Source organism: Zonotrichia leucophrys, chromosome 1, assembly GCF_028769735.1.
Source record: "Zonotrichia leucophrys gambelii isolate GWCS_2022_RI chromosome 1, RI_Zleu_2.0, whole genome shotgun sequence".
NCBI lineage: Eukaryota > Metazoa > Chordata > Aves > Passeriformes > Passerellidae > Zonotrichia > Zonotrichia leucophrys.
The window spans coordinates 86,150,136-86,432,469 of record NC_088169.1 but is presented as its reverse complement, the minus strand read 5'-3'; the positions used below and the strand labels follow the sequence as shown (position 1 = coordinate 86,432,469).

At 46.4% G+C, this 282,334-nt stretch overlaps 15 protein-coding genes across 36 annotated transcripts in view; 5 read left to right on the top strand and 10 right to left on the bottom strand.

The window, feature by feature from the left end:
• RSF1 (remodeling and spacing factor 1) overlaps window positions 1-29,019 on the bottom strand; it is a 61,037-nt gene extending 32,018 nt beyond the window's left edge. The window contains exons 1-2 of the mRNA XM_064720351.1: window positions 28,760-29,019; window positions 3,344-3,435 (exon numbers count right to left, since the gene is read on the bottom strand). Coding sequence (XP_064576421.1) covers window positions 3,344-3,435; window positions 28,760-28,961 — 294 coding nt within the window. The 5' untranslated portion in view covers window positions 28,962-29,019. The remainder of the gene's footprint in view (window positions 1-3,343; window positions 3,436-28,759) is intronic.
• Window positions 29,020-29,225: 206 nt separating this feature from the next.
• AAMDC (adipogenesis associated Mth938 domain containing) lies at window positions 29,226-43,083 on the top strand. Of its 4 annotated transcripts, none has more exons than XR_010441258.1 (5): window positions 29,226-29,321; window positions 32,793-32,943; window positions 37,401-37,496; window positions 38,843-40,714; window positions 42,887-43,083. XR_010441258.1 is itself a non-coding variant. In XM_064720341.1 (5 exons), the coding sequence occupies exons 3-5, from the start codon at window positions 32,812-32,814 to the stop codon at window positions 38,981-38,983; spliced, it is 369 nt and encodes a 122-aa protein (XP_064576411.1). In that variant the 5' UTR covers window positions 29,304-29,321; window positions 30,731-30,787; window positions 32,793-32,811; the 3' UTR covers window positions 38,984-42,839. The 4 variants fall into 4 exon arrangements, 3 of the variants coding, with proteins under 3 accessions (XP_064576391.1, XP_064576411.1, XP_064576404.1); XM_064720341.1 differs by lacking the exon at window positions 42,887-43,083 and adding an exon at window positions 30,731-30,787 and having other exon boundaries at window positions 29,304-29,321; window positions 38,843-42,839; XM_064720334.1 differs by lacking the exons at window positions 29,226-29,321; window positions 42,887-43,083 and adding exons at window positions 30,004-30,054; window positions 30,731-30,787 and having other exon boundaries at window positions 38,843-42,839.
• A 2,596-nt stretch (window positions 43,084-45,679) lies between these two features.
• Window positions 45,680-77,892, bottom strand: INTS4 (integrator complex subunit 4). The gene is made up of 23 exons (XM_064720309.1): window positions 77,817-77,892; window positions 76,875-77,069; window positions 74,800-74,917; window positions 74,006-74,112; window positions 73,615-73,800; window positions 72,337-72,387; window positions 71,614-71,702; window positions 70,655-70,775; window positions 70,060-70,131; window positions 68,871-69,045; window positions 66,593-66,798; window positions 64,183-64,325; window positions 63,124-63,239; window positions 61,146-61,279; window positions 60,215-60,372; window positions 56,893-56,986; window positions 54,574-54,654; window positions 52,702-52,832; window positions 51,737-51,796; window positions 49,952-50,111; window positions 49,495-49,638; window positions 48,653-48,773; window positions 45,680-46,361 (listed from the first exon to the last, which is right to left on the bottom strand). The coding sequence occupies exons 1-23, from the start codon at window positions 77,868-77,870 to the stop codon at window positions 46,168-46,170; spliced, it is 2,910 nt and encodes a 969-aa protein (XP_064576379.1). The 5' UTR covers window positions 77,871-77,892; the 3' UTR covers window positions 45,680-46,167.
• Window positions 77,893-81,251: 3,359 nt separating this feature from the next.
• On the bottom strand, window positions 81,252-85,373 carry KCTD14 (potassium channel tetramerization domain containing 14). Its single transcript, XM_064702198.1, has 2 exons — window positions 85,248-85,373; window positions 81,252-81,923 (listed from the first exon to the last, which is right to left on the bottom strand). The coding sequence occupies exons 1-2, from the start codon at window positions 85,305-85,307 to the stop codon at window positions 81,252-81,254; spliced, it is 732 nt and encodes a 243-aa protein (XP_064558268.1). The 5' UTR covers window positions 85,308-85,373.
• Window positions 85,374-95,673: 10,300 nt separating this feature from the next.
• Window positions 95,674-96,813, bottom strand: LOC135442388 (thyroid hormone-inducible hepatic protein-like). 2 transcript variants are annotated; one of them, XM_064702165.1, is made up of 2 exons: window positions 96,344-96,813; window positions 95,674-96,058 (listed from the first exon to the last, which is right to left on the bottom strand). In XM_064702165.1, the coding sequence occupies exon 1, from the start codon at window positions 96,761-96,763 to the stop codon at window positions 96,362-96,364; it is 402 nt and encodes a 133-aa protein (XP_064558235.1). In that variant the 5' UTR covers window positions 96,764-96,813; the 3' UTR covers window positions 95,674-96,058; window positions 96,344-96,361. The 2 variants fall into 2 exon arrangements, with proteins under 2 accessions (XP_064558235.1, XP_064558244.1); XM_064702174.1 differs by having other exon boundaries at window positions 95,926-96,053; window positions 96,344-96,800.
• A 4,818-nt stretch (window positions 96,814-101,631) lies between these two features.
• Window positions 101,632-102,504, top strand: LOC135442379 (thyroid hormone-inducible hepatic protein-like). 2 transcript variants are annotated; one of them, XM_064702143.1, is made up of 2 exons: window positions 101,632-102,084; window positions 102,370-102,504. In XM_064702143.1, exon 1 carries the CDS (start codon window positions 101,665-101,667, stop codon window positions 102,064-102,066), a length of 402 nt encoding a protein of 133 aa, XP_064558213.1. In that variant the 5' UTR covers window positions 101,632-101,664; the 3' UTR covers window positions 102,067-102,084; window positions 102,370-102,504. The 2 variants fall into 2 exon arrangements, with proteins under 2 accessions (XP_064558213.1, XP_064558222.1); XM_064702152.1 differs by having other exon boundaries at window positions 102,375-102,497.
• Window positions 102,505-105,011: 2,507 nt separating this feature from the next.
• LOC135442373 (thyroid hormone-inducible hepatic protein-like) lies at window positions 105,012-105,879 on the bottom strand. Of its 2 annotated transcripts, none has more exons than XM_064702120.1 (2): window positions 105,423-105,879; window positions 105,012-105,137 (listed from the first exon to the last, which is right to left on the bottom strand). In XM_064702120.1, exon 1 carries the CDS (start codon window positions 105,840-105,842, stop codon window positions 105,441-105,443), a length of 402 nt encoding a protein of 133 aa, XP_064558190.1. In that variant the 5' UTR covers window positions 105,843-105,879; the 3' UTR covers window positions 105,012-105,137; window positions 105,423-105,440. The 2 variants fall into 2 exon arrangements, with proteins under 2 accessions (XP_064558190.1, XP_064558199.1); XM_064702129.1 differs by having other exon boundaries at window positions 105,054-105,132.
• Window positions 105,880-111,100: 5,221 nt separating this feature from the next.
• On the top strand, window positions 111,101-112,244 carry LOC135442363 (thyroid hormone-inducible hepatic protein-like). Of its 2 annotated transcripts, none has more exons than XM_064702099.1 (2): window positions 111,101-111,570; window positions 111,856-112,244. In XM_064702099.1, the coding sequence occupies exon 1, from the start codon at window positions 111,151-111,153 to the stop codon at window positions 111,550-111,552; it is 402 nt and encodes a 133-aa protein (XP_064558169.1). In that variant the 5' UTR covers window positions 111,101-111,150; the 3' UTR covers window positions 111,553-111,570; window positions 111,856-112,244. The 2 variants fall into 2 exon arrangements, with proteins under 2 accessions (XP_064558169.1, XP_064558177.1); XM_064702107.1 differs by having other exon boundaries at window positions 111,114-111,570; window positions 111,861-112,202.
• Window positions 112,245-114,238: 1,994 nt separating this feature from the next.
• LOC135442356 (thyroid hormone-inducible hepatic protein-like) lies at window positions 114,239-115,365 on the bottom strand. Of its 2 annotated transcripts, none has more exons than XM_064702075.1 (2): window positions 114,909-115,365; window positions 114,239-114,623 (listed from the first exon to the last, which is right to left on the bottom strand). In XM_064702075.1, the coding sequence occupies exon 1, from the start codon at window positions 115,318-115,320 to the stop codon at window positions 114,919-114,921; it is 402 nt and encodes a 133-aa protein (XP_064558145.1). In that variant the 5' UTR covers window positions 115,321-115,365; the 3' UTR covers window positions 114,239-114,623; window positions 114,909-114,918. The 2 variants fall into 2 exon arrangements, with proteins under 2 accessions (XP_064558145.1, XP_064558155.1); XM_064702085.1 differs by having other exon boundaries at window positions 114,239-114,618.
• A 5,505-nt stretch (window positions 115,366-120,870) lies between these two features.
• LOC135442344 (thyroid hormone-inducible hepatic protein-like) lies at window positions 120,871-122,004 on the top strand. Of its 2 annotated transcripts, none has more exons than XM_064702055.1 (2): window positions 120,871-121,332; window positions 121,618-122,004. In XM_064702055.1, the coding sequence occupies exon 1, from the start codon at window positions 120,921-120,923 to the stop codon at window positions 121,320-121,322; it is 402 nt and encodes a 133-aa protein (XP_064558125.1). In that variant the 5' UTR covers window positions 120,871-120,920; the 3' UTR covers window positions 121,323-121,332; window positions 121,618-122,004. The 2 variants fall into 2 exon arrangements, with proteins under 2 accessions (XP_064558125.1, XP_064558132.1); XM_064702062.1 differs by having other exon boundaries at window positions 120,876-121,332; window positions 121,623-121,962.
• A 2,977-nt stretch (window positions 122,005-124,981) lies between these two features.
• Window positions 124,982-127,249, bottom strand: NDUFC2 (NADH:ubiquinone oxidoreductase subunit C2). Its single transcript, XM_064702040.1, has 3 exons — window positions 127,031-127,249; window positions 125,995-126,141; window positions 124,982-125,166 (listed from the first exon to the last, which is right to left on the bottom strand). The coding sequence occupies exons 1-3, from the start codon at window positions 127,167-127,169 to the stop codon at window positions 125,117-125,119; spliced, it is 336 nt and encodes a 111-aa protein (XP_064558110.1). The 5' UTR covers window positions 127,170-127,249; the 3' UTR covers window positions 124,982-125,116.
• Window positions 127,250-129,471: 2,222 nt separating this feature from the next.
• ALG8 (ALG8 alpha-1,3-glucosyltransferase) lies at window positions 129,472-140,698 on the bottom strand. Of its 2 annotated transcripts, none has more exons than XM_064702021.1 (13): window positions 140,593-140,698; window positions 139,629-139,707; window positions 138,171-138,364; window positions 136,656-136,765; window positions 135,184-135,251; window positions 134,540-134,666; window positions 133,848-133,951; window positions 133,614-133,734; window positions 133,188-133,327; window positions 132,618-132,757; window positions 131,838-131,935; window positions 131,318-131,390; window positions 129,472-130,092 (listed from the first exon to the last, which is right to left on the bottom strand). In XM_064702021.1, exons 1-13 carry the CDS (start codon window positions 140,670-140,672, stop codon window positions 129,861-129,863), a joined length of 1,566 nt encoding a protein of 521 aa, XP_064558091.1. In that variant the 5' UTR covers window positions 140,673-140,698; the 3' UTR covers window positions 129,472-129,860. The 2 variants fall into 2 exon arrangements, with proteins under 2 accessions (XP_064558091.1, XP_064558099.1); XM_064702029.1 differs by having other exon boundaries at window positions 129,709-130,092; window positions 132,618-132,723; window positions 133,188-133,285; window positions 133,610-133,734.
• Window positions 140,699-141,851: 1,153 nt separating this feature from the next.
• KCTD21 (potassium channel tetramerization domain containing 21) lies at window positions 141,852-155,274 on the bottom strand. Of its 2 annotated transcripts, none has more exons than XM_064720293.1 (2): window positions 155,180-155,274; window positions 141,852-146,951 (listed from the first exon to the last, which is right to left on the bottom strand). In XM_064720293.1, the coding sequence occupies exon 2, from the start codon at window positions 146,919-146,921 to the stop codon at window positions 146,139-146,141; it is 783 nt and encodes a 260-aa protein (XP_064576363.1). In that variant the 5' UTR covers window positions 146,922-146,951; window positions 155,180-155,274; the 3' UTR covers window positions 141,852-146,138. The 2 variants fall into 2 exon arrangements, with proteins under 2 accessions (XP_064576363.1, XP_064576352.1); XM_064720282.1 differs by lacking the exon at window positions 155,180-155,274 and adding an exon at window positions 153,256-153,513.
• Window positions 153,787-181,555, top strand: USP35 (ubiquitin specific peptidase 35). Of its 4 annotated transcripts, none has more exons than XM_064720252.1 (11): window positions 153,787-153,802; window positions 164,573-165,269; window positions 166,428-166,563; window positions 170,322-170,451; window positions 171,867-171,968; window positions 173,828-173,986; window positions 174,732-174,925; window positions 175,045-175,138; window positions 176,711-176,817; window positions 177,595-178,810; window positions 179,981-181,555. In XM_064720252.1, exons 1-11 carry the CDS (start codon window positions 153,800-153,802, stop codon window positions 180,149-180,151), a joined length of 3,009 nt encoding a protein of 1,002 aa, XP_064576322.1. In that variant the 5' UTR covers window positions 153,787-153,799; the 3' UTR covers window positions 180,152-181,555. The 4 variants fall into 4 exon arrangements, with proteins under 4 accessions (XP_064576322.1, XP_064576332.1, XP_064576315.1 ...); XM_064720262.1 differs by lacking the exon at window positions 153,787-153,802 and adding an exon at window positions 155,257-155,389; XM_064720245.1 differs by lacking the exon at window positions 153,787-153,802 and adding an exon at window positions 155,594-155,613.
• A 1,720-nt stretch (window positions 181,556-183,275) lies between these two features.
• GAB2 (GRB2 associated binding protein 2) lies at window positions 183,276-276,695 on the bottom strand. Of its 8 annotated transcripts, none has more exons than XM_064720176.1 (10): window positions 276,416-276,695; window positions 223,765-224,065; window positions 200,487-200,727; window positions 197,239-197,837; window positions 196,101-196,195; window positions 195,095-195,377; window positions 194,008-194,098; window positions 192,593-192,695; window positions 191,619-191,744; window positions 183,276-190,023 (listed from the first exon to the last, which is right to left on the bottom strand). In XM_064720176.1, exons 1-10 carry the CDS (start codon window positions 276,485-276,487, stop codon window positions 189,880-189,882), a joined length of 2,055 nt encoding a protein of 684 aa, XP_064576246.1. In that variant the 5' UTR covers window positions 276,488-276,695; the 3' UTR covers window positions 183,276-189,879. The 8 variants fall into 8 exon arrangements, with proteins under 8 accessions (XP_064576246.1, XP_064576254.1, XP_064576263.1 ...); XM_064720184.1 differs by having other exon boundaries at window positions 195,095-195,374; XM_064720193.1 differs by having other exon boundaries at window positions 197,251-197,837.
• Between the last annotated feature and the right edge of the window lie 5,639 nt (window positions 276,696-282,334).

Here is a 282,334-nt window from a genome sequence, read left to right as displayed (position 1 = left end):
CCCAGTCAACAAATTATTATTAACATAAGATACAGTTACCAAGCTACTTAGAAACCTGCCAATCACATCTGAATGCAGCTTCTTCTGGAAACAGCAGTAAAAATAATCCTAAATTTCACCCACCTAAGGTACAGATTAACAGATTCATAATGTAAAACAAGCCACCTGGGCTCCAATCAAGCAAAGGGGCTGCTACCCCTCCCCTGTCCCCACAGCTACACTACCAACCCTCCACCACCCCAGCACGGACACCACTTCTCAGGTGGCACAAGGGTAAACTGCAGTTAGGTCAGCTCAGGCACACCATAAAGCATGACTTTAAGCTGGGACCTACAGAAAACAGTGAAGAACACTGGTCACAAGGGATCCTGCTGAAGAGCAGTTTTTCCTGCTCTAAGGTTAAAGAATATTGCACAGGGACTTCTCTGATGCCAAGCCAAAGGTCACAGCAGGAGACAATCGCTGCTCACTCACAAAATGAGGCTATCCTACTTTCTGTCTCCTTTTCAACCACGTAATACGAAGAACATTGGGAAACTCTCTATCAAAACCCTTGCTCAGGGCATATGCCAGTTGCTGCTCATTCCTTAGTCATTAAGTATGAGAGCAATAATGAGAAGCTTCATGTGCTACAAAGTGTGTGACTGTCAAAGCAAAAGCTTCAAGACATCAGAGCTGATGAAGCATCTGTTCAAACTGAAATGACTACATTTCAACAATTAAAAACCAGATAATTGTGCTTTCTCCTGACAAGCGCTGTCACAACCCTGAACTACACATCTCATTGATCTGAAATCTGCTGAAATCTTAGTCTCTGCCTTCCCAGAGAGGATGCTTCACACTGATCACAAAGCTGCTGCATGCAGAAACTCCTGGCTTCTGCATACTAAGAGTGATCAGCACCTTCCCAGCCTGCAAGAAATCTCTCTCGAATAATTCCAAAGCAGATATGATGGCATCCAACACTATTACCATGCCAAATGTTCACTTTAAACAAGGGAAGCAGGAATGTGAAAGAGGAGTCTTCTTGACAGAGGAGTCTCCTTGGGTGGGACTACAAACACCTGAATTCTAACAATCAGAAATGTGTTCAGAATGTGCTGATTTTATGTTGAAGGTTTCAGATGGAGCAATGCAGAGAAATCTTCTCTGTATAAAAATGTAAGTTATTTTTGACAATAGGTAAGTAAAATACTTAGTCAGAAGACAGTGCAATGTGACCTCACTTACATGCTTCTCAAAATCAGCTAAGCTGGACACTCCCTCTTGGTTGTTGGAATGCTTAGGACCAGGCATTTCTTTACCTCAGCCACACATGACATGACCACAAGACATCCCTTGTGCAGAGGACAAAAGTCAGACTCACAGACACCTACAGCCATTTTCTTCCATAAAAAACTAAAGCACATGCTGGTGGATCCAACTTGGGTGGTTCACCACCAGAAGAGGGAAAGGAAAGAACTCTCAACTACCATGATCACTTCCTATCCCAAAATATATCCCTCTATCAAAATACCAGCCACAGCTCAGAGACAGTTTTTATGATACTCTTTATATGCACAACAGTCAAGTGAGGCAAGTTTTACAAATAGTTGGCATATAAGCAAAATATAATAATACATACATGCATAAATATTAAGGGCATGTAAATCTGAATGCCCTCCACTAAAGTTTCTGCCTAAATAAGAACACCTATCAAGCCCTATTTTATCAAAGGAACACATCAGTAGTTTCTAACAAAAGAAAACCAGGTCAACTTTGCCTCTTAGAGTGTCATCAATAATATGTGGAACAATACTGCAGGCATCAAGGAAAAATGCTCTCAGTTGTTCCACACCTTTTCAGTTTTTCCTGGCTTTTGTGGCATTTCCCAATACTCTTCCTTGCTTTTCTAAATTAATCATACTCCTTTGAATTGGGGACAATATTAGCATACCTTTCTAATTAGTTATATTCAAATTCCTTTGTTCTTCAAGGTTCCTTTGAACCACTGGCCAGAATAAGCTTCAAGTTAGCTCTGGAGACTATTAAATGAAGTAAAATTTATTAACACTTACTTGGTCTTAACAGGGGTGTGAGGGAGGGTTTCCTTACTGCTTCCCTGAAGAAGAATTTCCAAACTGCTTTGAAGAAGATTTTCCAAACTACTCCCTCAAACTTGTTTTATCGCCCTGCTTTCTGCTTACCACTCAACTGGTAAGTGGCTCCAGTGGGGTACATAAGTTCATGAGCCCGACTTGGGTTTTCTCAGTTTGCTGCAATGGTTTTTGGATTTATTAAGGAATTTAACACAATTCAGTAACCACAGTAGTTGGTAATACACAAAGTACACACAAGTTACATAAATCACTACACTACTAATTTTAAAGATTACCATCAATGCTTTACAGTTGGTTAACAGGTCAGAATTAACAAAGGCCCTTCAGCACATTAATCCTCAAGACATTCCCAGCCCTAAAAACATCATCTTAAAGGGTACACAAACCTCAAGACAAATTCATATCTCTGTAGAGCTTACAGACAGCATTTAAGGGGGAAACCTGCAGCTGGATTTGCCATTAATTGTATGGTTGCTATTACCAAGATGCTGTATTTCTACGAAAGATGTGATCACGGCTGTACAGACAATAACAAGATTACAATTCTGTGGACTAAAAGACACATGGAACATATCCAGAGGGGAAATGGTAAACTATTAATTTTGACTATCCATCTATTCTTATTTTTTAAAGCAGTGTAAATTATTTAAACTGGAAACTATTTGTATGTAAAGTGTCAACAAAGACACAGCTGCAATTAAAATACCAAGACAGAATTATGCAAAACAATGGGATGGTCTATTTTTACTGATGCATAATTACATTTTCATCTTAGCTGTGCCATTCTGATCATGCAGATATAAATCACTGCAATACTTTCTTTTATTATTAACACATACTACAAGACCTCTGTATGGTTCCTGCATGAATTCAGCCAAATCACAGTAATTAAATCATATTCAGACAAGTGATATACAATGAAGTGCTACTGTATAAATCTCTGCTCAATTTAACCCATTTGCAGGCTACTAAATCTTCTTTATTTAGGGTCTTAATATTCAAGAAAGTATTTTCCTGCCAATTACGAGGGTGGGCACTCTTTTACATGCAGAAGATGGTGCCTATTTTCAGAGACCTCTTTCTCACAAGCCTAGGCAGAGTGCAAGTTAAGCTGGGATCTGATGGATGTGTGCGGATGCTGGCACAGCCCAAGGCTCCTGTAGCTCACACTAGGGCTTGCTCACACAACTGCTCATCACAACCATATTCCAGCACTGCAGAATAATACAACATGCACACTGTACCTTGATCAAGTATTTTTCCCATCTGTCTGCTGTGACAGACTTCCCAATCTTTCTCATCAATTTCAAGTGAAGCTCCACCAATTCTTTTGGGACTGTAGTATTGAGAGAGAGAAAAATAAAAGAAAAGTTGTTAAGTCTGGTGCAAATATTCTTCAATGCTAAACACTTCAATGATAACACTGAAACACTGTGACAAATTAAGACATTTTAATAAAACAGAAACTTCAAGCCTGCTGAAGAGCTGCCCTGCAGCTGAGAGATGGAAGAAGGTTAATTTAATCATGAGTCTTTTTGTTTGGATTTACATTTAGGATAATCATCACCCTTCAATTCAAGGATATAGAGCTCAGTGATAAACCTGTGGAAATTCTGGCAGTGTTAAAACCACAACTGTACAGGAACTACTCCAGTCAAACACCCACAAAAATAAGACTGCAAGCAGCATACCTGCAGCTGCCTTCAGAAGCCCCAAAGCCAGAAACCCCATGCACTATGCCTGGAATATCACTGGATCCAAATTATTTTTCACCAGGTGCATGGCATGGAAGAAATGTTCCTGAAACTCTACTCTCATAGATGCAGCTTTGCTATACACTTAACTTACTCTCTCTTGCACTGGAGGGACAGAGAGGTACCCCAGATATGGGGCTTGAGGGACGGTTGCCACAAATGTTGCTAAGTACAGCTGCACCAGTGCTGTCACAAAATCAAAGTTTTCCAAGCAAATTTATGTATCCCTTAGTGTACATGCCTCAGAAACAATTTCAACAGCTTGTCTCAGCTCACATCTGTGACTTATAAATCAGTTTGGCACCACCAAGTGGCAAATTTGCAGAACACTGATTTTATAAGTTAATGAGTTGCACAGCTTCTAAGAAATATGTAATTTATAATTATTAATTAAATTCTACATGTCCAGCGACATAGCTTTCTCATCTGTAATTTGCTGAGAAAAACTTCAAAAATTAACTTTTCAAGTATTTTTATTTCTCTACTCTTTGCATACAATTTTATGTTCTAAAAGCATTTTCAGTACTTCAAGCACACACATGTTGAAAGCTTTATACGCAGTATTTTTATTCTCATAATTTATGATTATGATTTTTCTGCTGGTCCAGTAGAATTATATTTGACACAGGATAAACAGCTGGGACATCAAATGTTTTAAAGTAGATACCACTGAGATGTTTGTTCTTTTACTCATTTATACATTACCTGTGCTAATCTTTTCAATATCTAACTTGAATTCACCCAACCTTTCTTTGTCTTTCAATCAAATGCCTTGACTTTCAGGTGAATGTACAGAGTTGCTAAAAAATCAGTTTGATGGAGATGCTTGTGTTGTTTCAGAAATAAAGGAATTTCATACACAAATTCCTTAAATAAATAAACATAAAACGTACCAGCCTGGTATCCTCAAAGAGAGTTCTTTTCAGTGTAGATAATTCATAAGCAACAAGTCCTGGCTTGTTCTTTTTCATTCCATTTGCATATAATATTTCCATTACATATTGAAGACACCTAGTACCTCTCCTTGCTTTTTCTCAAAACTGATGCTTTTCATGATTTTGAACTAACACCTATTTTAAAAGGAACAAAATCAAAAGTCTTAACCCCAATAAGTGCCAAGCAGCTGGCACTAACAAAATTAAGCACAGAGCACTTTATACACATTAACAATTCTATCTATTTTAAGGCATACAATTAAACCTCTGCTTGTGTTTGTGTGACATGGAACTGAGCCAGAGTATTCAAAATCTTGCTGAATCAAAGCTTTTGTTCAGCATTCTTTTTTGTTTGTTTTTAATCAGACCTTTTTATGGGTATGTACTGATAGGAATCCTAGTTTAAAGAAGCACAGGTGATTTGTTTCAAATAATCAAATTCCCAGTCACCACAAAAATCTCTGCTAGAGCTTTGGTGTGGAAAAAAAATGGAGAACATGAAAAATTTTTACAATTGGAGTAATATGCACGCTCTTGGATCAGCACTTCCTGTGAGTTGTGTTAGTATCTACAGAAATGTCACTTGTCTCACTTTCAGCATTTCAGCTTTTGTATTTCTAGGATCTTTGTGATGCATTGATGTGATGACTTTTACAAATTTCACTGAACACTTCATATCCATTCTCTTTACTACCCTTTCAAGATGCTTTTCATGTATCATGCAATATTACTGACTGGATTTCTAGGCTGGCTTTTTGCCTCTTCCCTTCTCTGAGAGGAATCCCACAGCACACGCCTGGTGCAATGAAGGAGGCAGGAGGTTTGGAGAAGAAAACTGATGTTTGCTAGTTTGCTCTCTAGGGAGTGTGTGAACTGCACATGCCCCAACAGCCACAGGAGCAGAAAACTACAGGACTGAGAAACAAACTGTATTGAATCCAAAGTAACTGCAAATGATACAGGATGTACACCTGACTTGTCCAAAAGCACCAGCTAAGGAGATGGCTTTAGAAGGCTAAAGAGTGGTGGCAAATCTCTCCCAAAGCACTTAGCTGACAGGGAGTAAAACTGCACTAGTAAACACAACTAAAACTTCAATCCTCTCAGAAATGCATTGAACCTGCATAACTGTAAATTAACTTACTTTTGTTCAGACTATAGAGAGAATTCCTGACAAGAGTTCATTGAATTGAGATGTCAGTAAGGATCATTTTTACAAAATTGTTCTATCCTATATGTAAGAGAAAGAACATAACACCAAAGAGAATGAGCATAATTATTTTGGGTTATGCTGCCGGCTGGTTTCAGCAAATAACAACAGTAGACTACTATCTCCTTTGCAAAATTTCATCTCCATTCATGTGGGACCTGCATCACTCATTTCAGGAACTTTGTGTAACAATATCCTGCATTTGTAAAAATTTCACATAAGGGAAGGAACAATACACAGCATCCTTCTTGTATAATTGCCATTGTGTGTGAGGTTCTGGTCAAAAAAGCATGATGGAACATATTAAAAAAACCCTCTAAACATGAATTAGATTCTCAAACTTTTATAAAACTTTGGTCTCTCTGGAACGTAATACAGGAGTTCTCTAAAACCTTCTCAGAATATGCTTAAGCAGTGGAGAAAACACCAAGAGACTGTGCATAGCAGTTCTTCTTTTACAAAAGTGCTGTACAAATATTTCAAAGAATTGACTATAATTAAAGCATGGTGCATTCTGCTAGATATTCAAAAATACATACTTTTCATAGGAAGAAGTCATAAGCCAGGAAGAATGAGTCACCTAAACCATTATAAAGCTTCTGGTGGAGTTCAGCCCATTTGTTAAACCCTACACTTCCCTGGAGGGGAGGCTGTCATCTGGGCCTCACACAAGTGTCCTTTGAACACTATTCTGTCTATTCCAGCATTTCAGGGAGCATCCTATACATCAGCCACATGTCTAATAAGTTCAGGAGCATCAGAATAATTTAAACGGAAGAGAAAACATACAAACATGTGAAAACCCCACCAGCTTGCTAGAAAAGCTCTAACTTTCAAATACCTAAAAGCTGTAACTTTCAAATACATCCACAGATTAAAGACAACTTCTCATGTAACCATAACCCCATTTCACCCCTACTTATTTTCCCTGCCAAAACAAAAAGACTTACAACTCACCTAAAAAACCCTGAAACAGCGGATAAAACTAGAAAATATGACCAAATCCTGAATCCAGAAGGAGGATGGGGGAATCTGTTATTTTGAAAAACCCTTGGTATAAAAGCAGATCTGGAGTGCTGGACACAGAGAGGAGGACTGGAACCATGATCTACACAGAGCACCTGGTACTGATGTGGCTTACAAAGCCTGTGCCTACTCGTCCTCCTTCTGGGACCCAGGAAGAGAACACTGAACTCTTAGTGCTAGGGGGACCTGGGGTGGAGGGAACAAGAAATAAAACTCTGGGATGCAAAGGCCACTGGCAGTTTTCATGCTTCACGAACACAAACAGGTCTTCCCAGTTACACCAGTAAACCATTTTCCATGCTAACTTGTTTTGGCAAGTGTAGGAAAAAAAATGACTCATAAGACATACACGGCAAATATTTCCATTAACCATACATGCTTTTTCATCCTTCTACCTTGACCAAAATTACCTCTGCACACTTTGACTGTGTTGTCAAATAACACCACACAGAGCCAGAGGACAGCTGAGATTGATGAGATCATTAATGATCTCCCACCTCCCTCCTGCTAAGGGAAGGCAGCTCTCAGCACCCTGCACACAGCTGATGTGGATTAGCCACTGGCACCCTGCACGGAGTTTAATGGCAAATAGGAGAGGTTTCCACCCTGCTCAAACCGCTCTGCAGTGAGTGCCTTGGGGAGCTGTCCTGGAGGAACAAAGGCAGGAGCATCTCCTCAGACATCAGTAAAGAGTCAGCATGTGGCCACCGTGGAACAGGCTGCACAGAGAAGCAGGGGATGCCCCAGCCCTGCAAGTGCTCAAGGCCAGGTTGGATGGGGCTTGCAGGAAGGTGTCCTGGCCCACAGCAGGGTGGTTGGAATGATCTCTAGGGTCCCTTCCAACCCAAACCATTCTATGATCATTTACCACTTACCACACTAACCATGCAGTTAATTCCCTTTACAGACAAATCCTTAGGCATAAATTTGCTTAAAACCAGTCAGCCACATCCCTTACGAAAGGCACAAGAGTCCCCAATAAGCATGTGACTACATTTCCAGCATCTTTAATATTCTCCTTAATTTCTGTGTAAAGTCTGAAGTCCCACGAGCAGTCTGAGACAGCAAACATCTTGTCTTCTCTTTAGTTGAAACTAATCTAGAAGTCCCTCATCTGTTTCATTAAACAACTAGCAAACACTGAGTCAAAGAAAGGGAACAACATCTCCCCTTTGGTTTATGATAACATAAATATTCTTAAGAACTATCTAACTTGTTTCTTAACTCAATATAAGGAAAATGTGAGACCTTTTTAGTTATTCACAGAAGTTTATAGATCAGAGAAAAATGGTAGGCTTGGTATGAACTTGGCATGTTAAATACATGGTTAGATAAAACTCCCTAGTTTGAACCTAGGCAAGAAAATTCAGTAAACCTCTGGTAAAAAACCTGTGGCACTAAAGGAGCCTCATCTTCACACAGCAAGTTTGGCATAAAAATAATAAATTGGAATCATGTGACCTCATGAGAAAAGAGCAGTTGTTCCTGTTTGAAAGGACAATCTAAATATCTTATTTTCTGAGTCATTTGATGAGTATTATCCTACCAAACTGTATGCCTACCAAAAAAAAACCAACAACAACAACAAAAAAAAAGGCGCACAGGAAAGGGGAAAAAACGAAACTGCTCTGCCTCCTGAGTGAATGAAAAGAGCAATTAAACATGCTGTAATTAAACCACAGATCAAAACAGAACGAACAAGTCACCAAGTAGCAGTTTTATATCCTGTTCCTAGAAAGACTGTTGGCAGGCATTACAAACAAACAAACCACGCTCACATTTAAATGACATTGTTATCCTAGGAAAGCACTTTGAAATCTGGATGCTCACCAGCTAGATCATTTTCACACAAATATCTGAGAACATTTATCTCTCTTGTCTCTACAAATACCTATTAGAAGATTCTCTTCTTACCTGGATTATTCAGAGCACGGGTCACTCTAACATTAGCCAGCAAAGGTAAAATTTTTATCCTGCTGGTAAACCTCCTCCCACACATCCCCATGCGAGGAACCCAGCTCACCACCTCTTTCACTGCCGCTTGCAAACATGGAAAGCGCTCTGAACTGGGACCAAAATGCCTTTTCTACCCCAGTTCTTTTAGTAAGTTGCATCACCAGCACAACAGACCTTGCTGGCAGAGCTGCATCCTGACCTCATTGTAGCAGTTCAACCCAGCACTGCCAAGTCCCAGCAGTAAACCATGTCCCCAGGTGCCTCATCAACACATCTTAAATATGTCCATGAATGGTGACTCCACCACTTCCATGGGCAGCCTCTTCCAGTGCTTGACAACCCTTTCCATGAAGAAATTTACTTAATATCCAAACTAAACCTTGTTAGCACAACTTGAGACCATTTATTCTTGCCCTATTCTTTGTTACTTGGGAGAAACAGACCAACCTCCAACTGGCTACCACCTCCTTTCAGGCGGTTGTGAAGTGATAAGGTCCCCCGAGCTTCTTTTTCTCCAGAATAAAAAATCCCAGTTCCCTCAGCTGCTCCTCACCACACTTGTGCTCCAGACCCCTCACCAGCTTTGTTGCCCTTTTCTGGACACACTCCAGCATCTCAACGTCTTTTTTGCACTGAGGGGCCCAAAACAGAACACAGAATTTGAGGTATGGCCTCAGCAGTGCCAAATACAGGGGGACAGTCATTGCCGGGGTCCCACTGGCCACACCACTGCTGACACAGGCCAGGGTGCCCCTGGCCTTCTTGGCCACCTGGGCACAGCTGGCTCATGTTCAGTGGCTGTCAACCAACACCACCAGGTCCTTTCCTGAGAAGCAGATTCCCAAACACTCTTTCCTAAACCCAAAGCACCACCTTGAGCACCCTCTCCTCCCATATCTTTTATTTTACAATCCTCCCCTGTCTGCAGTTCAATCTGATTATGCTTTGCTTTCTAATGCTCACACTCCATCAGTTACCTTCTCTCTGTATATGAAACTCAGATTTAAAAAAATCACTCTCATTGTCATCGACATAACTCCTGAAGCTGGAATTAAAGACCATATGAAAATAAACAAAATCGCTGGAGAGCTGTTCTTCAGCAGCCCTTTAGCAGACAAGATAACTTAATCTTTCACAGGCCTCCTATTTCATTCTCTGGCTATTAAGTGCCTGGGGATGTTGGGGACTTTTTAAACTAATATATTATAAGGAACAGCAGAAAGGTTAACAAAAGCAGCACTGATGTTAGAAAAAAGCATAAAACTTAGCAAGAAAAGCATGCTGTACCGTGCAATGAAAAACAATAGGAGGTAGAAGAAAAAAAGAAAATTACTTTGAAAACAATGCAGGAAAAAATAGCACAGAATCTATTTTAGAAACCAAAAATAGTCCAGGAAAGACAGCAAATGAAAGCCCAGTTCACTGACTCAAAAAATGTATTGAATAAAAAATGGGCTGTAGTCTACAAACTTAGGACATGTGAGGAGCAAGTAAGACAAATCAAGCTGTGGCAGCAATATGCAAACAAGCAGATTGCCTTTAAAAAGAGGTACTGAAAACATTTGAAACTGTCACTGGTAGCCATTGTTGGCAGCTAACTCACATGCAGTGACAACACCATACATTTCTACTGTCTAAATTCAAGTGCACTTGACTTGCTGATCCTTCATTTGGGCAGATCCAAACCGTGACGGAAACTGCTGGGACCACACCCCATAAAAGAAAAGACACCACAGCACAGGGATCTTCCATTCTGGCTTCATTGTAGCTGATACAAACAGGGAACTAAAATTACTACAGGATTCTCTTGCCTGCTGATGCATCTCAGTCTCCAGTACAACCAAGACTTCTAAACCGTGAACAGAAAATCCTCCTCATTTCCTTCCTTAGCCCTGAACTGTGCAATTACAATTCTCAGATAAAGTGTAGGTATGACAAAGGTAATTGTAAAGATTACACTTTAGTAGTAGACTCTAGTGTGCTTCATAGCTCCTCACTGCAAGTATGCATCTCCATGGCTTCTGGATATACTGGGGTAAATTCACTTCAGAGAAATTTCAGTAGTTTGGGTTATTTACCACTGGAAGAAGCGGCAGAGATGAGCCACACTGGGTGGCACCAACACGCCCAGTTCGGGCACTGGGAGCCAGCCTTTGGAGCAGGTTGCACTTGCTCCAAAGCAAAGAATACACTTGCCCATTCTACTTGTGCTAGGCACAAAGGTGTCCTACAGAAAGCCCAAGTGGAGTTAAGAGCCCTAACAAAAAGAACAAGCAGGTTGATCAGAGGGCTTGGCCCAACTCTGCCGTAAGAAATGCTAGAGAGGCACTTGTTACGAAGCACAACCCCTCGGGAATATCAGTAGCAAAGGAGGATTTACATCGCAATGTCAGTCTGGGCTGAGGCACTTGCTGGCCACTACAATTATGGAGGCTCACACTTGCAGAAAGGATGTAAGCAAAAGAAGTTGGGATGGTAATGTTCACCATGCTCACCTTTTGCTCTAACACGAAGAAGTTGCACAGCCATTGAAGTGGGAAAATTTAATTCAGTGTCTTCATGCACTCTCGGATCAAAATTACAACTCCCTCCCAGGAGGGTGGCCCAGACAGAATGCAAGCAACTAGAAAAGAAATGTTCTAACTAACTCCTGTGAAAAGGAGCCTGAATTTTCATTCCAATATTAAACTTCTGGAATTTTATAGATATTTTGCCTTTAAAAAACAGGAAAGGGCAGCAACATAGCAGTAGTATTCATCTAAGCACCTGGGCAGAAATCTACAAATGTAGATACTGACACCTGAGCTAATTCCATATAATCCATTTACAACCCACAGAGACTTTCAGGAAGAGTCAGCCCATCCTGAAGTAAAACATCTGAGCTCTGCTAAATACACTTGAAGAGATTAATTCTGTTATAGAATGTCTGGCAACTTTTCCCATTGAAAACCACCCCTGGCTGGGGAAGGTCTTAAAGATACAGGAGTGTTATCAGGTACTGGGGGTGGGTACACCTTGTTCTTAAACCCTTCCCTAAGCTCTCACGCTCCCCATTAAACAGAGAATTACCACTCAGATCTGACTCTAGCTCCAACACTTTATCCATGCAAAAACACTTCCAGCAGACAAAATCAAATGTCTAAGCATGGCAGCATTTAACTTCAGATGAAAGCTTATATCCTGCTATGTTAAACTAGAAGCATCTTCAGTGCAGTGAACTAAGTGAAGGGTTTAGTACACAAGAGCATAGAGTTGTATATATCAGTAGCTAAGAAGTTGTCAGCTTTATTTAGCTTTATTCATATAATGAACATAACAAGCTGCTTTTAACACTTTCTGTTTGAGGATAAGTTGAATAAAAGTCCTTTTTCACTCCACTATATGAAAAGTAGTAAATGCATTTTAATCCCTTACTTTGTTTTGTTACTAGAAACGTTCCTGTGCTGTCAATTTTGCCACATTTCTCAGGTACTGTCCAAGTGTGAATATTAACAGCATTAACAGAGGGAGGATGTTGACTATACCACAAAATCACTTTCTCCCACATCTCTCACTTGAATAAAATGGCAATATTAAAAAACTTAGGTTGAATAAAACCCACTTTTCTAAAGCAAGTTTCATTACCAAGGTTACAATTCCTCAATCTTCTCCTCAGATGAAAAAACCAACAAAAAAATCCCCAAAACTAAGCCCCACAACACCAAAGAATCCCAAATATTTATTCTCTTTCACGCATCATTTAAGATCTACTACAAAGACATTTCTGTCCTTTTTCAGATTTAATTTTAGAATAAGTAGTTTTTTTTCTCTAGTCACTGGTGATCCAACCTGTATTTCAAATAAAATTCATTTATACTCAGGGATTCACCATTTTATCTTTCAACAATTTTACTCAACCATAGCAACAGCTAAATATTTCTTTGTAGTTTCTCAGTAGCTGTCAAATATTGCAGACACGTTTTTTTTTTGAAAACCTAGTCTTAGAAACCATAATTTCTTTCATAATATACTTTCTTTACTGGACCCTAAAGAAGTACAAGAAACAAACTACAGTGCAAAGACACGCATTTTATGCTTTTCAAAACATCCGGCAGCGAGGAACTGGTGCAGAAACATTTGAGTACTATTCAGTAAGCATTTGGTATTTGACAGGCAGCAGCATTATGTGAGCATGAGGTTTTTTTAAGGATCAGGATAAGCAAACTTTGAAGGTGAAGCCAACTCAAGTCATTCTGCAATGCAGAACACGCTTCCCTGTCAGCTGGAAATAAGTAACTGCACGCCTGTTCTGCTCTAAGGTGATATCAGTTCATTAATCTAGCAGCAGTGCAAGTGAAATTTTAAAATAACTTATAAAAATATCAGATATCCAGAATGAGATGCACCATATCTCAGAGCCTTGGACAAAACAATCATAACAGAGGAACATCTCTAGCAGCTGACAAAGGTTTCTGTGAAAGGTAGCAGTCACCTGGCTGGATGAAAGTCATTCTACAGATTCTACAGAGTTCATGATCCCAAACAAAGAATTCTACAACTTTAACCCAATTAGCACAGAATATGAGGGTTCTTTATTTAATTTCAGAATCAGTAGCAACTTTTTGTCCATTATGTTTAATGAAAACCAGGAAGCATGTAAGAATAGAAATTTAAGAAGCAGAATTGTCCAAGACAGTTGTCTGACAAAGTGCTAGCAGTACATAAAGTAGTACACAGTGTGATTTTCACCAACTCCCTTAGGCCTAGATCTAACATGAAGACTACAAACCACTTATGTCCTCTGGAGAGTTGGTAACCAAATCATGCACAAAGTGAAGACTCACAGAAGCTTCATTCCTTGAAACGCCCAACTCTTAGGTATGAATTTCTATGAGCAAACTCATGTTTTGACCTGTCAGCACTATTAAAATATCTACCCCTGTTAGCATAATTCTTTTAATTGCAAGAAACAGTTGTAACTGCGGGGCTGTTGCAGCTTCCCAGAGGAGCCAAGCCTGTTCCCTTCAGGGCCGACACCATCTCCTGTCCAGGCAGCCTCAAAGCCTCAGACTCCTTTGCCAGACTGGCAGCTCTGGTGCCTCTGAGTAACTCGGGCTCAGCGGCCATCAGCCGCCTCTTACACAACTTTTAATCGGAGCTAGAAAGCAAGACAAGGGGAACAGCCTGAAGGGACACTGGATCTGTAGCTACCATTTCCATAATGCCTGCCATCACTCAGTCCTCATGTCTGAGGATACAAACCCTCCAACCTACACAACCACAGCTAGATGCTATCAGGATCTGGGAAGAACCGGGCTGCTTGGGCTGCAGAGAGATGCAAAGTGCCACAAAGTAACCCAAACACACAACAGTAGCTGAAAGCATAAAATTTCTGCCACCAAATCCTTCCCTTCCCATATAAGACAAAACAGACGGAAAGGAAGACAAACACACTGAACAGTAGGAACAGCTGAGCATGGCACTTGGAAAAGAAAATTATGAGCCATGGTGCACATCACTCCATGTGACAGTGACCATCCGCTGCTGTTTCAGAACGTGTGTAAAGAAAACCCACAGCATATGTAACAAAATTACCTGCCCCTAGGTTAGCTTTAAATCACCTTTTCATTGAGCCTGGCTTAACATAAAAGCAAGAAACTTACTGTTCTTAGTTTTATTATAAAATATTTTCACTACAACTCAACATTTACCAGTTTCTAAATATTTTGGGCCCTGGCCTCAATAATAATTTGCAGCAATCAGCTGCAATGACAGAACATGTGAAAGGCATCTAAATCTCAATTACTTTTGAGTTTCATTCAATGCACTGTTTTTCTAGTTTTACAATATAAAAGGAATGCAAAACTCTAGGAGCCTTGCTTTGAATACTTTTAAAAATGTCCTCTGATATCAATAGTCTAAGTTGCCATGCAGTCCTCCTTCCTCTGTGCTCCGTGTTATCTTTCAAGGTGGAGCTGCTGCCGCTGAGCACTAAAATCAAGATAGAGGCAAACAAGCAAACAAAACAAGAGGTAGATACATATACTCAAAATAATATATACCCCAAGTTTTAGTATGATCCTCTGCCCACTCCTCATGCTATCTGTTATTTTGTTTATTTTAAAACTCCATGACCATGTTAATAGGCATGCTTTCCTGAATTATCACAGTATTACCTAGAGTATTTTGTTGAGCTAACAGCTAATTTTAAATATTTTGGGATGTATTTGTCATAAACATTTTCCTTTATAATATATACTTACAACTCTCCTTCATTTGCAGTTTTGTTGCCCATTGGTAATACTATTTTATCAACAGCAGTGTTTCCCCTTAGGCTGAATTAGCCATCTTACACCTTGATATTTTTAAAAACAACTCCTGTCCTTCTGGTTTCTTGGCAAATGAGATTAATTGCCCACAATATTAAAAAAAATTAAAATAAATTAGGAATTCTACTTTATTTATACTACAGTATATAGTAGCATATACAGAGAGCAATAAAAAATAATCTATTTTTCTCACCAACTTCCTGTTATTTAATCAGTTTAGGGTTTCTGATGGTGCTTTCCCTCTGGACACTGACTCACATTCAGTGGTTGCCTTGGCTGGAGTGATGCACCCCCACATGTTCTGCCAGCCTCCTGCCAGGTAGGGTTGTCAGGGCTGGACAGAAAGCAAAGCCCCTCCACAGCAAGAACACACACCAGTGGTAACATCAGTTTGCATTAACATGCTGAGCTGTAGACTCCAAAGGCTAAAAACATTCTCCATGCCTCACCTGATTCCTCCTACCACAAAGAATAACGTCAAAGAAAGGGCTGGGCATGAGAGTTACTATGTGGGTCATGCCACATAAGGTTGCTCTGGAACGCCAAGTCAACCACCTTAATCAGTGACCTCTTTAAAAAGACTGCATCCATATCTAAGCATATGTCAAACAGGAGCCATCTATCTTTGCTTCAGAGACATTACCCATGCTTTCAAAAGAAAACAGCAGAATATTTCTCTCTGGAGAATTATTAGAACCATGAAATTACAATTTCATGAAGTTTATGAAAACTACATGTAACGGCTCCTTGCTTTTGATTTCCTAACTCTTTGCTGAAGCGTTTAAAACATGCTAGCCACTCTGGTTTCCATTTCTTTACTCAAAGACACACCTGTATTTTTTTTTAGCAGCTGTACCTTTTCAGAAAGCCAAGCTAATACCGAATCCAGGCAACTCAGCATGCTTCCACATTATGAACCGTGTTCTACATAATTTCCTAATATGTCAGTTTTACCATATTTCATCATTATTGCAAGAAAGGCAATAGAATCAAGATATCACAAATTAGTCTAATAATGACACCTTATGCAAAGAGGTTATTTAAGTTCTCAGTAACATACTGATTTTAATCATTGCAATGTGGCTGCTGATTTTAGCCATCCATGTCTCCTAGATTTTTCTTCTTTTTACATAAGACACTTTTCTGTCCACATGTTCTGCAAACTCCTCTTGGACTTTTTAACTTCCTTCTATCTACTGCTAGCTATGAATACGTTTTCCTGGACTTCAGCAAGGTTACATTTCCAGCTTTCAAACAATTTCTACTCAGCAGACAAACCAACCCTTAGCCCCAGGCTTATCCTCACCATCCCACTCCCATTTGTCCAACCTGCATTCAGAGACATTGACTAGCTTTGTGAACATGCTTGATCATCTAGGACATAGTGCTTTTATTCCTTGACTTATGACTACTCCTTCCGGTCTCCCTTTATTAAGGTCAGGTCTTCCAAAAGCTCCCTTGTTGCCATATCAATTTTTCTTACCTGCTGCCAAACTTTCTTAACCTTTATACAGAGTGTTAACATGTTATTAGGAGGTCAGCTAACACTGTCTGGTACAGAATTTGTATAAGCTTAAATATACACTTTAAGGGATGATTTTGCCACTTAATGGAACTGTCTTTTGTAAAGCAGGGCATTCACATGGCCACTTTATGGCAGCTTAAACTGGTTCCCTCTTAACTATCACCTCCAGGCAATACTGGGAGGGGGGTTAAGTGTTCCTTTTTGTTGTTGTTGCACCCATCACACACCTCTCCACCTTGCATGCTTTAAGGCAATATATTGTTGATAATTACAAGAACACCACACTGAAGGCTCTGGGATCAAACTAAAATTTCCACACTTTATCATTCACTAATTAATACAGCTTTTGTGAACCACTGCAGTTTGTTCTCAGGAGGAAACCTTTATAATCCTGGTAGCCATTAATACTAAAAGGCAATAAATGTGCCCTGGCACTGGTGCTCCTAGATAGCTGTAGATGAGCTGGAAAATAGCCAGGACAGTACCAGAGGGACACTGAGTAGACAAGGAAATGAGGGTTTACTTACATACAAACCTAAACAAGGAGTTTTATTCAGCATACTACTGGTTCAGGACCACTGTTAGGACAGAAAAATGGTATAACTATAGACAATCAAAAAACCAGGCAGAACTTCATGCTGATAAGCCCCATTTTCCTGGAAAAGAGGATTTTAGAGATCAAGGTAGGTAAGGTACTATTTGCTTCAAATATCTTGATATCAAATGTTATGAACAAAATTCTGCTAATTTTTTTGTGAGGAAAAGGTTACCACTGTTGCTGCTCGGGCGCTGCTTGTGTGTTATGGTAATTACGGGTCGTTGTCGTTAATAGTTGGTTTTGTATCAGTAAAAGCCCTGGCTGGGGCGAGTTAACGGCTCATCTCTGGGACAGTGAAGGGTGGGGACCTCCCAAACAGTGAGGAGAAGAGACTTAGGGGGGGTAGATATGCAAGATAACTCCGGGACCAGCATGCCATGAGAGGCTACTGCTTCTAGCTTGTTAAAAAAGACCCCCAAACAACGAGCCAACTAAGAGTTGAGAGATTGGAGTGATGTCTGGACGTGAGGAACGGAGTGCTGAGCCTGCAGAGATGCTGAACACCTTCGTAGTCCCTCTCACCCTGAGCACAGGAGTCGTCCCGAAACCGGGAGCGGACGGGGCGAAGCGGCGAAAACCAACATCCGAAGGGGTCACCACGCCCTAAAGGCTCCCACGAGGGCCGGACCCCCAGCTCTGCCCCTGGTGGATAAAGCTGCGCATATCCTCCTCCTCTCCTCCTCACCGTGGGAGACACGACGGGAAGCTGCAGCCCCGTTGAACTGCCCAGTCCTGAGGTGATCACTTTTAATAAAGGCATTAAAAGGAGAAAAAGTCTCCTGCCCTGTTTATTTCACAAATATCTCCATTCTTCACATATCAACCAAGCTTGTGAGTTCAAGGGTATAAGCCTCATTTTTCTCCAAAGTACTAAAAGACCTAAATGATCATAATGAAAAGAAACTGAATATTAAAACAGAGCTGCTGAAACACGTGAATCTTGAAAATTAGGCCTCCTCTCACTTAGGAAAATTGTTTTCCCCAGACCACTAGACATCAATATGGTCAGAATTGCTACAGTAGTTCTGAGAAATTCTCTGCTGCTTGAGCTTTAAGAGCTTTGTTTAGCTCTTGGGGAAGAGATGAGAGACTGGCAAATGCTAGAAGCTACTAAGAAATACATAATGCTAAAACGCTAAAATGTTAGTCGAGTTTTATAGATGAGTTGAAGCAAAGGAAAGTTCATTGATTTGGAGAAAAAATGGAAGAGGAGAAAGGGTAATGAGATAGTGTAGAAAGATCAGCTCAGTGTAATGAACTGCCACAGACCTCGCTATTCCACAACTGGAACACTATGCTCTTACTGCAAGGCTGGAGGATGTAAAAAAATATACACACCTTTTACAAGTTTTATTATTTCTCAATGGCTTTAACATTTTACTGAACTCAAGAAACATCAAAGACTGCTGCACTGCTGTGCCCCACCATCAGTGCTCAAGTAGGGAGTAATGAAGAGCCTGCAGCACACCGGGAGGGTGCTCCACAGCCGGCAGCCCCCACCGGCAGCCTGGCAGTTCCCCCACCGTGGGATGGGTCCCTGCAGTGCACACTGCATTCCCAGAGCACACTGCCTGCATCGGGAGATCCTCCTGGAATGCAAGTCAACTCTCTCACCACCCATGCTCCTGCTTTTCCTCCCAGAGGAGCACAACAGAGATTGTCCTGGGAGGATACCAGAGGACACTTGTTCCAACAATGGTAGATAACACAAAGTCCTGAATACTTCTCTCAACTCCCAGTTGTCATGAATGGGGAGGAACACAGCTGTACCAAGAAGCATTGTATGGCCCAGAGACAGAATTAGGTATTAAAATGGGTTCTCCCAAATAAGAACTGGCTTTGAGGCAGTAGTGAGCACACAGCCACAGCATTCTTCATTAGGTTTTCTATTCATCATCTTCCCATTATCTGTCCGTTCTTGACAGTTCAGTATCTCCTGTCCTCTGCTCCACCCCACACAAAGGAATTCTTCCTGTCATTGTGATCAGGAACAGTCAGCATAGACTCCTTAAATCATGCTTGACCAACCCAATTGGCTTCTACAATGAAACAACTAAGCGGATGGACAAGGGGAAAGGAGTGGATATTGTGAACCGTGACTTTAGCAAGGATTTTGACACTGTCTCTCACAACATTCTCATAGACAAATTCAGGAAGTGTGGACTGGATGACCAGAGAGCGGGGTGGAACAGCAGATCCCAAAGAGTCATCATCGGCAAGACAGGGTCTAGTTGGAGGCCTGTCACTAGCAGTGTCCCCCAAGGTTCTATACTGAGTCCAGTATTGTTTAACTCATCCATCAACGACTTGGATGAAGGGACAGATTACTCTGCAGCAAGTTCACACCAAGCTGAGAAGAGTGGCCAATACTGCAGAGGGCTGTGCAGCCCTTCAGAAGGGCCTTGGAGAAATGGGCAGAGAGGAACTTTTGAAATTAAGCAAGGGCAGGTGCAGGGTGCTGCACCTGGGAAAGAATAAACTCACAGAGCAGCCCAGGCTGGGGACTGACCTGCTGGAAAGCAGCTCTGCTCCTTCCAGAGAAGAACCCAGGGGTGCTGGTGGACAACAAGCTGTCCATGAGCCAGCAGTGCCCCTGCTGCTGAAAAGGCCAATGGTATCCTGGGATGCCTTAGGGAAAGCACGGCCAGCAGGGCGAGGGAGGTGATCCTGCCCCTCCCCTCAGCCCCGGTAAGGCCACGTCTGGGGTGCTGTGTCCAGTTCTGGGCTCCTCAGCACAAGAGAGATACGGAGCTCCTGCAGCAGGTACAGTGGAGGGCTATGAAAATTATTAAGGGACTGGAGCATCATTCTTAGGAGGAAAGGCTGAGGCCTGCTCAGCCTCAAGAAGAGAGGGCTGAGAGGGGATCTCATACATACATGTAAGTATCCAAAGGGAGGGTGCCAAGAAGACAGATCCAGGCTCTCCTCAGTGGCACCAAGCACTAGGACACAAGGCAATAGGCAGGAACAGATGCACAGGAAGTTTCACCTGATTATGAGAAAGAACTTCTTTACTGTATGGATGACCATGCACTAGAACAGGCTGCCCAGAGAGGTTGTAGAGTTTCCCTGCTGGAGTTATTCAAGAACTGTCTGGATGCAATCCTGTGCACTGTGCTTTAGGATGACCCTGACTGAGCACAGAAGTTGCACCCATTGTCTGATGACCCATTGTTTTCCCTTCCAATCTGACCTGTTCTGTGATTCTGTAATCTAAATGTCAGCTTTGGGATGAGCTCGGAAGTGTATGTACCAAGCAGTGGGCACTAATAATTGTACATGTCTATCAGCTAACTGTACTTACCCTACACAATACAGCTTGAAATATTCCCAATCAAGAGGAAAGAAGTTCACGGTAAGTGCTGAAAACTCAGGAAAACCCTGAGCTACAAAGATGGGTGGAGGGAGAATATTCTGAGAAACTATAGAGCTTCTGCAAACCTCTGAAGTTGGCCAAGACAAAGTGCTGATGGAATGCTGGCTAAAACGTAACTTCCACCTTACATGTGATAATGGGGTCACACACAACTCACCTTGATGTTTATGAAGCTTCCTTCACTAAACACCATCTCACCCCGGACACAATAATTTCCACCTATATTCCTGGGTCTTATACACTTGTCCTGAATAAGACTCTGACTTGGAAGTAATATCAGAAGCTTTTCCTCTAGTTCTGTACCATCCAAGCTGTGCTGGAATTCAATAAAGCCACCTACTGAAAGCATATCACTCTTCCTTGATGGAGACACGTGCTCCAACAGAATCTGCATAATCCCTAGGAAGGCTGAACTTTGAGGGGGCCTCAGATGCTCTGTAGCTCATCTATGCCTGAAGAGCAGTGTACCAAGTTCCTTTTTTCCATTCCATATGGCATTCTGCCATCTCTTTCAGATGAGCAGTGCTACTGGCAAGGACTGAACTGCTTCTCTCACCAGAAGTACAGTGCTCTCCTGGCTTCTACGCTGGATCATGAGATGTGGAGCCTACCAAAAACTGCATTAACAGCAGAAATATGAAAGCACACTGGGACGAGCCGACATGCCAGCTTAACATACATAAAGGTGTGAAATCTCCCCATGGAAAAACTAGCAAAATAGGAATAGTTATGAGATAATTATTTCCAAGATAAACTTCACTCCTTAAATGAATGATCAAAAAGCATGTGTAGATGTGGCACATTGACCTTAACATCAGATTAATCTACACTGACTGAAGCATAGCCCAGATGAGTTTATTCTGCATTAGAGACTTATTTGCCATGAAGTTGGTGCAAGAATGATGTGCTACTTACTTTCTCCAGATTTAACCCTCTTATGCTGTTTGAGGATATCATCTCCAAGCCACTGGAGTCTATCTTCAACAAATTATTTAATTTGGTGTCTAGAAACATGAGTGTAGAGCCTCCATCACAGTAAAAAATGAAACAAGCACAGAAGAGATATACCGAGTTCTGAAGTTCACTGGTTATGTTTTTATTCTCCAGTAGTTAGCTGCTAAGTTAAAAATGCAGCATTTTACTAACAGGTGGTGGATTAATGGCTTTGACATAAATGTTTTGGTTGAGTCCCTAGATTCAGCAGGAAGGCACTATTATATACCTACATTCCACAAACACAGTCAGGTCATCCCGCATAAAGGTGATAACTACTTGACTGATTCAGAACAGCAGTTAAAATTTCTTATTCACTGGGTGTGAAAAGACATGAACACTCAGGCCTGGAGAGCAGATGAAAAGCATTACCTCCTGATACAGTTTCAGGGCAGAAAGCTTCTAATATCAATATAGCCACACATCTGATATGCTAATGAGGAAGATGCAGCAATATATAAAGTGAGAATAAACTCCACCCACCCAGCACTACAGACACTACCAACATTTTATGTCAAAACTTGGCCATTTACATAAGAGGACATCAAATGAATTAATCCTTTACTGAAACCAGGTAATAAATCTTATGTACAATATCAATTATTAAATTTAAAGTGAAGCAATGTCTGACAGTACTTCCATATCACATTTATCACCTACTTTTAATACTAATCAATCTTCTGTGGATATTACGGGTTACTGCAACGTATCACAACTTTACCTAAGAGTCACATCAAACCCTGTAACATCTGATCAATAGTACACAAACACACTTGATTATCAAACTTAAATACAAGAAAAAAAAATCAATCACATTAACAGAACACCATTTCACTACCTGTATCACTGGGAACACAGCTCATCTTGAGCTTGAGAGTCTGTCAAGCTCCTTGTCGTTAGACAGAGCTGCCTTTGCTAGTTATATTAAACAGCTACAAAGTTTCAGGTATCTTTCTCCTATATATATAAATATTCAGCAGCAGTTTAAGTCAATGTTAATCGTTAACTTCTTCAGAGAATGGTTAAGAACCCTTAAGCTTAACACTGTATTGCTTTCCAGAAATACAGCAATGACAATAAAAAACCACAGACATAACCTACTGAAAACAAATGATTTCAATATCCAAATTAATTTGAAAAAATGTTTTAGATCTACAGAAGAATCAAGAAAAACACAGCACCTTATAAAAGAGAACTTGCTGATTTAGTCATAAGTTCTGATATCCCCAAAGACTTTTTTTTCAGGTCTATGATGTAGTAACAGGTACTGCTTATAAATGGTTTGCACAGATTTTCCATATGCGGCCTGCCCTTAACCTGAGCAGTCATTATAAAGACAGAAAAGGGGAGAAAATATCCAGAAAAATGAACCTCCCACCAGGCATTTGCACCTCACCACGTCTTTCTTTAAATCATTTACACCCCTGTCAACATGTGCAGAGTGGTTTTATTACAACACTCCAAACAAACATAATACATTCATGCTGTAATTAAGCAACAATCTTCCAGGCTAGGTCAGTCTGTCAGGGTGACTGCCAAGAGTCAAAGGTGATAAAAAAGTCTGAGCTGCAGTGAGAGTATGGAAGAGTGCTTCAGGCTGGAAATCCACATAAAACTCACTTGCTATTTTCAAGACCACCTTTAGTATGGTCTTTAGCAACAAGATTGTGATGCAGTTTTACTGGAAAGCACACACAAGGCATCTGTACTTGTGACCATTTCAATGAAGAACAAATCAAACACCACACAGCTAAGAAAAGCCTGCAAAAATCGATGAGCTAATGCAGCCTAGCGCACTTTGGAAGATGCCATTCACCTCCGGGAGAGGTTCTCCCATTCACTCACCAGGGAACCTGGCAAACCAGCCAGTGTTTTGCGTAGTCATGTGTAAAATTAGATTTCTGTTGTGCAAGGTAACATTCTACTAATATTTTCATTCACAAGAGACCAAGGTGCTTAATTAACATTTATACCAGTTCTCAAGCTATTTACAGACACAAAGGACATGGTGACTTGATAGCATGGTTCCTTAAACACAGCCCTAAATACAAATATAGGTTTTGCTCCCCTCTACCTCATTTTTTACTATTTAAATTTGCAATTTTTCTTCTACTGCAAGTAATAACATCTCAAAAAACCCCCAACAACAAAAAACAAGCCAGGGAAAAAAAAAACAACTTAACAAAAAAATCCCAAGCAAACAAAAAAGCCACTACAGCACGTGTTTGTAAGAACAAGGAGAACAAGTATTGCTTTCCTGTGATAATTTGTTCCAGTTTGCAGTTCTGCCTTTGGAAGCAAGCAGAGGCAAAGGAGATGCAGTACCACAGCATAATGCAGAATGATCTGTAGCATTACCTTAGTTTTGCATCTATAAGCAGAGCAATGCGGTTGTACTGACAGCTCTCAGCCACCAGAAGTTCCACCTAAAATCATATACTGGGTTCCTGTGGTGGACTTGCAGTTAATACTCTTCATAGTAGCTGGTATGGGGCTTTGTTTTGGATTTGTACCTCAAAATAGTGTTGATCATCCTAGAATGGTTTGGGTTGCAAGGGACCTTAAGGATCATCTGGTTCCAACCCCCTGCCATGGGCAGGGACACCTCCCACTAGACCAGCTTGCTCAGAGCCCCATCCAACCTGGCCTCGAACACTTCCAGGGAATGGAGCAGCCACAGCTTCTCTGGGCAACCTGTGCCTGTGAACACCAAGCTGCTTTTGTTATTGCTGAGCAGGGCTCACATGGAGCCAAAGCTTTTGCTGCTCCCCACAGACCCCAGCAGTGAGGGGGCTGGAGGTGTACAAGGAGCTGGCAAGGGAGACAGGCAGGACAGCTGACCCCAAATGACCCAAGGGATGTCCAGCCCATAGGATGCCATGATCAGCATGTAAAGTTGGGGCTAGAAGAAAGACTAGAACATTGGTAACCATGGCATTTGTCCCCCCAAGCCACCCTTACACGCGACGGAGCCCTGCTCTCCTGGAGCTGAGCACCTGCCTGCCCATGGCAAGTGGTGAACAAATTCCTCATTTTGCTTTCCTTAATAAACTGCCTCTCTCAGCCCACTGGTTGGGTCACTTTTATCCTCCCAATTCTCTCTCCCATCCCACCAGGGGACAGTGAGTGAGTGACCACACAGGGCTGAGCTTCCAACTGGGGTTAAATCACAGCAGTTGCTTTTTAATAAACCCTACAAAAAACAACTTACTTCTGCAGGCATAGCAACTAGCATATTCTGTGAGTTAACACTGTCACCATCTTGACAGACACTCAGCTTTACTTCTTCCTAAGACATTCAAGAGTGTCAAAACTGCAACCCTAGTCACAACATTGTACTTAAAGCAAGAATGAGCACTCATAAATGCAAGGTAATTATTCTTCATAAAATAAATTCTTCACCAGATAACTATAGTTCATATTACTTTTTTTGAATGGTTGCAACTTTTAAATGAGCCACCAGCCAGAAAAATCAAGCTGTTTTATCACAGAGCTTTTATGAGTAGCAGTCTGTTTCCAGATCTATCAGTTTATCCCACTATTCAATACTGGGGGATGAAATCAACACTATACATTCTTACTTTCCCAATCAGGCATGTTTTACATTACCCACTAAATCCCATCGATGTACAGTTGGTTAAAGCATCTAATGTGCTACCAATACAGGTTAATTTGATATCTCAATCAGTCAGACGATTATTGAAAACTATTCATACCTGAGCATTACTGTCCTTGCTATTTGCCTTGAAATTCTCAGTTAAGCAGAAGTAATACAGCAAAGTTCAAGCGCTGTCTATGTGATAACAAAAATCCAAAAAGCCTCTATGAAATAACTGATAGCTTCCTAGCTGTCAGCATCTGCTCAGCATCCCTTCCTGTAGGGAAAGGTTATACCTTGCTGCCTTAATAATGAGCAAGTACTTTGTTCTAATTGTTAACAGGAAAGAAAATATGACTGTTATACAACTGCTGAACAACATCCAAACTTAAGCGCCTTGTTCTCCTTGGGGATCCTAATATAAAGGAAGTAACTTCTGCTGGTATCTCCCAAGAGTAACTCTACAGACAAGACAATATAGGCCATGCTTAAAAAAAAAAAAAAACACAACCAAAAAACAACAAAAACAACCAAACAAAACCCCACATTTTTAAACTACTGAGCATCAAAACATTTTCAAAGATAATTAAGGAAACCCACAAACGACTGATTCCCTTACTTGATTGCAAAAGTAATATGAAGAGGAGTTACAAATAGGTTTCATGCCACAGTTGGGATTTAAAACTTGCTCCAGTTTCTATAAAATTCAGGAGAAAGAACCCAACACTTTGAGGTTCCATAGACATTTCTTTCAATTTTACTATGCCACTACAAATCCACTGTCAAGCAAAGCTGGTATCAAAAGTGAAACTAACTGTTCATTGCAAACTGAAATCAAAATCCTTTTGCATTCCAAGGAAAACTACATACAGTTGTAAATTACATATATTCAGCAATAAAAGAACCCCTTCAGTTTTCCATCAGTGTTTAGCAACTTTATGACTTGCATCCTTAAAAACACCACCTTGAGGGCTACCTGAAGCAAAAATCAGTAGAGAAACCTAGTCACTGCAGCTATTTTCCCAAAAATGTAAAACACACCAGCAATAATGTGAACCATAGCCCAAGACCACAGATCAAGTTCAACAAGTTGGTTTTACCAAAGGAAAAGATATCCAAGATACCCACCAACTATCAGACAAAACACCAAGAATTATCCAAGTTTGTTTTTCACATCTCCACTCTTTCTTTTATAGAGATGAGAATTATCTCTACAATTACATCAGCTACACCAGGCATAAGCAAAGAACGCCACTACTTCAGACATGACATTTTCAGAAGCTGCATCTGCTCCCATTTGGGGGGACTGCTCTAAAACAGGGAAAATAACCTGTCCCTTGCCAAACAGGAAGGGCGATACAAAGAAAAGTTTAAACATTTGACAAGTGTCAAATCAACCCATGAAGTAAACTCCATAACAGAAGTAATTTGAAATCTTTTTAGAAAAGAGTCATGCAGGAAACACCACCATGTTGACAACCCCCATCATGCAACTAAAAGTCATCAGAAATTATGGTGTTTGAGGGTTTTTTAATGCATATTATATATGCATAATAAGCATATTTTTAATAATATGCATATTTTTAAAACACAGGCCACTATCTCACCCTTTCAGTTTAATTTATTTTGCAGTTCACACAACTAAATTACTTTTACACATCCACTCCTTGCAACACAGTAAGAACATTAAGTTTTCTTTGCAAACACCACTTTAAAATTACTGTTTTCACTAAAAATTCAAACTTTTAAATGTGTTGGTGGTTTTTATTAATAAGCTTTGCAACAGTTTAACAAAACAACATTTTTTCTAAGCGGTTTCTCAAAAACGATACAGTCCTTTATATAAGGTAAGAGGTACAGGAGTGGTGGGGAATTGAATCAAAACCTAAGTTTTTCCACAAAGCTAACCCTGTTTTAAGAATTTTGTAGATTTCAGCTGTCTCTTTCATATTGACAGACAACACGAGGAGGAAACATATTAATTATACTTCACTCTGTTTCAACCGCGGCTGCTGTGAATTCAAAGGACACCTGCACTTAGCAAAATACAACTTCCTTTATCTGAGGAAAGGCCTACACGCCGATTTAATCACACAACCGCGGTTCCCCGCCGCAGGCAGGGTGGGCTCGGTGGGGAAGGAGGCGAGGGCGGGCGCGTTTTGGGGAGAGCAGGGGCTGCCGGAGCAGGAGCAGCCCCGAGCCGGGCTCCTCCAGCAGCAGGAAGTTTCCAAGGGGCCGCGCCGAGCATGCGCCGTGCGCCGCACGGGCTCCCTATGTGGCAAGAGTGCAGAGGCAACAACCAAACGAATAACAGAGACAAGAGATCAAGAGCAACAAGCTCCCTCCCCTCTGTATTCCTGCGGCCGCCTCCACACAGCCCTCCTTGCCCAGGCTGCTCTCTTGGCCCGGGCCCTCCCGCATCCATCGCGGGCAGCCGGGATTAGAGAGTCTGGCAGCCAAAGCTGCTCCTGGAGAGGGAGGAGAGGAGAGCGAGAGCAGCTCGGAAGCAAACAGCGGAGTGCATAACCTGTGCCTCCAGCTCGCACGTCTCAGGTGGCGGCGGGGGAGCGGCAGCGAGCACACAGCTTGTCCCCCCCGCAACTGGAAGAGGGGATGGGGGAGGAGGAGGGGAGAGAAGAGAGGGATGGAGGTGGCACACAATGGCTGGCTGTGTGTGTGGGGAGGAGACGGCCCACAACAGCAGCCGTGGGGGGGCTCAGGGCTTCTCCGTGACCCCCATTCCTCATCCCAGATACACCGAGGTGAAGGAGGGGGGGAGTCACTGGGGACCGGGACATTCCCATGTGTTTGTACATGTGTGTGCGTGCGTGCCCTTCTTGTTTCGGGGAAGAGGTAAAAAGGGGCAGAGATATTGGGGGGGGGCAGAGGCTGTGAAGCATCCCCCAAGCTGTGGGGAAGGGAGGAGGTGGAAGAGAGACCGGCTACCAGCGCCAAGCTGAACGAAAATAGTTATTTCGTCTTATGCCTGTTTTCTGCAAGGAGTCCCACCCGCACAGAGCTCGGGAACGAACCCAGGGAAACGGGGGGGGGAGGGAGGGACGGAGGGGGGTCACAGGCGGCACTGAGAGGGAGGAGAGGGGAAGGGGAAGTCCCCCACCTCTCTCCCGAGCCCGCCGCGGGGGCAGGCAGCTCTCCCCCAAATATACACACACAGATAGCTGCTCCCCCCAGAAAAAAACAGGGAGAGAGGGCTCCCCTCCCCCCGGGAATCCCAGGCCCCTCCTCTCCCTCGGCTCGCTCCACCCCCGGGGCCGGGAGGAGGCGGGGGGGGGACAGCCCCGGCCCCCCCTCCGCCCCCCGGGCCCCCCGCAGCCGGCCGCCCCGGAGCGGGCCGGCGGGAGATCTATGGGAGTCGCTTACCCTGGTCTCCGGGCTCCTGCGGCGGTTGCAGGACGCGCTCCAGCTCAGGGAAGGGCAGCTCGGGCAGGTCCAGCAGGGCCCCGTAGCGCTCAAGGAAGGAGCAGACAACGGCGAAGTTGGGCCAGGAGCCCGGGCAGCGCGGGCCCGCCGGGGCAGGGGGCGGCGGGGATGGGGCCGGAGGAGCCGCCGCCGCCGCCGCCATCTTGGACCTGGGGATGGAGAAGGAGCTGGGGAGGGGGAGGGAGGAGGGGGCGCTGCCGGGCCGGGCCGCCACTATCCCACAATGCACCGGGGGGACGATGAAGGCAGGGGAGGGCAGGGGGCGGCGGCCAGAGCGGCGCGAGCCGGCTCCCCTCCGCCGCGCGCGGCGAGGGGGAATGAAAACAAGGCGGGGCAGGGGCGGGGGTAGACCCATGGACCGGCCAATCGGAATGTTTGGAGGGCGGGGCCGGCAGGAAACCCTGTCCAATGAGAGCATGGCAGCCTGGAGGCCCCGCCCCCTCCCCGCGGGGCCGGGCGGAGGCGGAGCCTGGCGGGGCCGTGGGGTCGCGCGCGCGGGGCGGTGAGTGCGGGCGCGTGACGGAGCCTCCGTGAGGGGAGCGGGCGGGAGCGCGCGGCCGGCGCCGGGGCTGTCCCCGTCCTGTCCCGGTCGCTGTGCCCCTCACGCTAGGCCGTGCTTCGGGCTGTCCTGAACTGCGCCTTCCCGTCCCAACTCTCGCCCTCCACCCCTCCCGCGGTGCTTCTCAGTGGTCTCTGTCCTTGTCTCCTTGCTTCTCTCCGCTGTATTCACCAAGTGCTGTTCCCCCTCTTCTCTTACTACCAGCTCCCCGTGACCTCCCCGGTTAACTGCCGTCACAAGGCTCCCTAGCGAAAAGGAATTGCCGAATTCCCAAAGTGTGTTTTCCTCCTTCGTGAACTTGATACCTTCCCCCTCCCTACACAGTTGATCTAAACTTCTCCTGTCCTTTCTGTTTGCCTCCCTCCTGTCAGTTTTTAATCCTTACTTTTTTCTGGCTGCTGAATCCCCTGGGATGGGAAGCCGCCCTCCTCCTGACCCTGCTCCCAGGCAGCGCTGGAGAGCCACGTTGCCTTCTCACACCTTACAGGAATTTGTTCTGCCCAAAACTTCACGCACACCCATTTACTCTTCCCCTTGTGTTCTCTTCAGTCTCAGGTTGCCCACTGGATTTTACAAAACTTCCTTTCTTTCTGCAGCATCTTAAAATGTCCTCGGGTGCACTGCTCTCGTTCACGTCTTTGTTCCATTTGTTGCTGGTTACCTCCACAGAAGAAAGGTGCGCTGGCAATCTTAAAGTCCACCAGCTTGCCCAGCTGCACTTCTATTGCTCAGCTTGCTTCCGCTTCCTTCTCAGCTGCTTTTGTCTTCTGCCATCCTTATCCAGCGCTTCATTTCTCTCTTTCAGTATAGCCTCCTGGCATAAATGTGCATTTTGCCTCCTTTTAAGTTCTACTTCCTTTATTTCTGATGTTTTTAAACTCTCATGACTTTGCTTGTAGAGTGCTTAGCCATTTCTGCTCCTCATCTCTTTGTGTTTGGACTACTGCAGTTTGCAGAAATTGCAATTTTAGGTTGTATTTGCAAGTCAGTTAACTCAAGGTCTCTTGATCTTAAGTGTTAATGTATATTTTGATACTTTACATTTCTCACAGTGAATAATTCAAAAAATAATTTGTTTGAGAGCTATTTTCTTGCTTCACAGTGATTGGAGCATGCTCTACATCCAAGGATACCCAAAGTTTCTATCAATGAGTTAATTCTCACTCTAAGCTAGTCTTATTTATTCTAGTGGCCTGAGCTTACTCATAATCTCTGGCAGTATTATGGGAAATGGTTTTAGAGGATAAATTTTTATTTGTGCCTTGTAAGTTGTGTTGCTTCATTTCTGCTATTTACTTGTTTTTATGCTGTTTGGAAAAGATAGCATGGAATCCTTTCTCTCCCATTTGCAGTTTGTGCCTGTTTGATTGCACAGTTCCAGCCTTGTGATACTGTTTGGACTGGGGAAGGTAATACTCCTGATCATCTTGTTGTCCATTCACCTCTGTCTAACCTCCAGGTCTAATTCTACCATTTCATCTGAAAAGTAGCACAGGCAAAAATTATTTTTATTCTTCAGAGCCAGGTTCTGGCTGCTTTATACAGCCTTTACTCTTTCATTTCATTCTGTTGGGACTACTGCTGGTTATTTCTTCAGCTGGAATATCCCTTTGGAAAAATAATCTTACAAATCTTTGCTTGAATCCATTGCATCGTGGATGCGCGATGAGAGAATCTAGACTGAACTAATCCAAGCAAGTTCCAGTTCCCTGTAGGTGCTTGCCTTGCTTCCTGTTTGACAGGGCACATGTGCCACTAACTCCACACAGGAGTGAGAAGGAAAAGAATTGCCCCACCTCTGGCAGACCCAGTCCTGTGCTGAATCCAAAGTAATGCACTTTTTCCTTCATGCAGTGTTTCAAGTGGGATACTGAGAGTCTGGCAATCCAAGGAGAGCACGTCCTATCTGGCAGTGCTGCATCTTCTGTAGCAGGTGCAAGACAGGAAGGGAGGCTTCCGGGAGGACTGGAAGCGTGGCCATCCAAAGATTGATCTTTTGCAAGGGCGGTGCCTTTAATCTGTGCTGCCAGGGTTCATGTAATTAATTTAAACTGTTCAATTCCTGGTGAATGTAAACAATTAAACAATAAAGGGTGAGAATCTGTGTATCTGGAAGGATCTGTCACAGAGATGTTCTGGATTAGGCAGAGGTGGACCTCTCTTTACTGGAGAAACATCAAGTTTTCTTCAAAATGGGGATTTCAGACCATGTGAATTGGAAGGGCAGAAAGGTGACTGTGCCCTGGAGAGGTGTCAGTGGACTGCCATGCTAGTCCAAAGCATTTCCAGGGGATCATCACCCTGTGATTCCTCTCTTTGCATCCAGTGCCAGAATGACCACAGCAATCCGACTGCAGTACCTGAGGGACTCTGAGGAGGGGAAGGTTTCTGTGGGGAGCTGACAGGGAGTTTGTGAGGCAGGGTCCCTGCCCTGCTGGTGCCCAGCAGTGGCTGTGGAAGCAGATCCCAACGTCGCTGCAGGGCTCACCAAAAAGCAGCTGGGATACAGGGGCACTGATAAGGCTCTGGCAAGTTCCAGGCAACAGACATCAAAGGAAGATGTGTACCAGTGGTTGGCTGCTAAAGGAAAAAGGAAGAAAATCAGCAGAGACTTAGAAAACATGACTGAAGGGATGTTTATTTAATCTAAATGAAATAAAAGAAAAATACTGTGTGAAATCATCAAGAAAACAAACAAACAAACAAAAGAGGTGAAAAAGACAAAGATTAAGCTGTTCTACTTGTCCCCAATAGAAAGGATTAGAAATAATGGATTTAAGTTGAAACAATGAAGATGGAAGGCAAACAATTAGACAAGTTTTTATTTGGATGTATAATCCTGGGAGACTTGGTCCCTGTCAGCAGTGTCTGGGGAAAGGCTCGACCCCTTTACACCCCTGAAAGTCTTGTTTTCTGTAGCAGTGTGACAGTGACACTCTTTGGTTCAAGGCTTTACTGTTGGGTTTGGGTTGGTTTGGCATTTCCTTTTAACCTCATTTACCACTGTAATGGTAAAAGAAGAAAGTGGCCAATGAAATAGTGCAGATTTATGATATTTTAGGAAATTATTATCATCCTTATTGTTCATTTTGGGGAGAAGATTAAAACCCAGATGTGGGAGGATATTCTGGGACCTGATCCCTGTTGATAGTTTTAAAAGTCGAACATCCAATACTCAAAGAGATTTAGCACACAAAATGATTTGCCCAAAATGCTGCACAAAATCCCCAAGAGGACTGGTAATTCAACAGATCTGCTGATCCTCAGTTCAAGTCTGTTGTCACAAAACCACGTGGATAAAGTCTGTAACAGCATTTCCTTCCTCGCTCCTTGGGGCAAGGACAGAATTTTCCGTTTTTATTAACGTGCTGCATATGTTGGCCTGATGTTAAGTATTAAATATCCTTTTTCCAGACTTCAGTTCCACTTTGTGATGTCTTCCCCTGAAATTGCTTCCCTTTCGTGGGGTCAGATGAAGGTGAAGGGCTGCTCTACCACGTATAAGGACTGCAAAGTATGGCCGGGAGGAAGCCGGACATGGGATTGGCGAGAAACCGGGACTAATGTAAGTTTGCTGGTTAGTACCTTGCATTTAAAACAGGACTCTCAGAATGGTCCAGAGAACAGTGTTAAAGCTCCAGACAGAAATTCAGTGAGCTGCCTTTTTCTTTCATTAACCATTAGATTTTCCTGGTAAGAACTGAGTATATGTTTTGGATGTGACTTTGTGGAGGCGTCAGAGGGCTGCAGCCCCACTGTGTCCTACACACAACAGGATATAGCAATTGTTGCCCTAAGTTCTGACAGCCACCCTCACCAGGCAGCTCTCACACACCTTAGAGCTCTCAAACAATATTCCTCATCTGTTTAAGAGTGAAATTGTCATAAGATGCCAGTAACAACCTCTCTTCAGACTGTCTAAACAGAAGTTATCTTGAGTGAGATAAGAAAAGAAATTATGAAAAGTAAAAAAAAAAAATAGTAACTAACCTTGCGTGTTTGGAAGACAGCATTGCATGTGGTTTAGTTTTTATCCTTTTCCTTGGGGTCCCTTGTATATATTTGAGAGGAGAAATATGCAGATAGATTGTGTCATGCACTATTTTCTCTGTGAAAAGCTCATGGTCTGGCTAATCACACAGTGACTTCTCTTGGTAGCCATATGCTAAGTGCTTGCCCTTAAAGTTAATCTGTAAATGCAATCAGAATTGGAAGGAAGTACATGGAGCAGTATTGATGTTTCCGATTTAGAAGCAGTATAGCAAATATTGCAATAGAAACTTGATGTTGATAATTCTCCCCATATTAGGACTTGCACTGGGATAGATGGTTGGCTAGGAAAAATGAAGTTCCACACTTTCAAAGCAAAAGTTAAAGCACAAAACAACAGTGTAGTGACCAGGCCCAGCACCTGCAGCTGGGATGTATATCCGTGCAGAGGATGCAGCTCTCTTGGATTCATTTTGACACAACTGAAAAAGCATTTGGGTTTGCAACTTCATCTGTAATCTTTGGGAGAATAGAACTTTTTTAACCTGTCAGAGTTCAGTTTATGCAGAATATATAACACCAAGAGAAAGGTGCTGCTGTCTTGCAAAGATATCTGCACCTTGCAGTGAAAAAGGTAGCTGTGTATGTAACTTTTTAAAATGTATTTCATTTATGGCCTGGTTATTAAAAAATAAGTTTTCACTGGCTGTTCAAAGGGCTGGGTTTTGTGGGAGAGTTGCTGTCTGCTTGTTTGACAGTATCATTTTTCTGCTTTATATGCACATGGCTGGAGAAGCAGAACAGGTAACAACAGCCAAAAAGTTCCCAAACAGTTCTTATCCCAATCACATTTTTATATTTATTCCAATCACTGGAAAACTTTGGTTTCAAATTATAGGCACTTACTAACATTTAAAAGGCTGTGCTTTCTTTTGAAAGTTTCTAACAAGGAATATCTTCTTGTCACAAGTAAAACATTTAAATCCACAAGTTTTTAGAGGACTTGAAAATTTAACAATGTTAAATTAAAATTGGAGGAGAAAAAGAATAGTTGGGTTCTCTGGAGAAGTAGGTTTTCTGGCATCCTTTTTATTTAATCAGGAAGTAAAAAGTACATATCTAAAGTAAGATCTTATGTAAATCACTTGTAAAGCTCCTGCTTTAGGTCAGTTCTATCCTTGCAGCTGAGGAGTGAAGTGATTTTCTTTTAAAAGAAATAGCAAAAAACAAATATTAAGAATAGAACTAAGCTTTTTCTAGACTGCATCTCCAATGTTGAGAAGAACTGTCAAAAATTTAATTTTGTCAGCACTGGAAACTGTGAGATTCATCAGCTGCATTTTCTGCCCAGTTTTTTAAAGATGGAGTTGTTTGCCTACTTTCCTTAAGCATGTTTTTCCTGGAGGTAGCTGGAACTGAAGTGTGGAAAACAAGCAGTGCTGGTCATGTCCTGCACTCTAGTTGGAAATAAATTGCTTCCTTTCCTCCTCTGCTGTCACACTGCTGTCTAGTGAAGCATTTTTTCATCAGGAAAATTGTATGACTGGCCCTGCAAGGTTCTGTAACTGAGCACTCACAGTTATTGTGGCCTTAACCCTTGGGGATGAATGGCACCCTCTCTCCCTGGCTGGCTGCATTTCAGTGCCATCTGCCAATGGCAGGAGAAAAGACGTAGGTATTGCTGAAATGAAGGCCACAGAACAGAGCAGGCAAGAAAATCTGCTGTCAAATCAACAATGATACAGTTATTTCATCATGTTACATGTTTCCTGTAGCAACAGTAGTTTTTTACTAGCATCAAAGTGTCCTGTGTAACCAAAGAAAATCCTTTTGTTCCGTGGCTTTAATGTCTCAGGAGAGCTTCTCACGTGACAGCAAACCTTCTCCAGAATTCTAATTATTGTAATTGCAGTAAAACAAACCAATTCTTCTCGTTTAAGTTTTGAGTCTACTTAAAAAACCCCAAAGGAAAAGCATTGCCTGTTCTGTCATAAACAAGCACTTAGAGTGATGTGGTCTGAGAAGGCTCTGCCTGTGCAAGTGAGTTCTGCATTCCAGGTGTGGGTATGGAATGTAAATGGACTAAGGGGAACACAGCCCATGGTCCTGGTGGCCCAGAGGGCCAGACATGTCCTGGAGTGTGTCACACACAGCACAGCTGAGGGAGCTGCTTGTCCCACTCTGCTCTGCACTGGAGCAGCCCCACCTCGAGTTCTGTGTGCAGTTTTGGGCACCTCCTCAGCCCAAGGAGGACACCAGACTGTTAGACTGTGTTCCAAGGAGGGTGATGAAGGTGCTGAAAGGCCTTGAGGGCAAGGCTTATGAGGAGCAGCTGAGGGCATTTGGCTTGTTCATCTTGGAGAAGAGGAGGCTGAGGGGTGACCTCATCACACTGTACACTTTCCAGAGGCAGGGCAGTGCAGGCAAGGTGCTGATCTCTCTGGTGACCAGCAGTAGGAGCCATGGAAATGGAGTCAAGCTGAGGGGACGTTCAGATGGGGTGTCAGGAGAAAGCTTTCCACCCAGAGGATGCTTGGGCTCTGGAACAGGCTCTACAGGGACGTGGTTACAGAGCAAGCTTGTCAGAGTTCCAGAAGCATCTGGATGGTGCTCTTAAATCGTGGCTTAGCTTAAGATAGTCCTGTGAATGATTCTCATGGATCCCTTCCAACTTGAGGTGTTCTAGGATTCTGTGAACTTGGAGAACCATAAAGGTGAATCATCTCTGTTACTGAAATTTCAGACATCAGCCATGCTAAAGACTTTCCTGTGGAATAAGTTTATTTTATGCTTTGGAAGTGGCACTCTACAGTGCAAGGCTTTTTTCACCTGCAGCCTTAGGAGCTCATGTGATTGTTTCAGCTTGGAAAGTCTTACTTGCCCCATTCTCCATGAGTCCACCGTGGCATTACCTACTTCAAGTGAGAAACTCAGACCTCTCAAAAACTTCTGAACTTCAGAATTCTACTTAATATAAAAAGGGGGGTTATTATTTAAAACATAATTAATATTTTTAACATTTATAATAATATTATAATAAAATATTCTTGCATATTACTATATAAAATATTAATTATAACATTTTATATAGTTGTATGTAATTCTAGTAAAATAATATATGTTATTATATAAAATAATAAATAGTAATATTATTTCTTATAATAATATTTAAATATTTCTTTAAAACATAAATAATATTTATGTTTTAAAAATACACACCAAAGAGGGGCCAAATTATAGCCACAGGATGTCCAGTATCTTACTCTTGACCACATGGAGACAGATAGAAACTGAATCCAGGAGGAGAACTAGGGTAACATAATAATGTTTTATATTAACATTATAGGTGTGTTTATGCATTCATATGTTTAAAGCATAATAGCAGTAAGTGGGTGTACTTTCTAAAACATCTGTTAATGTGCTGTGTAAGTTCCTTTTTTCTCTGAGGCGTTTGGATTCAAATATTCTTTTCTCAAAATAAAGAATGTTGCAGAAATCCAAGCTGTTAACTGAAATTAAGTTACCCAGTAAATTTCAGTCCTCTTCAGTGAGATTTGTAAAGTAAACAAGAAAATTACTTAATAATTTTAATTATCTGAGGAGTTCTTTGTATTTAAAGTGAGGAAACTTTGGCGTGCAACCATCTTTCTTTCAAGTAGATTTTGTTATTTTGAAATCAAACAACAGTATTGTTGCAATTTATTGATTTCACCTTAACTGTTAATATTTATAAAATGCCAGAAGTTAAGACATAGAAGTTTAAGAAATTTGTAATGCATCTTTTTAATTTTAATTATTTAATAAGGAATTATAATCCTGCCATCAATCAAATAATTATCATCCTCCATCTGCATATTAAATACCTTTTTCAGTTCCTAATGTTATCTACTGTGTGTCTGTACAGGAGATGCTTGTGTTACATTCTGGTTCTGTTAATTTACCCTGCTGCTCTGTGCTCAGGACACACAGACACAGCTTTCCTGCCTGATGCTGTCAGTACACAGACTGTTATTTTCCTTCCCTGACACTTAGCATTCTCCAGGAGTGCAGCCAGCTGACCTTGAAGAAGTCGTCAAGAAGGGAGTTAAAACTGTGGTGATTGGTCGTGGCATGAGTGAGGCTTTGCAGGTAGGTTTTTGTGCTGTGACAAGCATAAAAAGAACTGTTTGTTTTCCCTCTCCCTCTGATTAGGAGGAAAAAAATTAAATCGATGATGCTTCACTGAGGGAAAAAGATTGAGGTTCAGTGTGAATGAGCTCCTGTGAGGGGTCCCTCAGGTCCTGAAAGAAACATCATTTGAGCTCCTCTGTATTAGTGTCCATGCCAAGCAGTAAACAGGTTTATGTTCTGCTACAGGAGCAAATGAAACAAGAAGAATTTTTCAGAATGTCATTAGTCCCCTCCTCTTGCAATAGGTTATAACTGGCTCTCTAGCCTGCTGTAAATACTTGGAATACTTGGAAATTAGGCATTCTTGTCACAATTGTTGGCAGGGTGTCATTTCAGCAGATAAACTAGCTACAGAAAGCTCAGATCAGAAGTGCTGAGCTTTACTTGGTGAGAAGCAAGTCTTTAGCTTTCTGGTGGGATGAATAACACCTTCTTTAGATTAAATTCCTTTAGCTCCAGTTCTATTTATTTTTGTAAGAGAGGACCACATTTTAAAGTGTGCTAAGGAGGTAGGGGAGCTATGTGTATAAAAGCAGCTTTATTGAAGAGAAAAAAAATTAAATCAATCTTAGACCTATCTGAGCATTGTCATTTTGGATACTGGCAGTGACTTAAGTCATGTTTAACAAATGGCATCATGTTGCAGTGTGCTTTAAACTTCCAGGTCACCTCCCAGGTGTGGCAATATCTCTCTTCCCCTTCCCCCCTCGCCCCCTTGCTGAGTGAGTCCTGTCAATCAGGCTTAACATTCCAGCAAGGCCATGTGGTTGGTGAAGTTCAAAGCATGCCCCTCAGGCCTGGGGGTCATTGGCCTGTCTAGGTGTCCCTCGTCCCTTGAGACCCCGCCCCCCTCACCTGGTTGGTGGCTCACCTGTCCCCTCCCCTCCCCTCCCCCTGAGCTTAAAAGGTGAGTCCGGCCATGCGGTCAGGTATTCTGTTGGAGCTCTTCCCAAGATTCAGACATCTGTAACCATGGAATAAACCACTGGATATTAAACCCTCCAGCAGAATCCCTCCTTTGTCCTCACCTTCGCCTGAAGCTTTCCTCCTGAGGTAAACGGAGTCCCTAACAAGCCTGGACTTGCTTAGGGCCCAGCTGCAACCACCAGCAAGCTAAAGGTGTCTCTAGGGTGATACACCACAGATGCCGCCTTCGGCCTAGCAGCGAGGGTCAGACTGGCCCAGGCACAATCTAACTGGTAATATTGGGATTCATATTCCAATAGTATCAGTGTCTGTTTTTTTTACAGTTTAAGGGGAAAATAATCTGATTCTTGCTTTTGTGATTTCTTTTCTCCTCCGAGGTTCCAGCATCCACTGTGGACTATCTGAAGAAGAACGGGATTGAGGTGCGGGTGCTGCAAACGGAGAAGGCAGTGGCGGAGTACAATGCCCTGGCAGCTCAGGGTGTCAGAGTGGGCGGGGTCTTCCATTCCACCTGCTGAAGCGCCGCCCATTCCGCCTGCCCGGCCCGCGGCCAAATCACGGACACGCCTCTGCTGGATCAAATTGCACTCAGCGGAGGGTGAACTTGCGTGCCAAGGCATTTGTGCGCTGACCATCGAAAATGCAAAGACAGTTTATTAGCTCAGGATTTAAACAAATCGAGGGCTCGCAAAAGGCGGGGCTGTTAATGTAATTAAATCGTTTAATTACAGAATAATTTCCATGTATTGTTGAGATTGACCTAATTTTCCTCTGAAGGCCATCCATAGTCTTGTTACTTAACATTTCACCTGTTCACTAAATCAGGAAATTATATTTTGAATACTTTTATTACATTACTGGCTACTGGAATGCAGCCATAAAATAGCTGATGAGCACAATCAAATGGTAGATGTGAAGTGGTGGTAAAGAAGCACTTTACCAGCACTGGATAAATAAGTTAAAAATAAAATAAATTAAAAAGCAAACCCATAACATAGAACTTTACCTCCTGCAGGTGACCTCAGTCAGGGTATTTGCCAATTTATGAACATCACATAATAGAGCACTTTTAAATTTTTCATTGAGCCTGAAAAAGGGGGAAAAATGTCAGCAGGGTATAAGCATAAAACCTGGGCCTTAAAGAATTTTCTTATTAACTGCCAGTTTTGAGGATTGAGCTGTCTAATACATATCTATTCAGAAGTTCTTACGCGCTTAAAATAATCAGAAACATGAGTTACAAAGCTAGAGTTTGCAGCATAAAACATTGATATGTAGGAAATCAGTCTGAATTGCTGCTAGCAAGGTACTGCTGGCAAGCTGGGGATGCATGTGAGACTTGTTACTGGTCATTATCTGATGATTTAAATGTTGTGCCAACAAGCATTATTACACTGAAGATTCAAACAGTTCTCTTGGTTGCTGTTCGTGGTGGGCTTCTATCAATAGATAGAAGTCACAAGTTCTACTTACTGTAGATTTTTTTCCCCACCAGGCTCACCATTTCTTGTTCTGTGCATATTAATTCTGTGTGTATTAATGAAAGTACCAAGACGAAGCTGTAAAAGCCCTGAGGCACTTGGAGCTACCCAAGCAGTAGTAGACAGGCTTAGATTGATAGGAGAGCACAATAACTTTCCCAAGGCACACAAAATACTTTGTTCTTTTTCTGCTATTTGCTCTAGTAATCATTTAGAACCTTTTATCTGATAAAATACAGAGTGATGTAAAAGCAAAGGGAAAGTGAAAGTTTTATCTTGCAGTCTCCTAATGACAGCAATGTTTTCTGTTAGTGTAGCTACATTTGAGGCAAAATCTTACATAACCCAGCAGGAACTGCCTTTCCAGCTGCATCTGTGTTGTCTGACACAGCAGCTGGTATAGTGCTCATTGTAGCTGCTGTGACATTTTTCTGCACAACTTGCCTGGTGTGAAGGAGGAGGTGAACTACTGACCCAGAAGACTGTGGTCACCCCGAGGGAATGCCAGCAGAATGAGGTCCTACCAGCCCACAGAGTGTGGAGACTTTTTGCACTAAATGTTATCTGATAGTGAAGGTGGTTTGACTTTCTTGATCATGGTCATGTATTTGTTTTATTTTAGGACCTTCTGGGCCTTAAGGCAGCCTCAAATGGGAAGAGGCTTGGTAATGCTTTGGCTGAGAAAACACTGCAGTACTTAAAAAAATGGAACCATGCGCATTACACCGTTAGGAGAAGTCGAGCAAACACCTTATCTTTCTCTTCCAGGTCTGTTTTTTACTTTTTTTTTTGTAACATATTTTCATGTTAATGTGGCACATTATTGGTGATACCACATTCACCAAAACTGCTTAGCTGAGGTCCTGCATTTGAGACAAATATTGTGGGCTCCTCACCCTGCTGCTGCCACACTATCTGTCCTCCCAAAAGGCACATAGGGAGCAGAGCTTGTTTTGCATTGCCAGCTGACTGAGGTGTACCCTACCCAGCTTTGTGCTGCAGCCTCTTAATTCTTCCCTTCATTTGGCAACTGGTAGGATGCAGAAGATTCCACTTCCAAAACAGGGAGCTGCAGTGTGCAGAGAAATGGATTTATTTTTTTAAAGGTAAACTGCTAAGTTTCCCCACCACCAGTACAAAATTTTGGTGTCAACAAGGAGATAATTTGCTGCAAGTTTTTCCATCCATGTCTTCTCTTGCTGCTCCCGTCACAGCTTCCTGAGTCAGCACTGTCAGTTCCCACAATAGCATCTGTTCCACTTGGGCTGCTCCAGTCACTGAAAGCCCGATTTCCTTCTTGGTGCCTGAAATTGCTTTGCTAGATGGTGGAAGCAGCTGGGATTGATTCATCAAAAAATTCCAGCAGAGCTCAAACTGGTATCTTTGTTAAATTGCTGCTTTCAGCAAGAGCCATAAATAATTTGTTAAAATTGCGGGCTCATAGCCCAAATCATGGGAATGCACTTTTGTAGGGCAGGATTTCTCACATCCACCACTGCTCTGCCTCCCACCAGGAAAACGATCTCCCAGTAGGCAGTGAACTCCCACCCTGCCGCTGAAATGAAAGCCGAGCTGCGGCTGGGCTGGGAGCCAGGAAGATTCCACCCCAGCTGCTCTGCCGCCGATCGGGTCAGTCCCAGCCTTTATCTTTGTGAAGCAGCATGTGTGAGCTGGCAGCCCGCAGGAACAGGCCTTAAAAGGCTCACAGACACCAAATGCAACACGAGCGGCATTTTTAAGGGACATTGGGCAGCATTAGTGCAAAGCCTGGCATCTGCAAGCCTTAAAACTTTATATTTTGAGGTCCCGCTGATGCTGCATTAGCAAACTGTAAAGTAAAAAGACAGCCTTTTCTGCATTCCCACTGCCTGATACTAAGAATAAAACGGAAGATGCCAGTGAAATAAGATTAAAAAAGTGATTCTAACTTAGACAAGGCAGGATTTCAGAGGAAATAATCTCTATGACCTTGATCCCAAGATGATGACCAGTACAGCATGGTGGAGAGTGCAAGCTCCTCATGGTGATGAGGAGCAGCCTGAGGGAGCTGGGGGTGTTCAGCCTGAAGAAAAGGATGCTCAGGAGGGACCTTATTGCTCTCTACAACTGCCTGAGAGGAGAGTGTTGTCAGTGGAGTGTCACTAAGAAGTGACAGGACAAGAAACAGCCTTAAGTTGCACCAGAGGAGATTTAAATTGGATATTAGGAAAAAATATCTTTCCCAAAAGCGTTGCCAGGCTTTGGAGCACACTACCCAGGCAAGTGGAAGTCATCATCCCTGGCAGTGTTCAAAAGGTGTGTGGATGTGGCACCTGGGGCCATGGCTTAGTGTGGGTGTGGTAGTGCTAGGTTTATGGTTGGACTCCATGGTCTTAGAGGTTTTTTCCAATCTACATGATTCAGTGATGTCATGCAGTCGTGATTTAGATGTTCATTCATCTTCCCAAGAACTTGCTTTGTACTTTTTGCAGTGAGTGTCCCTGCCCATTTACATTTCTTGGTCCTTTCTAAAATAAGATAGGTGAAAGCCACACCAGGTCTGAGTTAATATCTCATAAGCTTCAACTTTGCTCCCAATACACTTATGCATTGTTTTTTGAGCTCTTGACTCAGTAATTAAATTATTTACTTCCAAATTTGTGTCATGAATTTCACTGGACTTCAGCAATGTGGATATGAATCTCCCACTGAAAGCATTCAAAGCTGGGTTTCCCACGTACACAGATGCCTTATTTAAATTAAATCCAGAAAGTTAATGGTAAACAGGACAACACATTTTCAAACCACTAACTTACTTCTCTTTCATGTGAGGTCAGCATTCTCCTTGCTCTGCCAGATTCTTTTCCCTCTTGCTTCCATCTAACTAGCAGGTACAACGCAGAGGTGAGGGGTGTTTGAACATCGTTGTTTCTTAGCAAATTATTTGCCCTTCCTTTGTAGATTGCTTAATCTCCCTGTGGCTGCAGCTGTACTGGCACACTGTTCCTACACTTGGAATCACCTGAGAGAACAGAACTCCCCATACTTGGGTGACTGTCATCTGAAGCCCTGTTCCCCCTTCAACAGGGATGAAAGATGCAAATTATCTTTGTGCATGACTAGAGCCCTTTGTTTTTCTTTTCATTCTGAGATCAATCATCTTACAGGCTATTGCAGTGCAGAAGCCCAACAATTATCCAAAATTAAAGGACAATGGGTGAATGGCATGAGTGCCTCTGAGACAACACAGAGCATGAACTCTGGTATTTTTGAGAGCAGAAAAACCTTAATGTCTCAAACCTGGGGATGGGAACAAAAAGTCAACATCTGGATCTCAGCAACTACAATAACCCTTGCTTTTAATGCAGATTTCTTTTCCAATTCCCCATATGTTGGACCATGGTGCAAAATGGGCAGTCCCATACACATACACAGGCTGGGTGGAGAATGGATTGAGAGGTGTTGGTGGGTGAGCAGCTCAGCATGACTCAACAATGTGCCCTGGCAGCTCAAAGGACTCATCTGCCTTTCTGGGCTGCATGTGGGCAGCAGGCCAAGGGAGGGGATTCTCTCCCTCTGCTCCACCCTGGTGAGACCCCACCTGTAGTGCTGCATCCAGCTCTGGGGCCCCCAACACAAGGATATTGGCATGTGGAGTAAGTCCAGAGGAGACCATGAAAATGCTGAAAGGGCTGGAGCACCTCTGCTGTGGAAACAGGCTGAGAGACTTGGGGTTGTTCACCCTGGAGAAGAGACAGCTCTGGGGAAACCTGAAACTCCTTCCAGTACCTGAAGGGGCTACAAGAGTGCCAGAGAGGGACTTTTGACAAGGGCATGAAGCGACAGGACAAAGCAGGGGGGGCTTTAACCTTAAAGAGGGAAGGCTTAGACTGGATGTGAATTAGTCATCTGCTTGCACAGGTGAAACTGAAGGAGAAAAGGAAAAACTGTGATTTCTTCCATGATCCAAACCAAGAATTGGAGAAAAACCTACAGAAGAGAAGCCAACTGCAGAATGCTCTCATTAGCAGACTGGAAACGTTCATAGCAGCCTTACATTTTCAGCTTGTTTTAGGCATCTTGAAATTACAGATGGAAGAACTTTTCCACAGCCCTGCAGTATCTGATTCTCACAGCAATACAGAAGGCACTCACTCTTTGTCTGGTATGTTACATGGAAGGGGACCAAGGACATCATGAGGGGAACAAAATAGTAGAAATTTGATCCAGTACTTAGCAAAAGAGAGAAAGATGCCTAAATTTTGATATTGAAAATATCTGCTGTGCCTACCACAGCATCCATTGTGGTATGGAGCCTATGGACATCATCTAAATTAGAAACACTACTGAGATGACAAACTGCACAAAATACTGGTGAAGTGCAAAAATGAGGGGAAGAAAAAGGAAAAAGTCTGTAATGAGCTCACTCAACTTGTCAAATATCTGCCCAGACACAGCCTCCTAATGAGAGGTACATCAACCCTGTCTGCTGGGAACTGAACTGAGGATGCCAAAGACAAGTCAGACAATAACAACTCAGCTGTCAGATGGGCAGGCAATTTTCAAAGCAGTGCCCTAAAGGTGAAACACCAAAAACCAGTTTGTAAGAGCAGAAGCACTAAGAAAGTAAATTTAATTCAAGAATACCTAAAGCAGCAGCAAAGTTTTATGGTTATGAGCCTTTGGGCTACAACTCACCAGTGCTAAAAAATTTAAATCACAAAAAACATGCAGTGATCTTACTAGCCAAGAATCATGCAGGCATCCATGTTCACTCATATTATAAGGAAAGAAACAAAATAGCATGAGTTTTCCAATTTTATTGTAGGAAAGCATGTAAGGGGTAATTTACACTAAATACAAGTGGAAAGTATTTCTTCACTGTTTTGTTTACTTGCTAAAAATACAGCTCTTTTTAAAAAGAAAAAAACCCCAACTGATTCATGAACACAGGCAACATTTGGGCTGCTGCACTAGAATGCTTCACACATTAGGCCCTCCTAAAAAATCCTACCAAAGGATTGCTACAAATCATAGGAGGCTACTCAGTCCACTAAGCCTGGCACACAGAAGCAATGCACAGACACACTTCCTGACAGGAATGCCAGATGGATCATGTTTTAACTAAATTCTTGTCCCTCTGTACTCCCAGCTCACCTCCAGAGGGGAACACTGACAAGCTGCCCAGCTGCTGCTGAACAGAGGGTGTTTGGCTACTTCAACTGACAAGAAAGACTTTGAGTGCCAAAAGTGCTGCCAAATTGAAAATCATAGATTTTCACATCCCACTAAGACTGGTGCAGGCCAGGATCATCACACAGAAACAGATCCTGTAAAACTTAGTGGGTTGTGGTTAGGAATTTTCCAACTGGTAGTTAATCACATTGCTCCTCAAGCTGTACAAAGGTGCAACAGGAGACAAACTGCTGTGTTGCTGTAGGTCAGTTAAACTCCACGTCCTGCTGGCTGAATTTCTGCCACCTGCACAAAGAGCTTCCTCCTGCCCCTGCACCACGAACAACCTGTGCCCTCCCCAGAGCTGGACCAGCTTCAGTACAGCTGTAGAGGATGTTGAACAGCAATTGGCAATTTCCTTCCTAGGTGCTGTTCCCACACAAGAACAACAGTACTTTTTAGAATATTATTTTTTCTGTTAAGAAATTAGGTACCAAAGTACAAATGCAAGTTTTAGACGTTCAAAAAAACAAAAAAACCAAAAAAACCAACCAACCAAAAAAAAAAAAAAAAACCACACCAAAAAAAAACCACAAACCCAACCCAAAACACCAAAACCACCAAACCCAGAAAATCCAGGAAACAAACCAAAAACCCCACACAAAATGCTGAACTCCTCAGCTTCACTTCAGAGTACTGTAAAAATAACATTGATTTATGTGCCCAAGCATTTACATAGTAAACACAGCAGAAAACCTAGAGGCCTTGGAGAAAGACTTTTGATAGGTAAAAACTGAAGGTATAGCCCAGTGAAATTACTACTGGAATGCTGATTGTGAACTGTTCTGTTTCTGTGGAGTCAATATAGAAAAACCTGCATTTTCTTGAAACCACTCCTAACTAGCTGAGTAACTCCTGTATTTGCCTGCTGCCTAAGAGACCTGTTCCTCAGCAGCTTTATTTTGACTCCCTTTAGGCATGTAAAGGCTGTTTTGGCTTGGTTTGCTGTCTTGGACTCTGCATTTGGACACAGCAAAGCCCATAAATAGGTTTTTCAGCACCAGCTTTCACCGCCTGGCAGGTTTGGGCATTATATACACCTTGACAGGTTTGCTGAAGGGGATGGTCCCCTCTATGCCATTTTCAGGGGGTGGGAGAGCCTCCAAGCTCTCACTCCAGCTAGATTTAGGAGCTCTGGTAGATGCTTTGCTCCTGTTGGAGTTGTAAGCCAGCAGCAATCGCACTTCAATCTGACATGGCTCTGCAGAGAAAAAAATAGAACAATCCAAATGTGATTGCATTGCACAGTGAACAATCAACATCAAATGAATTTTAATTTCATGTATGGTGGGTATGTACAGAGTCTTAGTGGGAGTGACCAGAATCCAGTCTAGTGTGTGAAAACAAGCTTTTGGTGTTACATTCAGCACAGCAGAACTAAGGACTTTGTAGGTTTATCCCCCTCTCTGTCATCACTTAAATCTTACCACTAACTTGCAACTTTCTAAAATAACTGTTGGAAGGCAAGTCCAATGAAATAATAACAATCATTAAAACCCCCACAGAACTAGCAGGCTCTGCTCACTGTATTTATGTCAGGATCAGTCCAGATGACAACTGGCAACACTTGTGGCACAGGAGATTACTTGAAGATTCTCTTTTTTTGGAAGTTTTCGCATGCCAGACAGCCTCTTTCTCTCTTTCACCAACTATGGAGCTGGGCAGAGCAAGGTCCCTAATACTGTCCATAGGATAATTTCAATTTACTCTTCTCACAGTGGTCAGAACAGTACAGGGGTTTCAATATATACAGTATTACCCTGCACTTACTGCTGGACTTACATACACAATAAAGTTCTCCTTTCTAGACTGAAAACCAGATTTCTTTAGGTTTTCTGTATGGACTGTACTGGTTTGGGCTGGGATAAAGTTGATTTTCTTTCATAGTAGCTTGCATGATGCCTTGTTTGGGATTTGTGACCAAAATAGTGTCAATAACACAGGGATGTTGTAGCTATTGCTGCACAGTGTAATACCCATGAGTTTTCTCACATTGCCCTTCTGATCCTCTACCTGTCCCACTGGGGAGGGAGCACCAGGTGGTGTGCAGGACTTAACTGTATGCCAGGGATAACCCATAGCAGGACCACATTAATGAAACCTAAATGAAACCTGCTGAAACCCACAGGATTTTAAGATGCCACGTCTAGAAGTGCAGAACAGGGGATCTCCAGCTGAGACATCATCAGCACCACACTGAACGCAAGAAATAACTCTTTTTTACAGTTATTCCACACTTCTGCCAACAGCTCCCTGAGCTCACCTTTTTGTCAGCTCACCAACTCTTATTTGCAGCCTGCAGTCACCTCTTTCATTCTGCTCTACACCTGGCAGTTAATCAGTGCTTTGCACTTGGGCATTCTCCTTCCCAAGCACACTCTTTCTAATGCCCTTTAACAAGTTTTATTGTCTTGAATTTCATGGCAATTTCTCCACTTGAATTTTAAGGCAATTCTGACCCTGTTTCCTCCCAGCTCAGTGTCTTCCCCCTGTTTTATATGCCTAAGTGGCAATGTCAAAGGTAATTATTAAAATAATGCCTAGAGGAGACACCAGAACAGAATCCCTCAGGGCCATGCTTAAAATGCCCTTCCAGTGAACACTGAAGCAGCAGAAATAAGGACTTCAGCTCTCTCTGGTGAAGTAATAGGATCAACCCTTAAACCCAGATACTTCCAGTCCTAGAAACAGTACCATGTTTTCTTCTCCAAAACAAAACAAAGACAGCAGGATGAGTGACTACACCATGAGAGTACTATATTAAAAAAAAAAGGGTATGTGAAGGAACACAGCAATAAACCAAATTCTGTTGGTTTAAAAAAAAAGATCAACAGATCCAATGAAAAATTGCTTAGGAAAAAAACCTCTCAGAGGAAACCCCCACATCTGAATGAAGGAGAAGGGATTAAAAGAAAACAGGACAAAAGGAGCTGTGAATGAAATACAGGTTGCTTTTGTTGTTTGAAGTCCATAAGCCAATTACTGAAGTGCTTCCATGGGGAAGTGTGAACAGCAGCTGAGACTGAAGGCGAATGTTGGAGTCACATCATCTCAGAACTAAAGGGGGATTTTCAGGGCATTAAAAGAGTGAAAGTTGAACCAGCAATGAAATGGTACTGCTGTACTGTTCCCTGCCATGCTCAGATACCGGTGAGACCTGAAACAATGACTTACAAGGAGTCAGTTTACCGTGATCCTTTGCCTTCACCTGAGGATGCAGACCTGGCTCTGAAAGCTGACTTTGCTCTACACATGAGGGGTGACCTCACCTTGAACACAGCTCTCGTGTGAAGGCTCACAGGGCTCCCCAAAACAGCAGCCTCTCTATTTCCTTACAGAGCAGCAGTGCTGGTAAACAGGGAGCTGTAACTGCTCAAAGGCCTGATCAACCACAGCTCCAGGATCCTCAGAGCCCCTCAGACTATGGGATGTAACTTGTGTCAAATGGAAGTGCAGCCACACAGCCACCTTAACTTGTATCATTAACATTACCTGTCCAGGCTGTGTGAGAGAGGTAAACCTGAGTTATCAGCCTGTGCCTCCCAGGGCCGGGGTTTCGGAAGTCAGCTGGTTTAGGATGGATTAGCTGTGCTTGGCCGTCTGGATACAACACCTAGAGGGGAACAAGAAAAAGGAAAAATAAAAAAAAAACCCAAACCAACAAAGGAATGACAACTGCATGGGGGATCTGCACAGTGGAACAGTGCATTACTTGGCTGTTTACTGCCTGAGTTAGGAAGGCAAGACAAGAGGGCTTTAGCTTGGAGCCAGGAGTTCAGCTGCCCTGGATATAACAGCCACATGCTGCCTTTCAAACCCACAGCACAGGTGGAAAAAAGGCCATACTGACATCAGCTTCTTCCTCTGCATTGTAACTGAGGTTACTGTTCCTTTGTTAAGCAACGATGCTGCATATTTTATTTGGATCATACCACTCCTACCTTCTCAGCTGGAAAGAAAAGCTGGAAATACAGAGAGCCAAGAGCCTGTGTATTTTTGTGCCACTCAGAACAACTTCTTTTGCTGCTTCTCCTCCCACCAGACCAGCTGGAAGCTCACCAGCATTTATTGGTGTTCATATCCATAACATGCACAGTGCACAAGGAAGCACAGAATGACATCCAAGTGCTCAAAGCAAACTCTCAGAACTGCACCCAAGTCAACTCTCAGAGCACTCCAGACAAACCAGCTTCTGAATGACTGGTCAAAACACAGAAATCCAGCATTGTTACTAATAAAATGTATCATTATTTGCAATCTAGAAATATTGACATCCTTTAAGAAACTGCCCCAAGACATAATCTTGTTTGCATTTATGTCAAATGACTTCTTACCTGAACTTTAACAGTTCCTTGGGGATCCTGCACATGTTCCAGAGTTGCATCAACATCCAGTGCCACAACCAATCCTGATGTAAACCTCAGGGGATTATCAGATTCACCAGTAGGCTCAATGATATTTGCAGTGGCTCTATGGAGCTGTTAGGGACAAAGTGATTGGCAAAATTCAGAAGGTGGGAGAAAGAGGAAAGAAAAAAAATTATAATTACTACTGTTCTTAACAGAGACCTGCATAAACTCTGGAATTATTTTTTTATATATTACCAGGAATTACAAAGTTTTTAATGTTTTTAGCAGTAGTCCTGAGGATGTTAGATAAGAAGACAAGAAATAAATAAGATTTGTGTCTGACAAGACCCTGAATTCTAAAAGCTTCTTGGTATATTAGAAAGTAGTCAGATGCCAAGACAGTCCACAAGGACATTACTTTTTAATTTTATGTTAAACCAACCTGCTCTGGAAGAGGAAGGTGGAGGAAGGTACTTTGTCTCAGTGTTGTCTGAAGAATCTTGACCACTTCTGAAGGCTTGGATGTCACAAGTCTGGGCATTAAGTCCAGCAATTTATCTACAAAACTGCCTTGCATATGTGGGAGCTCAGAGATGAAACATCTGTGTCAATAATAGATTAAAAATCAAATATTTTTTCCAACTTTTCCCACAGTATTGTTATTTTTTGTCAAGCTACTTAATCCTTACATTTAGTTATAATGACAGAATTAGATACCTGCCTTCCCCTTCTGGTGTGTCTCATCCATAAGAGATGACTTTGGCTACTTGTGTTGGGACTGTGCCTTGTGCTCAAACTGACACCATCAAGGGCTCTGTGGTGTCTAAGGAGGGGATTCTCCCCCTCTTCTTTGCCCTCATGAGATCCCACCTGGAGTACTGTGCCCAGTTCTGGAGTTCACAGTGTAAGAAGAACAGAGGAGGCCATGAAAATGCTCAGAGGGCTGGAGCACCTCGGTTGTGAAGACAGGCTGAGAGCTGGGAGCGTTCAGCCTGGAGAAGGGAAGGTCCAGGGAGACCTCATCACAAATTTTCAGTACTTAGAGGGGGGCTTGTAAATAAGACTTTACCAGGCAGATCATGACAGGACAAATGAGAATTGTTTTAAACTACCAGAAGAAAGATTTAGATTCTATTTTAGAAGGAAATCCTTCACTGTGAGGGTGGTGAGGCACAGGCACAGGTTGCCCAGAGAAGCTGTGGAAGCCCAATCCCTGGGAGTGTTTAAGGCCAGGCTGGATAGAGTTCTGGTCTAGTGGAAGTTGTCTCTACCCATGGGAGGGGAGTTGGAACAAGATTGTCTTTAAGGTCCCTTCCTACCTAAACCATTCTATGACTCTGTGATTCCATGATTTTATGACTGAGCAGGGAATTGGATAGCTAGTCCAGAGATACACATATCCAGTTGGCTGAGCAGAATTTTATTTCTAGTTCTGGCTAAATTCACATTTATTATAAGCTTGGCAGCTGTGGCTGGTTAACTGATAAGAAAACAGAACCAAATCTGTCCTACCCTAATGCCCAGCTGGAGCTGGAAGATAAAACTCTTCATTTTGTGTGTATCTTTTCCTTGCACTGAGTCTCAGGATCAGCAGAATTCATCACTGTTTCACAGAATCATAGAATGCTTTGGGTTGGAAGGGACCTCAAAGATGACCTGGTTCCACACCCCTGCCATGGGCAGGGACACCTTTCACTAGAATCAATCTGATCATCAAACTGACAACATATCTATTCTCCCTGGAAGTAAAGGTGACTACTAAGAGGTGGCAAAAGCAGTAGACAGGGCCGGGAAAGATACTGCAGAGTTCTAGTCTGACTTTTTGCTACATGTTGAGTACTTCAAGAATAATCTGCCTTTTTATTAATCTTTGAAAGGTCAAAACACTCTCAGGACTCCAGGAGACAGAATAAAAAAAAAATTAAGTATTTATGAAAACAGCATCTACTCGAAGTAAATAAACCTTTATAAATACAAGAAAAAAAATCAGCTATTCTATAAAAAATTAATTCAGAGCACATGTTTCTGAAGTACCAGCATAATATCCTGATGTTAAGGACTTGAACTACAAAGGTTCTTCTTGCTTTATTATTATCCCATGACAGTTCCCAATGTAGGACAGCAGGGAAGGGAGATGTGAAGAGATGAAAAACAAAGTGAATATCCCCTGATGACAATGGTGGTGGGATTTTCTAATACAAAATGAAGAAGCAATAGAGTTTGTCACCTCTGGAAGGAATCCACTTCTTGGAGGAATTTTTCACACATGCCAAAAAGAGGTTCCACTCTGTAATGAAAATAATATTCCTTGGTTTACTTTTTAAAGAGAGAAAAATGGCTCTATGGCTATACACATTTAGGTGGTTTGGAAACCCATTAGACCTCCTAAAAATGGGAAGATCTTACAGTTTTTGAACCAAGAAAGTATTCCTCACTTATCTATACCCCCTGTCACATAAAACCCTGCATCTGCATAAGGTACTAATAAAGTTCCCAAAGCCACTGTTAGAAAATGTTCATTTTCCACCTATAAAACAAGTGGTTGAAAGGCAAATATATTCTGGACCTCCATGGTAACACAGTAAATTGATGGCAACAAACCTGAAACAGAAGTAAACTAGGACAGTAACTAATTTGCTCTAATTTCACCAGCTGGAGTTCTCATTCTACAACCATGTGTCACTTCTTTAACTTCAGCATCCAAAACAAACCACTCAGAGCCTCTCACGTACCTAAGCCTGCACAGGAGCAGTTTCTGTCTGAGTCACACACAGCAGTTGCAGATCAATCAGGAGGACAATATTTTTCTGATGCTAAAAATTCAGTAATGAATACTTAATGAAGCAAACATGTTTGGTCCATTCTTTTGATGCGTGACTTGTCCTCATTTAAACAGGTCCCAAATATCAACTCTTCAATGTTTTTAACCTATTTGTATGTTCATAAATGAGAGAACTCAACCCCCAACACCCATCTTCCCAATAGTTTTGTTATCTAATTCAGGATTGTGTCCTTATTCAGCTGTATCAAAGGCAAAAGAAAGTTTTTTGTTCTGAATTACTCTAGCAAATGGTTATTGGCACGCTGCCCTGTTATGTGTCTAATTTACCCTTGCTGTTTTTTTAAACAAAGCTTAGGGACAGCAATCTTGGAGCTAACCCTAAGAAGCTCCCTAGGCCAGGTCATGCTCACCCTCTGGTGGTGCGGGCAGTCACTATCAGCTGCAAGGCCTTGGCCTGCAGTCTCATGTGGTGAATGATGACCACTTGTCTGCTTTCCACTCCGCTGTACATGAACTCCATCTTGTAAGTTTCTTCCAGGATCTGCCAGACACCACGGGGATAAAACACCATCAGACAAGTCCTGGTACAACCATCATCACCAGATTCTGGTATTTTTATCTCATACCAAGAAGCATATGAAGCAAGAGGAAGTGCTCAAATTAATACAGCTGAGTTCAGTATGACTGTGCAGATGCCAAAGAACTTGCAAGTTATTTAACAGGGAACACTCATCTTGCATTGACAGCAAGTGACCTACATTCACCACCACAACAGAAAACACTTCCAGGAGGTTCACACACTACTCAAGAGGGCACCCAAGACAAACATTTCAATCAGAGAAGATTTCAAAAGCTGAATGGCTTGTGTTTCTACTCATCAACAGCAGAGAAGGCTTTGATGCACAGCAGTACCTGTCTATTACATCTTAATTATCTGAAGACTCAGTATCAGCAGGGTTTCCCAACAGATCCATGAACTTGCTTTGACCCTAGATTTGTTACCAGACTATTTGTTAGCAGACCTTGCTTGCTTCTTTACCTTTTCTCAGGGCTCAGCTTCAGTTTTTCGAGGATCTGATAATTTATACATCACAGAATCAGAATAACTCAGATTGGATGGGACCTCCAGAAACCACCTAGCCTGGTTCCCTGCCCAGAGCAGGTCTCATTAGATCCAATAACTCAGGGCCACATCAAATTGCAAACTTCCCACAACAGAGATTCTCCCCCACCTCTCTGGGCAACAGTCCTTAACCATCCTTACAGGAAATTTTCCCTTTATAGTTGATCAAAATTTCTCATCATTTGCCAACTGCCCCCTGTGCAGAGTAGTCTGGCTCTGTCTCCTTTATATCCTGTAATGATGCAGTGCTAGACAGAAGTAAATCCATCCTGAAGCCTGCTCTTTCCAGGCTGGACAATTCCAGCTCCCTCAGCCTTTCCTTGCAGGTAACGTGCTCCAATCCCTGATCACACTGGTGGCCCTCTGCTGAATTTGCCCCAGTTTGTCAGTCTCTTCCTTCCACTGGGGGACCAACACATGACACAGCTCTCCAGATGGCATTTCCCCAGAGCTGGATCATTTCCCAAACCAAGTTATCCCAGTTGCAGTTGGCCTCCTGCAATGTCTCATATTTAATGTACTGAACATGATGAGGTTCCTGTCATCCCAGTTCCCCAGTCTGTCCAGACCAGCAGCCATGCCCTCCAGCATATCAACTGGTTCCTCATTTTGCAGGACCCTTACCACCTATTTATTCACCTGCAAGTCTGGTGAAAAAGAAATTATGTGAAAAGAAATGATTTCTTTCAAAAGAAATGGAAAAGACTGTATCCAAGCTCTGCAACTTCATTTGTCCTCCCCTTGTTCATAGCACCAGTCCCCTCACCATAGAGAGCTGTGGTGGTGATCAGCCATAATTTATTCTTGAGAAATGCATTCTGGCTGTTCCAAGCTTTGTTGATCTTGTTTAGGAACAGCTTTTTAAAGTATTTGGTGCATAACCTTCCCCAGGAAAGAGGCAAGGACAAGCAGCCCACAGTTTTCTGGATCTTCTTTCTTACCCTTCTGGAAGATGAGTGTGATATTTGCCTTTTTACAGCAGTCATGAACTTCCCTCCCTCCCCACTCATCTTTTGAAGAGAAGAGAAATGATCCCAGTTTGGGGGACTAAGATTTACTTGGACAGACTATGGTAGTGGAAGGTCAGAAGTGTGCAATTGTTCCATGGCCAACCAAAGACTCCTCCCCAAGGAGGCTCCCTCAGCTGCTTGCACCTCACCTGTTTTGCTGCAGCAGATGCCAATGCATTCTGTTTCAGGTACAGGGGAGCTGCCACATTCCACAACTTCTCCTGCAAGGCCTACAAAAAAAAAACCATGAAATGATGATAAATATCCAATTCAGTCTAAACAGTTGGTTGAAAAAACATGCCAAAGCTTTCTTTTGTGTTTTTAAATATAACACAGAGAATGAAGGCCTCCAAAATATACATTGTTCTATAAAGAAATAGAGATACCTATACAACTAGAAAATATAAAGAAAGTTGAGAATAATATTAACAAAGCTGTGAATGAGAGATTCATCAAGCCAAACTCCTCATACTTCATAAAGAAAACCAAGAGGCCACTTGTTATCAACCCCTTGAGACCAAGATCAGGGCAATCTCAGAGAGAAGGCAAAAGTGGGAACAAAAACAAGTGTCCCCAGAAACACACTTACTTCCACAGCCACATTTCTGAACTTTCCTCTGCCCCACCAAAATCCTGGAGTTATTACAAATACTGTGTCTAATTCAGCTGCTGACATTGGTATTAAAAACAAAGCAAAACAAAAACCTAAAAAAACCACCCCCAAAACAAACAAACTAACCAGAAAAACTAGAACAAAACAAACAAAAACAAAATAAAAACAACAATAACAACAACAAAAAACCACCAAAAAACCCCAACTGTCTACCACACCCTATTTGCTTTTTGCTTTACATTAAAAAAATGTAGAAAGCTTGAGTGGATGATTTCTATCACTGCCTCCTTTTTGAAGTTGTCTGTCCTTAGACACAGCTGTACACAAGGCTGGCTGTAGCAAAGCCTCAAGAACATACAGACTGTGTCCTTCACCCAGGCTGGCCCACAAATCCCAGTTAGCTACCCCTAAAATCACAGGGTATGTGGAGCCTTTTAAGGTATGGAACCTTTTGAGCCTTGAGAGACTGGGAAATGAAGATACTTGTTTCCCCAGCAGCTTTTTTCCTGTTGGGAAAAGAAGCAACTGGAAAGAAATCTACTGAAAAGGGCTACTTGGACATTCAAGTTCTCAGAATTTCTAATTGTATTGTATGAGTGGAGGGTGTCCCTGACTGTAAGAAGTGGTCTGGAATTAGATGATTCTCAAAATCCCTTCCAACCCAAGATATTCTGTGATTCCTGATATAATCAGTTACTTTTCATTCTGTGCACATTAGTGACTCCTCTGCATCACTGATCTACTGACTGTTCTACAGCTCAAGCCAAGAATGGCTGATGCAGCTTTTACCCTTTCAAACAGAACACACCTCTGCCAGATGCAAAAACCATCTGGTTCATTCCAGTCAAACCCTGGAGAAGAGCAACAAAGCTATCTCCAAATGCTAGTCCTCTGCACAGCACATTTCACTTTGGATTTAGCTGGATTGTACTGAACTGTACCACTGCCCATCTGAAATACCTTTGGGTGATAAATATATTCCAAGGATTTGAGGCCTGCCATGAGATATGCCAACTGGCAACTATGCATTAGCAAAGCAACTGAAATCCACCCTTGGTTTTACATAACAAAGCTTTCACTGAGTCCCTGCTGGAAACCTGTTTGCTGCTTGCTTTAGTTCTTGCTTTATATGTGTGTAAACTACACTCAAACCCAAAGAATGCCACGAGACTAACTTAAATACTGCTGCCAGCTTACAGCCCTGAGTAATCTGGTCCAGGGGAATCCCTGACCACAGCAAGGATGCTGGAACTAGAGTGACCTTTCCAGCTCAAGATTTCTTATGAAGTAAAAAATTACCTCCTGTTTAGAGCAAGAAGCTGACTTTGAAAGGGACTTTTGCAAAGGGCTGCTGCAATGGTGTCTAAGCAGCCACATGACCTGCTAGTACTAAATAGATCATTTCAGCACTATAAGAGAAAGCATGACTGATATCAAGTCCTAAGAACTCCTCTGGCACTGGTGCCAATAAAGCTATCTCTGCAAATCACTGTCTATAAAAATGGCAGCAGTCTAACAAAAACCATTCCAGTAGCCACCAGCAGGGAAAAGTTACTCTCCTAACACAGTTGCCCTCAGTGTGATTTCTGTCAGAAAATAACCTCTGCACTGACAAAATGCTCACAAACCAACATAAGCCCTGGGTACAGCAGCAGAGGTCTGCATTGGCAAAGTTACTGCATAAATTATTTGCCACAGGAGGGAAGCAGGATTATCAGAAATCCACAGAACCTGCTCTTTCATCACACATCTCTTTTCAGCATGAGCATCAAAACGTGAAAGCATGCCACTGTGATGGACTGGGGGCATTTTTGAAGAACAGCTCAAAAAAAAAAAAACCCAGATGAAGTCAAACCTTGATGAGGAGCAGCTGACACTGAAGGTAAGTTGCAGTGAAATCTGCCATCCCTGCCAGTTCTGACTGCAGCTCTCCAAGCCTCTGAAGATCACTGAACCATGTGGAGGAAAAAAAAAAAAAGAGAAAATAATGTTGAGACAGAGAACAGTTTAATCCAAACACACTCAGAAGGCAGTGACAATAAAGGCAGCTATTCCTGCTGCCTGTTTTTATTAGAGCAAGCACCAGAAACAGCAGCAAAACACACTACAAAGCAGTTTGCACCTTGGGACTTGGCATGTCCCTTCTTCTGGGAAGCTGACACCAGCACAGCAGTGGAAGCATTAAGTCTGTCAACCCACATAACTCTGCAGCCCCATGGGAGCCACACAGAGTGGCAGCTCCAGATTTCACTTAAAACACTCCAGCCCTCTGCAGCAGCTAACAACCCATTTGTGTTACACTGCTGGGAAATCAAACTGCTCATGTTGGCTAAGAAAGCTTCTCTGGAACGTGTTAGGCTCATGCAACCAAGTGTATCTGAAATAGAGCTGCCCTTTTAAGCCAAGCTAGATTCTGATGTACTGATATTTGCCCAACTAGATGGTGTGTTACCATTACCAGGCATGCTAATTCTTGTAAATCATACAGCAATATAAGCAGCTTTTAATATGATAGAAAAAAATTGTCAGTTAATGGAACCCAAAAGGCTTTAGTTCTCTACTGCTAGCCAAGTTTTCATGAAGTGTGCATTAAAAAAACAAAATTAGGTTTTTTTACAGAACTGAAAATAGGTTGGATGATGTGACCTTTTCTTCTCTAAGCCTTGCCTTCATCCAAAGTCTATTAAAATTGTCACTTCCACATTTCCTACTTAATTTATCAATTTTATTTTTCAGCTGATCATTTTCTTTTGTTTATTTTAGATTTATCTTTGCATTTAGGATGCAATTCTGAATCTTTGAGTCTGCCAAACCAGAGAGTTGCTGAGCCCTGAGACATTAACAAAAACCCATGAGGTTATCTGTATAATATGCAGCAAAAGAAAATCTTTCCTAAGCAGACAATCATACAACCATTTATGTTGGAAAAGACCTCTAAGATCATCCAGTTCCATCATTAAGCTAGCACTGCCAGGTGCACCACACATCTACATGTCTTTCAAATCCCTCCTGGAATGGTGAATACACCACTGCCTTGGGCAGCCCTTTCCATGAAGACATTCTCCTACAATCCAATCTAAACCTCCCCTGGCACAACTTGAGGCTGCTCCCACTATCTTCTTGTCACTCAGGAGAAGAGACCAGTCCCCACGTGGCCACAGCCTCCTTTCAGTGGGTTGTAGAGAGTGTTAAGGTCCCTCTGAGCCTCCCTTTCTCCAGGATAAACACTCCCAGCCCTTCCCAGCTCCACTGCCCTTCCCTGGACACACTCCAGCCCCTCAATGTCTTTCATAGTGAGGGGTTGTGCTCTCCTTCAACAGCCAAGCCAGCCTCAGCCTTACACAGAGGTTCCATTTCATCTCTTCCCAGAGAGCAGAGTAAAGAGGAGGCTCCTGGGTGCTCAATTCCCATGTCACAACCCATCACAACACACTAATGGGGAACAGGATGTCATCTCTCAGCTAACAACTAGGCAGATATTCAATTTCCCAGTCTTATACAGTTCCCAATTCCACTAATTATATTTCCTTACAAATCTTAAACAGATTTCAACATCCCTGTAAGAAAAAAAAATATTCTTGTATAGATGGAGAAACTAAACCACAGATTTGCTAAACAGCCTGTCTTATATTTCTAACCACACTGCAGACTGATGCTCCCCCCCTCAGGCTCTGCAGCCAAAACTCTGAGTCCCAAGTAGACACACACTCCACAAGGTCTGTAATTTTTGTGGATGACAATGATAAAGGAGGAGAGAGTTATGTTCCATGACAAAATCCACTGCTGTGAGCTGCCTCTATCCTTCTGCTCTCAGCAACCAAATTGCTGGTGCAGGGATATCCTGCCCTCTGCAAAATAACCTTTAACACTTTTTTTGGCTTTCCCAAAATCCTCCCTTTGTCTTAAGGATGGAAAATAGCAGTTGGTTTAGTATGATTTCCTGGGGGGCAATCCCATCAGGAAAAAATCCAAGGCAATAATTTCCATCAACTCAAAACTGAAAACAGTCATGGCCTGGAAGGTTCCCAGACCCCCATGCCTGAGAGGTTCTGATGCTTGGCCTAGAGATTACCTATTTCAAGTGTTTAGTGCATTAAATGCTTTGAGACTTTATTTTAGGCTGGCACACAGCAGCTGCAAAACAGCTGAGGACAAACCTCACAGTTCCCACAGCTGGGTTTTCAGCGAGGAGCACACTGTTTACTCCCTGCTGCAGATGGGTGTGACAGTGATTCACAGCAACATACACACAACAGAAGGCAGCTATTTTGAAGGAATTCAAATAATTAAGCTTTTTAAAAAATCCATATTCCAAACAAAGCTTTTTGGATTGTTTTCCTAATTCCTAAAATAAGGCTCTTTTGCTCTTTCCAAGCAGAGGAATCACACTGAAAGGATCCTTTTCAAGTGTTTTGTTTGTGTCAATCAGTCTAGAGATGAAATGGAAGAAACAGCATAAAACCCACACTGAGAAGCAACACCACACACCCTTATCTATACAGCAGCAGACAGCAGCATGCAAGAATGTTTTCTATTCCTGGAAAAGCTCTCTGATTTGAAAACTGATGAGGAATGCCCAAGTCCTTTGTAAGTGGGACTGGCAATGAGAACCTAAAATTCCAGAAGCAGGTCCTTTCCTGCTGAATGAAAGTCCACAGGACCCAGAAAATGCAGGAGCAAATGGGACAATACCTTCCCCCACCCCCCAAAAAAACCAAAACCAAACAAACAAAAACAAACAAACAAACAAACAAACAAACAAAAAAAACCCCAAGAAAATCTTGTGCATGTACATTACAAATAATATGATCAAAATTACAAGGACAGAAAACTGAGAACAAGACACAAGGCTGTCACTCATAAACCATCAAAACTGAGAGTGTATTTTAGCATAAGTGAACAGTCCAAAAAGAACACCCTTATCTAACTGTTACCATGTGCTGAAAAGATGCTCCCTGCCCAAAATGCACACTGGTTATTCTGGGGGTCTGTGCCAGACCCGAGATTATCCATTTGATTTGAAAACAGGTCATGAACACTCTTTTGTCACAACAGTCTCTAAAGGAAGGCTCAAGTTAAGTGCTGGACAGCAAATTCCAACACTCATATTCAGAAGCAAAGCACCTGCACCGGAGTAACTGAGCACCCTAACACAAGAGGGCAGCCTGAGGCCTTACCGGATGGTAAATTCCAGCAGCTCCTGTATGCCCCGTGGGTCCAGGTGCTGAAAGTTGTAAACCCTCTCCAGGCTCTGATGCAGGAACTGCTGGGAAGGATCTTCATGTGGGGTAATACTGGGAGACACAGCAGAGGACACCAGCTTTCTACCCGGCAACTAAGTGAGAAGGAACACACACAAACAAAAAAAAATAAGAGGAAAGTCTAACACAAGGAACAACACTGCAAAATGCCAGCATCTATTTAACAAGAAACTGAGAGCTTCAATTAATTTCTCAAATATAAAATTTATACCAAGGCTCTCAAATCTGCATCTTTGTTAGTCAATTCTCCCCACTTTACAATCCACTTGCACTCCTCAGGTTAAACTTCAACTTCCCTTTGAGGGAAACATCTTCCTTATCTTACATTTGACACTTGGTGAAGCCAAAGGGAGTCAGACCACACAAATCACCACTCATTTTATGAGCTGGGATACAGCCAACTTCAACCCCACCCATACTTCCATGCAGGAAAAGCATGTTGCAAAGCAGAATGGAACACATTTCACCCATGAATAAACAGTTCAGGTAGGGCACAAGTGAAATGTTGGAAGATCTACAAAGGCCTTTCCCACACACACAGTCAGAGCTATAGAAAACTCCCAGGAATACTGCCCTCCCAGTATTCTTAGCTAACCAGCAAACCAGGTACTATTCTCATTTGAGAGCAATGATGTTACTATTGTCCCTAAAATATTACAAATTCCATATTGTAACAATTTAACATTTGTCTCTCCTGCCTTAACACACATTTCAATATTAATTCCTGTGGTGCACAGGAGAAAAACCTTTCAGAATCTAAGTGTTGCACACAGACAGACACGAAAGAGACTGGCAATATTTCTAACAGGTGTCAAAGTCCAAACCAAACTTACTTAGTTCAACTTACTCTTAGTGGAGGGACCAGGTGAGAGAGACTGTCCCGAAGATAGGCATAATGTCTGAACGTATGGTCAGAGAACAGGGCAGGCATTGTTGGGCAACTTTTAGCAGCATTAAAAATCAGAACCAGAACAGCAATGTCTATTGCAAATGGGTTGTTAAAGAAAAATGAAAAACAGCAAGAAGAGCTCCTTGGGGATGGGAAGTTAAAACAAGTCATCAACAACCCTTTCTTTGGCCAGGATTTGTCTAGGAAGTTCTTTGTAGTTGGAAAATACCGAGCAAAACCCAAAGAAACAGCTGTCTGAGCAGATTAAAATCAAGCACAAAGTGCAAACATTACAGGGTGAGCCATACTGGAAAAAGGATGTTACTGCCAACGTGGGATGGCTCAGAAGCAACACAAAGGAAAGGAGCCAGGGATCCCAAATACAGACCATGCGCATTAGGTGGAGTTTCACTCTTCCTCACAGCTTACACTGTGCTTACCAGTCTGCACCACAGAACCACAGACTGGTTTGGTTGGAAGGGATCTTAAAGACCACTAGTTCCAACCCCACCCTGCCATGGACAGGGACACCTCCCACTAGACCAGGTTGCTCAAGTTTTTTGGCGCCCTAGCAGTGTCCAAAATTATACATTTACTGTCAAATCTTTGAAACTTGATGCATTACCTAAGATGCCCTGAAAAATATCACTCTGCACAGGCTTTAAGCAACCCAAAGAATCAAACATGGAAAGATAATTCTGAACTAGAAAACACATTTTCACAGTCTGAGACCTGCAGAAATAGAGAGCAGCCAAAGGCTTTAGAAGTTAGCCCAAAGGCTGACACCTGCAACAGGGCTGATCCCAAGCATAAGCTCTGATTCAAATTTCCTAAGTGCTTTGAAGCAAACAAATCCACGGTTTAAATATCAGTTTACACTGGAAACATGCTATTCAGGTTTACTCCAGCTTCTGGCTCACATGCCTATCTTCACATAATATGCCTCTGCAAAATTTGGTGGCAAGATATCTCCAAAACACTCTCTAACATAATATTCTCTGGTTCCTGGCAGGACAATGCACTGAGTTAAAGAACAGCATTCTTCTCCCTGCAATGTTCCTTTAATTCTCAATTCACAGGACAACTTTACTCAAATTATTACTAAACCATGTAATTACAGATTCATTTCTCTCCACCTGATTCCAACTCATTTCAATTCTCACAAGGCATTCATTTAATCTGTATAGAATTTCTGGTCGATGGCCTGTGACTGGAGAGAAAAACAAGGAGAGGCTTCTAGAAGAAGGTTCCAGTCCAATGTGTCTCAGCATGCATCAGAAATAACATTATGTTCTGCCATCACACAGAAGGGAAGCAAGGGGAATAACAATGGAAAAATGCATTTCCAAGGCATCTCGTGTTGTTGAGGAGAATGGTGTATCAATAATTGTTTGTATTCTAAAGCACTGGAAGAGATAACAATAATATAAGGATTTCTGATATTGAATTGTTGCAGAAAGATGAAAAATTCAAAGCATTATGGGGATTCAGGCACTGCTGCACTTAGAGATGGTGCTGTTTTATAAACTGCACAGCAGTGAGCACAGAAAAACTTTTACGTAAAAAGAAAACAGATATGAAAAAACATTCTTCTTATTTAAAAGCTAAAGCATCCTCAAAACTAATGCAACTAGACAAATGTTTTCACATCAAAGGGCTCATCTGTAAAGCCTAAACCTTGACAAATTGCTTGATTATTCATCACAGCATAAAAAGAAGACCAATTATAGTCCACTGATATTTACGAAGATGGTTCCAGCTAAGAGTTTTTCCATCACTTGCTGAGTAACAAACTAAGTGCAAAGGGATTCAGAAACAGGCACAGGATTGTTTATCTGCTACAAGGAGAAATGGCTGAAAAAATGTGAGAGTCAGGAAATCATGAATAAAATCTACTGCAGTCAAAATGATCAACTGGCTTCATGAATAAAGATACAGGCTGGGTCATCCATGTCTGGCTCCGGAGTGTCGAAGAACGGATGTGTGCTCAGCAGCTCTGGGACTAATGGAAGCACCAAAGTGGGATGCCTGCTTCCCAGGAACTTCAAGCATCTGGAAATATACAGATTGAAATATATGTTAGCAAACAGGCACATTCAAAATGTAACATTCTAAAGCATTACCACTTTATATTGCAGCAACACTTTTAGACAGTCAGCAAGAAAATCCTGCTGTCCAAGCTCACTGTTTCTTTACAACTGACCATATGCGTTAATATTTTATAGGATCTGAGAAAACTGAAAGGACATGCAGTAATTTTTTTTTTTTAATTTGAAGTGTGTACAAAATAGTTAACATTTGGAGTTATACAATCCAGGAAGCTTTTATACTAAAGAATAATGAATGAGTGCATTTTTTTTTCCTTCAGAAATAGGGAAGATAGGAGGTAAAATCTCAAAACCCACAAACTCCAAAAACAATGTAAAAGTACACTGGAAGTCAAAGCAAGCTAAAACAAGTGTTTCTAGTAAAATCTAAGAATTTCATCTCAAACCTTGTGTGTGGAGCACCATTCCCTCTATTGCTTCCATTAAGCAATCAAAAAAATCTGCTGCAAAAGTTCCTTCTTTTTACTTAGACAGAAAAATTCCTCTGACAGCACAATGCCACATGGCCAATCCACTTATCACAACTGATACAGTCAACTGCTGGTAAATATTAGTATTTAACACAATGTCAAGTGAGCAAAAACACTTGCATAGAAGAGATGAGGTTTCAAACAGAATTAATCTTCCTGTGAATGCATTGAGTGCCTGGAATAGGGGCACATTTCCAGAAGTGGTCATCAGATCTGGATTCCTAGTGCAAGTATTGGCAAGCAAGAACAACACAGAGTTTCTACACCAGTCATGAATAAGTACATATTTACAGAGTAACAGGATTGTTCACCTGCAATACCTGTTACCTCCTTAGCAAGCTCGGTATTTCCTAGCACCTCACTTACTTAAAAGAAGAGGAAAGTAAGTAGACACAAAAGGACACTGAACACACTCACTTCCATATGGATTCTCTGTCTGTGGGATACTTGGTCAGGTTTTTCAGCAGCTCCACCAGTGCAAGATGGATGCCTTCTTTAGTTGAAACATTGGTGCAACACAACAGTTCATGAAGTGCTTCCCGAATGTCCCTTGAAGAATCCTAAAATAAAAACCCAGCCCAGACACTGCTGAGTGAAACATGCCAGCACACACATTTACTTTAAAGGTGGCAGCTTCTGTTCCTTGGCTGAGTTAGTAAAAGAGGTCTGTGAACAGCAGTGCCTGTTTCTAGTCACCAGAGCCAAGCACAGATGAAGTGACAGACCAGGCAAGTGCTGCAGGGACTCCAGGTCTCATCCTCCTATGTGCTTCTTTTACTGGAATGAATGGGAATTGCTTCACTGCTGACCCCTCAAGCAGAGCAAAAATCACTGCTTGGGTGGGTGATGCTGTATCTTTGCAGTTACAGAAAAGGAAGGTGTTGGGCAACACAGTAAAACAATCACCAAAGATTGTTTTACAATTGTTTTACATTTTCACAGCAGCCTTTTATCATTTTAACCCAGGAAGCTCAATTCCACAGGCTTTCAGCCCAGTCAGCAGCCTCCAGAGGGTCTGAGTAAGCACTGAGGACATGTCAATGGCTGGACAGACTAGAATATTCAGCTGAATTAATTACATACCTTCTGCCAAAAAACACCTTGACATTACATATCCATGCATCATCATGTTCCTTGCTATCAGCATTTGCCTGGTGCTACTGGACACATTGTGAAAATTTGATAGGATACAAAAACTGGATGCTTTTCAGCGGTGGATTTTCCCTTTTCTAAATTATAATTTGCTAAGTATCAACAGCGCATTCATCACTGTCTTACACAAAAGAAAAAAGAGCAATCCTCTTGTCAAGGCTTTTAAATGACAGCCAACACACTTGAATGACCAAAGGGCTTTTGTTGGTCAAAGACAGACTATGACCACAGAGAAGACAACTCTGAGGACTGGAATGACCACAGTCATAAACTACTCCAGACCACCCACCAGAAATGTGGTACAGAGACAAGCAAGGCAGGAGACCATGAAGGGACACAGATGAGCAACAGAAACTGAGATCAAGGACAACAGGGAAAGCAAATTCCAAAGTCTGGTCAGAAAGCAAGGAGTTACCTGGTACAATTATTCTGACAAAGTGAAAGCAGTGGGGTGAAAACAAAAGTTACCCTTAACACCCTGGTGTTCCATATTAATGGTATTTTTTCCATTTTCCAAAGTTAATGGTATTTTTTCACATCCTTTATTTTTGTACTAGAAGACGGATTTTAAAGAAAAGCACCAAGCATCTTTCAGAATCAGATAAATCCATTAAAATGTTAATAATTCTACACTAAAGCTATCCCAATGCCTGATGATAATTAGGATAATATAAACCACAAACCATGTATGATAAATCCTATGTGTAAAGTCACCACAGAAAAGCCCAGCCTAACCAGGACATTTTCATCCCTCTCAATGCACAGGTTCCCAGCTTAAACAAATGCAAATAATGACAAAAATGTGAGGCACCTAAAGCTCACTGCTGCATTTGCAAAGTCAGATCATACTCCAAAACATTTGTTAGAGACTGATAAAATAGGTTTAATTAGTTTGCTACTTCCTGAGGCACAATTGAAAACAGCAACTGCTGCCCTGGGTCAAGGAAATAAAAGATGAAGAGACTGAAGCAGTGGATTTGCAGGACCTTTCAAGGCACTTCCCAAAAGAAGCAGAACTTGCCTACCACAAGCAGTAGATTAAAAAAAATGCCCCAGGGGCTACAACTCAGCAAATAAATCAGGTCTGAGAGGACAGTTTGACACAGTACCATTCATACAGCCAAAATCTCTTCCTCAACCTCATCAACCAGGAAGAGCACCTGACTCATGCTATTCCCTGAATCCTGGCTGAACACTGACTGGGAGGATGCTGGTTAGGAAAACTCAAAATTATATGGCAGAGCACACTGACAAAAACTCTCAAGAGAAAAAAAATGTCAGGCCAGTTTTGCTTGGTGAGCAAAGATGTAGGTGGCCAGCTCTGCTTGGTGAGCAAAGGTGTAGCAAAAGCAGCTGAACCAAGGACACAGAAAGAAAATGAAGCTGCATGCAACATGAAGTGCATGGAGTGCTGGACCTCAACACAGGACAGAAGGAAACACATGGAGGCAACAGCACAGTGATCAAAGGAAGAGTTTTTATCTAAAATTTGTCTATTTCAGAAGTATTCTGCTGTCCTGGTGCTTACAAGCTACCAGATTCTAGGAACCTTTGGCAGAGTTCAAAGAGCCAAAAAGGGTGGGTTTGCTCTCAGAGGAAGGGACTGATTAGCAGTACATAATTAAGCACCCCAAAGCAAGCAGGAAAGCAATTCTTGCCCTCAGGAGTTTCTTACCTCCAAGACAGCCAACACAGTATCCAGCTGGTCTTCCCGCAGCGTGATGTTGTTGGAGATTTTTCTCATTGTGTGTATTGACTGCAATCTGACCTCCTCAATTTCATCATTAAACATGTCAACCAGAAAATCCAGGCATTTCTCAGCAAAAGAAGGCGAGGACTGAGCCAACATACACAGGGCTTCAACCGCAGCGATTCGAACCTCTGTTAAAAGAGGAGCAGGGAATCCACTGTAAATTAATTAAAACTGTCTGGTTTAAAAGGACACTGACCCAACAGTGAGGTCTTGTACTCTTCAAGGGCTGGGCTAAGGACAGGAGATGCTAAGGAAATGCTGAAGGCAACAGAGCCTCAGCAGGGACCCACTGGGGACCTTTTCACAGACAAATCTTCAAATCAAGTCTCACTTCTGACACAGCCCCTGCTGCTGCCATAAGCACCTGCAAAAGGGACCTGCAGGTGACAAACAGGTCTCTAGTCCATCAATAAATACTGCATATTTCATAGTGTGTTTTGCAAGCATAGCATTAACACTGGTAACTTAAGCAAACTAATTTAGTTAATTAAACTGTGGCTGTTTTATTCTTCCTGACATTTTAATTGCTTGGAGCCTTCACTGCACTTTTAACTTGCTATGCAGCACTTTATGAATTGCTGAAAAGCCCCAGAGAATCAACGTTTTGGCAGTTAACAGAATGAAAGTCTTCTGCTTTCTGACTTTATACTCCTCAAGACAAAGGAAAAAGGTGCCACCTAAATACTAAAATTATTTGAATAAAGTAAAAAAAAAAATCAGAAAGCATCCTGAGTCTACTTACACTGTAAAACTTTGCAGGAATTTGAAGAATACCCAAATATAACAAGGTTAGGCACAAATGAGATTCTCTTCCCTCTAATCATCCTCATTAGCTTCCCTAACATTTATGTGCTAGGATCAGAAAAATGGTAATTAATCTGATGTCTTGAAAACATTGTTGTTTTAAACATACTTCTAGCTTTCACTCAAATTAGGTCATCTTGAAAACATTTACTTGAACTTGTGTGGAGCTTTTAGGCCTATTGTTCTTAAAGAAGACATCTGACTCCTCAGAATTCTGATCAAGTACAAAAATGCACAGACAGCAACACCCCTGCTTGCTCAATAATGATGCTTTTGTCACAGCTCTGAGTCTCCATGGTCATTAAGACCCAGGTATTAAGAGAAGAGAAAGATTTTGCTGATATTGCTTTCATAAGCTGACCCACTAATTCAGATTTAAGCTACAACATGGAATTCAAGCAGCGTTACCAGTCAGGGGGAGCTCAGCAGTATTTAAAAATGCTGCAGTGGAGAGAGAGATCTGTGTACATTTCACATTCGTTCATTTCATCCACATTCCTCAACAGCAGCATGCTGACCTGTGGCACAAGAAACTGGAGAATGTTTCATTGGGCCACAGGGCTGAACCAGTGTAACATTTTTTATTGTTAATCAGGAAAAAAAGGAAGGTGCACTTTCAAGCTTATGGGAGAGTTTAGCTGCTGGGAAAACATGCATTTATTTGCAGGACTCATGGAGCAATAAACTCACTTGTACAACACAATCTACAATATTTTTGTCGTGGTGGTTTTGTATGTTTCATCTTAACCTCGTCCTTCCAATAACATTAAAAGCAAATTCAAAAATGACATTCAGAGCTTGGCATTTTCATAGCTTATGCAAATACCAGCCAAATATGCACTGTACCAGGAGAGGTTTAGATGGAAAACATTCGGGTTGTCAATCATTGGAACAGACTACACAGGGTAGTGGAGGAATTGTCATCCTTGGAAGTGTCAGGAAATCATCTGGATGTGGCACTTGGGGGCATGGTTTAGTAGTGGACTTGGTAGTGTTGGGTTAACATTTGGAGTAATTGGTCTTAGAGGTACCTTCCAACCTAAATGATTCTATCAATTTCCTTCCTGCTGACAAAACACCATTTTCAAACAGCAGTAACTAACTGCCAATTTCTGACCACATCCAACTGTTAAATTTAGGTCAACAACAACAAAAAAATAATCCCAGTGAGTTTTTGCACTCCAGAAGCAAGCCACTTATTACCATTTATGTTACTAAAACTTTACCATTTATAGGAAGCAATTTGCTTTTTCTACCCAACTGAACACTTCTATCCAAAATTCTGTGCAACACTACAGCACCTTTGAAACAACTGCCATATCAGAGACCACAATGATGCCCATCAGCCAACACAGATCTCCCCCCTTTAGCTATTCCATGCCCAGTTAACACTTACCATACATCTCATCTTCCAGGCCATGAACAAAAGCCCCACAAGCTCCTGATTCAATCAAGTTGACAGCACCAGTATCGATTTCCTCTTTGGGAGCATCATCTCCCCACTTTCTGCCACTTGAAAACTCCCCAGAGCTGTAGAGCTCTTTGGCTCGTTCATGTGCAGTGCGCTTCCTCTGTCCAAAAGACATTTCAGTTACAACCATGTCAGCTTCAAAAGATGACTCAACAAAATATCAAACTGGATCTGAAAACAGATATAGCTAGAGGCTTAGACACTGACACACATACAAGTGCTAAGAAAAGCAAACAGCACCTACTCTTCTGTGGCTATTTCTAACTACCACTAACTCTCTGTAGTTTTGATGTAGGGAAAAGCTAATAACAAACACATTTTAATTAACATAGTCTTTGACATTCATTGCAAAAACAGCCCAACCTGGTCAGAACAAAGGCCCATCTAGTTAAGAAGCCAGTAAGTGATCTGCAAAAATGCTATCACTTTGCAGTTCAACTTGTCAAACTGCAATTAAATACTTTAATGCCAGCAACCCTATCCAGAGTTCAGCAACGTGTAAAATGGGATATTCATTCAGTGTGCTTGCTAGTCTGCCTCCTTTTCCTACACACTCTAAATAAAGCTGCACAGCACTTTCTTTAACAGCCTTTACAAAGCAGCACACAAAAAACAGCAGCTCTTCATCATTCTTTTGTAGACAGAAAAAAATAAACATAACCTTGAGCATGTTGCTTAAGGAAGGAATGTTACTGAAAAATTTTGCTCACGGGGCTGAGTAGCCTTTAGCTACTCATGTTTCTTGAAATCTTGATGTTTTTTGATCAGATGTTTCAGGATGTTTCCAAGAGCTTGCTCCTAGAACTAGGATGCAACCTTCCATACACAATAACCAGAGCTTTTAGCCAAAAACTATCAGAACACTACAAACGTTTACCTCTCACTTGTTGCAAAATTTGAATAGCCTGGAGCTGTTTCTTACGTCCTTGGTGAATGAAATCTAAAACTAGCAATTGCTTCATTGACTGTAATCTAAAACAAAACCTGTCATCATCAAGTAACTCTCAGCAACCCTCAGGCAAGGACAAGATGAACGAGCACACTCAATATTAACACACCTCTTGTGTGATTTTAGCACCTATACACAGGAAAACAAACTCAAACACTTACATACCCTCAGATCTGACATGAGCTTCTTGTCAAGGGTCTGCTCCAAGAAATGAGAGCTAACTTGTTGCATAGAACCCTAAAGAGAAAAAAATTTCAAAAGGAAAAAACAGGATTATTCTAAACTGCACCATAAAATTTCCTGATTTATCCCAACATGGCATTCAATCTTATCCACTCATTTTAACAGCTTTATGCAATACCTGACACTATTGTATGTCAGAGTCTAAAAAAGTGAACTTAAGAATCAGAACATCTAATTTTCCCACTGAGGTTAATGTGGCTTTTCTTGAGTTCAATTGGTTCACATGTCCTGTGCTAGGGAAGTAGGGGCAGGAAATTATGACAAGGATTTGTTTTTTTTCTTTAATGTTCAACCATCTACTCTCAAGGGAAGAATCACTGCACAGTTGAGCTGAAAAACTGTTGAGTTTCCTCAACCTCCCTCATTTATTTCCCCTCAGAATTTTGGGAGAAATTTATCTATACAGTTTTAAACATCCTCTCGTTCTTTTTTTTTTTTTTTTTTTCAAATATATATGAAAAGTCAAGTAACTTAGGAGAAACTATTCTCTGCTAGAGAAGAAAATAATGCAACTTACCAATAACTTTGCAGCTTGTACTCTTACAACCCAGGAACCATCACTAACCATATGGCAAATTTTTCCAAAGGCATCGTCAACCAAGCGAATTTCTTCATTAGAAGAAGGAATCGGGACAATGCTGACATAGAGAAATCAGTTTGTTGATTGTATTCCATACTGGATGGCATCAATAACAAACAATTTCCTATTAATGTTTAACAGATACCAGGAACCAGAACTTCACTGCATCAGTGCATTCTCATCAGGCATCAGCCATTTGTACACATCAGTTTCCTAGCAGCTCCTCCTCAGACCTACCAGCACAAAACTCTCAGGATTAGGTGGTTACTTGGTGTCCTGGGGTGACGTTATGATGCTTGTATATCCCCATTCATTTGTTCTGTGCCTTTAAGACCGGCTCTGAAGAGTGGAAGTTTTGTTTGGGTTTCTCTTATCAGGGACACAGAGACGGGCAGTACATAGGGCTGTTTTTTCACTTCCAGCTTCAGCTTGCTGCTTTGGCTTGCTCTCTTTTTCTGCTCTTGCTTCTGTTCTGCTTTCACCTCTGCCTATTAGCTAGTTCTAGCTAAACAGTCCACATTCCTTCCTGGACTGTTTCTCCTCTCCTGTTTCTGTGACCATCTCGAACCTGCTCCAGACTGGGACCCGGGAACACCGAAGGTTTGGCTGCAGCAGCTGCCCCAGCGCTGGAGGGACTGAGAACAGAGCAACCACCCCCCCCGAAAGAGACTTTCTGATTTTGCCATCTTTCTCAGAGCGGTGTCATCGGGTATTGTTCATTCTGTGTGCTGGGGAGTGCTGGGCCAGTCAAATAAACAGGTTCTTTCCACCTCTCTCCAAGGAATTATTCCCGAACCAGTTGGGGGGAGGGGCCCTCCTTTGTAGATTCTTTAACAAATTAGCCCTAAACCAGGACACTTGGCCAGTAGTTTGAGGACAGTGCACACAGGACGTACCTTTCTGGGTAAAGCTGACTGAGGACCCAAATCAGCTGAACTGCAGCGCTGCGCACTTGCTCGTAATCATCTGCCAACAGCTTGCAGGCCTGAAAGAGCATTCATAGTCCAATATACCTGAAACATCTCCACCTGAGCTGCCATTCCCTTCCCACAATGTCAGCAGCATCCTCACCACAGTTAGGACAGATTAAAAATCAAAATGAATCTCGTCTTCCCTGCTACTCTCTAGTATTCCCAAGTTTGATCAGGCTGACTAGACCTAGTAAAGTCAACCAGGCACATGTTATAAACTCCAGAATTGCCTGTACTATGCAAGAAGGATGAAATGTGAGTCTGCAACAGAACTGACTTGATACAGGCTGCAGCTGCACAGCCTTACTGATATAGCCAATACAAGCTTCATGGGTACTCTCCAGTGAAAAGGGTTTAGGACTTTCAGACTACGACTGCCAGACGACAGGAATGCCTTCATCATGCCTTGACCTTCCCATGATCACCTCCCCAAACAATATACAACAAAGCACATGCTTTAGTGCATTTAAGCACAATGGATGCAAAATAACCTTTTATTTCCACTGTTACACAACAACAAGGAATATCTGCTACCTAAGTGTAAAATAATCCTCCTCTGCTCAGTGCCCTCCTCCTCATAAAACACACTGCCACAGAACTCAAAGAGAAAGATGTGCAGACAAGTACAAAACAAATACGAGGTTTTACCTGACTATAAATAGCTTGCTGTAACTTTAGTCCTCTTTCATGAAGCTGTAGCTACAGGGAAGAAAAACAAAACAATGTAAGAAAGTGTAAGTAGAGGTTTAAGGGACACAGACTAAGTTTTCACCACAGTTTTTCTGTTTGAGCTGCTATAATTAAAATACTGCATTACCTTGACCATAAGTATTTTAAATAATATTCTTGACTTCAGTATATTTTTTTAGCTTCATAATCATTCATACTTAGATTATGGAAAAACAATTTATGCAAATACACTGCCTGTTCATTCTCCCAACCTTCAAATAACTTTTTAGTGCTAGCCATATTCATTCACAATTAAAACAGATAATTAATTACTGTACTACCATTCCTGAAACATGGATCCAAAAGTAGCATTTACATGGCATGAAAACTCATTGGCAATCCTTCTGTTACTGAACCACAATGGCAGCAAAGTGTCCTACACTGTTTCTTTTTAGAAGGATGAGTAAGTACAACATCTAGGAGAGGGAGATTTCAGAGAGACCCAAGTGTAATCTGACCTCCTCAAATGCATCTTCCTTCTTTCTCTGGAGTTTGATAACATTAATTCAAAGATTCTCATTGACCATCACATTAGATGGAACATTATTATAAACTTCAGGAGTAATAGAAAAAACTTCTGTATCCCCATACACTCACAGGCAACTTGCATTAAGCAGTATTTTGAAAAGCATGGTCTTTGCTTGCATTTCTTCAAAACTAAAAGCTTCTGAAGGGTCCCCACACAAAAAACCCCAATATATAGTATATCTCATGAACAATTAGAGAATGCTAATGAATGCAACCATGAGGCAATACATAAATGTTTGCTTTAAAACAAACAAACTAAATTCTTTCTGGACTTATCACACAGGCCTCCTATCATAAACAGATACCTACTGCATTTTGGAGCACTAAAGGTTTCTTGAAGTTCTGGTAACCAATACTAAATCAAGAAATAAATTTGTCTCTAAAAAAAAGAGCCTACACACACTCAAAAGAATGAACAAGTTGAAAAAGCTTCTTCAGCTATACCTGAAACAGAAGTTATGAATCACTCAAATGTCCTTTAAGATCTCATGTTACTCTGATATTTCAAGACCTAGCTTATTTTTTCAGGTAATTTTGATACACTGAACAGGCTTTTACTAAGTTAATTAAAATAATCTCTAAAACAAACCTCTGTGTTAGTTTGCAGCCCTCTCTCAGCTCCCTGATACAACTCCAAACCATTTCTTCCACAGTACCAGCTACACTTACCATGGCTTTTATAGCTGCAGTCCTAACTCGAGGGTCCTGATCATTAAAATGATCTCCTATTATCTTCTGGACATCTCTGGCTGCCTGGCTTTCAGCCTCTTTTGCAACACCTTTTTCCACTGGGCCAAGACAGCCAATTAGCTGAAGACACTTATTCCTTACACCATGAGAAGAATCTGTCAGATGCTGTGGAAGAAGAGATGAGCAGATATAACTGGATTCTTATGGTTCTTTCAGCCCTTTGAAACATTGTGCTATGTTTCCTAGCAGTTATTAATGTTAGTATTGTAACAGTTTGTTGAGAAAAACAAAAATAATTTAAATACTGACTACCTTTCTTTTTTTCATGTGGCAGTGACAAAAGTTTCCTGGCCCAGGGAGGCCTCCTTACCTTGCAGGCTACCTCTACCAGCCTCATCCTGACAGATGGATTGTCTGGGAGTTTTGTGCCGATCACTAAGAGGGTGTCCAGCAGCTGAGCAAGGACTTGGTGAGACTCTGCAAGACAGAAGAGTGAAAGGCTATGCACTACTTTGCTGAACTCTTACCAGCTACAGGATCACAGAGTGATCCACATTGGAAGGCCATCCTGAAACCTTTCAAGGCCTGAACTAGCCCAGCTCCCTCAGCTATGCCTTGTACATCACATACTCCAGTCCTTTACCACCTCAGTGGTTCTGCTGAACTCACCCAACCTTACCAGCACCAGTCTGGCACTGGAGAACCCAAAACTGGATAAAGTATTTCAGATGTGGCCTAATCAGTGCTGAGTAAAAGGGTAGAATACCCTCCTCCCTTGACCTGCTGGCTACACTCCTCTTGATACAGCTTGATGAGCTGGCCTCCAGCATAATATAAAAAACTCCTCTTCAAACATATTTCAATTTTAAGCAAAACTGTCCTGTAGAACAGAGAAGCTCAGAAGCAACAGCTCTCAGATGGAGATGCAAAAGCAAATTTTGCACTCCTTTAGAACAAAGATTTAGAGCAGGCAGGTCAGAGGAACATTCCTCTCCTCCTCAGAACATGGTGTTATCTGTCATCCTTCACAAAACCAGAAAATAAATACTCAAAGCAGCAATTCCCAATCATACACTTGAGATGTAAGGCCTTGCCACTGTCCCAAATGCTCTGACAGCATGATTCCACCTTGACCTCAAGCATCACATCAAAAGGGAGACTTACTCTCATTCTGAAGGGTGTTGATGGCATCATCCATAATGCAGTCTGGGGAAAATCCTGCAGTCTTTGACAACAACCCCAGCAAGGATGCAATCTTCAGCCTTACAGAGGCATCATTCTCCTGGAAGGAAACAACACCCCAAAAAAACCCAATACAGCAAAGTTAAAGAAAAGCAAAGAGAACAGCATATATTACCTACATACATCTACTCATTTAAGAAACAGCAAATGCTGTCATGGGTGATAATTACATAAGGAAGCCTCATCAATTAATATTCCTTTAAAATTAATTTCAAAAGTTCAGGCATTTTAAAGATTTATTTTGAGGTTTCTACAGACTCATGCACACATGACTTCTGGTCATAACTGGATGGTCTCTCTTTCATTGTATGGCCAAGGATATCCAATGCAGAGTAGAAAGGCAGAAAGTCATCTGGATGTCATACATGGATCTTACCAAGCATTTGTGCAACACTGAACACAGAGTTGCAGCAAAATTACAGTGACAAATATCCCATCTTTCAACAAGAAATTTTACAGTTACAACTGTTATTTATATCTGTCAAGTGTTTAAGGGAGACTTCAGTGCCACACACAGCTTCCAAGTGACAAATGTGACACTCAAGGTGGCAGTCCCTTTCTCAACTGAACTGAGAAAAGTTTTTTATTTTAGGGTTGAAGTTATGTGTTTGAACAATGGACACTGTCATCAGGACAGCATGGGGACTGCCCTACCAAAATCTATAGGCATGAAGGAGCAGGAGGCTACAGGACCATCTTAAACAAAACAATGACACTGCAAACAAAGAAATCATCACAAAAATTCTACTGCAGTTACAGCTTTCAGGGTCAGGTTTCTGGATGATCAGGGAAGTGTAAGTGTTATGGAGTGCTAAGAAACAAGTTCTTTTGAAAATTCTGTCTGTAAGTAAAATAATGCCAGCTATGGTAGTTTTGAAAGCAATATTTTTAAAAGCTGGATTCTGTAACAGGCTGTGTTCTTGCCAGCGTGATCTCATCTGCAGGTTCTTGAATCTCTCTTCTAATACAGGCTATAAAAAAACTCCAAGCACAAAAAATCTGTGCAATTTGACCAGAAACTCTGCATTTCATAGAATCAGAGAATCATTTATGTTGGAAAAGACCTTTAAGACCATCAAGTCCAATCCCTAAACCAGCACTGACAAATCTACCTCTAAACTGTGTCCCCAAGTGCCACATCTACCCATCTTTGAAATACCTTCAGGGATGGTGACTCAACCACTGCCCTGGGCAGCCTGTTCCAGTGCTTGATAATCTTTTCAAAACTTTTTGGAAAGTTTTCCAAATATCCAATAAACCTCCTTGGAGCAGCTTGAGGCCATTTCCTTGTTCTACTGCTTGTTAATTGGAGAAGAGACTGATCTCTGACAGCTTTTTTCATAGATTTGAGATTAAGCAGAAATTCTTTACTGAGAGGGCAGTGAGGTACTGGCCCAGCAAAGGTTGTCCAGGGAAGCTGCCTCATGCCTGGAAGTGCTCAAGGCCAGGGTGGATGGAACCTTGGACAACCTGGTCTAACAGAAGGTGTCCCTGCCCTGGCAGAGGAGTCAGAAGTGGATGATCTTTAATGTCCCTTCCAACCCAAACCACTCCATGATTCTGGGATTTTAAAAGTGCTGGTTTTCACCACATAAGCAATAGCTAAAAGGTTTCTCCACTGCTAGAGAAAATGAAGAACAAGGTAAGGACACATCAGTCAGGAAAATGTCAGATAAAGCTGAAACAGCTCTAGATAGCTAGGCTCCCAGCTGGAAAAGTTCCAGTTCCCTGGAAAACTTGACAGGTCTTTTGTCCCTTGCCAAGTTAACTTCCACACAGGCCATGAGCAGGGATAACTTGTCACTGGCTGCTGAAACCATCAGCACAGGGACCAAGTAACACAATCAGAAATCACTTGGGTCAAGGGCTACAGCTGTTCACTCTCAGCCCAGGCTGAGTCAGCAACACAGGAGGAATCTGTGAGCCCCTCCTCAACATCCCACACCAAGCAAACAGGAGCAGAAGGCGCAAGCATGTTTGGCTCCCAGCTTCCCCACCTTGTAATAATGCTCCAGCAGGATCCTGACAACCCCTTCCACACTCTCCACTTCCACGGGCTTCCTGGCAAACTGGAGCAGGTACTGCAAGGCATCAGCAGGCGAGGTGGCTTTGCACAGGTCCACGTGCAGCGCTGCTGACTTGCTGGGCTTGGTCAGCCGCAGCTTCTTGGTGGACAGGTCCTCATGCTGCTGCTGTGGGCAGAGGGACAGGCTCACAAACAGCATATCCAGACCCACTCCTGCCCAGACTGAACATGGGGAAGCCTAAGGAAGCTCCCATGTCCCAGGGCAGTCACTAGCCCCTCCTTCATCTATCTGTCTCAGGGAGACACCCTTGCTCAGACCGCTGTGGCTGTTACTGTTCTGCCCAGGTAATCCTTCGCCCCATGAAACACGGCCTCTCCCCACCCTAGGCTGGGTGAAATCCAGCTGCTTCCAACACCAAACAACGAATCCAGGGCAAACACCGGCTTCTCCCACTCCCACCGGCCTGGAGCAGCCCAGAAAGCCGCTGTAGTTCCTTCCCCAGTCGCTGGCTGGGGGATGCTTCCTCTTCCCCGCAGCAGTGCCGGCCCTGCTCAGGTCAAAGAACCAACAAAACGGGTCTGGTTGGAAGGGATCACAGACGATCACCTCGTCCAACCCTCTCAAGCAGGGTCATTCCAGAGCACACTGCACAGGAGTGAGGGAGAACCTTTCCCCCTCTTCACCCTGAGGGGAACACTTTCCCTCAGACCTCTCCCCTCCAGCAGCTCCATCCTTCCTAAACTCGGGGGCCGACCCGTCCCGCTCCTCCCCAACCCCTCAGCGGGAGGCGCTCCCAGGCTCGGCGCCGGGCTGGGCCGGCGGCTTTCCCCACAGCTCCGCCTCACCCGCCGGCACCTCCCGCCACACGGCAGAGCTCGGAGCGTCCGTTCTGGCCCAGGGGGGACGTGTTACCTGGACCACCTTGGTGAACTCCTCGTACACCCGCTTCTTCAGGTGCGCCGCCATGACACCGCCGAGCAACCCGGAAGAGGAGCCATAGAGCTGCGGCGGGAGGGGCCCAGGCGCGGCCTCTCTTTCCGCCCGGAGGCCGCACTCGATGGTCCGGCGGCCTCCCGTTGCCATGGGGACGCGGGCCCAACATGGCGGCTGCGGCTGGGCCCGCCCCGCAGCCTGACCCACCCGCCCCAGGGCGGCTGTCCCGCGCTGTTTGCCCACACAGTACGCCCAGGTTTCACTAGCGAGAGGAATGGCGGATCTGTTTTTACGAACAAGCTGTGGGTCTGCTGGTAGATAAAACTAGCACTGGGAGATAAAAGAAACAATGGGAAAGATTCCACTAATTGATGAATGGGAAAAGATATTTGCTTTTACAAATAAACTTCAGGTGGCTGATGAATGAAATTAGACATTGAAAGATGAAAGAAACAATGGGGAAGAAAACCCCCTAAATTCCATAAGAATTAAAAATTAAAAGGGAGGGTTATACATTAGAGGGAATCTTTGGTATCAGGTGTATTGGGAAGTCTGTACCTCCAAAGTACCTCAGCCAACGGGGAAAGAGAGAAGGGAGAAGTGCCCAGGAAATTAGGATAAAAAGGAGGCTTCGTCCTCCAAAAATTTAAGAGATCCCAGGGGAAGGCCCCATGGCCTCTCCTTTATTCGAATAAAGTAAAAGGACTCTTCTGTCTCCTTTTTGGACATAAACCTCTGATGTTTGTGGATAAAATTTCCTAACACTAGTATTTGATTTTAAGCTGACTTTCACACCTTTTTCTACTTTTTTTAGCTAACAAAGAAATGAATGCTCATTCATTTGTTCTAAATGACATCATTATCTTCATTAATTAGTATTCTGTTCTCTACTGGTTATTTATTCTTGCTTCTCATGTTAACCAGTCCCCATTTCTCAGTATTTTCGCTATCTCTCTCCCAGGTAGGGAGTTTTGCAGCACATACTGAGGAGTTTCTGTTATCTTCTGGTTTCTGCAAAATGCCCTTGTAATCTACACATTCTGCATTTTTTGTGTCCATGTTCAGAAATACATCTCTCTCTCTCGCAGGTTTTGTTCACCAAAGCATATCAGGGCTAGTTTAGCAAAGATTAAAGTTTCAATGATTTTCCCAATCAAATTCTAACAATAACAGTTTGTGTAAAGAAACTTATCCACATGCTGGCTAAAAGTGACTTAGGACCAATACAATGCTAATAAATAATATACTGCTTATGATTAATTAAAACAATTAATTGAAAATAATTAGAAAAATTCTTTCCAGCAGAATTGTGGAATCACTAAAGTCAGAAAAAATGTCTAAGATCATCAAGTTCTGCCATTAATCCAGAACTGCCAAGCCCACCACTAAACTCTGTCCCTGAGTGCCACATCCACACATTTTTTCAGCACTTCCAGGGATGGTGACTTGACCAATTCCTTGGGCAGCCTGTTCCAATATCTGATGACCCTTTCAGTGAATAAATTTTTCCTGATGGTATTCCTGGCAGAACTTGAGGCCATTTTCCTTGACCTGTCTCTCACCTGGCTGCACCCTCCTCTCAGGAGTTGTAGAGAGCGATAAGGTCACCCTGAGCCTCCTTTTCTCCAGGCTGAACACCCCCAGCTCTGTCAGCTGCTCCTCATCAGAATTGTGCTCCAGATCTTTCCCCAGCTCCACTGCCCTTCTCCAGGACACTCCAGGGCCTCAATGTCCTTCTTGGAGTGAGGGGCCCCAAACTGAACACAGAATTTGAGTGTGTGCCAATTAAAGTTTCTCATGGCAGCAGTCCTGTAGAGGTTGATTGGTATGAGGCTTTAACTGTTCTATACTGAGATTTTTTTTTCTCCTAATATCTAATTTTCATCTCTGTTGTTGTGACTTAAGCCAGTTTCCCCACCCTTAGTATGGACAAAGTGTAACAGATCTCTTTAAAGTAGCCTTTTGTCTACTGGGACGCCTCCTCAATCTCTCTTCTTCCAGGTTGAGCACCACCAACCACTTGGTTAGGATCAAAAGAGCCCCTCTGAAACCTTTTTGTCCTCTCAGACACTGACTGTGTCCATTCTTACCAAGGCTGTGAATGTAAAAGGTCTCAGAGTCCCTTCACACCTAGAGCAGAACTGCCCTGCAGCCTGGAGTGACTCACGGCTGTCACTGGGGGGAGGTCCATGCTAGGATAAGCACATCTGAAACAGCTTAATTAGGAGTGGCTCAAATCTGTTATCCTAAAACAAAACTTCAGGTCTTTAGAATTCAGGGATCTTGAGGGGGAAATGTCAGTAAATAAAGCACTTCTGCATAATTCAAAAAAATTTTAAAATTTCTTTATTTGAAATCCCAGGGACCATTCTATGATTCTATGGTTATTGTCCTTGACTGGAAGAAATCCATCCTTCAAGAAGTAAAGGAAATATGGTCTTTATCAAATCAGCCATTATGATTCTCAGAGTGATTAAACCCAAGCCATTTCCAGTATAAAAATAAACTTTTACATTCTAAGATTTTTTTTTTAATGCCTTGTACAATGCAACTTGTGTTCAGTAAAAGAGAATTTGCAGGCTGTTGCTTCAGCACCACTTCCTTCCCACCAAATCATGGCAGGTTTTCCCAATTCTTCCAGGAGCTTATATAGTTAGAAATAGCATCATCATAATAATGAGTGTCATAAGAAAAAGGTTAAGATTGTGTGGTCTGAAAGAGGAGTGTGTGTCCTAAGATTATAAGCTCCTCATATCAGTGATGGTATTTTTGCCTTTTGTTTATCCGGGGCCGTAGCTGAGGTTCTCTGTCTTTCCTTCAGAACAAATAATAAATAATGGTAATAAATATATTGACTAGAGAGTAGCCTGTCTGCTGGAGAAAGAAGAAGTGATCATAGGACACTGAATCCTTCCTTTTAACCCAGATTCTAGTGTAGAAAGGCAGGAGAAGAATAGCTTTTGCCTTCCCATTTAGAAACCAAATTTAATTTGAGTATGTGGTAATATCATTGTTTCAGTCAGGATTTCCACATATGTGGCCTGTTCCCATTTGAGAGAGCAACTCTACATGTCCACCAGGCATATTTGGGATTATTCATTTCCCTTGGGTTGAGTGAGGTTGGTTCAATTCACAGATCCATCTCTTTGAACTGAATGAATAGTAAGCAACACTGAAGAGTAAAATTCCTCCTTTTTCTGGAGCCTTTTAAAACCTCTAAAAAGTTATCCCCTAAATCCCAAGTAAAGTGGCTCTTAAGTGTTCTTTGGTATGGAAAACAGCCAAAGGAGATCCTTTTGTTGGCCTGTGCATTTCTTCCTCTCCCTCTGATAGCTTGTGATTTATTCTCCACAGTCAGGGTTAATTTGTTCCAGTGATTGCTTTCTGATGTTCCCTATCAATGGTGGCACTTTGCTACCACCAGGTGAACAAGAACTTGTAGAAGAAGTCATGCGACTTGAAGCGAAAACCTTTTTCAGCAACATGGGGCTGAAAGGATATTTTGTACCCTTTGGCTTCAACGTCCATTTGAATGCAGTCCAGCAGATCAGAAATGCTGGGCACAGCCTTCCAGGGGCCAAACTTCACCACGGATTTTTTATCCATGTCCAAACTGTTCAAGGCATCCTGACACCTGGCTGCGTCCTCCTCGGTTCTGACCACGCATACGATGACGCTGGACTGTCGGGACGCAACCGCTTCCGCCCTCGCGATGCGGATCATCAGCTCGATGTTCTCGCTGTAGTTGGGCACGCGGGCCAGAAACTGCCTCCTCGCCACGAGCTCCCCAAAGATCTGCGGGGAGTCCTCAAGCTGCTTGATCAAAGGCTCTATGTCATAGAACAATGCCTCCTTGTAGACATCCTGGATGCACTGGGTGGGGACTTGGTTACTGCGCAGGTACTCCAAGATGTATTTGAAGTAGGTGCCTGGTCTGTCGATGAAGAACCTCCCTTCGGAGTCAGTCCTGAGTTTGGGCTGGCCGGTGAACATCTCTGCCAGCTTGGAGCCAGGGTGTTTTTTCAAGGTGCTCAGTGTTGTCGTGTACATCTCCCCGCCAACATTTAACTCCACAATTGGTGACAACTGAAAAAAAAAAAAGACAAAAAGCCATGTGCATTATCAGTCTGAGGTCATCAACATGGAAGTGTCAAGGAAAAGATAGATGATTTTATTGGGGACAGCCAAAGGCTATACAGAGACTCCATCATCAGAAGGCATGAGAAGACACTTTATTTTTAGAAATCTACAGTTCTGATAGAAACAGTGGTGGACCTAAAACCTGATTGGCCTTTAGGAATCTTCTCTCACACTATTGGTGAACTATGAATAGCACACTCTGGAGAATCATATCTATAAACAATGGTTACAGAAAGAGAGATAATAATTGTTTGAATTCTTTCCTCTAAGTTTCCCACAGCTTCTAAAATCCTGGGAGAACCATGTCTCTCTCTGTTCAGAGGATATGTAATTACTACAGCTGGAAGATGGAATGATGGTGTGAAGAGCAATATGAGCTCCCATTTTGTGGGTATCAGATGGGAACCTCCACCTGATTTATTGGAAAAAGCAGATGCAGGATGCTTATACAGCTCTCACCACCAGAGCAGCAAAGACTTGGACATTTCTAAATGGCTAAGTCCTCACCTCATCTTTGGGATGTAGGAAAATGTCATTTTTCTGGTGGGAAAGAGAGAAAAGGAGTACCCTGCCCAGGAAAGCTGGGAGTGACTACAGGATCCAACACTGATCTCCTAAGCAGCTCACAAGCATTGTCCCTGTGGGCCACCTACAGCAAGAATAGTACATGAGCTCTCACCCACCCCATGTGCAGAGGGACAAAGATAGAGCCCAAAGCTGTGCTGTTTCATTTTTATAAGCTGAACTGTTCCTTCCTCTTTAAAGGAGAAACTAAAGCCTTTAAAACTTTATAAATAGGTGGAATTGGCTTCCGCTCATCTAGGGGTTTAGCTGGAAACTCTGAAGTAAGACACAAAAATCCATCAGGTCAGAGGTGCAGGACAGAAGCTCTTTAGCAAAGCACCTAAAAATGTATGATGACTTTAGTTAGGAAGTAAAGGAAATATTTCATGCAACTGACATGGACTTAAAATGGAAAAATGTAAAGATTGTGTGTTTGTTCGCATTTTTTAACCCTCTGTATTAACACCATTGTGTGAATTGAAGGAGGCCTGAATGCCTGGAAAGCTGGACTTTTTAAATTGACCTTCTTGTATGTTCAGTATGAAAAATTTTACTAGCTTCCCTTTGCACTCAGTCATTTTATGTAGTACTCAGCAGATGAGAAGAAAAGGAGAGAAAGAGAGGGAAGGAAGGAAGGAAGGAAGGAAGGAAGGAAGGAAGGAAGGAAGGAAGGAAGGAAGGAAGGAAGGAAGGAAGGAAGGAAGGAAGGAAGGAAAGGAAGGAAGGAAGGAAGGAAGGAAGGAAGGAAGGAAGGAAGGAAGGAAGGAAGGAAGGAAGGAAGGAAAGGAAGAGAAGGAAGGAAGAAGGAGAGGAAGGAAGGAGAGGAAGGAAGGAAGGAAGGAGAGAGAGAAAGAGAGAAAGAGAGAAAGAGAGAAAGAGAGAAAGAGAGAAAGAAAGAAAGAAAGAAAGAAAGAAAGAAAGAAAGAAAGAAAGAAAGAAAGAAAGAAAGAAAGAAAGAAAGAAAGAAAGAAAGAAAGAAAGAAAGAAAGAAAGAAAATTCTTTTTCTCCTGCCAGCAGTACTGTAATGCAAGTCACAAGCCAGGCCGGGCCACACCTGCCATTGGGAAAGCGTCACTCAATAAACAACCCTATTTTTCAGCAGTTCACCTGCACTTTCTTGGATCTGATCACAAAAGGAACTGCCTCAGTGCTGCTGGTCACATGCCTCAGGTGAAGTGTGTACTTAAGTGCTTAGCTGGATCACATGGCTACAGACCCACGGGATGACGTGAGCTGATCTCACAGCACACACCAAGAGAAGGGGGGCCTCCTGTGCCCTCTCCCTGTCCTGTTCTTGTACCTCTCTGTGTACTCTCTTGCTCACCTCATGCCAGCTCTGCTTCTCTTTCATCTTACTGAGCTGGATTGGCTGATAGAGGATTTAACAAGCACAGAGCTGACAAAAGGATGGGACTAGGAACAGACAGCCTGGTGCAATGGAGACTTTTCCTTTAAACAGGAGCAAACTATCAGATTTAGCAGAAATTTTCTCACACCCTAAGCAAGCCAGGGAAGCAAGAGGAGATTCAGGTCAAAGACCCTGCTGGAATATTGCTTTGCACTAGTGTGGGCAGTTTAATTTCAAGAGCAATCATTTACACTTGGGTCAAGAAGACAAGTACTATTCTGTCTGAGACTATCTTGTGATTTCCACCTACTGAAAAACTCAGCCCAAAGCTGTTTCTGTAGTCAAGTCTCTCCCTAGGAGATTTGCTATTAGTCCAAAAGCTACCAACAGCACTCTCCACCAGGGACCATTTGACAGGAGACTCTCAGGCTTTTGAGCCTTTGCTCCTTTTTCAGATGGCAGGTCAGATGTTTCGTGCTGTTTGTCACTAATACAAATGGAAAACATTTATTCCTTTATACAGTAGGCCAACTTCATATTCTTGCATCTTGATTAATGGTTTTAGCCTGGCATCAAAGTGGTTCCCAGTGGACTGGAAGTACTGGCACCAGCTGATTCCCAGTTCTGTAATTAGCCAGCAAGATGACACTCAGGAGAGTCATTCCATCTATTTGTGCCCCAGTTTACTAATCTGTAAAACAGTTACTTCCATAGGGAAGCATTTTGCAACTTACATCTGAAAAGTGCAACATAGGAAGCTTGGGTTTTCTTAATACAGAGAGGTCTGGAGAAGAGATTGTTCAGCTTTAACCAAGAAGACAAACTGGTTAGCAATAGTCTGAAAGCAGAGAAGAGTAAAAAGAAATAATCTCATCACTGATTTCCACCTAGTAACACGCTGCTTGTCTGAGACTGCCAATAATTTCCCTTATAGCTAGAAAAACTACTGCTCCCACCTGATGAACCTGCATGTCAACAACACAGGGCAGCTTTGGCATCATTAGAGACTCATAAGACTTGTTGAAAACCCCAAAACCTACAACAGGCTTTTATTTAGGGAACTGACCAATTAAATGTTGTATTAATTGAATCCCATTTCTTGCCAAAGGAGAACCCCTCTGGTAATTTGCTGTTGTCAGATCTTGCATGCCTGTGAGAGACCTGGCCCTCCAGAAACACAACAGGTGCACACAGGCACAGCTTTTCAACTAGAATCTTCTTCTAAGGGATATATTTGCCTAGGCCTGGTGTCTTCAGATTAGCATATGGGGGAAAAAACCCCACTCGAATGTAGCCCAACAGGGGTGCTTTGATCCCGCATGAGGGAATTGTGCCCTTGAGGACATACCTTACTCACCGTATGCAGGCTGCCGGTGACCTGCTTCCCAAGGGGCTTGTGCTCCGATGAAATGCTCATCTTCCCCAGGAGCTGAGGGCTCAGCTGTTTAGGAAAACCTGCTGCTCAGTGCTGGTGTCCTACCCCACACGCAGGATGGCTCCCAACTGTGCTCCAATACTCTTTCCCTTGGTCTTTCTTCCTTGGGTCAGCTTTTCCCCGCTCCCAGCCCAGCTGCTGCCACGGAGGTTCCAGGTTGTCCCAGGCAGAGTGCTGCTTCTAGCAGCAGGTGTAGGGAGAGGGGAGGGGACAGCCTGAAAGCGGAAGTATTCGCTCATTAGTTTTCTGGCAACCAGCAAGGTGCAGGGTGGACTCAGGCTGGCTGCCAGCACACACCTCGTGCGCTGCTGTGTGAGTGTGACTGAGGGCTGAATAATCCCTTCCAAGGGAGGCACCTCCAGTGAGCCCTGTGAGGTGTGCCTGTGCCTTGACAACTGGTTGTATCAAAACCAGTAAACACTTTCACAGCTTTTTGGCCTCCATGCACTGCTGCTTCAAAGCACAGTTTATCCCAAGCAATTTTATCAATCCCATTTTTCACTCACACTGATGACAGATCTACAGGGTGTCTGCAATCTGTCCAAGGTGGTGGTATGTTCTTCCTCACCCATACAATCTCTGGGCACTGAGTAATTTGTGCAAAGTAAATAAAACCAAACATGAATCTCTGCTTGAACATAAACTCTTTAATTGACCATAAATATTTGATTATTATCTTTGCATGACATTGTTTTCCAATATCCTGTATCCACCAAATATAGAATGTGGGCTGCACCACAGATTTAGTGGTTGTAAGACTATCACAAAATCAAAACACTCACAAGAATGTAGTGAAGGTGAACTTGAAAGTACTTAAAGGGGGATTTATAAAAAAAGGAGAGTGAATTTTTGCCTGAGCACATCATGACAGGACAAGGGGGAGCATCTTGAAGATAAAAGAGGAGAGATTTAGATTAGGTATAAGGAAGACATCCTTTACTGCGAGAGTGATGAGATACTGACACAGGTTGAGAAAGCTGTGGATGCCCTACTCCTGGAAATGTTAAAGGCGTGGTTAAATGGGGCTTTGAGCAACCTGTTCTAGTGGAAGGTGTCCCCACTTATGACAGGGTCGGTGGTGGGGGGTGGGGATAGAACTAGATAGTCTTTGATGTTCCTTCCCAATCCAAACCCTCTGTGATTCTATGATGATTCTCTGTCTGTGTTAACTTATTAAACACAGAGTATTACATCAGAGCTAGCCTAAATAACCTCTCTAGAATCAGACCACAGCCCTTTAGGGTCTCCTTTATTTCATTCCAGGTCATTCTAAGTGCACTGTTGATTCCAAATTTGTCTTCAGGGCACTCATCACTTCTGCGTCTTCGTTTCATTCTGGTTGCAAAATTGCCATGGGCATGATTGTCCAGAGATGTAACATAAAGTTTGTAATGAGAGACATTATCTTTTATTAGATCAGCTGATACAGATGGATAAAACTATCCATGTTTTAGGGCACATGAGGCATTCCCATGTCTGTCAGATTCTGCTTCAGCTTGCATGGGGTTTTTTTTCCCTTTTTTTTTTTCCAGTTTCTGTTGGTCTAAATAAAAGGTGTTATCCCCTCTACCAACCTTGCCTCACTCTCTTTTGTTTCAAAATGCTTCCTTTTGCCAGCAACCAAAAGAAAAAGCTCAGACAAATACAACGCTTCCTAAAAATCTTCCTGGGGGAGATGTTAATTATGAAAATTGTCGGTATGGTATATAAGGAAATAATTTGCACAAAATCTGCATTGTGCTCATGGACACCAGCTTTCTTGCTTTGAATACTCCAGGAATTTTGCTGGATCTGTATCCTCTCAGAAGACAGCATTGATCTGAGCAGGAGCTTGAGGCACAGAGGGAAAACCAGTTAGAATTTAGACTGATTCACTTCCCTTGAAGCCTGTCCTCATGAAAGGCTCCATCAAGCTGGGCCCAGACTCTTGGATGCTTTGTGCATTTGGGTAAACCTATCACTGAACCCATCTTACATTTTGCTTTTGGTTCTCTTAAGCATCCTCAGGGATCCTCAATGATAACCTCTGTCTGAGTTATCTGTGCTGCTTTGAATAGAAATACTTGAATTTTCCCTTTATCAGACCAGCAGAGCTGGTAGTGCTGGATGCACCGGTGAGGTCTGCTTGGGACCCCAGGTTTTGAGACTTGCAATAAATTTTAAAAGATTAATGCTTACTGGAAAACAGGGAGACCTGGAAGATCTGCTTGTCCTGGACCTCTAAGGGCTGTAAATCTCATTCTTTGGACTGGCTTATGTAGGTGTTTCAGATCATATCCTGGATATAGCTGACAGAGTTCACATCCACCATGTCTTCAATGCTGGAGTGGTAACCTTTCCTTCTGCAGCTGCAGAGATGAAAAGATGGGTGGACCATCACCTCTCTGCTCACACAAGCTTTTCACTCAGGCACGGTGAAGGGCAGTAGATGAGTTTACCTTGCTCATCTGAGAGATTTCCCCAAATCAGAACCAAGGGTGGCTAATGACATTCAATTCCACAACAGAAATACTTACCACTTTAGCAAAAGGAATAGTTGCCAGCTCAGAGAGTCCACGATGCTCTTCTACTGCTACAACAACAATGGCTTGTCCTCAGTGTGATGAACATAATGGTCTGGTTCCTCTGCCCACAGTTTTTATTCTATGTAAAAGGGATATTTCCAAGCCTGTAAATTCTTTCAGGCAGGGACCATCCTTTCCCTGTTTTTTTTTTTTTATGAAAGAATTAGCCTGTGCCTGGAACTTGGATGAGCAACTGCAATATGAATCATAAAAATAATCATATTAGTGCTTAGAAATTTGGTTTTACCAAAGAAAAATAACTTGACAGTGACTTTGTGGGGAATAAATAGGTGCTTTTTGAAAATTGTATAAATATTTATATAACATGAGCTGGAACATCTCTGTGCTGATACATACATTTACTCAGAGAATGATGAGGCACTGGCACAGGTTGCCCAGAGAAGTATGGCTGCCCCACCCCTTGAAGTGTTCAAGGTTAGGTTGGATGGGGCCCTGATGAAATTGACCCAGTAGGTTACATCCCTGCCCATGGCAGGGGGTTTGGAACTGGGAGATCTTCAAGGTCCCTTCCAAACTAAACCACTCTGTGATTCTGTGACTGTGCATCAGTTTGGAAAATAGTACTTTCCATTAAAGTATTTATCAAGTTTTTATTCTTTAATATGTTGAATTGTCAGCCTCTGTTTAAGAGACTCAGCAATTCAAGAACCACTCCTAAATCAAACACCATGTGCTGTGCAAACACTGTCAGCATTCCTAACTGGTGCCTTCCAGCCATTTATCAGCTCCACCCACCTTCTCAGGATGCACGAAGGGTTGTATCTGAGATCTCAGCTGCCACAGTACATTCCACTGTTAAACAGCACAACAATTTTTCTCTTTGATTTTCTGTGTAATTAGAGATTCACTAAAATAAAAGCAAGGCAGGAAGGTCCTGCTCTTGTCTTCCTTTTAGAGTGCTGTGGATCTTCACTTGCTGCCGAGCTATCAGGACCCCGCTAAAGGGGTCAACATGAATACATAAGCAAGGCATGGAGCTGCCTGGAGGTGAGGGAGGAAACAGGCATGCCATCTGCAGAACATCTGCTCATTTTAGATGGAGGCTTTTGGAGTTGATGAGTCTCTGATTTCAGCCTGAAGGATGTCATTTCACTTCTGTGATACGGCAGATTCAGAGAGCACCTTTAGCAACATGAACAACACAACCAGAGCCTGCAACACAGGGGTTGGTGGCAATCCTCCTCTCACCACAGATGCTCAGAGATCTCAAGTTTTATAGTCAAAAGTGGAAAGTTGATGGAGAAGCACTGTTCAGCCAAAGGAGCACTATTTCAACAGCGGAGATTTTTTTTAAATGTCCTGAACAGGCAAGGGGGCACTTTCCTCTAGTGCCCAGCTCAGTAGGATTTCCTAAGAGCGGTGTGTCTGGGAGGAAATGAGTCCCTTGGAGGTGGGACTCAACCTGTCCTGAAGGGTCTTACCTGCCTGTGAAGAGCTTGTAGCTCCTGTCCACCCACTCAGTGAGGGCTTTGTCCTGGTTTTCCCAGAGTTCACAGGGATCTGAAGTGAGCAAGGTCCTGCCTTCCTACTCCAGCTGAGCATCCCCACCTCCTCCTCTGTGTCCAGCTCTGGAGTGTGTCATGACCAAGCAAGGAGGAGCAGAACTGCCTCGCCTGTTTTGCAGGAGCTTGTGAAGATTCCAACAGGTTGTTCACAGGAGAGGACACGGTGCTGGGAATCCAGGAGAGAAGGGGATGTTGTGGGAGGGAAGGAAGGATGCTGGGGAGCAGGTTGGGATTTAGCTCCAAGCACAGAATGATGGCAGGATTACTGAGGTTTTGCGAGGTGGGAGAGACAGAGAGATGGGGGAAGATTCATCTCAAAGCCTTGCCAAAGAAACCCAGCTCATCTCCCTGCACTGAAGCGTGGCCTTGGTGGCCAAGGTCCTTCACCCTCATGTGCTGGGGGATGGTAGTTTGACAGAAGTGACAGCTGGTAGGAAACACAGGACACATCTGCACAAGGCTTTGCATTTTATTTACATTTCCAAAGAGAATGATTTGGAGGGGTTTAGGCACACACAGAAAAAAGCATCCCTTCAAAGTTACAGATGCCTTCTACAAAGCAGCAACACAAACCACTCATTTCTGCCCCGCAGAAATCCCCCTAGGACAGGAGTGAAACGAAGCAGGAAGCTTGCCGGCAGGATCGGCCACGGGACAAGTCAGATGGTACAGACAGCACCCAGCAGGCAGACAGCCAAGCTCTGTGCTGCCCACAAAGGATGCTCCTCAGTGGCACTTGACTCACGAGAAGAAGTGCCACTGGACTTGGAGAACAGACCCTGTGGGGATAACACACATGGTCAGGATGTCCTCATTCTTGTCTGGCTGTCTTCCTAAATAAGGGTAAAGTCCTCTTAATGCCCTCTGTTGTTGTTACTATTTTTCTACACTCTCCATTTCACTACAATGACCTTGGCCATGAGCCCCCATCTTTAATGGATCACAGGGATGCCTCCCCAAGGGGCCTCAGGGGATCAAAGTCCCATGGAGCATGGAGAATGGTTTTGCATTTCAGGCTAGGGGAAGACTGAAGTGTCTGAGGTGGTGTGCCAGAGTTAGATATTTGGAAACCTGAAAGTGCCAAACTCCTCCCTAAAAATGACTGTTGCATTTTCCACCAGAGAAAAAAGATAAATAACAGGAGCACCAGTGTCTGGCAGCTCCTGGAATCCAGTCACAGTATTTCAACCACCCATCCCTTTTGTCCCTGGGATCATTAGCGTCTGGCCAGCAGCAGAAAGACATTGCATTGCTGCAAACTGGGGAGTCTTGGGGACAGCATGGAGCTCATGGAGTTGCCTTTGTTTGCTGATACAGCTTGCACCAATGGCAATTGAGAAAGACGAATCCAGGAGGATGTTTCCATTGAGCAATGAAGTGCAGACTCAGAACTCCTGGGATTTGGGGGTGTGATGCAAACATTATAACACCACACAGCTGATGGGGCATGAGGACAAAGTATTGTTACCCCTCAGCCAGCTCTTCCTTGGCACTGTGTGTCCCCAAGCTCTTACCTCAGAGACGGGAAGTGCAGGCTCAAGAGCTGGACTGATCTTCACTAAGGTTGATCTGCTCCAGGATCTGGCTGTACCTCCGGGTCAGGGCCTTGGTGTTTTTGGTGAGGTCTGTCAGAACTTGCTGCAAGCCATTGACATGATGGGACAGGCGTTCTTCCAGATTGCTGTCTGCACCCTCATCTAAGGCTGGGTCTGTGTCGGTGTCGGCACCGCTGGGGCTCTGGTCAGCCCCAGAGGCCAGGCCTTTCTCCACCATGGGCTTGATGGCCTTGAGGAGCTGGTAGCGCTCGTAGAGGTCCGTGCGGCTCTCGGCAGCCGGGGCTGCCCCCTCCTCCTGCGGGAAGACCCCTCGCAGCAGGCTGGGGAACATCACCTCCTGCTCCATCTTCTGCGTGGCTGAGAAGTACTGCTCCATGGCCCTTCTCCTACAGCTCTGGCACTGCTGCTCTGGGCTCTTCTCACAGGCTCACTGCTCCCTGGCCCTGCAGGGGCTTTTTATGCAGTGCTGGGGCACGGCCCTCCCCTGCTGTCCTCCCCTGGCAGCCCTGCTTGGGCTGGACAGCCACGGGGCTGCGCTTGGCTCCAGCCCAGCTGGGGCTCAGCTACACCATGTCCCTGGATCTGCGCAATCTCTTCTGAGCCTCCCTGTGGCCTTTGCCTGAGCTGGCCGGGGGTCCCACTGCATCCCTGTGCTCTGTGTGGTGGTGAGGAGGTGCCTGGGGTCTGCCAGGTACTTTCCAATCCTGCCCTGTCACCACTGTCCTTACCACTGCTGGAGGCCCAGGATGGTGAGTCCAGCCCCTTTCCCCAGGGCAGACAGGTTGCAGGCAGCGCCATGGGAAAGCTGCCTTGATCTGGGCAGTTTTGAGGAGTGGAGAAGGAGAACAAGAGATGGGTTTATCCAGAGAAGGTGAATTTCTTATGTGCTCTGCCTGAAAACTCACCTTCTTCTGTGCTGGTCTGGTGGGTCTCACCCAGCCCAACCGTGGCAGCTGGCCTAGAGAGCAATGCTGCTAAAAGAAGGTGATAATGAACAGGTGATGCTTTCTGAAGGTGCTTGCCCCAAACTACTCATAAAGGAGTAATATGGCCAGCAGTAGGATTTAAAAGTGACTAGGGAATTAGAAAAGGTACTTTTAAAATTCAGGAGTTGTCAGCTGAGGAGAAACATGAAAGTTCCAAGTCTGAAGGAGGGTCCTTGGAGGGGCAATGACAGGAGTCAGAGACTGTGGGGCCCACCCCAAAGGAACCCTGCTTTGGAGTGTTCCAACCTCCACCCAGGCCTGGCAGAGCATCCTCCTGGTCAGGTGCTGTGAGCAGCCTGCAGCCAGCTCCTGGACTGGCAGCAAAGGGGATAAGAGGCAGGGACAGAGACAGAGTCAGTGCTGGAGAGGTTGGAAGGCACCTCTGGAGCAATGTGCTTCAACAACTGCTCAAGCAAGGTCAACAATGGGACCATTGGATATCTCTGAGAATGAAGATTCCACCCCCTTTCTGGGTACCCTGTGTCAGTGTTTGAGCACCTTCAGTTTTAGGGAAAAAAAAGAAAGGTTTTCTCATGTTTAGATGAGATTTATTTTGTGTTTCAGTTTGTGCCTGCTACTCTTTTCCTGTCCTGTCACTGAAAACCAGTAGGAAGATTCTGGAGTAATCTCTTGACCGCCATCACATCTTTACAAACACTGATCACAACTTTCTTAGTCTTCTCTTTCATAATATGGACACCACCAGCTCTCTCAGCCTTTCCTCATATGGAAGATACTCCTTCTCTTCTGCCACCTTTGTGGCCCTTTACTGGAATCTCTCCAGTATGTCCATGTCTCTCTTATACCAGAAAGACCAGAACTGGACACAGCATTCCAGGTGAGGCCTCATCAGGGCTGAACAGATGGGAATGATGCCCTCCATCCACTGCCTCAGCCCTGAGCACACCTTGCTGGCTTACAACCACATTGCCTGACAACAGAGCCAGACCAGAGGTGAGCAGGTGTGAATTTGTGGGGCGCTTTCCCCCAGTATCTGCTGAGGAAAATGGTAGGCAGCAGCCAGGGGTACAGAAAAGGCCAGAGCACCACACAAATTGAAAGGCAAAGGTGTACAGACAGGGAACCTGCCCTGTGGGAAGGGAGGGGAACTGGCAGGCCCCCATTCTTAGGGCTGGGCAGGATTTTTGATTAGGATGTCTGGGACCGGTTAGAAAAGGGAATTTGGGGTTTTTTACTCATTCAATATTTTGGATCAAAACTGTGCTTTATCTCTTGTCTTACTCCCACTGAGCCCAGTGCCAGGTCACTGCTCTCTCATGGATATGATGTTCCTAAACAAATTTAAAATAAGAGCTACCACTCTGATTTGCTTGAACAATCTGGAAGAAGATCTTTCCCCGTGCTGGCCAGCAACAGTGTGGGTACAGAGCCAGCATCCCCTGCCACACCAGGATGCCTGATCTGCCCTGTCTGCCCACATCCCCCTGGGAGCAGGGCAAAAACCTCTCACCAGCTGTGGCCAGCAGCAGTGGCCAGCAGCAGGGCCCCGTCAGGCCTTGGCACATCCCTGGGGCAGCGTGGTGCAATGCCCTGCAATCAGAGCAGGCACAAGGTTCCTTTGGCACAGCGGGCTTGGAGCCAGCTGCAGGGACAGCGGCTCCCAGAGAGAGGCCCACAGGTCCTGGGGGATGCAGGAAGTCCACAAGACGTCAGCAAGCCCTTCCAGCTGCCCCAGGTCACCAGCCTTTGTGGACATCCTGCGTCACCCACTGGTCATGTTCAACAGCCGTGGTTGGACCTTCACCCCGTGTCCTGCTGTGACACTGCCCTGGGGCACCAGAGCCTCTCCAGCTGCTGAGCGCTGCCCAAGCCCAAAGCCATGGCTGCAGGGGACTGCAGGTGTCCCTCGCTGTGACACCAGCGGGCTTTGACCCCAGCCACCCACCAAGGCACATAGCCACTCACTCACTGCCCCACCAGCAGGATCAGAGAGACAGTCAAGGGCAAGAACGAGAAAAGATGTGGGCTGAAATAAAATCAATGTCATAGGGAAAGCAAAAGCCATGCATGCAAACAGAGCAAAGCAAGGAATACATTCACCACTGCCCATGGGCAGGGGGGTGTTCAGCAATCCCTGGGGCTGCAGGGTCCATCACAGGTAATGCTGACCTCAGAAGACAAAGGCCATCATTCCAAGTGTGGCTCACTTCTTCCCCACACTTTATATACTGATGTCTTATAGTCTGAAATGTCCCTTGGGTTGGTTGAGTTCAGTTATCTCAACAGTATCTCCTCCCATGTTTCCATGTGCTGCAGTCCCTACACAAGAGTGGCAGTACGGAAATGAGAAAAGACAATTAACTCCACAGCTGCCTAAACCAGCACAGCCAGCAGTGTTCTCCAGGGAACACAGATCCCACCCTTGAGCAACAGCCAGGTAAACCACCAGAGGGACATCACCCCCTCCGTGGTCCTCTCCTCAGCAGGAACCAGTCTCCATCCATTCCTTATGGTTCAACACCTGCCTCAGCAATCAGCATGGAGACCAGGGAACTCCAAAGGCAGAGCTCCATCATGTCCCAGCCAGAGGTGCCATTGCAGTGGGGATGGCCCAGATCTCTCCCAGTATGCCCCTCACGCTCCGTTTCCTCTGGATAAGACAGGGCGGCAATGTTGCCCAGACTGAGGAGAGACACAGAGAGCAGATCAGCTCTGAAATCCTCCCTCTGGCTGGAGGGAATTCTGTTGGCCCTCATTTGGGGAACTTGCTGACTGGCAGCTGCTTTCCTAGAAAAGCAGGACTCCTGGGTGCTGGTGCAGTGAGATCCTTGAGTCTCTGTGGCCACAGAGCTGGTGTTTGGGCAACCTGTCCTCAACTCACCGTCCTCCTGGGGAGCCCAACCAAGGCCATGGCTCAGGGGAGGGGAAATATCACCCTCATGTCCAAATGACTGTGTATCATCCCCAGTACCTACTGCTGAGACATCTCCCATGACTCTGGTTGCACCAAACACCTCAGATCTGTCCTTCTCCTCCCTTGATCCTGGCCAGGACCCTTTCAGAGAGGTCACTTCTGGGTCTGGCCTCAGCTGCCTCCTGCAGAGCCCCCAGTCCCCTCAGCAGTTCACACCCCTACAGCTGGCTGGAGACCCTGGCCCTGCTGCCCACGCTGGGGCAGGACAAGCCAAAGCCAGAGTGGTCTCAGCAGCTGAGAGAAATGGCGTGATTAGGAGAGAGAAGATGGGAATCTCCAGTGTATCCCAAGGCTGGGGTGTCTGGACATGGAGCTGGGATCTTGGGGAGGCTGCTGCCTAGAGGGGTTGAGACCTACAGCTCTGCTGGCACTCAATCGGGCATGACTGGCAAAGTGTTGGGCAGACCCACAATTTTGGGCACTGAAATCAGGCATCACTTTTTGTGGTGTTGCAGTCAACAAAAGGAAGAAACATTTCAGCCTGAGGCTGGTGACACAAAGGAACAGGTTGCCCAGTGAGTTTGCACAGGCCCTGAGGTTCAACACAGTTCTGAGCCACCTGGTCTAGTGCAAGGTGTCCAAGCACACATCAGGGCATTGAACTGGGTGGTCTCTGAAGATCCCTTCCAACCCAACCAATCCCACAACTCTGGGATTCTTTGTCCCATTCACATTCCCCAGCATGGCCCTGGAAATATCCCACCCTGCAGAGCCAGTGTCCACCCCTGCCATTGTCCCTGGGGCTTTCTGTGAGTGAAAGCAGCACACAGACAACACTGGCTTCCCAGGGATTCTTTTATTAGCAAAAACAGGGGGAAATGCCCTTGGAGTCCAGGTACCAGCTGGAAAAGGGCTTGGCAATCTCCAGGGACTGTTGGAGGTCGGGGCCACAGCACAACACTCCCAACTTGGTGCCACTCTTTGAAAATAAGGAGGAGGCCACGAGCCTGCAGCTCTTCCAATGGCCTGGCCAGCACAGCTGGATGCTTCTTCCTATGAGGATAAGGCACCGTCTGGTTCTGCAGTGCTCACAGCCATCTCCGGAGACGGTGCCAGGAGATCCCATCAGCTGCCACGGAGTGGGGAATGCCAGCGGGACTGGGGAGAGCCGGCAGTGGTCAGCCACGGGGACGTCTTGTGCTTCCTGACAACACCCAGCACCTGTCCTGCAACAGCAGTATTCTTTAACTCCAAGCATCATCCCAGGGGGACACAAGGACCATCAACCCTGAGTCCACAGACCCTGAAGCCCTGCAGTCTCTGCACAGAGCAATGGGCCAGGCTCCCTCCTCCAGCATGGAGAGGGATATCCACCCCCAGCTGAGGGGACAACCCCCATTCCCAGGCCATTCCCAGCACGTCCCCACCCCTGCACTGCTGGGCACCTCTCCCAACAGGGAAGCCACCCACTGTCTTGCTGCCCCTGGACTGTGCATGTCCCCAGGTCTTACCTGGTGGCCAGGACAGGGTCACCAGCTGGGCTGCCCCTCGCTGAGGTTGATCTGCTCCAGGATCTGGCTGTACCTGCGGGTCAGGGCGTTGGTGTCCCTGGTGAGGTGGGTGAGGACCTGCTGCAGGCCAGTCAGGTGCTGGGACAGGCGCTCCTCGAGCTGGGCATCCTCGGCCCCGTTGTTGTCCAAGGATGTGTCACCGTCGGTGTCGGCACCGCTGGGGCTCTGGTCAGCCCCAGAGGCCAGGCCTTTCTCCACCATGGGCTTGATGGCCTTGAGGAGCTGGTAGCGCTCGTAGAGGTCCGTGCGGCTCTCGGCAGCCGGGGCTGCCCCCTCCTCCTGCGGGAAGACCCCTCGCAGCAGGCTGGGGAACATCACCTCCTGCTCCATCTTCTGCGTGGCTGAGAAGTACTGCTCCATGGCCCTTCTCCTACAGCTCTGGCACTGCTGCTCTGGGCTCTTCTCACAGGCTCACTGCTCCCTGGCCCTGCAGGGGCTTTTTATGCAGTGCTGGGGCACGGCCCTCCCCTGCTGTCCTCCCCTGGCAGCCCTGCTTGGGCTGGATGCCCTTGGGGTCGGGCTTGGCTCCAGCCCAGCCGGGACTCGGCCCTGCTCTGTCCCTGGCTCTGTGCAATCTTTCCTGGCCCAGCCTCCCTGTGGCCTTCACCCGAGCTGGCCGGGGGTCCTGCTGCCTCCCCATGCCAGGAGCTACAGGGGGGCAGCAAGGAGGAGTGGTGCCCAGGGTCTCTCCCATCCTGTCCTGCATTATCTCAATGCCCCAACACGTTCAGTCCTGGGGCCCTCTGCCTGTGGCTCCAGCTCCTGTGCCCAGTTTGGGAAGGCTGCAGGGGACTGTCACCTCCCCTCGTTCCTGCTGCCATGCACTCCGGACGTGAACACTGCAGGGACATTGAGCAACCCCTTTAGCACACATAGGGAAATCTGGAACACACTGGAAATTCACTGGAACATTGTCCCACTTGGTGTCTGGGGACAATGGAGCCTGCTGCTGTCCAGAGATTTGGGTGCCCAGAAACATCCAAGCTCCCTCTGGGCTCAGCAGGGATGTGGACAGGGACAGGGACCTGATTCCATGATGTGTAACTCCTGTGGCAGCAGCCCAGTGCCATTGCTGCCCCCAGGGGATTGTGGACTTGGGTACCCTGCCATTGTTGCTATTCTGGGAGAGAAAAGCCACAGCCAGGGCACCAGCCAGCATTGCCTGTCCCTCCATAGCCCTGTGGTGCGTGTGGCAAACATGAAAAGTGGTTCTGTTTGTGGAAAGGCTGTGGGGTACCTGGTTCCTTTTGCAACCCTTGCTGCTGGCAGCTCTCCCTCTTTGCCCCTGTGTCCCAGCCCTGCCACACACCCTTTGCCCACCCTTTCCCCCCCTGTCCTGGCCACCCCTCTTGTCCCTTGCCTTGTGTCCTGGCATCTCTTTGTGTCCTGGCATCTCTTTGTGCCCTGCAATGGGGCCCATTGCTGCACCAAGGAGTGTGGGTGCTGCTGGCCCTATGCAGGTGCCAGACAGAGCCTTGCCCACATCAGGGCACCTGTGGAGCTTCCTGGAGGTGCAGGCACATCACAGGGCTCTGGGGACACAGGGACACAGGGGATGCTTTGCCCTTCTGCTCTCCCCGCCACCTCCCAACCTGCTCATAGTGAGCATGGCAGAATGTTTGGGCGTAACACGGGTTCAGCAGACCTTGATGGCTTCCCAACTCTTTATCCTTGGGTCATGGATAATTGCCAAATCCTCTCAGTGCCCCTGGAGACCATGTTAGCCCAACTTGTAACCTTATATCTCCCACATCCTAATGGGAGACACTGGGCACAGCTTGGGAGCTGCCACTCCCAGCAGGGATGGCAGGAGCAGGAGGACAAGGACTGCTGCTGTTGGAGCACAGTACAGCCACCATGGGGTTGCAGCATGGCTGGGTTTGGGCTGAGCTGAACTGGGGTGCCCAGCCCTGGTTTGGGGCCCTGGGAGGCTGCTCAGGACCAGCAGGGCCCCAAGGATCTGCACTGATATCCTCAGGTCTCTGCTGCCACAGACCCCCAGATTTGGGCAACCTTAGCCCTGATCTGCGGCCCTCCTGGCGGGTCCAGCCCCAGTCCCAGCCTCAGCTCAGAGTGCAGGTCCTGCCACCACCTGTGTCCCCAAGTGTCTCTGTACCATCCCAGGCACATCCCCCTGAGTTATTCTTCTGTGGCACCAAGGGAAGGGAGTGTGGCACCATGCGCAGCGTATGGAGCTGGGAGGAGAAGGAAGAGGGGCACAGTCAGAGTGACAGCAGTTGTCCTGACAGGTCACCATGACATGCAGTGGAGCGCTGTTGAGGGGGAGAGGCCAGGAGGCAGAATTGGCACCTGGCTGGGCTAGGAGGGGACAGCAGGAGGGGACAGTGGGAGACCTGCCAGCACTGAGTGTTGCAAAATTGGGGAAGGAGACCGTGGCCTTTCCCAAAATAGAACCAATTCCTCCAATTGCCACATACTGCAAGATAAGAAGGGACAGGAGTCCTGGCCATTGACCAGCCATCGACTGGGGTTGATGCACTGGGACCCCCAAGCCAGGTCAGGCACAGGAGAGGCCTCAGGGAGCCTGGGCCAGGAGCCAGGGCTGACAATGAGGAGGGGTGCCCGGGTTCTCTCCTGTCCTTTCCTATCCTATCTCAACTCCCCACCATGTTCAGTTCTGGGGTCCTGTGGGAGCGGGCCCACTTACTGAGCCCTGGTGTGTCCAGGCTGCAGGCAGTGGTGCTGCTGGGAATGTCACCTCCCCCACTCCTCCCTGCTGTGCACTCAGGATGTGAACACTCCAGGGACATTGAGCAGGCTCTGTCCATGACTGCCAGGCTGAACACGGCAGCAGACTCCAGTGTGGGACATCTCCCTGGGAGTGCTCTGCTGCATGGAATCCTGCCTGGGTGTCCTGGGTTGACTATATTATGCTTTTATCCCCAGTCGTCTTGTTCTGTTTATGCTGAATAATAAGTTCTGCAACTTTAGGACTTGTTGCAGAGAGTGAAGGGGGCAGAGAAGAAGCAGCAGTTTGTCCTCAGACTCTGCACTCACTCCTCCACATTCCTGCTCCTGGGCTGTGTTGTCTGCGGATGAGCAGACAGCAGGAGAGAGCTCTCCTTTGTTTTAGTTAGTTTAGCTAGCTGAGGCAAAGAAGTTCCCTGGACTGTAGGGGGTTTTTTTTCCCTTTCTCTGGAGCTGTTCAAAGCTGCTCTGGCCTGAACACCAGCAGGGCACCGGCAGCTCACACCTGGGGCCCACCGGGCCGGGCCTGGGCCGCGGCATTTCCAGTGCCTGAGGGGCTGATCAGAGACTGAGTGAGCTGAGCTGCAACCCTGGGAGGGGACTTTCTAAGTTTGTCATCTCCTTTGGAGCAGCAAGGGGTTTTATTGTTTAACATTGTTTAGTTTTTAATGTTCAATAAACAAGTTTTTTTCCACTTTTCTCCAAGGCTGTATTTCCTCCCAAACCAGTTGCGGGGAGGGACCAATGGAATCTGCTGTCCTAGAGGAGCCCCTTTGAGGGTTCTCTCCCATATTTGCCCTGAATCAGGACAATGGGTCATGAGGACATGCAATTGGGACAGAGATGGGACCAAATGACACGAGAGGATCTGCATCCCTAAGGGACTGAGTTTTCATAGCCCATAGTGGAGCAGAGATGGTGCCACCTTCACACCCATCACCCCATCCTGGAGTGGAGACCATGGCTGGTCAATGGCCAGGACTCCTGTCCCTTCTTATCTTGCAGTATGTGGCAATTGGAGGAATTGGTTCTATTTTAGGAAAGGCCACAGGCTCCTTCCCTAATTTTGCAACCCTCGGTGTTGGCAGCTCTCCCACTGTCCCCTCCTAGATCAGCCAGGTGCCCATTCTGCACCCTGGCTTCTCCCTCTCAGAGCTGTTCCCACTGCTTCATTTCTCCATTGCGGGGTCCCCAGAGGCACAGAGAGGATTTGGTAAATATTCCTATCCCAAGGAGAATGAGCTGGGGAGCCATCAGAGTCTACTGAACCCCTGTCACCACCAAACATTCTGCCAAGCTCCCTATGAGCAGCTTGGGAGGCAGTGGGGGGAGAAAGAGGGCAAAGCATCCCCTGTGTCCCTGTGTCCCCAGAGCCCTGTTGTTTGCCTGCACCTCCAGGAACCTCCACAGGTGCCCTGATGTGTCCAAGTCTCTCTCTGGCACCTTCATGGGGCCAGCAGCACCCACACTCCTTGGTACAGCAATGGGCCCCATGGCAAGGCACAAAGAGATGCCAGGACACAAAGAGATGCCAGGACACAAGGCAAGGGACAAGAGGGGTGGCCAGGACAGGTGGGGAAAGGGTGAGCAAAGGGTGCGTGGCAGGGCTGGGACACAGGGGCACAGAGGGAGAGCTACCGGCACCAAGGGTTGCAAAAGGAACCAGGCACCCCACAGCATTTCCACACACAGAACCACTGTCCCTGATTACCACAGATGCCACAGGGACATGGAGGGACAGGCAATGCTGGCTGGTGCCCTGGCGGTAGTTTTTGCTCTCCCAGAATAGCAACAATGGCAGGGAACCCAAGTCCACAATCCCCTGGGGGCAGCAATGGCACTGGGCTGCTGCCACAGGAGTTACACATCATGGAATCAGGTCCCTGTCCCTGTCCACATCCCTGCTGGATGCAGGGGAGCTTGGGGGCATTGGATGTTTCTGGGCACCCAAATCTCTGGACAGCAGCAGGCTCCATTGTCCCCAGACACCAAGTGGAACAATGTTCCAGTGAATTTCCAGTGTGTTCCAGATTTCCTTATGTGTGCTAAAGGGGTTGCTCAATGTCCCTGCAGTGTTCATGTCCGGAGTGCATGGCAGCAGGAACGAGGGGAGGTGACAGTCCCCTGCAGCCTTCCCAAACTGGGCACAGGAGCTGGAGCCACAGACAGAGGGCCCCAAGACTGAACGTGTTGGAGCATTGAGATAATACAGGACAGGATGGGAGACACCCTGGGCACCGCTCCTCCTTGCTGCCCCCCTGTAGCTCCTGGCATGGGGAGGCAGCAGGACCCCCGGCCAGCTCGGGTGAAGGCCACGGGGAGACTGGGCCAGGAAAGATTGCACAGAGCCAGGGACAGAGCAGGGCCGAGTCCCGGCTGGGCTGGAGCCAAGCCCGACCCCAAGGGCATCCAGCCCAAGCAGGGCTGCCAGGGGAGGACAGCAGGGGAGGGCCGTGCCCCAGCACTGCATAAAAAGCCCCTGCAGGGCCAGGGAGCAGTGAGCCTGTGAGAAGAGCCCAGAGCAGCAGTGCCAGAGCTGTAGGAGAAGGGCCATGGAGCAGTACTTCTCAGCCACGCAGAAGATGGAGCAGGAGGTGATGTTCCCCAGCCTGCTGCGAGGGGTCTTCCCGCAGGAGGAGGGGGCAGCCCCGGCTGCCGAGAGCCGCACGGACCTCTACGAGCGCTACCAGCTCCTCAAGGCCATCAAGCCCATGGTGGAGAAAGGCCTGGCCTCTGGGGCTGACCAGAGCCCCAGCGGTGCCGACACCGATGGTGACACATCCTTGGACAACAACGGGGCCGAGGATGCCCAGCTCGAGGAGCGCCTGTCCCAGCACCTGACTGGCCTGCAGCAGGTCCTCACCCACCTCACCAGGGACACCAATGCCCTGACCCGCAGGTACAGCCAGATCCTGGAGCAGATCAACCTCAGCGAGGGGCAGCCCAGCTGGTGACCCTGTCCTGGCCACCAGGTAAGACCTGGGGACATGCACAGTCCAGGGGCAGCAAGACAGTGGGTGGCTTCCCTGTTGGGAGAGGTGCCCAGCAGTGCAGGGGTGGGGACGTGCTGGGAATGGCCTGGGAATGGGGGTTGTCCCCTCAGCTGGGGGTGGATATCCCTCTCCATGCTGGAGGAGGGAGCCTGGCCCATTGCTCTGTGCAGAGACTGCAGGGCTTCAGGGTCTGTGGACTCAGGGTTGATGGTCCTTGTGTCCCCCTGGGATGATGCTTGGAGTTAAGGAATGCTGCTGTTGCAGGACAGGTGCTGGGTGTTGTCAGGAAGCACAAGACGTCCCCGTGGCTGACCACTGCCGGCTCTCCCCAGTCCCGCTGGCATTCCCCGCTCCGTGGCAGCTGATGGGATCTCCTGGCACCGTCTCCGGAGATGGCTGTGAGCACTGCAGAACCAGAGGGTGCCTTATCCTCATAGGAAGAAGCATCCAGCTGTGCTGGCCAGGCCATTGGAAGAGCTGCAGGCTCATGGCCTCCTCTTTATTTTCAAAGAGTGGCACCAAGTTGGGAGTGTTTGCTGTGGCCCCAAACTGCAACAGTCCCTGAAGATTGCCAAGCCCTTTTCCAGCTGGTACCTGGACTCCAAGGGCATTTCCCCCTGTTTTTGCTAATAAAAGAATCCCTGGGAAGCCAGTGTTGTCAGTGTGCTGCTTTCACTCACAGAATGCCCAAGGGACAATGGCAGGGGGGGACGCTGGCTCTTCAGGGTAGGATCTTTCCAGTACCATGCTGGAAAATATGAATGGGAGAAAGAGTCCCAGAGCTGTCAGATTGGTTGGATTGGAATGGATCTTCAGAGACCACCTAGTGCAATGCCCTGATATGTGCTTGGACACCTTGCACTAGACCAGGTGGCTCAGGACGGTGTTGAACCTCAGGGCCTGTGCAAACTCACTGGGCAACCTGTTCCTTTGTGTCACCAGCCTCAGGCTGAAATGTTTCTTCCTTTTGTTGACAGCAACACCACAAAAAGTGATGTCTGATTTCAGTGCCCAAAATTGTGGGTCTGCCCAACACTTTGCCAGTCATGCCCCATTGAGTGCCAGTAGAGCTGTAGGTCTCAACCCCTCTAGGCAGCAGCCTCCCCAAGATCCCAGCTCCATGTCCAGACACCCCAGCCTTGGGATACACTGGAGATTCCCATCTCCTCTCTCCTGATCACGCCATTTCTCTCAGCTGCTGAGACCACTCTGGCTTTGGCTTGTCCTGCCCCAGCATCGGCAGCAGGGCCAGGGTCTCCAGCCAGCTGTGGGGGGGTGAACTGCTGAGGGGACTGGGGGCTCTGCAGGAGGCAGCTGAGGCCAGACCCAGAAGTGCCCTCTCTGAAAGGGTCCTGGCCAGGATCAAGGGAGGACAAGGACGGTTCTGAGGTGTTTGGTGCAACAATTGTCATGGGAGATGTCTCAGCAGGAGGTACTGGGTATGGTATGGACTCATTTGGAGATACATGACGTGACATTTCCCCTCTCCTGAGCCATAGCCTGGTTTCCCAGTAGGACAGTGAGTTGAGGACTGGTTGCCCAAACACCAGCTCTGTGGCCGCTGGGACCCAAGGATCTCACTGCACCAGCACCCAGGAGTCCTGCTTTTCTAGGAAAGCAGCTGCCAGTCTCTAAGTAAATGAGACTCTCCATTGTATCCCAAAGCTGGGATGACTGGACATTGAGCTGGGGCCTTGAGGGAGGCTACTCTCCAGAGGTGCCAACACCTACAGCTCTGCTGTCCCTCCCTATCGCATGACTGCACAGAGTGTGGGAAAGATTCACAGTTGTTGTGAACAGAAATCAGGCATCAGCTTTTGTGGTGCTGTTAAAAATTAGAACACACTGCTGGCGCTAAAGTGATTTCAGGATTCATTACAGTTAGGCCTTAAGCTTAGGGAGCTCACTGGTCAAGCAGGAGCGTTCCAGTGGAGGACGCTGCATCACCAGTGCTGGATCTCCTTCTTTCATGGGCAGCAATGTTCCCAATGTTCCAGGTGGAGCGATATGGCTTCAATGCCTCGGATGACCCTTTTTATTTAATTGTTTTTAGTCTTTGGATGGGTTTCTGTTGAGATCCTTCATTTGCATGAAGGTTAAAGGCGCTTGATTGGCCCATTGCAGTTCTGTCCCGCCTGGCTTGTCTTACTTGGGTAGTGGTGCACGTGACTTAGGTGTAATATGGGACATTAAGGACCCTATGTCTTAGGACTCCCCTTTTATCCACTTTTAGAATATAATAACCAAACTTTTAAACACACCTGCTTAAGAATTATCAACTATTTTATAAAAGTTCTAACCTATTTTTGTCTGTGTTGCTGTCAACAAAAGGAAGAAACATTTCAGCCTGAGGCTGGTGACACAAAGGAACAGGTAGCCCAGTGAGTTTCCACACGCCCTGAGGTTCAACACAGTTCTGAGCCACCTGGTCTAGTGCAAGACGTCCCAACACACATCAGGGCATTGCACTAGGTGGTCTTTGAAAATCCCTTCCAACCCAACCAATCCCACAACTCTGGGATTCTTTGTCCCATTCACATTCCCCAGCATGGTCCTGGAAATATCCCACCCTGCAAAGCCAGTGTCCACCCCTGCCATTGTCCCTGGGGCTTTCTGTGAGTGAAAGCAGCACACTGACAATACTGGCTTCCCAGGGATTCTTTTATTAGCAAAAACAGGGGGAAATGCCCTTGGAGTCCAGGTACCAGCTGGAAAAGGGCTTGGCAATCTGCAGGGACTGTTGCAGGTCAGGGCCACAGCACAACACTCCCAACTTGGTGCCACTCTTTGAAAATAAAGAGGAGGCCATGAGCCTGCAGCTCTTCCAATGGCCTGGCCAGCACAGCTGGATGCTTCTTCCTATGAGGATAAGGCACCCTCTGGTTCTGCAGTGCTCACAGCCATCTCTGGAGATAGTGCCGGGAGAGCCCATCAGCTGCCACGGAGCGGGGAATGCCAGCGGGACTGGGGAGAGCCGGCAGTGGTCAGCCACGGGGACGTCTTGTGCTTCCTGACAACACCCAGCACCTGTCCTGCAACAGCAGCATTCCTTAACTCCAAGCAACATCCCAGGGGGACACAAGGACCATCAACCCTGAGTCCACAGACCCTGAAGCCCTGCAGTCTCTGCACAGAGCAATGGGCCAGGCTCCCTCCTCCAGCATGGAGAGGGATATCCACCCCCAGCTGAGGGGACAGCCCCCATTCCCAGGCCATTCCCAGCACGTCCCCACCCCTGCACTGCTGGGCACCTCTCCCAACAGGGAAGCCACCCACTGTCTTGCTGCCCCTGGACTGTGCATGTCCCCAGGTCTTACCTGGTGGCCAGGACAGGGTCACCAGCTGGGCTGCCCCTCGCTGAGGTTGATCTGCTCCAGGATCTGGCTGTACCTGCGGGTCAGGGCGTTGGTGTCCCTGGTGAGGTGGGTGAGGACCTGCTGCAGGCCAGTCAGGTGCTGGGACAGGCGCTCCTCGAGCTGGGCATCCTCGGCCCCGTTGCTGTCCAAGGATGTGTCACCGTCGGTGTCGGCACCGCTGGGGCTCTGGTCAGCCCCAGAGGCCAGGCCTTTCTCCACCATGGGCTTGATGGCCTTGAGGAGCTGGTAGCGCTCGTAGAGGTCCGTGCGGCTCTCGGCAGCCGGGGCTGCCCCCTCCTCCTGCGGGAAGACCCCTCGCAGCAGGCTGGGGAACATCACCTCCTGCTCCATCTTCTGCGTGGCTGAGAAGTACTGCTCCATGGCCCTTCTCCTACAGCTCTGGCACTGCTGCTCTGGGCTCTTCTCACAGGCTCACTGCTCCCTGGCCCTGCAGGGGCTTTTTATGCAGTGCTGGGGCACGGCCCTCCCCTGCTGTCCTCCCCTGGCAGCCCTGCTTGGGCTGGATGCCCTTGGGGTCGGGCTTGGCTCCAGCCCAGCCGGGACTCGGCCCTGCTCTGTCCCTGGCTCTGTGCAATCTTTCCTGGCCCAGCCTCCCCGTGGCCTTCACCCGAGCTGGCCGGGGGTCCTGCTGCCTCCCCATGCCAGGAGCTACAGGGGGGCAGCAAGGAGGAGTGGTGCCCAGGGTGTCTCCCATCCTGTCCTCTATTATCTCAATGCCCCAACACGTTCAGTCCTGGGGCCCTCTGCCTGTGGCTCCAGCTCCTGTGCCCTGTTTGGGAAGGCTGCAGGGGACTGTCACCTCCCCTCGTTCCTGCTGCCATGCGCTCCGGACATGAACACTGCAGGGACATTGAGCAACCCCTTTAGCACACATAGGGAAATCTGGAACACACTGGAAATTCACTGGAACATTGTCCCACTTGGTGTCTGGGGACAATGGAGCCTGCTGCTGTCCAGAGATTTGGGTGCCCAGAAACATCCAATGCCCCCAAGCTCCCCTGCATCCAGCAGGGATGTGGACAGGGACAGGGACCTGACTCCATGATGTGTAACTCCTGTGGCAGCAGCCCAGTGCCATTGCTGCCCCCAGGGGATTGTGAACATGGGTTTCCTGCCATTGTTGCTATTCTGGGAGAGAAAAGACACAGCCAGGGCACCAGCCCGCATTGCCTGTCCCTCCATGTCCCTGTGGCGTCTGTGGTAATCAGGGACAGTGATTCTGTGTGTGGAAATGCTGTGGGGTGCCTGGTTCCTTTTGCAATCCTTGCTGCTGGCAGCTCTCACTCTGTGCCCCTGTGTCCCAGCCCTGCCACGCACCCTTTGCTCACCCTTTCCCCACCTGTCCTGGCCACCCCTCTTGTCCCTTTCCTTGCGTGCTGGCATCTCTTTGTGTCCTGGCATCTCTTTGTGCCTTGCCTTGGTCCCATTGCTGCACCAAGGAGTGTGGGTGCTGCTGGCCCTATGCAGGTGCCAGACAGAGCCTTGGCCACATCAGGGCACCTGTGGAGCTTCCTGGAGGTGCAGGCACATCACAGGACTCTGGGAACGCAGGGACACAGGAGATGCTTTGTACTCCTGCTCCGCCACCACTTCCCAACCTGCTCCTAATAAGCATCGTAGAATGGGGGCTCAGCAGACTCTTATGGCTTCCCAGCATTTTGCCCTTGGAATATGAATATTTGCCAAAGCCTCTCTGTTCCTTTGTGGATCCCACTAGGGAGGGAGCAGCAGTGGGTTCTGGTCTGAGGGGGAGAGGCCAGGTGGCAGAATGGGCACCTGGCTGGGCTAGGAGGGGACAGTGGGAAAGCTGCCAACACTGAAAGTTGCACAAAGGAGGAAGTATCCTGTGGCCTTTCCTAAAATAGAACCAATTCCTCCAATTGCCACATACTGCAAGATAAGAAAGGACAGGAGTCCTGGCCATTGACCAGCCATGGCCTCTGCTCCAGGATGGGGTGATGGGTGTGAAGGTGGCAACATCTGGGCTCCATTGTGAGTCATTAAAGCTCAGTCCTATGGATGCAGCTCCCCCTGTGGCATTTGCTCCCATCTCTGTCCCCACTGCATGTCCTCATGACCTAGTTTCCTTGTTCAGGGCAAATATGGGAGAGAACCCTCAAAGGGGCTCCTCTAGGACAGCAGATTCAATTGGTTCCTCCCCGCAAGCAGTTTGGGAGGAAACTTGGCCTTGGAGAAAAGTGGAAAAAGCTGTTTATTAAACAATAAAACCTAAACAATGTTAAAGAGCAAAACCCCTTGCTGCACCGAAAGAGATAACAAACTGAGAAAGTCCCCTCCCCGGGGTTGCAGCTCAGCTCACTCAGTCTCTGATCAGCCCTTCAGGCGCTGGAAATGCCGCGGCCCAGGCCCGGCCCGGTGGGCCCAGGTGTGAGCTGCCGGTGCCCTGCTGGTGTTCACGCCAGAGCAGCTTTGAACAGCTCCAGAGAAAGGGAAAAAAACCCCACAGTCCAGGGAACTTCTTTGCCTCAGCTAGCTAAACTAACTAAAACAAAGGAGAGCTCTGTCCCGCTGTCTGTCCATCCGCAGACAACACAGCCCAGGAGCAGGAATGTGGAGGAGTGAGTGCAGAGTCTGAGGACAAACTGCTGCTTCTTCTCTGCCCCCTTCACTCTCTGCAACAAGTCCTAAAGTTGCAGAACTTATTATTCAGCATAAACAGAACAAGACGACTGGGGATAAAAGCATCATAGTCAACCCAGGACACCCATGCAGGATTCCATGCAGCAGAGCACTCCCAGGGAGATGTCCCACACTGGAGTCTGCTGCCGTGTTCAGCCTGGCAGTCATGGACAGAGCCTGCTCAATGTCCCTGGAGTGTTCACATCCTGAGTGCACAGCAGGGAGGAGTGGGGGAGGTGACATTCCCAGCAGCACCACTGCCTGCAGCCTGGACACACCAGGGCTCAGTAAGTGGGCCCGCTCCCACAGGACCCCAGAACTGAACATGGTGGGGAGTTGAGATAGGATAGGAAAGGACAGGAGAGAACCCGGGCACCCCTCCTCATTGTCAGCCCTGGCTCCTGGCCCAGGCTCCCTGAGGCCTCTCCTGTGCCTGACCTGGCTTGGGGGTCCCAGTGCATCAACCCCAGTCGATGGCTGGTCAATGGCCAGGACTCCTGTCCCTTCTTATCTTGCAGTATGTGGCAATTGGAGGAATTGGTTCTATTTTGGGAAAGGCCACGGTCTCCTTCCCCAGTTTTGCAACACTCAGTGTTGGCAGGTCTCCCACTGTCCCCTCCTGCTGTCCCCTCCTAGCCCAGCCAGGTGCCCATTCTGCCTCCTGGCCTCTCCACCTCAGATCTGAACCCACTGCTGCTCTTCTCCCTTTCTCAGTGCTCCTGGAGTCTGGCCTGCCCTGTGCTGCACTGAGGTTTGCACACACTGGCAGCCCCACGCTCCCAGGTCTTCTGGGCCACCATGGAGCATCCTGAAGGTTCAGAGACATCATAATGTCCCCCTAGAGTAGCCTCAGGGTAGGACACATCTGCCCCAGGGCTGGAGCTTCACTGTGGATATCAGGATTTGAGCCCTGCTGGCAGCTCAGCCGCACTCAGCTGCACTGTGACTCCCCCCAGGTGGGAAGGGGGAGAGTACTGGGGAGAGTAAAAGAAAAGTCATGGGTAGAAATGAAGACAGCTGCACAAGAAGAGTACAAGCTGCACAAGTAAGCAAAGCAAAAGAAGGAATTCATTGTTTCACCCCTTCCCATTGGCAATCAGGTGTTCGGTGTCCTGCAGGACAGCAGGGCTCCACTGCGTGTCATGGTGACCTGGCAAGACAACTGCTGTCACTCTGACCATGCCCCTCTTCCTTCTCCTCCCAGCTCCATATGCTCAGCATGGTGCCACACTCCCTTCCCTTGGTGCCACAGAGGGATAAGACAGGAGGATGTGCCCGGATGGTGCAGAGACATTGGGGACACATGCGATGGCAGGACCTGCACTCTGAGCTGAGGCTTGGACTGGGGCTGGACCCGCCAGGAGGGCCGCAGATCAGGGCTAAGGTTGCCCAAATCTGGGGGTTTGTGGCAGCAGAGACCTGAGGAAATCAGTGCAGATCCTGGGAGCCCTGCTGGTCCTGAGCAGCGCCCCAGGGCCCCAAACCAGGGCTGGGCACACGAGTTCAGCTCAGCCCAAACCCAGCCATGCTGCAACCCCATGGTGGCTGTACTGTGCTCCAACAGCAGCAGTCCTGGTCCTCCTGCTCCTGCCATCCCTGCTGGGAGTGGCAGCTCCCAAGCTGTACCCAGTGTCTCCCATTAGGATGTGGGAGATATAGGGTTACAAGTTGGGTTAAGAGGGCATCCAGAGGCACTGAGAGGATTTGGCAATTATTCATGACCCAAGGACAAAGAGTTGGGAAGGCATCAGAGTTTGCTGAGCCTGTGACATCCCCACACATTATGTCATGCTCACTATGAGCAGGTTGGGGAGAGGTGAGGAAAGCAACAGGGCAAAGCATGCCCTGTGTCCCTGTGTCCCCAGAGCCCTGTGATGTGCCTGCACCTCCAGGAAACTCTGCAGGTGCCCTGATGTGTCCAAGGCTCTGTCTGGCACCTGCATAGGGCCAGCAGCACCCACACTCCTTGGTGCAGCAATGGGCCCCATGGCAGGGCACAAAGAGATGCCAGGACACAAGGAAAGGGACAAGAGGTGTGGCCAGGATAGGTGGGGAAAGGGAGGGCAAAGGGTGCGTGGCAGGGCTGGGACACAGGGGCACAGAGGGAGAGCTGCCAGCAGCAAGGGTTGCAAAAGGAACCAGGTACCCCACAGCCTTTCCACAAACAGAACCACTTTTCATGTTTGCCACACGCACCACAGGGACATGGAGGGACAGTCAATGCTGGCTGGTGCCCTGGCTGTGGCTTTTCTCTCCCAGAATAGCAACAATGGCAGGGTACCCATGTCCACAATCCCCTGGGGGCAGCAATGGCACTGGGCTGCTGCCACAGGAGTTACACATCATGGAGTCAGGTCCCTGTCCCTGTCCACATCCCTGCTGGATGCAGGGAGAGCTTGGGGGCATTGGATGTTTCTGGGCACCCAAATCACTGGACAGCAGCAGGCTCCATTGTCCCCAGACACCAAGTGGGACAATGTTCCAGTGAATTTCCAGTGTGTTCCAGATTTCCCTATGTGTGCTAAAGGGGTTGCTCAATGTCCCTGCAGTGTTCACGTCCGGAGTGCATGGCAGCAGGAACGAGGGGAGGTGACAGTCCCCTGCAGCCTTCCCAAACTGGGCACAGGAGCTGGAGCCACAGACAGAGGGCCCCAGGACTGAACGTGTTGGGGCACTGAGATAATACAAGACAGGATGAGAGAGACTCTGGGCACCTCTCCTCCTTGCTGCCCCCCTGTAGCTCCTGGCATGGAGAGCCAGCAGGACCCCCGGCCAGCTCGGGTGAAGGCCACAGGGAGGCTGGGCCAGGAAAGATTGCACAGAGCCAGGGACAGAGCAGGGCCGAGTCCCGGCTGGGCTGGAGCCAAGCCCGACCCCAAGGGCATCCAGCCCAAGCAGGGCTGCCAGGGGAGGACAGCAGGGGAGGGCCGTGCCCCAGCACTGCATAAAAAGCCCCTGCAGGGCCAGGGAGCAGTGAGCCTGTGAGAAGAGCCCAGAGCAGCAGTGCCAGAGCTGTAGGAGAAGGGCCATGGAGCAGTACTTCTCAGCCACGCAGAAGATGGAGCAGGAGGTGATGTTCCCCAGCCTGCTGCGAGGGGTCTTCCCGCAGGAGGAGGGGGCAGCCCCGGCTGCCGAGAGCCGCACGGACCTCTACGAGCGCTACCAGCTCCTCAAGGCCATCAAGCCCATGGTGGAGAAAGGCCTGGCCTCTGGGGCTGACCAGAGCCCCAGCGGTGCCGACACCGACGGTGACACATCCTTGGACAGCAACGGGGCCGAGGATGCCCAGCTCGAGGAGCGCCTGTCCCAGCACCTGACTGGCCTGCAGCAGGTCCTCACCCACCTCACCAGGGACACCAACGCCCTGACCCGCAGGTACAGCCAGATCCTGGAGCAGATCAACCTCAGCGAGGGGCAGCCCAGCTGGTGACCCTGTCCTGGCCACCAGGTAAGACCTGGGGACATGCACAGTCCATGGGCAGCAAGACAGTGGGTGGCTTCCCTGTTGGGAGAGGTGCCCAGCTGTGCAGGGGTGGGGACGTGCTGGGAATGGCCTGGGAATGGGGGCTGTCCCCTCAGCTGGGGGTGGATATCCCTCTCCATGCTGGAGGAGGGAGCCTGGCCCATTGCTCTGTGCAGAGACTGCAGGGCTTCAGGGTCTGTGGACTCAGGGTTGATGGTCCTTGTGTCCCCCTGGGATGTTGCTTGGAGTTAAGGAATGCTGCTGTTGCAGGACAGGTGCTGGGTGTTGTCAGGAAGCACAAGACGTCCCCGTGGCTGACCACTGCCGGCTCTCCCCAGTCCCGCTGGCATTCCCCGCTCCGTGGCAGCTGATGGGATCTCCCGGCACCATCTCCGGAGATGGCTGTGAGCACTGCAGAACCAGATGGTGCCTTATCCTCATAGGAAGAAGCATCCGGCTGTGCTGGCCAGGCCATTGGAAGAGCTGCAGGCTCGTGGCCTCCTCTTTATTTTCAAAGAGTGGCACCAAGTTGGGAGTGTTGTGCTGTGGCCCTGACCTGCAACAGTCCCTGCAGATTGCCAAGCCCTTTTCCAGCTGGTACCTGGACTCCAAGGGCATTTCCCCCTGTTTTTGCTAATAAAAGAATCCCTGGGAAGCCAGTGTTGTCAGTGTGCTGCTTTCACTCACAGAAAGCCCCAGGGACAATGGCAGGGGTGGACACTGGCTTTGCAGGGTGGGATATTTCCAGGACCATGCTGGGGAATGTGAATGGGACAAAGAATCCCAGAGTTGTGGGATTGGTTGGGTTGGAAGGGATTTTCAAAGACCACCTAGTGCAATGCCCTGATGTGTGTTGGGACGTCTTGCACTAGACCAGGTGGCTCAGAACTGTGTTGAACCTCAGGGCGTGTGGAAACTCACTGGGCTACCTGTTCCTTTGTGTCACCAGCCTCAGGCTGAAATGTTTCTTCCTTTTGTTGACAGCAACACAGACAAAAATAGGTTAGAACTTTTATAAAATAGTTGATAATTCTTAAGCAGGTGTGTTTAAAAGTTTGGTTATTATATTCTAAAAGTGGATAAAAGGGGAGTCCTAAGACATAGGGTCCTTAATGTCCCATATTACACCTAAGTCACGTGCACCACTACCCAAGTAAGACAAGCCAGGCGGGACAGAACTGCAATGGGCCAATCAAGCGCCTTTAACCTTCATGCAAATGAAGGATCTCAACAGAAACCCATCCAAAGACTAAAAACAATTAAATAAAAAGGGTCATCCGAGGCATTGAAGCCATATCGCTCCACCTGGAACATTGGGAACATTGCTGCCCATGAAAGAAGGAGATCCAGCACTGGTGATGCAGCGTCCTCCACTGGAACGCTCCTGCTTGACCAGTGAGCTCCCTAAGCTTAAGGCCTAACTGTAATGAATCCTGAAATCACTTTAGCGCCAGCAGTGTGTTCTAATTTTTAACAGCACCACAAAAGCTGATGCCTGATTTCTGTTCACAACAACTGTGAATCTTTCCCACACTCTGTGCAGTCATGCGATAGGGAGGGACAGCAGAGCTGTAGGTGTTGGCACCTCTGGAGAGTAGCCTCCCTCAAGGCCCCAGCTCAATGTCCAGTCATCCCAGCTTTGGGATACAATGGAGAGTCTCATTTACTTAGAGACTGGCAGCTGCTTTCCTAGAAAAGCAGGACTCCTGGGTGCTGGTGCAGTGAGATCCTTAGGTCCCAGCGGCCACAGAGCTGGTGTTTGGGCAACCAGTCCTCAACTCACTGTCCTACTGGGAAACCAGGCTATGGCTCAGGAGAGGGGAAATGTCACGTCATGTATCTCCAAATGAGTCCATACCATACCCAGTACCTCCTGCTGAGACATCTCCCATGACAATTGTTGCACCAAACACCTCAGAACCGTCCTTGTCCTCCCTTGATCCTGGCCAGGACCCTTTCAGAGAGGGCACTTCTGGGTCTGGCCTCAGCTGCCTCCTGCAGAGCCCCCAGTCCCCTCAGCAGTTCACCCCCCCACAGCTGGCTGGAGACCCTGGCCCTGCTGCCGATGCTGGGGCAGGACAAGCCAAAGCCAGAGTGGTCTCAGCAGCTGAGAGAAATGGCGTGATCAGGAGAGAGGAGATGGGAATCTCCAGTGTATCCCAAGGCTGGGGTGTTTGGACATGGAGCTGGGTCCTTGGGGAGGCTGCTGCCTAGAGGGGTTGAGACCTACAGCTCTGCTGCCCCTCACTGGGGCATGACTGGCAAAGTGTTGGGCAGACCCACAATTTTGGGCACTGAAATCAGGCATCAGCTTTTTGTGGTGTTGGTCTCAACAAAAGGAAGAAACATTTCAGCCTGAGGCTGGTGACACAAAGGAACAGGTTGCCCAGTGAGTTTGCACAGGCCCTGAGGTTCAACACCGTCCTGAGCCACCTGGTCTAGTGCAAGCTGTCCCAGCACACAGCAGGGCATTGCACTACGTGGTCTCTGAAGATCCCTTCCAACCCAACCTATCCCACAACTTTGGGATTCTTTGTCCCATTCAAATTCCCCAGCATGGCCTTGGAAAGATCCCACCCTGCAGAGCCAGTGTCCCCCTGCCATTGTGCCTGGGGCATTCTGTGAGTGAAAGCAGCACACTGACAACACTGGCTTCCCAGGGATTCTTTTATTAGAAAAAACAGGGGGAAATGCCCTTGGAGTCCAGGTACCAGCTGGAAAAGGGCTTGGCAATCTCCAGGGACTGTTGGAGGTCGGGGCCACAGCACAACACTCCCAACTTGGTGCCACTCTTTGAAAATAAGGAGGAGGCCACGAGCCTGCAGCTCTTCCAATGGCCTGGCCAGCACAGCCGGATGCTTCTTCCTATGAGGATAAAGCGCCATCTGGTTCTGCAGTGCTCACAGCCATCTCCGGAGACGGTGCCGGGAGATCCCATCAGCTGCCACGGAGCGGGGAATGCCAGCGGGACTGGGGAGAGCCGGCAGTGGTCAGCCACGGGGACGTCTTGTGCTTCCTGACAACACCCAGCACCTGTCCTGCAACAGCAGCATTCCTTAACTCCAAGCATCATCCCAGGGGGACACAAGGACCATCAACCCTGAGTCCACAGACCCTGAAGCCCTGCAGTCTCTGCACAGAGCAATGGGCCAGGCTCCCTCCTCCAGCATGGAGAGGGATATCCACCCCCAGCTGAGGTGACAGCCCCCATTCCCAGGCCATTCCCAGCACGTCCCCACCCCTGCTCTGATGGGCACCTCTCCCAACAGGGAAGCCACCCACTGTCTTGCTGCCCCTGGACTGTGCATGTCCCCAGGTCTTACCAGGACAGGGTCACCAGCTGGGCTGCCCCTCGCTGAGGTTGATCTGCTCCAGGATCTGGCTGTACCTGCGGGTCAGGGCGTTGGTGTCCCTGGTGAGGTGGGTGAGGACCTGCTGCAGGCCAGTCAGGTGCTGGGACAGGCGCTCCTCGAGCTGGGCATCCTCGGCCCCGTTGCTGTCCAAGGATGTGTCACCGTCGGTGTCGGCACCGCTGGGGCTCTGGTCAGCCCCAGAGGCCAGGCCTTTCTCCACCATGGGCTTGATGGCCTTGAGGAGCTGGTAGCGCTCGTAGAGGTCCGTGCGGCTCTCGGCAGCCGGGGCTGCCCCCTCCTCCTGCGGGAAGACCCCTCGCAGCAGGCTGGGGAACATCACCTCCTGCTCCATCTTCTGCGTGGCTGAGAAGTACTGCTCCATGGCCCTTCTCCTACAGCTCTGGCACTGCTGCTCTGGGCTCTTCTCACAGGCTCACTGCTCCCTGGCCCTGCAGGGGCTTTTTATGCAGTGCTGGGGCACGGCCCTCCCCTGCTGTCCTCCCCTGGCAGCCCTGCTTGGGCTGGATGCCCTTGGGGTCGGGCTTGGCTCCAGCCCAGCCGGGACTCGGCCCTGCTCTGTCCCTGGCTCTGTGCAATCTTTCCTGGCCCAGCCTCCCTGTGGCCTTCACCCGAGCTGGCCGGGGGTCCTGCTGGCTCTCCATGCCAGGAGCTACAAGGGGGCAGCAAGGAGGAGTGGTGCCCAGGGTCTCTCCCATCCTGTCCCGTATTATCTCAGTGCCCCAACACATTCAGTCCTGGGGCCCTCTGCCTGTGGCTCCAGCTCCTGTGCCCTGTTTGGGAAGGCTGTGGGGGACTGTCACCTCCCCTCGTTCCTGCTGCCATGCACTCCGGACGTGAACACTGCAGGGACATTGAGCAACCCCTTTAGCACACATAGGGAAATCTGGAACACACTGGAAATTCACTGGAACATTGTCCCACTTGGTGTCTGGGGACAATGGAGCCTGCTGCTGTCCAGAGATTTGGGTGCCCAGAAACATCCAATGCCCTCAAGCTCCCCTGCATCCAGCAGGGATGTGGACAGGGACAGGGACCTGATTCCATGATGTGTAACTCCTGTGGCAGCAGCCCAGTGCCATTGCTGCCCCCAGGGGATTGTGGACATGGGTACCCTGCCATTGTTGCTATTCTGGGCACCAGCCAGCATTGCCTGTCCCTCCATGTCCCTGTGGCGCGTGTGGCAAACATGAAAAGTGGTTCTGTTTGTGGAAAGGCTGTGGGGTGCCTGGTTCCTTTTGCAATCCTTGGTGCTGGCAGCTCTCCCTCTGTGCCCCTGTGTCCCAGCCCTGCCACGCACCTTTTGCCCACCCTTTCCCCACCTGTCCTGGCCACCCCTCTTGTCCCTTGCCTTGTGTCCTGGCGTCTCTTTGTGCCCTGCAATGGGGCCCATTGCTGCACCAAGGAGGGTGGGTGCTGCTGGCCCCGCGCCGGTGCCAGAGAGAGCCTTGGCCACATCAGTGCACCTGGGCTCCTGTAGAGCTTCCTGTTCCCCCCACTGCCTCTCTAGCCGCTCACAGTGCGCTTGGTAGATTGTTTGGGAGTGATATAGGCTAGGCAGACTCCAATTTCCTCCCAGCCCATTATCCTTGGCACATGAATATTGCCAAATACTCTTGGTGCCTTTTGGGACCCCATTACCCAAACATGGGACTCCAAATCTCCCAGAGCTCACTGGGAGACATTGGCTACAGCTGTGGAGCTGCCACTGCCAGCAGGGATGTCAGGAGCAGGAGGACAAGGACTGCACCTGAAGCACAGCACAGCCACCACGGGGGTGCAGCATGGCAGGGTTTGGGCTGAGCTGAACTCGGGTACCCAGTCCTGGTTTGGGGCCCTGGAGAGGCTGCTTAGGATCTGAGCTCTGATATCCTCAGGTCTCTGCTGCCACAGACCCCCAGATTTGGGCAACCTTAGCCCTGATCTGCGGCCCTCCTGGCGGGTCCAGCCCCAGTCCAAGCCTCAGCTCAGAGTGCAGGTCCTGCCACCGCATGTGTCCCCAATGTCTCTGCACCATCCGGGCACATCCTCCTGTCTTATCCCTCTGTGGCACCAAGGGAAGGGAGTGTGGCACCATGCTGAGCATATGGAGCTGGGAGGAGAAGGAAGAGGGGCACAGTCAGAGTGACAGTAGTTGTCTTGCCAGGTCACCATGACATGCAGCGGAGCCCTGCTCCCCTGCAGTGGACAAAACACTTGAGTGCCAATGGGAAAGGGTGAACTAATGAATTCCTTCTTTTTCTTTGCTTACTTGTGCAGCTTTTGCTCTTCCTGTGCAGTGTGACAGTGGTCACAAGGGTTGCAGGTGAAGAGAGGACACGAGAATGTCGACCTCATGTTCAGAAGGCTTGATTTATTATTTTATGATATTTATACTACATTGTAATTATACTAAAAAGAAAGAGAAGGAAAGGTTCTCAGAAGGCTAGCTAAGCTAAGAATAGAAAAGAATGAATAACAATGGTCTGTGTCCCTGCAGGGAGCAAAAGCAGCTCTGTTGTGAGGGGTCAGTAAATCCAAACATCCACAAGAGACCAATCACGGATCCACCTGTTGCATTCCACAGCAGCAGATAACCATTGTTTACATTCTTTTTCCGGGGCCTCAGCTTCCCAGAAGGGAAAATCCTAAAGAAAGGATTTAAAGAAAAGATATCTGCAAGAGTGCAGCTGTCTTCATTTCTACCCATGACTTTTCTTTTACTCTCCCCAGTACTCTCCCCCTTCCCACCTGGGGGGAGTCACAGTGCAGCTGAGTGCGGCTGAGCTGCCAGCAGGGCTCAAATCCTGATATCCACAGTGAAGCTCCAGCCCTGGGGCAGATGTGTCCTACCCTGAGGCTACTCTAGGGGGACATTATGATGTCTCTGAACCTTCAGGATGCTCCATGGTGGCCCAGAAGACCTGGGAGCGTGGGGCTGCCAGTGTGTGCAAACCTCAGTGCAGCACAGGGCAGGCCAGACTCCAGGAGCACTGAGAAAGGGAGAAGAGCAGCAGTGGGTTCAGATCTGAGGTGGAGAGGCCAGGAGGCAGAATGGGCACCTGGCTGGGCTAGGAGGGGACAGCAGGAGGGGACAGTGGGAGACCTGCCAACACTGAGTGTTGCAAAACTGGGGAAGGAGACCGTGGCCTTTCCCAAAATAGAACCAATTCCTCCAATTGCCACATACTGCAAGATAAGAAGGGACAGGAGTCCTGGCCATTGACCAGCCATCGACTGGGGTTGATGCACTGGGACCCCCAAGCCAGGTCAGGCACAGGAGAGGCCTCAGGGAGCCTGGGCCAGGAGCCAGGGCTGACAATGAGGAGGGGTGCCCAGGTTCTCTCCTGTCCTTTCCTATCCTATCTCAACTCCCCACCATGTTCAGTTCTGGGGTCCTGTGGGAGCGGGCCCACTTACTGAGCCCTGGTGTGTCCAGGCTGCAGGCAGTGGTGCTGCTGGGAATGTCACCTCCCCCACTCCTCCCTGCTGTGCACTCAGGATGTGAACACTCCAGGGACATTGAGCAGGCTCTGTCCATGACTGCCAGGCTGAACACGGCAGCAGACTCCAGTGTGGGACATCTCCCTGGGAGTGCTCTGCTGCATGGAATCCTGCATGGGTGTCCTGGGTTGACTATGATGCTTTTATCCCCAGTCGTCTTGTTCTGTTTATGCTGAATAATAAGTTCTGCAACTTTAGGACTTGTTGCAGAGAGTGAAGGGGGCAGAGAAGAAGCAGCAGTTTGTCCTCAGACTCTGCACTCACTCCTCCACATTCCTGCTCCTGGGCTGTGTTGTCTGCGGATGGACAGACAGCGGGACAGAGCTCTCCTTTGTTTTAGTTAGTTTTAGCTAGCTGAGGCAAAGAAGTTCCCTTGACTGTGGGGGTTTCTTTCCTTTTCTCTGGAGCTGTTCAAAGCTGCTCTGGCGTGAACACCAGCAGGGCACCGGCAGCTCACACCTGGGCCCACCAGGCTGGGCCTGGGCCGCGGCATTTCCAGTGCCTGAGGGGCTGATCAGAGACTGAGTGAGCTGAGCTGCAACCCCGGGGAGGGGGCTTTCTAAGTTTGTCATCTCTTTTGGGGCAGCAAGTGGTTTTATTGTTTAACATTGGTTAGGTTTTATTGTTTAATGAACAGGTTTGTTTCCACTTTTTCCAAGGACATATTTCCTCAAGAACCGGTTGGGAGAGGGACCAATTGAATCTGCTGTCCTAGAGGAGCCCCTTTGGGGTTCTCTCCCATATTTGCTCTGAACCAGGACACTGAGTCATGAGGACATGCAGTGGGGACAGAGATGGGACCAAATGCCACAAGGAGAACTGCAACCATGGCACAGAGCTTTCATGGCCAATTGTGGAGCAGAGATAGTGCCACCTACACACCCATCACCCCATCCTGGAGCAGAGGCCATGGCTGGTCAATGGCCAGGACTCCTGTTCCTTCTTATCTTGCAGTATATTGGCAATTGGAGGAATTGGTTCTATTTTAGGAAAGGCCACAGGATACTTCTTCCTTTGTGCAACTTTCAGTGTTGGCAGCTCTCCCACTGTCCCTTCTTAGCCCAGCTAGGTGCCCATTCTGCCACCTGGCCTCTCCCCCTCAGACCTGAACCCACTGCTTTTCCTCTCCCTAGTGGGGTCCCCAAAAGAACAGAGAGCATTTGGCAAATATTCAAATCCCAAGAAGAATGAACTGGGGAGCAATCAGAGTCTGATGAGTGCCCATTCTGCCATGCTCACTATGAGCAGGTTGGGGAGCAGTGGGGGGACCAAGAGGGCAAAGCAGCTCCTGTGTCCCCAGAGTCCTGTGATGTGCCTGCACCTCCAGGAAGCTCCACAGGTGCCCTGATGTGTCCAAGGCTCTGTCTGGCACCTGCATGGGGCCAGCAGCACCCACCCTCCTTGGTGCAGCAATGGGCCCCATGGCAGGGCACAAAGAGATGCCAGGACACAAAGAGATGCCAGCACACAAGGCAAGGGACAAGAGGGGGGGGCAGGATAGGTGGGGAAAGGGTGGGCAAAGGGTGTGTGGCAGGGCTGGGACACAGGGGCACAGAGGGAGAGCTGCCAGCACCAAGGGTTGCAAAAGGAACCAGGCACCCCACAGCCTTTCCACAAACAGAACCACTTTTCATGTTTGCCACACGCGCCACAGGGACATGGAGGGACAGGCAATGCTGGCTGGTGCCCTGGCTGTGGCTTTTCTCTCCCAGAATAGCAACAATGGCAGGAAACCCATGTCCACAATCCCCTGGGGGCAGCAATGGCACTGGGCTGCTGCCACAGGAGTTACACATCATGGAGTCAGGTCCCTGTCCCTGTCCACATCCCTGCTGAATGCAGGGAGAGCTTGGGGGCATTGGATGTTTCTGGGCACCCAAATCTCTGGACAGCAGCAGGCTCCATTGTCCCCAGACATCCAGTGGGACAATGTTCCAATGAATTTCCAGTGTGTTCCAGATTTCCCTATGTGTGCTAAAGGGGTTGCTCAATGTCCCTGCAGTGTTCACATCCTGAATGCATGGCAGCAGGAACGAGGGGAGGTGACAGTCCCCTGCAGCCTTCCCAAACAGGGCACAGGAGCTGGAGCCACAGGCAGATGGCCCCAGGACTGAACGTGTTGGGGCATTGAGATAATAGAGGACAGGATGGGAGACACCCTGGGCACCGCTCCTCCTTGCTGCCCCCCTGTAGCTCCTGGCATGGAGAGCCAGCAGGACCCCCGGCCAGCTCGGGTGAAGGCCACAGGGAGGCTGGGCCAGGAAAGATTGCACAGAGCCAGGGACAGAGCAGGGCCGAGTCCCGGCTGGGCTGGAGCCAAGCCCGACCCCAAGGGCATCCAGCCCAAGCAGGGCTGCCAGGGGAGGACAGCAGGGGAGGGCCGTGCCCCAGCACTGCATAAAAAGCCCCTGCAGGGCCAGGGAGCAGTGAGCCTGTGAGAAGAGCCCAGAGCAGCAGTGCCAGAGCTGTAGGAGAAGGGCCATGGAGCAGTACTTCTCAGCCACGCAGAAGATGGAGCAGGAGGTGATGTTCCCCAGCCTGCTGCGAGGGGTCTTCCCGCAGGAGGAGGGGGCAGCCCCGGCTGCCGAGAGCCGCACGGACCTCTACGAGCGCTACCAGCTCCTCAAGGCCATCAAGCCCATGGTGGAGAAAGGCCTGGCCTCTGGGGCTGACCAGAGCCCCAGCGGTGCCGACACCGACGGTGACACATCCTTGGACAGCAACGGGGCCGAGGATGCCCAGCTCGAGGAGCGCCTGTCCCAGCACCTGACTGGCCTGCAGCAGGTCCTCACCCACCTCACCAGGGACACCAACGCCCTGACCCGCAGGTACAGCCAGATCCTGGAGCAGATCAACCTCAGCGAGGGGCAGCCCAGCTGGTGACCCTGTCCTGGTAAGACCTGGGGACATGCACAGTCCAGGGGCAGCAAGACAGTGGGTGGCTTCCCTGTTGGGAGAGGTGCCCATCAGAGCAGGGGTGGGGATGTGCTGGGAATGGCCTGGGAATGGGGGCTGTCCCCTCAGCTGGGGGTGGATATCCCTCTCCATGCTGGAGGAGGGAGCCTGGCCCATTGCTCTGTGCAGAGACTGCAGGGCTTCAGGGTCTGTGGACTCAGGGTTGATGGTCCTTGTGTCCCCCTGGGATGATGCTTGGAGTTAAAGAATACTGCTGTTGCAGGACAGGTGCTGGGTGTTGTCAGGAAGCACAAGACGTCCCCGTGGCTGACCACTGCCGGCTCTCCCCAGTCCCGCTGGCATTCCCCGCTCCGTGGCAGCTGATGGGATCTCCCAGCACCGTCTCCGGAGATGGCTGTGAGCACTGCAGAACCAGATGGCGCTTTATCCTCATAGGAAGAAGCATCCGGCTGTGCTGGCCAGGCCATTGGAAGAGCTGCAGGCTCGTGGCCTCCTCCTTATTTTCAAAGAGTGGCACCAAGTTGGGAGTGTTGTGCTGTGGCCCCGACCTCCAACAGTCCCTGGAGATTGCCAAGCCCTTTTCCAGCTGGTACCTGGACTCCAAGGGCATTCCCCGTATTTTTGCTAATAAAAGAATCCCTGGGAAGCCAGTGTTGTCTGTGTGCTGCTTTCACTCATGGAGTGCCCCAGGGACAATGGCAGGGGTGGACACTGGCTCTGCAGGGTGGGATATTTCCAGGGCCATGCTGGGGAATGTGAATGGGACAAAGAATCCCAGAGTTGTGGGCTTGGTTGGGTTGGAAGGGATTTTCAGAGACCACGTAGTGCAATGCCCTGCTGTGTGCTGGGACAGCTTGCACTAGACCAGGTGGCTCAGGACGGTGTTGAACCTCAGGGCCTGTGCAAACTCACTGGGCTACCTGTTCCTTTGTGTCACCAGCCTCAGGCTGAAATGTTTCTTCCTTTTGTTGAGACCAACACCACAAAAGCTGATGACTGATTTCAGTGCACAAAAATTGTGGGTCTGCCCAACACTTTGCCAGTCATGCCCCAGTGAGGGGCAGCAGAGCTGTAGGTCTCAGTCGCTCTAGACAGCAGCCTCCCTAGAATCCCAGCTCCATGTCCAGACACCCCAGCCTTGGGATACACTGGAGATTCCCATCTTCTCTCTCCTAATCACGCCATTTCTCTCAGCTGCTGAGACCACTCTGGCTTTGGCTTGTCCTGCCCCAGCGTGGGCAGCAGGGCCAGGGTCTCCAGCCAGCTGTAGGGGTGTGAACTGCTGAGGGGACTGGGGGCTCTGCAGGAGGCAGCTGAGGCCAGACCCAGAAGTGACCTCTCTGAAAGGGTCCTGGCCAGGATCAAGGGAGGAGAAGGACAGATCTGAGGTGTTTGGTGCATCCAGAGTCATGGGAGATGTCTCAGCAGGAGGGTACTGGGGATGATACACAGTCATTTGGACATGAGGGTGATATTTCCCCTCCCTTGAGCCATGGCCTTGGTTGGGCTCCCCAGGAGGACGGTGAGTTGAGGACAGGTTGCCCAAACACCAGCTCTGTGGCCACAGAGACTCAAGGATCTCACTGCACCAGCACCCAGGAGTCCTGCTTTTCTAGGAAAGCAGCTGCCAGTCAGCAAGTTCCCCAAATGAGGGCCAACAGAATTCCCTCCAGCCAGAGGGAGGATTTCAGAGCTGATCTGCTCTCTGTGTCTCTCCTCAGTCTGGGCAACATTGCCGCCCTGTCTTATCCAGAGGAAACGGAGCGTGAGGGGCATACTGGGAGAGATCTGGGCCATGCCCACTGCAATGGCACCTCTGGCTGGGACATGATGGAGCTCTGCCTTTGGAGTTCCCTGGTCTCCATGCTGATTGCTGAGGCAGGTGTTGAACCATAAGGAATGGATGGAGACTGGTTCCTGCTGAGGAGAGGACCACGGAGGGGGTGATGTCCCTCTGGTGGTTTACCTGGCTGTTGCTCAAGGGTGGGATCTGTGTTCCCTGGAGAACACTGCTGGCTGTGCTGGTTTAGGCAGCTGTGGAGTTAATTGTCTTTTCTCATTTCCGTACTGCCACTCTTGTGTAGGGACTGCAGCAGCACATGGAAGCACATGGGAGGAGATACTGTTGGGATAACTGAACTCAACCAACCCAAGGGACATTTCAGACTATAAGACATCAGTATATAAAGTGTGGGGAAGAAGTGAGCCACACTTGGAATGATGGCCTTTGTCTTCTGAGGTCAGCATTACCTGTGATGGACCCTGCAGCCCCAGGGATTGCTGAACACCCCCCTGCCCATGGGCAGTGGTGAATGTATTCCTTGCTTTGCTCTGTTTGCATGCATGGCTTTTGCTTTCCCTATGACATTGATTTTATTTCAGCCCACATCTTTTCTCGTTCTTGCCCTTGACTGTCTCTCTGATCCTGCTGGTGGGGCAGTGAGTGCCTTGGTGGGTGGCTGGGGTCAAAGCCCGCTGGTGTCACAGCGAGGGACACCTGCAGTCCCCTGCAGCCATGGCTTTGGGCTTGGGCAGCGCTCAGCAGCTGGAGAGGCTCTGGTGCCCCAGGGCAGTGTCACAGCAGGACACGGGGTGAAGGTCCAACCACGGCTGTTGAACATGACCAGTGGGTGACGCAGGATGTCCACAAAGGCTGGTGACCTGGGGCAGCTGGAAGGGCTTGCTGACGTCTTGTGGACTGCCTGCATCCCCCAGGACCTGTGGGCCTCTCTCTGGGAGCCGCTGTCCCTGCAGCTGGCTCCAAGCCCGCTGTGCCAAAGGAACCTTGTGCCTGCTCTGATTGCAGGGCATTGCACCACGCTGCCCCAGGGATGTGCCAAGGCCTGACGGGGCCCTGCTGGCCACTGCTGCTGGCCACAGCTGGTGAGAGGTTTCTGCCCTGCTCCCAGGTGGATGTGGGCAGACAGGGCAGATCAGGCATCCTGGTGTGGCAGGGGATGCTGGCTCTGTACCCACACTGTTGCTGGCCAGCACGGGGAAAGATCTTCCAGACTGTTGAACAAAATCAGAGTGGCAGCACTTCTTTTAAATCTGTTTAGGAACATCATATCCATCGTAGAGCAGTGTCCTGGCATTATGCTCAATGTGAGGAAGAAAACTAATAAAGCCTAGTTTTGAATCAAAATGCTAAATCAGTAAGAATCCCCCAAACCCAAATCAACACCTCCTCACCCCCCCAGAAACTGTCAGTGTTTGGATTCAGGAGCCAGTAACCAAGCGGGACAACAGAAAGGTTGGATCCTTATTATCAAGAAAGAAAAAGCAACATAATAATAAAAACCATAGAGATAGAATTACTTAAGGAGACCATGTATTTTTTTAGCTGTACAGAAAGACTTTCACAGCGAGACTTTGGGTACAGCATCTACAGGGGCTGGCCAAGAACATGTTCAAGGGTCAGGAGAAATGCCACTGAGAAATAAAACATATGAACTTACAGAACTGCTCTCTGGGATTTATACAATATATGTTGTGTGAACAACTTTCCATTCCTGCAATTAAAACAACTGAAAAAAACATCAATCAAAATTATTATTCAGTTACAAGTATCAGTCATCCATGTACTGACAAACCATAAAGGAACAGAAGAGCAAATAATTAAACAATAACTATTTAATCAAGCTTTTATTATATGAAAGTGAGTAAAGTTTCATCTTTTAAGCCATGGACGGTTCAAGAGTTGCAGCCACCTTGCTGAAGTTCTCAGGATGGCAGGAATTTATTCTGTGATGTGTCACCACTCAGCGAACTGGCTGGAAATCCTCCAAGAGCTGCCCTATTCTTTTCTTTCCTGCAAGAGGTGGGAAAATGTAATCAGCATTTGAGGTTGATTCAGAAGATGTTTTATATTACATCTTTGATGTTAACAAAGCCACCAAAAGTCTGATTTTTGCTACCCACAGCAAACTATTAGCTGCTCTTGTAACTAAATGCACAACTTTTTTTTTTCCCCCATACTGCTCTACAGGTCCCTGTGGAGGAATCTCAGTAGTTACAGCTTTTTATTTCTTCATCCTCCTTCCAACATGGCATGATGCAGACCACAATCCAACTGCCAGAGTCACCCAATTCTACTGTACTAGAAAATGGATAATTTTCACTCAAATCTGCCATTGCATCGTTGGACTCAGTGACAACATTTAATAAAAAAACCCCTGTTCTTCACCATTGCTCTAAGCCAACAACAATTCAGGTCTCCTGCCATTCCTATTTATTCTTTTTTCACTTGTTCTGCTTGTTTTCTGAATATTCATAATGAGATTTCTCAATCTACATGCAACAGGCATTTTACAGGAATAGACAGTAAAATTGTGAAGTTACAAGAATAAAACCTGTTATTTCTAATTTCCATTATTTCTTCTTCAGTGGTACAAGTGTGGTCTATCCTTTTTTTTTTTTTTGGCTTTGCTACTTTATACTAAAATGAGCTTTTAGGAGCAAGAGGGGGTCATCAATGCGTTTTTAACAGCTAAATAACAATATCTATTTTCACATTATAAAATCCTTTAGACTGCTGCAATTTAGATTGTGAAGGAGCAGGGAAGCCTTAGACCAGCAAAATCTTTGCACACAGGTTATGGCAGGCTGAGGTCTCTCCTAAAATACCAGCTGAGTGTACCTGTTGATCGCCGGAAGTCCTCTGGATGCTGCCTGATGTACTCGCACAGCTCCCTGTCCACCTTGGCATGCACGTACTCGGCGCGTTTCACCAGGTGGTAGCCCACAACGCAGCCCAGGGTAGCCAACAGGACCTGCCGGTGAATGCCTGCAGCAGCAGGAGAGAGGAACTGTCCCCAGCTCTCCCCCTTTCCCCAGGCCCCCAGGCACTCACTCCTCTCTCCCTGCTTTGCCCCTGCCAAGGTCCCTGCAGTATCCACAGCTCCCATGGCCCCTGCCAGGCCCCTCTTTCCTCAGGGCTCCCTCCCCTTCCCACCACCCCCAGGGAGTCACCTCAAATCACCTCCACCTCCAAGAGATGTCCCTTTCCCAGCCCCTTCCAGTTCCCCAAATCCCTCACCTCAGGGCTCCTAGCCCTGGACTCCCATCCCCACAATCACACGGAGAACTCCCTTCCCCTTCCACAGCCCCCCCGAACTCAGGGCTCCCCCTCTTGCCCTCCCCGCTTCATTTATCCCTCAGTGACCCCAAGTCCCCCACACCCCTTCCCCAGGCCCACATACTCCCTCTATCTCCCCATTCCCTCACCTCAGCGCTCCCTCCGCTTCCCCAGCCCCTACATCCCTCTCGGTCACCCCAAATCCCACATACCCGCTCCTGCAGCCCCCAAATCTCCTCTAGCCCCTCACTCCTGGCTGTTTCCCTTTCCCTCCCCTTTATTTATGCTTCAGAGTGACCCCAAATCCCACACCCCCCTTTCCCAGGCCCACATATTCCCTTTACCCACCCCTAGCCTTGGATCTCGGGGCTTCCTCCCCATCCCCAGCCCCTGTGACCCTCAAGGTCACCCCAAATCCGCCCGCCCGCCCCCATTTCCTCTGCAGTTCCTCATTCCTAGCTGTTTCCCCTTTCTCCCTTCATTTATCCCTCAGTGACCCCAAACCCCACACAGCCCCTTCCCCGGCTCCTCACCTCCTCCCTTCCCTCGCACCCCGCTCCGTTCCCCCTCCCCTCGGGCAGCCCCCGTCCCCCCGCACCGGCTCCGAAGATGGGGCGATGGTTGAAGGCGTTGTCCAACAGCGCCGTCATCCACCCCGCGAAGCCGAGCCAGACCGAGCCCTTGTTGAGCAGCGGCGGCGGCGGCAGCGACCGCGACTCGTCGGGCAGGAACACCATGGCTGCCGCCCGCCGAAGGTGACCGGGGGGAGCGGTGCGACGGCAGCGCCTTCCCCCGCCGGCCCGCGCCGTGCTCCGGGGTTCCGCTGCCTTCCCCGCTTATGGCTATTTTACCAAAAACCCACCCCAAAATCCAACTCCCCACCCCACAAACCCATCCCCGCCTCAAGCCCCGAGGCTGAGCGGCCTTAGCCGGCTCGGGGAGGGAGTTCCTGCAGCCCTAACCCCACTGGGTGAGCCGGCCCCGCTGCAGGGCCAGCGAGGCCGGCCGGGAAGTAAATTAGGGGGTTAATTAAGCATTAAAATCGAACGCAATTAATTTTCCGAGCTCAGATTAAAGTCTGATACCTAACCCATAGTTTTAGATTTTTGTTTTCAATTAATATGAAATCACATTAAATCATTGGTCCCTGTATCAGGATTGACGGAACCGTTAAAGAAACCTGCATTAACAAAACACATCACAGGTCCCAAAGGCTCCTCAAACTCTTTCCTAAAAATGCATATTTTAGCCTTTGTCCGTGAGAGGAAAGCTCATGTGTTTACAAAGAGTTTGATGGGTGGAAGTGTGGGTGTTAATGTCTCTACTGATCTAGGCCGCGGGTTTGTTGCAGAGCCCTGGCACCTCGGCCCTTGAAGCAGACAAGGGCTGCACAAGCCTGAACTTCTGAGCTTTGGGGTAACACAGCAGGTTCAAGGGGGCAATGTGTGGTAGGCGGTTCGGGAAGGCTGTACCTTCCCAATGCCTCAGCAATGGGGAAAGGAAGAGGGAAATGTGCAGCCTGGAGTTTAGGATCAAGGGAGGCTGCGCCCTCCGAAACCCTGAGAGAAAACCCTGCGGGTGCGCGCCCCAGCGGATTCCCCCCTGAATTCAAACAAAGCTGTCCCCTGTCTCCTTGTTGGACATAAACCTCTGGCACTTGTGGATTTTCCTGACATCTGCACAGGAGGAGGTTGGACATTGCTGCCCTGCAGTGGGAGATGCTTCAGTTGAACCTGGGATCATTGGGATTGTACAATGGTGATGCACAGCCACTTCCACAGTCATGCCCTGGTTCAACGTCACAGAACGGTTTGGGTTGGAAGGGACCTAAATGGTCATCTACTCCCAGCACTCTGCCATAGGCAGGGAGAACTTCCACTGGACCAGGTTGCTCTATCCAACCCAGCTTTGAACACTTTTAAGGGATGGCACGCCCACAGCTTTGCCTTGTGGCTTCTTTTTGGAGGATTTCAGGATATAAAAAGGCATGGCTGGGGAAGAGCCAAGAGGGGTGTTTGTAGGGTTTTTTTGCATATTAACATTTCCCTACACAGGACAGCACAGCAGACAGATAAACACAAGCATTGTGGATGCCTTACCCTCAGCAGAGCTTTGAGGCTGGAAGCTGACAGAAAATACAAGCATTGTGGCACCACTGGCAGCCACAGCAACATGGCAAAGCCAATGATAGTGTAAAAAAGCAGAAACTCTGAGAAAATATTTAAACTGGAGCGAGAATGTCTTGAATATGAACTCACTGGCAGTGAACACTTTAAATGTACAAAGTATTTGGTTACAGAAACAACCACAGTGATTAATGTACCTGTTGCCCTAACAAGAGCCACTCTATTTTAAATACCCTAAATATTCAAAGAACTCATAACTACCCCCTTGGCTGTCCTTGATGAAGGGGTCCCATACTTCAGCTAACATAGAAGAAAGTTCAAAAACTACTGTCAAAAATAGTCATAGCAGTAATAAAAAATCCACCCCTCTCTCCTCCCAGTTTTATGTCAGCATTGGAGTCCAAACCAGACCCCAACATCAGAGCAACATCTTCTAGGGATGGTTATGTAGGGTTTAAAAGGTATAATTATTTACTGCAGAAATAAATGCTATCCTATGGGGAACATGATTCCACAGAGGCAGAAAACAACCGACCTTTTCCTTAAGTCATTACAGGAACTGTGGACATTTGACCTTTTGTTGGAGTTGTAGAATTTTAAATTAACTACAAATACAGCTTATGCAGCCATATTACCTGGTACATTTAATAGTGTTAAAATACTTCATTTGAGTAGCATGCCTCAATTTGGTCATCTGGTCTACAGAAAAGAGCTACTAGAAGAATATGAAAACCTATTTGCAAAGTATCTATGAAACAAGGAGATGAACAGGACATGGACATATTACAAAATTTGATATTTGAGTGTGCAAAGCATCTCAGGACAAGTTTCCAGCTACATGCTACATCCTTGGTTGTGTGGGTGTCCCTCAAAAGCAGGGTTTAGACAGGAGCAAAAATAATGCAAGAAATGCTCAAACAAAAAATACCAAGTTTTTAATTTACAAATTCCATAGAACACAGTTACAATGCTCTCCCACACAACAATCATCCCTTGTAATTTGCCACAGCAACTTCTATTCAAATACAAATCATAATGGGAAAACCAGGCAGGTTTTCCTCAGGACAGAAGTCTGGGCCTTGTTAAGCTCCACAGTTTACCAGCAGCCCTGCCTGTCACTGTGACAGTGCTTCTGATCAGAGGTATCCTCGTTGGGCAGTACAGGAGTGTTGGAAGAAGAGCTCCCACGTGGTGATGGCACACGCACACTGTGTCTCGTCTTGGATGGCCTTGTGACAACCCCTCACCGTGCCAGGAATCCCCTCCAAGGGGTATCCTGGGACTGGTCCCAGCACTGTGGCTTTACTCAGCCTTTTGTCTGACAGGAGTTCTCTCAGTCAAGACAGAGATGTAGAGTTTCAGCCAAGAGTATGTGATTCCCAGAGCACAGTACACAGAGGTCAGCAACAGGGGGACAAAAGGGAAGTGCTGCTTCCAGGGGGTCAGGGGAAATATGATTTCACAGAAGATTTCCAAGGGCACTAGTTGAATGAGGTAGATTGTTTCAAGCCAGTTAAGTAGAGGTTTCTCTCTCCTGTCAGAGAAATTAAAAATGAGGTAGTGTTAAAATATATGTTAACTAAAAATAACTATTATGTTTTTCAGTTATCCCAATGCAAAGAGAATCTCCCATTAGATTGCAGTAATGGTTTCAATAACAAGTTAAAGAGTTTCAGTAGGAAAAAGCCAGTGTGATAACCAAGAGTACAGCTCAATATCATTATCAAGTTTCAGAATGCCTTGGAAGCCTAAGTAGAAATCTCATCAATTGCTCTGATCACCTCACTGTTTCAGTAAACAACTGAACAGCCCTTCATACAAAGACTTGTTTCACCAAAGTTGTTCTACAACAGAAAACTGGAAATGTCAGGTTTTTTTAACCTCTTCCCCCAAGCTTTCTGTAGGATGGACTTTTCTGACACTGATGGCAGGATTTTACTGCAGGTAGTTTGAAGGGAATTTCATGTTTCAGCAAGTTAAAAACAAGAAACTTGCAAAGAGCTCCCTCTCTTAACAAAAACTATCTCCTATGGAGTTTTTTAGCTAGAGCTTCTGAGACAGAATGACTGAATTCTTAAATAAAGAAAATCACCTACAAAAGCAGGTGCCTGAGGTACTGAATAAATGTTTACAGTACTTCATTACAGCTTGGGTTTGCCCTGAAAAGTCTGGGAAAGAGGGAAGTGGGGACTGCAGGGATTAGAAGGATAAGCACCAATCTTTGGCCAAGTGGTATGAGCTCCATAGGCTGTGAACTACACAGGGTGACTTCGGCAGTTCCATGTTCTGCCAACCAAATACTTGCAGCTTTGTTAACAAATTACAGCTTGCAAATTAATGTCATTTACAACCTGTCCTTTCCACACATTAAAATACTAACCAATACTGCAAAAATCCACAGTACAATAGGATAAACAATCTGCAGACAAATCACTAGTAGGAAATGCTAGAATACTACATTAAACCCTCAGAGGTTACAGCAGCACAACTCCAGGCTTTAACAGAGCATGAGGCAGGTGGGGATCTACAGCCTCCTGGGACTAACTGGGCAGCTGTCACAATAACCAGCACATGCTGAATTAATCCTAATTTAAGCACTGCCTCCTGAGAACAGAGGCAGCAGCATCTTTTGACTAGGAACACCTTAATTTGACTCCTCAGCATCAGTTTTCTGTGCTGCTTGTCCCTTAGGACAATGGCTGTTCCCAACACCAGAAATGTTGTTGTTCCTGGCACTGAGATCAAATTTCTTTAATTACCTGAACAGAGATTTCAATGAAGAGAAGCTATAAACAGTAAACAACAGCATAAGCAGTATTTTAATTGGAAGTTCTGAAAAACAAAGAACATTACGTATTTTTAAAATTAATTATAAAAAACTTTTGCCATATAAATATTGTAGTATCTTTAAATCTTACTAGTCACATTTGCATTATCTGGTTTTATTTTCTGCAGACCTACATGTTTTACTGCTTAGCATACCTATAAATAAGCATAAACATTTACTAAAGCAAATGTCAAGCATTTGCAATACATGTACTTCAATTATCTAGAAATATACTGAACACATTATAATTACTATTATAATTAATCTAATGAATTACTATTATAATCACATTATAATTACTATCTGAGATAGCACTACAAATAAGATTTTCCTTTTCTAAAGAAAACACAAACAACTGGCAAGTGACTAAAGCAAAAATGACAACCAAATCAAGACTATTGAGCTCTATGTTGCAAATTGTACAAAAATTAACTAATAGAAGAACCTTTTACCTGGTGCTGTGAACAACAATGGAAAAAGTGAGAAATGCCCTGTTGTTGCCAGAATCAAGTAGATGCCAGCATCCTTGGCTCTCTGAATAGACAATAAGCTAAAAAGGCAATAATTTGTTATGCTTTTGTCTTTTAGCAAAGAAACCTAATTTCAGCAGAACACTATACAATTGACTGAAGGCTCAGAAACAAGTCAAACAGTTTCACAGTACCCCCATCCCTGCTAACACTGCACCTGTGATGAAGTCTCCTGCTTCCAAACCATGTGGCCTCAGAGATAAAAACACAGGAGCAAAATCAGCCAGGAAACCCTCCCCCAAAAAACCACACACCCACTGAACAAAACTATCAGCAAGGCCCAGCACAAAACAAGAGCTTAAACATCACCAAATCTCTGAGGAAGGAAAATACAGTTTGTAGCAATACTGGTCAGGCAGTTTATGAACTACAGCTTCAGTTCTACCCTAGGCAGGCATGAAGCCCTTTTGGTAGAAACTGTGTATTGTTCTGGTCGAGCACAGTGCAGAAGATCCCTTTCCTCAGCTGGCTCCTGAGCAATCTATCAAGCATTTTCCAATATGAACCACAGCACCCATCAAGGTTTGAACTGCGCCCAAAATTAATTTATTTTACGTGCACTACACTGTTACAGCTTAAGGCATTCTATGAAAGAGTTCCTCTTCTGAAATATACTGAGAACAAAGCGATTCCCTTTGAGGATTCCTCAACAAGTGGCTGCAGGTTCAGTTTGGCCAAGTGCTTTGTACCACATTTGCTTACCTTAAAGGCAGAATAGCAAGGAGTATTGCTTTCTCATGCACGTGCCAGCCAAACATGAAGGAGCTCAATGCACAAAGAACAAGGCACTGTAGAAAGCCTCGGGGCCCTTGAGGTTTAAACCAAAGACAGAAAACAGAGGGCTAGAAACAACAGGCAAAAACAGGACTTCAGTGAAAAGTCTGGCAATCCCGAAGACAAGCCATTGTCCAAAGAGATTTGTCAATGTTACTAAACACCACTGCACCCAGGTTGTGCTCGTGTGGCACAAATGTTATATTGCACTGGAGGAAATCAATCCATTTGGATGAATGAGAAAAGACTGAAGGATTTTTGTTGAAATATCACGAGGGAAAAGCAGACTGAAAGAGCACAGCCAACTCCCCACTATTTGTATTGCATGAAAAAAATGTCTGCCAATCTAAGCCACTAAACACATTTTATCAGTCACTACATACTAGTAACAATGTACCTGTTGCCCTAGAATTAAAATTCATATGAAGTGCATACTATTAATTAAAGCCTACTAGGGACAAAATAGAAAAAAATTCAAAAAATATTAGTTGTTCTTACCAATATAGCTATGAAAGTACAGATTAATGTTGCCAGTGGAGTCACTGAAGGGAGGACAGTGTGCTGAAACTCTTGAACCAGCCCTCCTGTCATGGAGGCTTTAGGGATTTTTGTACCATCAAGAAAATTGCACTTTAACCCTAAAAACAAAATACAAAAAAAAGCACAAACTGTTAAATGCTAATAAAGAAAATGAAGTAACTGAACTAAGTACATGGCCAAGATTTTTCTTTTTTCAAAGGATGGCAGAGGGAAGTGATTGATCTCTGACCTACTGCTGGTAACTTATGCACTGGATTATATGGACCATATGATGTATGGCAATCTGAAAACACAATTTACTGCCTACATCACAAATGGGGAAGATGAAAACAAAGCAAGCTCCATCTGCAAACAGGCATCAAAAAGCAAGATTAACATACTGACCAAGAATTGTCAGTGCTTTATCCATGGCATTATACAAAGCCCAGAAGTTGGGGGCCCAATAGGCATGGCAGAGACCTCGCTTGAAAGGGAAGAGCCGTGAAATGACTTGAGGCAGCTGACCCTACAGAAAACAAGACCAAAGAAATGGACACTTTAGATAAGACATGGTTTATATTTTTGTAACAAAATTTTCTAACTCTTCAGGGGAATAACATGTGAAAAAGAGGTTATTACCAATACTAGGAAGGGTCCCAGTGAAAGAGCAGAAACAAGACAGACAATCAGTGCCAGAAGAGTTACATGAAGAAAGCTGAAACTCCTCCACTTCAGGGATCCATCTACAAGAAAAAAAGATTAAAGAAACAGCTGCTGTGGGAAATGGAAAGGCAAACCAAGCATTCTTCACTAACAAGGAATTCCTAGCATCTATCTAAAAGGGGCACACAGCCTTTTATGTCAATATATTCAGTTTCTTCCTTTAACAGCAGGTATTTCTTTTGCTCACGTTGCAGCTCCTGTATTATACAAGCTTTCAGTATTTTTCGAGTTTACCTTCCCTGTTCATATGAGGAGTATCAGGCACGTTTCAGTGCTAAAAAGTGGGGAGAAACTCGAAGAAGGTCTTTGAAATAGTTTCTAACACTGTTGAATTGTTCCATATCCAGAATAATTCTTACGGCTTCCAAGTGCCACCTGCAGCTTGTTTGTGTTGATTTTTTCTTAACAAAGGACTCTTAAAGGAACAGGAATTTTACAAAACAAATCTATTTCAAAGATTCTGCAAGATCCTAACAATTCTGCTCTCAAGCAGAATTTCTGTTTGACCCATTTTGTTCCAATTCTATCTGCCATGTCTTGAAAGCTCCCTTAGTTCCAGTGATTAACACAACTCCCCCCAAAAGCCAATGAGGAAAGCCCCATCTTACCTGCATTATTTGCAGTAAAGCAGTAGGATCGTAACAAATAAATGCCATATGCTGGGGCCACATACACATAGATGTGCTTGAAATGCAGAAGAACAGCAAAAAGTAGAGCACCCTCCAAATACCTTTTCTGAAAGAAAACAAAACAAAACCTAAGCTTTTCTCTTTGTAGTCACTTTTAATGATCCTCTGTTGTAGTCCTAAGGTGATGAGACATTTATTCTAAGTATTAAAAAGGGTATTAACTTCAAATTACAAATTCAGTAGTGTTATGCATAATAGGTATGGACAAGGAACTATCCTGTCACACAATCACCTATTCACAGCTTCAGAAGTATGTTTTCTAAGGACCAGTGATTTGGAAAAAGATAAAATGCCACGAAATTATGCCACATTGCTCAGGGGTAACACTGAATATAGCCTTCTTATGGGGAAATATAGCTTTCTTATTGCAGTATCAGTAAGCAATTATGGTGAGTTTCAAGTCTTTCTCTCTGCCACAAGCTCAATAAACAATTAGACACCCAGCTTCACACAGCTCAACAAGAAGCCACTACCATTGCCCACAACATGAGCAGCCCTATGAATTGAATTAATGCACCCAAAACACACATGGCAAGAAATCAACAAGAGTCACTTGGGTTTACCTGACACAGCCGAGCAACAGAAAGAAGCATCAGCCCAAAGAGGAAGCCATTGTACTGGAAGTGAATATCTGGACTTGAGTCAAGGAATAAAGCAAGCTTTCTTTACTACTATGTGTTCTGGAGAAGACTCAAAGTTTTGAGGAATAAATTAAAATTAAAATAGAATTTAAATCAAGAAAGCAACCTTAAACTCACAGCACATAGACACATGTCATTATTTAACCTTACCTGTAAGTAGTGTCAGACACAATTTACACTAATGCTGGCATATCACCTTGATGAAATGAAACACAACAATCAACACATATATTGTGCAAATTTTGTAATATAAAGTAAAAAAGGCTAAATCTCCACTTTAATTTTAAAGTTATTAGTTTCTGCCACGCATTGGTTAATGCATAGTGACAACAGCCCTCATTTTTCTACCACTTCTAAGTGTATGTAACATACAAAAGAAATATAAATGTATATGCAATATACACAAGAACTATGACAGAGAAAATGAAGTCCTCCTTTAACTGCACACTGTGGCAAGACTGACTTGCAGGAACTGCAATTTCCAGAGTTATTTTTATACAGGATATGGACCTGTTGGGAGGCATTCAGAGAAATCCAGGAAGATGGTCAGAGGACTGAAGCACCTCTGCTATGGAGACAGGCTGAGATAGTTGGGGTTATTTCAGCATGAAAAAGGGAAGATGCTGGGCAGAACGTGTAGCTCCTTTAGAAGGTGCTCTAAGAGAGCTGGACAGGGACTTTTAACAAGGGCATGGAATGACAGGGCAAGGGGGGATGGTTTTAAACTAAAAGAAGAGAGATTTAGATTAGATATTAGGAAGAAATTCTTTATTGTGAGAGTGATGAGGAACTGGCACAGGTTGCCCAGAGAAGTGGATGCCCCATTCCTGGAAGTGTTCAAGGTCAGGCTGAATGAGGCTTTGAGCAACCTGGTCTAATGGAAGGTGTTCCTGCTAAGGCAAGGGGGTTGGAACTAAATGATCTTTAAGGTCTTGTCCAAACCAAACCACTCTACAGTTCCATGACTGTTCTTTAGAAAGTCTTCCTAATTCCCAAATAAAGTTAAACAAATTGAATACACTCGGAATCTTAAAACACTTTGAAGATTTTCCTTGCCACAGGACAAACTTGGAACCACACCCAGAACACAGAACCACTCTGCTAATACTCCTGTAGGTGTGCAGAGGAGGAATAGCCAGCAGAACAGGCACACTGCTGCCAGACTGGTTGGTCCTCCTCCACTTCTGGCAAATCAGACCAAGGACTGACTAACTTCCATTTTGCCAAATAGTAATTCTAATGAAAACAAAGTTATTTAACTAATCCCAGAAACAAACCCAGCTGTGTAACTTGCTATGACAGCAATAATAATACAGGATTATTATCACACACTGTAAAAGGTTGTTAAAAAACCAAACAAACCACAAACAACTCACAATGGTTGGAAAGGATACGATCCACAATTAACAACCCAAAATTCCACAAGAGCAGAACAGCAAGAATAAATGTTGGTTTCTCCAGAATATCCTTTGCAGCTCGTTTTCCATTTATACATCTGCAGCACCTAAACAAGAGCAGAAGAAACAGAAGCTTTAATTCAAACATATAAGCAAAAATATTGTTGGTTATGAGAGTTAAGAGCCGCACTTACTCTGAAGTTTGCCATTTTATTAGGATGCAAAGCAACAAAAAAAGTCTTGCTAAATTCATCAAAGGCAGACAGTATCATGAACAAAGTTTAGTACAAAAAGGATTTTTAATGTCAATAGCTGCGGTGTGTTCCACATGCGAAAGCTTATATTATGTAACAGCCTCAGGATCAAGTCTCCAATTCAGTAAGTGTAAAGCTGTCACAGCCTGCTTGCCAACATGAGCAGTGCATTGCTACTTTTGGAAACAACAGAGGGAGTTGTAGTTAAGGTCCTCAGCTGGACATAACCTCTCCCTGGCTACTGCTGCCCCCTGCTATATATGAGTTGTTTCTGTTGGTTAAAAACAACTTATTACTTCTCAGTGTGAAGCAATACGGTTCATATGACTTCTGAAAGCAGTCTTAAATCACATTAAAAAGTTACAGATCATCTGTGTTGAAATGCAACCTCCCTGCCATGAGCAGAACACCTTCCACTAGACTGGGTTGCTCAAACCCCCATCCAACCTGGCCTTGAATTTTTCCAGGCAGAGGGCATATACCACCTCTCTTGGCAAAATGACCCTGTGCAGACACCAGCCCTGAGCCTTCAGCCTTACATTCATACATCTGTGAGTCAAAACAATAAAAGGAAAAGAAATCATAATGCAAAGCTAGTTGGCATAAATAAAATAAATAAAGGAGTTTAGGCAAGGCTCTAATCAGAGAATTTCCTACCCAGGTTTTGAGCAGAAAGAATAAAATGATGGGAGACTCTCATAGCCAAATCATTAAACCAGACAGTGTATTTCTCAGAACACACTCCCACTCTACTCTTCAGGGATAAGGGAAGTAATTCTTCATAAAGTCAGGCCTCACTGAAAGCATCCAATCCTAATTCCATCAGACTTGGAATAATCAAAACACTAGAGAAACTTTGCATATTTGATGATACTGCCATTTTCTGACAGATTTCCTTTATGCTTCTAGAAGAGCAGAGTAATCAGAAAAGTAACAGGAAAAAACTTGTTCTGAGCACACCAGCTGTCCTGCAACTCCTACAAAAGGAGTTCAGTGACAGAAGCAAACCCAAGTACAACACATGAAACAGCAGCTGGTGTCCAAGTGCCTGCAAACCCATCACATGTAGTGCAACTGTATCTCCAAGAAGAACACATTATCTTGTGTTTAGCAGTGTATTCCAAGATTCTCCTTGAACAGGTTCAAGCAACTTCCTTTACAAGCTTATTTGTACAAATAGTTATTTGTTGTGGCTACAGAACAAGCCCACATATGAAGGCCTATCCACTGTCCTTAAAATCAGAAGATTAAGACTTACTCATGAACTGCATATATGAAGAGGGTATCTGTAAAGATGACAGAAAGCCTTTGGAAGAAGACAGTTGCACGACTGGTGTAATTCAAGTTTTCAACAACCAACATCTGGGGGTCAAAGTACTTGGCAATGTGAGAAAGTACATATTCGAACCAAGCAAAAAATGGTGGATAATCCAGGGTCCATTCCGAGGTCGCCTAAAGACAAAATAAGATGAAATAGTTGATAACAAACCAGGCTGTGTGCAGTCCTTCAGGTACAGCTCACTGCAGCAAGCCAGCCACTGCATTATCTCTCAGTACCCTCTGTAACTCAAACACTCCACAATCAGTAGCCACTCTGTGGTGCTGTAAGCTGTTCTCGTGCAGTACTGGTACAGATGTGACATTTCCTGATCAGCAGGAAAAGATTAAAGAGACTCTTGTGCACCTGCACCAGTATATAACTGTTTGTTATCTGTAAATCTATTTACAGTAATAGGGCCATTATTACAAAATCTCAGTAAAACAGCTCAGAGCCAGTATTTGTCTATTTGGAGTGATCGCCAACAAAACCAGTTTCAAAATTACTTTCACTCATCAGTTAAGAAGCCTTAACTCTCACACAACCATATCATGACCAAATGGCATTATGTGATCTCTTCCCATAAGGACAGCTGCCATGCCCTGACCAAGAATTAACTCCTTGGCTGTGGAAACAGGAGAGGAAGAGGCATGAACAGAGCAGGCTGGGATGGGGTAAATTTTTCAGTGAGCATGATCCCAAATGCTTATGCTGCATTGCTGAAAGGCATCCTATGTTCTGGCACAGGGTTAATGCTGGCATTATAAAAATTTGTTCGTAAAACAGTCCTTGGATCAGTCCTACAAAGTTCTAACCCGCACAAATCGTTACTTCTGGATGTTTATGTGGAGTACTAGACACTACAGCATCTATCTGTCCCTGTACTCCAGCAGATATCAGGGGACAAATTAAAACCCAACTAGGTAGGCTGAGTCTATGACAAACCTAAAGGTGTTTTGCCAAGATAAAAATCAATGCATGCTACTAGCACACCAGCAAAGCTCAAAACTTTAATACAGTGATTGATTTCATAATGGAAAGATGTATATACCCATTAGCATGACTCACTCTTTATTCTGGTAACTGTGTATCACCAATGAGAAGAGCACAGACACCGGCAATTTAAGAGTACAAAGCAACTTGCTCTGGGGCTACACAGCCTCTCCAATAAGTGCCTTAATTGCTTTTCCCATTTTGCCTTCATAAGTACTTGCAGCTTCCCCAGCTAACTTTCATGTTTTAGCTAAATGCTACACAAGGCCAGCAAATTGTAACTGGCATCTTTTTGTCCCACTATATGACAGTCACCTACCATCCCTTCCAGCATTCACAAGGTCTGTCATACCACTGTACTTGTAATTCATACACAGCTAAAACACACCCCAAACATGTCCTTACCTCATAGTACCACTGAGAGAGGGGCAAGTTGTGAGTGATGGCAAGCCAGTTCCTATGGACTTCGAAATCTGTGGAGTAACTACAGAAGGTCCATGTTAAGAGTCACATACGTGCATGCACAAAGGGAGAAATTTCAGAGCACATCACCACATGCAGACAAGAAGGAAGCCACTCTCTTCCTTCTTGTCTGCATGTGGTGACGTGCTCTGACGCTACTGTGATCAAGTAACAACGATGCTGCTTAAGAACTCTGTGCCAAAGACGTATCATAGAATGGTTTGGGTTGAGAGAGACCCTGAAGACCATCTTGCTCCAACCACCCTGCCATGGGCAGGAGCACCTTCCACCAGACCAGGTTTCTCAAAGCCCCACCCAGACTGGCCTAGAACGCTTCCAGGGATGGGGTATGCATGGATTCCCTGGGCAGCCTCTGCCAGTGTCTCACCAACCTCACAGTAAAGATTTTTCTCCTGACATCTGATCTAAATCTCCCATTTTATTTAGTTTAAAACCATTCCTCCTTGTCCTATGACTGGCCATGTAAAAAGTCACTAATACAGGTGCTTATAGGGCAAGAACTACTTAGAGCTTGGCTTTTTAGGATTACTAATGCGAAATTCCAGGCTCCAACTGAAAAGTTTGAGCAATTTGCTAGGAGTTTTTCTCAGTATAAAAACTTGAAAATACAAAGCATTAATGTTTCAGCACACTTTCAGCCTTCCCGAGCAGCAGCCAGCCGGAACGGGCCAGCAGGGCTTCCAAAGAGGAAAGGAAAGCTGTGCCACGCGGCGGAGGCGGCGCCGCCTCGCTTCCCTCACGAACCCAGGTGCCACATGGACCTTCAGGGCCTCCTCAGGACCGGGGCACCAGGCTGCCCGCGGCCGGCCGCACTCGGGGGTTCGCGGCAGTCCCGTCCCATGCCACCCGCCCCCGTCCCGCCCCGCCCCGTCGGGAAGCTCCTTACTAAGCGGGGATGAGGAGGCACTTGAGGAAAGACACGCCGAGCGCCAGCGCCCGGAACCAGCCGCGGCCGCCCGCCGCCATGGCGCGCGCCCCCTGCCCCGCGCATGCGCCGCGCCCGCCGCGCCGGTTTGAAGCGCGCGCGCCCGCCGCGCTCGCGGCGTCGGGAGCGGGGCTGCGGCTGCGCGTGCGCGGGGAGGGCGGGGCTCCGTGAGGCGCCGGAACGGGCGCGGGGGGGAAGGGAGGGAATTTAGGTTGGGTATCAGAAATTCTTTGCTGTGAAGGTGGTGAGGCACTGGCACAGGAAACGGTTAATGATTAGCCTGCACGAACACAGATAAAGAATGCAACAAGAGAACCCCTGAGACCAAAAATCAAGAGGCATTGTGAAGAATGAGTGCATGGACTGAGGGTACAAAAGCCCAGGGACCTCTGTTGAGCGTCCCTCTGTGCAGACGCCCAGCTTGAGCTGACCTGCTGCTGTACCAGGCTGTTACTATTTACTTTTAGAAATCCAGCACCTGAGACTGCTAGGGAAACTCGGGTTGAGCCCGAAGGAGGAGGAAGCATGCCTGGAGTGAGTGTGGGGGAGCGAGCAGCTGGTTGGTGCTCTGAGGCCACCCAGCCTCTCCTGGGCAGAAGCTGCTTTAAAGTACACCAGCTTAGCTCTGCTCCAGGGAGTGCCATCTCCAATCTGTGTGGCTGGTGTCCAAGTCAGCTTCCAGGTACAAAATGCTCTTTCAGAGGAACAGGCTCAATTTTTTAAAATACCTTCCTGCCAGCCTGGAGGGTGGATGCATACAAGGCTGATGCCTTTTTAGCTTCCTTACAGCAAACCTCCATCTATCCAAGAATAGTATCTTGTAGGAGCTGCATGGACTCATACAGTTAATATGGTCAATTTTTATTTTCCTGTAGAGCAGCAATGTATTATTTGCTCGAGCTCAGGAACTAGAGACAAGTCTAACAGCAGTAGTGCATCAGGGTTTAAGAAGGGTCCTCACTGGAAAGACAAATCATCTGTTTTTAAATGTTTGAAACGTAAATGAGTTAATGCATTTTAAATGGTTTTGATTATTTACAAAAGCTTGTTCATCCGAGTTTCGTACAATCGCACTAATTCCTGGGGACCTTCTTGCAATTCCTGCCACCGAGAGGTGGAGATAAGCATTACAAGGAGGCAGTGGTTAGAGAAAGAGAAAGCTACAAGCACAGCAAGCATCACTCATGCTTTTTTCTCAAGAAATATGTCAGGCAGAGCACTTCCTGCTTCATTCACATTTTATTTACTATACATTAATTTATCTAAAATACATAGTAGTAACAGTTCACAGAAGGAGTTACAAGCAAAGGAATGCAATCAGATTTTAAAATGTGATAGCCCTACAGGGTCACTGTGAAGGTGGTAAGCAATAAAGACCATCTTTTCACTCTTTTCAAACACTACTGATTCAAAAGCATGGCTTTTAGTGAGTTGGGGTCCAAATTCTGATCAGTGGGAAAATCCTGCAATTAGGAGTTGGAGCATGAAAATACTGAGGGGAATGCCCAGAGGATGAGGAGAAGAGAAATGATTAGATTCAGCCCTCCCCTATAGCTCTTTTTTTTTTTATGAATTCCCAGGGAAGACATTCCTTTTGTTATTCCCAGGTGAACCTATGAGCTTGATCTGGACATTCATATGCAATCAGCCCTTCTTGCACAGACTATCTGTGACTGCCTCTACTAATACTCAGTCTCTGCATATGAGACTGTTATTGGGAGGGCCCCATATTTGTACTTCTTGTACCCTGCATGTTTGTGTCCATCAGCATGTAGATGCAGAATGGAAGTTCAATGTTTCAAAATACATGGAAATTCTGAGCGGAGGCACCAAGTTCTACAGGATGGGGTGAAAATAAAGCTGCCCAGAGGAGTCTTCTTCATAACTTCTTCATTAATCTGTGAAGTATCAGAAGTTCCTAGGCTTATTTTCCACAGTCTATGGCTGAAGGTAGTATTTATCACTTCCACCAACCTTGTATACAGGCTCCACCAGCCTTTCCACCTCACTTTTTATTCCTGGGAATAAATCTGATTGATTGCAGATATTTGCTGCCTGTGAACTCAAGCAGCAATTTATACCCAACAACCCAGTTACAAAGTTCTAAGTACAGCAGTGCAAATGCTTGGTGATTTGAAGCACATGCAAATTGAAGCAAAGCTGACTGTTCCTGAGAAGCTACTAGCATAAGTCTTGGCATGATCCATATTTAAAGTGGATAATAGGAGATTAAAACTGGAAAGGACCAGTGAATCATTCCAATCACAGACTATGGCAGAATCAGGAGTTATGCACCAAGATAGAAGAAAACACACACAAAACTTTAAGGGAAGAAAATATCACTAGATCCTTTCCAGAAAAAAAAAAATGTTTGTTCTGAGAGTGAATATTCCACTCAGCAGTGAAATAATTTTTAGATGTAACTGCTAATAAATGCCAAGTGCTTTTCATGACTAGTGATGGGGTTGTGCTATACTTAGCATGGCTTTGTGCATGTTTGCTTCTCTTTAATTCAGGAAAACTCTTGAGAAGAATCATTATCAGTGCTGTTGACTGGCAAACAAAAGCAAGTTACACTTCCAGGGCTCAGAAAAAGAAGGTAAACAAAAAAACAGCTATTCAGATAAAATGCAAACAAATGCTCTGGAGAGAGAATGTTCCTATAAACAGTCATTATATCGTAACTCACAGACTGCAGAATTCGGGAGCAGCTATAAATTGAGCTTAGTGTGGAGTCTGAAATAGCAGCTGCATTTGTAGAACATATGTTTGACTGCAATCACAAGTGATTCACTTACCGCCCATTTCCAGTATAAATAGTACCTCATACTTAAGCATGTTTACTGTGCTTAGCAAGTCTGAGGTACCTCAGGTTCTTCTGTTCCTTCCAAAGCATGGCTTCACTCATGTCTTTGCAGTGGTTGGAAATTTTGCATCTATCTATCTATCTATCTATCTATCTATCTATCTATCTATCTATCTATCTATCTATCTATCATCTATCTGTCTAGAGATATTTTGCATCTCAGTATCTGTTAGTAAATGACAGAGATCTGGGGCCAGCTGTTGCCTTTTACTGACTTAGCTGCATGAACACAAATAAATGTGTATTCAATTTGTTCATCTTCTGCATAACAGACTGATGGGTTGAAGTACTCCAGGTGAAGATCTGAGTCCAGTTCTCTCCTTTTACAGACTCCTCTTACTTGCCTTTCACCAAGTAAAATGCAGTAATCATACAACTCTCCCATGGAATATTTTATTTTGCTGAAACAGAATGGAGCAGAACTGATCCCAAGCTCTAAAGGATGTAGGTCAGACCTCCCTCCCCTCCACCCTTCCAGATCTAAGCCCACTGCTCTTACCTTTGGATAAACTCAAGGTGACAGGAAACAAATTCCTACTGGTATTATTTTAGTCATGACATACAAGAGCTCTGGTTACAGATCATTTAAAATCTACTCTCAAGGGTGTGGATTAAAAAGAAATACCATCAACAGTCCCCAAAATCTCTGTTATCATAAATTCAGCAAGGGCATATCTGTTTCAAGTCACGGATTTGATGAAAGAGGATTCATTTTACAGATCATAATTGTATTACCAGCACAGATCATCCCTGTCAATGCCCAGCTGACCAGCCAGCTCATGCTTTGTAATTCAGGACTGGGATGGAAAAGAAAAAAAAAAGAGCTCTTCCTAATGCAACTAAATATAGAACAACATGGTGACTCAAACTGGCATTTGGTCACTACACAACATTTGTCATGTTTAGTAGTTCTGAGGGCTTCAAGCCCAATCAGTGCTTTCTGACAACATGGTCCCATGTATATCATGCTGGTTTAGCACCAGGTCAGACAAAGGGCAGTGGTTTGTAACAACTGCAGAATGTGCATTTTTCCCATGAGCATGCTGATTTGTTTTTTGCATGCAGTCACAGTTTGGGACAGTAGAAATATATTGATCACCCTGTTTTTTTACAAGAAAAAAAGCTTCTTTATGCTTGTTCACAGGTCAGCTTAATGTAACAGAGTAGTTACTCTGGGAAACAAGAACATGAGCATTACTGAGCTTTGCAGCCCTGTGCTAGAAACCTTTGGAAGCACTAAGCCTCTAAATGCAAAACTTAGTTATTGCATTTTCCCTTCTATCTAATTAAAGATACCTGAGAAGGTTCCAGAGGGCCTCTCATGCACTCACATCAATCTGATTTGGGAAATACAGTTAAGACACTTTTAAACATAATTAGCCAAGAAAGAACCATCTTGAATGTGGCACAAATGATGTATAGAGACAACATGCAGCTAGTGAGTTATCTTCATTACAGCACAGACCAGGTGTGTAGGGAAGAGTTCACCTCTGGTTTTCCACTGCTTTCCCTCTGGCAAGCTGACACTGAAGCCAAGCAAGTAGGTAAAATTCTTTTAGTGACCTAACTATTTCACAAAGATATTAGACAAAAAAAGGCTCAATGAACCAGGATAGGAAAAACGACCCTCTGTTTTTGCAATGAAAAATATTAGGTGTAACCTGGTGAGAATGTTATCTTTTCAAATGAAATCCATCCTACCCAGACAGCATCCCATGCATTCCAGGCACTGCTGAAGGGAGTTATGTCCAAAAGAGGCTCAAATGTTTAGAAGACATTTGGGGGCCTCTGCCCCAAAATCTGTCCTCCCATTAGAAAGTTTCAGCAGCATCCTCCAGACAAATATTACCATTGTAAGAGAAAGAAAAGGACTAGTTGTCTCGGATGCCTTTGGAATGTAAAAGTAAAGACTTCATCTTCTTGGTTTGTAATAACACCATTCTCTCTTCTATGGCTTCCTTGCCAGTCACATCATTCCAACACGGTTTCCCTAAAGCAAAATAAAGCAGGGGCTTCCACACAGGGTTGAGAAAAAACCCCAAGCCAGCTTCACAGAAATCCTTTGTTGAACCCAAAGAGATGGGATCCCTTGCTCATTTGCAACGTGTACCATCCTTTACAGCTGTCTTGAGTGCATGTGGGAAGGCTTCTCCTCCGCAGATCCAAAGCTTCTTGAATGCTCTGCACAGGTGGTACAGCAAGGCATGGCACATGTGCTCCTAGGGCTGTCTGCTGCACTGCAGCTCCATGGTATCTTTCACTGCATCCATTCTCCAGATACATTCCAAACCATGGGTACCGAACTCTCGCATCCCCTGGCAATGAGGGTTAAGGATCACCCATTTTCCAACTGGAAAACGTAGAGATGATAGAAGTTAAGTGATTTTCCCCACAATTGTACAGCAGGGCAGAGGCAGAGGCAGAGACAGAGCCAGTCCTTAATTCAGGCGCTAGACAATATTGCTTCTGTCTGGAATATGGACATATTCTGGAAGGTCGTATTGGTAAGTACATTAAAGGAAAATCATCTCCTTGTTAGTGACTCTTAATCCAGATAAGCATGATTCTGAATTAGGCTGTGTGTTTTAAAGGGAAACACTGAACCTGTGTTATCTCCATGCTAGCACCACAACAGCCATTCCTACTTGTACCGAATTAGGCGAATAATCTTATTATTCATGAAATCTGAAGTATGTGGATGAGCAGAATCTATGCAGAAACCATCACTCATGGCTATTTTCAGCACTTCTTCCACAAACACCTGGAAACTATTGATTTGCTTATTATCTGGCACCACCCAAAGTCTCTTCAAGTTCTGCTTGGTGTACTCCTCTTCGGGAAGGCCTTCCACACTTGCAACCCAATCTAAGGTCAGGTGGTTGGGGTCCTGCAGGTAACTGGATATTGAGGAAAGGTTTCCATTGAAACAGTAGTACAGCTTGGAACCAAGAAGCTTCAGGAACAGGCACGACGTGGAGAAGATATGAGCACTGAAGACTTCCATGTTGGAGGAAGACAGGCTGTAAATCTGGGGTGCTTCTCGGACAGTGAAGTGAACAGTCTGGGTCTTCTGATCAAGGGTGATGTTGAGCATGGCATTTTTCTCTGCTTTAGAAAGCTCTATCTCTTTCTCCTGCAAGGCCTCAATCAGGGGCTGAATTTGATAAAAATCTACTTCCCGTCGCAGTAAGCCCATTTCCTGAAAATCTTCGGGAAGATCCAAGTGAGAAGTTCGTAAAAAGTTCAGGATATAGCGGAAGATTTTGCCATCTCTGTCAATAAAGCAGTTGCCTTGGCTGTCCTTCTTGGTTGGGATCTTCCCACTAAACATGGCCCCCAGCATGGAGTCTGGAAAGCTAGTCAGAGTGGACAGAGAGGTGGTATAGAGTTTTCCTCCAACATTGAGCGTGACAGGTTCTGACATGATGGAAAAGTCACAGTGCTCGGACTAATTCTAAAAAAAAAAAATTAAAAAAAATCCAACACCACACATTTAGTCGCATTAATCTTTTTTAAAGGAATAAACAGTACTAAATATATAAGAGTAACCATGTGGCAAAAATTCACCATAGAAATTAGAAGTGAGGAATTATTTTTGGGGTTGTATATTGAGAACAAGCATAAGGATGTTTTTTCTCCTAACATATTTGAACTGGACATTGTTTAATTCAGTTTAGTGCCAGAAATCATGATTCTTTCAAACCTTTACAATTATGTTAAAAGTGAATCTCTCCCACTAATACCTACAATGAGGGCTGACTTCAAAGTAGCATTCTGGGTTTGTATGATAACATTTCCCTCACAGAGAACTGAGAGGGTGCAAAGAAGAAAAGGACAAGAACTTGACACAACCCAACATCTTCCATAGTGTTTGAGGCTACGATTACAGTAACAAAGCAGTTCAGCAGAATCCCCTGACATACGTCTGAGTGCAGTCAGCATAGCAGGGAGCCAGACAGCAGTTGCTGCCGTAAGCACCCGACAGTCTGTGGTTCCTTTCATTAAAAATAATCACCAGACTTTCTCCTTCCATTGTGCTTCACCGTACAAAACATTTTGTAATTATTTGGGGCCATATTCCAGTTGACATTGTTTTCATGCTGAGCCTCTGCCATCAGCTGACATGAACTAAGGATGTGATTTTAAGGTGCACTTAAGCCATAGGAAGAGGCATGCATGACCTCCCCTTGCCCTCCACCACACTATCGTCCTCCCTTACACCACCTCTGGCACTTATCTGATCCCATAGTGAGTCAGTTTAGGGAGAAAACACAACATTTTTATTCAGCATGCTTTGCTTTATGTTGGAACTGGACCAATGCCAGGGCTGGGGCAAGGGAAAAGAAAGGAGCTGTGCAGCTGTCTCCATTGCAGTTCAGCTCAGCTGTCTTGTGCAGGTGGCCCATTATTCCTGCTACCTGAGGACCTGCAAACCTGTTTATCCTTGTTTGCGGAATCTAAATTAATCAACAGTTCAGCAGGAAACCCACAGTGTTTGCTTACAGAGGCAGGAGGTAGCTCTTGCTGTAGTAACTAAGGCCATTCAACAGAAAGCTGCCAAACAACTCCCTTAAAATTGAACTTAAGTGCAGGCATTTTCCTAACTAGTAACGGAATAATCATAGACACTACCCACTATTATCAGCACTGGAGTCACAGCAAAATACAGATAGGAAGAAGATCATTTGTGCTGCAATAGCAATTCTTTCATGGCTGCTAAAACCCAGATAGTATTGCAAATGGCATTCTAAAAGAAATACATCTCTAGACAGCAGCACATTTTGCTGAGAAAAACTGGCCCAACCTAGGGCAGATAATTAACAGGTCAAAGTAGAGCCTGTCTTTAACTTGTTAAGACTATCATTCCACTTTGTTCTTTAGCTCTTGGCACACAGCCTATATCTCACTGGGCAGTAATAGATAGATGCAGATCTCTAAATCTAGAGTGCTTTCCCTGTGTATCCTTCAGTCCCATGCATCCAGCAAAACTGGCAAATAAAAATGCATGTGTAGGTCAACACAACAACACATGCATTGATGACCACAGACCATCCTTGTGACTAACCTCAGCCAAATATACTCCAGAAAAAAACTCTATCTGTTCCAGTGCTAAACTCCCCTTGGCACTGTAGTCTCAGCAGACTTCCCACTCTTGAAGACTTAAACCCAATTTAGTGTCAAGAGCTGTTTAAACCTGATCATGTGGAGACTTCACTGATCTAATTCTGTTGCACGAGTGGCTGCCATGGATTGTTCCCCGAAGGACTTGCAAAATGTCTGCAAAAGCATTGCTACAAGAATAATCAGGCATTCACAAGAGCAGCCTAAAATGGATTTTACTTTTTCTCATATTTCATCAAACAGAAGCTTCCCCATACCACCCTACAAATAACAGCCTGTAGAAGCAGGACTGATAGTGACTCTCAAAGCCATGTTCATTGCTTCCCACCTCTGCTGCCCTTCAAGCTGCTGTAGACTAAACAACCCGTTCTTCCTTCATAGGTGAAGCTTTCAGATTTTTAAGCCCATGCCTGCTTATTTACACCACAAGAGTTTTTCCTCAAGCTGTCTGCCAGACTTAGTCAAACACAGAGCAAGGTGTTTCCCTTGATGCGTCTGTGACAGATGGCAGAGCTCATGGTCAAGAGTCACAACACAAAGACTACCATGCAGCCCAAAGACAGATTTCATTTCAAGCTCATCATCCGTCCCAGGTGTACTCTGATCCAACACCTCACTGCTAGCCTGAATGAGAGGGGAACGACTCAGTCCAACCTGAACAGATAACATTTAAATCTCCTGTAACTGTTTTCTTATCAGCAGTCCAAAAGGGATGTTGCCAACAAAATATAGCAGTAACGTGGCAACAGCATCAGAAATCAAGCCAAACCTTAGCTCTGGAGCTGGAAGAGTAGCACAGAGATTGGGAGCCTCTCAGTGTGTGGGCCCTGCTCCTCTTCCACCTCTGGGCATTCTGCTTACGGCTATTCGGCATTCTAACGACCCATACAGACTGGATTTCCCTCTCCCAGGGCACCAGCCTGCTCTGATTTTGAACCTGCCCATGACCCCTGCACTAGATTAAATTTTAAACATTTAACAAGGCAAACATCTTGCCCATGGATAAGGCTGGAGGATAACTATTCCTCAGCTGTCATTCCCAATTGTCTTCTTTTAGCCTAATTCATCCCATTTCTTAGAGGTTTATATCCTCAGAGTGTGAAGATGAATCAGATAGTCTGGGAACCTCAGGAGAGCCCAAAACGTGAGCACAAATGAGCACGAATGTCTACTGGATTTATAATCAACCTGGACTTAGTGCATTGACCAACCAACATATTTGGGAGTAGCTGGGGAAAGTCAGTCTTTACTGCTTTTTTCCCTAAACACTTGTTTATGAAAAACTGTTTTTCATAAACCTGTAAAAGCTGAAATAAAATGGGTTGTAAGTTTTATCTCTTTAATCATTCAACCACCATTTGCAGCCCCCAGCATGGTTTTTCAAGTGCTGGGTGCTTTGCTAATACAATGTAACGGTTGTCCAAAAATGCAGCATGAAAATCACTTCTTCTTGGTGAGATTTCCACAAAGAGGAGGTACCAAGAGCAAGCATCTGATCTTGGACACGGGAGGCTACTGGTCTAGTGGAAGGTGTCCCTGACCACGGGCAGGTGGGTTGGAACTAAATGATCTTTTAAGGTCCCTTCCAACCCAAACCATTTTATGATTGTATGATTCTATAACCTGCTGTCACCAAGGAGAAGTACAAACTGAGTTACGGTTCTTGGAAGCAGAGAATTACAGTAAAGTATTTTGTGTAGCTCCTCCCCAAGCAGCATTTGAAATTCACTCAAATTAGGTCAGCTAGAGATCTAATTTGACAGCTGAAGATGCAAATTTGGCTGAAGAACACAAGATTTATTTTGTGCTTCTAAGAGCAACCTGCACTTAAATAACTCTTTTAATATCATGGAGGGGGGGAAAGTCTACATTTGATTCAAAGTCATGATCTTACTGCATGATGTAAATTGAGAGAAACCAGCAGCACATGGTCAGCTTTATGAAAAAGTCAAACTCCTGAACCGAAGCTGTCTCAGCATCTAAGCATTTCAATTGACCACAGCTTGTAAATTTCAAAAAACTTGGGTTTTACTCTCAGGAGCGTCCTCAACAGCTGCATAGAGAACATTTCTGCAACAACCCTCTACCCGTGAGCTTAGTTCTGCAAAGAACTGGGAGAATGATGGGGGTTGACACAGCAGGAAGGTATGCAAGTATGCAAAATGACAAAAGCGAACTGTTTTCACTGATCAATGCCCTCAAGTATGTAGAACCATTATCATCATACCACTTTGTTTCATAACCATTTTGAATGTAGAACAGCTTTGGATAAGCTTTTTTTTCCCGTCTCCTGTATTCATAACATTTAAAAGCACTTTAATTAGCTAATAAATAAAATTCTGTATACATAATTTAACTGAGTGCCCGTTTCACCCAATTTGGCAAAAACCCACAAGTGTACAGTAATCATCAAAACAAAAAGAACCCCATCAGCCATGATTTGCCAATGTAAGTAAAATGTAAACAAATGGCACAAATATTACTATGTTTTTAACCACTGAAAACTACATACAACTGTAACCTATCCTTTTTAGCAAAAAGAATGCAGTTTAATAGAAAATCTAAAGTTATAGATATGTTTATATGGTTGTCAAAAGATAGCCATAGCTCTCTCTATATATACACATACATACAGATATAGATATAGATATAGATATAGATAGATAATTTTAAACAGGATTTTAATTGGGAAAAGAAATTGATTGCCAACACACATTTCACTTTAAAAATGTCAGGGAAGGAAAATTAATCAATCCTTCTGGATTTCAGAGGCAATGCCCAAGATCTGGATAATCGGCTGATCCTAGTATCATTCAGGGGATTTAATTGATGAGATTAATTAAACACAGAACTGCAAAGCAAGAACAATCGGTAATTTGGTTGAAGAGGATCATGTTGAGTTGTTAAGGTTTTTAAAGTCCATCTTACAGGCTGCTTAGGGCCTCTGAAGCCCTTACATGTGGTATTAAAAGCATTAATTATTTTTTTTTAAAGCATTAAAATTGAGGCATCTCCTGAAACACAAGTTAACATATGCTGTTACAGAAATAGAGTTTTTGCTGCAAGATTACAAAGTCACTGTTTTTAATGGTTTTACTTTCATGGAATGACACAATTATAGAATGGCCTGTGTTGGAAGGGACCCTAAAGATCATCTCGTTCCAACCCACACCCCATGGGCAGGGACACCTTTCAGTAGATGTGGCTGCTCAAAGTCCTATCCAACCTGGCCTTGAGCACTTCCAGGGATGGGACAGCCACAGATTCTCTGTGTAGCCTGCACCAGTGCCTCCTAACCTTATGTCTAAAGTATTGCATGGCTGGTTAATTTTATCATGTAGCCTTCAATAGCTCACCTGTGAAATATCCCTCGACAATCAAAACTTGAAAAATCTGTATTTAAGACACTGAAATATGTGCAGCTGATGTAAGAAGTAGTTGAGGACTAACAATGAACCACAAAATACACACACAGGAAAAAGAAAGGAAAAATAAAAAAAAAAAAGAAATTAATTATTTAATCTGATGCAATGAATGATGCCTAAATGGCAACAGAATTAAAGCAAGCCAGGGACCATTTCTGCTAAGCATCAGGAAGAGCAGCCAGACTAAAAACCTCTCTGGCTTTTTGAGTATTGCCAAGAGAGCTGGTGAAAGCCACATCATGTAGACAAATGTTACAGGAGACAGATCAGGTAGTGCTTTATAGGAAGTAATTCTGTCTTAGGAGGGGGCAGGATTGATTTCACCTCAGAAAGAAGTATGAAAAAAGAAAGAGCTGAGCACCTGTTTGGCTGCTGGAGACTTTAAATGGGATTCAGAAAAAGATGGCTGTTGCTGGGGCTCCAGTCTGCTCCATTAGAGCTATTAACTGTGAGCACACAATCAGGGAAACATGCTCCTTCCTGTGTGAAGCTCCTTCTGCTTTGGGTTTTGCCCACACCTGGCATGTAGCACTTCGCTCCACTGTGTCTTACTGAAATTCACATTTTGGTTTGAGGCAAAAATTCCAGTTTCTACAAAACACCTGAGCCCTGAGAAAGCAAGCAAACAAACAAGCAAACATACAAACCCTCATAAAGTTGAGAACTCCAGACCTGGACACAGCCAAGCCCATGGCACCTGCTGCAACTCTACCTGCAGAACAGTTCTGTGCCTTGTCCCTTCTCAAGGGGACAACCTCGTGGAGGAAATCCAAACCCTACAAGCTCGTGCCTCTCTGTGTTATGGGGGCTGCAAACAAAACACTTTGAAGCCTAGAAGTCACCTCTTGAAAGACAAGATAAAAATAATAATAAACTAGCTAAAGGGGGAGGGCAGAAACAACCAAAAAACAGTATTTAAGGGTTAAAAAAATCCCCAACAAATCACACCTCAACTAACCACTTACCCAGCTTTCAGCAGACAGTAGACACCAATGAGAGTTGAGATTTAGGAAGAATTTTGGACAAAATCCTTTGCAAGGATAGACTCACCCCTCCCTTCATATATCCCTGATGCACATTTACTTAGCTCAGCTCATCCTTTACGATCGAAGGTTAAATATTTGCAATACAGTCTCTGCATCCTATATGCTTATTTATGACAACCTTAGAGAGGAAATCCCATGTTTTCCCATCGCTGCAGAACGGACCCACCTGATTTTGGACACTTAATATGAACCCCTCCAAGTGAGCAGCACGTAAGAGGCTTAAATTCAGTCCGTGAAGCAGAGCATGGCGTGTCTGCCAGCAGCAACAGATCCCGAATTGAAGCGCCTGCGGGGCGGCACAGCAGCTTTTTCTTTCGAGACTACTGTGGTGCCTCTGGAAATTTCCAGCAGGCGTCTGGGGAAAGGCCGCTCACCCCGAGGCTGGCACGGGGGACGTGGCGACAAGCGCTGGGAGGGGACTCAAATTCCCGGCAGGCGTGAGGCAGGAAGCGACGGCTCACCCTTCCTTTCTCTCCTTGCGACAGAACTGCTATCGATCTGCCGGCGGCGGCAGTGCTGGGAGACAGACATACTGACTACCCACCTTCGGAGCGCAGCTGCTTATCTGCCAGTTATTTATATTTAATTTATATTTCATTTTCTGGCCCTGCTTTGTTATGCACAGAAACGCCGTTCTGCCAGTGAGCCGCAGGAGGGATTGGGAAACGGGAACGGGAGTTTCGTAACAGCCCTGGTGTGCTGTGGGTACCATGGTGTGTGCTCATCCCTTTCCAAACCCGCACCTCCACGCCCTTGAGCATCTCCTGGGCTGCTTGCTCAGGGATGCAGCTGGATGCAGGAGACTTCGAGTAGGCTCTCTGCAGATGCTGAATTCACGCATGAAGAGAAGGGGTAGGGAGGCGGAGGTAGGGAAATAAAGCTGGTGCCCAGCTAGTAAAAACAAGGAGCGATATAAAGCAAAGGTCAGGTTCCTCCTGAGAGAAGAGGAACAAAAGCAGCAGCGCACAGCAGGGAGCAGGAGAGCGAAAAGAAGGTTAAGTGCTGCCGAAGGAGAACGGCAAGATGGAGGGGGAGAGGGAGTGCAGAGCCACAGGGATGCGGCTCCAGCCAGGTCTGGAGAATAAAAGCCCAAGTGCTGCAGTGCTCAGCTCTCTCCTGGTGACCTTCAACACTTCTAGGCTCAGGGGCTGCTGGGTGGGCAGTGCAGATGGCCGGGAGGGCACTGCCACCGCCTGCCAGACAGGAGCCTGCTTGGGGTCTCAGAGCAGTGGGAGCACCACTTTTCCCCCCAAGCTGATGGAACCCTTTGTGCATTCCCGTATAATTTATCAGTTCTGGCAGAGGTTTTCACTGATTTTCAATGTCCTCTCCCAGCACCCATTTAAGTATCACTTGGCATGCCTGGAATATCTTCCAGATACTCTTTATTTCCTTCATGGACCACTTTATTTTGTCCCTGAACAACTTCATGGCACACGTGGTAGCCACCACCTGCTCGATGGACACACGGAGTGGTTCAATACCCAGTTTCCACCTCATCTCCACTGACACCATTGTTTCCAGAACATCCCTGCAATTAGAGGGCGGCTAATTCCCAGAACGGATGCTGCCGCACCAGAGCAAAACCCACTCAGAAATCACGCTAACAAGGTAGGCTTCACCCAAAATTACACCCTCTGGAGGGCATATATCACGCCCAACACCCAGCTGGACCCAGCTGGCTGCATGTCCCGGGTGTGGGCATACAAGGCTTGGATTCGCTGTGAATACTTTAATTTCGGAGATGTTTCATTGAAAGGAGGCAGGGGAATGTGCAAAGTTTGCAGAGCGGCGCTGAACCCGACCCTGTTAGGGACAATTGGAGGTACGGCTCCTCCCTGCATAGCCAGGCGCCCACAATAATGAATTAGCTCAAAATGCTAAAAAGCCCCCAAATTCCCCTTCAGAAGGGGCTCGCCCGTCCTTCCCGCATCCCACAGCGGACCAGCCGCGCGGCTCCCGACCGCCGGTCCCCGCTTCCTCCCTGTGCCTCAGTTTCCTCCCTCTCGGGGAATTCCGCTGGGGGTGCCCCCGGCCCTCCCCAGGCCCCCCAGCCGGGCGGATCCCCCCCAGCCCCGCCGGGGACCGACCTGCGCCCCCTCCAGCCGCCGAGCTCCGCCGCTGGCCGGGCGGCGCAGGGAGGCGGAGGAAGCGGGGGGCGCGGCGCTCCCGCACGGCCCGGCACGGCTCGGCCCGGCCCGCTGGGAGATGTAGTTTCGCCGCCGCCCTCGGCCCTGCCCAGTGCTGACCCGGGACTGCGGCTCGCAGCCGGCCACGGCGCATCCCGGCCCCGGCCGGAGGTAACGCGGGGCGGGCGGAAGGGAAAGGGGTGCAGGAGCGGGGCGGTCGGAGGTTTTGTGATCGCAGGGAAGGGGGGGTCGAATGCTCGGGAAGTGGTGCAGTAGCGGAGGTCTGGGCTTGGGATGTAGGAGGGATGCTCAGGGGAAGGGATGCAGCGGGAGGAGTCGGGGAAAGAGGTGCGGGAGGGATGCTCGGCGTGAGAGATGCAGGAGGAACGCTCGGGGTGAGGGATGCAGGAAGGATACTCCGTTGAGAGGTAGGGGAGGTGTGCTTGGGGTGAGGAATAGTCAGGAGGGATACTCGGGGTGAAGGGTGTAGGAGGGGGGCTGAGGAGAAGGGATGCAGAAGGAGTAGTTGAGAAAAGGAGTCCTGGAGGGATACTCGGGATGAGGGATACAGAAGTGCTCAGGGTAAGAGGTACAGGAGGAGTGCTTGGGGTGATGAATGCTTGGGGTGAGGGATTCAGGAGGAATACTCAGTGAGAAGTGTATAGGAATGGTGCTCAGGGGAAGAGATGCAGGAAGGGTAGTCAGGGAAAGGGATGCTTGGGGCATTGGGATGCACGAAATGAGGGATGCTCTGGGTGAGGGATGAGGTGGGCTGCTCAAGGGAAGCAGTGCAGTCGGGGTACTGGTGGAAAGTGTTGCAGAAGGGATGCTCAAAGGCAAGAATGCTTGGCAGTCGGGATACAGAAGGTTTTTAGGGGTCAGGATGCAGGAAGGAGCTGGAAGTAAGGGCTGTTTGAGGGTTAGGATAGAGTAGGTGTTCTCAGGAACTGGGATGCTCCAAGGGAGGGATACTCAGGATAAAGGGTAGGGGTGCTTGGGAGGGATACTTAGAGGAATGCTTTGGGGTTGCAATGTAGCAGAGGGCTTGGAAGGAGGTTCAGGAGAGATGGTTGGGGTGAGAACTACTGAAAAGGCTGAGATGCAGGAAGGATGCTCAGGGGAGGGATCCTTGTAGGGAGGAGTTTGGGAGAAAGGGCTGGGTTTTGGGATTCCCAGACAGATACTTGGACAGAGGTATGCTCTGTGTTCAGGGTGCAGAAGGGAATGGTGGAGGAGGGGTGCTTGAGCATTTGGCTTTTTGGGAATCAGGCTATAGGTGAATGCTTGGAGGGAGAAATACAGGAGCAACATCGGAAAGTGGGGGTGTGTGCATTCCTCCACTCCCTGCAGGGCTTTGCAAACCTGTTTACAAGGCAGCATCTTGTTATAACAAACTGGCCAAGACAGATTCAGGTTTTCCCCAGGGAAGCTGACCTGGGGAAAGACGCCTTGGGATGTTCCCATGTGATAGGGAGCCAAAGACTCTAAAAGTGAGGGTCAAATTCAGATTAGCTGAGACCCAATCCAATTTCAGGTTAGATCTGCTCCAGTTGGACTTTGCAGGTGTTACTGAAGAATGAAAGCAGATGTTGGAATATTTGCACTGCTATGATGTTTTCATAGCACTTTGGGAGCTCAACTAGACCATGCTGCATCTGGTGGCAGGGAAATTTCAACAGCATGCCCTACCTAGACTGAAAGGATGCAACTGAGCTTTCACCTGAGAAGGGGTCTCAAAATGCTTTGGGCACCTTTGTGATGGAGTCCATAAAGTTTATCATGGTCTCACTGTGCATTCCTGCTTTCTGAATTGGCAGATGCAAAGCCAAATATATTTGGGGTTGGAGGGAAACTGAAGTCTCAAATGGGCATCATTGCCTATTTTTCCTTTCCTGAAGGCACCACCAAAAATTGGAGATCTCTGTCTCCAAGCAGTGAATCAGTCTCTGATGAATCCCAGGCAGCGTTGGCAGTATCCGCCCTCAGTCTGGTATGCTTTGGTGAACAGGACGTGGTTTTTCCTTGGGTTATATCCAGGGTTTTAATTTCTATACAGAGACAAAAGCAGACAGAAACCTGAAGAAAGAAGAGTGATTTTAATGCTATAAATACCTTCAGGAAAACAGCCAGCTTTCCGGAGTAGATGTATTTACCATCTCCAGGGACATTGATAAAGAGGACCTTGGCCTGAAGGTCAGTGCAGGATCTGGGCACTCCCACCCTACTTTTGGAAGTAGGGTGTCACAGCCCAGGCTAAGAGCTCTAGCTAAGCAGGAAAGCAGAAGTCGTTTGGGGAAAGAAAAGGAAGATACATTCAACTGGAGAATGTGAGGAGGAAAACTGGGAAAAACTTACCTATTGTAGGCAGAACAGAGCTTTTGGGCATCCAATGGCAAATAAATTCAGAGAGATCAAAAGCAGCTGTGGTGGGTTATTTTTGTGTGGAGTTGGTGCTGGGCTTACCCACAGAACCAGTGGTGTGTCACTGCTGGTCTGGTGGTTTGAGCAAGCCTTGTCTCATGACCCTTTCTCTCATGCTGGTTTTCAAGGGAGAGAGGAACTTAATTCCTTGTGTCTTGCTTCCTGTATCCGTACCAGGATGGTTGATAATAAGCTAGTGATGGTTCTGAGATGCTTTATTGGAAAAGGATACCAGTCGATACTAGAGATGTGTGTTTGTGGTTGTTGACTGAAGGGGAGGAATGGAGCTGGGAGGAGCAGTCTGCACAAAGAGAGGATGAAATGTTAGAGCCATAGGCTTTATTTGGTGGTGCACTGATTGCTTTGACATCCAGCCAAAGCCTTTTTTTAAATTTGGTGACTGAGTACCAAACAGCAAAAAAACAGAGCAAGAGAAGAAACTTGGGGATCTGTGTGCACCAAAGGGATCAAAGAAGGAGCACTGAAGAAATAAGAGAGCAGGGTAGGGTAGGTAAGACAGATGGGTTGAGATAGGGCAGCCTGCCCAGCACTGTTGTCAGTTGGAGAGGGCTGATAGAATTTTATAATGTGGTCAAACATATTTATGATGTTTTAGAGGAAAAAAAGAACCATGAAATACATGGTACTGTAGAAAAAAGGAAAAGGGTCTGCAGTGATCTGTGGGTCTAAAGTATCAACAATTTTTTTAAAAGGTAGGGACTACTATATGATAAATTTAGGCTGATTGCAAATAGGTATCTTCTGGTTGGTTATGTTTTTGAGACCTTTAAAAGAGCCTGGCCACAAGAGAGGAACTCATTGTTCCCAAGGTGGAGCAAAGCCATGCAAAATGCCAGCAGTCCAGTTGGGTGACAATGCCTGAAATAAACCTTCACTCTCTGGAGAAAGCTGAAAGCTATTGTCCTGCAGAGTGTGGGGACAGCCTCCTGCTCCGAATCTGCTACTGCCTGTGGTGCAGGGCAATGTCCTGTTCCAAATCTGCTGCCTGTGGTGAAGGACAATCTCCATCGGTGCTGTACTAAAGGGCAGTTCTGGTTCCGAGGATAAATAGCATGAAGAGTCTCGTCAGCCAAAAGTAATTTACTCTAGTGAGCAGGAGACGCACAACAGGAATGCAATCTGCCACTGGAAAACAGTCTGGGACAGGAAGCAAGGAATATGTGACCTCCTTGAAAAGCAAAGGTGAACTTAGAAAGGCAGATTATAATCATATGCAAAAAATTCAACCAGGCGTCTGTGCTGGCAATTTTTCCTTGTTATGACTGCAAATGGGTAGAGTCTCTTCTTTTTCTAAAGAGCTATTTAATGGGATTTTTCTGCAGTTATTAGCTCTGATTTTCTGCTTAGATCTCATAAAAATTACCCTGGTGCTGTGGTCTGCCATGCCACTTTATGGGGTTCAACTCAGCAGCTGAAAGCAAAGGACAGTGGAGCATCACCATTAATGTATTTGCAGGTCTGGAGAGGCTTGGCTGCTGGCTCTGTCACAGCCTATTCCATCTCCTTCTGCAAATGCTTTGGTCTAGATAGTTTTTAAGTCCCTTCCATCCATTCTATGATTCTATGGTCTAGATGTGCCTCAGTTTTCATATTGCTACAATGAGTATCTATTAGATGTGGTAATGATGTGCGGGCTGTGGTTTCCCCTTCTTAGCTGGATGAACAGAGATGTACTTTGAACAAAGAAAAAACCTCTTTGCCTATGAATTCATTGGTCATTTATTCCCTGAAAAAAAAAAAAACAAAACAAAAAAGCAAAAAAAAAGTTATTACTACACAATTACTTCGATATTTCTGGAAAACAGAGAGGTGGCAACAGGGCTGGTCCTTGTAGGAATGGCAAATTTTGTAGAAATTTTAGAGAACAGAGTATTTTTTGTGTCTATTTGATAGTGCCTATCAAGGCACTATGTGAGCTCACTTTTATCCTGCAGCAGCTCCGCATGCTGCAGGATTGAGCCCTAATTGCCTGGCTGCCTGGAGGAAGCAGCAGGAATAGCAGTAATGTCTTGGCTGATATAAAAGAAACCATTTTTGGCAGGAGTTAAGGACAATAAAAGGTGAGTCTCATTTCTGCACTTCCCGACCTCCAGGGGAGTAGATATTTTTCTTCTTTGTAAGTCAGACACAAACCACTTTATGTATCACCCTGCATTTAGATGGTGGGAATTATTTTTCCTTCTTTAGTGGTATTTATCAAAGTCTCTATGATGCCATTGTAGGAAATGTGCTGAATTTATTACTAAGGTTCCCTAAAGGTAAGGTACATTTTGCATCTATGTTTTCAGAGCTTTGTTAAGACCTGTGGGAATTGGTACCACATTCTGCAAAAAGTACTAAGGATACTTTACTGGAAATCTGCTGCTGGCAGGGATAAAGGAATGAATTGATTTAGAAGGAATTGGATAGATTTCAATTGAAATGAATCCTAATTAAAGAAAAAGAATGGGCAGAAGAGAACTCTAAGTACAGCTCGAAACAGTACAGAGTATGAAAACTAGACACAAGCAAAGCCAATGGTGATTTCATCCCGTGACTGGGTTTTGGGTTTTTTTCCAGTTTACTCAGTTTGAGAGTGACACTAAGCTGGCCAATGCTGCTCTTTGCTTAAGTTCCTTTTTGCTCTCTGGTTTCTAGAGTGTGTTTGAGTGTCTGTCCTTGCAGGGAGCCATCTTGTGTTCAGCAAGCATCTTTGATGTCAGTAAGGATTTTGAGATGATGCCCTGCACCATCCTTATATCACAGACAGATGTGTGGACAGCTAATTGGGTAGGAAGAAGGCTGGAACTATCCTAGGACCTTGCCTTTTACATATTTTAATGAATGATGTGGAAGAGGAGATGAAATTAATTTTATAAAATTTGTGAGTGAGGCCAGAGTTGAAGAGTAGTCAATACTCTTGGGGACGGGGCTGCCAAACAGGAGGGCCAGGACATGCTGTGGCTGATGGGAACCTCACGGAATTCAACAAGGACAAATGCAAAGTATTTTGGGGTGGATGCTGGGGATGGGCTCAGCTGGGATGGACTAACCCCTTGAACTGTTGAAGGCTGGGCACTGACAGATAGCAGCTCCTGGTGCCCACAAGGAGGTTATTGAGGAGATGAATCCAGGAGTACAAGGCAGATGGAATGAGAAAAAACAGACGTAAATTGAAACAAGAGCTTCCAACTGCAAATAGGGTAAACCTTCCCACTATGACCTAATTAGAGCAGGAGCAGGTTGCCCAGGGTTGTTGTATGATTTCCATCCTGGAATATTTTCTAGACCTTAATGGATAAAGCCCTGAGCAGCTGGGGCTGATTTCAGCTGGGCAGGGTTTGGTCTAGAGACCTCCTAAGGTTCTCCTCATTCTGTGATTTTGCATGTGTTATTCCTGCCAGTCATTCACTGGAGTAGCTGAACAGTTTTGCCATTTCCTGGGATGTTTTCTTTTCCCCTCCAAAGCTCATATTGTGTACTCTGTGTTTTATGAGAGCTACAAAACAGATGGGAATCTCAATGTGACTCTTCAGTTTAATAATTAACTCTTTGACCTTCTATTTCATCCTTGTATGTTCCAGGAACTCAGTTCTGTTCATAGGCAGGAATGAGCAGCCCTCCCAGCTCTTCAGTGTGTTGTTAATGCTGGTGAGGAAGAAGTGCAAAAGGTTGTTCTACTTCAGGAGCACTCATTATAGAAGCCTGATTGTCTGAATATTTAGTCTCTTTATTTCAGTATTGAACAGAGGAGAAGCAGGGACCAGATCTCCAAGGTAGCATTAGCTGCTCGACAGTGAACCGTCCTTCCCTCCCCTGCAGTTCCCTGGGTTATTTATGACACACTTCCAATTTCTACAACAAATGAGACAGTGATCTTACAGACAACACTCCAAAGCACTTTACTCCACTGCAAACCCTGACTCACTTTCCATAGAGGTCTTGGGGGGAAAAAAAGTTAATATTAGCTGCTTAAAATAATATTGCTCTGAAAGCATCTGTAACTGTGCTTGTCTTGAATTAGCTGTCTTGAATTAGCTATCTTAATTCCTAGCCTTTGACATGTGAATGATCTTTTAGTTTGAATGCCTTTTTAGTGTAGTTTTAAGACTATAATATTTATTACTGCATATTACAAAGCCACTTAAATGCTGCTTTTAATGTGGTTCTCAGATGATAATGTATGGCCTGGCTAGCATCCTCCATCCTGGCCTTGTCTGGCCCACACCCAGGGAGCAGTTTGGTCTGCCCTGATACACAGCAGAGCCATGGGCTTGTTTGTCCCCTCTCACTGACACAGGATGGTTGGAGAGGTGCAGGTGGGACTGTATTAGCTAAAGCCCAGCCTTGTCCTGCAAAGCCCTTCACTGGTGAGGAGAGCATGGACCCTTCACCACAAGGTCGACTCAGGTGATTCTCCCTGTGTGTCTTCAAGGTCCTTATGTCCATATAAGTCATTATGCTGTTTCCTGCTGAGGAAGAAGGTCCTTTGGGACTTGTTTGCCTATTGGGAGGGAGTTGGTTTCAGCCTTGTCCTACTACACAATGTCAGACGTGACCCTGTTGCACTCCAGGCAGCAGTATTGAAGAAGCCCATCCTCCTGTCCCTTTTTGTCATCAGCCTGAGGAAGAACCAAGTCCTTTTAGAAGATGCAAGTTTATCTCAAATTCAGACGAAATTAGACTCTTTGCATCAAAAATTTGGTGAGTTTGGCAATGCTAAAGTAGCTAAAAGCACAATCATAGTGGGGACAGTGGTGGGCAGCCATCACATCTGAGAGGGACAGCAAGAGCACCCAAAACCACATACACCAGGGGACTGTGGTGAGTTGTGGGGTTGGGTCTAAAAGAGCTGTAGCCATTGTTTGACCATCCTGCCTGTGTGATGTTTCCAAATCACTGTGCCTGGCTCAGCATGTATTGCTCCAGGGAAGTCATAGTGAGACATAACCAATGAGCACTGTAGATCCTCCTATCTCCTCCTGGTCCCTTATCTATGTGCCAGATGACTGGGGTGTCTGGGATCAATCTGGGAACCTGCAGAGAGGAGGTGAAAGGGCTACCAGCCTGACTACAGGTGTGTGCCAGTTTGTGTTTGGCCAAGGTGGCCCCTGAGCTACAGCAAGGACAAATGCTCCTCCTGATTTTGGACTGTCTGCAAACCCCATCTGCTCTCCAGGTTGACTTTTAGCCTTTGCTGACACTGTGGTACTTTCTGTTGAGGTGAAAAGACATTATCTGTGGGATTTTGTCTTCTCCTTTTATCTTGTCCTCGTTTCCCACTGGTTTAATGCAGACTGGTCCCTCAGGAGTCCTGCTTATATATTCTATCCTGGGGAAACAGTGTGATGGAGAGCACTAGCTCTGCCATGGCTTGTTGCAGGGAAGGCAGCAATAGTGCTTGATGGGAGAAAAATAAATCCAGCACATGAGCAGAGGAATGTATGAGTCAGCAGGCAGGGGCCAGAAAGGGCAAAGTGGTTCTTGGAGAGGAATTGCAATGTAGCCTGTGGTCATCGCTGGATTGGAGGTGGCTATATATATATATATGTATATATATTTATCAATAATGGTTTTTTGTCATCTTGGGAGATTGTGGGCAAGCAATGATGGGAAGGGGTGATATTTAGTGAAGTAGGAAGGCTTCCCAGCCAATTAGCTGTGAGTCAAAGCTTGATGTTTGTGTCTGGCACTGTTTTACTCCTCCACCCTCAAGCAGCTGTTTAGCAGGAGCTAAGATACTCTCTGGCTCAGATACAGGCTTTCTCCAGGGATGGCATGGTCCTTGGATGGCATCTGCTGAGGTCTCTTCTGGCTGTCATCTGTGAAAACCATACTTGGGGTACATGCCATCTGCATGTGTATTCTTTGTCACCCCGTCCACTTGAAAAACTTCAAATGCTTCCCAAGTGCTAATGAAGGATCTTTCCACCAGCCCCACCAGGAACTGGTGCATGTTGGTCTCATTTCACAGATTAGGGAGCTGAGGAACAGAAAGGTGGGAATTATTATTCTGGTCAGATGAGTGTGGCTCATTTTAGGCTATAGGCAGGAAGGGACCTTCTCCAAATGTGTATTTGTGCAGTGCATTGTGCTGGGGGGACCTGCTGTGGATGAGCCTTTTTAGTCCCTGTAATACATTATAAAATCCTGACTGTCTAATTTTATCACTCTATAATGGTTTGGTTTTTGTTGGTTTTTTTTGGTTTGTTTTTTTGTTTTTTTTTTTTGTTTCTTTTGTGCAGTAGTGCATCCAACAACTGGTTATAAATGTTATTCTGAGCTTTTCCTTGGGAATTCCTTGTTTTTTTTAAACTCTTCTCCAATGCTTTCTTGCTGGTGAATTCAGGCTGTGACAAATGGGAAACTTTGCCTGACTCTGCAGTTTCTCTCCCCGCTCGCTTTGGTCCCGCATACAAATGCGGCAGGTCCCTGGGGAGCAGCCAAGACTGCACCACTCAGATGGAGTGGCTGGCAGCACGGTGTAAATGTTAAACAAACACCCCTGCCATTGCACAGAGAGGCTGCAATCCCACCTCTGCTTCCCAGGGCTTTTCTCTCCTTCCCTGAATGTGAAGACAATCATTGGGACCACCTGAGCCAGCAGACACCACTGTAAGACCTTGGATCCCTTAATTCCCCACTTGTGTCTTCTGTGGGTGTGTACTTGGTTGTTTGCAAGACAAAAATCTGTGAGTAATCAGAAGAAGTTCTGTATCTTTGTGTATCCATTCCATTTGGGGTCTTTAATCTCAGTCAAACATCACCAGAGTGGAAACCTTTCTGAATGCTACATGAAAAAGCCACAAGAATTACCCTCTTCAGAGTGGCTCCAGATAGCTCTGTTTTTTTGGCCTCCCTTGCCCCAGCCTGGGCTTAAAAGCTCAGCAGACCCTCCTTGAACTAACCTGCTGCTCTATCCCTCTCTTTTAGGAGAAGGGAGCAGAGATGGATAAGATACTGGAAGCTGTAGTGATGTCCTCTTACCCCAACAACGTGAAGCAAGGGCTTGTGAGGCGCGTCATCGAGGCATCGAAGCAGCCCATGGACAGTGAGCAGTGTTGGTCCATGTTGGAGCTGTCGACCAAGCTTTATCTCACTGGGGACACCAAGTATAAAAGAGAGATTGGGAAAGAGGTTTTGGAGGTCTATGGCCACTATCACCCAGAGGAGTTTGAGGAGTTCTTCAACGTCCGCTTCCTGCTGAGTCTCCTCCAGGAAGGCTATGGACCTCTGGGGAAGAGAAGCCATTATGTCCTTGATTATATCCAGTTAGGACTGCAGTTTGTCCTGGAAAGCCCATCAGCAAACAGCATCTTTAGCTTATTGAGGATCGAGGTGCTCCGGAAAGTGTGCGAGAGGCCCAGCCCCAAGCAGTGTGCGAAGATCAGCAAACTCCTGACGCAGCATCCTCAGTGCATTCCCACGGGAAAGCACCAGCTCCTCTTCTGTCAGCAGCTGATCCGGTGCATCGGGCAGTTCCAGTGCGTCTCCGAGGGGGAAGAGGAGATCATGGAGTTTTTGGAGCAGGTGAACAAAGTGAGTGGTCTGCTGCAGAGGATCTGGAGGACTCAGACCTCAGCCATCCTGCCCTCTTTGAAAGAACTGTTCACTATCATTTCTTCAACAGGTAATTTTAAAATAATAATTAAAAAAAATGCTGGGAATGTAAATGTTGGCTCTGATGAAGTCAAACTCAACTAGTTTGACATCTTGCAGGGTTTTCATCCACTACAGAAATGCAGCTGCAGATGAAATATAACAGACAAGAATCTCTAAAAGTTAGCAGAGCTCTGAGCTGGGAAAACAAAATCACCCTGAAACCAGAGGGAGTCTGCAGATGGGAGCTGTTAACAGGATCGAAGCATTTGCAGCATAAGTTTGTGTTCAGCACTTTCCAACATCAGCTGGGCTTAAGGGAAAGCATCTTAACTGCAGCTTATTAGAGTGGAACTTGAGAGCTTTTAGAAATGCCACTCTCTTTTGGCTGACTTGGTGGTGCCCCACTGCCTGCTCCCTACCAGAGACTAGGGATAAAGCTAAGCAGTTTTTTCTCTGACCTAAAGGTATGAAGCCCTTCTGACTGTCTGAAGGGTGGTTGCATCTTAGGGTGAGGCAGGCAATATTTATTCAACTTCTGGGACTTTTAGTTTATTGTGGAGGGTTTCAGAAGGTTTTTGGGAGGTACCAATGCCATGAAAGGCTGGTGAGCTCCTGCTTTAGCTATTCCTAAGGCAACAGGAGATTGGTTTTCCAGTATGACAGCCTCATCCATTGGAAGGAGGCCCATTTCCACGCAGGCAAAATTGCAGTTGCATCCTTTTGCATTATTTGCAATATTGAGTAAAAAGAGAGTAAGCAGAGGAAATTTGGTACCTGAGTGGGGCCAAACACGTGCCTGTAATCTCTTGCTCCCTTGGGCCTACATATGGCTTCAGGGAACAGCCATATTCTAAGATCCAGCTTCATTATGTGCTGCACTGGGATCTGAGGAATTATCCTCCTAGCACAGCCAATGGTGGAGTCTACACTGCTCGTTGGCAGCAGCTCAGTATCTGCTCCATGATGTGTGGATGTGGCATATGGGGATGTGGTTTAGTGGTGGACTTGGCAGCGCTGGGTTGAGGGTTGGACTTGATCTTTGAAAGCTTTTCCAATCTAAACAATTCTATGATTCTATTTTTTGTGGGCAGAAATTACTTGGTTTTTAGGACAAGAAATGACCTGGTGTGCCTGTTTTTCCTATCAACTAACATCTTCATTGCTGGGGGTGATCCCTGTCTTGCAGAGGAACAGGAAGCGCCCTCCAATGCCTTGGCCAGCGTGGTTCAGTTTGTCCCTCTGGAGCTCATGGATGGCGTCATAAGAAACCTGACCAATGATGACAGCATCACTGATGTGCAAATGATGATGGCCATTGGCAGGTAGGAGAGGCTGTGGGAGTGAAAGCTTTAACTCAGTTTGGAGAAATGCTCTGTGTGGTTTTAGCCCAAACAGTTTGGCTGGTGCTGCCTGGTGAGGAGTGTGTAGGGGAAAGGAAAACTTCTGTATCATTTCTTCTAGCCCTGAGGTCCTAGAGAACTTGAATAAAGAGTGTTTTTTATTATGATTATGACTATTATTATATTTGTTTGGCTTTAGTTTATTTTCTTATAAATAATTGCATTATCGGATGTCCAATATAGGCTATGTTGAAGAGGTTTGTTTTTGTTTTTTTTCCTGAAGCTATTAAGGCCTTTTTCTTCCCCAAAATCTCATTTTCATTATTTCATTATGATCTCTGTCTCCCTTCAGAAGGATATCTTCTTAAGCCACCAGTCACAGCTAAAGACTTATGTGAGGGAAGGGATGCCCAGCTGTTTCCAGGTCCCACCTTGGCCTTTGTCAGGTGGGTGTGCTGCAGCTGGACACACAAAGTCAGTGGAGACCTAGTCAAAGCATGATGAAGAGTAGTGGGTGAAAGGCTACCTGACATGCCAGACCTGGTCTTTGCAGCACCCGTGCCCTCTTTGGCATCGCCAGGTTCTTCTTTGCACTCTTATGTCCAAGTCCTACAGTTCTTCTGTGCTCCAGTGCCTGGCTCTGCACTTACTTGGGTGTATCTTCAATGATCTTAAGGATATTTTCCAGCCTAAATTATTCCACGATTCTATCTTTAACCCATGCTTTCCTTTGAGGTCTGCATTTAAACAGAATATATTCAACAGCAGTGGGGTGTGCACTTAACACAAGGGAGCTGCTCTGACTTGATCTCACTGGAAGCATCTTTTTTCCTCTTCTTATTACAGGATTTGTGTGTCCTTCCCAATAAGGTTGCATGACAGAAACATATTATTCCTGATGGGAAGTTTATGTATGCAGAAAGGAGTTACTTCTCTTTGGCCTGCTAGAGAAGATCATGGTTTTCCCAGAGTCCAGAGCAACCCAAGACAAAATACTAGGTTATCAGTTCAGTTCGTAACCCTCTTCTCCATCTTTTGCTCCTTCTGGACACTTGAGGCTACAAGCTCCAGATGAATCTTCTTAGAGTGCCAGTGTCTAAATACAGAGATTGCCAAATCAACAGCATCATTCCTTAAAACAGACTTTGTCATGCAGAAGGAGGAGTAAATAATTAGTCAGAGCCCACAGAATGTAATTAACATCACTTAGGATAAATGTTGAAGTTTTGGCAGCATGTTTATGGCAGATGAGTGCCCCAAAACCAGCGTGACCCCAGGCTGTTTGGTAGGTGAGCTTCATGCCTAGAAAATCAAAGGAAAATGAACAAATTGAAGATCTTTTACCCTAGTATCCCTGACAACAGATTGCATGCAGAAGTGTTTTTTCTGAAGTTTGGGTTTGGGAGTAGCAGGGGAATAAACTGGACTTATGTAGAACTTCTGGTCAAGCCTGTAAAGAACAAGTAGTGGTGGAAAAAGCAAGGCTGTCACCTGCTGGCATAAGTGCACACCACAAGCTCTTTTACAGAATTTGTCTATTTTTAGATAAACTCTATTATTGTGCTTCTGTGATGTCAGAGGTACTCACAGATTTGGGTTTTATTTTTTATCCCCTGGGGATGTATCTGTTCCAAAGAGCCCAGGTCTGGATGCAGAAGGCATCTGCTGTCTCACAGCTATGCAGGCACTCACAACCTCTGGAGATCAGGGTCTAGGCTTTTAAAAAATTAGCATACCTAATCAATGACTCTTCTGTCAAATTAGGGTCATCACTACTAAAATATTTGTGGATCGTGCAATGTGAATTTAAAATGTAATTTCTTCCTACTGTAGCAACACAGGCAGCACTGTAACTTAGCTACCAGTGCTAGCAAAGTATAGCTTCAATCAAATAAGGTTATTTTAGGCCTATTTAAAGAAGATAGGGAGAAAAAAGACCTTTGAATCTCTGGATCCATCTCCCTGCTTTATAGCATTGACATTACAGACCCCTTTCATTAGTGTTCAACTCTGCACCTCAAAGCAGGACTGTGTTCCCACTGCTGTTCTTTCACAGCTCTTCCACCACTGGGTTGCTTTAGTGGGTCAAATCTCTCTTCTAACAGCCAGTCTGTGTGTATTTCTGGCCATCTTACAGTTCATTTGATCTTATGCCAACAGAAATAGCTGAAATATCTTTTGCCTCCCTGGTGTTTATTCCTTCAATATGTGCAGGAAGAGCAGTCCCTTCCCATCTCTGCTTTTTCTCATGGCTGTGCTAAACAAGCCAGGTTATTTTAAGCTTTTCTTGCAGGAATTGTTCTTCATTTTCCCTACCACCTGAACAGGTTTCTTCTACACAGTTCATTGGTCTTGGGCACAGATGGTGGTGTTTGTGCACCCTGTTCACCATGGCAGCCTGACCACAACCTGAAGTCATTGTTTTGCTATGGAGAACACCTTTCTTTCTGCACCACAGGTGGTGATGGTCCTTTCCATGGCTGCTGTTACACTGGGAGCATGTAGTCACCTGGCATCTGCCTGGTTGTCTTCAGGCAGATGAGTTGCTGTAGCCTCCATTTCTGGTGCCTTACATGCCTTCTGAATCAATACATTTCCTTCCAGTTCTACATTTCTAATCCTCAGGATCTTCCCTGTGACTCCTTGATCTTCCTCTTGTGTTGGTGATGCTTGACAGCTCTGCATCTTCACATACAGGGATTGCATGGCTTTCCTTGTTCTCCTCTGGTGCAAATGTCTGTGCAAGCTTCTCTGGCATTTACTTTATTATCCACCTTGGCTTGACTTTTATTGTTTTTCAACACCAACATATTCTGCTTTTGAAGGTTTTTTTACTGACTAGACTTTAATTTTTCCAGTTCACTGTAAACTTCATAATTCCTGCTCTTTGCCTTGTGGTGGTTAGTTATCTATCTTCCCTTCTTTTACTTTGCATAAGATACAGATTTATAAGTAAAAGGAACTGACTGGGTAAGGTAGCTGAACTGAGGTGTAGCCTGAAGGTTTGGGGTATCTTCAAATCAAAAGTACTGAAATGGCCAGCAAAGTTGGATACTTGGAGATCCCAAGTCTTACTTTCTTCCTGGTTGTTTAGCATTAAATTTTAATAGAAACAATGTGTAATCACTTAGGTTATTGTTTTACAAGAAACTTCTGTAAAGCACTTATTTCTTGCAGAAACTTGACAACTTGTTGGTTGAATGGCTAGAAAAGAAATTTTTTTGCCTGTGACATTCAGGAATAATTGGCTTCTATTAGAGTTTCCAGGTAGAGTTTTTTAAGTATGTTTTTGGAAATAAATGTTTCCCACACAGAGAACTAAAATATATGAATCTGAATGGTTTTTTCTTACCAGTAACAATGCAGAGATCAAATCAGTATCATTTGTTTTCTAATGGTGACAATGCAGAGACCTCAATCAAACCCTCACCTGAGTAGTATATAGAGCACTGCACCAGTTTTAAAAACTTGAATTTGACTAGACTGAAATTTTTGGAAAAAAATCCCCACTTTACTCAATGGACTTGGGCCTGATCCTCTGAAGAACCACAGTGTGATGGTGACATTGGGGTATTTCTTCTTCAGACTCTGTTGTGCTTTGAATAATGTGAAATGCCTTGTGCAGAGCCTGTCTCATCCCAGTGACTGGACACCAGTTTGGAGGAGGTTTGACCCAGAGTGGAGCTTGACTTTTACAGTATGTGCATTAAATTTATTTAAGAGTTTGTGTTTCATTTCAGGATGATTGACTGGGTGTCCTGGCCCCTGGGAAAGAACATAGACAAGTGGATCATTGCTCTGCTGAAGGGCTTGGCTGCAGTGAAAAAGTTCAGCATCTTGATTGAAGTCACTCTTTCGAAAATAGAAAAGGTCAGTTGGCTCTTTTAAATGTGAATGTGAACCATAGAAATACCATCTTGCACCTGAAATATCACCCTGCCTTTCAAATGAAAGGATGAGATGCAAAGAGAAAAAAGAGTTTGCTGTCCCAAGGGATACTGATTTTGCTGCTAGGAATGATGTTCTCCAGAAAAACCTGGGATTCTGCAGGTTGTGGTCTGCAGAGGTACTGATATCTTAAAGGTTATGAAATCAAGTAGCCAAGGATTTTCAAACCAGTCAAACACTCTACTTCCCAAACTATGAAGCTCTTGTAAGACTTGCTTTTGGGAATGTGACATGCTCTCCTTTGACCATGCCTGGGTCATTGCTGGCTGGCACAGGTAAAATACATATCAGTGAGTGTATTAATAGCCTACACAGTCACAGGTCAGTTCCAAAGCCTGTGCCCTGGCTTGGCTCTTTTATTAATGTAGATAAAGCCCCCACTGCCATTGCCATCATCTGTTTCAGCAGTGAGTACTTGCTCTCCCTGAAAATTGTGATCAAGCTGTCCCAAGGGATACTGGTCACTATTTCAGAACTTCTTCCATGCTGTGGTCCTACTCTTCCCTCCTTCATATAATGGGGATAACACCTGAGCCACCAGAAGAAGTCATCATAGAAGCTACTAAAACTATGTTCTTAGGCACATGGCTTAATGCTGGGCTTGGAAGTGCTGGGTGAACAGCTGGGCTCAATGATTTTAGAGATATTTTCTCCCCTAAATGATACTATCATTCTATAATTATCAGTATTGGAACATTATCAATAACTGCATTTGTCTTTGTGATCCCTCAAGTGCATTGAGCAGTGGGACAGTAGCCAAGCATCTCTGGCTTTTCTTTCTTTCCTTTCATTATCAATACATAGGAAAGGGATGCAGCCCATAAAATAACATGTGATTTTTGGAAACCCTTAGAAGTTATGATCTGACAACAGTAGAGGGTATAGAGGTATTTTTTTTAAAGTAGAACAAATATAATTATGTAGCCTTTGAAAAAGATACTTGTTTTTATCTCTTTGTCTGAAAAGTTAGTGATAAAGTTCCAAATATCTAAATAAATTAAGAGGCATGTTTTAGAAAATCTAGCATTCTGCTGTGCTTGCATAGTTTTTTCATGAGGAGATATGGAGATGCAGCACTGTCACAGAGGCATTACATAAGGCTGGAAGGGTGAGGATAACCCACACAGTGTTTTTAAGGGTGCCCTGAGCCAATGCTCAGGACAGGAGATGACTCTGGAGACCTAGTTACAGGCTGCTTGCTTCAACATGCAGCATGGAGTAGGAAGAGACCAGCAGCCATGGGAGATGCCCAGTGCCTCTGTTTCCTACTGTTCCTTTCTCCTGCTGGTTGCAGTGCCATCCTGCCTTCTCATTTGCTTTATTTTCTCCTCCACCAGGTCTTCTCCAAGCTGCTGTACCCCATTGTGAGGGAGGGGGCTTTGTCTGTCCTGCAGTACATGCTGCTGAGCTTCCAGCACTCCCACGAGGCATTTCACTTGGTAAGGCTGAGTCTGGCACTTGGCTGAGGCCATTGTCCTGAGTGTAACCCTGCTGAGTGTATCCTAGGGATAGGGGGGCACCTAAGGTGTGGCAGATGTTGCCACTCTGGCTTTGGAGTGCATTTGGTGGAGCCTTTGAATTGAGAACATCTCAGAGGGCCCTCACTGTGGAGGGCAGGGAATACATTATTAAACAGGCCTTGCTTGTCCTAAGTGGGTGCCTTCCTGTCTGTCGGACTCAGTGGGCCCCATCCCACGTGTGACCTTAAATTGTCACCAACACGTGGCACCCATTTCTTTAAGTGGTGCGTCATCTTTGAAAGGTTTGAACAGCATCCGTGCAGCAAGACCAGAAGACTGGATCAGAACACTTCACTACACAAATTCTCTGATAAAAGCAAAAACAACTTCTGGCAACATTTGAATATCCACTTTTCATTTCCACAGTGATATTTTATAGTTTGTTTTGCAGTTGGCACTAAGGCACAGATCTGCTTCCTGCTGGTGTTGCCTCTGGAATGCTGAATTTAAAAAACGAGGCTGAAGGCAAAAGCATGCTTGTAGTGATTGAACTGATAAAAGCAGTGATGGAAAAATTACTCCTATTAATGTTTGATTTTGTACTTGCTGGTTAAAGCCCTTATATTTGGCTTTTCACCTGAAGTTCACAGAACAAACAGATGAAGCTAGAAAAAAGCAAAGCTAGCCAACATTTTCAACTGATGCTTTCTCATTCCTCAGCTGGAGATACTTTGAAGGAACCTGAATTTCTTGAGAAACTCTTTGGTTTCTAAAAATAGAGCAATTCCAATTTGTTCTCTTCAGCTGGACATCAAGTTTTGAAACACTCCAAAAGCTGTGAGTTGCTCTTGGCTTGAAGTTTCCATCTGTAGCCCATAAGCATAAATTTCTTCTTTTATTTAAAAAACCCAAAACCCAACAGGGCCAAACCATGTCTTTTTGTGTTTGCCCTGACGCTTTGGAAGGGTTTTGAGAATTGTTCACATCACAACTTGGCAAAATTCTGATGTACAAAAAGGTGCTGCAATTGATCTTCTTCCCCAACAACCTTTTCTGTTGGAAGGGAAATAGTTAAAATCTCAACATTTTGAAGGGAAAGGAACAGAGGAGAAGAAGACCAAGTGAGGAAGAGATGATCTGGAAATGGCTGGACTGGGGTCCTGATACTTTTCTCCAGGATTACACTGGGCTAAAAATAACTTAAAATATAAATATGAAAGAGGTTGTGTAAGTGCCTGGGTCACTGTAGCACATCTGCAGGGTTGGAAATCGGTTGTTAATTCTGTGTGCAGCTGCAGGGTCAGCAGAGGGTGCCCGTGAGCAATGGATCATTTGCATTTGTATCTGCTTGTGCATTTGTACGTTTTTGAGATGAAAAATAAAGACTGTGCTGCTTATATGCCTGTTGCCACCTGTTCTACCATACCAATTCCAGTTCAGTGTATTCAGTATAAAATTAAAAGCACAGCAGACAACATTTCTTCTAGGCTAATCCCATCTACCTACCTTGCAGGTTTGAATCCCTGTATTTGGCAGTCAGCATATCCTTTCCACCGTGGATGTGGGATTTAGGGGAGATTAAAGAATGGCATTTGCAGCTCAGCAAAGCAGCAGCACAAACCTGCAGGTGTCATGCAACAGAAAACCCTCTAAGGTTGCCAAAATCAACAAGAGAGTTGCTGTTGGGTTTAAAGGGTAAAGGATGAAGTCTAGAGTGGCGCTGAAGTTAACTCCTGTTTACTGTCTTTTCTGCCTGCAGGTGAATTTCACTCCCCTAAAGGTATTAATGTTCTGTGAATAACGTGGAGTAATTTTTGTAGTGAATTTTTCTTTTCCAGCTACTCCCTCACATCCCCAGGCTGGTGGCCTCTTTGAAGAAGGAAGACTCCAATTCTGCAACCAGCTCCCTGGAGCAGCTGGCTGAGCTCATCCACTGCATGTTCTTCCGCTTCTCAGGATTCCCAGACCTCTATGAACCAGTCCTAGAAGCAGTTAAAGTGAGTCATACCCTTCTCAGTCATTTTACGGCTTTCCATATGAAATGGCATCTCTGCCAGTAGCTAGAGTAGAGGGACTGTCTCACTGGTAGGGATGTTCTGACCTCAACACCTCAGATGGTGGTAGAAGAGAGGGGATTAAAATTCGGAGTCTGAGCCCTGTGTAGGTAGGTTGAAGGAAGTTACTTCTCAAATGGTGGGCCTGCAGAAGTCCTGATGTTGCCTGTAGGTTTTAGCTATAACTTTGTTCTGAAATGCCTCTAAAGGACTAATACAAACAAGTAAACTGTTCTGTGCATGGAGGCAGGTTCATGTGAGGAGCAGGAAAATTAGTTGTGTGAATGCCTCTAGCAGAGGAGTTTTGCAGTTGCCCATTACTAATTCTTCATGGGAAGATGTCAGTCATGGGATCATAGAATACCCTGAGTTGGAAGGGACCCACGAGGATCATGGAGTTCAACTCCTGACCCTGCACAGGACAGGAATCACACCAGGTGCCTAGGAGCATTGTCCAAATGCTTCTTGGCTTGGTGCCATGACAACTTTCTTGGGAAACCTGTTCCAGTGTCCAGCCACCCTATGCTGAACACTTTTCCTAATATCCAACCTAAATCTCCCCTGACACAGCTTCGTGCTGTTTCCTTGTGCCCTGTCACTAGTACCAGAGAGAAGGGATTAGTACCTGCCCTCAGCTTCCCCTTGTGAGGACAGATGATGATTTGTAACACAGATCTCTCTTTCCAAGGCTCTCCCGATTCCAAATGAAGACCGGATTAAACACCTCTTGGGACAAAATGCTTGGACCTCCCAGAAGAATGAGCTGGCCTGCTTCTACCCACGCCTGGCATCTAAATCAGAGACGGGAAAGATTGGGTTAATTAACTTGGGAAACACTTGCTACATGAACAGCATCATACAGTCTCTTTTCATGGCTTCAGAGTGAGTTTTTCCTCCCTTGCTCCCGTTCAGGACTGCTCCAGGGGTTGCTTGTCACTCCAGCCTTGCATGTCCACACTGATTTTCCATCTCACAGATTGCATCTCTGCTTTTTTTCACAGCTTTCGGCATTCGGTGCTGAATTTAACTGAGGGCAACTCCCAGCCCCTGATGACAAAGCTCCAGTGGCTCTTTGCATTTTTGGAGCACAGTCAGGTAATTATTTCATGTTTTAGTTATTTGTTTGGACTGTCGGCTGCGGAAAGGCTCGTCTCCAAGTTGCTTCCTGCTGGCTCCAATGTGCTGATAAGGAGCTGTGGATCTTGGTGGGATTTTGTAATGGGACAAATTTTGTTTATATGAAGGAGGCTAATTTTGGGAGAGGTGGAGGGAAACTCCTATCACCCATGAAAGTGGGCTATGTTCACACCAGGCTGCCTGTCTTTAGTTTGTGGTCTTCTTGGGCTGGGCTGATGTCATAGCTAATGTTTTTGACAATGAAGTCCATTAGGTAATAGTTTACATCTGTGGTCAGCTGAGAAGCCTGTTGGTGTGAAGCAGAGGCTTTGTTTCTTGCTGTGCAGCAAGGGAGAAGACTGGAGCAGCTCCCTTGTCCCACTGCTGCCCAGCAAAGCACTAGCAATCAGAGGAAATTGCTTTAAAAGTGGTTTTTTTAAAAGGATAATTATAAAAATCCCCTTAGATTCCAGATTGTTGAATCCTCTGTATGTGAGGAAAGTAAAATAAAAATAACACCCTTAAGTAAATGTAAATATTCCCATTGCAAATGTGAAATTTAATGGAGTGACTCCTGGAGGTACAGCTAGGTCATATCTAATTCCTCTCTTGAAAATATATCTTTCTGTCCCTAGAAAGACAAGATTTTGGAAAGGCAGTGAATTTTCCCTTGCTAGGTAGCAAGTCATCCAGGCTTCTTCATTTCGCAAGCCTTGACTGGCAGAGCTGGCTGGTAGCATTGTGGTATTATGTCACAACAGATGACCTGAGGGGCAAATATAGATATCCTGTAAAATTTAATATTGAGTAATAGTAGAATCTAGCTTTTGATGGCAGGTTAGGGTGTCTGTGTTCTGTGATGAGCTAGTAGAGAAGCATGCGGTGTAGCTGATGGTTATAGTTTCTTGTTAATTTCCTTTTGGTTATTTTTATTCTTTGGGTTGTTCTTCAAGTTGCCTTTTTTCTAAAAATGGGTCTTTTCCCATATTAATTAAATATCTGCTTCCTAGTGACAGCAGTTACATTATCTGGTAACACAGATTACCTGCGTGCAGTGATCAGAATGTTGGGTGAAAGTTTAGTGTTTTTTTCGTTTTGGTTTGGTGTTGGTTTTTTTTGTTTTGTTTGGTTTTGGTTTTGGTTTTTGTTTGATTTTTTTTTTTATGAAAGGATTTCATGAGAGAGATCCTGATTAAATTAAATGGAGCAGCAAATTAAATTCAGGCTGAATTAAGTAGAATTATCTGGATCAGGTCAATAAACCATTTAAAAATTGAATGATAAACACATATCCATGTGTTTATTTTATAGAAGTATACATAGAATAATGTCTGAAATTCATCCTTACCATCCTGGCTTGCAGCAAACCAAGAAAGTCTTTCTGTGCACTGGGATTAGCCTTTGGAGGGGGGAAAAAGGGATCTTATCAGACACAGAACACTGTGCTCCCAGTGGACCAACCAAAAACCACTCCTCTCATCTCTCCATCCCCCTTTGGGAATTGAGGAAAAATCTATAGGATTAAATGCATTTCTTCTGTGTTGCTGCCAGCGACCTGCCATCTCCCCTGAGAGCTTCCTGTCTGCCTCCTGGCCGCCCTGGTTCACCCCTGGAGCTCAGCAGGACTGCTCAGAGTACCTCAAGTATTTGCTGGACCGGTACGTGATGAGCACCGTCCCCAAACCCCAGTGTAGTGTTTAATTGTTTAGTGCTAACCCACATGCAAACAGGGCTGGGACCCAGAGGAGCTGGGAGAGTGGAGGGTTGGGATAGTGAGATTGGTCTGAAATGAAATTCTGTTTCTAATGAAACCCTGTTTGGACAGTTTTAGGGGTTAGGTCAGAACTTAGTTCAACTTGAAAATTTCTGCCTTTGCTCTGAGGACGCAAGGAATTCATAGAATTACAGAGTCATTATGGTTGGAAAAGACTCCTATTATCATTGAGTCCAACCATTAAGAAGTCCACCGCTAAATCATGTCCCTAAATGCCACCTCTACACATTTTTAACACTTCTAGGAACAGTGATTTCACAACTTCCTTGGTCAGTCTGTTCCAATGTCTGACTGCCCTTCACCCTTTCAGTGAAGAGATTTTTCCTGATACCTAATCTAAAATTGTACCAACCTTAGAGATTCACCTGACAAGCCACTCAGCCTACTCTGTAAAATATTGATTCTTGCCTTTACCTAGAAATATCAAATCTCTGGTGTCCCAATGGTCCTTCTAGAAGTATGTGATCAGTGGCACATGAGGACTTCAGGTTCCCAAATCCTGTCAGACTCTTTCCCACCTTTTTCCCACAGCATCAGACCCCTGGGTATAGGCAGGTTAACTGGGATTAACTACTTGCAGTGAAGAACAGGAGCCCTACTTTAGAAACTGCCTCTTGGTGTTGTATTGATGCATAACACAGCCTTTTCTCCCCTGCCAAAGATTGCATGAAGAGGAAAAAACTGGAAAAAGGATCTACCAGAAACTCAAGGAATCCAGCTTGACGTCTCAGGCAGTGGAGCATCATTACTTAAACAAGACATTGATTGAGAAGATGTTTGGGGGTAAAATGATGACAAAGATCCGCTGCTTGAAGTGCCTGAATGTTTCCTCCCGAGAAGAAGTCTTCACAGACCTGTCCCTGGCTTTTCCTCCATCGGACAGGAATGTGCATGGGAGCACACATATTCTACCAGTGGAAGAAATTGGCCCACAGTTCATTGAGCCTCCAGAAAATGCAGGCCAGCTCATGGGCTCTCCCTGGATCCAGAGGAAGGCCCCCATGGCCAGTGACCATGCAGCCCCATCAGTGTCAGTGGAAACATTAGGTTCCCAGGAACAAGGAGAAGCAGCAAATCCCATGCGTGGCAATGGTGTTGGGGTGGATGCAGCCAAAGACCCTCTCTCAACTTTCAGAGAGCAGGCATGTGCTCCCAAGGACTCCAGATCTGTCCCAGATTTAATCAACTATTTTCTATCCCCAGAGAGACTGACAGCAGAGAATAAATACCACTGTGAGAAATGTGCATCCTTGCAGGATGCTGAAAAGGTGGCAGAGCTGACAGAGGGTCCGCACTACCTCATCCTCACACTGTTGCGGTTTTCCTTCGACCCACGGACTATGAAGAGAAAGAAGATCTTGGACAATGTCTCTATCCCTGTGGTGCTCAAGCTACCCATCCTTGTTGCTCCAGAGGAAACTGAGGAGGTTTGCCAGCACGGGAAGGATGGTGCTGTCCCAGGAAGTGGCTTCATGACTGTTGTGTATGACCTCTGCAGTGTGGTGGTGCATTCAGGCATCTCCTCCGAGAGTGGCCACTACTACTGCTACTCCAGGGAGTGCACTGACACCGTCCCCCACGGGCAGCCCCAGGATGGGGTGCCAAAACCAGCCTCTGACAAACAGCTGGACTTGGAAATCCAGTGGTACCTCTTCAATGACACCAGAGTTTCCTTCTCCTCCTTCGAATCGGTCAGCAACGTCACCTCGTTCTTCCCCAAGGACACTGCCTATGTCCTGTTCTACCGGCAGCGGCCGGAGCGGCAGAGCTGCCTGCTGCACGAGGCTCTGGCTGAGGCTAGCCGCCTGCATGGAGAACCATCCCTCCACAAGGACCTGATGGAAGCCATTTCCAAAGATAACATCCTCTTCTTGCAGGTAACTCCCGCTGCTGTGCACAGCAGCGTGTGGTCCTGCAGCTGTCCGGCTCATGTGCCACATTCCACAAATCCAGGCAGCAGTGGGATCCTGTCCTGTGGTTAAAATCCTGCAGATATCCACCCACTCCCTGAAGAGAAATCACTTTTAATTTTTAGCCCCCAGATACAAACAGGTTATACATTCCTGATGAAACTGGGCACTGCCATTGGTGCCAGACTTGTGGCTGTGCTTGGGGTTGATTTGCTATTGTCTGCTCCTGAAAGTTGAGCCCAAAATTTTCTTTGAAATGCCTGGGAAAGAGAGGATGATGGAATAGCTTGGATTGGAAGGGGCCTTTAAAGGCTATCTAGTCCACCTCCCCTGCAGGCTGAGCAGGGACATCTTCAACTCAGATGCTTAGAGCCCCCCCCCATGTGGGCTGATCTTGAATGTTCCCAGGGTGGAGCATCTCCTGCCTCTCTGGGAAATCTGTGCCAGTGCCTCACCACCTTCATTGTAAAATACTTGTTTCTTTCGTTCTACTCCTTCCTCTCCTTCCCACCTTCACTCACTGGTAACTAGCTGTTCCTTCCTACCACCTCTGACATTCACCTGAACCATTGCAAGCAAAGTCTTCTTTTTTTAACTTTTTCTCTTCTTATCATAGAATCATAGAATAGTTTGGGTTGGAAGGGACTTACAGACCATCCAGTTCTAACCCCTCTGCCACGGGCAAGGACCCTTTCTGCTAGACCTAGGTGCTCAAAGCCCCATCCAACCTGGCCTTGAACACTTCCAGGGATGGGACATCCACAGCTTGCCTGAGCAGATGGGTGAGCTGGGAATACAAAGTAGAACAGATTCCATTCAGCTGATGGAGCTCAATGCTTTCCAAACAACAGTGTCCCATATGACATGACCTGCATGTGGAGCGATTTGGGGGGTCCCTCCTCTCCCGCAGGTGATACAGGAGGGCTGGGTGTGATCACTGAAGAGCTGCAATGTTCTGCTGCATCCCTCCTGCTGAGCTCTAGAGCACATGGCCGTCACACCCCACTTTAATTTGAAGGGAGCTCCCAGGGGATACCTTACAGGCTCTCGGCTCCTCAGGGATGGTGGGAGCACCCCCCACTTGAGTCTTTTATCTGCTGATATCCTTGTGCTATTTTCCCCCCTTCCTTCTCCCAGGAGCAGGAAAAAGAAGCGAGGAACAGAGCCGCCTATATTTCTGCCTTGCCCAAGTCCCCGCTGTGGTGGAGAGACTTGGACAGGGACAAGGATGATGACAGCTCCTCAGGGGGCTGCAGCCCAGCAGCGGGCGGGGGCGGATCCGGCTCCTTCCACGGACTCGTCTTCTAGCCCACAGCTTGAGCCACATGGGCAGTGTCCATGGGGCCAGCCCAAAACCAGAAGCTCCTCTTCCTCACCCTGATAACAGTGAGCATCTCGGAGGAGGATTTGAGAAACATTTCAACGGAAGAGGTCTCAGGGGCTGATTTGGAGGCGCCTGGAGGGTCTCGCTGCTTCCTATGCACTTGGTCTTCATGCCTTAATGTACCTAAGCTAACGCAGAAATGAGCAGCTGACAACAGCTCGGAGAAGTGCCCTTTTGCTTCATCATAGCCATGTCTTGCCTGCTGTGAGCCATGCCACCAGCCTGGGGAGGTGACAGGGACAGGCGTGGGGAGGAAGACAGACCCAGCAGGGCCCCAAGGATGGAGATGTCCCATGCACACCCTGTCTGCAGCCCTTCCCATGGCACTGAGTTGGTTCTGGGGTGACCTCTGCTCAGTTGTTATATTTCTTTTTAATGTGGTTTGGGAACCCCCCATGAAAAACCCCGAAGGTAGAAAAAAGTCTGGAAAATGCCAAAATGTAGCAGTGCTGGTCTGTGAGGCGGTGAGCTTGTAAGACAATCAGTGTCAGGTCAACCAGAGGGAGTTTATGCTTTTTTATTGCTTTGTTTATTGCAAGACACCCAAAAGAGACTGAGGGGCACAAACCCCTCCAGCCAAGAGAGACTGACCTGATGCATTTGGGGTTTCTGGGCTTCAGTGAAGACCCATTGTGTTACTGATGACTTCTGGATGCTTTTAGTGTGCACGGCAGGCCAAGACACACAGCTGTTTTTCCAGATGTGTCCTTAGGACCCCATTAGTCTCTTTCTGCTCCTGTCATTTGATGGCTTTCTGGGATGGATCTGCCCTTTAAAATTTGGGTTTTCCCTTGGGATACCCTGAACTGAGCAGCAGATGACAGAGCCCCCCTAAACTCATGATCTATTTTTTTTTAAATGCTGATTTGCAAGGTGAGTAGCCCAACCAGATATGTTATAGCAATCCAATATCAGTATATACTGTGTAAACCAATGTATTATATAAATCAGTAATGGAACGGGGGCTGATTTTGATGGCAGATGGCCAGCTCAAGCCCCAGGCAGCACATCTGCAGGACCACAGCTCCTGCCCATGTCCCTCCCCAGCTGTTTTCTCCTGCCTGCTCCTCCCTCACACCTGTAGTAGAGATTTCTCTGGCTCAAGTGGCAGAGTCTTGTGCCTTAGGTCCTAAGTGCAAGGCCTAATCCTGACCATGGCATATTGGGGTAGGAGTATTGTGTTTTTGTGGAGGAAAAGGCAAAGCACAGACATTGCTATGGATAATGTGAGCAGAAAGTCTGCTAGAGAGGACACTTGGGGTCAAATATCTGGTGTAGACTATCATATTCTTTTATTGTCTTTCCTATATATAAATAAAGGAAATTAATTCAACATACAGACTTATTGTCTTGTTGCAGTATTGATTGATATGGGGCTGATGGGTCAAAAAAAGAGATGGGGAAGCTGAGGCATCCATCCTCAAGGAGAGGGGACAGTCCTGCAGTGTGGTGGCTTGGAAGAGGGGATCAGACAGAGGTGGAATGGGAACCTTAGTGTAGAGCTGTGTGCCCTCTAGAAGAACATCACAATACTAATAGTGGAGCCTTGTAGATGAGCAGTGGAGTGTGTTTGTTGTTTTTAAGTCAGGTGCTGAGAGGAAATAAATGAAGACCCAAAGCTGAAGTGTCACAGAATCTACAGTGTTTCCTGGTTTTATTACTAGTCTTCTATTTATTTCCTGTTCAAAGACGTTGCCAGAAGTTTTACTGTTGCTGTCATGCTAGCTCCTTTCTTTACTCTGGAATATCACCTGAAGACATTTTCTGTGCTGTTTGCCGGAAGGTGGTTTTGTAGGAGACTATCTTTAATTTGATGAGATCGTAATCTAAGTAATGAAGGCAGACAGTCAAACCAACATGGAAAATGTTGGAGAAGCTATATCATAGCTAAGCTCTTTCCTGAGCATGTCTTATTTTTTTCCCCAAGATTTTCTGGGATGAGCAGAGGCAAACAGCATGCAGTTCTCAGCATGGATGGCAGCCTGGAGAGTGACAGTGGTATAATGAAGTTGACCAGTTTAGCCCCTCTTGATTTCCTCTAATTATTAGCACTGGACTTCCCTTTTGGACTCAGCAAATACTCCTATGTCTGATGAAGATATTAAATAGTATCGGTTCCAGTACACACCTTTGAGGAACACTGCTCATTGCTGGTTTGAACACAGCCATTGACTGTAGCTCTTCCAATGTGGCCATCCAGCCAATTCCTTGTTCAACCAATGGTCCACTCATCCATCAGCTGAGAATGTTATAAGGGACCATGTTAAAGGCCTTACAGAAGTCTAGTATAGTACGAGTATGGTGCATTACTATCTGTGCTACACCAATTATAGTATGTGCTATATTGGTACTAGTGTTAGTAATGCCAGTCATGTTTGCATATGGCATATTGATAAATATCTGCTATGGTATATGAGATAGTCTGGCTTGTTTTGTCTGTCACAGGTGCCTCTGCTCAAGGAGAACCCACAGGGGAGTCCCCAGCTCTTGGTGCTGCAGATGTGAGATGATGCTACTCTTGTCTAAAAGAGCTGTTACAGGAGCTGTGCTTAGGGAGGTGTCTTTTCTCAGTTGTCTTTTTTTTTTTTTTTTTTTTTTAAGGGAAGTCTTAAAGGTAGAATTGAACTTTTAACTCTGGAGAAAAATATTTGTCCTTTTGCTGAGGTTCTCTGGGTTATTTGATGTCCTGAGCTGAGGCTCATAGGTGCTAAGCTGCTGATGGGTGAGGAAGGCAGCATTTGTCCTCACACTGCACACAGCAGAGCAGATATATGGTATGAAATTCAATTTAGCAGCTTAAAAACACATGGCTTGGGTTCTGGTATCAGGAAAAACCCTAGCTACATCCTAAAGGCCCTCCTTACTCATACAGGACACCTGAAGCTGTAGGAGACACTTGGCAACATGCTGAGAAGATGCTCTGAAAGCTTTAAAGGTGCTACATAATCAAACTTGATCTGCTTATTAGTTTCCCCCTTTTTCCCCTGCTCTGAATCCATACTGGGAATCACAAGGAAGAGATATCTTTTTATTATCATTCTTTTATTTTCCTGTTGCTTTTCTGTTTCATATACAGTACTTAAAAATGAGATCACCTTCACGTCAGGCATGTACCATGTTTATTAACAGCAAAAAAAGTATTATCTAGGCTTCACTCAAGACCGATTTACAGGATAAATAATTGCTTCAAATTACTTTAAAAAAAACCAACCAAACAACAACCCCCCAAAGAATAAATTAATAACTTAAGTGATTAGCTGTCCACAGTGATTTGAAAACTTAATAACCATTCAAACAGTGACACCACAAGAAGACACATACTGTACAGTTTGCCACAGATTACTCTTGTCCTTCCTTCTACAAATGGAAATCAAAAAATTAAAAATACTCCTCTTTAAGAACAGTCATAGGCTTTGAAACACACAAAACATCCCTGCGAATCGGCTGCTGATGCAACAGCTTCACAGCCAGGGCTCCAACCCCTCCTCGCAGCAGGTTAAGAAACAAATGGAGAAAACTACCCTAATCAGACTGGGTCTGTTCCCACACAATGATGCCCAAAGTTCCCACACAATGACGGCAAACTCACGTTGACTTTGCCAAGGGCTGGGATGAGTGGGATACAACTACTCTAAAGGTTTGGTCCTAACCCTACGGGATTCATCGACAGGCTCCCCGTGGAGCCCAGGGTCCTGCTCCCTTCCCCTCTCTGCAGCGTGGCTCAGCCACCACGTCCATACTGCTCTCAAAAACCCGTGGTATTTCCAGGGTAAATGTGGCAGCAGAACACTGAAAACTGTGCAAATGACATTTCCCCCACCCCCTCACTCAGAAGAAAATCCTGCCAAGTTTTTTTTCACCTTAGTAGTTAAGGATGAAGGGGTTTTTAATGAGTTTTGCAGGGCGGGATGTGTTGGTGTCGTGTATGATGCTGGGCATGACAATAGGTTAGCACCACCTGCTGCCAAGCCATTGCCTGCAGAATCAAAACAGCTCTTTGCATTATTAGATGTCAATTAATTACACCTCAATGACACATCTGTGAGGTGGGGAAATAAGTACTAAAAACCTTCATTTTACAAGCCGGAGAAAAAGCAGGATACAGAGTTCACATGAACCCTCTCATCCCACATGAGGATACAGTGTGGTGTCACCCAGAGAATGACAATAAAAATGATGGTTTCTTATCTCCTGGTCTGGGGGCAAACCTCTCCCATATGGTCAACCCACTGGCCCACAAATGAACCCATTATATGTTAGCAATGGGCTGCATCAAAAATTAAGAGCCTGTTGATTGGGAGCAATCCTGTTGAGAAGCTTTTTCAGCTAAAGAGATGGAGCCATGCGCCCCAGCTTCTGTTTCAGATATTACTGGCTGGTGTTAGAACTTGAACACCACGTGCCAGGACCAGCTGGCCGTGGGCTGGAAGGGGACAGCTGTATTGTGACACCTTGCTACATATCAGCTTTTCTCAAGAGAAGACACTAAACCAGCAACCTGATCAACAGTACAACACTAGGAGTCGTGAACAAGGAGATAAAATTGTGACTACAAGGATGAGACACCAAGGACAGGCTGATAGAGGGATGAACTGCTCCAGACCAAGGAGGAATCGTGAACAAAAAGTGCACATCTTGACCTGCAAGAGCCTCATCAACAGCTCCAAGATCATTATGTACATGTGGGAAGGCTGGGCAGAGAAGAGAGGCACTCACACTCATCAGAGGCCCTAAATTGGCTTATTGGCCCTTGTGATTTGATGCTGGACTGGTCCTTCTGATTTTTTTGATGGTTCTTTGACAGCCATGTGTGTTCTCTGGCTGGTGCCAAAGTTAGGCTTTGCTCTTCCCCCTTCCTGTAGAACTTGGGCTTCTTCATATCCACAGTTCTGCTGCAACCATCTCACCTAGACGGCATCCCTCCTATGGCACACGCACTGTGGGTGTCAGCTTTTACATGGAATGGAACTTTTACATCACCAGGTGGGAAAACAACAACACAATGCAAGCACAACTTGAGAAAACCACCCTTTTACTTGCCTCCTGGGCCAGAAAGTTCCGACAGCACCTGGGAACTATTTTAGCAACTTCCATAAGACCTGGACGTGGCTGTACCCCCATTTCCGGTGCGGAGGTGGCATGGGTTTGCTGAGAGGTCTGGACCTAGCCTGACAAATTTACAGGTTCAAGCTGTCTCACAGTTGCTAGAACTGCCTGTCCATGTCCTGGATGACTTGTTCTGGGCCAGTCAGCCCTTTCCCAGGTGCAAGGGATGGCCCAGTGTGGATTAGGTCTTCTCACTGGGGAGTATGGCCTTAGGGGTTGAGCTGTGTGCCTTGCCACTTGGCTTCATGGCCAGAGAAGCGGCCCTGTACCTGTTTTGGATGTTACAGGGCTCCAAGCAACCCCCTGGGCGCCCTCCCTCACATGGAGGAGTCTCCACTCAACCCGAGCAGCACAGGGTCTCAGTGTGGAAGAGATGCTTCAAGCAGGGTCAGCTATGGGGTTCACCTAGACTGATCCTGAAAAACTTCAGGGATGAAGATGGCACCTCCAGGGACAACCCTGTGAAACCATGGCACTGCTGCCCCAGGAACAGCTCATGGGACCCTCAGCAAGGTGTCTGTCAGGATGTCCTGGTCCCCACACATTTCTTGTAGGGTTTCTCCTGCCCAGCTCAGAGCTGGGTGAACAGCCCAAGCATTCCTGAATGCCAGAGCACAGGCATCACGTTGTCAGGCAGGATGACCCCTTGAGAGTGAAGTGCCCGAGAGTGGTGGAAGCTCCTGTCCCACCAGCTTCTACTGAGCATTCCACAACCCACAAATCTCTGCACATCTGACCCAAAAACACAGGCCAAAGGAGCACACGGTGAGGACCAAGACCCAAACCTTACTGGCAAACTCCTCTGCCTTCTCTCGTCCCAACCTCATGTTCTCTCATATCTCACCCTTGCCAGTGGCTGGTGGCCCAGAGTTCAAATCCATTCCAGTTAGCTCCTAGACAAGCCAAGCCTTTCCTATCTTTTGGTTCTGATTCTGCATTTGGCCCTCTTTGCCAGACTCTCAGCTTTGCCCTGGCACTCTCTGCGCTCACACATTATTCTCGTTCGCCAGCTTGAGACTAAGCCTAAGCCTGGCATCTATTTAGAGCTGGAAATGTATTTCCCACTGAACACTCAAATGCCAGTTCAGAGCAAATCAGCTCCAAGGCAGCTCACACATCTCACCAGGCAGAGGAATGATGAGCAGCATTTGCATACTCACAGCAAGGGATACACACTCTTGGAGACTTTTGCCTTTAAAACCACCTGCTTAGTCATTTTCAAGCTTGGGGAAAGCTTTGAGCCATGGACCCACTGCTTCATAAAACTAAATACTGAGGTCATGGTGCTTGTCCCACAGACAACCCTTCTCCATGAGCACACACACATGGCAAGCACTTTTCTAAATCAAACCACAGAGCTGTAGAGCAGGCTCTGACGTGAAGGCTCAAGCCAGTTTAATTTCAATTAAAATGAATAATTTGCAATGTTCTCAGTTTCCTTAAATACCTATTTCTAACAAAGGAGCCTGTCATACTTAAGAATCCAAGTATAAAGTGGATGTGATAAACTCAATGCCTTCAGGACAAAGTTCTTGGCAGTCTGTGTAATTAAAGCAGCTGCTTTTCAATATGGTTTAAGACTAAATACTGCACAAACATTAATCACCAGGGACTGCTGTAATCAGCTTGGCAATCGTTATGGGTGACTATTTCCACTGAAGCCATTGATTACTTAATGCTTTCAGGAGGGATTGATACAGTCGTGTCTATATGGCACAGAGTCTGTGGCCCTCCGCTTAGTTTGGTGGTGCTGTTTGCTTGGTGCTTTGCAGGGGGGAAAAGGTAGAGGAATGTATCTTTTTCAGTGAAAACACAGACTTCACTGCAAAGCAGAGAGGGGCCAGCAACCAGCAGTTGTTAAGTAGCTGCTTTTGGGCCATTTTGGTCCTTGGTCTGCCAAATGCAATGAACCAGTTACTAGGGATGCTCATGAGAGGAAATTATCAAAACACAGGGTCTGAGCCTGGGAAAAGAGCTATCCCATGCCAGTGGTGGCCCCATGAACAAAGACATTTGTGAAACATGGAGAAAAAGGTCTAGTTTCTCCAGTACCACAAAAGGCTTTTCCAGTCCTAATTAACCCCTTGGATTAAACGTGGGAGTGGGCACTGGATGCACCTAGTCCCAGTGCAGAAGCGCAGGGCACCCACTCAGCAACTCGCACTCAAACCCCATGTGTTCTCTCTCTCGCCACTAAAGCTAACAGCTTTGAAGAAGAAATGGGAAAAAATCAGCTTCCCAGAAGAGTGACATTCTTTTTGGTGGGGATGGGGAGCTCTCTCCCAGATGGGTGAATGCACACTTCAGTGGGCTCTGGATCAGACCCAATGTTTAGTCTCCCCTGAGATGCAGAGATGAAGGGGTCAATAGAAATATGAAGTACTGCATTCTAGTCTTCATTTTGTCAACTCACCAGGCAAGTGTGCAAGCCTCCAGCAGGAGGCAATGGCCCTTGCAGGGTGTAACACCCCCCCCGACCTTTAGAAAGCATCTGACTCTGCTAAATCTTCCCCTTTGGGGCTTTGAGGTTTTTTCACTTCTAGTAATTATAATTATTAACATAAACATTAGGGTGTTTGTTTCCTTGTTTCTATAAAAGTCCAACACTTCAATATCTCAACAGGGTTATCAGAGCTTTTCATTAGCATCCTTCCCTTTCATGAAGAAAACACAAAAAGGTGTTGAAAGTTCAAGACTTATTTTACCAGCACACAGCACACACAGCCCTTAAGGGACTGGAATCCTATCCCCATGTGGGTCACGTCTGGCCCTTTCCAAGCTCAGACCAAGATTAAGGAAATGTGTTAATGCTTAAGCATTAATAATCAATACAACTTGGTGGTGTTGGCGGAACATAGAGCCCACGGTGCTGGGAGGGGTTCAGCTCACAGAAAGAATAGCTCCAGCTCTTTAATAAATATTATTACCTAATCTTTCTGATGTCTCCTTCATTTGGCTCTTGGTTTGCGGTCAGCCTGTTTATTCGTGTCAGCGCTTGCTGTCTGGCAATCAGGCTGCTCCATGGCAATCTTTCGTCCTTCCTGTTTTCATGAGATCATGAATTATTATCTCTGCATTAAACTGTCTCGTCCTTCTCTTCTCTCTGTGCTCAGCAGCTGTCTGGGGAATGATCCCAAAGCCTGGATGTGTTAAGGATGCTGGCAAGGGACAACAGCAGACTCCCACCCATAATTAGAGCCTAGGGCCATTAATGTCAGCAAGCCCCAGTGTTGTGTTGAAGAAACATTGCTGAAGATGAGGGGAAAATAGTTCAGCCTTTTGCACCCTCCACAAACCAACCACAATGCTACGTTAAAGCTCCTACTGAAATGCCCTGCCCTGACCCTCCTGACCAACCTCTTCCCAAGCCTATGACCTCACCATCAACCAACATCTCAATTACCCTTCTTCTTTCTTCCAAGAAACATTCCACCGAACCTCCTCACCCAGGACCAATCTCTGCAGTACACCACTGGCCTTCTCCCAGTCCTCACAGCAGCCTCCCGCTCCCTTCTTGCCACTCATCCTTATTCCAGTCTACACACACAGGGTCTTCAGAGCCTCCCTGCCCCCTCAAACTCAACCACAGGGCTTCTCACAATGTCCATGATGTAGGACTCTCACTCTATGGGCTTCTTCTGGTGCCTCAAAAGGCAAACTGTGGTTTTTAGGGTCAGATTCACAGGAATTGGTATCTGATAGGCAGTGGGTCAGTGCTTAAATTCTACCTTGCAAAGCCAATCCCTCCAGCCCCTTCCAAAACCAATCTCTCCAGCCCGTTTACTCTGAGAGTTAATGGAGAATACAAACAGAAGAACCCAAACAAACTCATGAGAGCATATGCTGACATGTATGTGTGTGTATGATGGGGGAAGTCCTGGAGTCCTAAGTCAGCTCAATGGGATGGTGGGGATGGTGCGTCAAGCTCCTGAAGGTTAACAACCCCAACCAAAACCTTGGGGGCTGTCCAACCAAGAGCAGAACAGCCCTCAGAGGTTTTGAACATATTATTTACAAGAGACAGGACAACAAAAGTGATTTCAAAAGCAATGGTCCTTGCTCAGTTTCGGGACTGGGAGGAGGCAGAGAAGAGGACAACCATAAGGAGTGGAGAATCAGAGCTGGGCAATGATATCCTTTGGGAGATGCTGCAAACCTGCGTGGCATGGTTTAGGGTACGATATCGAAGAAGACGGGGAGAGATGATGCAGTGTTAGAACATACAAGGTGGCTTTAATAGCTGTAAGGAAAAGATGAGTAGGGTGAAACCTGGTATTGCTAAGTCAAAGTTCCTGGACAGTGCATCCAGCAGCTAAAGCACAAACCTAGCCACCAAACATAGTTGGTCTTTATCACTGGCAAACAGTATCCGCCAAGTCTTCCCCTGAAATTAAGTTTTGTTTTGTTTTAAGAGAAAAAAACAAACCAATGACACCCCCTCCCCTCCACAGAGAAGTCTTAGAAATCCAGCCCAAGTGGGTCTGGTACCCCAGCAGCTGGGGAAAACCAACAGGACATTTTCCTGTTTTGCTGCCTGCCGCGGGTACTACTGCTTCATGCTCTTGGCAGGCTCCGAGGACTGCCGCACATCAGTCCACTCCTGCATGGTGCTCTGCAGCGCCTGTGTCTTCTCCTTGTCCACCTGCACGTAATCAACCTTCTCATCTGAGGCGACTGACGATGTGGAGGGCTGTGGGGAGCAGAAACAGGGCACCGTCCGGTCACTCATCAGCTCCCTGCTCTTCCCTCTCACTCCTTCCTGCAGGTGCCACAAGCCCACCAGCACCATTCCTGCTTTCTTGAAGACTTCACAGCTCATCACCCTCCCTCGAACCTCCCAAAGACACATGGATGAAGGATTTCAACCTGCTCTGCCTCTTGCTGGCATGAGACTGCAGTGCAGTGAGAGGGTAGAAACAGCACATGGGTCTCTACCTTCTCACAAACTTTGGGACATGAATGTTTGGTTGTAATTGTGTTCTGTAACTGCTGACTTTTTGAGTTCAGTCTTGCATCTTGCTCATTTTCCTGTAAAGAACTCCAGAACTCTTAGAGATACACATAAAAATACCAGCTCTATACCTTTCAGCTGTGCTGACTCTACCCACCTATGGCACTAGCTCATTTTCATTCCCAAAACAATAGATATGTTTGCAGGGTCTCCCAAGAGATGTGTTGAGAACAAGGAGATACTTTTTAGCATAACTCCTGGAGTCCTGAAGCTTTTTCTGACTTTACAAGCATTTCACAGGACCTCCATCTGCTTGTAACTGGAGCCGGATCATGCTTTTCAGTGGTCTAAAATCACTTTTCCAGAATGGGATATAATTTAAATGGGTGATACTTGCAGAAATATTGCTGGGCAGAAATAAACCATCAAGGGACAATTGTCAAATAATAAAAGGATCTAACCAGTGGGATGCTTTGCCTGGGAAACAAGGTGGTGTTTGAGGAAGTGAGGCCAACTCACAAATGGTTGCCATGAATGTTTATACAACCCTAGTCCTTCACCTCTCAGGTGCAAAATCCAAGTCTGGTCTTGGAGGAGCTGTTGTTTTGAAGGAGGAAAAAACCAATTCTGATACTTCTTGGGATACCTCCTGACAGCTTTTCAATGTATAGTCTCCAGCTGAGTTTGTGGTCTCATCAGCATCCCTGAACCCTGCACATCCACGCTTCTGCTTTGCACTGCCAGCAAAGCTGCAGACATGCAAGAGAGACTGAGTTTGACCTAGAGCAAATATAGCAGTGGGTCACAGAATAGTTTGGGTTGGAAGGGACCTTAAAGATTATTTCATTTCAACCATGCCATGGGCAGAAACACCTTCCACTAGACCAGGTTGCTCTAAGACCCATCCAACCAGGCCTTGAAGACTTCCAGGGATGTGGCAACCAAAGCTTCTTCGGGCAGTCTGTTGAAGTGCCTCACTACACACACAGTACAGAATTTCTTTCTAATATCTAATCTAAACCTGCTCTCTGACAGCTGGAAACCATTACCCCTTTAGTGTCACTGTATATCCTTGTCAAAAGTCCCTCTCCACCTCTCTTGTAGCCCCTTTAGGCAATGGAAAATGGTTCAAGGTCTCCTTGGAGCCTTTTCTCCTCCAGGCTGAACAATCCCACCTGTCTCAGCCTGCCTCCATCGTAGAGGTGGTCCAGCTTTCTGAGCATCAGAGATTCCCGAGACCCCAGTCTGGGCTTTGTACCACGCTGTTGCCAATGTGCACAGAACCCCTTAAAAATGCATCACTTTTAATCAGAAGTTTATAAAATCCCCCATACCTTCCTGTGTGGCCCTGGTGAGCTTGGCTGGAAGTCCAGGGCCAGGTAATCCACACTCCCCGAACTCTTTTTAGGCGCTGGACTGTTGGTACCACTAGGAACAGGAGAAGCAGAAATGGGGTTTTGCTAATGCAGGAAAGAGACAGGAGAGATAATGAGGATTAAAGTGGGAAGGAAGAAAGAAAAAAGGAAATTAACACAAATCCAGAAATGAAACATGTTGGAGGCACCTTTAAAAGACCCTGGTTATTTGCTCACCTGCCTCTGGGACAAGGATATGCAAGAACTGCTGGGATACTATAAATGCTGTATATTGTGCTAACAAATATTTCAAACTCATGCTCTTGATTTCATGTATCAGAGCAGCTCTGCCTTTGTGCTGATTTTACTCACATGCCTGACAGCAGACGTGGGCTTTAGCATGTCCCTAGAACCACACCTCAGCAAGGCCAGGCCAGCTCTGGGATCTTTGCTAATCACAACCATGCTGCACAGAGCACAGATTTCCTCTATCCCATTAGTTACATAGCCTCAAAAATATGCTTCAAGTCAGTAGCTTCACCAAAACAGACAAAATCCCCTCCCTGTAAGCAGTGCCACTCCCTGCGTCTGCTCTGATAGCCCCTGCTCCCACAGAAACATGATGTCAGCAGCTATTAGGGGAAAAAAATTGAAAAAAGTCAACCTTAATTAGGAAAATACACCCTGACAGTCTGTATAAATTTTTAAATCCCTCTTAATTCCTGGCAAAGTGGGTGATACATGTTTCTGCTCTCATACACATTTAAAACTGCAATGAGACATGCTGTTTTCAGAAGGAAACACCCTGTTTTGTGCACTGAGGGATGCACATAAGGATGTACTCCACACTGTGCTATCTGAGCACTTCCCTGTCACGAGCTAGGAATGCATCTGCAGAGCTGGGGAGATTGAATGTCCTGCCAGAACCATCTATCTTAGCTGTGGGCCCTTACCATGGCCACGTAGTTCTCCTCGCTCTCTCCCGAGTCAGTGCTGGTGATGCTCTGGGAGGAGACAGGGCGACAGTACTGCAGAGAGCCGGCGTTGAAGGTCTGCCTGCAGGGACAGGGGGAAGGTGTTACTGAGGGCTGCGGGTCCTGCTTGTCCTTTGCCATGGAGGTGGGAGAGGGCAGCTCCTGATGCCTGCAACCATCACCGTGACCCAGCCTGGGCATGAGGAAGAGCTGGTGGCATTGAGGTTCTCCAGCCTGCCCCTTCCATCGGTTGGAAATCCTTGGGTTTGGTCTTCTCAATTTTTTCTTACTAGAATTTTTTAGTAACCCCTTGCTTTCTATGTACCTATAACTCTCCTGCTCTCATCTACACATATGAGATTCCACTAACTCCTTCATCTCTCAGGAAACATTTAATTGTGGAGGATGGAGGGGCAGCCTTGGTGAAGCCTCTCACCTCCAGCTCCACCACAACAACAGGATTTGTTAACCGTACAGGCCCTATCCAAATTTTTTGCAGGAAAACAAATCCTCTGAGGAATTGTCTTTCTTTCAATTGGCCAAATCTAATTATACTGAACAAAATAATGAAATCAGCTTCTGGCATTAAAGCACGTGTCTCAAAAAGCTATTTGTTGCCTTTCAGTAAAGCAGGGTCATATGATTAGCTGATAGGGGAAAAATCCATTAGCTTCTCCAGGGTCAGACCTCTTGTCAATCAAACCCTGCTTGCTGCTTCCCAGCGCAGTGATTTCAGCACACAGCGTTCATGCCCTGCAGTCAGTCTCCACACAATCCAATTTATTAGAGGAGTCATAGCAGCCAAGCTTTGCTTCTGCCTTTTACTGGTCAACATCAAACCGTGAATTAGTAGCAGAGCTGGAATTGTGCGAATCCTGTTATTTTTGGCTGGCAGACATAGCTCTGAAGTGCTTTGGTTTAATTTTGCAGACTTCCTTCAGGCTAAGCTTTGCTTTCAAGGCAATCAAAACACGGCTTGGTCAGACCCTGAGAGTCACCCTGTGCTTTTAGATGACAGTGGGGTTTGGGGGGGAATAGCTTGGATGTGAAATCATGCCCCCCACACAGCATGGCTGAGTTGGTCTGGCTCAGCTGAATCATGAATCGTGGCAGACCACAGGTCCCAGATCAGAGCCATGGCTCTCCAGCAGTTGTCAGATCCCAGAAACAGGAAATGTCTTCAAGGGATCTTAATTATCTTGTTAGCCACATGTTGGGCTTTCATGTGAAATCCCAACCTAAATGAATTTACCTTCCTGCCACCAGCTGTGATGTGGGGAATGTTTAATCCATGGCAGAGGTGACAGCATGGCTACCTGTGAATGTCAGTAAGAATGAGACCAGAGAGCTGCTGTTGGAGCAAAGCAAGAAATCATCCCCCAGCCATTACTCACGTTGGCCTGGACCAGGATTTTGTGACTGGCGATTTGAAGGGAAGCTCATCAATGACAGCGTTGTTCCTCAGGTCCAGCGGTGATGGCTTTGCTGGGTAGGGGAAAAGCCTTTATTCAGAGACAGCATGTTCCTACAATTCAGCATCCATGACTGGCATGAAAGTGCCCCCAACAGATGGTTGATTACTTCCCATTCTACTAATCAGCTCCTCAGCCCTCCCTGCTGATGACAAATACTCCAAACCAAAACCCCTGTGCTGATTTACGCCAGAACTGTGGGAAAACAGTGAATTTCTCCCCCTGCTTCACAGCCTCAAAGTGGATGGGTAGTCCCAAAAGGGGGATGTGCCTTCTAGGGAATAGAGATCTGCTAAAAATGCCCAAACTCCAAAACCACTCATTAAATATCTGTGGTAACTAATGCATTTTATGGGAACAAGACCAGGCTCTGCCAGGCCTGAACTACCTCTGTGTGGAGTGTTTTCCCATAGGGAATGGAAAAGGACATCTGAAGGGTAGCAGATGAAAGCCCTTCTCATCATGGATGGTTCAAAAGGTGGAAGAGTTCTATGCTCCAACCCCAGCCCTTGAATGGAGTGTCCATGAGGTTAGGTGTTGACACCCTAGAGATGGGAGCCCTCCTCCTCAGGATCTCCTTGGCCACCGGTCAGACAATGGATTAGGGAGAGATTTGTAGAATGTCGGCAGAGCCCTGAAGGAAGAACTGCCTGGAACCAGCCTGTAGGAAACTGTAGGAAAAACTTGTGTCATCTGAATACAACTTTGAGATTTTGGGGTGGAGCACAGGGAGGGGTGCAGGCCAAGGGGGTGAAATCCTGCTTGTGAAATGCATCTGTAAAGGCCTGGAAGGGTTTGAGATGGAGTGTTCAAGCACCATGAAAGCTACATTTGCCCTACAGAGCTTCTGAAAGAGGAAGGGGATGGGGGACAACTGAAGGTCTGACTGTGCTGGCAGTAGCAAAGCACACCTCATGTGGGACTGGACACAACTTCACAGATGTAGTCTAAAGTATTAAAAAAACAGAAGGATTCCTGGGAAGGTTTGTGCACAGCCAAAGGTTCTTACCTTTCCGGTCGGGTTTGAGGTTGCGGTTGACTGGCGGGGGCTGGATTTCACTCAGCCGCCGGTGGCACTGAGCCACGGCTCCTCCTTTATGCACGGGAAGGGTGGCCGAGGACAAGCCCACCAGGTCAAAGTGATGCGGCCCAGGGCTCATGGGGATGTAGAGACTTTGGGCATTGTCGTTGGCTTTCTCGGCGTGGATTAGGGGCGAGGAACCGGGGTTCATGGGGACGTAGTTGTCCTCGGAGTCGGTGCTGTGGGAGCGGGCCACCACTGCCTTGGCCTGCTGGGGGAGGATCAGGCACTGTGAGCATCAGGCACTGCTCAACCCCATCCACTACAAACCCTTCATTTCATCATAACCAAACAACATCTGAGGGGACACTCACTCTAAAATCTAAGGACAAAGGGAAGGAATGATCTGTCCCCTCCTTGGACATCAGTTTGCACTGAGAGGGTCTACCTCCTTTGTTTCCAAGACATTGCAACATCCTGAGTTTTCAGAAAGGTCTTTATCACCCAGAGCTGAGCACCTTCTCATGATCAGAGTGAGCTGGAGAAGCATGCTTAACCTGGAAAGTCTTTCTTCCCTAGACTGTGTCTGTGACTAAAACAGAATATGAAAGGCTGCTTTAATGTCATTTCCAGTTCAGGAAATCTTAGAAAGTGCACACAAAAGAGGCTGTTCTGGCTACATGTCAAAATTTAGCTCAGCGGCATCCCAAGCTTTCAGGAAGAAAGCAAACTCTTGGGTAGTTTTTTTTGGGCCAAAGCTGCAGGCAGATACACTGTGTGTAAGCAAAGCTCTGCACATCATGCTGGGTTAGATGGTTGCCACCCCATCTGCTCTCTGCAGGTCACCATGGTTTAAACAGAAACCATTAACAGACCCTTCTTGACATAGCTCTGCAGGACTGGCTGTGAGGGCCAGCTTGGAACCAACCTGTCTCTGAATCTGTAAGGTGCAAGTGGTGCCTGCAGTGTGGTGGCCACACCAAGGCCAACTCACCAGGTAGGAGTGGTATCCATCGTTCATGGACTCCACTGACTGCACAGCGCTGCCGCCCCCGTGCTGGGGGTACTCGTACGTCTCACAGGAAGAAGCTGCAACACAACCACAAATTCGTGTGTCCCACCACAGCTGATAACAAAAAGGGGTCATTGAAAACAAAATCCAGGCACTGGTAGGGCAGTATCTGTTCTTGTTGATTGAGATGCTGATGAGAAGATGTGGTCTTTAGCTTGCCACAGGCTCTCTGCCATGCTCCTTTCCAATTAGCATCTCTTTGATGCACCAGCACAACTGCACGTGCCATGCAGACCTAACCCTGTTCTGCTGAAGTGCTGCAAAATCCCAGGGGTAAAGGTGTCAGATAAGGCAGATCATGGTGACAAAACTGGGTTAAGGGGAAGCTCTGTTAGAGCTTGCTCAGTAAATGTAGAGGCTGGCAGCCTCCAGGAAGGGGAGGATGGGTGCTAAGCTCCTAGACCAGTCTGTTTACTGATGAGCATGAATCTGATCTCAGCCCAAGGGTGGGCATTTAGGTAGCAGGAGATGGAAGAAGCATTTCAGAGAGCTGTCTGTATAATTTACAGTGCATTTTCTCTCCAGGCACCTTTTCTAAGTTACTTCGCAACTATCTCATCCTAGGCACGAGGTTTGGAAAGGGCATGTACACCTACAGCACACCCATGGCCAATGGCAATTGTGGCTCTGCTGCACTTAGGGTTGCTGGATTTTGGAGACATGCAAAACCAAGGTTTTGCTCACCCACCTTTGTGAGCAAAACCAAGGCATACTTCCAAGCTGAAGTATGTTCTGATAAACCTGGATATAAGTTAAAGTAAAGGTAAGCTAAAAATTGCCGAAATCACAAAAATCTGGCAAAGGGCTGCATAAGCAAGCTCATTTGGGGTTTTGGTTTAAGGTACAACACAGCCAAGAGCCAGCTGAGCAGCTCTGGTGGGCAGAACTCTGTGTATGCCTCTCCATGCCTGCTGAATACAAAAACCAGGGCCAGATCCTGGCTGAGCAGAGTTTCTCTGTGTTCTGGTTGATGCCATGTGCACCCCAGCCCTACCACAACCCAGTGGGACTGATCCACCCAAGGCTGCTGAATAGCCCAAAGCCACCCCCAGGTCCCCACCTCCAAATTCACCTCGGTGCAGTCTGCTGTTCTCCACTGCTGGCAGCGTGTTTCTCCGGGGAATGGTGGCTGCCATGGGGGTGAGACCTAGATTTTCACCAGGCTGGGGCCGCTGGGGTGGACTGCCCCAGCGTGGCTCTGTCTGCCCAGGCTTCGGGGGCCGTGGGGGTGGCGCAGCGGGCGAGTCGCTGGCGGCCACAGCCAGAGCGTTGTGGTTCTTGTCCAGTGTAAATGTCCTGGGGATCTGGTAGATGGAGAGTGGGGTGGCAGGGATGTCATAGGAGTCCGTGGAGAGCTCCCCAAACTCCTTGCATAGGGTGTTGTTGGGAGTCTTGTAGGTGTAGACCTCCTCATTATCAGTTTCGGAGCTGGTGAGGCTCGACTTGGGGTGGGTGTAGGAGCCAAAGGAGCGCGGGAGGTCGTAGGCACTGTCCCTGAACTCCGAGTTGTGCCGGCTGGGTTTTGGCAGGCTGTAAAAGCCGTGGAGTTGCCCGCCAACGCCGTTCAAGCAGTGCCCGTTGCCCTGCGAGAGCTTCTGCACCGCCGAGTCGCTCCGCATGAAGAAGGCAGACCTGGTGGCTTGGGAGAAGCTGGCACTCCTGCAGAGGGAGAGAAGAAAGGGGCTGGAATGGGGGGAGAGCTGGTTCTGGGAGCACTGCTCCCTCTGTACATCACCTTACTGGCCTGCCCTGCCCAGCTCCAGAGCAATGAGAACACCTCAGACCCCTCCAAACACGCCCACAAGCCACTTGATCCTGAAACACCATCAAAATGACTCTGTCATAGGCGAGAGGTACATGCACTCAGCTCCATGACAGGGCTATAAGCAAGAACGAGCCTTTTGTCCAGACATAAATTGATCCAAAAGGGCAATTTTCACACCAGCTGACAACATCCCAGGGCACAGCTGCCAAGTGTCAATCTGCCTGCATTGCCATCATGCCTTGACTGCCCATCTGCAGTTCAGGAGGGAGATTTCATCTCACCTCTACCTTGCAAATGTGCAAAGGCCTGAAAAAATTCCTGATGGGGATTATTTCAAGGTCTCCAGCCATGTCATCATCCTGCCCTGTTGCAGGACAAGCACTGGGGAGGTAATAGAAGTCCCCGGCTGGGATCTGTGGTTTGCAGTCCTGATGTGCACAGGGGGAGGAATGAACCTCAAGGCTAATTTCAGATTTGTAAAAACCCTGGAGTTGTTCAGGGTCAGCAGGGCAGTGTGGTCACTAGATCCATGCCTTGGTAATGATTCCTCGATTGATGTGTGGTCATGCCTGGGGACTCATCAGAACAGGGGCCTAGCACAGAGATCTCAGGCTTCTAACAACTCCTGGTGAGCCACTGCTGCTCTGCTAATTCCCCTCAGGGTACTTCATCTCCTGTTTTATCCCTTCTTTATGCCTCACATGGGTCAAGCTTTTGGGGACCACACTCTCCCAGTCAGAAAGGGCTCAGCCAGCCCCATGTAAACATTCCCCCACATGAGAAAGTTCTGCCCTGTATCAATCACTGTGGTGAGAAAAAGTGAAATGGTTATGGAGAGTTTCCAGTTGTGGCAAATCACTGGGAAAGTGCCAGTCCTTTGGGAAAAGCTGGGAGATGCTGGTTTACACTGCTCTGGTGTGGTTGATGCTCTGCAGGGACAACAGGGACTCCGTTTCCTGGAGCCAGCACGAGATGGCGCTCAGAAATAGAGTTTATTTAGAGGAAAAAGCAAGTGATGCTCTGATAAGATAAATGAATCCCTGCCACCTTTGGACCTCAGCCCACCCAGAAGTGGTTTGGGTTCTGTCAGGGTATTTTTGGTCGACACTTGAAACATCTAATGGTTAATTATTCTGCATTGCCTGCCAATTAGCTACTATTACCCTCATTTTATGGATGAGTAAAGTAAGAGTTCCAGAGCAGAAAGGGGAGGGATTCCCAGCAGTCCTGCAGCCTGACTCCATGCACTGGGCATTGATCAGAGCATTATTTCTGGCCCAGTTGCAGAAGTTACCACTGGCCAGGTTTGTTTCTGCTCACCAAAGCATTGGTGCCTGCGCCCTTCTCCTCCAGGTCCCAGCCCCGTTCAGGTTCCCAGAGAGTGGCTTTTAGGCATCCTCACAGCTGGAGCGTGAGAGGACCATTTTTTTAAACCACTGTTCCATAAACTCTATCTGAAGTTAATTTTTCTGAGCCTTTTTCCGTTGTTGTTTTCTGAGTAGGGAAAGTCAGCTGCAGCAGGAAAGCCCAGTGGATGCAGCCCGAGCTCTGCACTCACTCACGCCAGCTGGGATCCGACTGTCTCTCCCTCCCTCCTTGCCTGCTCCTGCGAGCCAAAACTCTCCACGTCAAAAAAACTCCTCGCTATTTAAGGCAACCGGCTGGGTCTGGAGGCGGGGACTGTCGCTGGCTCAGGAATCCCACACTGTGCACCACGAGCTGCCACCAAAGCCAGCGAGCTCTGCAAGGGGTGAACGGCAGGGTGGTGCAAACCCTGCCCATCCCTTTGTTTGTCCTTTTTCTGGTTATTTCTGGAATTAGGGCCCTGCCTGCAGGATCACAAAGTGGTTAAGGCTGGAAGGGACCTGTAGAAATTATCTGGTCTAAACCCTTCCTCAAGGAGGGCTGTGGCAGGACTGTGCCAGACAGCTTCTGAATATCTTCAAGAATGGAGACTCCTAAACTTCTCTGGGCTACGTGTGCTAGTGTTCAGTCACACTCACAGTGAAAAAATGCTTCCTGATGTTCAGATGGGATCTCCTGTGTTTAAGTTTGTGCCCATGGCCTTGGGTCCCTGGCACTGGGCATCACTGACAAGAGCCTGGCTCCATCCCCTTTGCACCATCCCTACAGGGGAGATACCCCTGAGACTTCTCTTGTGCCAGCTGAAACAGTTCAGCTCTCTCAGCCTTTCCATTTAAGAAAGATGCTCCAGGCCCCTCAGCAATTTCATGCCCCTTTGAACTGGACCCAGTATTGACCCCAGGGTACTGCTAGGGACTGGCCTCCAACTAGACTTCATGCCACTGATCCCCACCCTCTGGGTCTGGCCTTTCAGCCAGCTTTTAACACCACCTGAAAAGCCAGGAAAGCTGGGAGTTTGTGAGGTCACCACTCTGACCTCCTCCCAACCATGATGAGATGAGACCATCATTCAGGACTTTCTCCAGATGGGTTTTGCAGACCTCCAAGGATGGAGGTGGGTAGAGCCCTTCACACCCAGCCCTCCCCTCAGCTGTCCCCGAGCAGGTGGGCCACAATACCTCGCATTTTCTGACTTTCTGCTCATGCACTGGTGCAGGAAAAGGTAGTCCTGGGGAGCACTGGCAGACAGGGTGCTTTGGAGGTGGCTGGCAGGCGAGTCGAAGGTGAACAGGGTGGGCTGGCTGGAGTGGGACGGCGCTGAGGACTTGCGCTCCCGCAGCAGGTGGTGGCTGGCGCCGCTGAGCTCGGCCGGGGAGGAGCGCGGGCCGTGGTTCATGGAGGCGATGCTCCTCAGGGTGTCTGTGCAGGGAGCAAGCACACCTGTGAGTGTCAGACACTGCTACCCCACATCCCGCCTTCCCAGGCTTTCCTTTCATAAATGCTCTGGCATTATGGAGGTCACTGTGGTTTGTTCACGGCTCCAAGGGATCCTCTCAGCTTCTCTACTCAGAGCACATGCAACTACAGGTACCATGTATGGAAATAAATATGTATTATATTTTATCACAAAGCACATTTCCTAATTTTATAATACTTTGTCACATGCTTAGTGGCTTGCTGGGATGTCTGCAGGATGTCAGCCTATTTCGTGGGGAGCTCAGTGGGTTGTTAAAACCTAATTTAAAAGAGAGGAGCTTTCATACCGCAGTGAGATGTGATTTAAGTCACCTCCATCCCTCTGTGTAAGGGCATCACTGCTATCCCTTTACACTTGGGTTAACTGAGGAATAGGGTGGGAATCTAGATGGACATAACGACAGCGAAGATGAAAAATATTCTCATGTTTCCAAATTCTGTATTGATTTTGTGAGCTCAAGAGAGTTGCTGCTGTTTTCTGTGAATTTAAAGGGATGCAGACCCAAGACATGACTCTTAGTGCCCACTCCCCCTGCTCAAGGAGAAACAGACTTTAAAATATTAAATCAATTTAAATGGAGAGTATCCCAGAGGTCAGGAATAATCACTCCAGCCCTCTCGTAAGTGTGCTTCATTAATTCAAACCACAGATGAATTTTTACAGCCAAGCTGTAAATCCCCATAAAATAAAAAAACCTACCAAACAAAGCCAAAACCAAAAAAGCCAAAACAAAACCAAAACACCCAGGAAACCCACAAGCTTCAGAATATTTTGGAAATGCTGATCCATCTCTGGTTGCAGAAGACCACAGACACAGAAGACCATCCATGCACTGCTGACTTGTGAAAACCACTCACTGTGGTTTGCAGAAGTCACACTTCATATAGTAAGTGTGATTTACATTTATTTGGTGCTGATACAAAACACAGAAAAAACCCAAACCCCAACAGAAAGGGGAAATCCACACATTTTCTAGCCACACCTAATTTGGGAATGGATCTCAGGTTTCCCTGACATGATGTTCACCAGCTCTTCAAATTTGACTTCAGGCACCCATGCTCCAACACAAGGATGAGTGACTTGTTATACATTACCAACCTCTTTTTTTCCATTCCTTCCCTCAAATTCCAGACCCTACCAGAAATTTTGCACCTGACTCCTTTATGCTACAGAGAAATGAGTTCTCTACAAAGTGGCTGTAGTGGCTCAGGCAAGGAGAAGCTCCACATAGGGTGATTTTTCACAACTTGTGAATCATGTCAAGATACAAAATCAATCTGTCTGCTGCTCATTCACAGCTGCTACATTTTTTTCCCTGGTGTTACTGCAAACTTCACCCAGTGCACAAAAAGTACATTAATAAAAGCCAAAGAGCCTGCCTTGACTGTGTTGTTTGGTTTGTGCTAAACACAGAAAGGATCGATATTTAACACTGACATTAATGGTGGGGGATGACAGCTTAAAACTCTGATTCTTGTCTTTTTTGCATGGGCATTAAAGATCCCCTGGGGCTCCTTCATGGGAGTAAATGGCCATCTCAGTGTCCCCGGACAAAACAGTGTCTTGACCCTCATTCTTATTAAATATTTATCCCACAGCAGTGCAGAATGATCCCCATTGGAAAAGGAGTCTTGAGAGCTATGAAAATTCCAAATTGAGTGCTTTGAGATCAACCAGGATGAGAGATCCCAAACCCACACTGCCATCAAAAACAGGGGTGCTGCACCCAAAGTGCCCCTCAGGAGCCCCATCTTGCCACCTCCTGAATCAGCACCAAAATTGCCCACGGCACTGTGCTTTGGCCAAGCCTCTTTGGGCATGGTGAGCATGACAGGTTGGTGTTGTGCTCCCATCCCAGCATGAAGGTCACCTCTGGGGACAACTGTGAACTGCACAGCGTTGGGGTCCCTCCAATAGCTCAGAGCTGTCCTCTCAGACTATCCCTGCAGGCTCTGCACTTGCCATTGCATCAAAATATCATGGCAAGGCAAAATACACGCAGGAGCTGGAAATAACACTGATTTATTTGTGCTAACACAGCCTGAGGGGAGAGATGGGGCAGCACAGAGGAGACAGTCCCCAGCAACACCCCAGGGCACAGCAACTTCCAATGGTAACACTTCAGGGAGCCCTGGCATTCTGCACTGCCAGGAGATCTTAATCTTTCCCCAAAAATCAGTCTAGTTTGGGGAAAGCGGAGAACACAGTGCAAAAGATGCACTCAGAAATTAGGATGAATTACTCCATGGTTACTCCAACCACGTAAATGAAAATGGGGGAGGAAGGGGGGCAGGAGGCAATGCCTGGTAAAAGCATGTCACTTCCCTGGGGAAAGCCGCTCTATTGGCATCCTCATCGATTTTCAAAATGAATTCCCAGCTTGCTTCCCACAGCGACCTGGCCACTGAGAGCATTACTGGGAGCCAATTCAGGACTCACGTACTCCATTAGGTCTGTGAGATGAACTCTGTAATAGTAGGTGAGAGATGGATTGCTTTGCAGGGCTGGGAGGGTATTGCAAGGGCTGGGAAGATAAATCCTGTTGAAGGAGACTGCCAAGATTGGTCTGGATTTTTTATGTTGTGGGGTTTTTTGGCACCAGAATAAAGGACAGCTCATGTGTCCAGGTCACACGCTGACAGAGGGTCCTGCTGGAGGGCAGGAAAGGGGGCAAGAAAGGAAATGATGGTAGAAAAATAGTATTTGAAGACTAGCACAGGCCAATGGAAAAATCAAGACACCACATCAAGTTAAACACAGGCAGATCCCCATGAGGGTAAGGCACAGAGGATGAATACGAGACAGAGATTCCAAAGCCACTTCAACTTGCCATGCTGCAGCACCCAGCTGCCAAGCAATGAGGACAAACACTCCTTTCCCACATCCCTGCAGCGCTCTTAGAGAATCCATGGGATCCCATCTGGATGCCTCCAGGCAGCAGTCCCACCCGCATCATGACCAAAGATACTCAACTCGAGCTCTCCACAAGCCAAAAAGAATGATGATTCTCAATCCCTCATGGCCATCCACCTTGGGGCCATGGATAAACCCAGGCCTCTCCATCATTTAACAGCGTAGACGTAACCCTCTAATCCTTTGGCTTGATGTTGGGATCTTGAGTTTATGCTGAGGGAATGTATCAAGTACAGCCAAGGAGGGATAAGATCCTGTGCAGTTCCTACTGCCTCTCCCAGGGGGGACAGAGTTAAAGTTATGTAGTGGGGCCATGTGGGAAGTGTCATCTTAACCCCATGTTTCCTGGCCAGTTCTCCTCTGAGTTTGGGGAATTGAACTCTCACGGTCTGGAAAAGGCAGTGTTGGACGCCCACAAGTTAAAATCCAATGTCAGCAGCATGATTTACACAAGTACATCTTGCTGGGCCCAGGCTGCAGCTGTTGCACTGGTCCCTGCAAGAAGCCAGCAGCTCTGTGGGGACAAACCAGCACAGCCCTGCAATTCCCCATGACGCCAGTGGCCTTTGGCTGAGGGCTTGGAACTCACTAGTTCAGGTTGAGATATATCTTTTTGTCCATGTGTTACAGCAAAGTGAGGAAAAAAACTTGGAAATCTGTCCTCAAAGTAAAAATCCACAACTGTGAGCACAGCCAGCAATGGGATGGACTAGGCTGGGAGCCAGGAATTTTTTATGAATGTTTTCAATCCCCCAAAGCGGTAATTCCCTCCTTGTTGACAGTTCTGAATTCCCTTGCTCAGAGCACTCAACTATTGCTATGTGCACATAGCTTCACACAGTGTTCCTGGGCTTATCTGAACAAAATAATAACTCAGCCTCCTTTGGAAACTGTTGCTCTCAATGTCCTTTTCCACCGGAGCCACAACGTCATCCTTCCCTGCCTGAAGGCAGAGGCTGGGGCTGCAGCTCCCTGTATCTTCACATGATGCTGTGGATAAATTCCTGTGCTCCTGTTGATTGCAGCAAAGGTGCCAGGCTTGTGTGGTATCCCTAAATGGCACAAAATTCCCATGATCCCCAACACCAAACTGGCAAGGACTGGTCCAAGTGCTCCACAGATAAGAGCTCCTCAGATCTGCTCTGGCCACCAAGTGCCTTGGACCACACTGCTGATTTTGTGCCAGTAAAAACTTGTGGCAAATGAGACTTTCTTTATCAAGGGAATAGTAGAAATCTATTACAAATAATCCCCGGGATGGCACAGAGCAGATAATGCTCATGCACCATCGTCTTCCTCACCCTCTGGAGCAGTTCCATCATTTATCAGCAAAAAGAGGGGGAACATCATGGGAATCACATGGGAATCTCCCCGCACTCTTACTTTTGTTGCCAGCTCTCTCCTCATGCACAAATACTGAGAAATAATTAAAACAAGACAAACAACCCTACCAAAACAAGCCATGCACATGCTTCTCCTGGCAGGAAGAGAACAAACAACATGTCCAGTGGATGAGTCAACACATCACAGCGCTGCCAAGAGGCCCTGGGATGCCATGAGGATGAGCATGGCACCCGAGGAAGGTTTATTTGCTGAGCTTTCCCTATTGCCTCCAAGCTGGATGGCATTTGGAAAAGCTGTTGTCAGTCTGAGCATGCACTGGCAGATCACTAAAGGTTTTCTCCAGCAGGTTGGTGGGACACAGCATCCGATCTGGATAATTTCCCCTCTCTTTCAAAATGGAGAGCTGTGTGCATGGACACAGGCACCCCGATTCTTTTCACTGCCCAAATTTTGGGTGCCAATTAGGGACAGTTGAGCTTCCTAAAAGTGAGGACAGAGCACAGCTTCATCCCTGACTGCAGAAGAGCTGAAAAGCAGAGAGACAACAGTGACATAGGGCTTTTGAGCTTTTCCTTTCCAGTCTCTGATGCTCATTTCCACTTGCTTTGGGAAACTGGTCAGGACAGAATGGCCAAGGGAAAGGAGGAGCATCACCCCTTTACAGACAAGGACCTGCTGCACAGAGGGCTGAGGGCATGGTTTCAGTTATACAATTTCACCCATCTAAATGATACTTAGCCTATGCTAGTTTCCTTAGGTTTTCTCTATAGAGAACAGTGAAATCTCCCAATTATTGAAGCATTTGACACAGGATAGGGAGAATTACCCAATAAAGAGTTATGGGAGAGATAGTGAGAAAAAGATGACAATAAATAAACTGCCTTTCTCTATTAGTATCAGTGCTGTGCTTGCATTTGTATGAAACAACTGAAAAATATTGGCAAAGTAAGAGAGCATTTGCTTCAGAGAAGCATGGGAAACAGGGGAAAATATCACAGTGCTGGAGAGTGAGAGCGAGAAGAGAGGGAAAGGAACCTGACCTCAAAGCATTACATAGCTCACTTATTTTAACAGTAATCAATTCTTTGAAGGACGAAGGGGCAGAAGGAGAGAGACTGAAACTGAAACAATGCAATGCTTCCCCCTGTAGAATACAGGTTTGCTTCTGCAAGATGAGGCTGTGCCCCAAATCCCATCCCTGCCCTGGGAAATACCTCCTGGTGACAGCAACTCATCTCTGTTTCATGTCAACATGTCCTGGACATAGCAGTTACCACCTGAAGAGCAAATCTGCCACTTGATGGTGGAGCGCAACACTCATGTCAATACTTGGAAGTCTAACATTTGGCCAGACTGGCACTCCTGGTGAGCACCTATTTAATTTTGTTATAAGGGCTTCAGTGCTTTGAGATAAAAGCAGATGAAGGTGGAGGCTCACAAACACGGTTTATGTGTGCCTTTGAGCATCCCACGTGGGACACCCTCATCTGAGAGTCCTGGAGTGGGACGGTGACCCACAGCTAGGGATGAAGGACAGTCCCAGGGTGGCAGCATGGGCTGGGCTGGGCCTTGTTTGCTGCATGGAACTCACCTCATCTTGCTCTGCTTCATGGATCATCGTTTCTGATATTACAAAACCAATCTGTTGAGGGGATGCCAAACCCATCTGATTAAATGGTACAAAGAAAAGGCTGGAACAGAGGAAAAGGGAAAAGATGATGTGGTGTAACTATAAAAAACACAAAGTGGTCTCAGGGTGGGCATTTTTGCCTTTGTCAGGGTAAGTATATAAGGTGGCAAAACCAAGGCAATGGGGATGTGTAGAATTAGCTGCTTTCTGTCTGTGGGTGGCACATGTGAATTCTGACAGATGCCAGGGACATCCTTAGCAAGTCTGTCTGGAGCTACAAGCAGCCTGTGGAGGCCAGTGCTGCAGGACAGGGTTGAAGCTGCTGAAAACAAAGAGGTATAGAAAGAGATGACACATTTGTATGAGAAAAGGGTTTTTCCCCCAGAGGCAGGCTCGTGATGGCCCAGGATCAAACCAGCTCTCTTACGGTGTGACATGAAGCTCTGGCATCCTGTTTGGGAGGATTGCACTGGATATTATTATTGGTTATTAAAACTGGTTATTACTATTTATGATGATGATGACTAATGAATTTGGCACCTCCTAACCCAGTTTTCCCTTGGAAATCACACTAGAGCAGTCTCACCCAAGCACTGCAGTCCAACACGTCATCAAAAAGTCCAGAAGCTGATGAACCACTGGCTTCCACTAGCCCAGGAAAAACTTACTTTTAGGTCCTGAACAAATTTTTCCTCGTCCTCCTATCATTCACTGCAAGCAGTATGTGGGAACCTCTCCTTGCCTGAGCAAACATGAGTGCATGCCTCACTTAGCAGGGATGGAGCAGAAAGAATGAATCCTGGTCTAATCCCTGACAGGGCTTCTTAACAGCCCGCTTTAAATTTTATAGCCCTTTTTATAGACAGTGGGAGTGGAGGTCTTTAATGTTCCAGCAGAGCAGAGAAAAACTTTCACTAGGAGAAAATGTGAACCCATTTTACTTATGCATGATTTAGGACCATTTCTATTCAAAGCAGAGCACAAGAGGCCCAAATATTTGCACTTTGTATTATAGAAGAACTGCCATTCCCAGCTCTTTACAGAAGTAATTTATTTCGATCTCACCTTACCTTGGGGGAAGAAACATTACAACTCCCAGTTTGTCAGGGAGTCAATAAAACAGCAACACTGTTATGGGTCTGCTCTACCATTGCTCAGCAAGGCAAGGCCTGGGGAAAAAAAAGAACACCCCAAATTTCACCTCTCAGAGTCCCCTTCTTCAAGGGTACATTTGCATTCATGCATACAACCTAACTGCAGGAGTTTGACTCTGTTTTTCTCTCCTCTATATAAGATTAATGTTATTTTTGCTCTGTGGTTGGTGTTTTAGCTGATGAGTTAAAAGGAAAGGGAGGTGGGAGCTGCAGTGCAGGGGTATGGGGTGAAGATGAGGACAGGTGGCTGCAGTAGAGCTCCACATTTCTCACACAGCTTCAGGTGAGCCCATCATGCCCAGCCCTGCAAAAATCCAGACAGGAGACAGTCATTAACCCTCATGGACACAACATTGTGTCCCTGAAGCAGCCACAAAGCAGCCCAGAAGTCAACGCAAGCAAGAATCGGTCCAGCTCCAGAAAACATGCTCGTTGGGGTGGAGAATGAAACTTGTTTGGTTTTTTCCCTTGCTGGAAGTAAGCTTTTTTTTTTTTTATCTCTGAAGCCTTTTCTCCCAAAACAAGCCTATCTGCAATGGATTTCCATGTAGTTTTTGTTTCTTCATTTGTTTTCTTATTCTTGTTTTTTTTTTTTATTTAGGGGCATGGGCATACCCTGCCCACATACTGGGATCATCTGAAGAAATCCCAAGCCATTCTTAAGATATTAGAGAGTAAAATGCAAGAAGCAAAAATCTGTATAAGCAATGGGAGGATTGCACCTTGCCCAGACACTCTCTTGATGTGTTCTGCAATACCAGCACTCCAGGAAAAATGCAGACAGCTCAAAAAGCCATCCTGGATTTTTCTGCCCATCATTAAAATCGCGAGTCCTGCCCATTAGACTGTCTATTAACAGTGCTCAGTGGAAGCAGAGAAAGAAAAGGTCCTTTCCAGCAAGCTATTCACATTGCCATGAGGTTAAAAATGCCTGTGACCCCCAAAGCTTTATGCATTCAGAAATCAGGAGTTCACATGCAGTAAAGATCTTCAGTACCAGTTAAAGCCCAGAGGTTTTTCTCTTCCCCTTCTTTTAAGATGCAATGATGGCAAAAGGACTTGGAATTTATTCCCTACACATCGCCATAATCAAATAATATGCTAATGCTATTAGCATGGGACCTTGCATGGCAAATGACTTAGACTCATATTCTCTTTCAAAATACTAGAGTTTCATTTAAATTGGTCTCCACAGCAACCAGAAATGAACTGGAATAATGTCGGATGGAAATTTTCATGTCTGAGCATGACGGACAAGGAATTTTGCATCAGGGATTGCGGGGAGAGCCATGAAAACAGCCTGATCCCACCAGGGTTGGTGGGCTTGTGCTGCTCAGTTCCTTCCCAAACAGTCAGGTGATGACAAATGCAAGGACAAAATTCACCTGCACGTCCAGGAGGACCTCAAAGCATCCTGATGGAAAAAAGATGAGAAGACATGATGTGGGCTCATGTAGAAGGAACCCCGAGAAGCTTTTCTTGGTCCTTCTCCCTGCGGATTCTTTCTGAGTGGCCTCAGGGCAGACAAGTGACAAGTGTTTTCATGGATCCTGAATCAGTTCTTGTCTGTTAAACTCAAACCTGGCTGTTTGTAACTGGTCTGAGAGAACCAAGCTTCTCATCACGGGCTGTCGCAGACATCTTTTATGAAAAATCCTTTCCTTAGAATTTTTCCTCCTGAGAAGCTGAGAGGCCTCAGGAACAAAATGTAAACAATGGTTATATGCTGCTGTGGAATGCAACAGGTGCATCTGTGATTGGTCTCATAGAGTTGTTTCTAGTTAATGGCCAATCACAGTCAGCTGGCTTGGACTTTCTGTCAGAGACAGAAGCTTTTGTTATCATTCTTTGCTATTCTATCCTTAGCCAGCCTTCTGATAAAACCTTTTCTTCTATTCTTTTATTATAATTTTAATGTAATATATATAATAAAATAATAAATCAAGCCTTCTGAAACATGGAGTCAGATCCTTGTCTCTTGCCCAATCTGAAAATCCCTGTGAACACCGTCACAACGGGCCACACTCCTGTTGTACAAGCACAGACCAGGAAGAAAGTGTTTGTTATTGGCTTCCCTCTGTTACAACAGGAAATGCTGCTGCTTCCTTTATCTCAGCTGCTCACAGTTTCTCCATGGTAAGCACTGTCTCCCATGAGGATCTAGGATGTAAAGGACTTGCAGCATCCTCTGACCTGTGCCCACCAGCTGATCACATGGTTCTGTTCCATTGAAAACACTACCCAAACCCATTTGAAAATGAGCTGAGCTTTGCAATGCCATGGCTGAAAGGCTGCTGGTTAGAAATTAGCTCTAATTTCCCAAGAAAGTGTTTTCCCAGATGCTGTACTCATCTTTCCTGCACTTGTTTCACTCTGTGGTAACCATTACATCAGCAGGCATGGTGTGATCCTCATCCTGGCTGGAGCTTCTAGACATTCCCCTAATCATAAAATGAGTATTAGCAACGTGTCCCACAAAAATGTCTTTGAAAGCCATGTCAGAAAGTGGGAAGCATCTCGCTTGAGAATGGCTGAGAGTTCAGGCAATTAAAAGAAAACAACTCTGACCAGTCTTTCGATTCTGCTTGTAATTATCTGGATTCTGGTGGGTGTTAAAACATCTGTACTGGTTTGGCAGGGACTGGGGAGCACAGCTTGTGCCAAAGGCAAGAACTGGCGTGGGTTGAAAGCAGTGCAATACTTTGGAGCGGTATTTGCACTCAGAAATGCAGGGCTGGCAGCTCCTCCCACAAGTGATTTTGTGTTAGGGTCAGTTCCAGTAGTGTCCCTGTCCCCACATTCCCCATCCACCATGGCTTGTGCTCCTGTGGGACCACCCCAATAAAGAGCTGAGGGCGGCAAAAGGAGATGCAGACTGGGCTGGAGTCCTCAATCCCACTGGGCTTAACATCCTGATAGACTTTGGTCACTATCAGTTCAATGCCATCTTAAGTTCTTGTTTTTCTTTTCCCTGTGGATGAGTGTTTTCAGCTGGACACCCTCCATCTCCCCGTCACATCTGGTCATGCACAAGCAAGTCTCTCCCCGCTGGATATTTCTGCACCGAGAAGCAGAGCAAACTCCCAGCATGGATGCTGCTGTTTGAACCCTGTGCACTAAAGCAGGGGCTGGTTTTGTGGGTATTTTTAACACACAGCAGCAGCAGAGCTGTGTTTAGTGGAGCAATGGAGCGTAATGTATAGCTTGGTCCTCCAGAGACTCAGGTAAGGCAGATTTATCACAATCTCCTTCACGGTTACAGTTTTAGATTTTGGCATTCATTGCCTGACGCAGGTACAAAATATCCACTGGCATCCAAAGACCAGAGCAAACCATCCCTGCTCTGATTCTTGTTCATGGGTTGGGAACTATCCCATGGCCTTACTCAGCATTTCCTCATCTCCTCTTCCTTGCTCAAACCAGCTCACAGTGTGGTAGACTCATTCTTAGAAGCCAGAAGCACCAGATGACATTACCCGCCCTGCAGCTCACCCATCCGTGCACCCACCACAGCTGGAAACAGCATCCAGAGCAAAATTCACATCTTCCTGCCCGGTGCCTTGCCCGGTGCTTCATGCTTGGCTTAGGGCCAGCTGAAAATCTTCAGACATCCTCCAGCTGGAAAATGCCATTTAATCAAAATAGGAGCTTGCCAAGGGATCATTTGAAGCCAGAAATTACAAGAAACCTTCAGAGAATAAAAGTGAATTTTAAGTAAAAGGGGAGAAGGTCAAGGTATTTCAATTCATTCTCATCAGAGCGGATCATTTTTGGGGGAAGATTGCCCCTCTTCAACTGAAAATCATCATGATGTGCTTTTTAGATGTGAAAGTGCAATCTTGTTTTTTCCTGAAATTCATTCAAATTCAGTGTGAAAAGGTGTGAATCAAAATTGACACCGAAAAAGTATGAAAATGAATACCAGAGGGAGTGAAAACGAAGATGCTGAATTTTCACTGCCTTTGAAAGGGAATTTGTTTTGGGCTTGTCACCTGCTTCACTTGTTGCAAGAACAGCATTTCCCCAGATTGCTCTGACTCTACACAGGCAACTTTGGAGCACTCCTTCTTCCTCACAGGAATGGGATTTATTTAATTTTTGATTTTAATTACTGATGTGACACATGTCTGAACTTAGTGTATTTGGGTGCTGAGATAGATCTGGGTGAGATCCATCTTCATTCTTCATCTACAGGATGAAAAGTGGAAGGGTGACAAATAGACAGTACATTAGACTCATTTTTCTCCAGAGATTCTGGGAAGAATAAGCCAAGATATAATGGCTTTTGGCTACAACCACGGGAATGCAGGGATTGGTGGGACCAGACTAGAAGCCAGCCTGCTGCAACCTCCCACCTCCAACTGCTCTGGAGACATCCGAGAACATCACAGGGACCACTCATGCAGCAATGCACCCACAGGGAAAACCCATCTGTGCATCACCTCATCACTCATAAACCTTATTAAAGCAAATATTTTAACTTATCTAATATGATGGAGGGCATTCCTGGAGTCATGGCAGTACTAATTCTTTGAGTCACTTTATCTGGAAAACAAACCACTGCATAACACTGCTCTATGAACACAGGGTTGGCCCTCCCTTCAGATGGGGCCACAAGACACCAGACCACTAGCATGTCTTCTCATCACTGAGATGAGAGTGGATCTTTTAGTACACAAAGCTCTGTTTGCCCAGGATTTGGACAGCATGGATTTATCTCCATAAAAATGTTACTGGAGGGCAGAGGACAGGGTGGTCCTTCCAACACTGTGCCAAAGAAACTCAAAGCATTTCTGAGCCTGTACTCTTGAGTTCTTCTTAGAGGTAGAAGAAACAGTGGAAGTGAGTTTCTGGAGCATAACAGAAAAAACAACAGGATCTCAGGTGCTCAGAAGGGGTTATGGTGATGCCAAAGAGGAGATCTAACAGTATTTATAAACTGTAATAAAGCTGTAAAAGCATGAATGAGCTTCAAATGAAAATCACAAATCCACCTCCTTTTCTTAGAATCACAGGGATGAGGAAAAGCCACAAGAGTCAATAAACTGGGATTGAGATACTTAAAAAAAAAAAGTAAAAAAATAAAAGTAAAGACTTAAGAGACATCATAGTGCTTTCTGGGGAAAAACAGTCTTCTGCTCTATGAGGAGTTTTATTCAAAGATGAAAGCAGCATTTTCATAGCATCATAGAATGCCTTGGATTGGAAGGGATCTTAAAGACCACATAATTCTAACTCCACACCATGGGCAGCGACACCTTCCACTAGACCAGGTTGCTCAGAGTCCCATCCAACCTGGCCTTAAACACTGTGGGCATCCACAGCTTCTCTGAGGAACCTGTGCCAGTGCTTTACCATCCTCAAGTAAAGAATTTCCTCATAACATGTAGCCTAACTCTCTCCCCTTTAAAACTGTTTCCCTTGTCCTACCCCTATCTGCCCATGTAAAAAGCCACTCTCCCTTTTTTTTTAATAAGCTCCCTTTTTGTTTTCAGCTGGAAGACCATGTGTTGACCAGGTTTTGACCCTAACGCTAATCATCAAAGCAACCATCAAGTAGCAGAAAGATTCATCACAGAATTTATGGATTTCAGACGGGTGTTTGAAAGACTTCATCATGACTCACTGGAGAGCAATATGAACCATCATGGCAAGCCAGCAAAAATAATTATCATCGTAAAGGCTTTCCATCAAGGTTCAGTCTGTGCAGAGCACACAGGGGCTTGAGGGGAGGGTTTACACACACAGCAATGTCAAACAAGGTGGTGCTTGGCAGGGCAGGTGGGCAGCCATGAGATGAAGGTGAGGATGGAGCCACAGGCAGCCCAACAGCCATTCACAACACTTTTACAGGTGATGAAGTATTTGCGAGTGCCCAGACACCTGCCCAGCACTTCAAAAAGAGGATTCATTGTCAGCTTTGGGGAAAAAAAAAAAAAAAGGCAGCAATTGCAATGAGTCACTCCACTCCAGCTTACTTCCAAAAGCAACAGCGCACAAGCACAGGGACAGTTTGGCAGTGGAATGATGGGAGGTAATCACACCAAAACTTGGCACAAGCAGCTGTGCTGGCCAGGATGGGATTAGGTCATGTGGAACTGAGAGAGCATATGATGAAATTTTTGAGGTGAAATGTTGTTTTCCATTTTAATAAACAGATATAGAGGGTGGCAATCAATCAAAGGTGCAAAGCAGTCACATTGCTCAGCACGTGACAATTAAGTATGAAAAGAAGCTACATGCCCAGTAAGTGTTTGATATGAGGTTTAGGTTGGATATTAGGAAAAGGTTTTTTACTCAGAGGGATGCAGGGGCAGCTACAGCAGGTCAGGACTGTGTTCAGACAGATTTTGAGTATCTCCAAGGATGAAGACTCAGGTTGGTGGGTTTGTTGGGGGGCTGGACTTCTTTCTTCACACAGCTTTAAGTACTTGCTTCATCCTCTGTGGCTTAAAGTGATTGTAAGCATGGAAAAATGGCAAAGAAGATCCTTGGATATCTTATGGAAACTGTAACTCCCTTCTGTGCCTGAATTCCACAGAGAAGCAGCTTACTGTGGGCAAGTGGGGAACAGAAGAGATACAGAATATCTAATTTTCCTGGACAGTCTCATTTTTAGGCACATTTTTCAGGAGCTGTGGCCAAGTGTCCTTTTAAAGACCATTCCCAGCTTGGAGGGAACAGACACCATTCCTGATGTGCCTCTGGCAGCAAATGGCTACAGTCAGGATAAAAGATGCACCAAACACATCTGTCCTGTGCCCTGGTGATGAATCCTTTCAAGCTGAGGCTGCCTGTCTGCTCAGTGCTTGTGCAGCACCTGGCACAGCAGAAGGCATGTTTCTTGGCCACATCTACTCTGTGATGGACCCTTAGAGATGCTCTCAGCCTTCCTGGAGGGAGCTGGGACATGGAAGAAGGGCATCCCTAGATCAGGTGTAAGCCCCACAGCCCAAAGTAATTGCCACTATTACAGCTCTGGTATTGTACCACAATAAGCAAATCAAAAGTATGTTTGAGGAGCAGGCAGTAATTGTAACTGAGGCATAGAAACTGTCTAGGGAAGAAATGCTATCTTTACAGATAAAATCAGTAATAAATGCTACTGCATTCATAAATAAGAATCAGTCTGGAAACAAACCCTGAGCGGTGTCATGGAAAGTTCACAGGAATCGACAGCTTCATGTCTCCTTCCTGCTCCATGTGCCTTCACTTGGAGGCTTTAAAGGCTTTAGAAAGCTTTCCCTTTGCCCAGGCTTGGTTTTAATTGGAAATACAAAGCAATACAGACCAGCAAACAAACAGGCAATGGGGTTTGGGAAATGAGAGTCTAAATCTGTCCTGGCTTTTATCAGGTTTTACAAAGCAGTGTGCAGGACATATAAAAATTGTGTTCCTCTCAAAGCTTTGGAGGGAACAATGAGATATGTATGGAGGGAAGAAACGGGGAAATACATTTACATAGGGGGAAAAAAGTGCCACATTATGAAAAACTGCCAGAAAATTATCCTTTGAAAAAGTGATTTTTTTTCCCCTTGTCCAGCCTGCTTGCACTTGCATTTTGGGGTTCTCTGTCCATTGCATTTGCCAGCCTGGTTCCTACATATTGGGCATCACCCGTGGATCTGTGTCCTGCCCTGATGCCTGAGAAACTCTGCAGACAGATTCATGGCAGCTCCATGAATCCCAAAGTGCATGACCGGGGCAGAGGGGCTACAACAGTCCCAAGACCCCTCTGGGAAATATAAATGCAGGCGAATGCGGCTGTGAGTTTCCTCTTAACTGGCTGACACCCAAAAATGCCTCTCTCCCTCCCTGTCTCCCTCAGTTCTGCTCAGACAGTGTCACTCCAAGTCCATCAGCTGTTTTTGTTTCCAAGGGCTCTGCATGGTTTTGTTTTTTGATGCACTGCTGATACCGTCTGCCGCGCTCATTTTTCCACGGTCAGTAAGTCACCCTAAAAATTCCTCTGTGCCCATTAAACTAACAGAGCTCATCTGACAGGGCTCATAGCCATATAAGCCAATTGCAAAACAAAGAATTATGTTAAATGGGTTTCTGATTCTGGGTGCCAGGCCACGAGACAGCCCTGCCCAGGGCTGAGATGTGAACTCAGCTTGTCAATCTCTGCTAGGAAACCTGTGCTGGAAAGGCTGGGCAATGCTTTTAGCGCTAAAAAAAAGCCTCAAACCTCTTGAACTTCACATTTCTTCCTTCTCTCCCACCAAAACCCCAGCCTCAGCTCAGCTAAACCAGTGGGACTTTGGCCAGGAATGGGCAGGATTTTCCCCAAAGGCCCCAATCCTCGAGCTCTGTGTTTATCTTCAGAAGAGGCCAGTTGGATACCCTTGAGCTGGGCGCCAGCTGGGAAACAGTCAAGAGGAGCTGGAGTATTTTGACTGTTGGTCCTTTTTGAAAGCTGAGCATAAATTTTTTTTTATTGCTGGTTGATGGTTTTATTATTTGCAGCAAGATAAGAGCATTTTTTGCCTATAAACCTTGTGCTCCCACAAACAGCTGCATCCTATGCCAGTTCCCATCAGTGCTGGGTATGGTCAAAGGAGGCTCAACAAATACTTATCTTCCAATGAACTCTCTGGGATGGCAGAGTTTTGGGTTTGCAAACACAAGGCTCCCATATCTTCTGGATTTTTTTCAGTTCTGCCTCTTCAAAATGTCCACAGTCACAATAAAAACACCTACAGAAGAAAATGCTAAACATTCCTAAATTTCCAAAACCCAAACCGTGAAGAAAGCCTTGGTCCGAGCATTGCAAATGTCAGAGATTTGATTACATCAGATGCCCTGAAGCCAGAGGCTTGGTTTTTTAATCAGGTAGATACCTTAAGACCCTTTCCCTTGCTAAAACCTTCTGCATCCTTGCCTCAGTCCTTTTCTTGGCACCTATGTGGGCAGGAAACTTTCTCTTGGTATCAAGGACAGTGATCACCCCAGCAGTGCAGTGCTGACTCTGGTCCTGCAGTGTTCCTGGGAAGGCAGCATGCTGAAGAGCAGAGTACAGGAAGAGGAATAAGGTATGGAAGAATAGCAGGGGTTGCTCGTTGTCTGGTGTAAATGAAATTATGAAAATGAAATCATTGACGATCCAGCTTGACAGCAAAGGCCTTGATAGCAATCCTGACACAGGCGGGATGAGTTTTAGTAGAAAGTGGACACCTGAGCTCATCAGTCCTACTTCCTTGGAGAAGCAAGGGAAAGAAATGACCACTTTCAGAGTGCAAATGATTAGACATATTTTAGACATATTTTTTCATTTTCTCCCAAGAAGTGGACAGACTACAGCCACCCAAAAAGTCTCACTCTTAGTGGCATCAGTTCCCTCTCCAAACTGCCAGGGGAATCACAGCAAGGACACCCTGACCAGCTGGTAGAGATCAGCAAGGATCTCCCTCTGTTTCTGTCCTCTAGGAAGCAAATTCCAGGTCATTATTGGCACTCTGCTCTTCAGCAGACTCATCAGTACCACAACTAGCTTATCTCCAGAGGGAAGGAGGTTAAAAAGGGGGAAAAAGACAGCAGGCAGTTAACTGCTCTCAAGCTGCTCCTTTGTGCCAATACCACTCCATCTCCGGTATTGTTTACACAGAAATAAAAGCTGAACAGTGTCAGATCTTAAAATAACTTGCTGTTTGTGGAGCAGGAAAACCAGGGTCAGGGAAGTTTGGAACAAATTTAAAGTGGCAGGAAGGCTAAGGAATGAACTGTGACTTGGCAAGAAGATGCTTGTATGCACCTGAAGTTTAACCATGAGCCTGGTGCAAAGTGAGTTTGGGCCACCAGGTCCCCTCCACCTATTCCAGCAAGGCTGGGTCAAACCTGGGGCTGAGATATGACATCTGCATTTGGCCTCCAGAGAAATTCTGCAGCCACAGCTGTTCCCCTTGTTAGGAACACTCAGAACATGGAAGAAAAGTATGAGGGAGGGTTTGATCTAAATGCTCTTGAGGTGTGCAACCAGTGGATCTAGATGTGACAGAGGTGTTTTAAAAGAAGGAACTCCTTGACACTGAGTGCTGAAAGTATTGATGGGAGCACTGAGGAAAAGGCTGCATCTGTAGGTAGGGTGGGACAGCAGGCCAGAGTACAGGGCTCAAGGCTGCACATTCCTGTCCCAACACAAGCTATCTCCAAATGGGGCAGGGGATATTAGGTCTTTGGGTAGGTGAACAAACATAGGAAGGTGAAATATCTGGAGAGAATCCAACCAGATATGCCCTGTCCATCCCATGGTCAAGCTCAACTCAAACATATTCTTGTTGTAATGTCTAAAGGGACAGACTGGCCTCCATGGGAGCTGACAGCCAAGTACAACTCATACCAGGGCTTAAAGGTGCAGTCAAGACTTATGGCATCAGAAGGTAAAATGTCAAGTGGTATAAGGGGGAATAAATTTAAACTGACAGGGGGCAGTTTAAATTATATATTAGGAAGAAATTCTTTCCTGTGAGGGAGGTGAGGCACTGGCACAGGTTGCACAGAGAAGCGGTGGCTGCCCCATCCCTGGAAGTGTTCCAGGCCAGGCTGGATGGGGCTTACAGCAAGCTGGTCTGGTGGAAGGTATTCCTGCCCATGGTGAGGGGTTGGAACTGGGTGATCTTTAAGGTCACCTCCAACCCAGAGCATTCTATAACTCTAGGAAGTCATGAGGGCACAAGGCTCCACAAGGGGCTGCCTGCTCCCTTGCCCTTAGGTGGCAGTGCTGCCTGCAGATCCCAAAACAACACACAGCAGGGCCTGGGTGCTGTCAGAGACACAAGGACACCCCCACACATCCCTCCTTGTGCCCATTTCTTATTCCACATTCCTCAGCCTCTGCACAGTCCCTGGCTGGGCTCTGGACTTGTAACTCCTCCATGGCACAAGCAGGGAAGGAAGGAGGCATGTGCTAGGCACTATAGCAAGGAAGAATCTGGTCTTGTGCATTTCCCCTCTGCTTTGGTTCTTCCTGGCCATGGGACAGGCAGTGGTGGCAGGAATGCAGGAACTGTCACCTTGCACGTGCTCCCTGGTGCCCTGCTCCTGCATGCAGGGATGGGGAACACTGCTGGCTTGGGAGGGGGGGGTGGCACACAATGTTCAAACATGGTTTTACTCTAGTCTTGCAGCCCACAGCCTCTTCACTGAGTTTTGGGCAGCTCCTGTCCTCCCAGCAAGTCTTCAGGGCTGTCTCTGTTGTTTTCTTTTCTGGTCCATCTTGAGCTCCCTTTGTTGGGCAAACACCCAGGCAAACCTGGCTGCAAGCAATCAGTGGGGCTGGAGGTATCACTGGCCTGTTTCTAGGACAAACATGCTTTTGGGAGAGAAGTGAGGAGCGTGCCAGAGCAGCCAGATGGGCTCACAACACAGACTTGCAGGCAGCAGGCTGGGGGCAACCAGCCTGTGGCCCATGTGGGACCCCCAGCCCAAGCAAGTCAAGTGAGAGCAATAAATTTGCTCTCATGGGCTGGAATGGGGCAACTGGTGCAGGGTCTGGGGCAGAACCAAGCCAAAGACACCCAGGCAGGTGGGGTGCAGATCTCACCAGTGTGAGCAGAAAGTGAGTGGTATCCAGAGGCTGATCCACTAAACTGCTAGAATGAGCATGTCTGAATTGAAGGAGGAAGGAGAGACGCATCTCCATTAAATTTTAATTCTCAGCCCTGACCTATGTTCATCGAGATATTGCTGGGATTGCTCCCTGTCATGATGTAAAATATCAACACCACGCCTTGGAGATGGAGTGGGGACTCAGCCAGAACCCAGAACTGCCCTGGAGCAAAGTAGAGAAATAAATAAAAGAAATTAAATCCCAGATGGACCAAAAAAAAAAAAAAAAAAAAAGAAGATAACATGCCTGGACTGGGTGGGAGAGGCTACTGCTGCCAGACACAACCCATCAGGGCAGGAGCCCAGTGCCATCCTATCCTTTTCCCACGCCTTCCTCACCCTCTCCAAGTGGAGGGAGCTTTCGGATCAAAACAAGGACATTTACTTACACACAAATATTCCCTTCTCTGGTTTCATGTCTGGGTTAAACCTCTAGCACAGGGGCAATAATGATGTGCATGAATAAGCTTTTAAACTCCCATCCATGTCTGGTCAGCGCCCACAAATCCAAGCCCCTGAAAGAGCCCCTTTTCCATGGAGAAGGTAGAACAGGAGCTCCAGGGTGCCACTGAGGGTGGCACAGTAAATTGACACAAAGTTAATAAAGTTATTGACTCCAAAATAACTAAACCTCGCACAGGGCCCCTGCAGGGACATGCTCACTGCAGGGGCACACACTGGTTCCTGAGAAATTAAACTACAGGCTGCTGTAGCTGCACCTCTGTCCTGCTGAGGATGGGACAAGGAGGGGTTTCGGCTGAAGCATCAGCTTCAGAAAGGGTTAATGGCACATGAGATATGTTTAGTGGGATTTGGTATTTTTTTAACTTCAACAAACAAAGCATATGAGAAAATCCAGTTCACAGCTGAGCCCTGGCTGCCTGCCCACTAGGGCAGGGAAAATGCTGATGGTTTGAAATACCCATGTGCTGGCCTTTCTCATGTAGCCTGTGGCCCAGGGTCCCTGGCTGGTCTCCCCCCACTGTACTTGGGACACTCAAGGTGGCAGCAGTGCAAACTGCAGTGTAAAGGCAGCACTGACACAGGAGCAAATCTACTTTCCTTGAGCATGGCTGGCTTCCTCAGACATGCAGAGGAGCCAGGATCCTGTGAGGCTCTCCTTGTTCAAAAATCATAATTAGCTCTCAAAGTAAATAGGTGTTAACAGAAACAAAGAGCTTTGCCACAGTCTGGGTAAACACTTCAGAATCAATTTAATTTCCCTTCTCCTGGCAGATGCAATCGTGCTGCTCTGCAATTATTTTAGGTCGGGCAGGGAACAAAGCCACCGGGGCAGCTTTGCTGAGCAGCTGCTCCTTGGGACAGCCGGCAGGACCCTCTGCTTCACTGACATCCAGGCCCCCGAGGCTGAAACGAGCTTCCTTCCGCTGAACCAGATGTATAATGCAGCTGGAGATCAGCAAACCAGCAGTGAGCCATAGCATGACATTAAACCACCCTAAAGTCCAGCCTCCTTAATCCTGAGAGTCCCCCTGTCTAGACAGAACATGAAGGACTAATGCGAAAACCAAGTGACAGAAAATTTACACTCTCCCATTGAGCTGCAAACGGAAAGAAGCATCAAAGGGTGTAAATCTGTTTGCCTTTTAATTGTTTTGCCTTTTGGGAGTGTGGGTAGCACCTAAGCATGGTCCCCCACTGGTGCAGAGGGTTTGCCTCACTGCAACTCCAGGTTGCCAATTTGCTTACTAAATCATGCTAGAAGGCTTTCTTACCCTGCCTTTTCCCTTCCATCATGGGGAGCTGGTGCAACAGGCTTTTACCCAAACTGCCCCAAAAGCTAATGTCCTCCACCATCACTAGCAAACTAGTGACTGGTGACTGGGGCTCAGCTGATGTGGGATGTCCCTTTGAGAAGGCAGTAACTCAGCATATGATGGCAACTGCAGTCAATGTGTTTGCTGGTGATGGAATGTTCTCCTAGCTGGGATGTGAGAACAGCCCAGCTGGGAACAGTCTGGCTGTGGGGCCAGACCCAGCAAGGCTTTTGGGACTGTGTAAAGCAGTCACACACCCAGAAACAAGTACAACAAGAAAAATGTGCACAGTGGCTTCCCTGGGAGCTCCTGATCTTGTTCCACCACACTGCCTCTCTGCTGGGAGAAGCAGATTTAGTTAATTAATTGCTACAATTAGCATGGCGCTATTCCTGCTCATGATGGTTACCTTTTCCTCCCCCTTTTTTGGTTCATCCAATTACCAACTCATTCATTCTCCAAGGCAGAGGCCACAACAAGGTACAGAGAAGCTTGAGGATGAAGGGAGGAAGGTCCAAGAAGAAAATGCCAAGTGTCCCAAGCTCTGTTTCCACCCAGGAACTGTCTTAATCTCACACAAACTCTTGCTCCTCTCTCATCCATCCACCCCTGACTTCAAGAAGGTGATGAGGAGGGAGCACAGCACAGCAGAATTACAAACATTGCTACGACTGTTTCATTATTCCCTCCAGCTGACACCCCACAAAGGATGCACCCCATGATGAGCTTATATACACCAAAATGGACAAGACTTCCGATACCCATCGTGCTCCAATGACCCCTCAACTTCTTCACCCAGCCTCAGGCCATGGACTCTTCAAATGAACATTACTCACTTTGGGAAATTGATAATTTATTTGCCATTACTAAGCAGGGATGGTGAAGGAAAGGTGAGCATGGGGTCACTGCTTCAGCAAGGACCGAAGTGAAGCGCCAGCCCTGAATAATTCATACTCCCTCTCTGCTGCAGCATCTGGACACATCTGCTGCATTCGCCATTGCAGGCTGTTTCTTGGCTTACTCAGAAAATCAAACTTTGGCAGCTGGGTACTGTTTCAAGTGGGTACTTTCCCTACAGCATTAACGAGCTGTGATTCTGTTACAAATAGGGATTTTTGTTCCTCTTTTGCTGATGTCACTCCATGATCCTGCAGGGAATAGTGCTTGGATCTCTGCAGCCTGATGATCCCTGTGTGCCCTTTGGGACAGATGTACTTGCAAGTGGGAGATTGTTTTTCCTTTTGCTGCCCAGATTTATATTTCACTGAAGTCCCGTATCGATCCTGCTGCTGCTGGGCTGAAAGCTCATTTTACTAAATGAGAAGAAAAACAGTTCCCCCAGCTGAACGTACGCAAAATGGAAAATCCTGCAATGAAACAGCTCTTAAAAAAGGGGCCTGAACAATTTTGCTGAACCTCGAGGGCCACACTGCTGACATTGGAACGGTATGTAATTTATTTAGCCTGACCTTTCCCTGAAAGACCCGGCTGGCGACGTTATCAAGGATCCTTTCTGCCACTTGTGCACCCATTGCCAAGGTGACATCCTGCCTCATGCGTCAGTCAGCGAAGATCGCATCCGCGCTGCTGCGGTGCTTTGTTTGCTGTCCTGCCTGACAAGCTCTTGGCAGGGTTTCAACTCCTGCGGATGGCAGCTGCTCCACGAGGGACCAAAACAGATTCAAGCTGGATGTTGTTATGGGGAGTTTCATGCAGACAGAGCACAGGCCTGCAGTCCCCTGGATGAGACTGGACCAAGGATGAGATGAAGCAATGGTACCCAGAGATGCTACCACACATAATGGGATGGGCAGGTGACTACAGAGCTGCACACCACGCTCACCTCCCCATTCCATATCACTCAGGTTTTATGTGTGCCTTCATGGTGCTGGGAAAGCAGAAATAGCTCACCAGTGCTTAATGCACAGGCTTGCCCAAGTGCAGTCGAGTTTGGATGGTGGAGCACAACTCAGACAACAGGTCCCCTCACTGCGCATAAACTACCTGGAGTTTTCCTTTCTCCTGCCCAGTGCTTTCCCTGAGGGTTCCAGTAAAGAGATGGGGATGCAGGTGCAGAGAGTATGTCTGTCCTCCACATGAGAGCCTGCCAGCAGGGAAAACTGCAGTGGAGAGGAAAATGGTTCCAGTAAAGCTTCTCCCCCTACTCCATCAAGAGATTGAAATGTCTGAACAAAGGGGATTTTCACTGCTGGTTCCCACCACTCTCAAGGGGATTTTGGTGATGGATAGCGACAAAGGCTGCAGCTAAAAAAGTCCTCAAACACCACTAGCTTCTTGTAAGAGACTGAAAGGTCTACAGTTACGGAGGGTAAAAATGACTGGCTCTCACAATAGCCAAGATAGCTCTTTAGATGTCAAAGGCAGGAAAGTCTCATGAAAGTTTCCCACACATCCTTTCATTTCCCACTTCAGCCCCCCCACCCTTGGCAGGCTGCACCCCCCTCCCAGAGGTCTGATCTGAAAAAGGCCTGGGGCCCATTGGGAGGACAGGAGAAAAGATGCTCTTAGCAATGGACCTGTCTCTCATGGTACCTGTGTTCTCCTCGGACTGGTTGAAGCCACAGATCTGGCAGATGCTGCGGACCCATTTGTTCATGTCGTCCTCGGTCTCAGCCACCAGGTAGAAGGTCCTGTCGCTCGTCTTGATGTCGAAGATGTAGCTGTCTTGCAGCTCCTTCTTGTTGAAGGTGAGGCCTGCGTCCACTTGCTCGCAGAAATTGAGGTTGATGACACGCAAAGGCTTCTTGGAGTGGTCATTTTTGTAGTACTCCAGGACATCGGGGTCGCCACTCATCCGACCGCTGCGCAGGACGAACCAGCGTTTCTTCCATGCCTGAAACCAAGACAACAACAAGCATGAACGCCACTGCTGCATCTGTGAGAGCAAAAATCCACTGCTAGGCACAGGGTGACACAGAGGGACACTACACTTCACCATGGGGTGCTCTGGGAAGCTGCTCAGGCATACCTGCAAGAGGGGCATAGACTCAGCTCAGCTCTTCAGTTCGATACTGAAATCCAGGAGAACTAAATACCAAAATGGCATCATAGCATAAGACGACACCAAAAGGTGCCAGTCTTGAGGCTCAGAGGAACCTTGCTCCTACCCTACAGCCCAGACATGCTTCCAGGACCCAAGTGCCCTTCTCTCCGTGATCTGTGCAGCGGCATTACTGGGTGTTGCCAAAATGCCTTTCAGCAGCTCAGAGGAACTGAGGCACTTCAGATGCAGCACTCTGGGTGTCCTAACCTTCAGAGAAATCCCTGGGAGCATCATAGGATGTGTCTGCAGATACTGACCATGCCAATCTCTGTTTAAATGCCAGAATAGAAAGACTAATAAAACCAAAGGACAACTGGTTTGTTTTTTTAAATATCACGAATAATGCCAGGGAGACCCATGGAGAATCCCAGCTTCATTTGTTTTTCAGCATCCTCTGCTCCCTGGCATGTAGGCAACTCCTTAGCAAAGGAAAAGGTTATCATTGATTCTTCCAAGCACTGCTGACAGCAGCTCCTGGCCAAACTACCTGCGGAATGGACTCAGGGGGTTGTGGAGCTTGAAGCAAACCAGCAAAACAAATGTCAGCCATCAGCCCTGGCCCTGAGAGCTGAGGCCCTGCTGCCCTCCCCACGCCAGACACATCTGGGAGCCCACAGGAGGGGGAATAGCCACAAGGATAATGTATTAAAGGCTAAAACTGAAATTACAGGGAAAATTGTGCAGGTGTAACCCCCCATCCCATGAGGTGAGCAGAGTGTTTCTTTGGGGTGTGCTCTGTGCGAGGATCATGGCACCTGTGGGAGGGATGAACGGGGTTGAGGGACCACCTCAAGCTGCCCCCCTTCGCAGAGCTACTCTCCCTTGCAGAGGCCTCAGCCCCCATGGCATAGGGAAGGGAAGGATTTCCTCTAAGCACAGTCCTTAAAACAGCTTGTTCAGGGTGTCTTGGAAGTCAGCAAAGGTTTAAGAGGAGCATGTGGATAAGCATGATGTGAATTGTGACCAGTGCTCCCGCATTACTGGACACAGACTTCAGTTTGATTATAAGAGGTCTAGTTATGAGGAAGCACACGATATTTCTAAGAAGGAAGAACAAACACCTACAGTAACCCAGGAGACGCACCGAGGCAAGCAGTGTGCTGGGTCCCTCATGATAATGCCCAGGTGCTGAGCACAAGCTTTACATATTGGTGATGGGCACGTGCTAGATCTCAGCCAGCCAACTGCACCAGGATCCCACAGTTTTGGAGAATTTCATCGCTGAAATAATGGTAAGAAGCTCCTGTGGTGTTTTCCCTGAACAGTCTGATTCAGACCATACTTCTCAAAAGCTTAAAAATAGCTTTTGTTGATGTCTTTGAGATTTGTAATCAAATTAGTTTTGCACTAATTCTCAAAACGGCTCCTGGTGCCAGGAAAGCAACTTCAGTGCAATCTTCCAAAGGCAGTGAAGCAGCAAATTGCTTAGCAAGAGGACGTGCAAGGCTAGCAGATTTTGGCTTAATCTCACCCACTTCTCATCAAAATGGCTGCTTTTGAGTGACAAAATAGATACAGTGGAGCTGTGTCCATCAGGGAGGGAAAAACCAATTTCATCAGGCAGCAGCAATAATTTACTAGCCCATCTCCTCAAAATGGATCACCCAAATCACTGGGAAACAAACCTATGAACATTTTTTTTCCTAGTTCTAGGTGGTAAATGCCCCATTAGCTTCTTCCTGTTAACACTGAGTCATTTCTTTGCAGCCACCTGGCAGGACTAAGGCATGGGCATCCATTAGTGAAGGGACTACAAGAAGATGGAGTTGTGCAACCACAGGAACCAGCACCTGAATGCAGACATCCAGCACCAGTTCTTGCTGCTTAGCTTGTTGCTTTCCAACCATCTAGAGTCCAGTCTTGCAGCCTCCCTTCATGGCTGAGATATTGCATTACAAAACCCACAAAGTGCAGAAACCAGACTTCAGAATTTAGAGTTTTCATGGAAAAAACAGGAGGGAATGCTGCAAGCAAGATGAATGATGCTACCACGACCCTTCTTTTTACCACCAGTGTGAGAACCACAACTCCTGCAGTTCTCTCTGGCCTGTCTGGTAGCAATGAAAAGTACCACACAGTCAGGATCTGGCAGAGAAAACAGTGTAACACTCACATCTGGTTGCTTTGTGTAAGTTTTAACATAGGCTGGCTGCGAAAGGATGGGTCTTACAGGCACAACATGTCCTGGAAAGCTTCAGGAGGTGGAGCACCATTGGAGAGTGTGAGCACTGGACAGGGCAGGAGTCCCACAAGCTTGGGAAGACCACCCTGTCCATCTCTGTGTGGTGCCCTCCTGATGACAAGAAGTCACTGGTGTTCCTGTAATACAGCTTCTGACCCAGCAAAAGAGCTCATGGCAGCAGCCTAAGGAATGTCTGTCCTGGACAGGTGGCTGCAGGCAGCACAGCTGGAGGCATCTCCCACCACACTTCCCTGCAGCAGCACCAGCGGTTCCTGCCTCCTAGGATCAGCTTCCAAGCCAGAGAAACAAGTATCGATTGCTAGAAGAGAGTGGAAGTAAACAATCAAGAAACAGACAGGAACCTCCTTATTTTTGTGGACATTTTCTCTGAATTTTTGAGTGCTGGGCTCAGCAAGTGTATTTTATTTCTTCTCTGTGGATTTGCTGTGCCTTTATTGGGACCAGGGCTCAGCTTGTTTTTGCCGGGCTGTGGCTGCTCTTGGGGCATCTCTGCTGGCACCAACGCAGCTTGCCTCAACATGTCACTATATGCAGCAAAGGACATGTAGTTTGCAGCATGTGGCTCATCCTCCTGGGACACCTATTTCCCCATTCAAAGCTACCAATACCATCCAAACCTTCTAAATTTCAGCTTCCCTAGGATATCACCTTCCTGCAAGAGAGTGATTTAAGGGTCTACTGACCAGCAGCTATGACAGTGGTAAGATGTATGGGATCCAAACGTGTGTGGCAATCTTATCTGATGCCAAACCAAGGGAGGATGCAACTCCATGTGAACCTACACACTCTTTCCATGACCACCTTCTCCCAGCATGAGGCTGAGATGGCACACAGGCATCTCATCCTCCACCTGAATTTTCCTCCTCTGCTTATTTCTACCTCATCACAGCTCTTCTGGAGTCCCTGTTGCCATCAGTCTGCTCCTGCCAAAACACTGTGCCTCCCTGACACGTGTTGTGAGCCAAGGGCTGTGTTTGTTTAACAGCTTTACAATGTTGAGAGGCCAACAGCTTAACAGCCATAAAACGCTGCTTTGCAGCACAAATTTCCAGCTGTGCTGTCCTTTGCCGGCATCAGGTTCCTTCACGGTTAAATTACGGCTGCCAAAGGCCCTTAATGTCACTGAGAAATATTTTGACACTTGGCAAGTACTTCTTTGTTAAGAAAAAGTGCCCACCATGCTCCTATTGCGATGTGAATCCTCCCTGGGCACTGAGAACCGTGGCTGCTGCTCAGATTTTTTCCACCTCACTTTAATTTTGCAGTGGCACAGTTAAAGTTCACAAAACGGAGCAATTCCAGCTGGATGCTACCTGGAGCTGGCTGTTTTATGGGGAGCTGGGTTGGCAGAGGTGAGGCAGCACTGCTGGGTTCACTGCCTGAGGGCACTTAGCAGGGATGTTCAGGCAGTGTTTGGGACCCTTCCTGTTCCATCTGCTGGGTGAGGAACCAGAAGAGCCAAACCAAACAAGGCGGCTGCTCTTCAGCAACTGAGATACCACCGCGGGTGGCAGGAGACACCATCCCAGTGCTCCAGGAGTGAGGTCCCTCATGTCCCCCGTGGCTGTCCTGATGGTGCAATGCAGTCACAGAGCTGGTGGCATCAGGGTAGAGAGCTCAGAGAATCTGGGGCCTCCAAGAGCCTAAAAATCCAAGTGTTTTGACTGACAGCCCAGAGATGGGATTTATTAACTATGGTTATAGTGAGGGACATTCAGACAGCATCTTCCTCTCTGCTCCCCTGTTCTCTGCAAAGTGAATACAGAGATCCAGCCCACAAGCTGCCTCTGAAAAAAAGGGGTGAGGAAAAAAATAATTTGAATATCAGTAAAGCCAGGTATCCATTCCAGGGGAACTTGCCAAGTGCTACAATTGTGAGAAGGAAGCAAATAGTGACAACATGGAGAGATGGCTCTTGGTGGGGCCTGTAGGAGTGGCCCATCCAGTATTATCTTAGCTTCGAAGTGAGGAGCTTGAAACAGTCAGAGACTGTTAGCTTTGGGTTGAAAAGGATGTTCTTTCAATTAGGATCAACTTCGAGCCACATCTCTCTAATCTGAAACACTATTATTTTTACTACCACACCCTTACAGCACATATAGGGAGAGGGAGAGGGAGAGGGAGAGGGAGAGGGAGAGGAGAGAAGGAACTACCTGTATATTTCTCAGGAAATCTCTCTGCCCTGTTCCTTCTCCCCCTGACAACAACTTCATGCCCACCAGCACTGCACACCAGCAGTGTGAAATAAACCTTCCAAAATCTGACCTGACACAAATCACAGCATGTAATCCAAGCTGGCAGGCAGGATGAGTGACCTAGCCATGACATCAGGCAAGCTTCTCACACCAAGATGAAGCTGGGGACTGTGTGATTCAAGTAGGAAACCCCACAGCAGGGCATGCAGGTGCTTGTGTCCCAGATTTGCCCAGAACCAGAGAGGCCCTGGGTGCAGGACAGCTCCTGTCATTGCCCTCTGTGGCCACCAGCTGCCAATGGAGGTGCCATCATATCTACAGAAAGCTAGAAGTCTGTCCCAGCCCCACAGTTTTCACTCTGCGGTGCAGATCAGTCTTGCACCCCATTGAGCACATTCTCCCTCTGGCTCCATTCACATCTGGTGTGGCAGAGAGGAGTTCACACTTCAGGAGCATGTGAGAAAAACCACAACACCTGGAAAGGTCTCACTGTTCTTCCCATCCACTGTGTCCCCTCCAGGCTGCCACCACTTTAGCCATCCTGGCAGGATCACCCCTGGGAAAGGGGAATGGAGATACCGGGGGTGTGCCGAGAGCATGTGTCTGGTGGCTTGGGTCCTTCAGTGGTGTGCTGGTTTTGCCATCTGAAAGAATTACAGCTGTTGGACTCTGTAACCCAGCACTGGGGAGATCCTGTGCTGCCCACCCCTCCCCACAGCCCTGCAGCAGGAACAGGTTCCCCTGTTGTGCCTGGTGCTACCAGCATCAGCCAGCGAAGCCCCATACAGGAGGATTGCAGAATAACCTACTGGTGACCTGTATAATAATGTTGTCTTCCTCTGTGTCCCTAGGGTCTTTTTATCTCGTCTGATGGACAGGAGGATGCTGGTTTTATTATTCATGCAAGAACACCTCTCCCCTCCTACTGTAAGTGTTAACTCAAAGGAAATGTGGCTTGGAAGTAGATTTGTAAGCAGCAAGAAAGCCCCCTCTGTCTATGCAGGTGATTATGCTCACTGATTGCCCTCACACAGCCCCAATTCCCAGGGCAAACAGAGCTCCCTGAGCCCCACTCCTGCCCTTCCAGATCCCTCGTGGTTCTCCTTGCCCACTGCCGGCTCACCCTTCCATGTGGTGCTGGGAACTGGCAGCTCCCAGCGCTGCCCTCGCATCCTGCAGAGGGAAGGAGGCTGTTCCCTGCTGATCCCGCTCCAGCCCGCCGAGCTCAGGGTGGGCTCATTACCAGCCCCGCTCCGGGAGCCGTGATTGGCAGCGCTAATAACACCTCGCTGCAGCTGCGAGAGCCTGCGGGGCACGGGAAACCTTGCTGGGGCACAAAGAGCCCCCTCCTTGCTCAGGAACAGAGGGAAGGAGATGCAAAAAAAAGAAAACCCCAACCCAGTGCATATCTCAGCCTGTCAAACTGACCTTCCCTCCCGGGATTTTTTTTTTTCCCACTCCTGGAGGTGTAATTAGGCTTCAGAGCACATGTGGAATCACTACATGTGACATCCACCCAAGGGCAGCAGAGCCAGCAGGAGATATCCTGCACCGAGCATCACTCACGGCTAGGTGAGAGAGGGGGTTTCAAGGAGGAGAGGCACAAACACAGCCTCTTTATTTGTAAGATCATTTAAAAAAACATAACCTTCATAAACAGCTCTTGCCATCAGAGATGTTTGCTACCAGGGAAGGAAGGGTGAGGGATGGCTTGGAGCTACAGGTACACTGGGGTGGGCTGGAGGATCTGCTCCCCACCTCTGCCTGCTGTGAATGGGACGAGCAACACAGCAGTGACACAATGTGGAAAACATTTCCTTTCATATTTATTTTAGGGGAGTTCTCTGGTTAGAAAGATTTCAGTAGCTTTGTGCTGCATGGTCAATCTTAGGAAAATAAAGCTTTCTCTCTGGGACGTGAGGGCACTGACAGCATTTCTGATGGGATGCTGGAGTGCCTGATTAAGGATGAGATGGAAAAACAAAACACCAAATAGTGAGGCTGCACTTACACCACCAGACAGGCTGTGACTGTCTGAGAATGTAGGGAAACCCTGGCAGGTCCAGGAGTCCTCCTGTCTGGAGGGTGTAGAAAGGACGGACCCAACTCTACTGGCATGGGGATAGCATGAGACGCGACGGAAAAGTCTCATTAGATGTAAGGAAAAGGCTTCACAATGAAGGGCAGAACAACAAAAAACCTAAATGGGGTGGGTGAGATCTTTGGAGATGATCTTTGGAGATGGCCAGAACCTACCTGGACAAGACCAGGAGTACCATGATATACCTCCAGACTGGGACCTAACTTTAAGCTAGACCTGCCTTGAGTGGGAGCTAGTTCAGAGACCTCCAAAGGTCTTTTCTGACCTCAGTTACCTCCAAATCTACTCTTCCATAATTAGGTCCACTCACAGTGAAGAGTGTCATATGGAGACCTGATGAGGCCACTCAGACTCTGAGTCCTGTTGTAGGACCAGTGTAGCCATCTATTCCACATCCACCCACAGCATTCAGCATGGGAATGGGCAGCACTGGCATTTTTCAACTCTCATTGACTAAAGCAATTAGTCCGCCTTTTCTGAATAATTCCTTCTGCTGAAAGCTGGACAGCAGTGACCTTACAAGTGTGAAGGTGCCAGGAAAGCAAGGGGTTCACAGGAAGAACCTGGAGCCCAGCTCTTGCCCTGGGGCTGGCTACAAATGGTCCATGTGCAGAGCCTCCATTGCATTCCTACTGCTGTGCATGGATTTTGTTATCTGGAATTATTTCCTGCTATTCAGCCCTGTTCTGTACTCCACTCTGTTATTCCTTGCTGGAATCTCTCTCACTGCCCTGCTGTGGCACATCCTTTGTGGGGCACAGGAGCAGCAGCCAGAGGAGGGTGCAGGCAGGTGAGTGGGTGTGGGATAGACAGAGCCAGTGGCTCCCTGGAGATCTATAGGACACCCAGGCTTGTACCTTGTGGCCTCTTGGAAGGCTGACAGGACATGGGGCTGCAACATCCAAACAGGATGTTCCAGCAGCCTGTGATGTGATATTTCACTTGCCATACACACTGTGATACTACAGCCATACATATTTCACATGATGCACATCAAGGCTGCTGCTCTCCAGGTCTGTTTGCAAAAGCCAGCTAACACCACTGGCTGCACTCAGCCCTGTGCTCAAGGGCCAACCAACCCACCAGAGCAAGTCAGCCTGTGCCATGTGAGCACACCAAGAGCAAGAGCAGAGTTTAGTTTGCTTTTTCAAGTTTGGGTTTCTGGAAGCAAAAGCAAAGAGATTTTTTTTCCCTCCTGAGACTCTGGTATCAGTCTCTGATAAGAGCCTTCCCAGCCATTACACAAGTAGGGCTGGACATGGGAACGCAGCATGAATAAATGACTTGGAGCAAAGCATTTTGATAACTGAGTTTTTCTAGCTTTCTGGCCGCTGCAAGAGCAAAATAAATTCCAGAGCATTGTCAGCAATTTCCATTCCCTCAGCCCTAGCTTTGGGCTACCTTGAATTCCTACCCTGATTGCCCAGGGAAGCTATGCATGCCCCATCCCTGGAAATGTTCCAGGTCAGGCTGGATGGGGCTTAGAGCAACCTGGTCTAGTGAAGGTCACCTGTGGCTGAGGGGTTGGAGCTAGATGTTCTTTAAGATCCCTTCTAACCCAAATCATCCTATGATTCTATGAACAGGGATCTGCTCCAAAAGCACCCATTCTGTGCTGGCAGGAGCCACAGTTCCTGCCCCAGGCTTCTTTGGCAAATGTACACCAGCCTCTGCCTATGAAAAGCTCATTGCACAGATGAGTCACCCCATGAGTGCCCAGTGACAGTCACTCCAGGACAGGGCACCATGAGACAAAACAGCACTGCACATGTCCCCTCTGCCTTCTCCTGGAGGTTGTGGCTGCTCTCCCACCCAGTGTCACCTCCTGCCAGCCCTCTGTGACACCCAGGAAGATGCTCAAGAGAGGACACAGTTTACTTTCACCAGGCTTGGCCTTGGCTGAGAGAAACTTTCCAGGCAGGGCATCGCATTTTGGGGCTTCTTTTGTTCCACACCCATGAGCGTCCCTGAGACCCAGAGGGAGACAGGGAAGGGGCTGCTATCTATTCCCTATCAGTGAACCCTTTTCAAGCTCTAAACACTGCTTGTGTTTCAAAGCAAGCCTGAATTAAAGCAGTGCTTTTGAACAGAGAAAAGAATCTGAAAAAGCCAATTTGAGATTCAGTTTTAATCAGCTGGAGATATACAGCCATGTCAGTTCTAGCAGTGAATCCTGTAATTAAAACTGCTCTGCCCTCAATCTCTCAGGTGAAGGCGGATGGAAATACAGACGGACTTAGAATTGGATATCAGGAATGAGAGGTGTGTCACGATGCTTTCCCCTTCCCTTGGCATGCCACTTCCTTTGCTTAAAGGGTGCAGAATAAGTGCCTTACAAGGTGATACTGAGACTGTTCTGAGCTTAACAGGCTCTCTGCACAGCAAAAACCGCCACCCAATTTGGTTTGATAGGATGAGCTGGAGCTATCATGGGGGTGAAGCTGATAGTAAAGTGTGAGGATGTTTTTCCTGTCATCTGTAGGAGTCTGGCTTGTAGCAGGATATTTGGGATAGGCTTGCCTTTCCAGGGATGATTTCTAATTTTAGAAAAGCTCTGAGGCTTGTTAATTTTCAGCCACTTTAATGAGCTGTCTCATCATCTGTAACTACTTCCAGCTCAGCTAACCTTTGCAACGGGAGAAATTAGCCTGATTTGGCTCATATTGAACTCACAGTCTGCCAGACAACCCTTTTCACCTCCTCATGGTAGCTGTCTGGGTGGCAGGGGCAACATCACAGCTGCTGGCACAAAGGGGGCAACAAGGAAGACCAAAGGGCTGTAATGGCTTCTCTGCAAGGAACTAGTGAGACAGGTCTGGAAAACTGTCAGCACAGGAGAGATGCTGAGGAAATCCCCAGTGGCAGGGAGAGGGTGATGGAGATGACCTACTCCCTCTCACCCAAGACAAGAATGACAGGATATCATAGGAAAGTAACAGAAGCCAGGTTTGGGGCACACAAAAGGAGACTTCCCTTTGGGCAGCACAGCAATGACCTTGCTGAAGGGTGCTCAGGAGGATTCAAGTTTAGCTGGCCCCAGCTGGAGACTGAACAAGGTCACAGAAACAAAATGCCCCCAAGGTCACCAAGTGCCACCATGTGTGATGATGGATGTCTGCAATGAAAACTGTTAACAACAGGGAAAATACTATGAGAAGGAAGAGGAGGAGGGAGTCTTGCCAGCCTAGATGCTGGCTCACTGACTACTGTGCAGCACTGAAAGGATTTGGGAGTGACCCTCTACGGATGTTCAAATGTGCCAGGCTTGGAAGGGGCAAAGGAGGCAACAGTGTTCACACCAACCCTCACGGCAGAGCTCAGCCTTTGTGGCTTCACATGGTGCCCTTGCTTTGCTCTGGGAAACGTGGGTGTTCCCACTTTGGCAAGACAGAGAGGCAGGAGGCTGTGAAGCCAAACACATTAAATGTGGGCAAAAATGAGAAATGGAGCCAAAAGCTGCTATGAGAAAGACAGCTCTGCAGAGATCAGCACCAGTGGCAGTCACCTATCAGCTGGATTCTCATGGTTTAGTTGATTTTAGGGCCTCAGGTTCATTTCTGCAGCTTGAAAGGGCACTCCAATGAGTGGATTCCCTGGTGCTTCATAACATTGTAAGCTCATGTGAATGCCTTTCCTTAGTTAAAGATGATTTCTCTCCTCTTACAGCTCACCCTTTTGGATGAAACTCATGGAGACTTAATTATCTCATCTTTCTGTCAAGCCCCTCTGAAACCTGCTGGGAGCTTCACTGGTTTCCAGGAGGCACTCACAGAAAGCACACACACACACACACACACACACACACATACAGACACTCCCCAAGGCTCTCCCTCACAGCCCTGCCCACTGCCCTGCTGACAGGCACCCTGCTCAGGCAGTCAGGGCAATGGGTTGGAGGGCAGTGGGGGATAATTCAGGGTACACATGGGGACAGCCCTAAATCTGCACCATGCAAGGGTCCAGATCTTACCTGTTGCACAGCTGGTTGAGAGTGGCCAGCTGAAATATGTAAATTGCGGGTTTCAAGCCTGCTACAGTGAGGTACATCTTTCCAGATGTGCCCAATAGCCAAAACATCTGTCAGTGACAACACTTGGTTGGGGTCTGTGTTGAGTCCTCACAACATTTCCAGTTCTACAACCCGGTGCCTACAAAAGGAAATGTTCTCCAAGTTCCCCTGTATGTGTGAGAAACACAGATTCAGGCAGTTCAAGACTCCTAAGGTCCCTTCCAACCTGAATTGTTTTGACTGTAAACTGATTTCTTTTATATCACAGGCTTTTAATTAAATGCACACTTATGCCCATATGGACCCCATTAACTGTTCATTTGTCCTCATGTTTAGCCACCACTTCCAGAAAGAAAACAACAAGCAGGGGGTTGCTTCCAATCTGTCACTTTGTGGGTTTGACATCTTGCAAGGGGCTCTCATTATGCCCTTTTCCACTAGACTGGAGCTCTCTTAGCATGTTCATAGAGAGAAAGTATCACAAACACCTGGCTATCCCAACCCCTCATCTCTTCCAGGAAACGAACCAGCCACCAGTCTATGAATTTCTGTGCTAAACACCATTTCTACAATACTGCCATGTTTCCTTTCCTCCTCTTCAGCATCAACATTAGCAGCCAGCTACTCCAACACATGTTGCTGTTGCTGCATGTAAGGAAAAATAAATGCACCTCCTACCCCTTCATTTAGACATCAAAGGTCACTGTTGCTGTTTCTGCCGCAGCCTCAACTCACATTTCGCAGTTTCTTTCTACCAAACCCAGAAAACCCTGCATTTGGTGATTCACTGCCCCTTTCTGTAGGAACAATCTTATTTCTTTCTCCTTTGATGTTCAATTTTGCACTGGGCTGTCCTCTAACATATTTTTTTCAAATGTGCTCTGCTTGCCAAGTGATCTAGACTGCCCTGTCTGATGAATTTGTCTTTAACATTTACCGTTTCATTACCCTTTGTGCCACTGGCAGCTTCTCCCCACAGGAGCCATTAGATCTGCTTCACTTAGGGAAATGCTAAGACTTTGAAAAACAGCACGAAGAAGAGCCCCATTTGTGGGTGACAGCTTCCTGGGATCTGCCAGGTTCTAACTCACTTGCCATGTGCTTGGGGCTGTATGGACTAAGCCCTCATTTCCTGACAGCTCGCCTGACACTGGCAGACCTGTGGGCTTCAGCACTTGGCCCAGGATTGATTCTGGGCATCAACCTATTTCTGCCTAGGGAGTCCCTTCTGAACATTTCTTTTGCCTCCTGGATTGGAAGTAACTCCCTCAGTCAGGATTAATCTCATCTGTTTCTCCCCATATCTGGAAAGCTGTTGTCTTCTTTTGCCATGCTTTGGTGGAAAAGTGAGAAGACCACTGCTTCCTGGACCTCCATGTGCTTTTCATACTGCTCTGCTCATCTTTTCCTCAAGCACCAGATTTTCAAACCTATCCATGGCCCTTCAGTGATGGGAACACTTACGAAAACCAAGGGAAGATGGCCATTGAGAGTTTTGGTTGCAGCAGAAGGCTTTAGCAGAGGCAGTCTCCAGAGAGCATCCACAAAGAATCTGGAAGAGAGCAGGAAAGCCCTTGGCTCCCTTTCAGGAGGAAAGACCTTCCCCAAAAGGCAGCAGCACCTCAAAGGCACACACAACCAAGGTTTAACGGGTGCTGCAAGAGCAGATGACTGGGCATTGGCAGAGTCTCTCACCTGATTAACCACGTGTCTGCCCCAGCCTTTGCCTTTTGCCAGCAAACAAAGCCCAGGGAAGATATTCCTGAGCTCATATACTCTATTTGGCTATGGGAACTCCAGTGCATAATAGGTCACTTGATAAACAGTAGCATGGTTCAGTCAACATGATGAGAAGATCAAATGGACGAGGAGTTGGCCCATTCAAAGACAACCTACTCCTAATGAACGGTCACATCACTATTGTCTTCTACAAATTAGAGCCTATAGATTGTATATTTGTATATTTATATTGTATATAAAGATTGCAATTGTATATTTGAGATGCTACAGGGTTTCTGGTTATTCCTATTTCCAGTCTGACCAACAGCACAGTTGAGAACATTAAATATTCTGACTCTGACCTGAAGAATGGCCACACATCTGGCTGGACAGGGCACAAAAATAACCTCGGATCATGGTGACATATTGCCTTATTTAATGACTTCTTTAAAATCAAGGCAGCCAAAGAGAAGTAAATCAGCTGAGGTGCTGAAAAACAGCCAAGGATCTACCAGGGTTCTGTGGATTAGCCTTTTCTCCTTAAATGTAAATGATTCCATTAAAAATGGCTGTAGCCAGACACAACTGAGGTTTCCCCTGACTGATCACACAACTCTCCTCATTTTGAAAACCCAGTTGGAAGCCCAGCTTGATGCCCGTGTGCCTCAGGCTTCAAAGGAGTGGACAGCAGGGTGGGTACTAATTCCACATTACCAGCACTCCATAGCAGTTCCTCCATCTGCCTGCTAATGTGTGCTCAAAAACCAATATAAACACTTGTATCAGTGCACTGAAACAGGGGTAGCTCTGTTTTGTCCCTCGGCACAGATATGGTCATTGGAGGAGGACGATGGCCACCACCTCTCCCTCCACTGGAATCCCAACGGCCACTGACCCAGCTGTTGACCCCATCAATAGCTGAAAAGCCTTTCCAAAAGCAGCAAACCTCTCTCCTTTCATGTATTATTAAAATTCTCACTGGTTAATTTATTAGGGTATTTGCACTGGGAAAAACGACCTCTTTGTTGACCCACTTAAACATGCTCCACTCCAACACAAAATGGTCAGAAGGGCGAAAGGGAGAGCTGGGGAAGTTGTGTGCAGACTGATGTCCTTTGTCTCAGTGAGACAGCTCCAGGATGGAAGTGCTGGGACTCCCTGGCACGAGAGCAAAGGGCTAGACACAAGCCTTCACAGACCAAACCACAAAGGAAACATTCAGCCTTTATGCCAAATGGACACAGCCAGAGAAACAAGACTTCCCGGTCCCGCTTCCTAGGCAGTGCTCATCCCTCCCTGAATCTATGGGTTCGGGAAAGAAACCTTGATTTCTCTCCATGTTGCCTCCTTCTAACAATCTAAATGGAAAACACAACAAAGGGGGGTGGACGAACCCATCCACACGTGGTGGGATTTGCTCATGAGACAACGAAGGTGCATCCTGGTCATCCTCTAGTCCAAGGGGTCCAGACCTACACCCAGACTCTCCTCTTACCTGATCCTGTGTTTCTCTAGCATGAGAATCACTAGATTTGCTCCACAGAAATCCCTGATTCAAAGTAACTCGTATGGGATGTGGAGGAGCAGGGCACTGCTGAGCAAAAGCCACACTGACAGCGCAAACACCACTCAGCACCAAAAGTAGCCCTGTGAAACGAGCAGGATTAGCTGTAATTAGGTCTTGTTTTTTCCATTAGTGTCATAAAGATAAAGCTGCTCTCCTCGAAGAAAGGCGGCCTGCAAAGTGCTCGGACTCCACAGGACTCTCAGGTTATTAGAGAGGACACAAAAGCTCCATTTGCTTTCATCACTGACAAAGCACCTGCAAAGTGCAGCGATGACAAAAAGACACCACAAGGTGCCTTCAAACCTGGAGGGATTGAGAGCTCCATCCTGTGCCCTTCTCATTGCCCTGACCATCACACCAGATTCCTGCTAGGGAGTATATTAAAGCTCAAATGCTTTTCTGTGGCTCATCTCATGTGATGCTCTTTATCTCAAGCAAAGCGACTGCCAAATAACTTTTACACTAAGAGAGGAAGCAAAGAAAGGTTCATGAGGACTCCTAAAAAGTATCTGAAATTTCATCCCTAAAGAAATTACTTGGAAGAAGGACCTTGGAGATAGACATGGAACACATTAACCCCTGCTTATTCTTACTTTCATAAAGCTTATAACATATCCTGGGTGTTAGATGAGCAGAAGTACACAGAATGGGAGTGCACAGAATAAATTACAGGAGAAGGCTGAACACAAGTTTGGGAGGTAGGAGTTTGCAAGATCCAATTCTGCAGTTGCCATTAATCTGTCAAAAACCCCTGGAGAAATGGGGTTTTACCCTGTTGGGCCACCTTTTTCCAAGCATCAAATAAAGACTCAGACACAGAAGGATGTTACAAAACAATGACTGAACTGGCATCTGCAAAAATACTTTGGGGGTGGAAAGTGCAGTTATATGATGGCTGAGGAGTAATTTTTCTCCCTGCACCAGTTCTGCAAACCAAGAGGTAGAAAACAGCATGTGGGAACCTGAACCTGCAGCAAAGAGGGGTGGAAAGAGCAGTAACTGATGAGTTTTATTGCAGGATGTGTTAATCATCTCTCTAGACGATGGACTGGATGGGGGTGGGAGGACTTGGCAGCTGGGATTTGAGATGTATTTGTAATGCTAACACACATCTGGGATCCATCCTGGAACAGGAACACCGTGTCTGGACCAGGCAGGCCAGAAGAAAATGTTCTTTGTGGCCAACCTTCATGAAGGACCTGACCTGCTGAGCCAAGTGTGGCCTTCAGAGGTGCCCCGCAAGCAATCTGGGGTCATGAAATACCACAGATACTTTCCAAAGGGAGCATGGAGTCTCTCTGAGTGATTTGCTCAGAAGCTGTAAGAACGGTCTTGCATGGACTGCCAGGGAAAAACAGGTCCAGTTCTCATTGTGAGCCTTTGTCCCCAAATTCTTTGGCAGAGCAGACTGAGCTTGCTGCTCTGGTGGCTCAAGTCCGTGCACAATGACATTGAAAGATGCTTTAACCTCTGTTTTAGGGTGCTCAATTCAAAGTTTTCTGCTTATCTGACACACGTGACGTGTCTACCCACCAGCACAATCCTCCATATTTCAGTGCAGTTATCTCTGGCTCACAGCAGTGAGCAGGGCACCAAGGTGTGGGCACGGGCATCCACGCATGCCAGGATCAGGGACTGCACCTACAGCTGATAAAACAGGCACCGTGTTCCTGCACAGGCCCCCATTTACAAACTCCTTTGGAAGCATTTCATCTTCAAAAAGCAACATTAATAAAATATGGCACTTCTCTGGCTGTGCTAGAGAATGCATGGAGTACCTGGGTTTTCTGCCCCAACCTGCATAGGCTGTTGGGTTTGGGAAAGAAAGATGGGGAGTCTACACCGCTACCTGATACCTCAGATTCCCTGGCTGGGTGTTTCCAAGGATATGTTTTTCCAAGGATATTCCCTGTGCTCTGCAAGAGTCTGAGGGAAGGCACTCCTTATTACATCACCTGCTGATGTGCAGGGGATCCCATGCTTTGCATTTGCTGTGATCTTCCTGGACACCCTGTGCATCCGTGCACTCCCAGTCCAGCTTGATGCTGCCCCACTAAGCTGCAGCAGCCCTGCTGCACATGGTTTGTGTTGGCTCTGTGGATGCCCTTTGTGAGCTCAAGTGGCTTCTGCAGCTGTGTAAACAGGAGTGAAGCCCATGATGGATCCCTGACCTATCTACACGTGGCCTCCTCACCCTCCCACCAGCAAGGATGAGCAATGAAGACCCTGCTGGGTTCTCCACCCTGAGAAAACACTGGAGAACAGCTGTCCTTCACAGCAAGGGTGGGCTCCACGTGTAGCCCAAGTACTCCTCATAGCCACTCTTAGCATCCCAGGATGCAGAAGAACGTCCAACATGAAGCCAAGGATGTCTCCTTGCTACAGACAGCAAAATCAAGTGAGAGATTATAACAGCAGGAGCATGGAAGAATGGAGACTTGGAAGATCTGCCAGCAAGACCATTTGATTATGTCTAGAGATAACATTTAACAGGGTTTTTTTTCTATGGGAGAAAGCAGCCTCCCCACACACAGGTGAGCTGAGAGAGAAACTCTGAAGATCTCCTTGATGCTGCAGGTCTTCAGAGGGGTTTGAGTCTGGCAAAGCTCAGTTTCAGATAACTTCACTAAGGAGAAGACAGGAGGGATGAGCCCAAGGAAGGACCATGAAGACAGGCACCCACTGGGCTCCACAAAGATTGGTCCTGTATTAGTAGTGAACAGGGTGGAGCTGGGTTAACAGCTGGCCTTGATTAGCTGGTCCCTGGGTTCAGCCAAGGGGCCTTGGGGCCACCTCCTGTCTGCACTCAGTCAAACAAGACCAGGAAGCACCTAGACCCTATGAAACCCAGCTCTCCTTCTGGCTTCACATACCACAGGCACCTGGGTTTCCTATCCATCACTTGGATTTCTTCTAGGATGGCACCTCCTGTATCACCATCAGGTTCAGGTGCCAGGATCCCAGGAAAGTATCAATACACTGCAGGAAATTCAGAGAAGAACAAAGCAAACTATTATCATGGAGTCAGAGAGACTGACTTTCTGAGCTCATGTGTTTAGCTTGGCTTAACGGCAGCTTAGCAGGGGCTTGGCAACTCAACTGTCTGCAAATATTTGAAGGGTGTAAACACCAAGGACAAGAGAGAAATCACTGAGGGAGTTTTACAGAGTAGGCTGAGCAGGAATGTAGGCACTCACTGAGCACCATTGCTAACTGGGGCTGGGGTCTCTCCACGTAAATTACTGAAGCTCCCAGACCTTACAGCTGCTCTCAGGTCTCGGTAGCACCTGTTGTGTCACGATGGGGCTCAGAGAAGCACAAACAGCCCTCATGTCAGGTTTTATACCTGAGGATGCCAACAAGGAGAAGGTTCTTGGATGCTGGTGCTCACCAAGGCAAGGGCACGTGGTATCTAACACCACACAGCCCTGCTCCTAGCAGGTCTTCAGGTTGTTCAATGAACACATTTCCCCACCTACACCCTGTTTTTCTCTTCTATCTCTAGCAGTTTCAAATCTAAAGCACAGGGATGAGGGCTGATTTTTAGCTGAAGTCTTAGGACAGACATGGCAAGAAATGTTTTGCTTATTCATAATAATTCTGCAAATTTTTTTTTTGTTTCATTGGACAAAAATATCCTTGAATTTCCCTTCCAAGCTCCTGAAACAAATAATTTTATAACTATATTTGGCATTTCATAACTATATTTGGATTTTTCCGTTTAAAGTCAAACTGACTTTCACACTGGAAGGGTTAAAGCAATCGCTCCAAATTAAAATATTTAATTTATAGTCAAAGGAAATACTTATTCATCTTTCAAGCTAACTTCTGTGGCCTCACAGAACTGCAAGAAAAAACCCCCAAAACAAGTCACCACATCTCATGTCTCATAAGGTGACTCCAAACTGTTTGGACACCCTGGAGTGACGTTGCTAAACCCCAGACGAGGATATATCCCAGTAGGCACAAAAAAATTGCTTACGGAAGGGAAGATTCAAATTTAGAGTGGCTGCCTATCTATAAATAGTCTGCAGAACTAAAATACATTCCAGTTCGGCTGGAAATGCCTTTTTGCCTCGTACTCATAAACACTCCTGCCTTTTATAGTTGAAGCAAATATTTGGTTTCTATAGTTATAACAGTGAGTACCCAGTGGTCTTTATTTTTAATCTTCACAGTGTTTGCCTGAAAAGCAGGGTAGTGGTTTGTGGGGACCCTGGAGGAGTCTGGACCACAGGTGCATCATTAAAAATAAACCTGTGAACAACACAAAAAGCCCTCCCCAAAGCACCCAAACGCAGAGAGGTTTGCTAGTAAACAGCATTTGGCTTTTAGATGCGGCTCTAAGTGCACCGAGAGTGAAAAAGGCCAAGGATCCGGTGATTGCTAATATAATAATGAGGCTCTGTCCTACTAATCTGATGTTCTCAAAGCACTTTGCAAGCATTAATCACGCTCCCAGCAGGGCACGGTGGGGATCATCACTGCGAGCACGTTACAGGCCCAGGGCGGATGGGGAGAGCCGTGCGCAGCCTGAGAGATCGCGGATGGCCAGGGAGGGGGCGGCCTGCAGCGCTTTATGGATATGTATATTCCAAAAGCCACGGCCACCTCCCTGAAACTTGCCTTCAAAGGGGCCTATTTATCTCTCTGACAGCAATACACACCAAAGCCCTGTTATTCAGCGCTTAATAAATCAAACACCCATCCACCAGCATTACTGATGGAAGGAAAAGGAAATTAAAGGTGACCTGCTTGGCTTGGAGATCACAGGATGCCTCCCCATCCACTTAGAATAATTTAAGGTGATTAAATCCTGCCTGTAACAACTAAACAGGTTTCACTTATTTTCATGTCCCGGCTCAGAAAGGATTTCAGGGTGGGATACTGGGCTTCCCAAGGGATGCCTGGAGATGATGGTGCAAACCCAATGCCTCCATCCCTCCAAGCAGCGAGCTTGCAAACCATATTTCTCCATGGGCAGTGCTTTTCCTGGAAAACACCTGAATTCAGCTTCTTTGCAAATCCACAGCTGTTTCACTTAACATTCCTGAATTTATTATCAGGCTGGACATGCCAAGAGGATGATGGGGCAGGAAGGGTGAAAGGTGAGTGAGCCCAGTCTCAGTTTTAGCAGGCTGGGCACCCACTGGCCAGCCAGAGACCTGTTTCCCCCACTCATGCTCAGCAATGAGGGCCATCTTCATGCCTCATCCTACTGTGTCTTCCATCAGGAGAAGAGACTCACACTTTCTGAGCTCTGCCTGGCACACTCCTGTGCCTGTTTCTGATGGGCTGATGGATGCCAATGTGCCAGACAGTTCTGTGAAGCTGCATCCACCTGAGACAATTCCCCATTTCAGCTCTTCTACACAGCTACAGAAAGACAAGGGAAAGCTGCATGGGAAAAAAAAAAGCATCTGGAATCACAAGGATTTACTAGGAGAAGGAAAATCTTTCAAACTGCACCAAAGGGGCAAGTTTCTGTATTACTCATTCATTCCTGACCTCTTGCTTTATTACGGAAAGAGAATGTTGAATTATCCCAGGCCACGGCTGTCCTCACAGTGCAGGATGTGAAGAATGGATAACAGTGGGATTTAACAGCCACTACAAGACCCAGCTTGTGGCAAGGGGCTAAAGAGAACTGAACACATCCACTCATGGTAGTCAAGGAGCCCCTACTTCCACCATTAAATTCATCAGGAACGAACATGGATGTTCCAGGTGAGATTAAAACCCCTTCCATGGCTTTTTCTTACTCACATAGTGCTCTGGGAAGAATTCAACCAGCATTTTTTACCTCAGCAGAGGGAGTTCAGACATCCCCATTATCCTGCATACTCCCAGACCTGGCTCTTAGCTCTTGCTTCAAGGCAGAGCTGCTGGAATAACCTCATTGCCCTGCTCATTGTGGGCAGGCTGCCTGCTGGCCACAGTGGGACATCTCCAAAGGAGCTATGACAGCAGTGCATGGACCTGTTGGATGCCTAGAGCCAGGCTTTCAACTCTCAGCAGTTCCTGCTGCCTTAATTTACCAAAATTAAGGTGCCACAGAGATGCTTTCCTAAAACAAAGAGGTTTCACCAGGGTGCTGTTGAGCACCTAGGACACTTGTGCTCCCAAGACTCTCTGCAGAGATGCCACCCCCTCCGTGATGGCACAGAGCTTTGAAACCCTCTGAACACTGTGATTTGCCTCAGGAGCCAATGAGGCTCCAACACGCTTGCTGCTTAGCACGCTGCTACCTGCAAACAGCACATCTTTGGCACCTCATCCCTCCCTCCTCTCCTCCACAGCATTAAAATGCCTCACGCTTGCTGTGTCACTGACTTCCAAGCCTGTGGCCACTCTGCAATATTGATATTCTTGTATTTACCATCAGCCATCTCAGAGCAGCCTGGAAAACACCTACAGTAAATTGCTTCCGTGGTTTAATGACCCCCTTGGATTCCCAATGCACTTCCAAGCAGCGCTGGGAAAGCCGAACATCACGGCATCAATCCAGCGCTGCTGTTTCAGAGCCAAACCCTGAGCCCCATCTCCGGCTGAGAAGAACCCAGCTTGCATCAGCTGTAAAACCTGATGTGTTTTGGGGTGCTGAGGGGGCATAAGAGGGCTTTGTGCTTGGCCCAGAGGCTACCAGTGGTTCCAGGAATCCATGTTCCTGGCATGGGAGACAATTCTTACATTACGGTGGAAGAGATTTTTGCCCTCTGTATGCTCACAGAAATGCAGAGTGATTCTAGGATGGTACACCAATTCCATTTGGGACTACAAAGCAAGACATATGGTCAGTGTTTGTGACATGCAACAAACCCCATTTCAAACCCATTTCTTGTGAAAATTGCCCTGTTCACCTCCTATAACCTCTCACAGCATCACCCTGATTGTACAAAGTGTATTTTCCCACTCCGCATCTCTCAGCACCCCTGTGTGCTCTCCAGGCAGGTTCCCACAGCAGCAGGGAAGCTCCTCCAGGGAGCCCTGGAGTTATTTGGGCAAGAAGGTCAAAATACCAATGATTGCAATCATCACTTCATCACGTGGCACCATGCAGAGCATCCAGGAACCATCCAAGGTTATACAAGAAGAGCACATAGGAACTGCATCCCAGGAAGATTTGTGTGTGTTTCCTATGCACAGCCTCATAGGATGAATAAAATGTTTGTGGCTTTGCTGATCAAGGCTGCGTGAAGAGCTTGCCTAGGATGCCACACATGAGCAAGAACTCATGGGCTTTTTTCAGAATAAGACTCTTCTGGGCTTAGCTCAAGTCAGGTCCAGCAACCACTCACTACGTGTCCCAGTCTCTCATATGTTCAAATGTTTTACACAATTTGAAGAAATTTAAGGAAATTTATTTTTTTTTTAATTTTTTTTTCCTTTTTCAAGCAAGGAATAATTTAACTAAAGAATTTTAAAGTGAAGCTAGGAGGATGTGACTGCTCTTGGAGAAATATGGATCCTGGGATGGGGGAAGGGAGGGGCAACAGGATAGCAATGCCCTAATGAAGGGGTTGAAACAACAGGAAGAAGACATAGGTTTTGTATGGAATATGGTGTGATTTTAACAGCCAAATCTGCTTCAGCCTGGCCCAAGCCATCACTGCAGCAGAAATACAGATTTAGGGCAGGATCCTCTTGTCAGACACTCAGGTGAACATACAGACAGCCTTCACTGGTTTTAAGCTCTCCTGGATTTACATCTCCGAGAGGCTGCAGGAACTACCACAGTCATGGAAAGCTGCAGCCCCCTGGCATTCCTCCAGGTGCCACAACTTCCCTGCAACTTGGCTCAGCTCTAAGTGCTGAATACAAGAAAACTGTGGCTTGACAGCAGCAATCTCTCATCTGCCAGCTGGGTAAATTCCCTTGGTTTTCCAGAGGAAGATCTGAAACCTGCTCAGATATGGGAGGTTTTGGCTTGGGGATGCTGAACACTTGGTGCTCAGTATGTCTCCCCAAGGACCACCTGGGATCTACTAGCCTGGGTCATGGCCAAAGGCCTCTTCTTTATCCCCAAAGTGCAGCTGGTATTGCATGTCCCAGGGAAAGGTGTAGAAATCCCATAAACCTTGAAATAGCTTGATTGTGGGAACAGCATCCCCCTAATCCAGGCAGCACAGGACACGTACAGCACACAGGGTTTAGCAGCCCCCTAACTGCAGCTGTGGCTGATGCGGAGAAACGGATCAGATAACAGTGCTCCCAAAGCTTTCTGTCCATTATTTTAGTGTCATTAAAAAGTGGGTAATCTCCTCCTCCATAAAAGCACTGGCTTCCTCTGGGAGCCTTCTGGCTGCTCTGTTGAGCCACAGCAATCCAAAGGCTGGCTCTGTAGAGAACTAGGAGAGGGCAACAAAAGTTGTCACAAAATGTGACATTTTGGAAACTCAGCCCGGGGTCTTCAGAGATGGGCCTGAGCTGCAGCAATGGAGCTGTGCCCCTAGAAAGCTGTGAGTCACATATTAAAATGTGGTGACCTCTTTGTTGCTGGCCCCATGCAATCCCAGCAGGAAGGACAAATAAATAATTTTCTTCTTCTCTTGTTTTTCTCCTTTGTTATGAGTATTTTAGAAACTTAATAGCAATTTTTTTACCATTACTACTATTTTTCTTTCCTTTGCAAGAAATGCCTACTGCAGCAGATGAAGCTGGGAATCATCCATAGCTCTTTGCCCACTGTTATTTTGCCTTTTGTGTTTCTTATTTGCCAGCTCTCTGAGGACATGAAGAGGCTGGTTCTAAGAAGAGCCCTTTTGGATGAGCACCAGGCATGGCAGGGAGAGACACGAAGAAAAGCTCAGTTCTTGGCTTCTGCACTCAGATCTCACCTTTGCTCCCCTTTCTATGGATGGACTGCAGCAGCAATAAGACAAGCAGGAATCCAGGTGCTGCCACATACTCCCACTTGCCCATGCCGGAGCATCAACACTGCCAAAATCCCAATTATGACACTCCTTCACCTGCTGGCTGCCTTGTCCCACAGCTAACCCAGCCTCACAGCACTGACGCCTGTGGAGTCACATTCTGCTCTCAGATACACAACACCCTCAGACTCTGTGAGACATCCCATCTCATCCTCTTTATTCCTCACCTCTTGCCAGGCAAGTGTGAGAGACCTGGGGTTTCCCCCAGCTCTTCCCTTTTGTCCCTTTTGCCAATGCCTCTTTCATCCATTCCCATTGCCTTCCATAGACCTCAGATATTTTTGGTACTGGGGAAAAGGAAGGAAAGGAAGAGCCAGCTCTGCTTTGTTTCAATCCATTGCCATTGAATGCAAAGGAGAGGGCTGCAGTGGATGTGAATCGACTTGATCCATCCTCCTATCAAACCCGAGGGTCCCTGTGGAGGAGCTGTCTAGTGAGGCCAGACAGCTCTTGTTATATTTAGGAAGAGCTTCCCCTCCTGTGTTGTCAATTTCATGCAGCAGGAAATCTTTTATTGGATGTTTTATTTTAAAAAAAGAGCACAAAACAACAAAAAAACACCTCATTTCCTGGAGTCTTCCTCTCTGCCTCACTTCTTTCTTTCCGTTTTCCCTGCTTATTAGTATTTGTTTCTAGGGCATGACACTCAGTAGCTTTCCCTCTACATCCAGCTCCAATCCTTGGATGCTAGCATGGACCTCCACTGCACTCAGAACTGCTGCATGGAAGGAATCAAATGCCCTGAGCTGCTTCTGGCGCCTGGAAAACTGCTCCAGGGAACATCCTCATCCAAGTCCTATTCCAAATGCCATTCAGCATGTGAAGCTATCCCACTGACTCTGGCCAGTGTTAGAACTGACCCTTGGGGCACAGCAGGAGCACGTGCAGGCTCCTCTTCCCCATCCATATGCTCCATCCGGAAACATCAATTCTCTTTCTATAGGAAGGCAGGTTATCCTGGGGCAGAGGAAATGTTTCCTCTTCCTGGCAGGATGTTTGCAGTGAGCCAGAGTGAGGTATGTATAGAAACCTCCTGATGCAGAGGTTTCAGTAAACACCTCCCAGCAAACAGGCTGGACCAGTGTTCTCTTGGAGCAGACGAGAGGCAGCCCAGAGGAAGACAAATATGAAAACTCCATCCTACCCTTGCCAAACCAGGCAGAATGTCCCCTACTAACCACAGCGATCAATATTAGGAGGGATCCCTATGGGGAGCTCTCCAAACATGGGATTCCCTGAATCCAGGGAGATGGTGCCCAGGTCTGGCCAGTAAGGAGTTTTTATGCTCCACTTCCACTGAATTTTCCTCTTGAGCAAGGAAAAGCAAAGCTTTAAAAAAAAAAAAAAATTTAAAAATTTTCTGACCCCAAAAAAGATTTATCCAGAATTTCCCACCTCAGTCTGTTAATACCGTTGAGATCTCAGCCCTTCATCTGGGTTGATGCATAATTCCTGATGCACAGCTCCTCAAGACAAGCCTCTCTTCCAGGCCCAGGTACCAAGCAAGGCTCCTAGCTTCAGGGTTCAAAGACAAAACTTTTAAGAAACTCAGCCCTTAAGAAAATGCAGAGATTTGGGAATTTCAACCCCAAACATTGCATGAGATCATTAGCTAAATCAGAGCTTCACCCTTTTGGTATTCAAATCACAGCCTCCAACACTGCTTGCGTGAAGAGATAAAGTGGTGGCTGAGCAATAAGCTCTTTTGGCTGCTGATAACCCCCCCCCCCCTTTAATTGCTTGATGTGATTGTAATTATTTAATTTGCTTCTATTTCCCTCTCATCATGAATCCAGTCCCTGTGAGATCCAGCATGGTGCAGCTCTGCCACACTTTCTCTCTTGTAATCTTTAGGGATGAACATCAGGGAGTCAGAAGGGTAAACACGAGCTGTCCATACACCTCAACAAGGTTTGATACCTAGTAAACTTAGGTGTTTTTAAAATTTTCTGCAACACAAAAAAAAAAAATCAATGGATTTGAAAAATGTCAGGGGTTTTTTGTGTGAGTGAACCATGCCTACATCTTGTTGCCCTACTGTGGGACATGCCTGAGTGGTGCACAGCTGGTTTTACCACTAATGACGGGTCAGTCCATCAAGGTTTATTTTGATTTTATGACCTTTACGAGACAGTCTTGTGTAGGAATGATTAAAATAGCAACCGTCTCCTGTTTGTGCTGCAGTGAAACCGTCTGACATCAACACAGACACACCACCAAGATGGAAAACATCACTCTTCCTAATTCATCACATAAACACTGGTGGCCTGAACTCATCAAGCCAAACAGGTGTTGGACTGACCCAGTGCTTCTGGATCCCTCACCAAGTCCTGCCCATTCATGCAGGAGACCCAGCAGCACATTTTCCCATAGGGATTTGCAGAGCAGGGCTGAGGAGGATGTCTGCAGTTGTGCCAGAAGCCTCACAGACATGATGTGCTTATTCTCTCTGTCTTTACTTTCTGCTGAACCTGTCCTCAGGGCTGATCCTTGTCATTGCCAGCAGGGAAACTCAGACCCACCAACATGAGCAAAGCCATTCCTCCTGCACAAATTTTGTACCAGACTCATACGAGCATGGAGCGCAGCACAAGGAAATAAAAGTGAATGGTTGGACTGTGGGATGGGATGGAAACTTGCTTTGCTAGCCAAAATTTCCAAAATCTTAATAATTATGATGATGATAACAAGAAGAATAACAGTAGTAATAAAATTTTCAGGCATGTGATATTCAGAAAGGACCAATCACCTCCCTGAGGAAAAGCAGGTACCTCCTTGCACCAACTTGAGACCTGCTACTCCTTCCAACCACTGGCAGCTGAAAGCTGCAGTTGCCCTACTGGCATTTCTGCTTTTCTTATTCTTTTTTTCTTTGAAACATTCACATGAATGAAGTTTTGTTTGTGGAAAAATTACATCATCTGGGCTGAAGGAGACTTCCTGCTTTTCTTCATCTTATTATCTCATGACTGCTGTCTCTTTGCAACATGCTCACTTCAGTATTTTGGGTTTTGCTGCATCAGTGAGATCAGTGGAGGGGAGCGGAGGCATGAGTCTGAGGGCATGAGAGCAATGCTGCCTTCTTGGCCAAATGTTTTTCCTCTCATTGCTTCCCCCCAGCCTACTGCTTTTGCCAAAACACACAAAATTAAGGGCAGAAGGTTGAAGAGGATATTTCAAAGACCTCAGCCCAGGCCCTACCCAAGAATATTTCCCAACATAAGAAGCCATCCCTTCAACTCTGAGAACAGGTCCTGAGAACATACAGAAAAATGTGAGAAATCCACAACATCTTAGCAAATTGAGCAACCCTGTTTCCAAAGGCTTGGGCTAAAATCCCAGATTTCAGGTCCTCCCAGCTTCACACACAATCGCTGGCTCCATCACGAAGACACGCAGGTACCTGGCTCTGAAGGCAGGCGAGCTGCAGAGCTAAAGGAGCTACAAAAGTAGTTGGGGACACATTTCAACCTCAGAAAGGCTTTGGGTGCTTACACAGTGCTAACGATAAGATAATTTAGAAATATTTCAACCTGACAACATAACGTATCAGCTCTGGCTGCAATTTAGTGTGTGTTATCAGGTTTTTCATTGCTTTTCCCTCGCTGTGATGGATTCCAAGTTTGCCGTTATTACAGCCATTACATCCTTGATTTTAATGGGGGGCGCTTGCAGCTGTCACAACGAGCTGAAAATATATTCTTTATGTCAGATAGCACAGGAGACACTTCCTCCTTGAGTCACTGACAGGTCGCCTCCCCAAACCAATTAGCTAATTGTCTCCTATCACTCCCCGAAGAGCAAGAGAAATGAGTGACTTGTGAATGAACTCTGCCAATAAAAAACACTTGTTCTCTCTCTCCCTCTCTAATTTAACATTTTTTTAAACCTTAATTTAATCTATCAGCCATTCCAACAAACAAGGCAGTGTGCCTGCCCATTTCTTGCATTCTGACTGTGCCAGACCATTTTATTTCTTATAAATAAAGGGGAATAAAAATTAATAGTGTTTCTGTCCTAGGCACGCCACTGCGGCAAAGTGGGTCACCCACAATCACTGGATCATGCTTGGGTCCTATTCCCTAATCTGCCATCACCTCTTTCTGGCTTGAACCTGATCCTCAAGAGCTGTCAAGGCTCCTGCATAGTGTAAGGGCACACTCCTGTCTTCTTCGGCTTCAATCAGCTGTGTTAGAAAGTGTTACTTTGCTTGGCAGAACTGCTCCTCAGGCGGAGCCCCCCTTGGCTCTTGGCTTCACCAGGGTACTGAGCTGTCGCTCCTACTTCTCTGAGCTCTGCAAAAGTGGTGCAAGTAGGGGAAAATAAAAAAAATATTGCTCCTCACTGAATATATCAACTGAGCTGCATGTTGTATTTCAGAGAGGACAGAGGGGAGCGGGGCTTTACGTGCAGCAGCATGGAGAGAGGAGACCCTTTCCCCTGGCACAGACAGGGATGTGAGTGGATCAGGAGAGACATGCTGGCGTCAGTACACCCATTACAGGGGCAGCCGTGGGGGCAAATCCTGAATGACAAACCCTGTGTGCTGCTGAGCTCCACAAAGAAGCCCTGTGCCTGACCAGCCAACACCTCCCCTGCTGCTAGATGTTATTACAGCATTTAATTTAATTACACTATCATGGCTGAAATGCTTCAAGAAAACTGAAATATCTGTTACAGATACCACTCAATCATATCTTGACCTTCTACAATCCCCTCCGACCCCATTTGATTCTGCAGAAAGACCCCTAAATCACCCTTGACCGTCTCCCCAGCCCTCTATGGGGAGATGACTGGTTCAGTCAGAGCAATGGGTGCTTCTTAATAATGCTTTCTTCCAAAGCATCTCCCCTAAGTCCTCATACACAAACTGGTGAAGTATGTGCTAGGTAACTCTGCAGAGAGGTGGGTCTCACTGGGGCAAGACAAATTTAAAACACAACAATTTAAACATAAGGATCATCTCTGTTTTTAACTGTGAGGATGGTCAAACACAGGCACAGGCTGCTCAAAAAGGCTGTGGAGATCCTAAGCCATCTATACTTGGTGACCCTGCTTTGGGAAAGGGGGTTAAATGAGGGCTCCAGAGGTCCCCTCCAGCCTCACTGATTCTGGGCTCAGTGAGGATGATTTCCTCTCTCTCATATCCCACATCTTCCTTCTGAGCTGCTTGTCCCTTCTGCGCAGCTGCTCAACACCCTCTCATATCCTCCCATCTGTGTCTCAAAGCTCAACATCCTCTCATCCTCCAACCCCCAGCTCAGCAGAGGAGCTGAGACCCTCAATGGGTCAGGTTTGGGAAGAATCAAATGAAAACAGCAGGTCAGGAGTCAGCATGTCCTTTGTGAAAGCCAGATATCCTGAAGGTACAAATGGAGCCTGATGCTTTGGTTCTGGCTTCTCCATAATAATAACCTGGGATAATCATGGTTTACCTGAAGCTTTGCCTTACAGGGATGTGAGAAGGATAAAAACAGTAAAGATCTTGATTTACTGAGGTAAATCAATGCTAAAGGAGGTGGCAGAAACATATCTCAGACAGACAGAGATGGTTAGGACAGGAATATGACCTGCTCATTCATTTTTCAAGCACTGCTGGACTTGAGATAAAACCTGTAGTCACCATAGCAGAAACACCCCATAGAATGACATTTTCTTTACTGGGTTTTTGAAGGAGTGGGAGGGACAATGAAATAAACTGACAGACAGCAAAATATCTTAAGGTCAGGAGGAAAATGAAAGCAGGAAAAAAACCCCAAAGAAAATCCAGTTCTCACAATCCTAGATACTGTCCTAACAGCTATAGATTTTAATCCTTGTTCAAGCTCACCCAGAAAGGCTGAACCTGACTTCCCACAGCATCCTGACCCCACTAGCAGTGCCCCAGCTAGCCAACACTCGGGGGATGCTCATTAATCCAGCATCTGGAGGGTTAAGCACATTAGAAGAACCTGCCTCAACACATCGCTATCCACAGTCTCTTTTTTCCTTCGGAAAATGCCAAGTCACTCTTTAGCAAGAGGCCAGGCGAGAGGTTGCTTAGGAACTAAATTACTTCTCATTCTTAGACAGTGATGCTAGCTGGCACCCAGGGTGTGTGGAGCGTTCAGAGAGGGGCCAGAGCGCTGAGAAAGCTGCAAGCAAAGGGCTGCAGGGTCATCCCAAGGACCAACCATCAGCAGCAATCACTTCTCCCTGCTCCTCCAGAAAAACACCCTGGGCTCTGGCAGGAAAACCTTGGGTTTGGTCCAAAATAGGAACCCTAAAAGGCAAGAGATGTCTAAATTAGAAAGGTTTTAACAATGTTATAAGAGGTGGTGCATGAGCTCATCTTCAGTGTCAGGGTTTCTGCTGGCACTTTGTCCAGTGGGAAGAAGCAGGGATGCTTCAGGAGGTGCAACCTTTCATCCAAGATTTCAAAAATGCTTTCAAGACCCAGATGACATGCAGCACACAAGGCTGTCAGCTGTGTCTCCCAGTCACTTACAAGAGCTGCCCTCTTTTAGGTAAAAAACACTGCTGAAGAAGATTTTCCCCTAGATGCTTTTAGGAGAAGTTAAAAACCTTGCAGAGAGCAGAATCATGCTGGAGGAAGCAGCCAATACCACATCTTCTCAAAGAGAAGTTGTATGGGAAGGCTGTCCCATCCTCATGCCATCTGCCTGGAGGAAGCTATTTCAAGGGAATCACAGGAAGAATGACTGCTGAGTCAACAGTTCGGACCCAATGAAGCAACAAAAACTGCAGGAAGAAGCCAAATAGTCAGATTTCCATTATGTGTGCTCTTGGGGAAAGGACTGGTTTGACTGAGCCATACAGAAAAACTCTTAAGTGGCAAGGTAGGGATATGAGAAGTCATGTCCCTCCCTCCTCATCTGCTGAGACAGTCCAGCAGCTTGTGTTGACAGCTCTATTCAAGATTTTACACCATTAGCACTTGACGTAAAACATGCCCAGCTTTCAGAATTTGTAAGATAGAAAATCCCAGCAGTTCTCTGGGATACACAGTCTCTGGATATGCAGGAAAGGAGGTCAGGCTGAGCCAATGGATGAGTAGGACCTCATTGGTAGGGAGCTGCCAGAGGTAAACTGTTGTTCCTGTAGGATTTTCTGGATGAGCATAACAGAGTTAGATGCCCATCTTCTGCTGCATTTCCCATCCATCCACAGACATACATTTGAAAAATCAGTCTAAAGCCATTGTACTACAAGATGACATCTTGCAGCCACTTGGATTGGACTGAGCCGTGTCCTGTTAGATCTTCGTGCTAATGTTCAAGTTAGTCCCTTTTACCCCAGATGGGCTTTGTACTCTAGGAGATGGAATCCCCTAACACCTAAACAAAAAAACCCCAAGAAGCAAGTCAGACATCTAATGATGCTTTCTGGGAAGATCCTTCACAGATGGTTCTTTTCAGCTCCATCAAAAATGATGGACCAGATGAACACAAAGAATCAGATAATCACACTACAAACCAAATAATTAGTTTTCAAAAGACTTGGCACCTTTGCACCTGTATCCCTGAACCCAGCAGACCAGCACAGATGTCTATCACCCAGAGGGGACAAATCTTCACTGCAGGAATCACACCAACATTCTACATGGATGCAGTCTGTCACAAGAAGGTCAGGGCACCCAACTAGATCTTTTCATAGGTCAGTTTCTGTACTATTTTATGGAATATCACGGCTGAGTTCAGGATCCAGCAGAGTTTGAGATTAAACACATGTCCTGCAAGCATCCCCTCCCACCCTGTAGAACACAGATGTGGGGAGAAGCACAGACTGAAGCAAAGTTATTCCCTAATGGACAAAATGCAGCTTACCAACCTGAATGACAAAGAGGTAAACTGCTCCTCTCCTCACTACTCCCACTGCCTCCTTCCTAAATTCCTGAGCCCCATGGATTCAAGTGAAACCCCAGATTCATGTGAGACTTTTTTAACCCCAGGGTAACCCAACCACCTCAGGTCAGTTCCCCAGAGGGAACAGGAAAAATTGCAAAGTTCCCAGGACACAATCAGCTGGAGTAGTTATAAACCAGCTCATGGGATGTTCTATTCTGGGCATGGCTCGTGCACATAGAGGCCCCAGCTCTCCTCTCCCACATGTGGGTATCACAGCAGTCTTGCGGACAGAGCTGCCCAGCCGGAGATGCGAGCTACACCTCTGTAGTGTGATCAAGTCGAGATGAGTCAGTTCACTATTAAATTCTCATTTAGTGTCTTTGTATCAGCTCCCAGCCAGAAAACAAAATAACTGTCTAGAGAAAGAGCCCAAGGAGAATTCAGCTGGCTACAGCAGGTGCTTGAAACTCAGTGCAATATGCCAGCTTGCAACCCTTGTCTCCATCTTTATCTAGGTCATGGATTTTTTTGGCCAAGACAGTACAGAGGTCAGGGACTAGCAGATGTTCTACATCACTACCTTCCAGAGCAGCACCCTCCAGCTCACTTCACTCAGGTCCACCACACCTTCTGGAGGCACAAGCAGGAACTCTCCAGCCTCCTGGGTGGTATTAGGGTTTAACTTCACAAGATGGTTTGATCAGTGAATGGTCTCCATGTTATAGTGAAAAAAATAAAGCCAGAAGGCAACCACCTTCCACTCTGCAAACCCTCTGCCCCACACCAGGGCACTCATAATACTCTGGTTTTCTCCAAAATTGCTAAATTCTGTGGTTCCCTCTTTTACCCTACAGTCCTTCCTGGCAGCTGTCTCAGCATGCTCAGGAGTTTCATCTAATATATTTTGACATCCCTCATCTTGCAGCCAGACAAGCTTCACAGCTCTTCCTTGAGAAGCACCATCCCAGGGTAGACAAATCCACATGCATTATTCCTTGTACACATCCCCATGGGGAGAGAGGTTTATTTCTCACCCTGCTGCCCCTGCACAAACATAAGAAAGGACTTAGCACAGATTTGACTTGGACTTCAGTACCTGCAACCAACTTCACCAAAATGTACTGTACCATTGTTTTCTCTTCAAGAACAATTCTGCCTATCTCACTTCACAAAGAAGGGTGGAAATCGTCAAGTCTGCCCAGACTTCCAAACTGTTCCCCAAACAGCTCCCTTCCCTTTTGCCTGCCAAAGGCAGCTCGCATCTGCAGAGCTGCATTCGCCGTGCCGACAGCCAGCATACCCACCCTGCTCCCCACAAAGGGCATGGGAAAAGGCAGCGGGGATGGCCGACAAAAATGCGCAGATGGGAACGTGGCAGGGGAAGGAGTGGGAGACTTTGACCTGCAATTTGTTTGCTCAGCATTTCATCTCTGGATGAAGCAATGTTTCGTTTGTGGAGGGTAGGAGAGAGGAGCCTGTGTGTGAGAATAAATTTGGGATAGGGGGAGGGCAACAGCTCTTTGCTCCCCAGTTTTAAAGCCCAGGAGCCAACTTTTCTTGTACCTTGTCCCTTTTTCCCCTTCAGTAACCAAGTCATGGGGCAAGAAAAGAGGACACAGTGTGCTACTGTAGCCCATTTCCTCATTCAGGGACTCTGGGGGAAGAGAAGATGGATGGTCAAGCTGGTGAAAACAGCTTGTAGTAGCTTAAGATAGGGGTTTTACATGAGGATTTAAAAGGCTCCCTAAGACTTTGCCAACTTTGCACTCATTCATCCAAAGTAGGATGACAACTTGCATCAGGCAGAAAAGATTTCCCTTCCTTGTATTTACTCAGCCCTGTGTCCATCTGAAAGGTATCACCCCCACTCTCCTCACATGATTCCCAAGCTCTCAGTTATATTTAAAAAAAAGAAAGGAAAAAAACCTTCCGAACCACCACTCAGCAAGCAACACACTACATGGACACATGTTTTTGTGCTCACTTGAGCTAAACCTCCTCCACAATTTTTCCTTTTGCCAAATGTTTCTGAGTGGGAGCGCTGGAAAAATAAACTCCCCTGGCGCGGTGGGACGCAGGCGGGTGGCCAGGCTGAGCTGAGCCCCGGGGGCTCACAGCCATGGGCAAAGCCCTGGGAGCCCCTTCCCAGTCCTCTCTGAGCACAGGCTGTCAGCCTGGAGACATGTACTGGGAACAAGTGCCTATTGTCCCCCATCAAGACTGAGAGGCAGCTCGGTGGGATAAAAATATAATCAAGTGGAATTTCAGCCTTCTTTTTTGTCCTCTTGGCTTTACTTTTACTCTCATGTCTGCATAAAGCCCCAGCACTGGTCCTTCTGCCTGCCTTGCTTTTAAACCTAGATAGGCAGCTTTGAAATGACACCTTGAGAAAATTATTATCATTATCATCTCCAGAACAGGTCTCTCCTATTATTACTACTATTTTTCCTTTCTTTGCCTTGCAGCACTCTTCCAGCCCACTGCAGGCTGGGGGTTTTGGATAGCATAATGGGGAGGGGTGCAAGATTGAAGGAGGTAGGCAAGTTGCCAGGTTTGCTGGAATAAAGACCTGGGTAGTACCTGGTTTCCAGGGCACAGCTGAAGTAGTTCAAAGCAAGCATGTGTCAATGATTGCAAGGTCCATACTGCCTCTCAGGAAGAAATCACGGGCAGCTCTGTTGGGGCATGCCTGCAGCTGATGCCCATCTGGTTTCTTTGGTGCCTCTGATTCCCCATGTGGGATAAATACACCAATTTCTCCAAGGCAACGGCTCCTGTGATCCTTGCATGACATTTGTTGCACATATGCCAACTAGTAATAATAAATATGCCAGCACTATTGCTGAAAGGATACACAGAGCAATAAAAAACAAACAACACTTAAGAAGGACAAGGAGAATAAAGGATGGCAAAAGAAAGCAGTAGCATGGAGTTAATGATCTGAGATCAAACTGGAGGAACTAACGGCCCTTTTCTCACAACCTAGTTAAAAGTATGAATATTGAAAACCTTCTTCATAATCCTCCAGCAGGGAAACACACAGCAAGTCTAACAAGTGAAGAAAAAATTAGCAGCCACTTCCCCTAGGAAAACGAGGACATTGGGGGAAGCTGGTTCGTAAATTGGCCACAAGGATAGAAAGCCCCTATTATTTCCAACATCCTGCTGCAGGATGAAAGAGGGTAGTGAGCAGACATGAAACCCCTGCATCCCTAGAGGCCAAATTCTACTCAGGCTCTGCAGCATCGGCCCCATCCTCTTTTCCCCACAGCTCCCTTCCCAAGTGCCTGGGAACAGCGATGGCCAAAGACTCTGCAACACATAAGCACCTAGGAGCCATTTCAAGCCAGATCAGGACCCCAAGCATCTACTGATTTTACTTCCAGGAGACAAGGCCTTCCCCACTGCTGAAAATAAACCCATAAAGGCTAATTCAGCATGCCACAACAAGTCAGATGAATCTATTCACGCAGACTGGTACTGCTTGGCGCTCCATCCTGTGCATCTCTCAGTCCTGAAGTTGGATGAGGCATGGCATGCAGTGGAGAACCAGCTGCCACGTGCAGATTGCCACCCTGATCTTGCCCCAAAGCATCTGCACTTTCAATCAGTCCTCCTTACAGCTGTTTCCTTTTATTTTCATGGTGTCTGTCATTAAACAAGCCTCATTAATGCAACAGGAAGATGAGGTTCACCTCAATTTTGTTTAACGCTGCGAACCAGCAAATCTTAGATTGCACGGGAGGAGGTGAGGTCTTTGGGAGCATCCTCGGGGCAATGCTGGCCAAAGCACGTCCCAAGGAATCCCTAGGAGCAGAAAGAGTCTCCAATTTAATTGGGGAAGATATTAAGAAGCTCTTTTAGCCTTAGAGCAAGCAATCAAGGCAAGGTGGGATGGGCTCTGAGCAACCTGGCGCAGTAGAAGGTGTCCCTGGCCACAGCAGGGAGCTTGAACTAGATGATGTTTAAGGTTCCTTCTGACCCAAACCATTCTGTGACTCTGTGATACCACAAAGTATTGGTCTCACATCAATATCCATCTGTTGATGATGCTCCAGCACTGGGGGTAAGTGTGGTGATTTCTACAGAGTGAAAAGACAGACAACGTGAAGGCTGGTCTCGGGGAAAGCTGATGCAGAAACCAGATTCACTGGACAGAAAAATGCCACTGCTGCTTGGCTGGAAGCAACCAGAGTTGTGGGGTCTCTGGAGGCATCTCTGCTTTCTTGGGAAGGCCATTGTTTAAAAAATTAAAAAGCAGGCACAGACTTGCTGAGCTCAGGCACAGACTTGCTGAGCTTTTTTAGATGGTCTTCACTATGCAAATACGACCTCCTGAACTTTTTTGGGTACCACTACATACATTATTTTTGTCTGCAAATCTTTATGGTTACAGACCCAAATTCTGATCGTTGTGGCAAAGAAGAAGATTTACCACAAAACTGCAACTTCAGCTTATGCCTGTAAAGGACTATAAGACCACCACGTTCACTTCTTCAAAGGATCATTCACAGGTAACAGCAATTAAAGATTTTTACCTGAAGCTCAGCTGAGGTGCAGGCTGAACTGACCTAAAAGAAATCAGCCTCATCTCTACTCCCAGCATGTTGCAATCATGCAACACTTGCTGGATTTACTCTCCTCAAAGTTGAGATTTGGTTCAGTTTAATAAATATAAGCTTGATGGAGATGCACGATCTGTCTTCCATATCCTTGTGATCCCCGGGCCAAGAAATGACTGGGAGTTACCTGCTCCTCATCATGCAGCTCCTGCAGAGTCCCTAAGAGCCCATGTCACCATAAACCCCATGAGCAGGAGAGTCCATGAGCCCCATCCATCCCATGGATGCTCACAAGACTCTCCTGCCCATTTAAAATATACTTTGTGCATTAAGACCCTCTACACAATACCACACAGACTGCAGCTTCTCACACCACCACATGCTTCACTGGCTGCTACAGAATTTGAATTTGCAAGTATTTGAAAACAGCAATTAAGCATGCCTGAAGTTTGGCAGGGGGTTTATGTCAGCCAGGAACTGAGAACTGGTCTCCAAAAGTTATCACTTGATTCTTCAAGAAGAATGAAGGAATTTATAGAGGACACATAGGTTATGGAGAGAAGATGGGCAGAGCTGGACCTCAATCCCAATATTGCCCTGGCACTGATACTCATCTGTTGATGACATTTGCCCAGCACTGGAGGAAAGTGTGGTGAATTTTATGCAAAATGGAAAGATGGAGCAACTTGAAGGCTGGTTGAGCCATTTTCAGCTTAGAAGCAAATTCACACTTGCATGCAACAGGCAATAAACTCAATCTGCTAAGAAAAGCAAAGACAGGCTGTGTAAACTGAAAATGCCATCAGCAAGCAAACGCTAGCCCTGAGATCCTTCTTGGTGGTCTAAAGTTTAAAAACAATGACTGAATTTTAAAACCTCATTTGCTTCAGTGCTCTAGGACCTGGCTTTTTACCATGAAATGGTAGAAAAGGACAGAAAAATATAAAAACATAATCAGCCTTCCTTTTTGTTTAATAACAGCCCCCAAACCACTCAATGAGATAACCGTCCTGATTTCAGAGAGGACGGGTGTGGGTGGCACCTCCCAGCACGGGAGGGGACGTTTGCATTGGCAGCCAAGGCAGAAAGCCTCCACACAACCTAGGGAAAAGGAAAAAAAATGAAAGAAAGAAATAAAGCAAAAAAACCCACCCAGCAAATAAACAAAAGCATTCCTAATAAACTGGAAATGTCATACTACATCAGGGATCACAAGATCGAGCCCAGAAAGGTCCAAGTGGCAAGAACACGCTGTTAAAAACAGATGGGAAAAACAAGACGGGAAAGGTTGAGACTGTGTTCCTAAACTTCTGTTCCCAACACAGCTTTTAGAGCTGGTGCTGTTGTGGCTGGAGAGAGAGCAGGGTGAATTACCAGCTGTCTGCATCATCCCAATAGTCCCTGTGGAAACCTTATAAACAGGAGGATGGGGGAAAGACTTTCACACTAAAATTCCTGTTCAACAACTTCGGAAATGTAGATTTTTCCAGCTTCCTAAGCACAGGCTCACCACATGTGGAGGCAGATTAATAATACTGCTTTTTAAAATTTTAGCCTTGGTTTTGTGGAGTCCTGCTTGGAATGGGATTTGCTCCTCACAGCATGGCTGTGTCCAGGCAGAGGTTGAGCTGGATTTCTGGATTCTCTGCAACACATGGGGATGGCCATGTCAGCCTTTCTGCGCTCATTCCTACTCATCTTAAGATGGACTTACAGAGGCAGCTCCACTCAGTGCCATAAAACCAGGTGCTCAGTGACCAAAATACAAGTCATGCGCTGGGAAAAGAGTGTTCCTGCTGACAACCCCCTAAAGGTTACACTTCACGTGAAAAGGAGAAAGGAAGACCAAATCAAATGGACAGAAGAGGGTACCAAGACACACAGCCTGCAGAGCGCTGTGCAGAGGAAACCTCTGTGCCTGCCACCCCTGTGCTGAGCCCATCGACCCAAAGGTGACGGGAGATGACGCTCCTGGTGACAAACTCCTAAGATACACCTGATGGTACCAGCTATTCCCTGAGATGTTCAGAGGCCTTTCAGTGCAACAAAATAACAGAAGTTTGTTGTTCTAGAGGACTTTTTTTACCTAACTCCTTCCCCCAGTCCTGAACACATGAAGACACAGCTGGAGCCAATACAGCTCTGCATGCACAGGGACCTGTTTGGGGTCCACGGTTTTCAGAGGCATTCAAGCCAAGGTCTGTTATTCTGAGAAAAAGGGTCTAGCCTGGAAGAACTCAAATACTTTTGAGCTCCAGCACCTGGAAGATCTCAAAAGTATTTGTAAATATTGGGGTTTGGCTCAAGTGCCTTTTTATGCAGGAAGAGCGTGGGGGAGAACACTTTTTGAATCACAAACCAAATGCTATTCTGAAATTTAACAAGTTCAACTGATTTCCTCTATTATTTTGCATTCCTTCATGCTTTAGGCTCCAGAAGGTGCCTAAATATCCCAGAGCATAGGCTGCCAGCACAGCTTTTCCTGCCCAGCAGGAAGTAGGAGATATCTTCAGGGAGAGCCTATTTTTGGAGAGCTATCCAATTCCAAACTAAGCCTTCAAACTTTTTGTTGTTATTATCTGGATCAAGACAGCAGAATGGGAGAGCTGAGGCATTCCCACAGCACACCACACTGCTCACACTCCTTGTTCTCAGCGGTGGAAGAGGGATTTTGTATGGATGCAGGACATGGCTGGAAGTCCAGGGCTAACATCCCACAGGATTTTACTGATATCCTGAGCTGATATGTGGGCTCCTGGACACCTGGATGCAGTTGTGTTTAAATTTCAAAAATCGGTTCTTAATTCTGAACAACTAATCCTGTGTGAAGCCAAGATGGATGGAGAAGACTATTTTGTCTTGTACCCAAAACACTCCAAGTGAAAAACATGTATATAACAAAGAATTGCATTACAATAGCTTTTCACATTACCAAACATGTCTGTAGAACCAGCAGCCAAGAGCAGGACACCCCAGAGCCCCCCTGCTGAACAACTAGATTATACTAAATTAATTGCAACATCCAGTGTTGGGGTTTTTTTTCCCTTTAACAACTCCTATTTTATACATTAAAAAACATTTAGTCGCCATCCCTCAGCTTATTCCTTAGGATTAATAAATCAAAACAGAAACACTGGGGAGTATGCAACAACAAAAAAAAAAAAAAATTCTAAAACCCCCTTGGCTGAATTTAATTTCTATTAGAATCCTCAGTCATGATGGAAATGTTTTTATAACCACAAACCTCCACTAAATTATCTTAACAGCCTCTAGCTGTTGTGCTGATGGCCGAAACAGCACAGTAAATGACTGTCTCACCGTACAAAATTATACACATCACTATTACACCATGTTTCAGCCCCAGCCTCTCAAAAGCAGAGCAGATTTATTCTTATTACCCAGCTGAGCTCACCCATGTGCCCTGCCACGTGTGTACTCCCAAAACAGAGTAAATCCTCCAATTTTGGCACAAACACCCTGCCCAGCACACAACAACCGCTCACCTTTTCCCCCTCCTTTCCCACGTCTGACTGACTTTCCGCTCATCAGGTTTTCCTGTCTGGCAGCTGGACTGAGTTTTTAAACAGGCTGAATTCACTCCCAACCTTATCCGATGAACTTCACGGCAAGGCACGTGCAAGTGAACTTGGCTCGGGAAACCTGGAATTTCTCAGCACGAGACTGCAGGGACTGATACAGCTTAGGGATGGGAAGACAAAGATGAGACTGAAGGATGCTGGTGTCTGGTTCCCAGCTCTGTGATAGACTCGTTGCACCCCTGAGATATTTCCTATTTATAAGGCAGGGTCAGTAAAGATCCAATATCCAGTAAGCAACCTGGGTGGAAAGGTTAGAATCTCACTGAGTGTCCAACCTCTTGTGCCAACTCTTTGCTCTGTTGGGATGTGCAAAGCTAAAACAATTTGTGTTTACAACCCATCTCAGTGTTACAATGCCAAGACCATGGAATATTCAGGGTAGGTGTATGAGTATTAGAGAGAGTTCAAAGTGTAAGGACCAAAGCTTGGGGGAAAGAAAATGAACCCAAGTCAGGCCTCACCACTGGGCTTTGGTCACAAAAAGGATAAAGGTGAGAAAACAGAAGAAGCAGATATGATAATATCCAGGAATATATACTGACCAGGAATGAATGTCTTAAGTTACAACTTGAAGAGCACCAGAGCCACATTTCTGATTGTGCTTTGGTGTCTTGTTTTCTATCAACCAGAATTCTTTGGGGTTTTGTTTGGTTTGGTTTGCGGTTTTTTTTTGTTTTAAATACATATAACAGGTCAAAAGTCTCCCATGCTCTGAAGGAAGGAAATCCAAGATTTTGACGAGGTCCTTTCACATTGACAAAGCAGAGTTGAACCATACCTAAAATACAGCTGACTCAGCAACAATGTGCACAGCAATGTGCACACACACATAAACCCCAAACATGTCATTCTGGCTTCTCACCTTCCTCCACAACCTGAGCTACAGTTGGTTAGTGGGAGGCTCCAGGTACAAAGAAATGCAAAGAACAGGCTTAAAAAGCTCTTCTTAATTTCAAATGCAAATCTTGAAGCTTGTCCTTCCCAAGTGGTATTCAACAGCTCAATTCTGTCTGAATTTCCAAGCGTGTCAGAGCAGCAGGTCCACACTTCACCCCACATGCCCTAATCACAACATTTAACAGCACTGAGTTGGTCATGGCAGACTCTCCCAAGAAGCAGGATGGACAGAGAAAAATCACCAACAGAACATTGTCCTGAAAAACCCTACTTAACCAAGTACTCATAAAAAAGCCTCATGAACAACCTCAACATTGCACAAGTCACGATTTGCTTTATGTCCCTTTTTCTGTCCCAGCCCAGAGCAATCCATGAGGCCCAAGACAAACTCATTGCCAACTCCAAGTGAAGATCTAACACATACTCCTGAGCACAGAGGAGTATTTTGTGAAGCACTGTCCATGACACCAACCTGTGACATGCTCTGCCTTCTGCTGCACGCGAGACACCTTCAGTATTAAAAAACCCCAGACAAATAAATCTTGCAGGCAACCTTTTTCTCCACATGACTCTGTGTCTTCAAATCTTGCTCCTCAACGCACCTCCCTGCGACAGCACGATACATCAGCCCATCTGCATGCCAGCTGGCTGTACTGATTTGATGCTTAAAAGAGTGTACTGATTGATTCCCAGTTGAAGCCTCAGCCAACATGTTTTGCAAGCGTTTGAGGCAACGGCCTGGTCCCTTCAGGCCCTCCCTCCCTTGGGTTGACTTTGGAGGGAGTGTGAGGCAGTGGCTGAAAATGGCTTTGGGAGCAACTCTTTGGCTATGGTGCTGGATCTAGCTAATCTTGGACCAATGCACTTCCCATTACAGGTGGAAACTCACTAAAAAGGAAGAGGAAAGAGCCCTATCTCTTGTAAAGATCCATCCTCAACTCTAACTGCTTTAAACCTCAAAATAACAATTTTGTTCCTTTCCAGTGTTTCCTTTGTGCTATTGAATTCTAAAATTGCAGATATTCACATTATTTATCTCATCTACTTTATAAGGTGCAAATTCTGAGTTGGTAGGAGGAGGCAACTTCTCCCCAATGGCACATCAACAGCAGAGGCAGAACTTGCTGAAGGATGAAGAAACAAAAAGATCTTATAAGCTTCAACATCTGTGACCTGCTCCCCTTCTGCATTTGATGCCAAGGGGTCAGACGCATCTGGTCACCTCTCCCAAGCACAAATCCCGCCTCTCCAAGAGTGGGTTCCAAGATGGGATGGAACCTCACTCTCTTTGGTGATGTGCAAAATGCTTTGGGCCACTTCCCGAAGAAGGATCCTGGGGTGCTCCCATCAGAATCCCACAAGCCAAGCTGAAATGCTGTCCCCCCTCTGCACAGACAGCAGCCCTGAGGACTTTTATCAGGGCACTTTCTTGTTCACTTTCCTTGGAAGGTGGCTGTCCTTTGCTGCTTTGGAGGCTGTTGTGTAAAGTTTTCCCAGGCTCCTAATCACTCTCATCACCCATCTCCAAAGACGCTGGTGTCAGGGGTCCACCCACACACACATTGCTGCAGGATAAAGTCCTGATTGCTGGCAGGAAAACTTCCTGCTCCCTGTCCTGCCTCACTGCATGCACACAGAGGGCTCAGAGAAGGACCTGAACAGATAAAACCTCAAATGCCAATTTTGAACCCTTGAGCCTACATCATTTCTCAGCATCTCCTTCTGGCCAGGACAGATAAAAGGAGCCCTGTCAGTCTGTACACCCCATACCTTCAGCATCTCTTCTTTTCTTTCCTTTCATTGATATTATTTATTTATTCCTCTCCCTCAAAGGCTTTAAGGAGCCGTGATCACAGAGTGCCCACTGTCTGCATGGCTGCCCCTATGGATAACATGAGGCCATGCTGGAGGTAGCAGCAGGGCTCAGCTGCCAGCTCTGCGCCCCTCTCTCCTGCCACCCTGGCCCTGTGCCCTGACCCCCGAAACAATGAGCTCCTCTGTTCCCCACAGCCCGCTGGAAACTCCAGCCTGACATTACGTGTGGTGGGCAGTGGGCGAGGCAGGCAGGGAAGGCGAGACGGGGCAGAACAGAGGCCTCAAGTCATCGATTCTTCCTGGGTCAAAGCAAACGAGGTTTTCTTGGGAGCTTCCTATCTGGAGGGAGCTATTTAGAAACAACACAGTGACCCAGAATCAAAGAAGCTGTGTGCAGTTGATGGCATGGAAGTAGAGTGGCTGATTTATGCTGTCAATCAAGAAGGGGCATTTACAGAGGGACATTTATGGAAGGGGCTTGGAGAAGAGAAGGCTCTGGGGAGACCTCTTTGTGGCCTTCTAGTACTTAAAGGGAGCTTATAAAAAAGAGGGAGTTGTTACACAGGCAGATAGTGATAGAAAAGGGGGTTGAGTTTTAAATCAAAAGAGAAGAAATTTATCTTAGACGTTAGGAAGAAATTCTTTCCTGTGAGGGTGGTGAGGCACTGGAACAGGTTGCTCAGGAAAGCTGTAGATGCTCCATCCCTGAAGTGTTCCAGGCCAGGCTGGATGAGGCTCTGAGCAACCTGGTCTAGTGGAAGCTGTCCCTGCCCATGGCAGGGGGTTGGAATTAGATGATCTTTAAGGTTGCCTCCAACCCAAACCACTGCAATTCTGTGATTCTATGGTTTGTTACGCTTGCCCCTTCCTGTGCTGGATTGCTCTCAAACAAAGAATCTGTGGGCAAGAAGTGTGAGAAGAAAGGAGATCTGGAATTGCTGATGTGGCTTCTATAGGAGTGGTAAGGGAGACTTTTAAATGGAGAGGCAACTACCGAAACCCCAAGTTGAATTGCACAGCCAACCTTCTCTTTTCCATGTCTTTTCCATGGGGCACAGTTTCAAGCCAAGAGCATCCAGAGAGCAGTAAAACCACATACTTCTCCCTACAAATAAACAAAAAAAGTGGCAAAAGATCCTTAAATAACAAAGTGGGTGAAGATCTGAAGAACAGATCGGTAGCAATGACTAATAACACCATTAAGCATTGTTACTGAAAGTATTATGAGATTAAACAAATGCAGACAAACAAAAGCACTGCCCAGTTCTACAGGAACACACGGTACCAAAGCTCCCATGTACGTGCAACACAGCTCTTCAAAGCTGGAAGTTTAAAAGACACCCCAGAGTCTCCAGTAGAGAGGAGAGAAATGAAGGCTTACTAGTCACTTTTGGAAACGAGACATAATCCCTGGTTGAAAGTGGATTTAGCAAGTCAACTTGCAACTTTTGGCAGCCACAAGAAAGTCCACTGGCTTGCTCTGAAGGTCAGTGAGGAACCAGAATGGGTGAGGCAGCAGCTGGGATCACCAGCAAAACTTAATCACTGAAAATCCATGAAATTCAGAAGACCGCAAATCTTTGACTCAAAATGTTATTTCCATCTTACCATATGGATGCGGGACCTGGAACTCCACCAAAGAAATGTCTAAATGCCTTCCAAAGCAAATGCCTTTGGAAAATACCAGGTTTAAATGGAATAAGATGCATAACAAGTACTGAAATGCTATTAGGACAGTATCTTCAATCCAGAAGACACGATGGAAATAGTTTGAATGTGTCCAAAAGGCAAGGGGAAGCAAAAGAAAGAATAAACAATAATTTTTAAAGAAACCAACCAGAAGATAGTTCAGTCAATAGATATTCATTTCTGTCAATAGATTATTATTTCTGTAATAGAGAGAACAAACATACAGCATTTAAAAACTCAGAGGCCATGTGGAGTCTGGAGTAGGCAGAGACAGAAAAGCTTTTGAAGCAACAGAAAAGAAGAAGCAATCTGAACACTTAATACAGAAAAGTCTAAGAGCTGCACTCAATTGGTCCTGCCTCAAAACCAGATTTAAACTATAAATAAAAATGTTCCATTTCTGACCCAAGAGAGAACTTTCTACCCTGAGCACGCATCATTTTGGGGCGAGAATATTCACATTTGGATGGAGAAGTTCATTTCTAGGCATTAGTGTAATGCAGACAACCAGGCTGATGCAAGATTTCCCAAATCAGAACCTTCTCCAGGAAAAGTGCACAGGAACTCAGCAAAAAAATAGGAACCAAATATGAAAACACAAATCCAGAGATGAAATCAGCTCCCCCCTTTCCCAGGTTGCTGGATTTAGTCCAGATTCAATGGAGAAACAGGCACTGCTGGCTATCTTACACAGCAAGAAACATATGCTTCCAGCACTCAGATTTTCCTCCTGTCCTTCAAAGGCACAGCTTGCAGGCTAAAGACAGCTAAGAACAATTTTTTTTTTACCAAAGCTGCTTTTAAAATATTTTTAAAGATTTTCTACTTAAACACAGCACGTATTTAAGTTGCTGTGTGACTAGATATGCCTGATGGCACATATACGATGGCACCGTGCAGGCTGGCACGCTGACCTTGAGGAAATCCTCTCTGAGCATCGCAAGGTCGTGGCAGGCGCGCCTTGGTGCAACTGTGGCAGCATGCAAATGGTCTGGATCTCTTCTTACAGTCTCAGGTCTGTTTTTTGTGAATCCACACGATGAATATTTGTTTTTTCCATCACTAATCACAAATAAGAAAGAAAAGTGATCATAGAATTACAGAAGATCCTGAGCTGAAAGGGGCCCACAGGCATCACTGAAGTCCAGTCCCTCGCCCTGCACAGGACACACCCTGTGCCCAAGAGCATTGTCCAAATGGTTCTTGAACTCTGCCAAGCTTGGTGCTGTGAGCACTTCCCTGGGGAGCCTGCTCCAGTGCCCAACCACCCTCTGGGTGAAGAACCCTTTCCTAATACCCAGCCTAAACTTTCCCTGACACAGCTTCATGCCGTTCACTCAGTCCTGTCACTGGTCACCACAGAGCAGAGATCAGTGTCTGCCCCTCAGCTTCCACAGCAGCTGCAGACCACAGTGAGGTCTCCCCTCCTCAGTCTCCTGTTCTCCAGGCTGAACAACCCAAATATCCTGAGCTGCTCCTCATAAGGCTTCCCCTTCAGAGTCTTCACATCCTGGTGCTTCTCCTCTGGGCACTCTCCAACGGCTTTGTATCTTTCATACACTGGCACCCAAAACTGCCCCCAGCCCTCGAGGTGAGGCTGCCCCAGTGCACAGCAGAGCAGGACAATGCCCTCCCTTGCTCAGAGTCGGCTGCCAGGGCACTGCTGGCTCACATTCAACTTGCTGTCCACCAGGACCCCCAGGTCCCTTTCCTGGCACCGCTCTCCAGAATCTCACTCCCCAGGCTGCCCATACACCCAGGGTTGCCCCACGACAGGTGCAGAATCTGGTACTTTCCCTTGTTGAACTTCATATGGTTGTGACTGCCCAGACCTCTAATCTGCCCAGATCTCTCTGTAGGGCCTCTCTGCCTTGGAGGGAGTCAACAGCTCCTCCCAACTTATTATCATCAACAAAGTTACTTAGTATCCCTTTGAGTCCTGCACCCAAGTAATTTTTTAAGATGTTGAAGAGCACTGGCCCTGAGACTGAGACCAGTAGAGGCCCACTAAAGATCAGTCACCAGCCATGATCTGCACTGGCTGCATCTGCAGAGCCTCCCACATTCAGTGCCAATTCGCTGAGGTTTAACCCATGATAACCACATGATAACCACAAAGCTGGTTTCACTTGGCAGCAAGGTGGAGAAGCTACACAGAACGGCAGCAAAATGTCCCTTAGCTCTACTGCTGCTCTCCAGGCACCCTGAAGTAAATAAAAAACTCTCTCTCATTTCCTCCACCTCCTGAGATACATTTTGTCACCACTGTAAGGTGCTGAAAGATCCACCTAAGCATTATGATAGGAAACTAAGAGTTTAAAGACTTGAAATGATTACTGAAAGGAAGGGCCATTTATATTAAAAGCAGTAATTTCCAAACCTTTTGGGTCAACTCATCTCAGAGAGACCCTTGATGACCTTGGCAGCCTCATCATCCAAATCCCTGAGAGATGTATAATGTACTTCTCTGGACTAGCTGCAATCCATTTCCACAGCTTCACACATCCTCAGCAGCTTGCGAGCAGCTCGGAAGCCCCTGGCTCAGGTAGAAACCATAAAGCCAAGGTGACTTTCCAGCTGTGAGAATGACCCTGAACACAAGTGCAGCCAAATCACTGACTTGCTCTGTGCCTTGGTTTCCCCATCAGACCAGACCTTTCCTGGCAGATGTGGTCTCCCTAAACACAGCACGTGGAGCCCCAGTCGCTTCAGCTGCTACTGAAATACAGATAAATAATTTTTGTTCTGCCTTTGAGTCACTAGTATAAATTATGAGCTTCGGTCTGGTAAACACTTTTGCATCATGTCTTCCATCTGATAGTTGCTAAAAGAAAAAGGGGAAAAAAATTGTTTCAGTGTCACTTCTGCTCTCTTTCAAAGAGAAACAAAGCTGTCTTCCTCGCACACTTTCCCTAAGTACTGTTTGTCTTTCTTAAGTTCAACCTGTGCTTTGCAACCATTAATCTTTTATATCCACCATGGACTGCCAAGACAATCAGCCAACACTGAAGTCATGACAGATAGCTAAGGATTCACTCAAGCTGTGTGAGCAAAGCCAAAGTAGCAGAAAAATACACCAGCTTCACCCTCCCACACAACAGACGGACTCCTTACCTCTGTGGGCATGTCCACCTCAATTGATGCAATGCCTCAGAACACACACAGGTTAGCCCTAGCCAAACCAGTTTGGGTTTCAGCAGCTGAAGAGCTGCCCCAACACGTGTGTTGGCAACAAACAAAACAAAGACTGTCCACCTTCACAGTGAGCTGGGCTACAACAGCTCTACTGCTTCTGAGATTCATGGCTCCATGTTGCACCTTACAGAGGTGTAAGAAATGTTGGGTTAGAGGCACCTCAGGAGGTTTCTAGTCCAGGCTTGCTGATTTGACATTTGAGGTGTCATTAGATCAGGTCATCTGGAATTTTCTCTAGCCTAGTCTCGAAAACCTCCAAAGACTGAGACCCTGCAACCTCTCTAGGAACCTGTTCCTTTGCACCATGACCCTCTTATTGGAGGGGCATTCCAAAGACCCAACCTGAGCCTTCAAATCTGGGTTGTGGTTGTTGCTCCTTATCTTGACACTTTCTACAATCAAGAGTTTGACTCCATTGTTCCCACAACCATCCCTCAAGTATCTGCCTCTTACTAGATCACAATTATCATCATGACAATACATCACCACCTGGCTGTTTCCAGAAAATGCTACAGTGGGCAAAGGAATGCAGCCCCACACTCAAAAAATTACCCCAAACGGAGGGGGTAGGACCTCTTCCCCTCTTGTAGGGAAGAGGTCGTGTGTTTTGACTCATCAGCAATGATGCAGCAGAGAAACGAGTTAGAGAGTGGGACCTTTGTGCAGCATTGCACAAGAGAGCTGGTGTAGCAGGAGTGCTGGCAGGCACTGCCTTTGCAAGCAAAATGCACCCCTGACCTGCAAAACCTTCTCTGGTGGAGCAAGTGTTCATCCCTCCTGTGAATCATTGGGCAGATTACAATAGCTAAAATATATGATGGTCTTTTGGGATCAAGCTGGGAGATTACATGGGAGGAGCAGGGCGCAGCAAGGCACTCTGACAGATGGAATAAGTGCAAACTCATGGAGTTTCAGTGCAATCAAAACTTTCTACAAAGAACTTGTCAGAGGACTTCCTTGAGTCCCATCAGGAGATCCAGGTGACATAATCAGTGCCCTTAAGCCTCTCAGCTACCCCTCCCTGCATCCAGGCTCAAAACCCATAAATTCACCCAAAGCAGCACTGGAAGGAACTTCTGGAGAATTTGTCAAATTTATTCCACTGCCTCTAAACAGATTCAGCTCTCTGAAGTGGAGTTTGGCCAACCTGCACTTCAGAACTGCCACGATGGAGACTCCAAGCCCATCCCAAACCATCTGTTCCACTGCTCCACTCCTCTGGCAATCAGAGGTTAGGAAGTTTTTCCTACACTTGTTTCCCTTGCTGCAGCTCAAGCTCAGCATTTCTTGGCCTCCAATCACCAGCCATGTAGAACAGTTCGCCCCCTTCCCCTTCACAGCCACCTCTGGCATACTCCAGGACTGTTATTTCTCCTCTCAGGCCTCTCATCCCCAAACAACCCCATTTCTTTCAGTCTTTCTGTTTTCTATATCTTTGCTCAATTTTTGGTGCTTTTCTCTGGCATGTCTGCAACTGTTTCCTATTTTTGTTAATGGGTAGAGCTCCCGAATGAGGCATGGCACAGCTGAGCATGGGAGTGACTGATTAAAACTCCTTAGAGAGAAGACAGAAAAAAGGAGATAATTTTGCACAATACCTATCTTTTGTTCTTTGCTGCAGAATAGAGAGATGTTCTTTCTTCTCCCTCCTATAAAATTTCATCCCAATCAGCACTGTGCCAAACTCCACCTGGCATCTCCACTACTTGACAGCCTATGACAACCCTGCAATAACGGTCCTACTTCAGTCCATATCCCACATTCTCATTTAAGGAAGACATCCTCACAATGCATTTTGAGGTGGGATATGAAGGATCTACTTCAGGAACCAAAATAAGCCCTTCATCAAAGAGTTGCCCCTAGGAACAGGGCTGCAATCAGTAAATCAGCCCTTTAACCTCTTCTCGCTTGTCCCATCAGAGAGGAGCAGCTCTTCCAATGACCTTGATTAAACTGCTTTTGCTTGATGTAAGAACGAAACTGATGCACAAGGACAAACCCAGATAAACCAGCTGGGAGAAAAAAAAACCGAAACCCACAGCACTAGAGGACTGTACAACCGGCACACGATGAGAAGCTTTTGTTTTAGTCAGAACTGCAGACATACATCTCAGCCAGACAGAAAATACTCTGACTTCATGGCACATAAATGAGCAGGCAGAGCACACTGATCTAACGATAGGGAGCTGAGCTGCTCTACGACAGCACTTGTTTTTCACAGTGCTTCCCTGCCAGACAGTCCAGCCCCGAGCCCATCGTGCCGGGCAGCGGACAGACACAAAACACTGCTCCAAACCCACGTCTCACACAGGAGACAACAGACAGGCACGTCCAGCAGGAGAGGACCAGGAGACAGTGAGTCAGTACAGGACCAGCACAACATGCCCTGGTCTCGGCTGGCTGGTCACACAACTAAAGCCCAGGGTTTTATTTAGGGACTATTTTTTTTTTTTTTTAATTTTTCACATGTGCTTTAAGGAGGAGCCAGAAGGAGAATTAAAAGACAGTTCTGTGCTTTGTGGCTGTGTACAAGGAGACCCTTTCATGCATGAAAGTCAGAGAGGCAAAAGGTAGGAACAGGATTTTTAATAGGGTCTGTAGCAACAGGACATGGGACAATGGTTTTAAACTGAAAGAGGGTAGATTCAGATCCAGATATGAGGAAGAAAATTTTTTTAAATGGGGTTGGTGAGCCGCTGGCACAGGTTGCCCAGAGAGGTGGTGGATGCTCCATCCCTGGAAATATACAAGGCCAGGCTGGACAGGGCTCTGAGGAACCTGGGGTCTAGATGAAGATGTCCCTGCTTATTGCCAGGGGATTGGGATAGATGAATTTAAACCTCTCTTCCAACCCAAACCATTCTATGAATGTACAAGAAGTGTTTGTCTGAAAAAAAGCAATTAAGCATGAGGATGAGGGAGTTTGATGTCCCAAGCAGAGCAGAGGTGAAAAGTGGTATTTTGGTACTTCAATTACTTTTGACCTTCAATTGTTTGCTTAGGTTTTATTATCAATATTACAGTAGCATTTACAGCCAAACTGCCCAGAGTCTACATGCACCCCTGTCTGCAGTTATGAGGCTGAAAAAAGGCACACTTTGTCTCAATCTTTAAGCAGTCATCATTTGATCATTTGAATGTCCCTCAACAGAAAAGAAACTCACAACACTAATATTTCCCAGAGCGTTGTACAAATAGGTCTCACAATCTCACATAAACACAATCCTCTGAAGTGAAACAGAGCAGGCACTGCTGTAAATGCAGATTAATGCCACACAGATCAGGTGTGGAGAAGAGTCCCCTTTCCCAACCACCCTGGGTGGAAGTCAGAGAGAAAATTCAGTATTTTCCTTTCTTGCCACAGATCTCCTTGAAAAATAAAAGCAAAACAAAACCAGGCTTATAAAAGCACAGCACTTCAAGGATAGCGTTAGCAACACACCCATGTGCAGACACATACATTTGAAATGCACTTGTCAAAGGAAAAATAAATCTATCCTCTCCCCTGTGTCAATACAGCCAGAGCAGGAACTTCAAACCCCATTAGCAGCATCCTGCAGCCTGAGATTTCTCCTCTGAGATCTCAAAGCAGAACATAAACTGAAGGCATAAGGAAAGTGGCAAAGCCAGCGATTCAGCACCTTCCCTTTGAGGCCATACAAAAGCTGGCATAAACCGTCTTTTGTGCACAAAAACCAAAGTCCAGCCATGTGGGTTTATTGTGGACAAAGGCAGGTTTTACAGGAGGAAAGCCATCACCCTTAGGCTCTGGACAAGCAAGCTGCTCTGAGCTACACTCGAGGAGAGCCTGACCCACACACCAACACCCTAAATGCACACCACAGCTACATAAACACAGTATCAATAATAATGCATGAAAAAGCAAAGGGACGAGGCACCACCAAGTGAGACACAGTCCAAGCTAAAGGCCAACACTTTCAAATCCAGCCACTGATGCAGGAAGCTGGTGCAACTGGTGTGACTGGAAGGGAAGTCCCACTGACCACAGCGCCGGGACCGCTTCAGCGCAGAGATCCCCTCGAGTGACATCTGCCAAGCATCGCTTCCTGCCCCGCCGAGGCTGCGTGGGATGGCTGGGCACATCTCAGCATGGCTGCATTTCCTCTTGGGGCAGTGAGGATGTTTTGAAAACATAGGTGGCTTGCAAAGCACTTTGGGATGTATGTGGATGAAAAGCACTCTTATGCACATCGATAATTAGCACTAACCGCTGGCGTGTCACACCCTCCATGTAGAGCATTTAGCAGATTTATTCAGCTCTTGCTGGAATGCCAGAGCACAGGCTGGATATTCAGACAGTGATGTGAGCGCCCTTTCATGGGGCAGATGCTGGGGAGCTAATGATGTTTGATGAGTTAAGGCCATTGGTGACTCAGGATCAGCAATTAGTTGATTTCTGCGGGAGGAAGGTGCTTTGCTCCATTAAGCTAAAAGCATCCTCCACAGTTCAGCATGCACAAAGTCATTCTGTCCACCTCCCACAAAGCCTACCTACGTTCATTAGGGGGTTGATACTTCCCACATAAACACTCAGGTTTACCTTACTGGATTCCCCAGCAGTTCCACCTCTCAGCCCTGTGCCAACCTGATATTCCCTGGAAGAGCATGAGGCACACAAGGAAAGAATTGTCAAGAGCAACTGGACACACAGTCTAATGCAAAGGGATGTGGTACCATTGATATCTATGGGGCTGAACCCATTTTGGCAAGGCTAATAACAGTCCATCACAAATCAGACACAACCCCAGTCCTGCTCGAGCCTGCAGTACGGGACTACAGACATCCATCTCCCTCTCAAGGGTAGACAGTGATGCTTCCATCAATCAATAACAGGCACTGGGGAGACACCAGCTGCACTTGTTCTGCCTGCCATTCCCCAAATGCACACAGGCAAAAGCAACAGGACCAAAGGTTGATCTGGCTGGTGTCCCCCGAGGAAGGGAGAGCATCCAGCTCCCTTCCCAGAGGCTGCATTCCAGTCATCTGAAGGCTGGCTGAGGCTGGTCACTGGTGTCAGGGAGTGGGACCCTGGACATCGTGGGGAGCAATGTGCCGAGTCATAGGACGGCAGTGGGATTCTGAGCGCTAATGCTCGTGGCACATGGCAGGAGCGTCAGGCGGAGGACGCAAAGAACAGTTATTTCTTTCAATGAGTGGGGAATGTGACAGAGCTGGCATTTGGACCCTCTTTTTACAACTTCTTTGAAGTGTTTGATCTCAGCCGCTAACGACACAAAGGCTATCGAAGCGCTACTGGTGCTATCTTCAAAGGGTTCGGACGTTCAATGATTAATAGGAACCCTGCACGGGATGGGGGAGAGCGACTATTATGGGAGTGTTGGGGGAGATCCAAGATGCGTTAGTACCTTTACTCTTTGGGACAAGGTACTCCCAGCCTCCCCTAAAACAGACGACTTCAAAGGCGGGGGTGTGACGGTCGCAGGTCCCGGGTGAGCGCGGCCACCGCGGGGCGCAGCCCGAGCGGCCCCAGCGCCGAGTGTCCACTCCGGCCGCGGCCGTCACCGCCCATCGCGCCGGCCCGGGGCAGGAGCAAGCCGGGGGCTCCGGGATGCTCCCACCCGCTTTCCCCGAGAGGCGGGGAGCCAGGAGCGCTCGTTCCCCGCCCGGGCAAGGGGCACCCCCGCCCAGCCGAGCCTCCGCGGCGCCGGGAGAGGCGGCGGCAGGTGCACCCGGGCTGGCGGCGGAGGAGCGGGGATGGAGGCGGGGGGATGGATCCCGGCTTTCCCGGGGCCGGGGTAAGGATGAGATGGGGTGGGCAGAGACTTACGTATCTCCGTAACTTCTTCTCCGGCGGCGACTTTCGGAGCCAGCCCGAGCACACCACCTCCCCGCCGCTCATCGCGGAGCCGGGCGCCGCCGGGCGCTGCCTCCCGGCGCTCAGCGCCGGCCGCGCCGGCCCATGGAGGGCGGGCGGGGGTGGCTGGCTGGGTGAGCGGACGGATGGATGGATGGGTGGATGGATGGGTGGAGGGAGGGAGGGAAAAAGGGAGGGAGAGATGGAAGGATGGATGGGGGGCGGCGAGCGCCTCCCCCCGCCGCCGCGGCCGCTCGGCTGCGAGCGGGGAAGCAGGAAACTGGCTCCTTCCCGGCTCACCACGCCTCCGCCCGCCCGGCGCCCCGCCAGCCCTGTTAAAGACACAAACCCCGCGGGGAGAGGGGCTGCCCGGCCCCACGCCGCCCCCGGGGGGCTGCCGCTCGTCCCGGCCCCCCTCACACTCATACAGTGCCTACAGAGAAACTTATAATGCTGCAGCAGGTGATCTCGAACAGCGCAACGTTTCCGTAATTAAAAAGTAGAGCTCCTCCCAGACCTCTCCCCCGTAAGGTTTCATTACCCCAGGACCCTTCCTCTCTCTTGGTGGAAAAGGTCCTTCGCACCTCGGAAAGGCGAGGCTGGCTTTAGCCTCTCTGTGCTCAGGGGCTTGTGCCTGAGATGAAGGTGCCATAGGAAAACAAAGAGGTTGAGCAAGAAAGAGCCAAACACCAGTGATGCCAAAAACCCTCCTGGAGAAAAAAAATAGCAATAAAAAACCACGAGGGGAATCAATAAAAGCTTCGTATTTTATTATTGATTTTTAAGTAATGGAGCAGTGGCCACTGAAAGGGGGTTTGACTGCCATTGGAGTCTCATGCAGACAAGCCAGGTTTTGTATTACAGTGTATTATACCCTGGCTGAGATTCACTATCAACTTTTAGATCTAGAAACACTGTACATTTCAAAGCCTGATCCTCTCCTCCCCTCCCCAGCTCAGGCAGTAATAAAACGTCTCTCTACAGCCCTTCGAGTTAGATTATGCTCTAACCTTGCTTTCACTGCACCCTTTAAAGCAAAACTTGGGCATGGCACCCATAAAAAACTGAGTCCTCTTAGCCCACGCTTATGTGGAAAATGCAACAATTTGCTAGGGATGAATTTCTAAGACCTGTCTCTATACAACAGCTCTGCCCCAAACCTGCTTGGGCACATTCAGTCATCCCTGCCTCAGCTTCCCTGCCTGTCCAACCTCTGTGGGCAGGGATGGTCCCTCCTTATGTGTTTGTGCTGTAGCTGGTGCAATAACAACTCCATGCTGGCTGGATGTGCTACTGTATGTCACACAACAACAACCTTTATATAACATTGCTCGAGCAGGGATCTTGCATCACTTCAGAGCAGTAATTGCAACTTGCAGTGCCTCTGGGAGGTAGGAGCAACACCTCTTGTCAAGATGGGGACAGCCCGGTTAAGCCATATGTTGTTTATCATCTTTGTGAATGCGTAACGTAGGGGAATAACCCCTTACAGAACAAGTCAGTCATTTGTTAGGAATGTATTTTCTCAACAGCTTTGTTTTTCTGCCAGTGAAATGCAAAGGCTAAATAGGAAGGTTTTTCTGCTTTCTCACTACCCAAAGGAAGGGCTTGATCCTATTCCAGTGCTGGGCAATCTCTGCAGAGAGAGGCTATGCTCAGATCAGCTTGCCCATCTCTGCCAGTGCAGTGTGTGTGATGGGGCTGAGAGCAGGGGAGGATGGAGAGACCAGTTCTGTGCTGGCCTCAGCCAGCACTGCCTTATTCAGTGCACTGGAGCCATATCAATTTACACTGCACGAGAGCCAGAGTCTCACCTGCAAACTCTCCTGGGTTAGAGGTGCTTTGTGCATTCATAGAGAAAACTGCCCTTGAGAGATCTTCCCAAAACACAGAAATTTCAGGGAGGCCAGTGAGATATTGGGTATTTAGAAAGACTCAGTTAAGAACAGATGATCATGATTAATATAAAGGTATCATGCAAAACTATCCCATGGTGTATGTTAATGATTCACAGGTTAGGAATCCACTCATACTGACACCAATGCAAAGTGGTATCAGTTTGAATACCAGTTGCAGAGAACCCGGTCTGCATTTTTATGTTAACATCTTCTACCACACAGAGTTGGAACACTTCATTTGGGTGATGGATGTTTAAAGAAATGCTCCATAATTATTATTGTGTGAACTGGAATGAATTATTCTACATGTTCTATGACAGCCCTTTGTCTATTGCCCTGCTCCCTCGCTGTACTATTCCTTCTCTCCACTCATCCCCTATTCTGGATCACATTTACTGACTTGGTTATATCACAAGATATATCCAAACAGCATTCAAAACATGAAGTACCCCTGTGAATTCTTTTTCCCATGCTTTTGGTGATACCTGACAGGTATCTCAGTTGGTTGGGACTTTTGGATGGGAAATGGGTTGCATTTTCTGTACATTTGAATATGCTGCTGTTCTCACATGTGACACAGAATCACAGAATCATTAAAGTTGGTAAATGCCTCCAAGATCATCGAGTCCAACTGTAATATAAGCTCTGTGCAGAAAAATGCTTCAGACAAAGATGCTGCACGTGAACGTGCCTCCCCAATTCCACTGTGGCTGTACCCAGAGTGGGAACAGTGAGTTAATTCCGGCATCAGGCTTCCAGATTACATATGATCCAATGCATGTAACATTACAACGCCTTATAATGCTGGCCCTCCTTAAAGCTTTTGGCCAGGAGGATACACAAATGCTACCCTCAGTGCCCCTGGGAGTTAAAGACCATGTCTGTCATGAGCAAAGCTTGATTTGGCAGCGCTCGCACGTTCGTAACAGTTTTTACCAACTTCAAGCTGTTCCTCCAACCGGCAGTGGAGAATGAACTCAGGCTGGCCCCAGCTGACTGCGTAAATCTCTGGAGTGTGAGCTAACAGCCAGCAGCCTTGGCGGAAAACTGTGTGAAAACCACATCCCTGTGTTGGAAAAACCTGACAAGGGAGTTATGCGAAGCCATTGAGAATCCATCTCTGCCAGCAGAAGCAACTGAAGGAGGAACAGCAGAATTAGCAGACATAGCAAGGGAGAAATTAAGAGATGCCATATAAGAAAAAATATTCCTTGAACAAGAGTAAAGCTGAGAGAAAAACATTTTTATAAGAAAAAGCCCTTGTACTGTACTTAGTGTGCTGGTGTGCACAACAAAGTGACACTTTCTTCTGCAGAAACCTCTGGGGTTTTTAATCGTAACCTTCAGTGTGGTTTCTTGTTCATGTCTGAAACCGAAAAATCAGAACTTCTAAGAAAGAAACCACAATGTCCACGGTGACTCCTTCCTGCTCCAAATTTATTCAAATGAGCTGTGCCATCTGCTGGCAGACGGGAAAGCTGCAAGCGGAGCAATTCTCCGCTCCCAGCCGCTGGTGCAAGCAGTCGGGATGGAGACACCGGGCATTTCCTGTGGCTTAGGGACCAGCTGGCTGAAACGCTTCGGGCTACCTACCCCAGCCAGGCACAAATCCCTTGGAAATGCCTATACGGCGGTTAATATAAACCGAAACAGACTGGGGGGGCGGGGAGGGGGAAGGAAAGGCTTGAGAAATGTGCTGTGCTGCTTGGTGCTCCTTGCCTGCTTTTAATTCTGAGCGAATGCTCAGTCTCCTGAGATGCAGCTCCACAACAATAAGACCTGACTTTATCTTCACGCAACAGTTCCTGCAGCAGAGCGGGTTGGGAGCAGCTTTTTGATTTAATGAAGAATTTTTCAAGGTTAAAAAAAAAAAAAAAATCACCTCTTTCAAGAACTCAAGTCTTTTCAAGCTTCCCACCCTCTGTAGAAGAGCACAGCAAGCCCCCCAGAATGACTGCAATTCAAGCCAAACCACAAGACAGTCCTTTCCTTCTTGTGACAGACAGCAGCTCCAGCAGCACTGGCTGCTTTCCATGAGCAGAGGGAATAGCAGCACAAGGTGCTTTGATCAGATAATGAGACAGTTTGAAGCATCTTCAGTAGTGTTGTGGCAAAGACAGGGGCATCAGAGCTCTGATGCCTTAATACAGGCCTGAAACAGAGAAGAGATGACTTGCAGGTCAGCAGTGTTCAAGGCACATAGGCTTGTGTGGAGTGGATGGTCCTTCTTTGTGCTCTCTCTGTCGGAGATCCTGGCCAGAACCAGCACATCCCATCCAGAATGGATACAGACCCCCCCAGGCAGGACAGGGAGGGGCCTGGGGTGCTGAGCTGGATGGTGTCTGTGGATGCAGCTGGAGGACACTTCCAGTCCTCACACTTGAAGATTATTAAAGAAGACTTCCTATTTCTATTCAGTCAACACTGAAGCCCAGTCCCACTTCTCTCACCAAATTAGACACTTAGAAATAACTTTGCCTGGAGCTGAGCTGGGGCAGAACACTAATAATGCATTTCTCCATTCTGGACTCAGGTAGATTTTTTTTTTTTTGCACCTGGTGATTCTTTCTAGGACAGATGAGCTCCTCATGCAAACTTCCTTGCCAGGATCCAGACACATTTTTGGCAGCTACGTTTACCTTTTTCTCTCCTCCTACTCCCCCCTCTTTTGCTATTTTTACCATGGAAGTGAGGGAATCTAGGAGGTTTCCCATTTTTTTCTCACCTCCTCAAAACAGAAAACCATTGTACAACTGCTTGATGGAAAGTGCACCAGGCAATGCTCCAGACACAGACACTATTCTGACATAAGCATAAAGGCCACTTCATCTTTGTTTTTCCCCCGATGAGACCGGCAGCTCAGCATGGGAAGGACTCCCTCTATGGACACTACTTGGCACAATGGGGCTTTGAGCACAGCTGGAGCCAGGGCAAGCAACCATAAAACAAATGATAATAAAACAGGCAGGGAGAAATCTCTGCCGTGCTGCCCTGCCTGCGTACCCGACCCCGGTGTACTCTCACATCCTTAGGCATTACTTCAAGAGCAGATGGTGCTCTGTGGTAGAGCAAACGAGCAATTATCCTCCTGACACCCTGCAAGGCCTCCCCACATGCGACTGCAAGAAGTTACTTCACCCCAAGCTAAGAGCTGTTGTCTGGCCTTTCAGCATAATTGGATGTAATCAAGTTTAATTTGGTTGGTGCAGTAACTCTGAAGACTTTTGTAACTGGATTACTGTTGGCTCAACGGTCATGTGCCATTATATCTGCTGGAGAAAACAGAAGCCAGAATAAAAACAGATGCTTTCCCCCTACTCCTCCTTCCAGTGACACCCCTCCAGGATATGAGCTTGACCTGTACAGCCAATATAATGAACTAAAAATTCTATTAGAAGAAGGAAGTCATTGCTGTTGTATTATGTCCAGGCCTCTTCTACAAAGTGTAAATTACTTAGAATATATATCTCTACATTTGTTTACAGTTGTTGACCATGCACAGCTTAGAGCTAAAACTACTGGAACACAGACCTACTATGCACGTGAGACTTTAGAATGATAAACTAAACAAACTATATATAACTATACAAGTATGGAAGCTGAGACCATAAGCAGGAGTGAGTGGCTGCCGAGGATGGACTTGCCCAGGTCCTATTTTCCATTCTTCCTATTTTCTCACCATCCGAGAACCAAGAATATACAGAATGCTGTGTCCATAGCAGACCTATAGCTTTCCTGCAGGTAATCTACAGGTGACAAAGGGGCATCTGGTAAATGTAACAAAGCCAGCAGCATAAAGACCTTATTTTCAGACCCCCCAGCTGCTACTAGTGTCAAGTCATGGAAGAAGCATGTGAAAGCCATCATACTTTAGGTCAAATTTTGCAAATTCAAGAGCCTGTTGTCTTTTGTTATGCCCCTCAAATGCTGACAGTTAAGACACACCAATATACTCCCAAAAGAAGCTGAGCCCAGGCAAACAAAGACTGAAATA

What these genes read in the sequence shown, in the direction of transcription:
- AAMDC (XM_064720321.1), top strand. Translation starts at nt 29,236, where the DNA reads ATGGCAGCCTGGAGGCCCCGCCCCCTCCCCGCGGGGCCGGGCGGAGGC. An exon ending in GGGGTCGCGCGCGCGGGGCG is followed by an intron (nt 29,322 to 32,792) that starts GTGAGTGCGGGC and finishes TCCTTTTTCCAG; the next exon opens with ACTTCAGTTCCACTTTGTGA. An exon ending in GGCGAGAAACCGGGACTAAT is followed by an intron (nt 32,944 to 37,400) that starts GTAAGTTTGCTG and finishes CCTGACACTTAG; the next exon opens with CATTCTCCAGGAGTGCAGCC.
- INTS4 (XM_064720309.1), bottom strand. Translation starts at nt 77,870, where the DNA reads ATGGCGGCGCACCTGAAGAAGCGGGTGTACGAGGAGTTCACCAAGGTG. An exon ending in AGTTCACCAAGGTGGTCCAG is followed by an intron (nt 77,070 to 77,816) that starts GTAACACGTCCC and finishes CTCTGCCCACAG; the next exon opens with CAGCAGCATGAGGACCTGTC. An exon ending in TGCTGGAGCATTATTACAAG is followed by an intron (nt 74,918 to 76,874) that starts GTGGGGAAGCTG and finishes GTTTCCTTCCAG; the next exon opens with GAGAATGATGCCTCTGTAAG.
- KCTD14 (XM_064702198.1), bottom strand. Translation starts at nt 85,307, where the DNA reads ATGAGCATTTCATCGGAGCACAAGCCCCTTGGGAAGCAGGTCACCGGC. An exon ending in TCACCGGCAGCCTGCATACG is followed by an intron (nt 81,924 to 85,247) that starts GTGAGTAAGGTA and finishes TTTTTTTTTCAG; the next exon opens with TTGTCACCAATTGTGGAGTT.
- LOC135442388 (XM_064702165.1), bottom strand. Translation starts at nt 96,763, where the DNA reads ATGGAGCAGTACTTCTCAGCCACGCAGAAGATGGAGCAGGAGGTGATG.
- LOC135442379 (XM_064702143.1), top strand. Translation starts at nt 101,665, where the DNA reads ATGGAGCAGTACTTCTCAGCCACGCAGAAGATGGAGCAGGAGGTGATG.
- LOC135442373 (XM_064702120.1), bottom strand. Translation starts at nt 105,842, where the DNA reads ATGGAGCAGTACTTCTCAGCCACGCAGAAGATGGAGCAGGAGGTGATG.
- LOC135442363 (XM_064702099.1), top strand. Translation starts at nt 111,151, where the DNA reads ATGGAGCAGTACTTCTCAGCCACGCAGAAGATGGAGCAGGAGGTGATG.
- LOC135442356 (XM_064702075.1), bottom strand. Translation starts at nt 115,320, where the DNA reads ATGGAGCAGTACTTCTCAGCCACGCAGAAGATGGAGCAGGAGGTGATG.
- LOC135442344 (XM_064702055.1), top strand. Translation starts at nt 120,921, where the DNA reads ATGGAGCAGTACTTCTCAGCCACGCAGAAGATGGAGCAGGAGGTGATG.
- NDUFC2 (XM_064702040.1), bottom strand. Translation starts at nt 127,169, where the DNA reads ATGGTGTTCCTGCCCGACGAGTCGCGGTCGCTGCCGCCGCCGCCGCTG. An exon ending in TCGCCCCATCTTCGGAGCCG is followed by an intron (nt 126,142 to 127,030) that starts GTGCGGGGGGAC and finishes CTGCTGCTGCAG; the next exon opens with GCATTCACCGGCAGGTCCTG. An exon ending in GGACTTCCGGCGATCAACAG is followed by an intron (nt 125,167 to 125,994) that starts GTACACTCAGCT and finishes CACCTCTTGCAG; the next exon opens with GAAAGAAAAGAATAGGGCAG.
- ALG8 (XM_064702021.1), bottom strand. Translation starts at nt 140,672, where the DNA reads ATGGCGGCGGGCGGCCGCGGCTGGTTCCGGGCGCTGGCGCTCGGCGTG. An exon ending in TGCCTCCTCATCCCCGCTTA is followed by an intron (nt 139,708 to 140,592) that starts GTAAGGAGCTTC and finishes GACCTTCTGTAG; the next exon opens with TTACTCCACAGATTTCGAAG. An exon ending in ATTGTTGTTCACAGCACCAG is followed by an intron (nt 131,391 to 131,837) that starts GTAAAAGGTTCT and finishes TTTGTTTTTCAG; the next exon opens with AACTTCCAATTAAAATACTG.
- KCTD21 (XM_064720293.1), bottom strand. Translation starts at nt 146,921, where the DNA reads ATGTCAGAACCTGTCACGCTCAATGTTGGAGGAAAACTCTATACCACC.
- USP35 (XM_064720252.1), top strand. An exon ending in CCCACGAGGCATTTCACTTG is followed by an intron (nt 171,969 to 173,827) that starts GTAAGGCTGAGT and finishes TTTCTTTTCCAG; the next exon opens with CTACTCCCTCACATCCCCAG. An exon ending in CATTTTTGGAGCACAGTCAG is followed by an intron (nt 175,139 to 176,710) that starts GTAATTATTTCA and finishes TGTTGCTGCCAG; the next exon opens with CGACCTGCCATCTCCCCTGA.
- GAB2 (XM_064720176.1), bottom strand. Translation starts at nt 276,487, where the DNA reads ATGAGCGGCGGGGAGGTGGTGTGCTCGGGCTGGCTCCGAAAGTCGCCG. An exon ending in AGAAGAAGTTACGGAGATAC is followed by an intron (nt 224,066 to 276,415) that starts GTAAGTCTCTGC and finishes TCTTGGTTTCAG; the next exon opens with GCATGGAAGAAACGCTGGTT. An exon ending in AGAAAGTCAGAAAATGCGAG is followed by an intron (nt 197,838 to 200,486) that starts GTATTGTGGCCC and finishes CTCCCTCTGCAG; the next exon opens with GAGTGCCAGCTTCTCCCAAG.